Source organism: Rhyacophila brunnea, unplaced genomic scaffold (genome assembly GCF_057557595.1).
Source record: "Rhyacophila brunnea isolate RB1 unplaced genomic scaffold, BYU_Rbru_1.0 scaffold_6, whole genome shotgun sequence".
Classification (NCBI taxonomy): domain Eukaryota; kingdom Metazoa; phylum Arthropoda; class Insecta; order Trichoptera; family Rhyacophilidae; genus Rhyacophila; species Rhyacophila brunnea.
In genome coordinates, this window is record NW_028233276.1 from 15,679,569 (window position 1) to 15,931,764 (window position 252,196).

Below are 252,196 nucleotides of genomic sequence, written 5' to 3' on the forward strand. Positions count from 1 at the left end.
ACTTACAATTGTAAAAAATGTAATAAAATGTGAATTTGTTCTATCGGTCCGCACCCTATTATTACATATATTTTATGGTCATATTTATTATTAAAATTTAGTTTATTAAGTTTTCTAAGCATCACCTAAGCGATTTTTGACAAATTCATAGTTTTAATATTTTTTATATCTATTTTAAAAAACATCGATTTTTATAAAAAATATAAATGTGTATAACTTGAAATCCTTTTTATTTATACAAATATAAATATTTTATTTATATTTATAAAAATAATTGATTTGATATAAATAAAAAGAATTTCAAGTTATACACATTTATATTTTTTATAAAAATCGATGTTTTTTAAAATAAATATAAAAAATATTAAAACTATGAATTTGTCAAAAAACGCTTAGGTGATGCTTAGAAAACTTATTAAACTAAATTTTAATAATAAATATGACCATAAAATATATGTAATAATAGGGTGCGGACCGATAGAACAAATTCACATTTTATTACATTTTTTACAATTGTAAGTTTGTCTTTGACTTAAAATAAAAAATATTTTTATTTTTAATGTTTTCAGATACATATTTATTCATTAATACAGTTGAAATTGTAAATTATCAAAAAAATGTCTCAAATTGCAAGCTTCGTATTTTTCCGCTAGGTGCCTCTTTAAAAAAGGCTCAGTGAAGACTTCGCCTTAAACGTTCTACAGAATTGGCCTTGAGAATTGAAAATATGATTTTTTAACATGTGGTCCATAATATCTGGTCTACTAGTTAATATAAAAAGGTCGTGTCAAAGTTGTTTGTGTTAATAAATTTGCTCTGTGACTGATCCGACTCATATTTCACATTTATTTCATCAGGGCTGTCGAAGACATAAATCATAATATATATTTATAATTTTAAATTTTTATTTAAAATATATATTATTTAAGTTTTGTGCATCTAATGCCGGGTCCACACTGGCAACAAGTTAATTTGCTGGCAACCTCGTTAGATTTTACGATAATTATTGTAAAATTTCTTAAGCAATTATGGTAAGTATCGTAAAATTTAATGAGGTTGCCAGCAACTTGTTGCCAGTGTGGAAATGGCTTAATATCCACTGTGGTTCACGTAGTGGCATGGACCTGGGGTTAGCTAATTCAGGAAGTCAACACCCATGATAGAATTTTTTCCAGTTTTGGTTGCATTATATTCCAAAACTCTTCTGTAAAAATCGTTTCCGAGTTTATAAATGGAAATTTCTCGGTGTACATAGTAAAAAAACCTACGAATAAAAAAAGACAAAAAGGAACATACTGATTCATCGCAGTAAAATCTGGTAATCAAATTCGCCATTTTGAAAAGCGACGATTTTGCGTAAACAAATATCACGTGGTCTGTACGTGTGCGGCAAACTTCGAATGTGTTTGTAATTTTGTGCAAAGTGCGAATGTAATGTTTTCAAATAATTGATATGGATTAATTATACCATCGTATTATTTTCTCGAAATCATAAACATACTATAATAGTATTTGAGTATCAACCTATGTTCAATTTGAATTGGGTTATAATAATAATATACCCGTATATATATCAATAGTATGTTTGCTACAAAATCCACCCAAGTTATCAGTACGTACTTGCACAGGTTTGATTAAAAACCATGATGAAATTAACATTTAAAAAATATGAATGCTTAAGGCCATGCATTAGTTGAGGCACGGTCTAAAAAGATCGTCGCTAGGCGATGCGCGGATTGCGGGTGGCGGGTGAAAATGACGCCTGTCAAACGAAATATTAATTGTCATATAAATCCAACATACGTCCATTTTATGTTCTGTTTATTGTTCTATTAGTAACAATAATAATATATTCATTGACATGTTTTCTTTTTAAAGTAAATGGGTAACGTTTTTAGTCATCTTTACACGATTTTAGAATTAATTGACCCGTCGCCATCACGCAGCAAAGTGACGTGTTCCCGGGTCAACATTCTCTCAGTGAATGGCAGCGAGTCCAAAATTTCGTCGCGCGTACAGTTGAAAATTATTTGGCGTTTCACTGATGCGTCACCTTAATATTATTTTGACAGCCCTGTTTTCTGATCGGCTTCATCTCGCAGGTGTTCATAAAATAATAATAATTCTCCGCGCGGCAGAAATTATCAGTAATAATAATAATATTTCTTGAAATAAAATCTCCGATGATTAGTGATTTTTGCGAAAAGATCGATTTAAATTGACGTAGTTACGACGCCGAGGTCCTTTTTATACTGAATTATATTTGAACGGCGGGCTCTTCAGCGGGCCCTTAACTAAGCGTTGATAACCTGCGAGCGCGTGTTGCTAAAATTGATATTTTTTGTGTTAAACATAAAGTCAATGGTAAATATTTTTAGTTAATTAAGTAGAAAAGATGGTTCTGTGTGTTGTATTAAAATGTCACAAATGTGGTAGCCGTACTGATAAGCAAGAAGATGGTATTACATAGATAAGTTGATACATGTTCGTGATAATTTATTTGTATATTATTATATATTTTAATATCAAGTGACCATGTTTCTTTAAAATAACTTAAATTATGGATATTTTTACCTAATAGTTGCATTTTGACCGTTTAAAAATACTATATAACGTAAAAAATAGAAAATATATTTTAGTTCTGAGCGTCTTGTGCGAGCACTTTGGGCGAGCACTAGCGAAATGGTCTATGGTCTTGAACATTATTGTATACGAATGCGTTCGCTCGCCCACAAACAAAACGCACAGCACGCAGCTTCATTTAGCAATGCAATGTATCTATAGTCTAAGGTAGGTACAGACCGACAAACTTATTTGTAAAATGGCCAAAAATGGAACTACGAACTACCATAGGACGCCATTTTGAAAATGTAATTCGAATGTCAGATTTTTTCCAGTTACGAGTCTTGATTAGGTACCTAGTTTTCGATAGTGGCTCCCCCATCCCATTCTTCAGATAAGTTTGTAGGTCTGTACTTCTATCAGCGTTTTTTATACGTTTAAATAGGTAATAAAATATATACGTCATCATTTTTCAAGTTCCAGGATTGTTTTTTTATACCTACCTTTTTTCATGTAAGCGGAGCAAGTGGATTGAAGGTATCGTAATAGACTTTTTTGTGAAAAATAGTTATTATCCATTCACTCAACCTATTAAGTGATTATTCTGGATCATACACTGTTTACTAATTGTAATTACTGTTTACTGTTATAAAAATATTATATTAAGCCTAGTAATAAAATAATTAACTAAAGTAAAGGAAGGTATGGTATGGTCAACTGAAATTTATATACCTACAAAGGAGTTCAGTGGCAGTTTTATTTATGTGGTTACACACTAACAGGTTTGAAGGCCCTATAGGCCTTAAGCATCGGTTTATAGCGTCGTGGGCCTCAGGTTCGAATCCTGGGTCTGGCAAGTATACATATTGTTTTTCAACTTGTGTATGAGCCAGAGTATGGATCTAATAGGTTGAGCAAGTGGCTGAAATCCATTTCTCGTAAAAACAAAATCTGTTAATACAAACCTCCACTCTGTAGAGGCCCATATGATCCTATTAGGATCGGACATGGTCGGAAAAAAATTGTGAAGCTCATGCCTATGTGATAAACCCAAAGAGAGATAAACATTATTTTTTTTCATTTCGGTTCAAGTAAAAAAATATATATCAGTTCAGTTCCGGTTTTCGGTTCAGCTCCAAGTGCTTAATTTTTGAATGTCTTTATTTGCATTAAAAAAAATTTGCAACCATAATTTAGAACATTATATGACACTAATGTGATAGCCCAGCCGGCGCCGCGCTCCGAAACAATTCCTTTAAATAATATAATATTACTAGCTGACCCGGCAAACCTTGTTCTGCCATATAAATTATTTCTAGTGAATATTTTGGTTGTTAAATAAAAAATAACGAATGTATCGTAAGTGTGTGGGGATGGGATCTATGACAGAAAGAGGAATAGAGCGCTGTAGACGATGACCGCCATCGTCTACAGCCAAAAACAAAAAAACATCAACCATTCATTTTCTCAATTCAAAATGACTAATGATGTTCATAATGAATGAATTACCTGTGACAGGATCTCGTTGTTTAATGTTTATGCAATATCCGTCTTGTCCCTTCCAGAAAATTAGCGGATATTGGAGAGCGTCGTATGAACGGTGTGTGTCAGCGATGAACTCCAGATTATTGTTTCTTCTTCGAATCACGATTTATCGCGTCGATGTGCGGTCGCCAACCATGATTCCAGCAATGTCCTCAACAACAGGTGCATTGAATTGACGCACGTGCTCTCCAGCTGGTGTTTTATCAGGATTGATGACAATAGCGTGATTTTCACTTTGCAATTCGTGCATGTGTGCTTTGAAGAATTTCAATAATTCATTGTGCTCATTCAACAGGGCGTCCAGTTCGCCGACGATGCGCCTGGAAATAGGCGAATTGAGGCCATTGTAGCCGCAACGTGCATCCACATGATTGATGTCCTCACCGCCCATGAAGTATATTTGTAAAAATGTATGTGGTTCGTTTGGCATTGGCAGCAATGAGCCTACTTTGTGGTATACTTGGCCTTTGATTTTGAACGTAGAATGGAATTGTTGACCATTTGCCGCAGTATTGTGAAATATTTCTGTTGCTCCAAACAAAGTCATTTAGAAGCATGAATTGAATGTGCGAATGGACTTCAGAAACAGGTTTGAATCTGGAACCGTGCCGATGAGCAAGCCGTTCAATGGTTCTGGTGGTATCTCAATTTCTGGTAGTTGCACTTTTCCTGATGCGCAACACATCCCGGCTGACTTATGTTTGAATTTGAGCGCATGACAATGGGGACATTCTTTGTCCATAGCACCAATCAGCACTTTCGGATGAGCGGAATATTCAATATCTGGCTCGTACTCGAATGCGAGACGAAGGAACGAAGCGGATGTAAATGTTCGATGTACTTGTTGGCGTTGTCGGTCATTTGCTCTGCGTGTGTTAACTACGAACCGGCGCGCTTGGCTCCGTTCCAATTGTCGTTGTTGATTTCGTTCAGCTCGTGCCTCTTATGATTGAGATGCACGCAATTGCGACATGCTTACACGCACGTTTTTGTTCTCTTGTTGGATTTGTTCGTCTGTTCTTTCTGCTCTACTATTTCGCATGTTTGTTTCTTTATTTGTTCGACGGCCTAAATAGCCCCCCTTGCGTCTTGCTGGGATTATGCACTGTAATACACGCACATAAAAATAGGTAAATTAAAATGAACCGTACAAAATTTTGCACGCACTGCGTTGTGATATGCCGAATGAAATGTCAAAATGACGCGACGCTTCTCTTGAATTCTTCTCAGACGTAGCGCCATCTGTCATTCAACAACATAAATAATTTCGTTCTGTTTGAAATACGAAAGACGGTTAAATTTGTTCATACAAAAATAATAAAATCACGATTAAAAAATAGGAGGGTGGGGGTAGGAGGATTAAAATTTGGGGTTATAGGTATTTTTTTATGCCAAATAATAAAAAAAATACAAAAAAAAAATGTCAAAAAAATTAAAGAATTTTTTTTCTGGATAGAGATACCCTAATCACCTAGCGGTATGAAATATACTTGTTGACCTATTCTCATACCTAACAAATATACATAAAAAAATTCATAAAAATCGGTCGAGCCATTTCGGAGGAGTTCGACCACAAACATCGTGACACGAGATTTTTATATATATAGAGATAAATAATTATGAGAATTATGTCGACATGTGTCACAGGATCGTGAATGATTTCAAATGAAAAACAGCAGCATATTTATTTCGTATACATATTATGTTTTATACTTGTCGAATTGGTGTTTCCGTCAATGACTAACGTCGACTAGCGGCGCAATTGTTACATCGCAGTACAGCATATCTGGGAAGTAAAACACGCATGTTTGAAAATGTACCGAACCGAAAAAACTGATATTTTTTTTTCGGTGCGATTCCGGTTTTTGTTCCGACAAAAATAACGGTTTTTTCCAGTTTTCGGTTCAGTTCCGGTTCGAAGCCTTGGAAGAGACCACCCCATCTGATTCAAGGAAAACTGCTACAGATGGGAGTGAGTAAACTGGACATGAAAAAGTGCCCTACTATTTAGTCTCTGATATATATTATGTATCGATTAGCCAAGTATATTGTCATGTTATTTACACATGACACACTTTATTCATATGGCAAAGGACAACCTGAGTACGCATGCGCACCACGCTAGTTTCAAGACGGTTCGTAAACTATTTCCGGCGCTAAAGACGCAAGGCGGCTTTTTAACATCAAGGCGGAGCGGGATTCAAGTCTCTCAGTTCCGATTGTTCGAGCGAAGAAGACCTCCTGAAGACGGCTCTTAAGTTTTGAGCCCTGGGCCGGACCACATGGCTCTCCGTTCCTGAAGATTATTATGGCCAACCGAAGGAAGACCCTCTCAAGGCCAGGGAGATCGAAGGAAGCCCAGGGTTCCGAAACATTTGAAGATGAGCTGAGATCATATTATTTGTTTTGTGGTATTTATTAATATTTTCATTACGTTACGGTCCAACGAACTAGCATTTGATTTGTATTCTAAATTGTCTGAATATTATATTACGTTAGAAGCTCGTGATTAATTTGATTAATTTACACCTTTATACACTGTCGCCCGCTAGTAAATTTTATATATTAATTATACATCTGTTAAAGTTCTTTACACGCGTTTTATTTAAATTACCTTTTATCACTATTGTCTCTATGCATTTTATAGAGTGGCGCTCAAATCCGAGATACTTACCCATGCATTTTTATGTACTTTATTATTACAGCCCATACACGAATGAATAAAGTAACCGGACAGGTAACTGTGGTTTTAGAGGTATTGTCAAACCACTCACGACCCTGCACTCTCCCCAAGTCTCATGTTCTGCCGCGTTCCTATCCCATCTCCACGCTCCATACTCAGGTGCACCTGCCTACATACTTCCCATCCAAGTCCCTTCCTATCCATCATAAATCCTACCCACCTTCTCCCCAATCCTTTTAATACGTGATAATATCACCAATGGATTTCAGAGGGATTTACAATTTTACTCATCACACCTTAGGTTCGAAATAAACTGGAGCTTCGAGACTATCCCACTGTCTTATGAAAAAAATAAAAATTGCATTCTGTTTCATGAAAATTTTAAAATTCATTTAGTTTATATTTTCAATATTTTCATGGTCTGTGAAAAATTGTATGTTTATTATTAAATTAACTAATTAAGTGATTGTAAATAATACATTATTTACAATTAATTACATAGCAGTGACGTCCCATTCATAGCTCTAAGCAATTCATGCGCTGTTTATGGTCAGCAGATATAGGAAGAAATGATAATATATCTAATTTTGACTGTATATTTCCAAAATCAGTGTTTTTTTCATCTGCGGTGCTGGCAATCTTTATCCCAACAGTAGATACGCTTGTCAGAAGTTTCAAGACTGTTATTGCATTTGTCCGTCCAAAGTAGATAGGTACTCATACAAGAAAAAAAACGCATTTTAATAATTTCAGAAAATTTTCGAGCGCTCCAGTTGGTATCTAATCTAACGGTAGTGGAGACTTCCAAACTTGAGTAGTGTATCAATTGATCCATAAAATAAAAAGGAAGTGGAGCTAGGGTGTATCAGTGGCGAAGGGTGGAGGTAGTCTATTAAGATCCGACATAAATAGTGCACATTAAACTTTGTGAGTCATACGCATTTTTTTTCATTAAACCATGACTGCAATTTAGATATGGTGTTGGTTAGTTTTAAAAATGCAATTAAACAATAATAGTCAAAAAATATTCGTCTATCTATCAAATATCTAAAATTATTCCATTCCAAATGATACATAATTATGGATATTTTAAAGATTGAATAATATTTTTTATCTACTATTATTTGCTTTAAGCAGGGCTTAATAAATTTAAAAAAACTAACCAACACCATTGTGTACCTAATATTATGCATTCTTAGTTCAACGAAAACAAATTAGTATGGATGAAAGAGTGTACACGATTTTGTCAGATCGCCCATAGCATAACAGAACTATTATGGTTTCGTTTAGGCAGGATTTAATTGATATTTAAAAACTAGCCAACACCATTGAATAAATTGTAGTCTTAGTTCAATAAAAACAAAGACATATGACTGATAACATTTTCTGTGCACTATTTATGTTGGATCTTAACATCCTACTTCAACCGTTCGCCACTGGGGTGTATATTGTTATCAATGGGTAGGGTATACAAATAAAAATAAAGCATTGTTTATAATATCCTTTATTGCCAGCATGAAAAAAACAAGCTATATTCACAATTAATAAGACAAATTTTATAGCCCCATCATTTTTGTAAGGACTAGGCCATCCACAATCCCCAACAATAAATTATCGGATATTCCACAAATATCCATCCTCCACTACTGTCTAACACGTTCTGAATTTTATTAAGCATTACGAATTCTTCACATTTTTAATTTATTTATAGACTGGTTGAAGTTTACAAAGTTTATTTTTAATTAGTAGATCACCGACTCAAACTTAACAATAATCACCTTATTGTATTCACAAAGGAAATGGGTACTTCTTCAGCTGTCATTAACAAGAATCGCATATCAGCGACTGTACAATCCACTACGACTACTTCAGTTACGGTTTTACTTGTAAAATGGCCAATGTTATACATCATAAATGTAGACTCTTGAAGTTATCAGCTACAAAGTATATGAATCAAAACATTAAATTTATGCCTAATAATAAATGATATTTTTTTGAGGATATGCTATATTTACAATATAATAAAATGAAAAATATAAACACAAAAATTGTTCTGTGAAATAGCACATTGGACCACTTTGTACAAAACAAAGGATCAATAATAATGTTATTAATGTTGCACTGTATCTATAACATTATTTTTCACATCTAAATTATTACAAGTTTACAGTAATCTTGCAGAAAATGATTTGTAAAATCACAGATGTACGATTCTTGTAAATTCCCGCTATTATATTGATCAGTGGTTCTCAACCTGGCGTGAAAACAAAAAATATATAATATATCCTATTTAATCCGTTCTGTAACGCAATTAGTTAATTGGTGTAATTAACGTACAATGCACTTGCGGCAGTTAAATGGTTGTTTTGTTCCAGGATGCAATGATTTATATTTTATAAAATATATATTATGGAAACATGATAATAAACCGTGTTATATAATATGACGTTAACAATCGATCATCAGATATCATGGAAGTTTCGATAATATTTACTCCTCACTTTTAAGAAATATAGATGTCATTTGATGTGTTTAACATCGGTACAATTAAATTCATTATTACAATACAAAAACTATCATAATAATAAAATAAATAGATACAAATACTAATTTATAGTTCGCCTGTATCTTTATTGATAAAATTTGTTTGAAAATTTTAAAGAATTTAATGACTTTTCAGATCTTTAAATTCATTATCAATACTTACGGGTTGATTTTAAATAATGTTAATAAATCATAATTAAGGTTGGAAGCCACTGACAATTAACAAGGATTAATTTATTTTATCTTGGATATTTCTAAAAAAAATATCTCATTTTTGACTACATTATTATTTTAAACACGATGAAACATTTTTTGCTTATTTCACTTTACACACTGTCCCAAAAATTTGGCTTTTTTGTTTAATTTGCTATTTTTGATGAATATAGAAAATGTCCTACTTACAAAATGCCAACACGATAGAGTTAAACTTTTTCATTTTGGAATTTTACTCGTCCGCTGCTTTCTCTGTACACGCACACACACTTATATTTTAATTGGCTATTCTGGAATATACATTGGAAAAAATGTTTTTATTGATGACATCACAGGAAGCCAATAAAGGGCTGTTCAAAAATGACAACACCATATAGATAAAATTACAAGGTCATTACAAGGTTTTCCAACAGATATAGAAAATGTTATGTATTTTCAAAAGCTTGCTATTGATACTTTATGCGATATGTCATTTATGAAGGGCCACTAACCATAGTCATACTAAACAGTATACTTGGCACATTTTACCTTCTGAGAATACTCTACAAGTACCTACCAAAATATTCTCCGAAGTTAAGATTTGTTGAGCCTACCATAGTATGCCTATGTCCTAACCATAATTTAAATAAAATTTCATTCAATTCCACCATTACACGCTGCTCGTAATCAAAAGCATTGGATTTGAAAAGTTTGTGGAAGAATAATTGTAATTATTTCATTAAACAAGTAACGTGAGCTTTGATATATCAAAACTATGATTAAAATAATGGTAATAAAAATAGGTACAACTCGAAGCGATGAAATAAAAATATTTCAAGGAAGCGTTTAGTAATACGGCATGTGGATTTAGTTACATCCATGCCTCATGAAGCACAAAATTCTTATATTTATTAAAAGATACGACAAATGATTGTACATTTTATATAAAAAGTAGGCTAACTGTCTTTAGATTAGTTTAAAAAAGGGGCAGAAAGTTTTAAGCGATCCCAGTCCAATATTCAATAATGTACAAAAATTATATAAGGTAGGTACTCGAATTTACAATGGTGAGATATGAACTTATTTTAATTTGATGCAGTTTCTAAAACCACTTCTAAACTAGATTTCTACTGTATAAAGCCAGTTGAATGAAAATTTTTAGCTAAAATAACTAATACGTCAACTTTGAGTTAGAGACTCTTTATTCAGGTAAACGAATGACGAGAATCTTTGATCTTTTGTGTCATTTAATGATGTAGACCAGGGGTCGGAAACTAGTGGCCCTAACGTGACTTTTTTGGGACCCATAAATGGTAAATTACACTAGAATAACATACAGCCATATTTCAATAATTAATTTTATATGACAAATCAGTATGCGGATCTGCGGATGGATGGTAAATATTGAAGATTTTCAAACTGAATTTTCAAATAATTTTTTAAAAAATTCTTTTAATATAGGCATCAATGACATATGTACTGAACCAACTACCCACATATGGAAATTTTGGAGAATACACATCATCAAAACATTTCAAAAAAAAATTGAGGGATTAATAATTATTAGTTTCAGGAAGAAGATGATAGTAGCATTTGGAAGCACATATACTTGCGAACAAGTATTTTCTTCCCTGAGTTTATAAATAGAATAAAATTTATTATCAACCAACTGATTGACTCATGCTCTAGTCTAAATTTGCATCTCACAGAAAAATAGTCACTAACATCACATTAACCAGGAGAATTTTTTTTACTCCTTGGAAGATTGTCTTAAACACTTCTGTGGGCTTATTCTATACACAAGGCTAATTATCGACTGCTAAAGTGATAAATATTATCACTTTAACATATTTATGTATTGAAATATTATAATTGTTACAATAAGTTAGCCTTCTAAACAGTCAAAACTGTCTATCTTGTTCTAAAGTTAACACAGCCAAGAGAGGTGTTGTTAAAACATAGCACTTATTGTAACAATTACAACTAATTTATTTTAATTGTTACAATAAGTGCTAATAATTCGATACAAACCTACCCTAGATAGCTGCCGCAGAGGCCGAAAAGCAGTCTTGTGTATAGAATAGTTGCGTTGGCCCTATTAATTGTTAAAACTAAAAGTTGTATGTGGCCCATAAGTCAAAATTTTGCCGATCCCTGATGTACACAGTAAATTAAAAAACATCAGTTGTTTTTTAAGTAAATTATAAATGATATTTATACAAGTGAGATGAAGAAAATTGGACTGGAATTGTCTTAATTGTACTGCAATGATTTTCTTGTCTCCAACATTACTCATTACTGATCTTTCACAACTCGATTGATTTAAAATTGTGGGCTTACGTATATACAATTTCAATGAAACATATCATATTTTATTGTTATGTTATTTTCAAAATGGTAGGCTATCTATAATATACAAAATAGAAGACTTTAATGTGATCCAATAAAGTTACATAATCAAACTCTATAATAAGTATGTAAGTATAATATAAAAGATAATTTTCTATAACAGCAAACTGAACGCTTACACTTTTCTTACAGAGATGGCTTTGTTAACAACTAAAAATGGTTTGGAGATTAGATGAAGTTTAATTAGGTATATTGTATAAGGTAAATGAACACGCAAATCAGACTTCTACTTTCATGCTATTTAAAATAATTTGATATTATAAAATATTTTTTCATTAATGTTTCATTGCAAACATATTATTATTTTGTTTGTTAAATTTTTTGCCCGTACGATGTTAGGTTACAATTTTTTACCATTAACATCTCTCAACTTCTTTTATCTATACAATAAATATATATATATATTTTTTTTAACAAATTGAGCACAGAATTCACAAATCTAAACTTGCTGACGTAATCACGTGTCCTATTTCTACGATGTATATCTAAGATTTTATCCATTTTCATTCTTACAGACAATTTTGAAATAAATTTACTTTTTACATAGATAGACTGGAAAGTTGTATTAAATGAAAATAAATATTTTATAATGAAATATATATTTTTGAATTCATTTCTATCAACTGTCACTTTATTTATTAGCAACGAGTGATAAGATGTCCAACAATTCCGTTACCATTACGATAGTATTTATTAGATTGCCATTTTGTAAAACATCACTGTCTTATTCATTTGATGCGATAGTATTTTTAGTGTATTAGATTGTATGTATCTAACGTAAGTATTAGTTAATAATGATATCTTTTGGTTAGTAAAACGGCAAATAGTGAAAATGACTCACCGCATACATTAAACATTGACGTGTACGAAAGAGAAAGTAAAACACCAAACATTTCTTGGTCCTATAATATTAATTTACCGCTTCTCTTTTTAGTGATTGCAATATTCAATTATTTTGGCGCCTTTTAGAGAATAAAAGTAGTACTTTAGAATGTTTATATAAAATCATTCGTCCATAATAAACAATTTTGTTTCATTCCATCTTACAACTTTCCAATCTTCGATCGGCTGCATAACAAGTAAAAATGGACAGCCAATTGCATTGATATTAAAAAATAATTCAAAATTCATATTTGAAATCAATACCAACCATTAATAATTTACATCATAGAATTTTCTGTAATGATCTGAAAAGCTAATGGCCTTATATCCAAATACATAGTGAGAATGTTATAAAATATTTCTGAATTATTAAACCAATAATATCATTTTATTGACATTTTCAAAGGTAATCTCAACCGCATATCGTCACTGTTCTGGCAGAAGACACTAATTCGAAAAAATTACATATTGAGTTAGTTATACCAAAATGTTCCTTATTTAAAACTTTACCGTCTGGAAAACTTCTTAATAAATAGACAGTCTTTATTATAAAGTCACCCTTTTTATGATTACTTAATAAACTCAAATGATAGACCATTTCAAACATTTTAACAACTTCAAAGTCAAATTACTCAAAACTAGTATTCTCCAGTTAGTGTGTTCTGCCAGAACAGTGACGATATGGACTCAAGTAACTAGAATCAAACAGGAATATTCCGATTAGCCCACAAACTGCAAGCATGGTGCTAAGAAAACCGCAGACCATGGGATGGTCTGATCATTTACTTTGTCAAGCTATACTATCAATGACATATTGATATGTGGACCGAAAAGGTTTAAACACATCACACGATCTCGTATAATCATTAAGTCAAGTCACTAGCGGGCATTCTTTTAGTGAAGAATTGACATTCCCTTTGCTGGATAGTAATGTCGAATAAATGGTAAATTAATATAAAAAAATAGTCATACGCTGTCATAACTAATAATTAATACTCAACATACAGTTGAACGTCAAAAATTGAATTTTTATGATACATACACTATTTATGTAATTAATATTTGTACTATAGACATAGGACCATTACGCTCTCTGGCACATCAAAGACAATAATAATTATTACCATTCTGGATAGATAGGATCATTTAACATAATATTTGTAACAAATAGGGATGACAACACGTATTTTTAAATTTCAGAATATGATACATATTTGGATAAAGGAATCCATATTTTTATGTATAAAAATATAGAGACCAACCTTATCACTTCATACTACAAAATTCATTGAATTTTGTAATAATTATTATTAAATGTTCGTTTCAATTTGTACCTAGTGAACATCTCACTATAAAACATGCAGTGAACGAACGGCAATTGAAAATAACAAGACAATATTTAAAAATATTTAATGATTATAAGTTTCACTTTTAAGCATAAATAATTGTCATATTAAGAACCTCTTTCCCTATACATATTTAATGATATATTTTCTTTGCCATATTGTAAACCTAACTTAACAGTAGTAAAAATTGCATATACACCAGCGTATTTTTATTTAATAATTAATTCATTAACTTTATGGACCGATAAAACCAAATAAATATGAATATTTAACACAATAGTTAGTTATGTCAGATTTAATATAATGTTCCATATGAGTAGATTCGTGCATATTCAATTTATAAGTTTTCTATGTTCCGAGAAAATATACAAAATGGACTGCAATATACATTCAAAGATCAAGAAGTGACATATTCTTTAAAGAAATGAGATAAGAGGAAAATATTCAACTTAAATAAGATGCATTGATTTCTGAACCCAAGAATGTAAGGGTTATCTTACACGAGCAGCTAAAACGCCGCAGTTCACCTACTAATGACCGCACCATCAAATAGAACTATTAGTTTATAATAAGTTAAACTGTTCACAGAAACGTTTTAACGGTCGCGAAAGGAGTCATCATCGGAACGCATCAGGAGGCGTCATTATCTCTAGCAGGAAAAAGGTGAATTAAACTACAAAAAGCGATTGTCTCACCGCACCAGTTATGTGCATTGCGCACAATATGAATACCGTATGCATTGCGTCACTGGTAATTAGTCGCAGTGGTTGTAACTATTCTGCACTCAAAACGTTCGACAATGAAAAGTTTATTGCTGCGTTTTGACGGTCACAATATGTAGTTTGTATTATTTAGGCGCGGACGGTAGTGAGTGAACCGCAGCATTTTTCCTGCTAGTGTAGAATGGCCCTAAGTATCATACATGTCGAACGTAGCTTTATCAATTTGTTACCTGTTCCTGTCACTGTTTTCATTTGATATTCATTTATTTAACAATAAATATTGGAACATGATAGACTACTGAGCTCATTTAAAAATGCTGCGTGGTATCTTCGGACCAGTTAATGACACAATTGGGGTGGAGATGAAAATTTGGCTACCTTCGATGACTGGGTCATGACAGACAAGTCACCCATCACAAAAAATATGTACATATATTTGGGAAACAGGAAGGTAAATGAATGTCTAGTCAACCTCGTATAAAATGGAAAGATTAAATTTGAAGACCGTGGAATTCTAAAACTAGAAGGAAGCAGCTTTGGATAGACCTGGAAGCAGTTGATTGAAGAGGCAATGACACATATAGGGTTGTACCACCAGGAAGAAGAAGAAAGAAAATGTCAAGATATAACCAGGTATGAATATCAAATAACGGTGGATACATTTTTAAATGAGATATTTTTGTTATTTGACATATCTTATGACACTTTCACTCTCGGGTTCAAAATTAATGATCAATTTTAACTTACAGTAATTGCGTAGGTATACATTTAAGAAAAACAAAACTTTGAAGTCAATGATCTTGGTTTTGTTATAACTATCAACATACGTATTCTCTTATAGTGTGTATGTAGTGTTTTGTACATATTATAATCGGATTATGTAACTTTTATTATCTACATATTATTCTTTGAGGTATTAAGCAGGTGTCGAGCATTGCGTTGAATCAATTATTGCCAAAGGAGTAGAATGTTATCGTAAAAAATCTATTTTATATTGTTATTATTAAGATGAATATCAATACTATCCAAATGTTCGGCGTCTGCAAGACGTTAATATAGTAACCATCCATTTGTAATGACACACTAAACTTAGTGATGTTGACTTCTTCTTCAACCTCCTACTAACCAGATGAATATTATTGTTGGAAAAATAGCTAATAAGCAATCCTCGTAGAAAATCATTAATATACATTGGTACGACAACATGTTCATTGCAAATCGTGAACTATGCACGTGTCACAGAAGTTTGAAACTGTTGAATAAAATCATACGCAATTTGTTACTTTATCTTGTTGTTTTTATTACATTTTTATCGTCTTCGAAGAAATTCAATATTAATTAATTTGCATTGTGGGGTTACTGCGAAAAGTTGGTAAGTCTCGAAATCATGTTTTAGAGTAATTATTGCGATTTGAAGTTTGACATGCCCTCTAAAATCAGGAATAATGCTAGTTTCTTTGTACTTTATGTGCAAGTTCTATATATCGGATGACCTTGATTTTTTTTCTAGCATGCATAGTTATATATAGACACATAATCCGTTTAATTATCAATTAATTATCAAATTATCAACTTACCAACTTTTTTCAGCAAATATTTTTTTGCAATGTGTTGTCCATAAAATTTCTCGGGCCGGTCTGAGGCCATCGATCTGGTCACCCACAAGTTACACATTTATTAGAATACGGGTTTAGCGCATTCTCAACCGGAAGAATTAATAATAAGTCACCATTTCCGTTCATTCGATGGTTTTAAATTAAGATAGTTTGTGAATCAATAACTTTGATAATAATAACATTATAAACACGATTTAAAAGACAATAAATTGTATATTGAGTTACGTGGTAATTTTGTATCAAAACTGAAATAGTACATTAAATTCAATGTCTCTTATAAAATACTTAATGACTATACAGATAGCAGATGTTTAGATAACCAGAGGAATGAATAATTTCATTAGCTATCTCAAAATATATATTATTTTATTCTTGACGTTTACATATTGTTATCTGCTTTAAGGGTAATGAATCACTTTGGATAAATTTTTGATAACTTACAGTGAAACAGCCTTATGGAATATTAGCCCTATGAATTATACAATATGTATGAAAAAATAATGCTTTTAATGTTTTACGATATTGGAAAATGTTTGACGACAGTAATATTTTACATGGAATAAGGAGATAAGTGCACTATTACCTATTTGGTGTTTCAAGTTATCTAAAAAAAATGTTGATGCACATAGAAATAAAATAGATACAATCTCAAATATGCCAAACGTAATAGAAATATAATATATGTATGAAAATAAAACTCATTTTGAGTTTTGAAATGGTAAAATAATATTGAATTTTTCCACAATATTAAGCATAAAATCGGTAAGAAATTGAGGAGCCGTGTAGAATAGAGGCCTAAATAAAATTTGGGCGATATACTGTGATAATGTTTTTAAAATTCTCGATTCCTTATTTTTGTTGATACTACTAGTAATCACAATGTACGCATACATGTCTTATGTATCTGTGGGTGAAATGAAAAGCGAGATAATTATTGTGAAAATGGAGAAATACTTTAAATATACAAAATTAAACCGAAGCCTCTATGTATTTTGGCTTTAGATACTAAAAAGTATTGATTTTTGACTCTCCTTTTGCACACAGTCTCATTCATTGTTATGCTTCAAAACAGGCTGTTTTTTTTTATAAAACTATTCAGATGAGGCAAAACGTCATAAATTTTAATGACTGTATCCTAGAAGATCCACGATTCAGAATTGTTTTAAAAAAATATTTTCATACGCCAGGATACTGTTTTTGCTTCTCTGGTGATATATAAAAAACAGCATTAAAATAGTGTTACAAACGTGTTTTTCACAAAACTATAGTTTAGCTATTTAGCAAATTCTCTTCTACCCACCTCCTCAATTAAATGAAAAGTGCTGTGGCACAGATCTCAACGATTTCTGAACATTCCAAAACGGTATATTACAATAATCTGTTTTAGGACACACGATAATGGTTGAGGCATTTGTGTATCTAAATTTTATGTTTAAGGAAATTTGCCATAATGTTATAAAGGAAGACCAAACTGCAATATCATTAATGTTGCCTGTGTTTGTTTATGATGAGACTTCACTCAAACCGATCAATTTTTCAATTATTATCTGTTCATACCAATATTGATTGTTGAAAAACCAATACTTCACCCACCACAGAAATTTGTTAAACTTATTTTTTCATATAGGTTTCTCCACAAATCAAAAGAATGAAACTGAAATATTGTATTCCCCATCGCACTAATAGTTATTTTTATTGCTTTCTGAAAGAATGAAGGAATGAGACCGATATCTGTCAATTCACAATAACTTTTTTTTATACGTGTAAAATAGTTTGTAAGCATGTTCTTTTATAATAAATTTAAAGACATTATTAAAACATGTCCATTTTAGAAATAAAGAGGATTTTAAATTATTAATTTATCAAAATATGACAAACTGAATCCAATAAAATTCTCATAACCCAAACCCAACCTGATATAACACAATTGAGATGTTGAGGATTAAATGTGACATATAATTAACATATAAGTTAAAAACAGTTTTCCCAACACCTCATAGCTGTTTATACAAGGGGTCCTCGTTATCCGAGGGTAATTGGGACCGAAATAATCCGCTCAAAACGGGGACCAACATTACTTAGTAAATGGATTTAATTGGGACACGTTTAGAAAAGAAAAAGACACGTGAGCAAGACAGAAATAGTGCAGGAGTGTGGGATTGAAAGTGACAGTAGACGACTGTGCGCTATTGCGCTTGTGTTTTTTTTGTATTTCCCTGCAAATTCGTAACTGCGTGGACTCGGATAACGAATACTCAAATAATGAGGACCGCCTATATGTGAAACTGGATTCAAACATGTAACTGCTTTGTATATAAGATAATATAATCATTTTACTTTCAATACATGGTCAATAAATGTTATTATTATAATTTTAAATTTTTGACTTGACCTGTCCTCCTTCAAACACCAAAAAACATTAATAAAAAAAATGAAATATCAATATTATTTCATGGATTAGTAGTAAATGGTCATTCGATAATGAAACTTGAATTACAGAATGTTGAAAGCAGTTACGTGGAATTTAATTTTGAAGTCAATTTACTCAACATGGTCACTGGTGTACTTCTATTCATTCAATCCTCAGCATCTTAACTAGTAGTAGGTTAGGTTAGGTTAGGATGTGTTGTTTTGAATATTAATATTTTGAAAATAATATAAGACTATTATAATATTATCTAACGGGGCGTTTTACGTGGGCGAAGTCGCGCGAAGCATTGTGCGGCACACGCAACTCAACCGTGTGTGAAAATGTTCATAAACAGTCTTTTTTTGGTTGTACGTTTATACGTTTGAGTTGCGCCCGCCGCTCATTGCTTCGCCGAAGTCGCTCACGTAGGATGAGCCGTAAGAATAAATTTAAAAATTTTAATGTAAAGAAACTATATTTACAAATAATTTATAAAGTTATAATATGACCTTTTCTGTTCATTCCTTTTCAAATTCAATGTAAACTATCTTTTTCCTAATGTCCACGTAACAGATAAATTAATTTATATAACAAATAATAAAATACGATGCTGGCTGATTTTTTTTGTCAATCAATCGAATCCTACCAAATGGCTTTGTTAAGTTTTATTTTCTAACGGATTGTTACATGATAATGCGCTGAAAAAAATATATTGTATGAATATGACAGGAGGCAGGCGATAATTAGTTATATGTTTATTTAGCTACAATGCATATCTAGTTTTGTACAGATCAAAATCGTTTCAATCGCAATATCTCGTAAGCCTTTCTTATATGGAAACTGTTGCCACGTTGTATATATTTTATTTCCACGATACGTGTGTTACATTTACTGATAATATAATAATGTAACACAAAAGTTATATTTTATATAGAAGAAAATCTTCATAGTAATTGTAGCCAACCAATGCTAGTATCGACAACATATTATTATTAAAGCAGTCAGCAGAGAAGTGGTGTAAACCTAAAAATATCAAATTGAATTAGATTTCTTTGAAATTAAGTTATATATACCCAGTTTTCACTGTAACTAGAGATATTGATAAAATATACACTTTTTGTAACATACTTGATACTGACTTACACGACTTCACAACATTTTTAGTGTGGTTAAATTGGTAGCCAGAAAAAATATTATTTTGTATGTTGCCACATTGATAGTTGGCAGTGTTATAAATTCTTGTTATGTACGACATACTGTTGTTTGTCAGTTCTCCACCCATTCATGATAAATTCATGATTCAGGATTTATCTTGACAATATATATCTGCACATTTAAGTTTCTGAAATTTCCTGAATTTAAAATTTTGTTGAAGTTCTAACGGTTTATAATAGTGTCATGTAGGCAAAGCAAAATAACTTGCGGCTTATTTAGTAGTTAGTCTTTTTATCTTCTAACTTCAATTTAATATATTAAGGCATCAACTGTACTTTCCAAACTACATTTGTGAGTTATGTAACTTCTCTACTGACCGGCTAAATTAGTGCATTATTCTTACATAACACAATAACACTGTTCCAATATAACACTTAACTCCAAAATCATTCATAATTGTGATAAAAACGATACTGTGTATTCTGTGTTTGTTAATTAGATAACTCCTTCGAGCTGTTATTTATCGTGACAAGTACATTACACAACCTCGGCTGAACCACCACAAGTTTGAATGAAGAGTTCAAACTACACTGCCGTACTAAGCACAGAGGCCGTAACTGACGTATTTAGGTATTTTCATGTTTTTAGATATTTGGATTCTGCAGAGTTTTTGTATAAGATCGGTGAATAAATCCAAGCCGTAACTGCTATAGTTACGGAGAAATCAAGGGTTTTAATAGCCGTATCTACGGAGTTTGAGACATAAACTCGATAAATACTAAGCGATTTGGTTGTAACTCTCATTTACTAAGGCATATTAGCCGTATCTGACATATATATGGCTAATATCAATACATAATAATAATGATAATAATAAAATCAATCAAATTTTCAAGGTATGTAAACAAATCTTAAACCAAAATTAACTATTATAGGCAAATAAAATAAATAAAAAGTTCCCCAGTATTAGCAGGAAAAGTAAAATAATATGAAAGATCAGATCTCCCACTTGCCTAAAATGCAGATACGGCCTCTGTGCTTAGTACGGCAGTACAGGTATCAACTGAAATGATTCACCTTTTATATACCCAACCATTTTGCAAAAACAAAACAGTGTTATTGGGTGTTATGGAGTTAAGTATTTAGAATAGACCTCCATAAGAACATAAACATTTATAATATTATATAATCGCTGGTGGAAGGCCATTATGATTGAATCATAACACATTTATTTGTACTTTTTCCGCAGATTGTTATCAGGTGTTGATTTTTAAAACCGGTGTTGATTTCAAAAATAATATAATCTTTTTAGAGCAAAATTTATTACTTAAGTCTAATGAATGGCAAGAAATAGTTGAAGCACTGTAGGATAAAATTAATTCTCATTTGACAATCTACAAGAATTGTGTAAGACTTGAAAATGCAACATGTCCAGTGGACGTTTTTCATGAAACAGATGAGACTTTCGCTTCATAAAAAGTTCTAACTTCACATAAATATGCGTACCTATTTTTCACAATCTGAATGTTCAAGGTTTTAATAATTCCTGGACCCATTGCTATATTTTAACAGCCAAAAGATGTTAATTTCTTCATGGGGGCCTCCAAACATGTCAGTGCCGCATACCTCGACACACCTAAAACTGCCTCTAAACACGTTTGTTTTATACACGAAATAGTCTCATATGTTTGCCAGGTGTTTACCAATGGTGTATCTATAATTATGTTTATACACATATAATAATGCCAATATAATTAAAAGGTAAAACTAATTAAGTGCAACAATCTATCAATGGATGGACTTAATGAGTTTTACTTTTGATATGACGATAGATACATGTATTTCCAAAATGTATCTCAACAAAATAAATTAATAGCGAGTGACCGAAATGATGATAGCAAAATAATGAAAAAAGAAAAAAATAAAACACAGATGTATTAAAAAGCTTCTTTATGGTAAATGATTAAATTAAATAAATATTAAAACAACGTAAAAACAAATCACAAACTAAAACTTACAATTAAATAATAAAAATAAATATATTTGTTTTGTGAAATGTCGGATATTGAATATCTGATGAAACCTGAAACAGGCGGCACTGTAAATTTTATTTTTTCCCCAATGCTTAATTACATGTGGAGTATTTTTTAATTTAATTTGATCAATGGTATATATTTTACAATAACATTGATTCCAGTGTCACATTACATAAACGAATTATTTGAAAAAAATCGGAAAATAACATTTTTGTAAAAATCTCTTTTTTAAATCAACAATAATGACTATTTTTTATTTATGTTGGGAGTTTTATTTTAACATTCCAAATATGAAAATGTTAAATGTGATGGAAGTTGTCATCTAAAAAAAAGCTAAGCTCTATTCAGTTGGAAGCATCGAAGGATTCTTTATTTAAAAATATCATAAATATAAAACGGTGGCGGACTAAGAAGGATCGGCACCCAGGTTCGGTATTTTTTTTTTGTGCATAATTTGTTTTATGGAAAATATAATAATATATATTATCAAGACATTCTTCAATTAATACTTTATTTATTATCTAATGAAAGACATTACACATAATTTTCTATATGTATAAAATATATGCTGCAGACGAAATTTTCTTATTCAATATGCAATTTGAATTACGAAATCTTTTTTAAAGATTTGCTACCCACAGCATCTGGTAAATTAAATTACCATTTACGTTTATAAACGGAGCATATGGGGTTCTGCAGAGTAGATGTTATATGGAAAGGCTTTAATACTGGAAATGGTTGTTAGTCATTTACCTAATCCAATGGATCAAACACACGTTGAAAAAGATCACTATTTTAACTTTGCCAGATGCGGCATTCAGACATGCACTATAATTTACCCATATTTATTGTAAGTAAATATATATAAATAATTTCATAACATTGAATTACTGCTACCTTTCTATCGATGTGGCATCCAGAGTGAACCGACCCTCCCCTAATCCGCTGCCGAATACAAAACAAAACTGTCTTTTTGTAACACGTAGCATTGTTGTTCACGAGAAACAACTACAATAACAACGGGCAAACAATTAAATAAAAGGAATGCAATCTTCATAAGGTGAGTCATCAAAACTTAACAGAAATTGAACATTTTACACATTCATACACAATATAATATTAATAAAACAATAAATATTAACTGAGAAGAGACACTTGTAATGTAATATATTATTATGTATAAAATAAAACACTGGCATATACACAGGTGTATCAAATTTAGTATGTGTAACGATAAACATAATTTACAGGATTTTCACACCGATACAGGTATTCCACGATAGAGTTACAAGCTTAGAGTCTCATACAAAATATTAAAATTTTCCTATTAAAATTAGTGCAGCTAGTGATGCAAAAATCAATCAATGAGAGTTTATTCAGTCAAAATGTAGTTAAGGCCCGGATGTTGAAGAAACCGACTGTCAGAATGGTGGTGACTGACAAGATATAACTGCATCGGTATACGATGATGATTTCCTGGTTGACCATGTCACCAATAGTTTTCAAATGAGCTAATAAGCACACAAACGCTGCATACTTCGATCACGTTTACTGAGATGAGAAATACGATTTGATCCAAGTCGTAATCCAGGGAAAGGGCTGCAGATGTATGGATAGAAAGAGATTCTGTTAGCTAGTAACCACAGTGAGTGGTTCAATGTCCAAGGTGTTGTTGATCTGATACGATAGGTCCAGTACTACAGGAAGACTTAGTGAAATAGGAAGACTCTCCAAGAAAGAAAGATAAAAAAAGATTCTGCGAACTTCATTTATGTTTGGAGACGTTTTGTCAGTCGAATCTGGACGTGAGACACAGGCAGAAAAACTTTATAATATGATTTTTTTCCTATAACTGAATTTTGAAAATCCTTTTAATGTGTTCATTCAGTCGTACATACTGAATCCGAGTCACGGTATATCAAATAAACTGCGTTGCTATAATATTGCACCATTCAATGGATAAATAATAATTAATATTGAAACGATTCAATAATAGCAACACGATTTTATATCTGTCAATAAATTTAACAGCTTGCTCTAAATGATAAAATTATAATAGCGTTACAATGTATGTGGTCATTCTGACAATAAACGGTAAGACATATTACATTATTTTCTTGTAATAGGTATCGGGTTATTTATAAACTAGGGTTTTTTTTAATTATCCTTAAACATAACAAGAGTAAAAGAAATTTCAAAAATTACTATCTAAATATTATTTATTATTATACAACATCTCTTGCCATTTTTCTGTTGTAAAATGGACATTTTTATGGACACTATTTTATAATATAATTCGTTACAATTTTCGACTTACCACTTTTTGTCAGAACATGTTGTCAATGATAATGTTTCACAAACGATGATAACAAAAAAATAAATAATAAGATTAACTAATTACAATATTTACAATAAAACTAATAAAGACTTCACCATTTTGTAAACTCCACCTTTTCTCTTATCTACGCGTAAACTCAAAATAAATACAATGTCCCCTTAGCGAATAACTCAAATTTAAAAAAAAATGTCAATTGTCAAGTCTATTATTACCTCTAAACGTAACTAGCTTACATCGGCGTATTTAGCTCGTAGGGAAATCCAGTGTAGAAAGATAATAATAGAATTTAATAATATGCTTGTCTCCTTCAAAGACCATTCATTTAATGAATTAGGCATCATGTATAGCATCAAAACTGAGGGAGACGCCGCACATGTAATTTTTTTTATGTGGTATCTTTGTAAATCTCATCAGTGACAAATGGCACACTGGCAAGAATTTTCATTAAAAAATACAGAAAAATAGTGAGGACTGTAGTTTTAAAATTGTCTCAATTTTAGTCATGATATTTTTATACAGATTATAAGTCTCACCAATATAATATACACTATATTCATTCAATTTAACTTACAACTTTTGAAAGAAAAGCAGGAGTGAAATAGAAATACAGCTTATTAGAGAAATAATAAGAATTATTATCAACTGACAAGAACTATAAATTTCGCTGCAATATTAATGATGAAGTAATTGAGGTATTATCAAGTTTTGTCTTGGAATAGGTCATTCGAGAATGAGACCTTATTTACAGAATGTTGAAAACAGTTATGTAGAATTTGTAGTCACATGTTTCACTGGTCCACTTGTATTCCTTCATTACCCAATACCTCAATTAATCTTGTTTGAATTGATATTGTATAGTATAATTTTACTAGCAATAGGAATGATAAAAATATATTACGTACGTCTGTATTTTACTACCATCACTCGTTGTTTCTAGTGTGTTTTAGTCTTATGCCTAGTCCAGACCAAGATATATACATCTACACATAAACGAATGTATATTTTATAAACATTTCTATAAGAAAATTAAAAATACTTTGATATAAATGTTCATGTTTTTTTTTTGGATGGAAAACATTGTTCATATACAGATGTATCTCGATCTGGACTAGGCATGAGAGTAACTGAATAAATAAACAATAAATAATTATATTAATTGTATTGTCTGCATTCCGATTTAATGAAGATTTATAACGCTACCCATGATACCTAATTCAATACAGGAATGGCTATGTTTAAAATTCGAAACGCGGCAACAGTTTCCATAGTAAATATTCACATTTTAACCCATGGATCATCACAGGCCTAATTTTATGTCCTTAAACCTCGATATTATTAATAATTAATTTATTTATTTACTTAGATTAACGTTACATTATTATTAATATTATTATTTATAATATAATATTTATTTTTTCTATCATTTTTATATCCATATATTTTTATTTAAATATAGAAAAAGGGTTAAAGCAGTGTCTCTCGAAATGCGTCGCGCGCCTCATGACTACTAGTCGTATTAAAAAAAATCATAATAATCCACAACGGCAACTATTCAATCAATCGGGCCAAATCAATCTAAATTTAAAATATATATTCAAATGTCACAGCGTTAACATGGGTACCTATAATAATAAAAATTACAAATACACAGCCTAATCAGATATATATATATAGGCATATTCTGAAAATTCATAAACTCTAATATAGTTTTGCAATTTAATAAATAATGTATCCAAATTAAACCTTCTCAAATTCCATAGCTATTATGCATAAAAAATTGTTGTTTTAGAAAATTAATAAAATTGTATAATCACTTCCAAAGGTATCATAGACATTCATATCCTGTGCAAATAATTGCTTCCAAATTTTATTCATATAAAATGACTACGTCAGTATATATTTTAAAACACATTGATAAATATTCATACTAATGCCGCGGTCTCACATGACGATTTTTATTGCTCAACTTTATGTTGAATGTTGAAAATGAAATTGATCGGAAAGATCCTGTTGAACCGATAGTTGTAATCAAGATGGGGTCGAGGGAATTTGTTATTTCGTTAACATCATTTTGTCTGACCACTGTAAAACACTCTGTAATCACATGCAAGTCAAAATAAGTTTGATGTCATAATGCGGGTTGTTATCATCTTGATTACTGTATGTAGGAGACTTGCTTAGTTGACTTGAATAATAAGTCAGTGTTAAATTAACTGAAAATAGAAAGGACTTCAACTTCGTAAAATTTCACTTATAAGTTGATCAATTCAGTTGTATGGTTCCCACTTATCAATTAACTTTCAACTGTCATTCAATATAAAGTTGAATGACAAAAATATGTCACGTGAGAACACAGCATTACCTGTCGAGAGAAATTATTGACATAAGTCAGTCAATTTGGTGTGAGATTGTTCACTCTAATATGTAAGTAAATATTAGATCTGGATTTGTTACACACTATATTAACATACAAAATATGTATCATTTGACAGTTGAGACATTAATATGAATTTTTGTAATGTAAAAATAAAATAGTATCGTCGTTATCTGTCTGTAGATGTATTTACGATATACTGCAGTAGCCATTTTAAAGCATTCTGTCGTGTCTGTAATGGTGGAATGGTCTTGTGAGCAATTTACCGTGTGAATAACATGTCAATTATCATTTAGAGTTAGATACTTTACAAAAACTATCCCTACATTATAATGTGTAAAACAGCATGTTATCAAAGCAACAGACTGCAACATTATCTTTAGGTTTCGAAACATTACAAAATGGAGGCATAACCCGTCGTAGCGCCACCGTTGCGAACAGAGCTGTAAACCAGTAATGAGACAGTAATATTATTATTATGAGAATAAAAACGAATATAAAATGAGGGTGGAGTGTCAGTGTGTGTATCAGACGAGGGGGGGGAGGAGCCTGAATAATCTAACGATGGCCTGCAGCGTGGACGTCCACACCATCCGGAGGGCGGGGGTACGCAGGAAGAGGAAGCGCCATGCAAATAGAACTAAGCCCAGCTGCGCTAGACGATGGTACCAGTACAATCTGAAAGGCAAACACAGAAACAATTTAATTTTAATTTCATAAAGAAAACCATTGTTAATCTATCTATATTATATATAATGTAATACATAATACAAACTTATCTGTTGAATGGCCAAAAATGGAACTACGAACTACCATATGACGCCATTTTGAAAATATCATTCAAATGTCAGATTTTGTCCAGTTACGAGTCTTAATTGGGTAGTTTCCAACAGTGGCTTCCCCATCCCATTCTTCAGATAAGTGTGTAGGTCTGTACAGTCCTACAAACTTATCTAAAGAACGGTCAAAAATGAAACTACGAACTACCCATCCATTTTATAGATAAGTTTGTAGATCTGTATGTTTGTTCCTTCTAAATTTGAATTTTTACCACAAATTAAGATAAAGTTTGCATATTTTGTATTCAATTTTCACTTGATGTTCTTTTGTTAGACTTTTACTGCTGTCAGAATAACTTTTATTTTTATATAATATGCCTTTACATCACCATATTCGATTCACATGGGATCATATGGGCCTCCACAGGGCGGATATAACAGATTTTTGTTTTTACAAGAAATGGACGTTAGCCTCTTGCTCAATCTATTAGGTCCTTATCTGGGTCCAAACGCAAATTGAAAAACATGTAAATTTGCCAGACCCGGGATTCAAATCTTGTTACCCACGACATTATAAGTCGCCACATTTCCAGTCGGCCGTCATGTGGGCACATAATAATAACGTGATACAATATTATTGCATGTCTAGATAGTTACTTTGATATTGAAACAATGTAATTTATACTGTTTTGTTAGGTAAGATAAATGTATATCGTTCACCAAAACGATCATGTCCGAAGTCAGGTACTTCACCTAGTATTTTAAATAAATTATAACTGAGGCTGAGAATTGAATGAATACAAGTGCATCGGTAGTACAGATGGGTAAATTAACTTCTGAGTTAAATAAACGATTATAAATTGTTCATAACTATTTTTAAAATTCAACGTTGCAATTTCTGTCGATTGCAAACTCCAATGGCTTACTCCAATGGAAATTACTACATAATGTAAGATAACAATTAATTAAATGTAGGTATAATGCACATGTTCACTAAAGAATAATTTGAAAAAATGCTATAATCGTGGATATCTTATATACCAAAATATAGCTATGCTCACAATTTTGTATTTTATATTATATATTCATTTTAACACTACAACAGATCATGAGGTCCAATGACAATAGTATTGTGATACAGTGGTGTAGTAGTAGAAGTGAAAAGACTAGGCTTTGAGAAAACCACATAAATATTTTGTGACCTCACTGGGAATTGAATGCGGAGCCCCCGGATCAGAACCCTGTCCCTTACACATTAGACCACGAGGGCCGAGGTACAATAATACTATTTTATGGTAATATGTGATCATAAAAGTAAATGTCAATTTCTAGGATGAGAAACGACGACACATCATAACGTCATATATGTACATCTTTCCCACAAAGTCAACAAACTAAGCTATCAAAGATACACAAAATTCTTCATTTTAATATGTCATACTTTAACCATACATTTTTTTCATACAACCTAACTTTTATGGTCACTATGTGTAAGTTTGAGAATATTTTTTCTAATCCAGAGAAGTATTGATAGAAAGTTACCTGTTAATCTGTGACCTAGCTTTGGGAAGAGAGCTAGGGCTTTCCTTGAAGATGAACCGTCGGATGCCGAGGATGTAGCTCTGTAGATAATTGTCCCAGTCGATGTTGCGTACGTCAAAGTCGAAGCGTAGCCGGTCCTCGGGCGACATGTAGCCACACAGTCGTCGCACATTGTCGTCTCTGAACATCCACTCTTGAGTGGTAAAGTACTCTAAGCAGGTGGCTGCCTTTTCTAAACGGTCTTGTAGTTTCATCATTCTGAAAGAATTAAAATATAATGCTTTTAATAACATAGTACCTATGAAACTGGGAAAAAGGAGTATTTATAGGTTTAAAAAAGGTTATGCAACCTTAGATATGTAGACGATACATTTAGGAAAGCGCCACATTACGTGGATATTCCATTGCGAAAGATGCGCGACGGAAGGCCAACACATTTTATTACATATAATTTGTCATCATCAGGCACATTACGCAGAAGATCGGTTGTCCGTTAGCGGACCGCTCAATTTCGGCGTCTGCTCCGCCCTCCGCGCACTGATCTTCCGTCAGTGACAGTTCGACAACGTCGCATTTGTACGTTACTTAATGCAACTCGGCACATTCGGCGGACAGTCGGCGTCGCTTGCGCAAGTAGCAATAGCTATCACTATCTATATTCTATCGGATCCATTACGTTCACACCGTATAAGCGTTGGCAGTCGACTGATAATCTGCCACGGAATATTGAATGTGGCTGCAATGTTTAGTAACGGATTTACCGCAATGTAATTTCAGTGACGGAACTTCCGTCTAGTGTGGACCTAGCCTTAGGCTCTATCTCTATAGAAGGAGGTTTTCAACATCTTTACAATATGTGAAATTTTATTTAGTTTATATTTTGTTGTAATTAATGATTGATCGGCTAATAAAAATAGGCATATTATTGTAATTTGGAAATGCAATATGATGTAAAAAAGAACATTAATAACCGGATTTCTGCCAATGACGTCTCAAGAGGCGAACTTTTTTGTGAACGGAACACCGCTCATACAAAAATGACGTCTTTGGACGTCCCGCTTTAAACGGGATTTTACTGACGTAAATCAATTATTTTAAACCTACAAATATGTTGAACAGACAATGACATGTAATGGGAATATTGTCAGATATTCAGAGTTCAAACAGAATTCGTTTTATCACTTGAAATGTAAAATTTTTTATTTTTGCAATAAAATTCGTGGCGTGCAAGGTACCGCCATACATACACCTACCGGCAGTCTTCTTCTTCTTTGCCCATATCCGCCCCTTAACTGGAGCATATGGACACCACGCGGCGCCTCCAAGAATCCCTGTCGCTCGCCAGTCTTCTTGCTTCGTTCCAGGTCAAACCAGCATCCCGTAGCTCCGCCGTATACACTCTGTAGATTGTATTTAGCGGCCTTCCAGGACGCCGGAATCCGGTCGGCTTGAAGAACAGGCAAGCCAGGTTAAAGTTCTCTTCTGGCATCCGCAGCACGTGGCCGAGCCAAGTCCAACGTCGCCTCTTCACTTTCAGCGTGATGAGAGGCTGCTTGGTACGTTCTCTTATCTCCTCGTTGCTCCTAAAGTCATACCACCGCACACCCAGTATTCGTCGCAAACATCTATTTTCGAAGCTCAGTATACGGTTGCTCTGAGCCTTCGTAAGGTGCCATGATTCGCTACCGTAAAGCAGCACCGTCAGAATGCAAGCGTCGAATAGGCGGCATTTGGTTTTGACCGAGTACAATCGTGAGTCCCAGACATTTCGCATCGAGTTGAATGTTGCTCCAGCCATTCCCATTCGGATAGCGAGCTCTTTCTGCAAAATGCCATCTCCCGTGATGTGTACTCCCAGGTACTTGAAGCTGTCGACGCTCTCGATGCTCTGTCCGTCGCTAATCAGAGGGAAATCTGGATCAGGACAGGTGCTATTGCACAAGACGTTGGTTTTCTTCGCGTTGATTTTCAAACCAACGCGAGAGGAGTTGTTATGCAACCTGTCGATTGTCTCTTGAATGCCCTCGATTGAGTTGTCGAATAGGACAGCATCATCGGCGTATTCCAGGTCGCATAGCTTCACCGTGGGGGTAACAGGTATGCCTCGGTCGGGTGGTATTGACTTCCGTAGTATGAAGTCAAAGAGGATGATAAAGAGAAACGGTGCAAGGACACAACCCTGTCTGACTCCGGTCGTGACCCCGAACCATTCCGTGACAGTGTCTCCAATTCTGACACAGCATTCGCTATTCTCGTGCAGGCTTTTGATTATGGCAATGATCTTGGGAGGGATCCCGTATGCTCCCAGTATCATCCAGAGGGAGGGGCGGTGCGGACTGTCGAAAGCCTTCTCATAATCCACAAAACAGCAGGCCATCGGACTGTTCAACTCATGGCTCTGCTGGAGAAGACATCGAAGGTTGTGGATTTGGTCTGCACACGCTCGACCAGGTAGAAACCCGGCTTGGTTTTTCCTGAGGGCGTGCATTATTGGGTCCCTTATTCTCATCAAAATGATGTTTGCCAAAATCTTTCCCGGAACACTGAGTAGCGTAATGCCTCGGTAATTGTCGCAGCTTAGAGGGTCACCTTTTTTAAGAAGTGTGATGATTTCACCGTTCACCCAGTCCCTTGGGCAGCGCTCTTCTTCCCACACCTTTGTCATCAGATGAAACATAGGGTGCAGGATTGCGCTCAAGCTGTACTTGAGGAATTCAGGATGAATCCTGTCTCCCCCCGTTGCCTTTCCGTTCTTGAGCCTTTTCACAGCAGATTTTATCTCGGTGTGCGTGGGCGGGCAATCGGAAATGTCGGTCGCTCGGGGAATGTCCAAAAGTAAAGCTTCCGCAGATATGTCAAAGGGATCCAAGGGGGGTGGGCGGTTCAGCACTCCGCAGAAATGATTCTTCCAAATCTTCTTGACGCATTCTGCGTCAGACTCTATTGCTCCACTGGGACCACGAATGGCTCCGGGAGTCGGTGGTCGCCTGCCGCAGACTTCACGGGTGATTCGGAAGAGTTTCCTGGTGTCATTTCTGCTTGCTGCCTCCTCTGCCGCTTCAATTTGCCGGTTCATAAAATTGCGCTTGTCCAACCGCACGGATCGTTTGACTACCCTGTCTTGGGTCTGGTAGTCAGTCCGGCGGTCCTCGGTTCGGTCGGGGTCTCTCTCCTCGTCTCTCAGGGCTTTCAGCCTGGCTCGTTCACCAATTTCAACCCACGTTTCGTCAGACATCCACTTTGGCTGCTCACTCCTTCTGGTACCAAGGACGGTACGAGCCGACGACACAATCGCACTCTTTATGAGGCTCCAGTCCGCCTCAATGAGGTCGGATTCAGATTTGTGCCGCTCGTAGATACGATCTACACTATCTCGTACAGCAGTTTCGAAGTCGGTCCGAATTCTTCGGCGTCGGAGCTTCTCAACGTCAATTCGTTTGCACTTTGGAGGCCTCGCCTGGCGACTGAGTTTTACTCGGATGTTTCCAATAAGTAACTCATGATCGCTATGGATATCGGCGCCTCTGTAAGTACGCACGTCGAGAAGTTCCTTTCGGTGCTTCAAGCTGTATAAGAAGTGGTCAATCTGCGTCCTCGTGCGTCCATCAGGAGACGTCCACGTATATTTGTGAATGTCTTTGTGGGGAAAAACAGTGCCTCCGATTGCAAGCTCGTTCAGAGTGGCGAATTCTACGAGCCGCTCACCATTATCGTTGTGGTCACCGAGGCCGTGTCGTCCCATCACCGTGGGGCCAAGCACCGGGTCTGCTCCTACTCTCGCATTATAATCCCCCATTACAATCACGCGGTCTCTACGGGGGATGGCGGAGACTGCCGCGTGGAGAGAATCGTAAAAAGCATCCTTTGTCTGCGCGTCGGCATCCTCAGTGGGGGCGTAGCACTGAAAGACGGTCAATGAGCTACCAGGCGTCTTGAAGGAGGCACGTATCAGTCTCTCCGAGATTGGTTCCCATTTCACGAGGCAACGGGCCGCTCTCTTTGACATCAACACTGCCACTCCCTGGCGATGGTATTGCTCCTGACCTGAGTAGACAATAGAGTAACCCTCAATCAACTTTCTCCCGGCTCCTTTCCAGCGCACTTCGCTCAGCCCTAGGATGTCCACACCATAGGTGTGCATGATGCGTGTGGCGTGCAGGTCCTTTCCGGGGGTACGCAGGGTGCGAACATTATATGTGTTGTTAGAGAGGATTACTCTACCTGTTTCATTGTCCATTTCCATGCAAGGTCGTCGTTTTACAGAGCCGGTTGTCGTCCGAGGCTGCTGTGTAGGTGTTATGTTAATCTGTTTCGTTTAAGGAGGCAAGGTGATTAGCCCAGCGCTCCCGAGGCCTGAGCCACGAGGGCCCTGAAGGTCGGCTCGACCAGGTTTTTCTGTCGGGGATTTCCTTCCCTTAGCCAGAAGGCCAGTTTTATGGCGCCGGTCACTCGCCCTTCGCCCCCTGCTGTTAGCTACAGCATACGCTGCATTGCCCGGAGGTCGCCACGGGGAGGCCAGCAGATGGGACTTGCTGGCAGTTTGGCATTTCCCAACTTTTGCTATGAACACATCTACTGGCGTCAATGTATCCACTTGGGGCCGACCAGGCAGTAAAAAGGTTAAAACCAATCATGAAAGCTTGGAACACAATAACATTAGGATTTTGGAAACATGTAGACGTTTCATGTGTATGTATTATGATGTCACATTATGTGAACAGGAAAGATTATAACGTATAGAGAAGACAACTTTAAACTCCCTTTATTATAAATTACATGACATTTCCTTGCTTTGAGGTATTTGTCATCAATATTTTTTGTCAGTAAATAGAAAATAAAATTATATAATATATTTACAATCACCAAGCAAAAACATCAGAGTGCTGCCAAGAGACCCTGTTATATTGTTCGCCAGTTTAAACACCTAGTGAAATTTTGAAATGTGCTTAAAAAGTGACAGAGTAACACGACTCTTGCAAAGGTTTATATGTATCTGGTTATGAGTTTTCTCTTTTAATCCAAGCGACGTGTTCTTGTTTCTCGAGAGACGTGGAGCCCGGCACTATAATTTGAGAAAAAATACTTTCCCTATTCCTTACTCTAAAGTCGGAAAAAGATCGTACCACCCCCCGGGTGCGACTGTTTAAAATGATAATTTGTAGTAACTTTCAATACGTAATACGGAAAAATAAACAGGAGTTGTGCAGTTAACATCACTGTTTTCACTTAATAATAAGTCGTATTTTCAATCTTCGCCAACCACCTTAGCAATGAGCTATTACTATGCCGCCCTCTCTTGTCCTCTTACCTAGATGACACTACGTAGTAGGTACGAAGTGAAAACATGTTTTGTGATTTTTCCTAAGTAGTCACCGAAATGGGTTTTATGACTCAACGACTCTAGTGTCCTTTGGTGATGTAATGATTCATACCTTGGTCTCTTTCCAGTTAATTTAGCAACAAAGTCAAGGAAGAGCGCTGGCAATCTGTGCAGGAGGGCATTCTCTATTGTGTACACGACTCGACTCGAACGCACTTCTCCACCAGGCCACCACATTAAATCGCCTGAAAAAATTGTGTACATTTATTATTAAGTATAGATATTTAATATGAATTAACACACAACAAAATATTGTAAAGAAAGACTAACAAGAGGCTAATTTGACTGAATCAAACACAAATACAATATATTAATAAAAGGTTTTGAATGCTCACCAAATGGATGTTTTCTAATATATGTGAAACACAATCCTACAAAGTCCTTCCAAAGGATCGGTTTTTGCTGACCAGTACAGCAATTGTAAACTGTGATGCCATCAGATCTGAAATTTGCAAATTAATTGACATCAAATTACGCCACCAGATTTTCTGTACGATTGTCAGTAATCATAAAATAGTACTGAAGTTCAAAACATTAAAGTACGTACTTGGCTAGTTATATTTTTACTAATAGAAAAAAAATCATCATTTTGGCTTATAAATTATCACCCTAAAACCATTCATATGGCGCGTGTCTCGCAGTTATAGGACACCTTAATGAGGTCACCTGTACCTTGACTGCATGCAACAGTCGTCATGACGCGAGTGCTTGTGGACGGCTCAATGAGGTCACATGTACCTGGAATGCATGCGAGTCCTAACATTCCTTTTGTCTAGTGATTTTTTTGAAGAAAAGTATGGGTATATGTACCTACTTGTGCTTTTTTAGTCACCTTTTTTAGCTTCAAAATCATTAAATATTTAAACAGTAGGGTCAATTTTTTATATAAAAGATTAAATACCTATTTAATCACAATTAGACTTCAAATACATTTAAGAAACACTTTTTAAAAAAATGTTGGTATGGGTATCATTATGAAAAAAGCCTGCTTATATCCGATGAATTACAATATTTTTTATGTATTATAACAATTCAATAAAATATATTCTTCATTAAGCCTAGTCCAGACAAGTGTCGCCATGTTTGTGTGAAAATTTCAACTGTTTCATCGGAAGTGGTACACATGGTATCATGGAATTGATTAAGCCGTGCTAATTTATACGATATGGACAAAGGAAACTGCATTTAATTTTATAGCAATGTTTGTAGTTGTGGACATGACGTGTTCAATTTCAAAAAAATGATTGTGTACATGCACTTGTGTAGAGGTAAAAGATTATAATAAACAATTATGTTATTTGTTTGCGAGCACATGTATATATTGGTCTGGACTAGACAATACATTATAATATTATATAAATTTAACATGTTAATATGGAGAAATTAAAAAGTTAGTATTATTATTGTTGGTTAGAATAACTATGTTATAATCAATAGAGTAGAGTGATGCGCGTGGAGTTGGCGTTCCATTGCTTTTTTTCAAGACAGAGCGTGACACTAAACATTTTCAAACATTCTACATACTCTATCGAATTATGAATCATATAGAACCAAAGTATATTTGCTTGCTAAGATTTTTCATTATACATGTGAAGAAACCTACCAATTACATAATATAATACGCATGAAATGCGACAAGTTCAACTTGAGGCTTGGTGGCGGCGCTCGAGTTGTTATTGAAGTATTGTGAGAATATTGCCAGGAGTGGAATATTTTAAGTTATATGGCAATATTGAAATGTCAAATGATTTGGCCTGCCATTGCCGCGATTCTTTCGTCAATATTGTTTATGTGCGAATATCGTCTTTTGTCGTTATACTTATTCGCTAAATGAATTATAATATTCCTACTATCACTTTCCAAACTTTTTGGATTATTAACGCATCTAAATGACTTACAATACACATAAATAAGAAACATCAACTGCTTTCAGTATGGGGAAGGAATAGGTAAATGCAAGAGGCGATTTTAGTACGCCAATATGCCATACATCAAGATTAACTTTTCGCATTCTACATAATATCGTATGAATATTTAAGCAGATATAATGTAAAAAATCGAGAGAAACGATCAGTGTCCGTTTTCATAGATTAAAAATCTGCCAAACACTGACCGCATTACTAGACTCTTACCGAATTCCTTCTAAAATTCTATTCTGACGAAAAAATAATATTTCGAGATGTTTTCTACAATATCTCTTTTTTCCAACTGGTCATCTATTTTCAAATTTGCACTAACAGCAAATTCTCAGTACATAGTTATTTTACCAGCTGTGAACTAAACAAATTTATGAGAAAAGTGTATTATTATATTGTGTTAGTGTGCCATATACTTGAAATATATTTATAAGATTATCCCTTCCACCATTAAAAAGGGAATAAATGTATAGTGCGGTCGAGCAGTGTATTGAGTCCGACCTGTTCACCCACCTTGCGGTGGCCGTCCTCCATGCGGCCGCGACCATCAGATTGATGACCGTATCCACGGGGACTAAGTCTGCCGTTCTGCTACCGTGACACAGCATCGTTCTAAAGAATCCCTTCCCGGCTGCCGCTATTATTCCCGTCGGACCGTTTAAATTGTCCAACCATCCGTCTACAGGTTCCGCTCGCGATGAGAGGACTAAAAGTAAAATCACATTTGGAAATGTTATTGGTTGATTATTTCACATACCGATAGCAACTGGCAACGATACTGCTTGTTTTAAATTGTTTTGACTTGTAAAGTTTATATTACATTTGGCTTTAAAATGTAAATAGCATACAAAAACGAATAAAACCTATAGACAAAGCCCAAAGAAATTGGACTGTATAGAAAGAGTCTACTACATTATTTCTATTATGACATTTCAACGCATTTATCGAACGAATGAGATATGGTTAAGTTCATCGCTAATTTAGCGTTTCCGATTTTTAAACTCAAGTAAAGACCGTTAACTTTTGATATTCATTAAAAATTACCCTTTTAGAGATTCTTTCACAAACCAACCTGGTTTGTCAGAAAACTTGTACATTCAAATTTAATTAATGAAAAAAATATTAATACATAGCGCAGTCTTACCTATAGATGGTCTGACAATAGTTACTGGAAGGTTTCCGCACTCTTTGAGCAACATGTCTTCCGCTAACGCCTTTGTGAATGTGTAAGTGTTTGGCCTATTTCCTGAAATTAAAACAAACAAACACTTAGAAAATTCTCTTCTCATTATTACAAATAGATCTATCTGTTGCCAGATGTAGGCCTCTCCCTTTATTGATTCACTGTGGTCTATTCCATAGTGCTTGCATTCAGTTTGCCTAGGAAATCTTTCTGATTTCTTCTGTTTATCTCAGTAGCCCCCCCATGGATACTTCCAAACAGTCTAACAGGGTTAGAAAATTATTGTTTGTATATCATCGGCTATCATTATTAATTGATAGAATATAACAAATAATGTTAAATAGTAAAAATAATGTAAAATAATACAGCCGCAAGTAAAGAAGTCTCAAAAATTTCTTCTAAACCCTCTCTTCATAAGGTTATACTTCAACTGATGTTCTTCACATAAACCTCTTTCCTTATAACAGAAGTTGACATAATATCATAAACATTATTATATTATAATATAGTAAAAAAACAATTCGTGAACCAAATACTACAAGGTTCTAAGTGTTAACAAAACAAACCCAACAATGAAGTAGTATTCTAAGCTGCTTCATTGCGACTTTTGTTTTGCAAAGAACAAACACTTAGAACCTTGTAGTTAGTTCTCCACTCGTGAATTAGCAGGTACAGGGACGCCACGAAAAAATTTGTAGCAATCATAACGCCATGTAAGAGTCAAATGTAGTAATGTTATTAATTTGATTTCAACTGCTAATAATATTCATCCACCTATTGACGGAATTTGAAACACCCTCTGCAATTCCACTTGGTCCAAGATTTATTCTAGGATTCATACACTATGTATGTTTGTCATGCATTTCCAAGTTATTTGCATATTTACCTATAAGGTTTGGTGTAACGTGATCTACGAGGTCTTCTCCCATCCATTGAACAAGGTTGACGATGTGGTCCGGTTCAAAAGGTGGCGGGTAAACCATTTCGTCTACTACGGCTCGGTCACAGTTGCAGTACGCCGTCGATACATGCACTAGGGCCTACAAACATAATGAAAATTTTAATTAAAATGTTTCTCAGTTCTTTTAATTATAATGTGACATCTAGATAAAAGCCAGTTGGGATTGACACCGGTATTTGCAGTTACCCGTATGGTACTCAGCAAATTTACTACGCCTGATGACTGAATAATACAATTTAATCCCAGAATTTTTGTAACTATTACTAGTACTAACACAGGGCCAAGGTGCTGTGTTGATATAATTTGGGATATCTTTTCTATGAAAGAAAGACATATATTATGTCATTATGATACCTTACATTTTCTCATTTTAGAAAGTGACATTTAATGATCACTAACTTATTGTAACGATTACATATATTATTTTGATACAAACATATTATGAAAAACTACCCTAGATAGCTGCCGATAGCAGTCTTGTGTATAGAATAGATACGCTGATGTTTGCAGTTATAGCACTTTTTCGAATTAATATATTTCAATATGGCATTATCTTCAGTTTTCATCTAATTTAAAATTAAATGGTAAAATTTTCAATGGAGTTTTTAATTGACTTATAATTAATTTCACATAGAAACAGAAGTTATCACTAGGGAGCGGATTTATATGCAACAAAAAACATGATTATATGCATGCACGTACACACTTAAAATCATTAAAATATGCACTAAAACCAGAGAAATTTGCAGTTAAAGATTAAATTTTTTATGGAAAAATATTGTAAATATCCACTTCACCCAATATTACTGATGAAAAATCGAATAACAAATTAATACTCAATATCAATAATAAAAAACTCAAATAATGTCTCAGATATGCTCTAACGTTTCAAATATGCAGTTATATGCACAATAAAATTTTATTTTTGGATTCCGCGTCTTTCAAAACGGATTTCTGTGCAACTCTCATAGCTGTGCATACACCCTAACAAAACATGCACTAGCACATAAATCCGGTCCTTAGTTATCACACATGTTCATTTGGCTCTTCTGAAAAGTAGCGATTGTCGACTTATCGCCCTGTTCCTTTTACACACAGAATTGATCTTGTTACATTGTTATTGGCTCTACAATCCAACATGTATCTTAGCCATCTCACAAAGAGATGTCTTAACAGTTTTTATGAGAAATGAATGTTAGCCACTTGCTCAACCTACGAGGTCCTTGCTTTGTTTTAAAATACACAATATTGAAAAACAACATATGAATTTGCCAAACGACTTTCATGGTGGGCTAAACATGGTAGAAAAATAATAAAGAATAACTCTGACCTCTAAACTAAGCATCCTGTGACAGAGTTCGACGAGTCTTTTGGTGCCTAGCATATTAATGGCTACCGAAAGTTTTAATTTCTCGTCAAACTTCACCGTCGCCGCAGAGTGAAACACAACGGACACCTGGAACAAGAAATCATTGTTAGTGCGCTGGGTTTAAAGCAATACAATAATGTTACATTTTTAATCTAGATTTCAAGGAAGAAGTAACACCATGTCACTTAGTATCAGTAGGTTGTTAGCAAATATTTTTCCTTTGAATTCAACAACGTGGCGTTACAATAATTATTGATGAATCCATGAATTTGACACTTGGTGTGGTAGGTATTCCAAATTTATTATTAATGGCCATTTCACTTCTAAGCAGAGCATATTGACATTCACAGTATGGAAGTTATATCAACAAACTATTTTTACTTGCAAAGGTTTTTTGTTAGCCATTTACAAAACTTATTGGGTTTTTTCTCTGCATCAAATGCATTGAAAAAACAGTAAGTATGTGATATTTTCCAGACACCGGATTCACACACATACCACTGCTTCAGAGACGGGCACTACGCCACTGCCTAAAATCTCTAAAAGGACTATTATTATTGATGGAATTATTTTTTTTATCTACGATATCTATTCCAAACCTCCTAAAATTCCAACTGAAGGAACATCTGTAGATTATTTTTATGAAGATAGCAAAATACAACTTTTTAGTTGTTTGTGAGTATACTATGTTGTGTATGCATTGTACACTGTACATAATATATGTATAGTATTAAGTTATTAGTTATTACAATATTTTAAGAAATGTACTGTTTTGTTTAAGTAACATATATTTTTCTCTGTGTGGTCACAATTGGCGCTGTGAGTAGGTGTAGAGGTTTACCTAACTCTACAACCGAGGTATTATTGTCTATGATCAATTGTGGGACTTGTTGAATACACCTCTATATTTTGTGTAAATAAATCGAATAATTATGGTATGTCTCTGAGACTATGCCTTGTATGTAATGTATTCTCAATAAAAAATGCTAAATTATAAAGTCAATCTTGTATAAAAATTAAGTAAACTGAAAAATTATTAGGTATTCATAAGAAAGATTCAGATTATTCACATCACTGACCTTTTGAATAAGTACGGCCTGGTCGGATAGGCTGATGCCCAGCTCTGGTTCAGTCACATCTCCCGAGATGGGGACAATCTTATTCAACTCAGACGGACGCTCCTTTCTTATTGTTTCAAAGAGCTGGAAACAGAACATAATGTTAAATAAACAATGATATTTTCTGCTCAGAACTTATAAATACATCTGTTCACTGTCCTGTGACATGCTTTCTTTTAACACATGGTGAGTACGTACATATTTAGATTGCTATGAAGCTATGGAGTAACTTAAAAAGACTCTCAAAAGCCTTTTTATATACAGTGAAGAGTGATGAATCTCTTGACACTATACACTGACAATAATTTTAGGCAATTTGCAATGTACATATCCAAAAAGTTGTTGATTATGAATTTGAGACATTTATAAATATTTTTGTATGCAAAAGAGAAAGGGAAATAAGTTTAAAATCACTACTTTACAGAAGAATCAAAATAAGATAGAATTTATGTTATGAAATTCACTAATTCAGTGCCTTTGATTTGACTAGTTCCTTTTCTACTTTACACATATAGACTGTATTATTAATTTGGCAGCAAAAACAGACTTATCTCTATTCCTTTTGCACCTTTTTGGTACAATTTGTGCCAATTTTAATGCTACTACCATATTATACATATTATTTATTTGACACTGATGATGACGATTAAACAGTCATTCGACTAGAAACTTCTAACACTCTGCATTCCTAGGGTCATTTTCCCAAAATTAATAGAAAGCGATGTACAGCTTTGTACTTAATGATATTGTTAAATGAAGAATAAAATGAATGCTTTTATTGATGTATCAAAAGGTATTTTAATAATTGCAGTAACAACTAGTTTGGTTGTGTATTTTACATTTACATTGAGCTATGGGCTAGTATAGTGCGTAAGGCGCTGGCCTTTCATCCGAGGCTCTGGTTTCAAACCCGATGAGGTCACCATATATTTATGTAATTTTTTCAAAACCTGGCTGTTTGTGATTGTTTCACTTATATTACTGATGACATTACTATTTCACTACACTACTGTCATTGAGCCTTAAGGCTAAGAATATATGCATTATTATTACATATTATTTTAAACTTTTATAAATGAAATTATATTATGCTATACTATTTATTATAAATACGTTTTGTATATATATATAATATATGTTGTTCAAGTCAACTTTAGCATGAATTTATTGGGAAAAAACCAGTATTGGATAATTGGATGTGTCTCATCATGATGTATAAATAAGTGAGGGAGGAGTCACATTTGGTCATAATATGATAATTTACATAACCACTGAAATGATATTGTCAGAATAGGAACTATTATTCTACCAATGATGGATGCAAATTACCATAAATTGATTACATCAATATACCGTGTAGCTACGATAATATTACATTGATTTAATAAGATTATTGTGTAGTTTACATCATTTTGGTACATCATTCAATTCCATCTGATTATTAGAAATACAAAGGTTCTACACAAAATGTTTTGTACTATATCTAGACAGAATTACATAATATAAACTTTTTATATTGCAACATTCCGTAGTGATTCCAAAATAATATTAGGATATTATTAAGGCTATACTTCTGCTGGGGCACGGTCTAAAATGATAGTGACTACGCGACGCGAAGATTTTGCAAACGACGCCTGCAGAACAAAACATAATTTGTCATAAAAATTCAACATGCGTCCATTTAATGTTCTGTTTATTGTTCTATTAGTAACAATAGTAATATATTCATTTACATGTTTTCTTTTTCAAGTAAATGGGTAACGTTTTTTAGTCATCTTCACACGATTTAAGAATTAATACCCCCGTCGCCATCACGAAACAAATTGACGTATTCACAGATCGACTTTCGCTCTCCGATTGCCAGAGAGTCCAAAATTACATCGCACCTATAGTTGAAAATTATTTGCCATTTCACTGAAGTATGCTCTTAACAAAAATCTCTTATGTCCTACTATGTAAACATCAGTTCAATTAATAAATTTAATATTATCATGGTAGTATTGGTAATCATAGAAAAATTTATATTCTGTACGTTGGCAGAAGTTTTTCCTAGTAAAATAACAATATGGCAACCTGTTTTGATGTTTAATTATTCTGTGGTTTTGGGATAAAAGTCAATTTAGTTGCAGCCAAGGCCTGAACAAAAACGATGCATGAGTGCGAGTGAAAAAGTATTCGGCACCTTTATAATCTCTGCGACACGCGCTAGAGTAAGATAAAAGGTCTACATATTTTTGAGTCAGTTTCCAAAAGTATCGCTGGCAAATCGTGGTGAATCGCTTTACGTAGCATCGATAATCTACGAGTTCGTGTTGCTAAATTTGCTATTTTTTGTGTTAAACATAAAGTCAGTGGTATATATTTTTAGTTAATCAGGTAGGAAAGGTGGTTCTGCGTGTTGTATTAAAATATGGTAGCCGTACTGATAAGCAAGAATATGGTATTACGTTTCATAGGTAAGTTGATACATATTCGTGACAATTTATTTGTATATTATTATTTATTTCAATATCAGTGACCTAGTGTTTCTTTAAAATATCTTACATTATGGATATCTTTACCTAATGGTTGCATTTTGACCGCTTAAAAATACTATATAACGTAAAAAAATAGAAAATTATATTTTAATACTGAGCGTCTAGTGCGAGCACTTTGGGCGAGCACTAGCGAAATGGTCTATGGTCTTGAACATTATTGTATACGAATGCGTTCGCTCGCCCACAAACAAAACGCACAGCACGCAGCTTCATTTAGCAATGCAACGGGTGGCGTCTAGATGTATCTATAGTCTATGGTTGCAGCTGAGTTAATTGGTTTTGAAATAAATCACAGTTTTCAAAATAATCTTGCTTAGAAGTTAATTGGTGTGTTTTTTTTATTTCTTTTACATTATTAGTATAATTAATCTTTTGATATTGGTAATATCAAATGACTGAATAATTTAATCATCAGCCCTTTTTTTTAGCTATATGTTCAGAATAAATTTTAGGGAAATGAATAGGAGAAGGTCTTCTTCAACACCTTTGATTATAAATTTACCAGTATAAATTATCCGCCAAATGAGTACACTATATGCAAACATTTAGCATATTATCATTCGGTATTATTATGCCGTGATGAGCTTAATTCCAAACCCAAACAGCAAACGATTTATCTTGGTACATCTGCAATAGCATAAATCAAATGGTGTGAAATGTATATAAAAGACTTCTTCTTACAGGTGAGCTGGTAAGTTCGTTGAGTCTAGAGGTGACATCCTGCCCTTTCTTTGGTCTCATCAGCAGGTAAATGTTCTTTATCTTTGGACATGATCTTAGGAGTTTCTCCACCAGGACCTGAAATAGTAAAAAACCCTTGAATGAAACAAACCAAGACCTATACATTAGTGTTCACCATATTTTTGTACAATATCGAGTTATAGACCCCGAGGAAAACTGAGTGGAAGGCAATGAATAGCTTTGAAATGTGGTGTTGGTACCGAATGCTTCGTATTTTTTAGATAGAGCACACGACAAACCAGTCAATCATCCAGAGACTCCAGATAAAGGAGCTGCTATCGACAATAATATATTTATGACACATTCTGCAGTTTTTGGACATTTTTAGTCTCCAGGTAAGGCGAAGCAGAGGAAGAGTGTCAGTGCACTGGAGCAACCAAATGAAGGAGCTTACTGGGGAGAGGCTTCACTTTTCCCTGAGACAAGTAGAGGACCGTGAGGATTGGATGGTCTTAGTCACTCAGAAGATGACGATGAGGGTATGAGAGTATGAGGGATGAGCAAGAATGCAAACCTACTTTTTTTATTACCTATTTGAATCTTGAAATTTTCTTAGAAAATATAAATTGTGAAGATTTATATGGATAGCTATAATTTTTCATGAATTGACTTTGTACATATAAATATTTTTTATAAAAGGTAAATAATATTACTTAGTTGAAAAAGTGTGCAAATGAAATTTGTGTCGTATCAAATAATTTTTGTATATTATGAATAGGTACCAACTGAAATAAAATTATGATGTATTCTTGAAAAAACTGTATAAATATATGTACATATTAGTTTTTTTTTTTTTTTTTTTTGAATTATTAATAACCATGTCCTTGCTTTTTCGTACAAGGTGGTTTTGTTAGTAATTTGAACAATCACAAACACCCAGGCTTTGAGAAAGACACATAAATGTTTTTGTCATGACCGGGAATCGAACCCAGAACTCTCGGGTGGAAGGCCAGCGCCTTATCCACTGCACCACGAGAGCCAGTTATCATCTTATAATAGAACCTAAATAATGACATTGGCTCTTTTCTCATAGTGCAAATACAACATGTAAAGTAATGAGTGAATGGACAAGCAAATGTTCTGTAAAATGAAGCACTGACCAGATCCATGGGTCTGTTAACGTCAAATTCTACCCCAATCTCCAAGTTACATATTTGAATCTGATGGAATTAAGTTCCATGTATTTGTAAGCAAATCATGCAAAAATAGATTAATGGACTATTATTTAACGGCATTTATTTTGAGTTCTTTGGATGACCAATTTGGTAGCAACTATCCAATCTACTGTTTAAATGTATTTTATCGCTAATTGTCAGTATGTATCTTGATCAATCATTATTTTTGATATTCATTGATCATAACCTTCATAACTGAAATTTAAAAATATGTATCAATGTTGCTTTCCGTCTTTCTGGAAGAAGTTATTTTATAATAACATAAATGTCACTTTCAAAATGCTGTTATTATTGTACAGTAAGTCCTCGACTTAATTCTCAACTCGAATTCGTACTTACGCGATTTAAAAAAAAAAGAAGGTTTTTTTGCTGCAGTGTGTTCCTCTGTGCTTGTGTTTACATAGAATATTATGTTAGGTATATATGGATCATGTAATAAAATTAGTAGTAATGTAATCTACGATAATTACCAAAAAAAGAGGAATATTAATAGAAGAAATGGAAATATTGGTTATATGGATGGAAGATATGCAGCAACAACAAATTCCAATAAGCCTTGTACTTATACAATATACAGCCTTGAGTCATTTTGAAGACATAAAGTGTAAAAATGATGATAGTGTTGATACTAATACATTTACTGCAAGCCACGGACGGTTTCAAAAAATTTAAAAGCCGTAATAAACTACACAACATCAAAGTAACAGGTGAGGCTGCCGAGTTATGCAGATACAGAGGAAACTATGAATTTTATCAAGAGTCAAAATTTAAATACTATTTTCGCTCTTGAGCGGAGCATATGGGGGTTTATAGAGTGGATGTAATATTAACAGATCACTTTTTATGAGGAGCGGTTGTTAGCCAACCCATTGCATCAAATAAAGATAGAAAAATATATATATTTGCCAACCGTGGGATATACCAATTACACCGCCATCACTGTAATTTTCAAAGGATTTTAGATTATTCAATATTGTATAAGGACACGTAATTCCAAATTATCAAAAAGTGTTGATATCTTATTTAGATTCCTTTCAAATGCCCATGCATTACAATATCGTATAAATGCTATCTTTGGACCTAATGTTATCATTGGCATTATTTTTAATTTACTGATCATTGGAAACTGTAAGCAAATTATTTATAACAAACTAAACTACCTAATTTTAGATAATCACTGTTGGATGATGAATGTAATAATTCATTATCCATCTATTTTTTACAATGTTTGATCCTAAGAAGTTCATATATTATGGGCTGTCACAAAAAGGAGGTTTTATTGACCGATTTTTGTTTTTACGAGAAGTGGATGTTAGCCACTTGCTCAACCTATTAGGTCCAAACTCTGACTCCAAACATAAATTGAAAAACAATATATGTGTTCGCCAGACATTCCATTCAAGTACCTTCGGTCGATAGTATTAATATTGTAATTAAGTATACCAAAACCCGGTAATTATGGCGCAGATGCCCGCATGAGCTTTTATAATTTTATTTTACGAAAACAGTTTATTCCATGTAAACAATTATATCAAATACCTTTTTCTTTCGGCGCAGATGCTTTTCGATCCAATTGTTAATGATGCATCATTATCACACACTAAGATTACCTATATTAGGTTGGGGTAGGTTAGATTAGGTTGGGTTTGGTTAGCATGTTAAAAAGAAAGTTATAAAAACTCATGCGGGCATCTGCGGCATATTTTTACCCAAAACCCTTATATATTATGGGCCGGTCACAGCTCACAGACAGGACGGTCACTGGACAAATGCGATAATACGGTAGTACCAGAGATATAAAACGACTGAAAGGCCGCTCTAAGGTACATTGGAATGGAGAAATATTACGGTTCCACAGAAGAACGAGGAACCGATAAGAGTGGAGAGAGAGGAGGCATTCATCTAGCAGTGAATTAAAACAAGCTGATGATGATAATGATAACCTTCCACTATTTAGTCTACTTCACCTAATTTCCCAATGAAATAAATTATAAACGTATTTGAATGAGTGGACTGTAATGTACCTACCTATTTCAAAAATAAAGCTCATCTTTGAAAATAATGATAGATCAAGTTGAAAGGAAAGGAATAGAGGTTCTGCACAATACCGATGCTCCTTTGGCGAAGATAATGTTCTATTCTAAAATTATCTGTATACATTGTCAGTGCCCTCTGAGGTGATTATACCATGTAATATATCGAGTTGTTGCCGATTTGACAGCAGTTGAGGTTATGTTTCTGACAGTTAAATTAGTGCTGCCAGTATATACTTTTTTTATTTAAACTTTTTATTATAAAATATGTTCCAAACCCTAAAAATTAATAAGATTTTTTATTATAATAAATAAGACGTCATTTTTTACAATAATATATCAGTAGGTATGTTGATTAATATTTTATGAAAAATAACGATGTTTTTCTTATTAACTATTTTGATGTTTCTAATTTTGTTTAATTGCTTGCATATTGAATGGCCAATTTCAATCAAGTAAGCCTATTATTATTATTATTATTATAGGGTTTGCTTGAACAATGCCATAAATGGATAAAAAATATGAAAGTAAAATTTGAAAAAATACTGACCTTCCCCATAAATCCAGTGCCGCCAGTTATGAAAATGGATCTGTCGGCGTAGAAGTCGGCCACCGGCAGGTAATCCGTTTTGTTGTAGTAGCCCTGCGGCGGAATGGCCGCCGTGCTAGCCATCTTCGAATAGCACAATCGTCTTTGATAATAATTTTAAACTTTTCACTGCCACTCCGCAAGCAAGCGTCTCGTTTTCTTATTATTATTTATAATTTAGCACAATTGCAACACTTTTTCTAACATCCGCCACGACAATAATTTGCGTACTGCGCGCTTACTATATTCAAATAATTGAATTACACTGCACTGATTTTGGTGAGACACTTTTGTTAAAAAGAACTTCAGTTCAAATCAGCATATTCATTCGTTTGTTTCTTTCTTTACCGAAACAATAATTTATTAGTTCTAAATTTGAAATAATAATCCATCTCAATTAATCTATGTTTTTCTTCATGGTCGGCCCGATCTTTCTGTAGGTATAAAAAACATCGCTATTTATTTCTCAAAAAATGAAAAATATATATTATAATATAATATTTAGTTTAATATGTCATTGATGACTAAAGCCGGATAAGATAACTTTGCTATACTAGAACGATGTAGGTATTTAATAATATTATATATATTATAACCATGCTATGTTTTGTGCGTTTACTATAAGTAATATATTTTTATAGTCATTCGCAAATTCATAAAATTTGTTATATGTAAAAAAACATTACTAAGTAGGGATCCATTTTATAATGTATTATGGCAAATAAATTTGATATTAAATTTAAATATATTCCTAGTTACCTATCACGAATGAAGTAAAATCATTTATACAAATCTCCACAATATTTTTTCCCGCCAAAATCATAAATACCGGGTACCAGTTAATAGTTTGAAAAATATATTAGGTATTGCTTGATTGGAAATGCCAATTCAATGTAAGTGGCACGTTGTAAATGATTTTATGCAATATGTACATAAACCAAAACTGTTTACTATTTTACCAACTTTTCCCCAATTTCCCCCAAGTAAAACATCGCAGACACTCAACTGTACAAAATTTCTGACTAAATTAATATTGTTTAACGATATTGTTATCAATATAGCACGCATGTATTTATAAATCATCTGCCATCGTGGCAGACATCTCTATTCTCACGTCAGCCATTTATGGCTACCTATTCCATATTCAAATGTTACAACTACACAATAACTAAACCTCTATATTGATCAATTAATTCCCGCCATTTACACACAAATTTCACGAATATTCTTCGTTTCGAACTATATAACTTTTTCTTCTTATAATCCGATTAGGCCACGTCCACAGCATTACATTATTAGATACTCCCTACAATAATTGAACTTCCTGATTACACAGATTAACCACAGCGTATAATAATAATACAATTTTAATGTCGCACAAAGTTACCAAGCAGTAATGACACCGCATTGACGTCCCGATTCTTGATGACGATGTAGTTATTAAATTGATCTTCTTGATTTCCCCGGTTCCCGCCAGATCAGAGAGATGTTAGTTTATCTTTTTTTAATTATTGTGCTGACGAATTATTATTAGTGTTGTGCGCGGTCGATCGGTCCCGTCTTCCGGCCGCCCCTCGTTTCCGGCCGCGGCGTCAGATCGTGAGGCCGGGTTTTCTTGTGGGGTGCGAGGATTCCGTGGTGCTCGTGTCGGATCGGCCGCGGCTCGCTGCGCCCGCCGAGGTCTGGCCCCGTGACGGCGACGATGATGAGGATAGCTTCGCAGCAGCGGAGGACGACGACCGCCCACAGGAGGAGATCTGAAACGACAGGAAACGAAATTTGGGTTAATTTAGATACAGTGGCCGGCATACGTAGTAAGTAACTACGTGCTATGGAGATTTGTCCCATATTAAACGACAGTGGTGTCGCTAAATATTTCAATATTACTAATATAGTGAAATAATCGACAAATTAGGTACATTTATATCATTATAGGTGAATTTAAATACAGTTATTTTCTATTTTAAATGATAATAGATAGTATTTGATGCATGACCGTAGCTAGATACAAGTTTTAGGTAGAGCATCAGAAATTTGTAGTGGCGCGCCAATTTTGGTCATGTATTGAGTACCAGGATCAGTGTAGAAGAAAATATTGTAAGAACCCTCATTTTATCACATTTTTATCAGACTGATACATATAAAGAGGCACGTCAAATAGGAATACACAAATTATTAATGGTCCAATAAAAAACGTGGAATTGGCTATTTTTTAGGTAGGGCATTCGTATTTTAAGGCAAAGCATTGCCCCACAATGCCATCACCCTTAGCTACGGCCTTGATCAGTTTTATAAAATTTGGCATTGCAATTTAATTTTTTGGGTTACATATTGTAGAAACTAACGATTGTATTGAGAAAAATATCAGTTTTTCACTTTTAAATTATTATTGATAGAAGACATGACTCAAATTGATTGTTTTTTGTACATGAGCGGACATTATTAAAAGTTCAAGGCGTTCGCCATGAAAGATATTAAGAAAATTATATGACACAATAAAACAGTGAAATAGGTACTGTTAAATTAAAGTTAAAAAACACAGTGCGACAAAATATACTAAATTAAGTAATAAGTAGAGGTATATAAGGGGAATGTAATGCAATCTTAAAAATTCATAAAACAACATCCGTATGAACTCACTCACTCAAGTGGAATATATCGATATTCAAAACGATTTGGTTTCCCGATTGTCATCAACAGTTTATTGCTGGTTAGTCTGTACATTGGGAGCACAATCAATAATTATTGATACTCTCGATATTTTAGGACATTTTAGGCAGTCTTCGACCTCAGTTTTAGTTAAAATGTGAAATAACGAGGATCTCCTAATGGTCATCTAAAAATTCATCGTAGAAAATAACGTATTGAGAGTTCATTTACTTTACATTAGTAGTGCAGTAAGTTTCAGTTATTATTTATAGTCAGTGGTGTAGTACGACCTGGATTTTTTTTTCACTTCTGCGGACAGATGAATTTAAATCAATGGACGCAAAAATCGCCGCCAATAATTATTAATTAAAATATAACACAAGTTGTAAAATAGCATGGGTACCAACATACCGACGCAATCCACATAACTTAATAATTGATCATCAGTTGTCAATGTCTTTTTAAGAAAACTGAAACCGAATCCGATCGTCATTACTTAATTATAATATGGAATGACAGCGCTCGAAATGGAAATTTTCCGAAAGTATCAACATATTTATCTAATTTTATGTATATTTTAAAAAGTTATGTGTTAACTCAGACGGTCAAATTATTTTTTCCACACGACGAAGCGATAATATCGAGGCTTTGAGAAATCGCAGACGCGCTCTGGTGCGTTCCGGTTCATTTCGAGCACTGAAATCAGTATTTATGTACTATTGAGGTATACTTTAATTAATATAGGTACCTAATGTCTTTACATTGCGCAAGTATTAATTAATTAATCCACGTAAATCATGGACACCAACAGGGGGGGGGGGGTTGACACCCTGGGGGCCTGGGCTCAGGGTGGCCCGGCGTGACAGGTCGATCAGATAAGTGAGATAAATACACATAACAAATTTGCTATAATAGTAAAAAAGTCGCTTACGGCGCTATTATACTTCGTAAATACTAACACTTTAAAATGTGCTTGTATGATCCAATTGACAACTCCATACTTCAATAGTGTACTACTAACACTAACACTTTAAAATGTGCTTGTATGATCCAATTGACAATTCCATACTTCAAGTGGCTGTATTAAGAAATACAAAAAAACGCCAAAAATACACTCCCTATTTTTTTCTCGAGCACCATTTGGAAAACAATACTGTTGAGCATCATGCTTCCTTTAAACCTAGCGATAGGTAGGGGGCCCACCAAAGATCCTAGCATGGGGCCCGGTTCAGGATGTGGGGGCCATGACGTAAATACAGACAATCGGACATAACATACTGATCGTGCAATACAATTTTAAAATACTAACTAAGAGTATTTTAAAATATGAATATCATTAAAACCGAGATGACCAATTTTCTACATTTGAAAAGAAAGTTTGCCTACTTCTATAATAGTAGACACGCGAGTGAGTGGAAGAGCTAATCATACGTTTAATTAAACCGGATTCTGTACAAGGGATTACTCCGACTAGGCCTCGTATATCCGGGGTTTCCCGGAAAAGTTCGCACACGTCACTTTCGCGTCACGTCCGCCAGCTTTCGAAATGATATCTAGGAAAAATACACGGATGTTTTGAACAAGGGCACTATTGAAGTAGGTACAATATTGCGAGTGAGGAATTGACGGACGGCACTGTTGTCAATACAAAGGTTTGTGTATCTGTGATCGTGAGTTCTACGCACGGTGGGCGAGGTGGAAATGGAGTCAGAATACTAAATACGCTTATAAGATGGTACCCTCCAGATGACGGCGAAACAGAGGATTAATTGCCATCGACACCCGCTAAGCACACGCCGATATTTTTCCTGCGTAATTATTACGAGACAGCGTAGGCCATTGACCCGGGAAATTTGTGGTCAAATCAGAATTCTACTTTTTATGAAGTCACATTCAGCGGTGAGAGGCGGGTTTAGATACTTGGAGGCCCGAGGCACTGATTGTTTTTTTTTAATAAACCATAAAATAAAAATCATAAATTCCAACTACAAAATAAATGTACCTAGTCAAAAACAATGTACCTAGGTACTTATCTTTTCCCAGTTGACAGTGATGAGTGATAACACATAATAATATTATTAGTGGTTTATTTTTGTATGTATGTAATGTTTGACTGATAATGTTATAGTTCTTTGATATTTTTGTTGCAGGGATTTTGTTATATTTTGGGTAATATTGTATACCTACTCAATTTGTAACTAGATAAGGTAGATACTGTAAGTCCCAAAGACTACGATGGGCGGGACATGTGGAGAGAATGCCTGAAGTTAGAGCGCCAAGAGCCATGACGAAGTGGCTACCCCAACGGAAGAGACCCAGAGGCCGACCAAGAATGAGATGGGCTGACGCCGGAGAAGTGGACTGGCTTCATATAGGAAGACCCGGTAACTGGAGAAGTGTGGCGAGAGACCGGAGTGAGTGGAGAGCGGTTGTGGAGGAGGCCAAATCCCACCACGGAATGTAGCGCCGGGGAAGAAGAACTCAATTTGTGAAAAATTTGCATATTTTGGTACAATTTACTATTTTTCGACAGTTTAACGAACGAATCGCTTGCGTCGTCTGCGTCATAGAAAATCGCCCCTGGTCACATGGCATTGTAAGCAATTTCTATCAACCATTTAATATTGAAGTATTAATAAAAATAATACTTGAAATACGCGAGAAGATGTGGCGGGGTAATGGGAGGTAGGTACTAATCGCCACATATTGATGATAATAATGGCTGAGCGGAAACATGTCGGCGTACAAAGTCGTGGGTTCTCAAGTTGGAATCCCGGCTATGGAAATCTCACACCTAATAGGTTTAACGAGCGGCTAACATCCAGTTGTGAAAACAAAAAAATATTAAGAAGCCTCTTCGTGAGGTAACCGCATCGGATTGTTGAGCTGATTGAAATAATAAAATTGGAGTGTCCGTCTCTCTGCTTGTTCGGTTATAACCCAAAAATAACTGAACCAATATTAACGAAACATGCTCGGCTTATAGACAAAATTGTTGGTACGTACCAATGACATTATTAATGGACAACGCACTCAATACAGTAGCTAGCAAGTTAATTCGCGCATAGCGACATCCGCACATGTATAGGTAGACGTCACGCAATTTCCATTATGCGATATCACGCATCGGGAATTTTTAGCAATATGACCCTTATTGTAATGGAATTAGAACAGTGTTTCTAGTGTCAATGTTCATTTGAGCGAACCCGTTCGAACCGAACCATTCGGCAGACCCGACAAAGAGCATCGGGAATTTATAGCAATATCGTCTTTATTGTAATGGCGTTAGAACAGATTATGCCATTCGGCAGACCCGACGAAAAAGTGAGTGTCATTTTTTTTCCAGATGCTTCGTCCATATTAATGTCATTGGTACGTACTAACGTAGTAGATTTTCATCTTGATTGACAATAATATGTCAAAAGAAACTAACGGACTTGCAACAATATGAAATGAGGTGCGAATTGAAAAGTGCACTTTATAAATCTAACAATTAATAATAGTATCTAAGCTTCAAAGTGTATATTCTATCGTCTAATTTTCTATTCGTATTTCACACGGACATGCTCACCTCAAGCATTTTTTATGGATGATACGACATTCAAATACAGAAGTTATCTACAATAAATGTATGTAGTAATGTTATTACTCAACCTTGCATTTATATGTTCAGTAACTTATATTTTTCTTTCTTAATGTGTCCTACAAAATATGCAAGTGGGTTCCTATGTACGAGTAGGTTACTGCTCTGCTCTGTCTTACCGCGCATTATGACTAAACCTAACGACTTCCTGCTTTCTATTTACTACGTAAGTCGATGATTCTCATTGTATAATTTTTTGACAGCTGTAGGAAAACAAAGGTATGACGCAATAACAATTAAAATGACGTGTAGAAAGTATTTAAAGAAAATTATACGCGGCGCCATTTTCCTGGCTGAAAATCGATAGCGCGCAGCCAAAATCGTATGACAAAATCTACAATCAATAAGTTCCCTCGATAAAATAAACACCGCTGCCAATATGAGGGTTATCTGCCATTGGTTTATTTGTGTATGGACACAGTTACGCAATTTTATCATATTATTATTTTAGCAGGCCAGACAGAGAGTCTAAAATTTGAATAATTATGAATATCTAGACTAGACGCTACTTCGCGGTGTTTCTCATGTCATTAGGAAAATAGCCCCTGTTTATTTTGACGTCTGCCAGTACGGATTACAAATAAAGCGTTTTCTTTTCAGTCTTGGTATTCAAACACTCCTCTATAAATAGGCACTTTTGTGATGTGAGATATAATTGAACAGCTGCACTAGTGTTACAGATGCGGCAGGTAAATAATTACTAGTCGAAGAAAGTTGAAAAGTTCTTTTCATGATCACGTTAAATAAATAACAACACAATATTAGTTTTATTTTATTTTTATTAACCTACCCTTTCCACTTACATTTTTTAACAATGGCATTATATAAAGAAATGGCAACAAAGACAGTTAGTTAAAATTGCAGAAATACAACAAAAAATTACGTAAAAATTGAGTTACCTACATTATTTAAAAGATTAACCTCAGCAGTAGACAAGGAAGCTTACAAGTACCTACTTACTACACGGAAACTCACTTGAATAAGTATCCAATGATTAAAATAATTACAAGATAAAAGGAACTTTTTATCTTGTAATTATTTATATTTTCTTTTGAATCATATAAACTTGACAATTCTATGTATTAATAATTTAGGAAAAATAAGGCAATTGTCAACAAATCATTTTTTTGTTATTTTGCAACAAACAAACAAATATAGAATACTGAAATGTCATTTTGATTTCCATAGTAACGCACGTATATATTAATAATTTAGTTGCTAGGACCACCCACTTAGCAACCAATAATAGTGGATTGGATTACGGATTTCTTCCGAAATAACTTTTCATACAAAACAGAATTAAGTGAAAATGAATTCAATTCTACTTAAAGATGGCTAAAAGAATGCATTGGCATCGTGTTCTGATCTATTCTAAAAGTTTCAAATCTCTAGCTAGTCAGGAAGTTAGTTAAAAATCGACTGAAAGATTTATACTGGATAAACAACCACCGGACAAACAAGAAAACGTGGTAAAATATATTTTTCTTGTTTCCAAATTATTCAATTCCACATACCTACATCACGCTGTTGGACTATTTTCATTTCTCAAATATTATTTCCATTTCACGGATTGTAAGACATCTAGACGGTACCTCAAAAAAACCTCTTTAATACGTCCAAAATACGTCCAAACTGTATAGGTTACAAATCCTTGTTTTTTTTTAAATACGCCATAATATAAGAGAAAGTGACACCGTATGCAAAATGTTATAAATTTTAAAAAAATACGCATTTATTTAATATATTTTCGACAGTTTGACCTCCGATGGTGTGTATTTCGTAATTTTCATTATTCTTACCGGGAAAACTATTTTTCCAATTGCTCAATTCGTTTCATATAAATTATACTGAAGATTATTTGACATCGGTAGTTACATACATAATAAATTGTTGCCGTTGGATTATCGCATGATCGCTGACACTACAATAAAATATACATATTATATTGAGATTGCAATATATCATTTCTAACCACTTTATCAATATATCATATTGAGTTATTTGTTATTCATAAAATATTAACTACCTACATAGTTTCAGCGCGGAAATTTTCACGATAAACTTTAAGCAATTTTTCCATGACTTATTAAAGACATACGTAACTAAAAAATATTGTAAACTGTTAAATTCAAAATACTTAATAATACTATCCATATTAGTTACAAGATAAATAGTTTTTAGTAATATAGTTTTTGGAATAAAATACGCATTTTATTATCGCAAATACATCGATAAATTGATTATTTTTTTTAAATATTTCTATTAATTAGAATAAAACACAATAATTTGTACACCTAATCATGGTTCCCACAAGGAGTGGATTAACAGGGTTCTAGCCTGGGGGGCCATGCTTAGGCAGGCCCGGCGTGTCGGGTCGAGCAATAAAATACGATAAACATACATAACAAATTGCTACATTAACATTTTAAAATATTTGGCTATGCGATGCAATTTGTTGTGATAATATGATGATTGGTATAATTTGATAACTCACGTGTAGAATTTTATTTTATAATTATTTTTAGTGTGTTTCCTAAAAAATGGCTATTTATCCAATTTGGCAAAGGGTCGCATGTTACTTGGCTATCACAAAACAGGGTCGCTATCAGTACTTCAGAATATGACAAGCGGTGCCAATATTAGACTATAGATACATCGTGCCGACAAATTAATAATTTGGATAATGGATAATGTGGATTCATTTAAAAAATACGTCGAATACCCTTAATTTTACCTCGCGGAAACCGGGGATTCCGCAGAATGTCATTTGGGAAACACTGCTGTAGAACAACACACTACCCTCAACCTTTGCGATAGGTAGGGGGGGGGGCGCCAAACATCCTGACCAGGGGGCACGTTGCAGGATGTGGGGGCCATGCACATAATACATAGGTAAATAGTTAATTAATATAGTTCAATAATGTTCAGGTGTCGTCCGATAAAAATGCACCTAGCCAACAGTTAATTTTAAAAAATACGTGCAAAATATTAATATTTTTGATCAACCGATTGAAAACAAACAACGCAATTTTGACAACAACTACTAACTCTATTCATTTCATGGGGGCAGATACAACCGCATAAAGTAGTTCTGATAATCACCACGATATACCAGCAAATCCTTCAGCATATGAGCATAGCACCCTCACAGATATGCCATTAATTATTAATCTATCTATGTATTAATAGTTTCAGTCGGAGAATTGAAACGAAATGACGCTTGAGTCTGATTGGCCATTTGAAGCCCTGATGCGCGTAAGCCACAGCTCCAAAACTGAGCAATAAATAAGTGGGGAGATGATTCAGTTAATAGATAGAATTATTATATTTATACATGGTACCTATATTAATAGTCGTATGGGCCGTAAGTAGGTATATCAACACGTAGTCGATTTGTACGATGTTTCAACTCCATTTTGTTATGTAGGAACACAGCGAACTTGAAACAGCTTTGATTTAAGAAGGCTCCGTGTTTACAATTGAGATATGACGATTTGTTTCTATAATTTCTATGCTGGGAAGGCAATGAATTAATATTTTTCAGTTTCAGGAAACATTCACTTCCAAACCACTTTTTTTATTTTGTATAAAATGCATTGTAAGAGTTTCCCAAATTTAAAGCACACATAATTTAATCGGCGCCCCGCTATTTACAGTAAAAAAATAATTAAAAACATCGCTTAAATGCGTTGTTTGTTCTTATGCAAGAAAAACGTGTTACCACCAGCGCTCGAAATGTAAAATTTTACGAACCGGAGCGCAAAATATTTTTCCGAAAATATTAACATACATAGTTATTTACAATAAGTGTGTTGGATTTTTTGTTATACCTATGACATATTTAGCTCAGTTGATCGAATTAATTTTTCCATGAGACGGAGCGATAATTATGGGGATTTCATGAACCGGAACGACGCTCCAAACATTTCGAGCCCTGGTCACCACTTATAACACATTAAATTACACATACTAGAGAAAACACATGTACATTGTTTAAAAATAAAATTAAAAATGAAACAAGCGGACAGACATAAAAATACCTACAAAAATGTGCTCACGGAAATCGTCAAAGAAAGATAAAAATGTGACTATTTCACAAACAGACACTTTTATTTAATTATTATCTAGTAAAGGTTATTCGAACCGTTTCCATAATGTATATAGGACATCTCTATTGTCACTAAGAAAAGGGCAAAGTTGACACGTCGTATGTATGACAAATATCCTTAATTGAATGAATACCACGTGAAATCAAGAGGACCAGATTTGTGTCTACACAGCGTTCAGAAAATACTCAACAGTCTGCACGTGCACAAAAGCCTCATAATATGAAACTAACCATTGATTGCTTTACAGAAAAATAGAAACCATATATTATATATTATTTATCGTTACAAAACTAGTTTTTTCTAAGATTTTTGTGTTTGTAGCAACCTAATGTTATGTTATACTTATAAGATCGCAAATGTGTAAATCAATACAATGGTCACACGATAGCCAATTCCACGAGTTATTTGTCATGTTAATACCCAGTGAAGCAATACCGACTCCCCAGAACGATCATTTATCAGCCGTATAATATGTCGCAAACATATCCCTTCATTTGATAATAGGTCCTACTGGAAATATATTGGTTACCTACCGAGTATAAATAGACGGCCAGATCGCATTTATTAATCTAGCATTTTGTGTGGTTGTTATACTTATATTACAATGTTCGTTCAGACACGCATTAAGGTCCATTCATATCAGCTACAGACATTCAAACATACTTGTTAACGTGACAGATTCAACACTTTCGACAGTAACGACTGTATTTCACGTCACAGAATAGATAAGATAAAAATGTGAAGTCAGTCGCCAAAGATCAAGATTTTGAGCAAAACCGTAAATCACAAAAATTACAAATCCACCGCAATGCCCTTAAATATTACAAATAATATTGAATGCACGTTTCGTCCACGTAACAAAGTTTTTAACGCATAGATACAGTGGGTCTATTCTATGCTTATCGACCGCTAAAGTGATAAAGTGAAAAATATTATCAAACTTAGGGTAGGTTTGTATCAAAATATTAGCACTTATTGTAACAATTACACGAAGCCGGTTTTTATTGTTGCAATAAGTGCTATATTTTAACAGCACCTATCTTGCTGCTGTTAAAATATCGCACTTATTGCAACAATAAAAACCGGCTTCGTGTAATTGTTACAATAAGTGCTAATATTTTGATACAAACCTACCCTAAGTTTGATACTATTTATCAATTTAGTGTTCGATAAGTATAGAATAGACCCACAGATGTTACTATTGAAAAAAAACATAATATTCTTTAACTTAACACTATCTTAAGTTTATTCCCACGCTCACGATAGTTGAGCGGCTCAAGCGTCGGCTTTTTAATGTCGCGGGTCTCAGGTTCGAATCCTGGGTCTGACAAATACACAATATATTGTTTTTCAATTTGTGTTTGGAGTCAGAGTACGGACCTAATAGATTGAGCAAGTGGCCAACATCCATTTCTCGTAAAAAAAAAAAAACTGTTAACACAACCTCCACTCTGTGGAGGCCCATATTATGATCCTCTCAGGATCGAATATGGTGAAGTAATTAAGTAAGTTTATCCCATATTTATTCACGCTCAAGATATGTACAAACTTATCTAAAGAACAGTCGAAAACTACCCAAATCAAGACTCGCAACTGGACAGAATTTGACATTCGAATGACGTTTCCAATATGGCGTCCATATAGTAGTTCGTAGTTCCATTTTTGACCGTTCTTTAGATAAGGTTGTTGGACTGTACCTTCTTACTACCATTCTCGGTAGGTAACGCATTTCCCATTATTTTTGTGATCCCTGTGGGTCTATTCTATGCTTATCGACCGCTAAAGTGATAAAGTGAAAAATATTATCAAACTTAGGGTAGGTTTGTATCAAAATATTAGCACTTATTGTAACAATTACACGAAGTTTGTTTTTATTGTTGCAATAAGTGCTATATTTTAACAGCACCTATCTTGCTGCTGTTAAAATATCGCACTTATTGCAACAATAAAAACCGGCTTCGTGTAATTGTTACAATAAGTGCTAATATTTTGATACAAACCTACTCTAAGTTTGATACTATTTATCAATTTAGTGTTCGATAAGTATAGAATAGACCCACTGGTATTAACATTGACATGCACGTAGTGTCAGAAGGATTGTATCAGAATAACACTCCAGACGTTTGAAACACCCGTATGTCTAGTCCAGAGTCTAGACCAGTAGTTTCCAAACTGTATGTTACCAGGCCTCCCTTTAAAAAAAATCCAATCTTGGCGCCTCCCCCCCTTTATTTCATTAAATAAACAAGGTTTTACTACTTATATTATATTTATTTTTAAATTAATTTGTTTTTCATGCGATGAATGTGGTTGTTTATTAGCAAAATCAATTTCAATACTCAGTAATCAATTTTAATAGTATAAATGCATCATCGTTCATTGACAAATGGATTCATGATCGATCAGATAGATCATGGGCCGCACATCCTGAAGCGGGCCCACCTACCTATCGCTGAGGACAGTGTGGTGCTCTAATGTAGGGTTTCCTAAATTATACACGGGAGATATCATTTAAGTATATCAATAATCATTTAGGTATCGCATCAAATTGCAACGCACAACCACATATTTTTAAAAAAAATAGCCCTGAAACCAGCGACTTTTTTTTACTTTTAATAGAATAATGTAAAAAGGGCATTAGCAAACTAACCAAGAACTCAGTAAACAGATTTTTGTTGGCTTCAATATATCTGCCGCAGAAATCATTTAAAAGTGGAGACATGGCGAACCTATTTTTTTTTGTAATTTTGATTTCTAAAGCTCCATTTTTTTATGAATGCATTCACTTTGTCTTTTTAAATCGGTGAGTGCATTAGTCGTCCTTGCGTCGATTTATTCACTCATTTTTTTATTAATTTCAACCAAATAGACAAGTTTAACAACAAAATTATCGTTCCTAAACAAATTTGCCTCAAATTTCAATATTATGATTTGACCCTTTTATTTCATTTTTTCACGAGATAGCCAGCGCGCTTCACAATAGTATAGAAGTGAGTTATTACAAAATTAGTCTCCATATTTAGGTTAGGTTTGCAAACAACCTTTTATATGACTTTTTTATGTAGTTTATAACTTGCGGCCGTTTTATAAAATATGCATTTGCAAACTGCAAACCTGTGGCCACATTAATTATTGTGTTAAACTTTTCGCGCCCCCCTTTGCAACATTCCATGCCTCCCCAGGGAGGCGCGTCTTGCAGTTTGGAAATCGCTGGTCTAGACCAAGATATAATTAATGTACATAATCAAATGAACTTTGAATAATAACTGTTCAAAAGTTGTATAAAACCTGTTTACAAATGTGTGTAGGTACTTATAGTTTTTAAATGGTTAACCATTATTTTTTCGTATTCCGCTGCGTGTGGAAAACGTGTCAAGCAGTTAGTTTGGGGATATTTGGGAAGATTTTTTTTACAATTTAATCGGAAGTAGCGACACGTGCTCTTATGTAATTGCCCAAAGTCTATTTAATTCGTATGGAAATGTTCGCAGGTGTGGATGCAGGTTTGCAGTTTCATACGTGCTCCATCTCTATAAAAGAAGGTTTTCCCCAATATCTATGACCAATTCTTTATTGTTAATATTAACACCCAGGCTTTAATAAAATAACATATTTTGTGTCCTCACCGGATCGAACCCGGAGCTCCAAGATGAAAGGCCAGTGCCTTACTCACTGCACCACGAGAACCGCCTATCTATCTATGATCATTGCGCATTCCTCCTAGGGTAGGCATAAATACAAAAAAATATATTTTTAAATGATTAGGGGAGCTACTTTTTGAGATTTCACACGCGGGTCGGATGAATACGTCATTCGGACGGGCCAGGCTCTGACAACACAAGTTACAAAAATCGAATTACGATTTATTAATGAACGATTGATGTCAATGAATTTGTAATATTTACGTTTGGGATTATTTCGCATTGGATTGTATGTGGAGGTAGGTTAGTGCGACATAATAATCCGCGAGTAATCGAGTTAGCGAGCCGTGTCCGAGTGCCTCTTTCGCATTACCGCCGCCACCTAGTTGTACTAAATGGAATTACAGACACCTTTCAGTCATCCTTTTCCAACGGTAAAAAAAATAATTCCTGCACCTCCGTCATGTTATATTTGAACGATCGCCAATTATTAGCTATTGCAACCACCCTTGCAAGAAGGCTTACGTGTAGCGATTTACCTGTCGGCTTGTTTACAAACCACACCTCGGATATTGACTGCACATAATGTAAATAACTGCACACACCATCATAATATCATTCTTTTACTACCTACGTTAGCCGAGTTCACCTTTCAAATCGAATGTGGTGTTGGAGGCGCATGCCAAAGATTCTATGAACATCAGAGGACGAATTTCTCCGTTCTGAAAGTAATCAACGTGAAAGACGGGGAAGCTCTTCAGTTCTTTTAGTATCTCGTGCAAGCAACGTTTTTAGAGAAATAAACTGCATTTTTGAGGAAAGCACACAAAGTCGAAACCCATCGTCGACATTTAGAAAGGGCACCCATGTCTCCCAAATTGATCTCTGTAAAATTTTAACTATTTTAATATGTACAAGTTAAATGTCAAAATATACATTATTGGGGACACTTAATCAAAACAAGGCTCTAAAATATTTTTGAAAGCCCATAGGATGAGATATCCAACATGGTGACCAAAATGACCGCCAAATAAAAAATATACCTAATGGAATATTTACGATCATTTTTACCACGTTTTTATTAGCTCGTATTCTTGTTTGTCCGGTACAGATTCTATCTTGGGTGTACAGTACAAATTTTTGTTTTTGTTTGTCCAAGATTTGTATTGGACGATTGAAGATATTTAACTAACTTCCCGACTAGCTAGGCATTTGAAACTTTTAGAATATATCAGAACACGACGACAATGTATTCTTTTAATACTTTTGGCCATCTTTATTAAGCAGAATTGAATTCATTTTCAGTTAATTTTGTTTTGCATGTTTCGGAAAAAATTCGTTAAAAGTAATATTTACTATTCACTATTATTGGTTGCTAAGGGGGTCCTAGCAACTAAATTATTAATATATATGTGCGTTACTATGGAAATCAATATGAAATGTCAAAATGACAATTCTGTATTCTATATTTATTTTATTCAGTATTTCTATCAAGTACAATAAAAAGTTTTTATTAATACATAGAATTGTCAAGTTTGTATGATTCAACAGAAAATTTAATAACGTGGTATAGGTATACAAAGTTCTTTTATCTTGTAATTATTATACATTTTAAGTAAATGATGGGTCCTATTGAAAGGGAAAAATAAATTAGATGGTGACACATTTTTATAGAAACGTTACATTAAAAAAATGATTTATTTGAAATAGCATTAGGTACTACCTATAATAATATACTTAGTTAAAATAAACAATACAAAAATCAGTTTCTTCAATATCACTTATCCGGAGCTTCTTCTTGATTGGTTGAACATTGATTTTTGAAATAAAAAAATGTGTGTAAGTATTATAAAATAATGTTTTCATCGAAGTCTACCTATAATCTTTTGTACGAGCCACCATACGGCTGCGGCCATGTAATCTAGCTTCACTGTCTTACGGTAAAGGCGGCAATACGGTACAATAATAATTATAATTCACGGCTATCCAACCTATTGTTACGGAATACTACTTGAGTATATTATGTTATGATAGGCGACTAGAAATAAGTAAACCATTCATTAGGTACAATATTATGAATTATGATAGTCAAAAAGCGAACGCATATCGATACGTAGGTACATATCAGTTAATTTAGTGTATCAAATACCTTCTTAATGTTGGTAACATTAATTCAAGCGGTAATGCAATAAAATGCAGTAATAAGCAAGTAATAAAAAGCAGTTTGGATTATTTTTCATTAAATTTATACTTTACATAGGTATATGAGAGAAAGATGGATATCTTTGATAGGAGAGTCATAAGAAGAATCTTTGGTACTCTTAAAGGAAACTGCATTTTGAAAGTCGATGCATTATGAGGATCTGTATCCCTTGAGGATGAAGAGATCATATTATGTGGTATATGAAAATGCAAAAACTGCACTGAATGGGCCACGTAGTTATCCTCTGAGGGCAAGAAAAGACGTAAACGGCTGAAACTGAGACGGTTTGACCCATTCACGATGGATTTATAAAACATTGTAAAAACAGTGTTTACGAATATTGAAAAAGTTAGTCAAATAATTACAGATAAAATCTTGATTCGATATAATTTTTAAAATGAAGTTACACGATTTTTTTATTTTCTATGAAAAATCGATGTTTTTTTTTTAATTTAGAAAATATTTATGGTAGGTACCTTCTAAAGAACTTATCAAGCTACATCAATGTTAAAATATCCACAAAACAACATACACGAGGGTAGGTTCTAATAAAAATCGGATTCTCAGTAAACACACATTTTATATATTTGGTTTTTATAAATACTTTTGTATTATCGAGATTTGATGTGGTCACAATACAAAAGCTTGAATCGATATAAGTAGATAAAAAGAGTTTCAAGTTATACTTTTTTTAAATGACAATATTTATATAATGTTTGAGGCTTTCACGGTTGTCTTTTATCGTAGTATATTCTTGGGTTTTCACCGTGTCTCCTTCTTCCTTCTTTACTCGACGTTTCGGGCTCGTTGCAGAGGCCATTATCAAGAGATATGTTTTATGATGAAGACACGGAAGGAGACACGGTGAAAAACCCAAGAATATACTACGACAATATTTATGTTAAAATTAAGACTTTTAAAAATCATTATGACACCTTTTAAAGAACTAGTCAAACTACAATTTAACGACAAAAATATTCAAAAACCACGGTGTACATCTAAGTATACTAATATAAAAATCGGTTCAATAAACACATATTTCTTTTTACCTAGTTTTTTTAAAATTATATATTTATTTTGCTTTAGTATCAAAATTCTAATCCTAAATCCTAAAAAAATAAATCTGTTAACGTCGGACATGGTTGGAAAAAATAATAATCCTAATAATGTTTTTGGATAGAAGGCAACTATTGCTGGTTTTGGTGACACAGAACTCTATATATTGTGTTACCTTGTCAGTCCAAGGCATAAAGCCCATTGACGCAGCGAGTGCGGCGCTCGCGCAAAATTTCTACAAGTGGCGCCGTAAATCTTCAAAAATACAACGTAATCAAATACGCCAGCGCCCACTGGACTTAACGATGCCTTGCGCGCCGCCTGCCGCATGAGTCACCGTTTTTCGCTTCTCGGCGATACGATTTAATGAAAATACAAAGAAGTCCATTCATTGAACACGGCTACCAAAATTACGCTGCTTGAGGCCTCGTCGATCGACGGGCCAAAAGCAATTATTTAATAACAGAGAACCCATTGTTTTATTTTATTCCGTGTCATTATATTTCGCTGGTTGAATAATGTCGTCGTAAATATTTATTACAAGCCCCGAAATAATATAATATTTTTATTGCTTTGTTATGAGAGACGCTGTAAAAATAATTGTTTTGTGCTGCTTGGGCCGCTTATTACATAGGTGAAGGGTAATGCGCGGCGAGAGACGTGTGATTATGGTTATGAATACGCCGACTTCGCCCGCTCGACGCGTTCTGTGGGAACCATCGCCAAGAAATTTTAAGGATATGTCTTTAATCTAGTCTAGAGTCTATACATTCATATTTCGAATGTCTCAACTTTTCGTGATATTTTTCTATACCGGTGATATTCTTTATTGATCGATGTCTCTAAATATTAATGTTGGAACACTGTCATGTTCAATAAATTTGTTTCGCGTCGCTATTTTGAATACTGCTAATTGTATAAAACTATAAAAGTAAACAGTATCAATAAACGATTTAAAAGATAGCCATGACGGCAAGATAAAGGAATTTAACAAAATATAGAGCTGTCCTTTCATGTCTCAAAACTGCCAAGACGACAAGTTTATTAGTGTTAAGGGTTAGCGAGCCTTTCTACTGCATTGAATCAATAACGCCTCCATGGTGTGTTTCAATATGCCGTGAGCATAAAAATGTACGTAAGTAATGTGAGGCAGTCAGTAATTAATATTGTATGCACATAATTATGGTGAAATATTTTATATCCATGGCTTAGTCAATATTAGACTAAAACTATAACATGCCATGCTTTAATCGTTGTATAAACTCTCAATTTAATTATTGATGGAAAGACATGGATTTACTGGCAGCGATAGTGTGTATTTATTTCCTCTCGTTGAAACATTCTTTGATCTCAGAAATAGGACATGGGTCACACCCTATCCATCCTATCAGTATAATAATGCATGTTTAAAAATTATATTTGCAATAACTGTTTTAAGATACGCAACAGATGGTAATGTAAAAAGGTAAGCTAAAAATATGGGGAGCACTAGATTTTTTTTTTGAATCTCAAAGTGGGCGGTGGTCGAAATAAGTTTGAGAACCTGTGATGTAGTAGATACCTACAAAATAGGATCCGAGAATAATTATTATGCGTGTAACATTATAGCACCTGTACACGTGCATAGATTTACTGGCAGCAATAGTGTATATTTTAATTTAAACTATCGTGACAATAACTGTTGAAACGCAAAAGTGCTGCTGTCTCTCCAATCTCATTCTTCAATAGTAAGCGTGATGCGATGTTGTCATTTTATTGTACTATTTGACAGGTTGTAAAAATCGGTTAACCTCAAAATGAGACTCTCCGCGGTGTAGATCGTATTTTTTGCCGGAAGGTTCGCCACTATCGTTTAACTGCGCAAGCGCACATCAAAAAAAATCCCAACTGTCGCAAAAAAATTACGAAGCTTCCGAACTTTTTTGTTTCATACATGCAATCTTGCAACTGCAGGATAATACATGTTTACACGTATATTTTCTTGTTACGGTCGCGATAATACGCACTGTCAGTAATAAATCAACGTGTAAACGGGGTATTATACTATAATATTGTTTTTAATTACTTATGGAGATGGAGACCTAAGGTTGTGTATGTTAAATTATGTTTTTTGACAATTGGGTTTCGTGATGATTGGCATTCTATAAGATATTATGATTTTTACAAACGGATGGAGTAATAAAGCTAAAAATATATCAATCACACTTTAGTGCGATATTATTACGTTTGTAAGTCATTAATATTTAAGACTCGGTTCTAATATTTCTAATTTAGATGATAGGTCGTTCGAATCTTAACACGTTTCGTCGATTAATATCACCACGAGTTGAAAATATTATCTCTGCGACTTGGAAGAAAGCAAAAGAAGATGAGGAAAATGACTTCGCTTTCCAAGTCGCAAATTCCTGGTCTTCGCATATTATCTAATGGTCAGTGTTGCCAACTGTCGTTTGAAAAGCGGAGTAAGAAAATAAACCGATTGGCAAAAAATACTAGATTTTCACAAATGTATAGAAATCGGTATGTTCAAGAATTAGTCATAATAATTTTGAACGATGCTTTCAAAAAGAAAAGAATGGAAGAAGAGTTAATTCTTGGTCAATTAACAATTAGGTCAAAGAACATTATTATGTCAAGATACAATTAAAAAGATAATGAAATAACATACGACTTGTGGCCATTTCTGAAATTTTATTAATTACCACAGCCCTAGCCCAGGTATTTTGTGACTCTTTTCACCATGTCCGGAAAATTGTACGTATGCAATTCAAACAAAACAATTGGATATAGTTATGCAGAAAGTAGCCAGTCCACAAAAAATAAAAAAATGAGATATGATATAGATCAAATGCGAGAAGGTTTTCTCTATCTTCTGCTGAAAATAGCCAAGCCGCAAAAAAAATATTCTCGAAATAAAATACTATTTACAATTTTAGATACATTTTTAATATCATGTTGTTGCTAAAGTGCCACTGTCTCAGCATGACATTATTGTGGACTGGCTAGATTCTCCATAACTACGTTCAATTCACCGCCACCTGTATTATTGGAAACACGCGGCCGTACAGTATTGAGATCAAATTCATATCTAAATAAAATACTTAAACTACGCAATACAACCCACCAAAATACAAGGGAAAAGGGGAGAAAAAAATAGATAGGTAGGTGAGTAAATTATAAATATTTATAAATATTGTTGAACGTTTCAAAAGAAAATAATGCACTAAAAACAACGCGTCAATAGGGCTTTCTGTTTCCGATACGAGAGATCACGGTGAACTATAATACGACGAACTAACTTTAGTCTGTCGACCTTCTGTTACGATTTCGATCAATTGAAGAGGTGCTTTTTTGGTGGTTGGGTGTCTTCAAGCTTTAAGACATGACCCTACCCAACAAACCCGCACCACTTCACCGCATCACATATTATGAGACTGATGATAGTCGAATTACAGGACAATGTATACAGTATAAGATGTCGTGGTTGTACCTTCTTCGCTACCAGTAGCGAAGGGTGGAGGTAGGCCGTCAAGATTCGCCATACATAGTGCACATTAAAAAAATTTTGTCATACATATTTGTTTTTATTGAACTCTGGCTACAATTTACAGATGGTGTTGTTTTTAAAACATCAATTAAACCCTGCCTAACCAAACCATACGACAAAATTGTGCACACTTTTTCATTCATACATAGGTATTTGTTTTCGTTGGATTAAAAAAACATATTACACTTATTGTTGGTTCATTTTATTTGAATCCATTAAGCCCTCAAACTATAATTGATAAAAAAGATTATTCTATATAAATATAAAATATCCAAAGTTGTGTATGTTTTAATTGCATAATTTTAGATATTTTATATATATACTTACGAGTATTTTTTTACTATTATCTATTACGTCTTGGTTTCGCAGGGTTTAATTGTATTTAAAAAGAAATAACAAACACCATCTGTAAATTGTAGTCCTATTTCAACGAAGACAAAATATGTATGACTTATAAAGTTTAATGTGCACTATTTATGGCGGATCTTAACAGCCTACCTCCACCCTTCGCCACTGTTCGTTACCTACTGACACCCTCTTTTTGTGACGGCACCCATCTGCACGCTCTCCGCGCGTGATATCAGTGATCAAATCGATTCGCCACAAATTTCGGATGACGTTTACTCCGGGTTAACAATTCACCCTGATTTAAACTTTGAATAGTTTTCTTGAATTCAGCTCCGACAACCCTCTTGAACCAAGAACGTTCGTAACTAAATAATTTTCCCCACACACATGTAATCAAACATACTAAACTATAGTCATCTTTGTAATTTATATTTTGTTAATAAATCAGTTTAACAATTTTCACCCTGAAGCAACTCCCTCCACCAAAAGACATTCAACTCCTATCTTCTGCGATTTTCCCCCGTATTCGTCAGGGGTAGGAGTGGCGGTTTATTAGTACCTACCATCTTCACACGCGACTTCGATGACACCCCTAATAACCTCCTTTCAAAAATACAAATAAATTAATCCAACATGTCGTTGAATTAAAGTAAAAACTAAACTATTTTATGGACTTCTGCAGTGAAATTTTCTTGGAATGTACAGATTGGGCACGTCGAAATAGCGATGTCAGGTGGGGGTAGGCAATTAAGGATACACAAGCGGCACACTATTGGGGCGAAGCACATCGAGAAAAAAATGATACTTAATATAAATATGTTAGGTCAATTATATATTGTCATCGAATCAAATTTATTGTTTAACACTATAAATGGGATATGAATCATAATATATAAGATAAAAAAAAACTTTTTATATACCACAAATTACACACAATAGTGTTGAATTTTTACGATTTTTTTCCGAAATAACTTTCCATACAAAACAGAATTCAATTCTGCTTAAATATGGCTAAAAGTATTAAAATAATGTATTGTTATCGTGTTCTGATATATTCTAAAAGTTTCAAATGTCTAGCTAGTCGGGAAGTTAGTTAAAAATCAATTGCAAGATTTGTAATGGACAAACAAGAAAAAAATTGTACTGGACAAACAAGAATACGAGCTAATAAAAACGTGGTAAAATAACTTGCATATTATGATTAATGACACTATAGCCCGGGGTGGGCCCGGCCGCCTTCAAAATCATTCTCTACAATCGTCTCTCCATAGACTTTGATCGAAAGCTGGACTAACCGATAGTCTTCCGATTCTTTTCCGCTCTATCCAGCTTCTGGAGTCGTGGTCTCCCCCCGTCGCGTCGTCGTTCTTCTAATTTTGTCACTTTGATAGTTACATAATAATATAACCGATAGCAGGGTTTCCCAAACTATGTTCCGCCGAACCTGAATAGGTGTTCCGCGACCATTTGGAAAGGTGTTATACACTGCAACACATTTAAAGATCTTCTACTAAGTAGAAGTAAAATAAGTAAAACTAAAATAATTAAAGAATCTACTTCATATTGAAAGGCGAGTGATGATCAATCTCCACTGATGTTTATGACGTCAAGTATCTAGATAGGTCATGGCTCTCAACAGGGAGGGGCTGAAAAGCGTCTAGCCTGGGGGCCTGGGCTTACGGGGAGGGGCCCGGCATGAGAGATCGACCAGCCAAGTGAGATAAACACACATCACAAACATGCACTAATAGTAAAAAAAATGTTTCACTTTAAGCATACTAACATTTAATGATATGTGGTTTTGCCATGCTTACAATTCTTGATTATTGTCGATATTTGACATGTCCATTATTGTGCATATCAACATACTAGTGGGTGTATTAAAAATACAAAAAATCGCTAAAAATATCCTTAATTAACACCATTTGGAATATGCAACTGTTGATCATCACATTGCCTTTAACCTTAGCGATAAGTAGGGGGGCAGCCAAAGATTCTAGCCTAGGGGGCCGCTTCGGGATGTGCGGGCCATGATCTAGGTGCAGACGGAGGACCATCTTTTCTCACACCGTGCGCATGAAAAAGATGGGGTATATTGTTTTTAACTGACCGGATGACAAGTCTTGTCAGTTTAACGACAGTTGCCAAAATTGGCAGAATGGTTAGCTTCGCCAATAAATAACCTACAAAATGAACTAAGTGTTCCGTTAAAATTTCCGGGTTTGCGAAATGCTCCATTGCAGAAAAGGTTTGAGAAACCCTGACCTATAGTATGCGTGCCAATCAAACTCTTAGAGGGTTGTTCGTGTGGTATTTATTCCCAGCACGATTTTTAAAGCAATTCAGTTTCGTTAGGTACATCTCGGTATATGATTGCATAATGGGTGTGGAAATATGGCGGGTGGTGAAAGGGAAAAGTGCGCCGCGCCATTTTGGATTTGTGCAAAAACAAAAGTTTACCTACTAGGGAATAAAAAAGTGTATGTCGACCTTAAACCTAAGCCGTAGCTCACATCAAAACTCGTCTCGTCTGCAACCTGTCGAGTACGTCGATGTGACATAATCGTTATTCACAAGCTCCGCAGAATGGTTGAATGTGACTTTTTTGTTTGAAAAAAACTTCTACTGTTGCAATCGACAAGTTGCATGGTTTTCGGGCTGCAAGTCGAATACGCCAGGACGCATACGAACACCTACGAATTGGTCATTCCAATACCGGCTCGCCGATCGCTGCATCCAAATATCTATACGTTTCAAAGGTTACGTGCGACTGTCGCTGAATAGATGTGCGGTCTTCATATTATGCATCACCAGATCGACGTTCTTGGAAGGTTTGATTTATGGCTGTGCGGCAGAGGCGGTGAGTTAAGATGTGAGAGCCGGCTAAGCTAGATATATTGACAGTACTTGTTTAATTGACCTATGTAACAAGATACATATTTTACACTACGGACGCATGATAATAATATCAAACTCAAACGTTTTCCATGTAATTATTCATAATATTACGTTAATTTAGTTTGCAATCCCACCACTGTTAAGCGGCGTCTAGAATTCATTGCAAACAATGAGAATTAATAAGGAAGCGGGCAATTTTCATTTTTACTCCGGAATCTCTTTGAAATGTCACGACATGTTGACGATAATATCACGTTTTAGAAACGGACTAATGCATCTGATACACATTACACATTCCAGCAAAAAGCACATCAGTGACGAGTAGGTGGCTAGTAAAATGGTAACTTGCATACCAGTTGACTTAAGCAACACGAACTGCTGAATGGCGGAATCCCACGACTGATGTACGTACTATAAACATAATAATATAAACTTAGCGTGAACATCGATAGTTTTGACAGAAAAACAGACATAGTCAAAGCCTCTCCGAGCAAGAGGCTTAATTAATGTAAATAGAAACAATATAAAATAATCACAGGAATCGCATTTTTATAGACAAATGACCATGGCCCCCACATCCTGAAGCGGGCCCCCAGGCTAGGATGTTTGGCGGGCCCCCATACCTATCGCTAAGGGTAAAGTCAGTGTGACGCGCTGCAGTGGCGTTATCCAAATTTAATGGTGTATTTTTAGCATTTTTTTATATTTTTAATATGTACTTACATCCATTTGAATTATGGAGTTGTTGAGTATCGGCACACAGTAAAAAATTGCACCGCACAACCAAATAGTCTTAATTATTAATATCATCAAAGGAAAATAGCGGCATTTTTTACCATTGGAGCAAATGATCTGTGTTTATCTCGGTATGGTCGGCTCATCACGCCGGGCCCTTCCTGAGCCCGGGCCCCCAAGCTAGAGCCCTGTCAGCCCTCCCCCCTCTTATAGGGACCATGCAAATGACTATTATACTTACCTAGTCTTACAAGTTCACTAGTGAATAATTTGTAACATTTCCATTTATATTCGAGTCATGAAAATATATTTTCTTTGATATTCACTGGTAACCAATGAGAAAATATTTGTCAAGTAGACCCATCGTGGGGTTCCGTCTTACTGCACAATACAATCGATAGGTATTATAGTCATCTCAAGCAAAGAATGTAAGTTTTACATATTTACACATTCAACGATTCAGATCGCAGACGTTTTCCGAATCTCAACATATCGATTAAGGAATTTTCCCGTAAACACAAGTAGAATGAACGAATGTCATAAGATACGTCGTGTTGTATAATAAATACTTTTGCAGGCAAGACATTATCATGTCCATTTTCTCTTTTCAAATGGATGGCGCAAAGAAAAGAAACATTGTGTACTGTATGAATAGCTTTTCCATATAATTTTCATCGATCGCTTTAATTATAATGTTCGAAATAGTAAATTTTCCGTTCGTCGTGAAAATGATTCACGCGATATTTAACAAAATAACAACACAAACATAGATCCCTCCAAAGCAACCCACCCGGCACCATACTCGGTCTTAATCGAGCGTATCACGAGTCCCTACGTTTGATGTGAAGCATCCGCAGTTTTTTACGCCTGTTAATGTCTCAGGAGCAGATACCCATTAATGAAGCCGCCACGCTCTCAAGTGAGCTTTGACTGAGTTGACTTAAGTTAATAAAACATGCCATAGGAGAGAAAAGCGTGGAGAACTAACATAAAATAAAATAAATTTAATTATAAATATAATACAAAAACCAAGGTAAGTAAATAATACGGACATACAAAAACTATGTGAAAAGATCTTCACGTCCACAATAAGACGCCGCATTTTTTGTAATGCAATATAATTGGTCTTTGTGGCGACCAGGTCGGACGCAACAGCTCGTTGGAACGACTTAAGCATCTCTTCCCTGTCGGTGCACATTATCGGACATTCCCAGATAATGTGGTTTGTATCCTGCAGTTTTCCGCCACATGGACATGTTGGCCGGGTAACAAGTCCAAGCTCGTAAAGCTTGGCAGCGAATTCACTATGGCCTGTCAAAACTGGTGTAGTGGTCAGGGGTCAATTTGAAAAATGACAATGAGAGAATATGGTAGATCACTGCCAGGTTTAAGACTAGATAGTCGATCACATCCAGTAACGTCCCGTGGGGTTAAGCAGATCGAGCGCCGCTTGCGGGCGGCAAATCGAGGAAAATCATTAGGTATACATAGAAATAGCTACCTAAACTTTTCATTAAAAATTTTCAAAAATTGAGCTCACTCGTTGGAAACAAAATGTATTAATTGACATAAAAGGTTAACAGGACTGTATTTTTTTTTGTTGGGTTTGCGATATTTAGTTTACTTCCGTTGTCCTTGGACGTCGTATCCTTTATGAGCAGCATAACACGTGCAGATTTTCGAATTACATTTGAATTATAGGTACGTATATAATTACCTAATTTAAAATTTATCCAAATATTTTTTGCACTATACTTATCACTCGCGAGTTTTGGAAATTGTCGGACAGGTATATTTTTTAATGTATCTGAAACCGTGGACACGCAATATTGTCTATTGAAGCAGAGATGACATTTAAATTAGATTAAACACGTTTCTTAGATATTGGAGTCATGAAAGGATGATACAAAATGGGGCGGCATTTTGGCGCTACCTAGCGACGGCATTTTGTCTAGGGACGTCACTGATCACATCCCACCTGAGGTTGGACATGCCTGCTGTCCGCTGTTGGAGTCTATGATTTGTAACACTTCGCGTCCTCAGCCAAATGTATTATGTTGTTTGTTCAAGTTGAAAGATGACAATGAGAGAGTATGGTAAATAACTGTCAATTTTGATACTGGATAGTCGATCACAGCCTACTTGTAGTTGGACATGCCTGCTATTATAATAGACATATTGTGTTGCAACCATTGATATACTACTGGATGAATCATATGCTTCTTAAAATGACGCCCGATTTTCAGCGACTCGGCCAGTGTTAAAACTTACTGTTTTAATATCAGCGGACTTTACTCGATATAAGCTCACTTAATATTAATTTGTCTCGAAAATGACATGGCAATAATTATGAGTAAGCCCGATCTAGCTTGCATCTTACTCTAACTAATAGTCAGCGCATAACGACTTGCTCTGTCCGCTCAGACCTGAATTTTTGGTAGCTTGCAAGCTTTGGGTTGCAGACACCATTAGGGTCACTATTCCAAGAACGCAAATTTAGTTTTACAGCCAGGGCAATACGGGTGAAATTCGGGAATTCATGTTAACGGTCTTAACGCATTATACCTACAAGGAAATATTATAAGACGATATTCGTAATATCTTCTTTTTTATTTTGTGGTACATTTTTAAAATGACACTTGTATGGGAACACCTCATCTAGTAGTATATCAATGATTGCAGGTTGCAACCGACCAATATTCATCCCGTGTCACACATGCCAGTGATAATTTAATAGCGAGCGATACTCTGGCTGAAAAAAAAATGTGTCATACTTTCAAGCACATGATACACATTGTATGCAAAACTAGTGAATGCTATGGCGTAGCAACAGGCATGTCTATCTAGGGATTAACAATTAATAATACCATGACTACTAAAACTAAGAGGCGTGAAATGCCATACATAATAATATTATTATTACATGCATACCTTATTATTATGCAAAACTTTCGACGTAACAATGTCTCTATGGATTATTTGTTACCTTACTGAGAAGGCAGGTGAAAAGATTTTTTACAACAGGTGAATTTCGGGCTTGTTGGCTAATCCAAGTCGTTTGTTGGTGTGGTCGACTTTTCGCTTAAAAGTAACTATAATCGTAAGATAAATGAGTAAAGAACGCATTTAGAACTTAAAAATATGTAATATTAATGCTATCGACCGCGTGTTTGAACATGTACCGTTAAAAAAAATCGGTTAGATACGTGTTCAAACACGCGCGTTAACATGATCTTACTCCCTTCTTCATTTATCGTTTATCAATTTATGGCTACGGCCGTATGTTGTAGCTTAGCCACTGGGAAATGCCAATATAAATGGCGTATTTCAAAAAACACTACCTTATGCTTAGGTCAATAATTATTATAAAGCAAACATTATTCGTAGGATGTTAATCACATTTTAATGGTCAAAGACATAGCTTATAATCAGTATCTTTATAAATATCTTCAAATGTGTTAATCGTGCCCATTTTTGAATAATAAACTGCCTAATTCTTGTCAAATCTGGGATCAAAAAGATTATGAAATATATTTCTTTATCGTAAATAGGTATGTCACTATATAATGCTAACATTAATTTTGCTAATGGTTTTGTAAATGCGTTTAAAAATTAATAAAACTAAAAAATCTTAACACCACTTCACATGGACGTACTGAAATATGACTATATTCTAAAACATTAGATCGAGAGGTTTAAAAGAATACTATTTTATGTAATAAAAATACTTTATGCAGTCATGAAATGTTTAAAATAAATATAAAGGATAATAAGGCTTCAAAATTATATAAATAGATTATCTACAACGTTTTAGGAATGTCCAGGGTTATGCTCTGAAAATACCATAAAAGCTCCATTTTGTCCTACGCTGAGCATGTGGGCCGTTAAATATTAAAAAAAAAACTATTTATATTTGTAAAATCTGTTAATCTATTTATTAAACAGGGGTTAATTATATAACCAAGCACGCAAAAAAAGTGATGAAAAACTAGGGAAATTGTTGCGATCGATCAAACATTAACGTTGTAATCGACCTATTGGCCATACCTGCTGTACCTATAATAGCTATACATATCAGTTATGTTATCCAACGAAAGGCCTATTGGTATCAAATGAAATTGAATACAGGAAGTAAGCATTATATTTATAAGACAAGTATTCTCTAGTACCATTGAGGAGCGATTGTGTCGAACGTAGTTTCGTTTTAATTCGCGTACCGTATAGTATTAACGGAACTTTACAAAATTAAAAATAACACGATGCTATTTGGGCTACCTACAACCAAAGTCGGATGTAGGTACGCTTAAATGTGCTCTGTAACAATGTAATCTGTTTTATAACGAAAAAGTTAATAAAAAATCGCAAACTCAACGTAAACCTATCTTAATTGAAATGATTGCATGCTGTTTCCAACCACAAGGGATTTGGTATACTATCCTCCACGTAACATTACCATTGTACACAGTGACAAGGATTTGTGTGTATACGCTACCGTATGAATGTATTAGTAAATTTCAAGCACTCGATTGGTTTATTCACGTTTCTATCTATTCCAAATGGCAAGGTTACGTGACGGAGACTCTACGACAAAATAATTAGTTTGGGCTATTTGATTATGTCAAAGATCTTAAGGAGTTATGTGCATAAAATGACAGATGGAACGCATTTATCGACGCGAAAAGGGAAAAAATTCTACCAGCGCAGAATACCCATATATTTTTTACTATTTGAATTTTACAATTCAGCAATGCTTGGATCGGTAAATCGATGAATATCTTCGGAATCCACTATGCCTACCTAAGTTTTTTATATAATTAGTTTGGAAAACTACCTCCATTAGGATATGTACTAATTTTGTTTACTTGGCAGTGGAAACATTTTGTAAATCTTCATTTAAAAAAATGTGAATGTTAGTATCACTGACTTTTCTCTACGCCTGACTTGTCAAAATCAGACGCTTTGAAGATTGTCCGATCTAATTTTATGAAATCAAATACCTTTCAATAACACAAATACAATTACAGGCGAATACAATTGCTGCAATTTGCAGCTTACATTGTACATATTATAATATGTGAAATACAAATATTATAGTCATATAGACATATTAATGCATGACTGGTAAACTTTCTAATGTATGTCGACTTAAATAATGGACAGTATTGGTTAACAACTTATCACTAACCAATTTGCCGAAGGAGAAAAACAAATTGTCTTTCTTCGGCGCTGTTTTAACTAAATAATCTAGCGTCGCATTCGCGTCTGCCTGTGCTAAATAGATAGGGTGGCCATCAACGACAATCGTTGAACTATTACAATAAAGGGAGCGACACAAACACAACAGTTCAGAGCGTTTTCTGCATATCTATTCTATTTACTTAACTCCATAACACTTAATAACACCATTTCATTATGTTTCCGAGATAACTTCAATGTATTCTGTGTAAAGAATCATTATCTGTAGATATCTCACCTGCGCCGCATGTACCTACATTAATTTCTATTGATCGAACATTACGCGTGCTTCACTCTTCAGTAATTATAGCTCGAAGACCGATGAAGATCGCTAAAATCCACGTTTATGGACATGGGTAGTGTAGTGTACCCATAGAAAACGCACCTGGTCCACAGTTGTAGTTGTAATGTGGTCGGCGTAAAAACTGTGTTTAATCACACTTCCCAGGTGTGTACTCAACTAACTCCAACTTATATTTTCAGCTGCTAATAAGATATGGCAAAAAAAAACTAAAAATCGTATGCCATTTTACAATATGGCGGTGGTAGCACAGAAAGTACAGTCCTACAAACTTATCTGAAGAACGGTAAAAAATAGAACTACGAACTACCATAATATGGACGCCGGACGGAATGTCAGATTCTGTCCAGTTGCGAGTCTTGGTTGGGTAATTTTCGACTGTGGCTCCCCCATAAATTCTTCAGATAAGTTTGTAGATATGTACGTGTATTGATTATTGGTATGTTATTACTGGGCCCTAGCACCATGCACGTGTACAATCTTTTGGGAAACATCCAAACGTAGGACCTCGTGAAACGCTTGATTAAAACCGAGTATGGTGCGGGGTGAAGTTTTATTATTGTCCGGTCACTAAACGTTCAGGCTTCGATTCCATAGACCAGTACTATGATGTAGCACCTGATCGGCCTCCATAAAATTCCCAGAGCTAAGTGTGGATTGCAGAAGAAACGTTTCATTTTTTCAAAAATGCTTCTTGTTTCTGTTAAAAGTTGTATTTATCACGGCATACATCATATAGGCGGAACGTCTATTAATGTAGAATTACATTTGCTTGTACCACTCGCCATGAATTCTATCTGCCTTTTCAAAGTTGCAAACATTGGCTAATAACCTAAGAAGTTTATTATTTATTATAAAAAAAGACGGTCACCCCACCAAGCACACAGGCGCGCGGGAGACTCTCAGTAAATATTTGCATGTTACGCAACGGATAGTGGAAATAAAAATATTCACAAAAAATCGTTTTGCTAACAACAAAAAAAAAACCATGATAACAATATCAGTGGCCGGGCCGGTATGTGCACAGCGCTCGTAATATGACATCACAACAATTTGACATACAGAGTGCATTTTTTTGTCGATATAAAAAAAAAGTTGTACGTTGACCGATATAAAGAGCAATATCGTAAGCCCACGTGAAAACAATTATTAACATTGGCTGACTTTCAATAAATTTAAGAATGCCACAATATTTTGTTTATTGTATTTAATTGGTAGCAGGCTGTAAAATTGTCTTAGAAAATAGACGTCATCGGTCATCACACTACCAAACATTATCAAATTTTGTAAATGCAATAATTTTAAGTGTATATCTAAGACTTTTAATAAATTTAACAATATCGCCTTGTTTTCTTTATCCCATGCACTTGGGAGCGTGTAGTAAATGTCTTGAAAAAAGATAGACATAGGGCTCGAAATGGACCGGAACGCACCGGAGCGCCGTTCTGGTTCATAAAATCCACAAAATTATCGCTCCATCTCGTGGAAATATTAATTTGACTGTCTGAGCTAGATATTTCATATAATAAAAAAAATAATACACTTATTTTTATAAATCACATTTACAATTAATGTGGTAAGTATAATATAGTTGATATTTTCGTAAAATTATTGAGCGCTCCGGTTCGTAAAATTTTCCATTTCGAGCGCTGGATAGACATCAAAATAGATGACAAGTGACTGTGACCTACAAACTTATCTGTAGAATGGCCAAAAATGGAACTATGGAGCGTCCGATGATAGTTTATAGGACGCTATTTTAAAAATTTCATTCGAATGTCAGATTTTGTCCAGTTACGAGTCTTGATTGGGTAGTTTTCGACAGTGCCTCCCCCATCCCATTCTTCAGATAAGTATGTAGGTCTGTACGTACTTATTGATTTCAAACATTTCATTGTAGCTCAAATGGGGGCTGAGCACTTAGATTTTGACTATATATTTACAGTCTCTAAAGACCGAATGAATTTTTATCGAAATTGTGCTTTCTTTAGTTTCTCTATGAAATATCACTGAAACACGTTATAGTTTGACGTAAGTGTCATTTCTGTATAAAAAAATGTAAGAGTACCTACTTCACTTCCTCATTTCAAAATTTGTACGAATATTAGAGGTCCTTTTATGCCACACTTTTACCTGTTACGCTCCGCTCCGTCTTTATAAATAGAAGAAGGATTTAAATTCTAATTGTTCTTATCTATTATAAATATTATTGTTTTCACTATATTTAAATGTATTATATATTTTTGACCATGTCCGAAATTCATAAGATCATACTATGGGCCTACACAGAGTGGAGGTTTGAATTAACTGAATTTTGTTTTTACGAAAAATGGATGTTAGCCATTTGCTCAATCTAATAGGTCTATACTCTGACTAAAGTACAAATTGAAAAACAATATCCGTGTTTGCCAGACCCAAACGAGAATAACCAGCGCTCGAAATGGAAAAGTTTACGAACCGGAGCGCTCGTCAAATTTTCTGAAGATATTTACATAGTCATCAAATCGTATGTGTATTTTATAAAAATAAGTGTGTCAGATTTTCTATTCTATGGCCTATCTAGCTCAGACGGTCAACATATTTTTTCCACGAGACGGAGTGATAATTTTACAAATTTCACGAGCCGGAATGGTACTCCGGTGCGTTCCGTTCCATTTCGAGCCCTGAATAACTGTACACTGTAACTGTTACAGTGCCAGTGTACATTTGCCATCGGTGAGTCGGTGAGTGTGTATAGTGTCTGAAGATGCCGAAAGTTGACACCTCACGTTCCAAAAAATACTAAAATATAATAGTAAAAAACTTTAATCATTCAGAATTTCAATTCAAAGTACCGTCAGTCGATAGTATGAATGAAGAAGGTTTTCTTCAACATCTTTGTTTCACATCGACCTTACGACTACTGACAATACACCGTTGATTCATCAATCTACGAATGTGGCGCCTAGGAAACTGCGGAACGTGTGCTGGTCAAGGTAGGCAATACATGGAAAGGACGTTGGGAAGGGCGCATATCTCGCACCGACACAACAAAAGAAAAAGACCGACCTTCACCCTTATTTGCGAACAGTGAAGATCGTAGACAAATCGGTATTAATTTACCACCCTTTCCATTTATTTTTCAAATTATATGTAAATTCATTATCAGCTGTGTTTTATTATTTGTTATCAGCTCTCTCAAAAAAATCTTCTGACACGCAAATTTACTGACGTCAATAATTATTATTGTACCTACCTAGTTAAAATCGCGTATCCGAGAAACCTCTCACGTGTATTATTCGTCATTCCTTTATTTCACGCCCATTAGAAAGTGCCACCCCTAAACAATGCGTGACATACATTTCCACACAGGAAGTCACTGTTTACACTGAACAATCGGGAAGTAAAAAAAATAAAAAGATAAGTATAATATTTATGTATAAAATAATATTTTACAACGTTTTTATTAGCTCGTATTCTTGTTTGTCCGGTGGTTGTTTGTCCAGTACAAATCTTGCAATCGATTTTTAACTAACTTCCCGACTAGCTCGACATTTTAAACTTTAAGAATATATCAGAACACGATGCCAATGCATTCTTTTAATACTTTTAGCCATCTTTAAGCAGAATTGAATTCATTTTCAGTTAATTGTGTTTTGTATGGAAAGTTATTTCAGCAACTAAATTATTAATATATACGTGCGTTACTATGGAAATCAAAATGACATTTCAGTAGGTATTCTATATTTGTTTGTTTGTTTTTTTATTTAGGTACTTCATAGCAAGTACAAGTTTGAGCATATTGAGCATAATAATTCAACAGAAAATTTAAAAACGATGTAGGTATAGAAAAAGTTATTTTTATCTTATAATTATTACATTTTAAACTTGCGATAGCCCACTACGTCTTCTGTGTGAAATATATATACAGAGATAAATGTTGTATTCGATAACGTTTGGATGTGGGCGTGCGGTCACTAGCCGCTCCTCACCACACCGATACACCGCTGCTATTTTATCACATTACCCAGTGCGCTATTTTAGATGTTTTATCTTGTAAATTCTGCACTTATACTGCACTAAATATACCAAATTCGTGGCAAAAGTTTTATCAATCTGAATACCGTAGCTTTGTATTATTGCGGAATAAACAATTATCGCGGTTACATGTAAGTTGTACGTAAAACATTTCACAGTTTAACAGTTCGCCGTGAGCTTTCTTATCGGAAAGAGATGACCGTCTACTATACGGTCTCCAATTTTATTAGATTCAATATGAACATTATTTCAATTTTCATTGCTGATTTTGGCAAAAGTACTGAATTCAAGAATGAAAACCTAACCTAACCTGACTTAACCTAACCTAACAAATAATCCAGTGTATGGGCTATTTTTTAAATTTGTTTGCTGCTGGCTTCCTGTAAAGTGTAAACCGACAAAAACAGTGTTTTATTTAGACATGATTTTATGTCAGTAGGTACTAAGCGATCTAAAGAGGTTGGACGATCATTGACCCTGGACGCCTCTGACCCTAGGGTGACATCAATCTATTTCTAAAAGTCAGTGCGAAACGCATTTACTCAACTAGAATATAGAATGAAATTTTAAAAAAAAAACAATTCAGATGTGCCTACCTACATTGAAAGTATATTATACATATTGAGACCAACGTGACGTTGACCGATATTATTATTATATTGCCCACGCTCAAATAACGGTTGCCTTTCAATTCAATATGAATATTTGCAACATCGCTGTCGTTTTTATTCAACTTGGAACACTAAGATGTTATAAATTTGTTGACTAGAGTAGTAAAAATCAATATAATACGTCACCATCAAGGAACACAAAAATAATGGAAATTGCATTAATTCCTGGGCATGTTTGAAAGCAGTGGCGTTGCTATATCTCATCGCAAGGGGTTTGGGTCGAAATCCCGAAAGCCAAAATCCCGAAGGCTGAAATCCGGAATGGCCGGAATCCTAAAGGCCGAAATCCGGAAAAATAAAAAAATATAAACAATAATAATTCTCAACTACTACCACCCGAAAGCAAAAAAATACTACTTTTTTAAAAAAGAAAATGCAATTAAAAATATGTACAGTTTCACAATTAATGTCAGTGGGAAAATCAAATTCAGGCCTTCAGAATTCCGGCCATGTCGGATTACCGGTCCTAAATCTCAAACAAATAATTGTTTTTTTTATTTGATAATAGTACCCGTTCACAAAACTATATATCTTCAATATTTAAACGAGCGAAAAGCGATTGAATCTCTTAAAATATAAACTTCTAATAAAAATCTTGTGGACACGTTCTAAACTGGCTTATAATGATATTCATTTAGTGGAGACCGAATAAATTTAATTATGAATCCGTTGTAATGTGCATCGAGTACAAACGAAACATAAAGCGTACATAATTGTTACGCTACTACCCAGCTCAAAATATACAAGTTAGATCAGCGTTTTCCAAATTAATTTAGTCAGGCAACCCCTTTTATTTTATATTATATAACGGAAATCCATAATGTTTTAGCTTAGCAACGTAGAAGATAAAATACATACATTACATACCTTGACAGTAAGAAGTAAATATCGACCAGAATTTCAAAAATTCAATCAGAAAACTATCCCGGTATATTATCTGTACTACTAATTTGTTTTTTTGTTCATTCAAGGACTGAAAATATTTATTTATAGACGTAATATGTGAATAATTATTACAAAGATGGTGTGCAATGTTACGGCAAATATCTTCTTCAAATTTAAGTTCTGATTCTTCGTGGTTCGAATTATTTTGCTCCACCTTTGAGATCCAAAAGAGAAACTTACAAGAACATATTAATATAAGTCTCATGTAATTTGTAAAAATATGTAATTTTAGAAAATGTCCAAATATTTGATACCTATAGGTATTCTCGTGGAACACTTGATTTAACTTCGCGGAACTAAATTTGGGAAACGACGCGTTGGATATAATTACATTGAGTCATCATTGTCGATTTGCCGTATATGGATAATTTAATGATTAGCCGTGAAATTAAATAGTGCCTATAAAAGGTGTAAATAATAAGTTTGAATAAACTCCTAAACGATTTTATAACGATATGTCGTCAGTATTGTCTTGCAAAATTTAGATTGTCCGGGTGAAAATAGAATAATTTAATTTTGTAATTTTTAATAGAAAGATCAATAATTCGCCGGCGGCGGGTAAGTTGGTACTCAAACGGTTGCATGCTGTTTCATACGAACTGGCACGCAATCAATTATTATTACCTATTTAAAAAAGGGGGACTTACAAATGCGCTTTTGCATGTCTGCCAGAGCTGGAATATAACACCTTTATACAGTGTGGAAAGTGATGACGTAGACGTATTGTATATAATTTTGCATAATAATCATTACTCAGTAATGCTTAGAATAGTGTAGTAGTCTTTCTCAAAGTGGGCGATAACGCCCCCTTGAGGGCGCTGGAGGCTTTCAGGGGGGTAGTAGAAGGCTCTAAAAAAATAAGGGGGCGTTAAGGAAACCTAGAGGGGCGACGGCAGACAAATTCTACCTATAAAAATTCGACGGAATCTAGACACACCACTTGATATGCGATTTACTACTCGAATGCTTGGAGACCCGTATACACGGTTAAATTGTCATTCGCTTACGCATGTAATAATGTGGATGCAGCATACATACATACATTAAAATTTTCGGTCGATCGCGGCGATCCCATCCCGCGCGACGGCTTTTTGTGAATTCGAGCCTGATATTAACAAACTCGTCGAAATGCATCAGATTCATCCTTCACATTAGATATAAGTTTTAAATTCAAAGCCTTCTTTTAATGTTAATAAATGATTAAGTATGAGTTTTATTTCCTCTCATTGAAACATTCTTTGATCTCAGAAATAGGATATGGGTCACACCTTATCTATCCTATCAGTATAATAATGCATGTTTAGAAATTATATTTGCAATAACAATAACTGTTTTAAGATACGCAACAGATGGTAATGTAAAAAGGTAAGTTAAAAAATATGGGGAGCACTAGATTTTTTTTAAATCTCAAAGTGGGCGGTGGTCGAAATAAGTTTGAGAACCTGTGGTGTAGTAGATACCTACAAAATAGGATCCGACAATTATTATTATGTGTGTAACATTATAGCACCTGTACACGTGCATAGATTTACTGGCAGCAATACTGTATATTTTAATTTAAACTATCATGACAATAACTGTTAACACGTAAAAGTGCTAACTGTCTCTCCAATCTCATTCTTCAATAGTAAGCGTGACTTGATGTTGTCATTTTATGGTACTATTTGACAGGTCGTAAAAATTGGTTAACCTCGAAAAAACCCAACTGTCGCATAAAACTTCAGAAGCTTCCGAATTTTTTTGATTCATACATGTAATCTTGCAACTGCAGGATAATACATGGTTACACGTACATTTTCTTGTTATCGCCGCGATCCTACTACTGTCAGCAGTAAATACATGCACGTGTAAACGGGGTATTATTGATATATTGTATCATACGCGCACACCGAATAATTTTATGGGGGGATCCATTTCAAAAAACCTATCCATAATACCATTAATTTAATTTGAAAGGAAATTTTTATGATACTTTTTCCACTTTTAATAAATAAATCTGGACTGGTTTCATCCGCCTCAGAGGGACATTTTCAATTAAATAACCTTTATCCGTAATAGTTTATTTTTGACAAAATCTAGCAGAGGCCACTGACTTCCGCATTTACCCGGCCTACAACTTATAGCTTCTCATCGCTTCAACCGCGGACCCCCCCCGTTTTCCGGATACATTATCCATAATTCCATAATACATATCCGTAATTTGTATCTAACGATGATTACTCAAGCTGCAAATTTAACTGCAGGGTATTGCGACCTGTCGTATTTACAAGTGGTTATAGATTACACGTCCATCTTCTTGGACATCTTCAAGACATTGAATGACGCAGTTGGTGAGACGTGAGCAGTGGGCCTAATCCGTTGGACAACCATATCATCCTGATCATAATCCTTAGTCCCGGCATCTTGACGAAAAAGAAATAATATTTTAGCCCCCCGCCCCCCATCCTTATATGCGCACTTGATAATATATTACATATGTATAACATATTATAATTATATAGGTATTCTTCTCTACAAACTGATACTATTATAATATTATAACATCAATGGCTAAGCATGCACAGTTAATTCTTTTCGTTTATTCAAATCGTTTACCTCCATTCAACAGGCAGTTTCCGCCACTGGTGACACGTATAATCTAGATAGACTCTAGAGTTTTGCAGTATAATAGTATTTATCAAGATTGGAAGACTTAAATGTGAGCAACCGTGTTCTATGATTTAACCATTTTCAACAGCTGAGTAGTCTCATTTACAACTGATAAAGCAGCTGAGACAAAATATGTTGATAATTTACCTTAATAATATAATATATTGTTTTATCTACCTTAGTGCGACTCTGTTGCATTTTAAACGAATATAGTATGTCTCACGACAGCAGTGTTTGTTTATTGAAATGTTGATTTAAAAAAAAAACAATTGCTAAATGTTATCACGGTAATTTATGTGGAGAAAGCTAGCCTTCGAATCGAAAGAGCTACGTCGTAGCGCCACATACCTCTACGGAGCATATTGCGCAATACCCAGCATACAAGTACCTGAAAGAAGTATTTAGTCCTGTGATGATAATCGTAGCAGTTAAATGGAGACATATTTTTCTACACCTTCGATATCTCATTAATATCAATTAAGCGCCAAATATATTATGATGCACCTATCCCGTAGCACATTTTAAATCTTTAACCGAACATTGTCAGTAAGTAAAATCTGCCGAAATCACCAGAACAACAATGAGGTCACCTCATGCGTACCGCACTGCATCGGCATCCGCATGACTCAAAGAACGTTTGTTATCATTTTCTACATGCATGTCGACTCGTGTTAAAATCGCGTATTTTTTGTTTTTAGCAGTCGGAAATATGTATATTCTATAATAATGTTGTCTATTATCTATGGTTTGCAGGTTGGGTTCTGTTCAAAATATTATCCATGGATGTAATATTGCAAGTAATTTTAACGTACGCACACGTAGAAACTGTTAACATTAATGGGAATTAGCACGAATAATAATTCTAAATACCACTACATTAGAGTTGGCACTCTCCATCATTGAATTTACAAAGATCGTGATCGTTCAAAATATTCTGCAAAATGACGAAACCATAGACTAAATTTGTCGCCGTAACAGCGTGATAGCTTAGTACGCGACGTGCATCTCAATATAATCACAACTTTATCCGCATTCGGTTTCAGTTTATCACTGATATTGCAATTTTCCTGTAAACGACCTTGATGTCGGATGAGAATAATTGCATCAGGGTGATATTTTCAAACAAGATGCTAATGCATGTTATGATTTTAAAGTGAAATTGTAGTGTGAATTCCGGTAACTAGTAACGTAAAAACAGTCACGATAAAACGAACTATTCTCGAACGACAATGAAAAGTCCCAACAAGCTCACGACTCGATTATGGCGAAATCAACCGCACAGCTATCGAAAGAGTATCACGAAAGAAAATGTACCAATGTGCCTACTTCTTAAGAATAAGAGAAGTCTAAAAGTGAACAACAGCGTATCCGAGAATAGACAGCAAAACAAAACAAAAAATATGACTTCTGTTGCGTGTGCCCGTCGCAGACACTCATTTTAAAGAGCACAATCGAAACTATGTTTAAATTACAAAAACGTGACTAAAACCCATATGCTTGCTCTTGAAAAAGAAAAAACTCCAATAAATATTAATTGTCCCAGAACGAAAACAACAACTGATTACTTAGGATTTAGTACACAAAAAACTCCTGTATTTTCTTGTACTTATGTATTAATGGCTGCATTTGCTTGGCGGGGATTACGGAAAACAATGAAAATAATTAACATTATACAAATAGCATTTTTTGTGTGTAAGTAAATATACCTACTTGCACTAATACAATGAATTATACACAAGAGAAAGAGAGTAAGTAGTTGGTTGGTTTTTTTGTTCACAAAATAGATATCAGTTTTTACTAGTTTTTACTAGAAGTCATTAGTATAGATTCATCTTGCTGCGATAATTTTGCTTTTTTCGACTTGCGATTTTTTATAAGCGAATTCGCTCGAATTTCACCGTTACTGATTGCTTTTTATTCGTATTTTTTCTTCGACGACTTACTTTGGCAAATTTTTACAAGCAGCTGAATTCGAGGCCATATTATTTAAAACAATATCATCCTAGACCCGTTATCGAGATTATTCATCAATGATATTAAAACATCTTTATATCTAACCGCTTAGCTTGAAGTAGGTTTGGGAGTGAGTCGATTATTTCGGCCCCGTATCTGTTGAAGAACGGTCTTAAAACTTATCGCTTGAGACTAAATTGATCCTATCCGTGGCTTTATCTGACTGACTTTCTTATTCTCTTCTTATTATATATATATATATATATATATATATAATCAACTCTTCCCGTTGTTTGTTGATCGTGTAAGAAGTTAGAGGAGGTGTTGATCCACCTTTAAAGCCATTTATCTTCGTTAAAATAGAATACGTCTGCGCGAATTGACAACATCGCTTCAATAGTATCCTAGGTTGCCAGTTTGCCACTAATTCCAGTCGATGTACTCGCCATAAAAATATGCTCAAATTGTTCTAGAAACGGCCATTTTTCTAACAAAGATTGCCATTTTGTTGCTCTATTTATATCCTCAAAGCTGAACTAATGTTGGTCCAGAAGTTAATATATATTATGTATTTGGTAAGAAGGTTGGCATTTTGTGGCTATATTTATATTCTCACAAAACCAAACTAAAGATGATCCAGAAATGAATATATTTATTATGTATCTGGTATGAAGGTTGACATTTCGTGGCTCTATTTATATTCTCACAAAACCAAACTAAAGATGATCCAGAATGGAATGTGTCTGTAGTAGGTAGACAACAACAAAATAAATTGGTAACTAGACACTTTGATTGCGACGACCGAAGGAATGCAGTAACAATAATATGAACTTTGCTAATCAGAAATTGATGGTACCTACCTAATTGTGAGTAGTGGAAGGCGATTTGAAAAAAATACATGCGTGACTAATCTTTAGTTGATATTGCAATAAATGCCAATGTGTTAATTTGTAGGTGTGTATCTCATGAAACAATATGCGCAAATTTTGATCCACCAAAAATAGTGCACACTAAATTCTGTTAAACAAATTATTTTCAAAGTGAATAGGGTAGATTGGTATGGGTGGACAGTAGCGAAGGGTGGAGGTAGGATGTTAATATCCGCCATAAATAGCGCATATTAATTTTTCTTAAACAAATTGTTAGTTGTAGTGTAGCGAAGGTTGGAGGTAGGCTGTTATAATCCACCATAAATAGTGCACACCAGTAGCGATGGGTGGAGGTAGGCTGTCAAATCCACCACAAACAGTGCACAATAAATTCTGTTAAACTAATTGTTCTAAGTATAAATAGAGTCGACTGATATGTGTTGACACCAGTAGCGAGGAGTGGAAGTAGGCTGTTAATATCCACCATAAATAGCGCAAATAAAGTTTTGTTAAACCAATTGTTCTAAATATGAATACGGTAGACTGCTATGGGTTGACACCATTAGCGAAGGTTGGAGGTAGGCTGCTTATATCCGCCATAAATAGCGCACATTAATTTTTCCTAAACTAATTGTTAGTTGTAGTGTAGCGAAGGTTGAAGGTAGGCTGTTAAAATCCACCATAAATAGTGCACACCAATAGCGATGGGTGAAGGTAGGCTGTCAAATTCCACCATAAATAGGACATTAATTTTTGTTAAACTAATAACTATTCTAAATATGAATACGGTAGACTAATATGGGTTGACACCATTAGCGAAGGGTGGAGGTAGGCTGTTAAAATCCACCATAAATAGTGCACACTAAATTTTGTTAAACAAATAACCGTTCTAAATATGAATACCGTAGACTGATATAGGTTGACACCATTAGCGAAGGGTGGAGGTAGGCTGTTAATATTCGTCAAAAATAGCGCACATTAATTTTTCCTTAACTATTTTATAGTTGTAGTGTAGCGAAGGTTAGATGTAGGCTGTTAAAATCCATCATAAATAGTGCACACCAATAGCGATGGGTGGAGGTAGGCTGTCAAAATTAATCATAAAGAGGACATTAATTTTTGTTAAACTAATAACTATTCTAAATATGAATACGGTAGACTAATATGGGTTGACACCATAAGCGAAGGGTGGAGGTAGGCTTTTAATATCCGCCATAAATAGCGCACATTAATTTTTCCTAAACTAATTGTTAGTTGTAGTGTAGCAAAGGTTGGATGTAGGCTGTTAAAATCCACCATAAATAGTGCACACCAATAGCGATGGCTGAAGGTAGGCTGTCAAATTAAACCATAATTAGGACATATTAATTTTTGTTAAACTAATAACTATTCAAAATATGAATACCGTAGACTAATATGGGTTGACACCATTAGCGAAGGGTGGAGGTAGGCTGTTAATATCCGCCATAAATAACGAACATTATTTTTCCTTAACAAATTGTTAGTTGTAGTGTAGCGAAGGTTGGATGTAGGCTGTTAAAATCCACCATAAATAGTGCACACCAAAAGCGATGGGTGAAGGTAGGCTGTCAAATTCCACCATAAATAGGACATTAATTTTTGTTAAACTAATAACTATTCTAAATATGAATACGGTAGACTAATATGGGTTGACACCATTAGCGAAGGGTGGAGGTAGGCTTTTAATATCCGCCATAAATAGCGCACATTAATTTTTCCTAAACTAATTGTTAGTTGTAGTGTAGCAAAGGTTGGATGTAGGCTGTTAAAATCCACCATAAATAGTGCACACTAAATTTTGTTAAACAAATAACCGTTCTAAATATGAATACCGTAGACTGATATAGGTTGACACCATTAGCGAAGGGTGGAGGTAGGCTGTTAATATTCGTCAAAAATAGCGCACATTAATTTTTCCTAAACTATTTTATAGTTGTAGTGTAGCGAAGGTTAGATGTAGGCTGTTAAAATCCATCATAAATAGTGCACACCAATAGCGATGGGTGGAGGTAGGCTGTCAAAATTAATCATAAAGAGGACATTAATTTTTGTTAAACTAATAACTATTCTAAATATGAATACGGTAGACTAATATGGGTTGACACCATAAGCGAAGGGTGGAGGTAGGCTTTTAATATCCGCCATAAATAGCGCACATTAATTCTTCCTAAACTAATTGTTAGTTGTAGTGTAGCAAAGGTTGGATGTAGGCTGTTAAAATCCACCATAAATAGTGCACACCAATAGCGATGGGTGAAGGTAGGCTGTCAAATTCAACCATAATTAGGACATATTAATTTTTGTTAAACTAGTAACTATTCTAAATATGAATACCGTAGACTTATATGGGTTGACACCATTAGCGAAGGGTGGAGGTAGGCTGTTAATATCCGCCATAAATAACGAACATTATTTTTCCTTAACTAATTGTTAGTTGTAGTGTAGCAAAGGTTGGATGTAGGCTGTTAAAATCCACCATAAATAGTGCACACCAATAGCGATGGGTGAAGGTAGGCTGTCAAATTCAACCATAATTAGGACATATTAATTTTTGTTAAACTAATAACTATTCTAAATATGAATACCGTAGACTTATATGGGTTGACACCATTAGCGAAGGGTGGAGGTAGGCTGTTAATATCCGCCATAAATAACGAACATTATTTTTCCTTAACTAATTGTTAGTTGTAGTGTAGCAAAGGTTAGATGTAGGCTGTTAAAATCCACCATAAATAGTGCACACCAAAAGCGATGGGTGAAGGTAGGCTGTCAAATTCCACCATAAAAAGGACATTAATTTTTGTTAAACTAATAACTATTCTAAATATGAATACGGTAGACTAATATGGGTTGACACCATTAGCGAAGGGTGGAGGTAGGCTGTTAAAATCCACCATAAATAGTGCACACCAATAGCGATGGGTGAAGGTAGGCTGTCAAATTCCACCATAATTAGGACATATTAATTTTTGTTAAACTAATAACTATTCTAAATATGAATACCGTAGACTGATATGAGTTGACACCATTAGCGAAGGGTGGAGGTAGGCTGTTAATATCCCCCACAAATAACGCACATTTTTTTTCCTTAACTAATTGTTAGATATAGTGTAGCGAAGGTTGGATGTAGGCTGTTAAAATCCACCATAAATAGTGCACACCAATAGCGATGGGTGAAGGTAGGCTGTCTAATTACACCATAAAAAGGATATTAATTTTTGTTAAACTAATAACTATTCTAAATATGAATACGGTAGACTAATATGGGTTGACACCATTAGCGAAGGGTGGAGGTAGGCTTTTAATATCTGCCATAAATAGCGCACATTAATTTTTCCTAAACTAATTGTTAGTTGTAGTGTAGCAAAGGTTGGATGTAGGCTGTTAAAATCCACCATTAATAGTGCACACCAATAGCGATAGGTGAAGGTAGGCTGTCAAATTCCACCATAATTAGGACATATTAATTTTTGTTAAACTAATAACTATTCAAAATATGAATACCGTAGACTAATATGGGTTGACACCATTAGCGAAGGGTGGAGGTAGGCTTTTAATATCCGCCATAAATAGCGCACATTAATTTTTCCTAAACTAATTGTTAGTTGTAGTGTAGCAAAGGTTGGATGTAGGCTGTTAAAATCCACCATAAATAGTGCACACTAAATTTTGTTAAACAAATAACCGTTCTAAATATGAATACCGTAGACTGATATAGGTTGACACCATTAGCGAAGGGTGTAGGTAGTCTGTTAATATTCGTCAAAAATAGCGCACATTAATTTTTCCTAAACTATTTTATAGTTGTAGTGTAGCGAAGGTTAGATGTAGGCTGTTAAAATCCATCATAAATAGTGCACACCAATAGCGATGGGTGGAGGTAGGCTGTCAAAATTAATCATAAAGAGGACATTAATTTTTGTTAAACTAATAACTATTCTAAATATGAATACCGTAGACTGATATGGGTTGACACCATTAGCGAAAGGTGGAGGTAGGCTGTAAGTATCCGCTATAAAAAGCGCACATTAATTTTTCCTAAACTAATTGTTAGTTGTAGTGTAGCGAAGGTTGGATGTAGGCTGTTAAAATCCACCATAAATAGTGCACAGCAATAGCGATGGGTGGAGGTAGGCTGGCAAATTCCACCATAAATAGGACATATTAATATTTGTTAAAGTAATGACTATTCTAAATATGAATACCGTAGACTGATATGGGTTGACACCATTACCGAAGGATGGAGGTAGGCTGGTTATATCCGCCATCAATAGCGCAAAATAATTTTTCCTAAACTAATTGTTATTTGTAGTGTAGCGAAGGTTGGATAAAGGCTTTTAAAATCCACCATAAATAGTGCACACCAATAGCGACGGGTGAAGGTAGGTTGTCAAATTCCACCATAAAAAGGACATTAATTTTTGTTAAACTAATAACTATTCTAAATATGAATACGGTAGACTAATATGGGTTGACACCATTAGCGAAGGGTTGAAGTAGGCCGTTAATATCCACCATAAATAGCGCACATTAATTTTTCCTAAACTTATTGTTAGTTGTAGTGTAGCGAAGGTTGGATGTAGGCTGTTAAAATCCACCATAAATAGTGCACAATAATAGCGATGGGTGAAGGTAGGCTGGCAAATTCCACCATAAAAAGGACATTAATTTTTGTTAAACTAATAACTATTCTAAATATGAATACGGTAGACTAATATGGGTTGACACCATTAACGAAGGGTGGAGGTAGTCTGGTTATATCCACCATAAATAGCGCACATTATTTTTCCTAAACTAATTGTTAGTTGTAGTGTAGCGAAGGTTGGATGAAGGCTTTTAAAATCCACCATAAATAGTGCACACCAATAGCGATGGGTTAAGGTAGGCTGTCAAATTCCACTATAAATAGGACATATTATTTTTGTTAAACTAATAACTATTCTAAATATGAACACGGTAGACTAATATGGGTTGACACCATTAACGAAGGGTGGAGGTAGTCTGGTTATATCCACCATAAATAGCGCACATTATTTTTCCTAAACTAATTGTTAGTTGTAGTGTAGCGAAGGTTGGATGAACGCTTTTAAAATCCACCATAGATAGTGCACACCAATAGCGATGGGTTAAGGTAGACTGTCAAATTCCACTATAAATAGGACATATTATTTTTGTTAAACTAATAACTATTCTAAATATGAACACGGTAGACTAATATGGGTTGACACCATTAGCGAAGGGTGGAGGTAGGCTGGTTATATCCGCCATCAATAGCGCAAAATAATTTTTCCTAAACTAATTGTTATTTGTAGTGTAGCGAAGGTTGGATAAAGGCTTTTAAAATCCACCAAGGTAGGTTGTCAAATTCCACCATAAAAAGGACATTAATTTTTGTTAAACTAATAAATATTCTAAATATGAATACGGTAGACTAATATGGGTTGACACCATAAGCGAAGGGTGGAGGTAGGCTGGTTATATCCGCCATAAATAGCGCACATTAATTTTTCCTCAACTAATTGTTAGTTGTAGTGTAGCGAAGGTTGGATGAAGGCTTTTAAAATCCACCATTAATAGTGCACACCAGTAGCGATGGGTGGAGGTAGCCTGTCAAAATCCACCATAAACAGTGCACACTAAATTCTATTAAACTAATTGTTTTAAATATAAATAGGGTCGACTTATATGGGTTGACACCAGTAGCGAAGAGTGGAGGTAGGCTGTTAATATCCACCATAAATAGCGCACATTAAATTTTGTTAAACCAATAATTGCTCTAAATATGAATACGGTAGAGTGATGTGGGTTGACACCAGTAGCGAAGGGTGAAGGTAGGCTGTTAATATCCAACATAAATAGGGCATATTAATTTTTGTTAAACTAATAACTGTTCTAAATATGAATACGGTATACTGATATGGGTTGACACCATTAGCGAAGAGTGGAGGTAGGCTGTTAAAATCCACTATAAATAGTGCACACTGAATTTTGTTAAACTAAATATATGTAAATAGTGCACATTAAATTTTGTTAAATAATTGTTCTTAATATAAATAGGGTAGACTGATGTGGCTTGACGCCAGTAGCGGAGGGTGGAGATAGACTTTAAAATCCACCATAAATAGTGCACACTAAATTCTGTTAAACTAATAACTGTTATGAATATGAATATGGTCGACGGATATGGGTTGACACCATTAGCGAAGGGTGGAAATAGGCTGTTAATATCCGCCATAAATAGCGCTTATTATTATTTTTTTAACTAATTGTTAGTTGTAGTGTAGCAAAGGTTGGAGGTAGGCTGTTAAAATCCACCATAAATAGTGCACACCAGTAGCGATGAGTGGAGGTAGGCTGTCAAAATCCACCATAAACAGTGCATACTAAATTCTGTTAAACTAATTGTTCGAAATATACATAGGGTAGACTTATATGGGTTGACACCAGAAGCGAAGAGTGGAGGTAGGCTGTTAATATCCACCATGAATAGCGCACATTAAATTTTGTTAAACCAATAATTGCTCTAAATATGAATACGGTAGGGTGATGTGGGTTGACACCAGTAGCGAAGGGTGAAGGTAGGCTGTTAATATCCACCATAAATAGGGCATATTATTTTTTTTTAAACTAATAACTGTTCTAAATATGAATTCGGTATACTGATATGGGTTGACACCATTAGCGAAGAGTGGAGGTAGGCTGTTAAAATCCACTATAAATAGTGCACACTAAATTTTGTTAAACTAAATATATGTAAATAGTGCACATTAAATTTTGTTAAATAATTGTTCTTCATATAAATAGGGTAGACTGATGTGGCTTGATGCCAGTAGCGGAGGGTGGAGGTAGACTGTTAAAATCCATCATAAATAGTGCACACTAGTAGCGATGGGTGTAGGAATGCTACTAAAATCCTCCATAAATAATGCACACTAAATTTTGTTAAACTGATTATTCTAAATATAAATAAGGAAGTGGCGCGAACTTGTGCTTGCCCTATGCCCCAATGTTGGGACATGCCAGGGTGGAATAAGAAGAAAAAATAGGGTTGAGTGAAGTGGTTTCACACCAGTAGCGAAGGGTGGAGGTATGCTATTAAAATCCGCTATAAATAGTGCACACTAAATGTTGTTAGCCTAATTGTTCTAAATATAAATTAGGTAGACTGATGATGGTTGATGTCAGTACCGAAGTGTGGAGGTAAGCTATTAACATCCACCATAAATAGTACACACTAAATATTGTTAAACTAATTGTTCTAAATATAAATAGGGTAGGCCTATATGGGTTGACACTAGTGCGAAGAGTGGAGGTAGGTTGTTAAGATTCAACGTAAATAATGCATAGTAAAATTTGTCAGTGAAACTTATCTGTTTTAAAAATTTAACTAAGAATACAATTTGCAGATGGAGGTGGTTAGATTTTAAATTTCAATGAGACCCTGCCTAAATGAAACCATAATAGTTTAGGTATGCTATGGGAGATCCGACAAAAATATTGCACACATTTTCAGTCATATTTACTATTTGTTTTCGTAGAATTCAGAATACATATTAGGAACAGATGGTGTTTGTTAGTTCATTTCAATCAGGTTTAATTCATTACACCCTGCCTAAACTAAACCATAATCGATAAAAAAATATTCTTCTATCTATAAAATAGGTAAGTATCTAAAATTATGTATGGTTTAATTTTATATGTCTTATGGATAAACTAATATTTTCTACTATAACCTACTATGGCTTGGATTAGGTAGGGTTTAATTAAATTTTAAAAACCAACCAACACTGTCTACACGTTGTTTTAGTTCAATGAATACAAATACGTTTGACTGGCAAAGTTTAGTCTTAACTATTTATGTCGGATCTTAACAGTATACTTCCACTCTTCGCCACCGGTGTATTATCAGAATATGTTTAAGTTGTACATATAGTACGTACCTTTCTATAAAGTTTAAAACGTCAATTATATCCAAAATGAATTAAATAAATGCAGTTATCCAGTTATTTAGGGTAGGTATATTTATATAATTAACGTGTTATTTCAATGTGATAATTAAAGGGTAATTAAAAGTTCAGCAGTGATTGTGTTTGGTGTTTTGGTGACCCCGAGTTGTTGGAGCAATTGTCTATCAAAAAGTGGACCCAATCAATTTAAATGTTTGTTAATACAACGAAAATACAAAATGGGTTGGGCGAATGGCTAACAAGTTAAAACCATTCTTCGTAAAAGGTCTGTTAATGAAATCTCTATTCTGTTTAGCCCAATGTGTTGCAGTTTGGAGCAAAAATGTTATTTATTTTAGCTACCTACTGTATTTCGTTTACAAAGTAACACATACATACTTTATAAATATGCGCGTTTCATTTACGTTAGAAAATTATATGCATATTATGATACATAATGTAACTGTAAATTAGAGCTGAAAGTCTGGAAATCACATATTCAATATTTTCCAGGAGAGCAGTTTTAACCAAAAACAAATCAATCAACAAAACAAAAAAATCAGTCTAATGTCTACAAATGAAACTTTTCAGATATCTCTGATTATTTTGCTAAATTAGTAAATTGTAAAGGCCATTCGAGGTTAGACTTTTTTAAATTATTTAATTCATAATTGGGAAATTATCTTCAGCTGCTCTAAGTTGTCTTTTGTATAATTTCTATACTAAGACTTGGGCTTTTGAATATGTAATAAAACGATAAAATAATATCAATTCAAATTATATTTTTGTAATAATAATCATCATAGGTATATTTTAAGCCATTACACACAATGCAAATATAAAAATAATAAAAAATAACAAAAAACTTGTGTAATATTGTATAAATTTGATTTATTTTGATTTGCAGAAATTTTTTGCATTATAAAGTTTAGGTATAGGACATATTATTGTATTGTGCTTTCAACCAAAATGTTTTGTCTCCACGGACATAATATCTGATATCGGATTATAATATTTTATTCAATAAAAATACTTCACTCAAGAGGTGTGAAATCGTCAATACTGGGAACAATATCAACGTACCTATTGGGAATTTATTAGCTTTCTTTTGTAGAAACTTTAACTATTGCTTAGCAGTGGTATTGGCAAACACTTTTATAAATCCATCGATTCATGTTCATTTGAATTAAGCATAGTAATCCATTAGTAATTTTGAGAGATGGTGTCAAAGGAGAAAGATTTTCTGTAAATGCAAGTTATCAGTAGACGTAAAAACAAGCTTTAGTATTATAAAACAAAAAAATAAATATAAGTTCGGACTACGTAGAATCTGATAATTCTTTTCAGTATCATTGCAATGAGCAATGTAGTCTTGTCATTCAAATCGCTAGTCTGCATCGAAGTTGAGATGCTAGCTACAAATTAAATTCACCATTCACCACTATAGAAAGACAAAGGTGTATGATATTATATAATATAGAATCAAGCCTTGATTAATCAAACTTGTATAACATAGTAAACCATCCTTATTGATTAGTTCATGAAGTATTACACCATTTTTTTTAGGTTGGTTATTAGTATTAGCATTATCTGTAAACAAAAGTTAGGAACATGATAATAAACGAATGATTGAAAATGTAGGAATTTTTGGCGATAACTTACCTTTATTAAGTTTTTCCCTCACTTCCCGAATAAGGGATGCCCTTCTTGGAAGAATATTATTTGACACTAGCAAAGGGTGGAGGCAGGCTGTTAAAATCCGACATAAATAGTGGACACTAAGCTTTGCCAGCCATACGAAAGAATTTGTTTCCATTAATTGTCAGATAGTGATAGTTAGTTTTGAAAAAAATAATTAAACTCTGCGTAACCAAGCCAAATAATATTTGATTGTAGTTTAATTTTTAAACCTTCAACAGACTACAATATTCGACGAGGCGGGTGATAGCCAAAAATGCAGTCCAAGTGTCACTTCAGCATTCCTAATCTATTTAAAAAAAAATACTCCCTCGCATTCGGACTAAAACTCCGTATATTGGACTTCCGCACTTTTGCAAGTCTTTTTGCTATAGCTCAAAGCAAAAATGACTTAAAATGGACATCCACTCTTTCAGGTCTAAAGTATAAATTGGTCTACCGTCGTTTAAGAAGTATGTATTTCGAAAACTATGTGACATTGGACTCCCAAAATTTCAGCATTAAAAGAACGTGAATACACTGCAATTGTATTGCAGTGCAATTTACCTAAAAACGATAAAAAAATTATTTCCGCACTTTCATTTTTCAGGTTTTCATTTTAGACAAAGCCTAATTCTGAAAAATGTTTTTTTTTTAATTTTTATAGGTATCGCTTAAACTTTATAGTGGTTTTGTAAGCGGACATCAAAATCTACGCATAGCTAGCTCAATTGATACTAATGTAGTAAAGGATAACCCGGTCAATGATGAGAATATCGTAATAGATCTTTGGGTTTCCCCCGTGTGTACTTCCTTCTTTCCTCGACGTTTCGGGCAAGTTTAAAGCCAAAACCCTTATGTATAGAATTTTTTATTGGCTAAGATCATTATTTTCCTCAATCCATGGTTCAAAGCCATTCACAGCGTGCGGGTGACTTAGTTTAGTCAGACATAGGTATTTACTTATAAATATTATCAATTCAAAATACCAATATAGTATACACAAGGAATTGTAAATATAATGTAATTACTATTTATTTACAATATAATATATTAGTGTTTTAATTTCGGTTAACCTACAATATTCATGTCGAATAATTATACGTTATTGTACCTACTTATGATGATGAAATTATATTTTTTAATCAATATAGAATACACACAAGGTTTTTTATTATAGAAATAACATTATTTTGAAAAATCTCAGAAACATACACGTTGGAATAAAATCGTAGCAGACAAAGGGTTACGGCAAGAAATCTGCAATTCGGTCGGGAAATCCCTTTTGTTTTTTTCAAATGATATTTTATCGCGGTGAACTCCCATACGCGCGTTTTATAATTAGAATAACATACTATCGTCGTTAATTTTCTACAAACACGTATCTCAGTTTTGAGTTATTTGATGCAGTGAATTCAGAACTTGAATACGTACATATTCCACGAACACGTACCTATCTCAAAACATACTTTATTTATAACATAATAGATTGAAGCAATGGCAAAAAACTCGTATCACAATACAAGACTTTTATAAATATTATAAACTCGTATCCTGAGTTAGGTGTTTGTAACTATACAGAATACTGAACTCCGACAGATGATTATATAGAAGCACTTTCTCGTCAAGATACGTGTTTACTGCAGTAATATTGTGGAATGACTCACAGTAAATTTGCAAAGCATTCTCGTATCTCCGACAATATGACTGATCGGTCGAAAGTATAGTGCGATAGATTGAAGAAACATAACATTTTTTTTCAGGAAAATATCTGTAACTATTCTAAATGGATATTTCATAGAAGAAAATTTATTTCTGAATTAAAAACTGAGTGAATAAAGTTTTTATTTGCCTCTCCTGAAAAGTTGTGTTTTTTGAGATACGTGTTTGTAGAAAATAAACGACAATATAGATATTAGATCTATTAGGTAGGTACATGATTATTATTCTAACTCGAAATATGACGCCGTATCAAGGCGCTGAAACATCCTCGCCGAACTTCAAAACCAATGGCAATGATAATGAATGAATAATGATACTTTGAGCAATAATGAAAAAAAATGAGGTGAGTAATTATATTCATTAATTAAATTAAATACGTATTGTTATTTATTTCAAACAATATCTCAAACACACTTATTCACCAGACTGTCAATGAAACACATGATCCCTCCACTTAAGAAGTATCTACCTAGCAGTGGCGAAGGTCAGAGGTAGGTTGTTAAGATCCGCCATAAATGGTGCAGACTAAACTTTGTCAGTCATACGTATTTGTTTTCATTGATTAAAATAAGACTAAAATTTACAGATGGTGTTGGTTAAGTTGTTTTTAAAGTTCAATTATAGGTGCCCTGCGAAAACCAAGCCATAATAGAGAATAGTCAAAAAATACTCGTATATCTATAAAATATTTAAAATCATGCAATTAAAATCATAAATAACTTTTAATATTTAATGATAGAATAATATTTTTTTTCTATTATAGGTTGGTTTAGGCGGAGCTTAATAAATTTAAAAAATTAGTCAACAATATCTGTAATATGTATTCTTAATCCAACGAAAAAAGTATGAATGAAAAAATGTGCATAATTTTTTCGTATCACCCAAAGTATACTAAAGCTTTTATTTTGTTAACTGTCAATGAATGGTAAAACTGCATTGTATTGTTGTTTTTAAAAAAAAAAAATGTAGTACTTATTCCACTTCAATAAATAAATTTGGACCGGTTTCGTCCGCCTCAGAGGGACATTTGAAACTCAGTGGAATAAGTACTTACTACAAAAAAATTTTGTGTTTTATTAAATCAAACAACTATACTAAAGCTATTATGATTTGGTTTGGGTAGGGTTTAATTGTTTTTAAAAACAACCAACACCATCTGTAAATTGTAGACTTAATTCAATAAAAAAAAAACGTCTACGCCTGATCTCTGACACAAGTGAAAACAATGACTTTGAAGAAGAAGAAAAAGTACCGAAGAGAAGGAAAAAGGTACACTTGAAATGGACAGAAGAAGAAATTTAAATTGTGAAAAAATATTTTAAAGAAAAAAAATCCAGGCAAAGCAAAATGCTTAGAAGTTTTGAAGAAAGAACCTACACTACATAAACGCTCCTGGGAGCAGTTAAATACTTATGTCAATAACATTTACAAAAACAAATTAAAATAAAGCTTGATTATAATAATATTTTATGTTCTATGACAATGTAGTAAGTAGGTAATTGCTGTTTTTTCACCATTATAATAAGTATTATATTCTTAACGGCTATCTAAAAAATAATGTTGATTAAAACAAATAAGTTAGTACCTATAAACAAAATTTATCAGTTTTCATCTTGGCAAGTCTAGTTACATGCGATAATTTTTCAACAACATTTCCTTTTTATGTCCAGTTACAATTATAAATTATAGTCTTGGATTTTTAATTTATAAATTGGATTCTTAATTATTGGTCTTATCTATTGTCTTCAATAAAAAATATGTTAATAAGTGTTTACCTGCTTAATTATTGTAGTTATAAGCATAAACATGTTGTATACAACCACTTAATAATAATATGTTTTATGATGAAGAATATAATGCTAATAAATAAAGTTATAAAAATTTTGTGTCGATTGATTCATTGGTTTTATTTTAATTTTATGGTTCCTTGAAATGTCCGAGCTGTCATAAAAGCGGACCATTTTTGAAAAATGGGTCATAAAACTCATTAAACATAAACAATTATTAGGTGTTATACCTACTGCCGACCTTTTTGTAGACAAGAAATGCTTTGTAAGCACATTTTAATGTTTTGGCTATTTTTTACTCCTACCCACTTTCACTTAGTTCTATTAATATGTGCACAAAAATTTTTGTTTAACAAACCTCTTAGACATTAAAAAAATATTATTACTTAACTATAATTAACAAAACTGAGTGTATTTCTTAATAAACAGCATATTATTTATATAGGTACCTAGTACTTAACATTATTGCTCTAGTCCGGAACACATTGGCTGCACAGAATGGAGATTATCCACAAACATTTAACGAATAATGAATATTACTACTTGTTAGCCAATCTTGGTCTTTACGTTGGATTAACACACATTTAAAAAACAAAATGTATTTTTTGCCCAGTCACGGAATTGAACCCATTTTTTACATACAACCACTCTACCAAGTCAGCTACCATGGGTGTATTATAGTGGCGAGGGGTAGAGGTAGGCTTTAAGAGTTGACATAAATAGTGCACAGTAAACTTTGTCAGTCAAACGTATTTGTTTTAATTATTTAACTAAGAATACAAATTGCAGATGGTGCTGGTCAGATTTTAAAATTCAATTAAACCCTGCCAAAACCAAACCATAATAGTTTAAGTATGATATGGGCTATCCGACAAAAATACTGCAGTTTTTCAGTCATACATGTTTGTTTACGTTGAATACAGAATCGGTACATATCGCCTGTTTAGAACCAATCTATTCTAGCTCACATGTTTAAGTTTCTGTGTCAATGTAGGTAGATCACAGATTCATTACAATAATGTAATATTAATATTGCTGCATCGTACAGATGCTTTTGAAAACATAAACATAATATTGTACAGTAGGTATACAAAAATATGCGAATACTTTTACAAAACTCTATTGAAAATGATTTAAACAATTGTATTCCAACCCCACATTTTATTTCTAAAATTCTACTAACACGAGGAAGGAATAAAAATAATTTTATTCTGACGTAATTATATATTTTTATTAGTGACATATAGGTACATTATTATTAAAATAACCATAAAACCAATAAATTAATGTATTATCCACTAGTGTACCTACCATTATGTTGTAGTACACAATTTATATTCCGTCAATTGATGACATAGGTTAAATTTAAAACACAACTCCAAAAGACTAGATCTATACTAGAAAAATATTTAAACAAGGACTTTATGTCTTTTACTTTCATGGCATCTATTTTAGGCTTGAGTTTGTTTTCTCTGGGTTCTGGAATCTTCGATATTATATTATTTAGTCTGGTTATATTCTTCATAAAGTTTAAAAAGGCAAAATGAGTCTTTTTATAATATGATTTCTTATAATTAACTATATTTTCGATCCTTTTCGTAAATAATTTCTTCTCTTATCATTATCAGGAGTTCCAGACAACCTATTTTGTTTTTTGGAGTAAACATAATATGTATTGTATTCTCTATTGGCTTATGCCTAGTATCGATAAGTAGTATTTTTTGCATAATTACTCGAAGTAACTCATTATTCAAATTTAAATATGCAAATGAATAAGTTATTGGGGTCTTTTGTATTTGTTTACTGTTTGCATTTACTTATTACATTACTGTTAACATTTTCCTTACGAACTCTCATTTTTATAGTTTTTACAGTCTTATGATAGAAATGCTATTTTTCATCGTCCGACAGTTAACAGTTAAGCTTTTTAAATATTTGTTTGCAATTATCGAGAGTTAATTTAGTTCCACATTTAAATTTTCATTTCTCCGTACAATCTTTTTCTGGAGATCATTTCTTTCTTCGGTTTTTAATTTTTCCAACTTTATAATATTCTTCTCCTGAATTTTTCCTTTGCGACTTTTTCCAGTTGGAAATACGTAGTGGTCACTTCCTGCCCCATTTTTCAATGTCAGCACGTGGGTTTGGATCTGTTTAATCTTAAGTTGCTTATTCATAGTGAGAAATAAGATCCATTGCTGATTGTTGCATGGTGGGATCAATCTTTGCAGTATTTTGAATTTCACTCATTTAAAAAAAAAGGTCCTGTTCGGTTATACGGAATACAGCGGAAAACGCATTTTGAAAATAGCCGATAAACTGGATTAATTGTTAGGTTAACCTAACCAAACTTCTTTTTCAAATTATATGATTATTATTAAACCTTTCATTACTTTTCATAACTATATTCTTTTCATTTTCTTATTTTTTTTGGTACTGTTCTGTTATACGAAATACAGCGGAAAACGCATTTTGAAAATAGCCGATAAACTGGATTATTTGTTAGTTTGGGTTAGTTTAGGTTAGGTTAGGTTGGGTTAGGTTAACCTAACAAATAATCCAGTTTATCGGCTATTTTCAAAATGCGTTTTCCGCTGTATTCCGTATAACCGAACAGTACCATTGGAGTTGTTCTGTAATACGTAATAATTTGTATGGAATGTATTGGATATTAAAAACCACAGAAAAGATAATAAAAACTAACAAACACTATCTACACTTTGTAGTCTTAGTTCAATGAAAACAAATACGTGTGACTAACAAAGTTTAATGTGCACTATTTATGGCGGATCTTAACAGCCTATCTCCACCCTTCGCTACTAGTGTCAACCCACATCACGCTCCCCTATTTATATTTAAGTAGTACTAAGATACAATTATTTTTACAAAATTATTATCAAGTGATCGGGATATTTTTACAGCTTTTAAAGGGCCGTCCATCCTATGATATCACATGATTGTGGCTATTTTTTAGCCCCCTTCCCCCATTGTCACAACCTTTTACCACACTGTCCATATGACGAGTATTTTTTACTATTATCTATTATGTTTTGGTTTAGGCAGGGTTTATTTGATTTTTAAAAACTAACCAAAAGGTAGGTACCATCTGTAATTATTTGTATTCTTGGTTCAATGAAAACAAATAAAAATGACTGACAAAGTGTGCATTATTTTTTCAAATCTTTAAAGCCTACCTCCAATTATGGTTTGGTATACGCATGGTTTAATTGAATTTTAAAAACTAACCATCACTATGTGCAATTTGTATTATTTGTTCAATTAATACAAATAAGCATGACTGACAAAGTTTATTGTTTACTATTTATGTCTAAACTTAACAGCCCACCTCCACCTTTCTCTACCGGTGTAAACCTACCTCGGTCTCCCTTATTTATTAATAAGCTCCCTCTCCCTTAAGCGTTGGACTATCACGCCGTGGGTCCCAGGTTCGAATCCTGGGTCTGGCAAGTACACATATTGTTTTTCAATTTGTGTGTGAGTTAGGGTATGGACCTAATAGGTTGAGCAAGTGGCTGACATCCATTTCTCGTAAAAAACAAAATCTTTTAATACAAACCTCTACTCTGTGGAGGCCCATATGATCATATTAGGATCGGACATGGTCGGAAAAAAAAATATTTAGAAAATTATCAAGTAATCGGGATATTTTTTTTAACTTTTAAGGAGTCGTCCATAAAAAACGTCACATGATTTAAACTATTTTTTAACCGCCCTCTGTCATCGTCAGAACTTTTTACCACCCTATCTATATGGCGAGTATTTTTGACTATTATCTATAATGGTTTGGTTTGGGCAGGGTTTAGTTGATTTTTAAAAACTAACCAATACTATCAGAAAACTCTAGTATTAGATCAATAAATGACTAACATAGTTTAATGTGCACTATTTATGGCAAATCTTAACAGCCTATCCCCACCCATTGCTACTGGTGTCAAACCATATTATTCTACCCTATTCATATTTGGAAGAATTAGTTTAACAAAATTTAGTGTGCACTATTTAGGGTGGATTTAACAGCCTACCTCTACCCTTCGCTACCGGTGTCAACCCACATTCGTATACCCTATTTATATTTAGAACAATTAGTTAAACAGAATTTAGTGTGCACTATTTAAGGCAGATTTTAACAGCCTATTACCATACATCGCTACTCGTGTGCACTATTTACGGTGGATTTTAACAGCCTGCCTTCACCCTTTGCTACCGGTGTCCACCAACATCAGTCTACCGTATTTATATTTAGAACGATTAGTTTAAAAAAAATTAATGTGCACTATTTCTGGTGAATTTTAACAGCCTACATTCACCCTTCGCTATTGGTGTCAACCTACATCAGTCTACACTATTTATAAGGTATTTATATTTATAGGGTATATTTCAGAACAATTAGTTAAACAGAAGTTAGTGTGCACTATTTATGGCGGATTTTAATAGCCAATTTTCACCCTTCGCTACTGCTGTCAACTCATATCAGTCTACCCTATTCATATTTAGAACAATTACTTAAACAATATTTAATTGTGATCTTTATGGCGGATAATAACAGCCTACTTCCACCCTTCCCGACTGGTGTCGACCTACATCAGTCTACCCTATAAATATTTAGAATAATTAGTTTAACAGAATTTAGTGTGCACTATTTATGGCTGATTTTAACAGCCTACCACCACACATCAATACTGGTGTGCACTATTTACGTTGGATTTCAACAGCCTACCTCCACCCTTCCCGACTGGTGTCCACCAACATCAGTCTACCCTATTTATATTTAGAACAATAAGTTTAACAAAATTTATTGTGCACTATTTCTGGTGGATTTTAACAGCCTACCTCCACGCTTCGCTTCTGGTGTCAACTCATATCAGTCTACCCTATTCATATTTAGAACAATAACTTTAACAATATATAATGTGTGCTATTTATGGTGAATAATAACAGCCTACCTCCACCCTTTGCGACTGGAGTCGACCAACATCAGTCTACCCTATTCATATTTAGAGCAATTATTGGTTTAACAAAATTTAATGTGTACTATTTCTGGTGTATTTTAACAGCCTACCTCCACCTTTCGCTACTGGTGTCAACCTACATCAGTCTAGGCTATTTATATTCAGAACAATTAGTTTAACAGACTTTAGTGTACACTATTCATGGCGGATTTTAACAGCCTACCTCGACCCATCGCTACCAGTGTGCACTATTTATGGTGGATTTTAACAGCCCACCTCAAACCTTCGCTACACCATAACTAACAATTATTAGTTTAGGAAAAGTTAATATGCACTATTTATGACGGAATTAACAGCCTACCTCCACTCTTCGCTTCTGGTGTCAACTCATATCAGTCTACCCTATTCATATTTGGAAGAATTAGTTTATTATTAGATATATAGAATTATTTAGGGTGGATTTAACGGCCTACCTCCACCCTCTGCTACTGGTGTCAACCCACATTCATATACCTTATTTATATTTAGAACAATTAGTTTAACAGAATTTAGTGTGCACTATTTATGGCAGATTTTAACAGCCTACCACCACACATCGCTACTGGTGTGCACTGTTTACGGAGGATTTTAACAGCCTACCTCCACCCTTTGCTACTCGTGTCCACCAACATCAGTCTACCCTATTTATATTTAGAACGATTAGTTTAACAAAATTTAATGTGCACTATTTCTGGTGGATTTTAACAACCTACCTTCACCTTTCGCTATTGGTGTCAACCCACATCAGTCTACACTATTTATATTTATAGGGTATATTTCAGAACAATTAGTTTAACAGAAGTTAGTATGCACTATTTATGGCGGATTTTAACAGCCTACCTTCACCCTTCGCTACTGCTGTCAACTCATATTAGTCTACCCTATTCATATTTAGAACAATTACTTTAACAATATTAAATTGTGCTGTTTATGGAGGATAATAACAGCCTACCTCCACCCTTTGTGACTGGTGTCGACCTACATCAGTCTATCATATTCATATTTAGAACAATTAGTTTAACATAATTTAGTGTGCACTATTTATGGCTGATTTTAACAGCCCACCACCACCCTTCGCTTCTAGTGTCAACTCATATCAGTCTACTCTATTCATATTTAGAACAATTACTTTAACAATATTTAATGTGTGCTATTTATGGCGGATAATAACAGCCTACCTCCACCCTTCGCGACTGGTGTCGACCTACATCAGTCTACCCTATTCATATTTAGAACAATTAGTTTAACAGATTTTAGTGTACTATATTTATGGCGGATTTTAACAGCCTATCTCGACCCATCGCTACCGGTGTGCACTATTTATGGTGGATTTTAACAGCCTACCTCAAACCTTTGCTACACTATAACTAACAATTATTAGTTTAGGAAAAGTTAATATGCGCTATTTATGGCGGATATTAACAGCCTTTCTCCACCCTTTGCTACTGTTGTCCACCCATATCAATCTACCCTATTTACATTTAAAACAATTTATTACCTATTTATATTTAGAAAAATTATTAGTTAAAAAAAAATTGTGTGCACTATTTATTTATGGCGGATTTTGACAGCCTACCTAAACCCATCGCTATTGGTGTGCACTGTGTATGGTGGATTTTGACAGCCTACCTTCACCCTTCGCTACTGCTGTCAACTCATATCAGTCTACCCTATACATATTTAGAACAATTACTTTAACAATATTTAATTGTGCTGTTTATGGAGGATAATAACAGCCTACCTCCACCCTTTGTGACTGGTGTCGACCTACATCAGTCTACCGTATTCATATTTAGAACAATTAGTTTAACAGAATTTAGTGTGCACTATTCATGGCTGATTTTAACAGCCCACCTCCACCCTTCGCTTCTAGTGTCAACTCATATCAGTCTACTCTATTCATATTTAGAACAATTACTTTAACAATATTTAATGTGTTCTATTTATGGCGGATAATAACGGCCTACCTCCACCCTTCGCGACTGATGTCGACCTACATCAGTCTACCCTATTCATATTTAGAACAATTAGTTTAACAGACTTTAGTGTACACTATTCATGGCGGATTTTAACAGCCTACCTCGACCCATCGCTACCAGTGTGCACTATTTATGGTGGATTTTAACAGCCCACCTCAAACCTTCGCTACACCATAACTAACAATTATTAGTTTAGGAAAAGTTAATATGCGCTATTTATGGCGGATATTAACAGCCTTTCTCCGCCCTTCGCTACTGTTGTCCACCCATATCAATCTACCCTATTTACATTCAAAACAATTTGTTACCTATTTATATTTAGAAAAATTATTAGTTAAAAACAAATTGTGTGCACTATTTATGGCGGATTTTTACAGCCTACCTCCACCCATCGCTATTGGTGTGCACTCTTTATGGTGGATTTTAACAGCCTACCTCCACCCTTAGCTACTGTTGTCAATCCACATCAGTCTACCGTATTTGTATTTAGAATAATTATTAGTTAACAAAATTGAGTGTGCACTATTTGTGGCTAATTTTAACAGCCTACTTCCACCATTCTCTACTGGTGTCAACCTATATCAGTCTACTTTATTTATATTTAGAACAATTATTAGTTAATATAATATGTCCTATTTATGTCGGATTTTTACAGCCTACCTCCGCCCTTCGCTACTGGTGTCAACCCACATCAGCCTTTCCCATTTATTCTTAGAACAATTACCAAGTCAAATTATCAAGTAAACTGTAAGGGGCCGTCCATATACGACGTCACATGATTTTAGCTATTTTAGCACCCCCCCCCCCCGCCTATCGTCACAACCTTTACCACTCTGTTTTTATTATGTCCTCCCCCGCCACATTCGTCAGAAATCATCACATTATAATAAATTAGACCCCTTCTAGAGCGTGACATCATATATGGATGACCCCTGATAGAATAAATCTCAGCGAAGATTCTCTTGAAAATTGCAATCGCAAATATCTATTTATTAGTTGCGCGGTTGTATTGATTTCATTAGAGTGCAAATCATTAAAAATGTTCTTGAACGAATCTTTTTGGAGTAAACAAATGCGTCACATGCATTCAAACCAATGCCGAACAAGAAGCCCTCTGATTGGTTCATTCAAATTGGATCAACAGAAGCTAAAAGAGTAAAATGTATATGGGAGGGGAAAATGGGCGGGGCTTCTATTAATAGATCGAGACTTTTGTTGCTCCAAATGGATCAATTTCGTATGTCATCTTTGGCAATGGAGCAACAAATCAGGGTAGATCAACAAATAAAAAATGTTCAACAAATACCTGGTGTGCCGTCGCGTAAGATCAACTTAGAACGAGAAGAGATATCTATATATATATATATATATATATATATATATATACATATACTAAATCGACTATTAAAATGTGCATGAATATCAAAAACGGCCGAAGGATTGACAAGCCAATCACAGGCCTAAAAATAATATACAAAATCTAATATGGCCGCCATAACACATCTTTCGTTTGCAAGACCTGTCCTGTTTCAATAATTGAAAATTATTTTTAAGCGTGTTTTATTCAAGTTTTTAATAAAAAAAAATACGGCCATCGCATAATTAGTTTCAAACTCGGCACAAAAGATCATCACTTATTATCAAAAACGGCCAAACTGAATAGTGAGTATCAAAAGTGGCCGAGAGCATATTTTTAGATGTCAAATTGAGCTTTTTTTTATAAAGGTATTACTTAAATTTACTATTTAAAAATATTCAAGAAAGGTTATAGTATATTAGAAAAATATAATACCTACTTACTTAAATATACATTGTCAAAAGTATAACTGAAGTTTTTCGCACTTCCTGTAAAAAAAACATCAAGGTACCTTTGGCCCACATTGATACTGGGCGCCTGAAATGGTCAATATACATTACGTATTTTTGGCTGAAGAAAATTGAACAACATCACTTGTATTTAACCATTACAAAGATATACCTACTCATTCGTCATTAAAATCATAAGTTTTGGCCTTAGTTTAAAATGCAGGGATCCACATCTCTTTTTTTCACTCTTACGGCAGGCCGTGAGTGATGCAATACGAATCAGGTGATATAATGAGGTCACAAGGACATCCTCGTGTTTAATATGAAAACGAATTGCAGGATAATAAAAATGGGAATGTTTAATGTTACCCAATATCAATTTGCAATCTCAAGAAATCATATTATAAAACAACTGAACGTACACGCCTTTTATAATATTAGACATTCCTGATACATTTACCAATATTGCAGGCTACATGTCCAATAAATCGTTGGCAATCCTATACATATCGTGAGAATTTTAATTTTCCAGAATGTAGGTATAAAGATAACGTCACCCAAATTTTATTTGTTGTTATCTTGCCGATAAGGTAGCAGTCGCTGAAATGTCAGGTGAGTAAATTGTGCAATAAATACCTCGGTTGAATAACTCCATTTCTGTATGTAGGTACAGCACAGCACGAGGTTTTTTTCACACCTCTGTGATATAAAAGGAAGCGAGATTATTTTGTTTCTACCGGTTGAAAAAAATACGAACGCCTAGGTAACGCGTTTTACTTAGTTTACAAGCAAACTTTCACATTATAAAATTTATATTACATAAAAAACGTAGGTAGGACTTTGTAAAAATATATTAAGTAATCATATTATCAAATGGACGGCATTTATACGTAATACATTAATACCTATGTACACAGTATTAAGTGTCTTATACGCGTAGCTCACAAACAACGAGTCAAAAATAACTGCTTAGTTAATCTGTAAGTATGCGAGAGGTAAACTGCGGTAAGTCCAAATTTAATGAAAATTAATTATCAGCATGTTGAAATTTCATTTTTGTCCTCTGACAACATGGTCATTATTTTCTATACTAGTGGATGAAGGCTTCCCTACATTCTTCCACTCTTCTCGGTCCTTAGTTATTCGCTGTCACGCACATTCAGCGAACGTTATGTATTCATCTATGCAATCTTTGTAATCTTACGATGTCCTATTGTCATTTCATCTTATTATCAACCTCCATCGCATCGTGTACTCTTATCTGCCTCATTATACACTGGTTTGTTTTGTGGTATTTCCGCATTATACCCAACATGCACCCTTCCACGTCACGTTGCGTTACTCGTAACTTTGTGATTTTTCTTACAACATGACAAATAGCTGTCTTTAATGACAAAGAAAATGACTAAAGTGTGTTTGGAGGTAAACTTTAAAAACCTGTATTTAGCATTAAAACGATACATCAGTGACACGGCAAATAATTTTCAACTATAGGCGCGACGAAATTTTGGACTCGCTGGCATTCGGTGAGCGAACGTCGAGGTGTCAATACGTCATTGTTTCGTGATGGCGACGGGAGTATTCATTCTTAAATCGTGTAAAGATGACTAAAAACGTTACCCATTTACATGAAAAACATCTCAATGAATATAATATTATTATTGTTACTAATAGAACATACGTTAAAGTGCCCACTACCACCCGTCATATATGCACAGCCACAAACAGAACATTAAATGGACGCATGTTGGATTTATATGACAAATTATATTTCGTTCGGCATGCGTCATTTGCACCCGCGACCCGCAATCCGCGCATCGCCTAGCCACGATCTTTTAAGACCATGCCTCAACTGAGGTAGCCTTAAGAAAATTTAAAAAAATTTAAAACTAGAAATAACATAAAACACAGAATACATATTACCAAAAATGTAGGTTCCTTAAATTTTATCACTAAAAAACATATTAAACATGAAATGCTCAAAATATCACTAATTTTCCTCTCATATAAAGCTATTAATATGGATTTACCATATTAATTTACCTTCATATACAGAAATTATCGTATTAATTACGTCTCCAGAAAACACTAAACACTTCTACTTCCAAATATTCTGACTTCCTTGTAACACAATGTATTTAATTTACCCTTTTCACGTGCACATAATATTGCGAAATTATTACCCGATATTGAAAAGGCAACAAAATATATTAAATAAACGCAAGCTTTTGTTTTGGTGTCCGAAATAATCTTTGACTAAAACACAGTTCCAGACTGCCCCCGAGATTCAATGCATACTATGTATTATGACAATATCCACTGGATTGAAAGGTTGTCTACAACTAATTTTCAATTTGTAATTTAAAACATATTGTGATATTGATACATTACGTTGGACGACTATTCACTGTGTATCCAAGAAGAGCGAAACGATCAGAAGTCCTCCGTAAATCCAGGGCACGAAATGGACCGGAGCGCCATTCCGATTCAAAAAATCCCCAAAGTTATTGCTCCGTCTCGTGGAAATATTAATTTGACCGTCTGAGCTAGATATGACATACAATAAAAAAAATCTAATACACTTATTTTTATAAAATACACGTGCAGTTAAATAACAATATTAACATATTTTCGTAATATTATCGAGCGCTCCGGTTCGTAAAATTCTCCATTTCGAGCGCTGCGTAAATCCCGCTGTCAAATTGACGAATTGATTATCAGAGTCAATGAAAGGCTAGTGAGAGCTGGAGGGAGATAGAGAAGTCTACGTCCACCATCAAACTCCGACTGACATCGACGATGGACTATGGGACACAAAAACCCATCAGTCTGAATTTGTATACCATCGCGGCTATCGGCAAATTTTGAGAGAACATATTTGTATCTCGCAGTCTCGACTTATTAGACCCCCCCTTATTAGACCGGAACCAGCTTCTGGCAGTTTTATAACTAGAAGTAGCTTCAATTTAGCAATAATAATATTATGTTTATGAAGAAACCCATGGCCGCCCCCGGAGGAGACGAGCAGATAACATCAGGAGGGATGCAAAGAGGCTGAATATGATCGATTATAGAGATATATATAGAGAGAGAGAAAGAGGTCTGGAGAGCGGTCTGTAGTGCTAGCTGAAGTAAGTAAATTATATATTAAGATTAGCATTATTACATTTGTAACCGGCTATCTGCCTAGATGAAGCTGGCCAAATTCTGAGAAGGCAGGTTGAATGAAACCATGCCGTCATAAGGTGCGCTGGGAACGGCAAACAATTATCGGACCTCGACCTCAACTGATTCGATTCTTTCGAACATTTATATTCATAATATAAAATACAAAGTATAAGGCTCTTTCAAATAAATACCTATCCGCAACAAATTATTGATTATTGGACCCCGGGGTACAATACATAATTAATGTAAAAATAAATTAGTAGTGGAAAGAAAAACTTATAATATTTTGGACGCCCTGACGTCAGAAGAAAGAACAATGAAAATGAATCGATGTGAAAATGAATCATTTTGGTAAACTGACCTCGTCGATGGTGCAAAAGATTGTGGTGAATGACGAAGTAAGTTGACCGCCACACTACGCTTGAACCTGATCTACGCGGTATTATAGTCAGCCATCATAATAAGTAAGCTAACGAGTTAAAAGACAACTAACTAGTAAACGGCTAACTAGGTTAACCCAACAGGTGGCGATATATCACACAGTATTTATCCGTATATTCTGCAGAAATTTAATATTTTAAAATAAATAGGTAAATCAGATGGGTCTTTTTTTGGTTACATGCTAAGGTTACATGTAAATTGTACGTAAAACATTTCACCGTGGAATAGTTCACCGTGAGTTTTCTTATCGGAAATTTTATTAAATTCAATATGAACATTAATTCAATTTTCATAGCTGATTTTGGCAAAATTCATGAATTCAGGAATAAACATAACCTAACCTAACCTAACAAATAATCCAGTATATCCAGTAAGGTGTAAACCGACAGGAACCGTGTTTTATTTAGACATGAATTTTATTAAGTGTGATACGGCGAACTGCACACATACAAGTTTCCGGCCACGCTTTTTTTTTTAATTAGTGCTATATTAAAAGACCATCTATATACGATGGAGTTATGGGTTATTGACATAACGTGGGATGACGAAAGAAAGGGGTATGAACTGAGGAACGGACATGGATGTTGAAGAAGAAAGAGTATTAATAAAGAGAAAGTCCATAAAACTATATTTTGTATAACAAAAATTGACGAAGATTCCAGATTTTTTTAATATTATGTACGAATTTATAACTAATATAAAAGTTTGTGTGTTGGTAGCCTGAAATAGGGGCGTGATAAAAATATCTCTTATATAGTTTGATTACACACATTAAAATTAAAACAAAGCTGCACTACAGTGGGGAAGGGTGTCTGTTGAAAGAATGTAGGCTGTGGTAGGTAACTGAAAAAAGTCCTAAGACAGCCATATTTACGGGACTTGAAAGTGGTGCCGAGCTGAAATCAAACTTTCGGTAAAAAAAAAATACGGTTTCATTAGGGCTTCTTGTGCTGTAGGTCGGCCGGGAGGTTGCCCTGCATATTGCGTAACATAACATAGGTAGCCGATGCGCTAAGGTATGTACAATAGGTTTTTTCGTAAAAGCATTACCCGTTGCATATAATAAAGTACACAGTAATTGTCAGGTCTCAAGGACAAACACCATCAATTTTCGTAGAGAAAAACTTTGGGTTATGGTTATACCAAGCATTTGTTTAGATGTGTTCGTAAAAGACTCGATAGTTTTGGATAGGTACAGTATATCTATGGTCAAGTAAATCCTATTAGATAAATATGGTTTTGTTGCTTAGAGAATAAATATAATATCTCTGTATTTTACAACGTATTCTTACAGCCATATTCTTCTTTGTCCGGTGGTTGTTTATCCAGTACAAATCTTGCAATAGATTTTTAACTATCTTCCCGACTAGCTAGACATTTGAAACTTTTAGAATAAGTATATCAGAATACGATGCCAATGCATCCTTTTAATACTTTTAGCCATCTTTAAGTAGAATTGAATTCATTTTCAGTTAATTCTGTTTTGTATGAAAAGTTATTTCGGAAAAATCCGTAAAAAGTAAAAGACTATTATTGATCGCTAAGCGGGTGGTCCTAGTCTTAGCAACTAAATTATTAATATATACGCGCGTTACTATGGAAATCAAAATGAAATGTCAAAATGACATTTCAGTATTCTATATTTGTTTGTTTGTTTTTTATTTTCTTCATATCAAGTACAAGTTTGAGCATATTGGGCATAACAATTCAATAGAAAATTTAAAAACGTTGTATATAAAAAGTTCTTTTTATTTTGTAATTATTATATCTATGAATTAGGTTCCTTATTTAAATTTATTCGCCACTGTTACATCACAATATAATTAAAAGCAACAGAAACTGTTATGGTAGTATTTCTCAGATAGTGACGTCCATAAGTAAAAACCGACAATTATCATGAAGACACGCGCCATCCCATGTTTAGTATCATTTTTTTTGCAAATTTATTAAGTAAATACCAAACTATTTTATTAATTATCTTCAGATATTTTTAATGAACACATATTATATATTTTATAATGCACATCATCTACCGATGGTCATGTCAGGGAAAGCCTATCAGGGCCGCAGACTGAAAAATCTAATTACTACCTACAGTTGTAATACTCGCATTTGTGTTGACCTTAATAATTAGTGTAGGGACATCACTATTCTCACATTATCAATAAGGAAAAGTGCCACAATAATCTTCAGAGAAAGCGTCGCGCACAAGACTGAGCCATGGCTCGTTGGGGGTCAATGCTCAAGTTAAAATGCTGTGCCATCGAAGAGGAAGAAAAGATTAATAATCAAATTATTAAAAAAAAAAAAAAAAAAACGACTATAGAAGGGTTAACGTATTCGGTACGGAACTTAACTGGTCTTGAAGAAAGTAAGTACCTATTTTATTTATTATTTATAACGTACGTCGCATATCTCCATGTGAACTCGCTCGGCCCGTGAAACCGGCTATGGAGTGTGGAGTTAGGAATCAATTACATACTATTAATTAATTGAGAAAATACATAATTTATTATAGTGGAGAAAACGCCCGCGAATGGTAAATTTAATATTTTTACGAGTCGTGTAATTTCATCACTGAATTTCTTAATTTCTATAAATAACCTACGCACTGTCGATTGGTCTTCGGCAATCAGAAAGTGTGGCTAGTTTCCGCAACCACGTGTGTAAACGCTGATTTCCTTCATTCTGACTCGTGGTTGATGTCAATTTGGTTGCTGGAGACTGTTCGACAGTGGGTAGAGGTCTTATCTCAGAGCAATGATATATAGAGAGGGCCTATTTTTCGCCAAAATGAAGCCGTGTTTCTAGCGTATAACGCACAGTAGAACAACGATTTTATTATTATCAACTTAACTATGAAACTTTATTCCATCGTGTTGCTTCTCAGTACGACTACAAAATTTAAACATAACATAGTTAACCACAATTCCTATGTTTTATTAAAATAACTAAAAATAATTACCACTGGGTAACTTTATATTTAACACAAATAAAATAAATTTCAGCAACACGTGCTCACAGTTTTTAAATGCATGTAATCAGCCAAATCAATTTTATCCGGCGACGTTTTCAATTTTTTTAAATTCAGCCGTAGAAATTCTATCTTACTCTAACGCATAGAGTGGAGATATAAGCGTGCCGAATGCTTACTCATTCGCACTTATGGTTCGTTTTTGTTCAGGCCTTGGGCCTTATTATTTATCAAAATATTGTATCTACAAAAAAAAATATTTCACGCGCCAACATCATCACCCTCCAGAAACTTCAATAGGTATCACTGATGCATAGCAACCTGTGCGACGTGGAATACGCCGACAACGCTGTCCTATTCGAAAACGCAATTGAGGCCATTGAAAAGACAATCGACAGACTACACGACAATATTATTCTTCTCGCTTCGGTTTGAAAATCAACGTTTTGTGCAATAGCACCTGTCCCAATCCAGATGTACCCTTATTGGCGTCGACAGCTTTAAAAACCTAGGGGTGCACATCAAAGGAGATGGCTAATGGAAACGACTGTATTCTTATTCAACTCGAGGAAGAATGTCTGGGACTCATGGCTATACTCGGTTAAAACAAAACCAATTGCCATTCGTTCGACGCTTGCATTCTAACGGTGCTTTACTGTAGCGAGTCATAATCGGTCTAATGAAGGCTCAGAGTAACCGTACACCAAGTTTCGAGAAAAATGATGCTTGTGGTGGCTACTGGATATGATTTTAGTAGTAACAAGAAGATAACAATTCAGACCGTTCAGCCTGGCATCATTTTGAAAGTGAAGAAGTGACGCCGGACCTGGCTCAGTTATGTGCTACTTATTCCTCAAGTGAATTCCAACCTGGCCTGCCTGTTCTTCAAGCCAATCAATCCTGGCCAATCCTGGAAGATCGCTAAATACCATCTATATCAGGTCTGGGCAAACTTTTTGGACGAACGGTAGGGTCACATTATGAATATAGGGCGGGCCGCAAGTAAACTACTATTTTAAATAAATACACTATTTTATTATCACGAAAAAGGAATTTCAACATAAAAAAATAAATGATTCTATAATAGTCAACAATTTAATGAGAAGAGTGAAATTGTTTTAAAGTTTTCGACATTTTTTTAATTTCAGGTGTTAATTTTGTAGTTTAGATTCTTAAAACTGCTTGTAAATATGCAATTTCAATTTCTACCTTAGTTTGAACAAAATCAGAGATGATAAAACAATTATTATTAACAAGAAGACAAATTCTTCAATGCGTTATTTATGTATGCTTATTCAAATTTTATTTTTTTAAAATAACCCTTTTTCAGAAGCGCGAGTAAAGCTCGCGGGCCCCACACAAATACTTGGCGGGTCGTAGTTTGCCCTGATTGATTTACCAATATGGTATTATACGGCGGAGCTACATTATGCCGGCATGATCCGAGAAGACGACTGACTGATGAAGAAGACTGACAAGCAACAGGTATTCTTGGAGATACCGTGCGGTATACATATGCCCCAACCAAGGAGCGGACTTGAATTAAATAGGTAAGTGAAAAACATACATATCTAGGTATTAGATTCTCTTCAAAAAATATTTTTTTCGTTAGGGATATACACATATAACCATCGTGTTCCTGGCCGAGTGCTTTATCCGATTATACTATCGACGAAATCATGTAACGAAATTTCGTAACACTAGTAGTCTGCAGTAACGTCCCTAGGTAAAGTTGCGCCCTTAGGCAGAATTAGAATACCAAACCCCTTTCATTTTTAGTCTCAAATGTATGCACAATAATTGTTAGGTGCATACCTATCTATGTTATCATCTTAACAACTAACAACTAAACAGCAAATTTGACGAAAATCTTAAAAAAGATACGTTTACATAATCTACTGATTATTACAACATTTCTACTAAACCTACTACCAAACGATGGTTTTAAGTACGTGAATGTCTTAACAGCTCACAAATAAAGAAGCCTCTTTGTGATATTTTAAAACTAAGATGGCGGTACTTTTTAACGAAGCGGCCGAATCGTACGCTTTATGGAAAACCGCCACTGCTTCCAAAAGTTGTAACGATCATTCATTTGGCCGCCCCTAAACAACGCATGACCTGCCTACCCCCATGGAAGGGTATATTATAAAATTCATTTTGCCTAAAAAGAGGCGTTCTCTATATATACCATTGCTCTGAGATTGTAGTAACCATATTAGTTGTCTTTCTGAGCTTGTTTAATATGATGCATTTATTATCACTTGTGTATATGATATCAACCATTCATGGAAGTTGTCACCTTGGACGATTGTCGTCAACTTCAACTTGATATAGATAATATATTAGATTGGGGCAGGCGTAACAAACTGGACTTCAATATTGATAAATGCAATGTTTTATCGTTTACTAAAGCCTCACGAGTATTGTTTTTCCAGTACTCGATGCATGGCAGAGTTCTCTCGCGAATAGCATCTGTAAGAGATCTTGGAATTACATTTGACGGTAAACTGACGTTTAGTGGTCATATAGATACCATTTGTAAAAAGGCGCTAAAGATGTTGGGCTTTGTCTTGCGTACTTCCCGGGTCTTTTCGGATGTTACGGTATTAAAAATTCTCTATAACTCCTTAGTTAGAAGCAGACTTGAGAGTGGGTCTATCGTTTGGGCCCCGCATCAGTTGAAGTACGGCCTTATGGTGGAGAGAGTCCAAAAGAAATTTTTACGACTCCTTTACTTTCGGTTGTATGGATATTATCCGTGGCTCTATCCGACTGATTTTCTCTTAGGGATGCTTACATACTGTAGCTTAAAATTTAGAAGGGATCTTTATTTAACTACATATTTTTTCAGACTTATACGCGGCGTAAATGTGAACTCTGCCATTCTTGGTGGTATTGGCTTGTGTGTCTCTGATAATTACCTTAGGAATCGAGGGCATGCGTTGTTTGTTCTCCCACGGTGCAGAACTAACCTGCCATTAGTAATGCCAATTGGGAGGGCAGTAACCATGCTTAATGAAATCGCTTCGGATATTGATATATTCCACTTACGTGAGGGTGAATTTAGGTGGACGTTGTTTTATAAGTTTTTAAGATAGGGTTTATCAAAGTTCACTCTGTGTGCTTCCATCTACTTTTATTTTGTTACTTATTTAATTTATTTTCTTATTTTATTACTTTTTCTCTGTATTTTTATTTTTTTTTAATTATTAACACTTATTTTATGTCATGTCGTGAACGCTTTGAATTTATAATTTGTTATGTTCATTATATGTAAAATAAATAAATTTGATTTGATAACAGATCGCGAAAATTCGCTAAGTATAGGAAACTGACAAAGCAAAGGAGATGAAGAGACGCAATCTCTAGTCGCTTAGAATGTTACGGTTGTTGACCGCTCCCGCGCCGGCCTGGCCTTGACCCGCAAACCCACAGCTGCCGTATTACAGTTACCTTCTAAACGCCAGCGAACACACGAAGAGAACCGATGCGCGGCCGCTCGTCTTGTACCGGTATGCGGCCAAATGAGCAAAATATATTCCAGGTGAACTAGTTTTCATTTTCGTACGGCGACGTCGAGAGGCCCTGGCGATTGGTCGACTTGGCTCCATGGAAAGTGACGAATTTCACGCTCTCATCCTTCTCTCTGCCGACAGATATTATTTTGTCAATATACAGTAGAACCTCGATTATCCGGACTAATTGGGGATGAAGATAGTCCGGATAAGAAAAAAATCCGGATAATCCAAAAAAAATCTTTTATTTTGTTAACTGTCAATTCATGGTGGAACTGCATTGTATTGTTGTTTTTATTTAATAAAGTGCATTTTTTTTGTAGTACTTATTCCACTTTTAATCAATAGATTAGAAGCGGTTTCGTCCGCCTCAGATGAACATTTTCAACTTTCAACTTTGAAAATGTCCATCTGAGGCGGACGAAACCGGTCCTAATCTATTGATTAAAAGTGAAATAAGTACTACAAAAAATTGCGTTTTATTAAATAAAAACAACAATATACCTAATCCAAAAAAATCATAATTGACAGGGAAAAACAAGTATATTCAACATGAATAATTTTTATTTGTTTAGATTTGCATATAGGTACATACATACACACACATGTATAATAAATTTTTTTAAGCAGGTTCTACCGCGTTACTGGAACTACTAAGTCTTTTCAAAATTTTGTTCCATGATGTTTTCAAAGTTGACACATCTAAAGAATTCCATCAATCTGCTGCCATGTAGCAACAATCTGTTAAATTTATTTTCTTGTAGAAGCTGATAACTGTTTCTTCATTATTTTCGTCTGCTAGCAACAATCGTCGAAGCATATGTTTTCTACATAAACGCAGGGTTCGAAATGGAACGGAACGCACCAGAGCGCCGTTCCGGCTCGTGAACTTTGTAAAATTATCGCTCCGTCTCGTGGAAAAAATATGTTGACCATCTGAGCTAGATAGACCATAGAATAGAAAATATGACACTTATTTTTATAAAATACACATACGATTTGATGACTATGTAAATATCTTCAGAAAATTTGTTGAGCGCTCCGGTTCGTAAACTTTTCCATTTCGAGCGCTGCATAAACGTTTGAATGTTTCTTTTACACCCTGATCCATCGGTTGTATTACCGACGTGACTCTTTCGTCTTTGTACGGACCACATAAAATTAATACACTCTTCAACTTATTTATTTCCTGATTTTTTCATAACTTTTCGCTCTGAGCTTCCATCTTCTGACAATAAACAATTAGTAAACTTCAAAATAGTTTCACTTATATCCGAGATAGTTGACGTTCCGACACCATATTTATTAGATAGATAACGTCCCGAGTCACCGCGTTTCAAAGCATCGATTATATCCAATTTGTCTTTTAATGAAAATAATCCGGATAATCGAAATTCCGGATAATCGAGGTTATACTGTTTGTACCTACCTACGTTTTGTAAATATTAATTAAATATCAATTTAGATTTTATTATGAACTAATGTCTTTTTTAGTTGGGTTGTGTGAGTAGGAGTAATGAATGAAACTACAAGGGATTACATCCGATAGTTGAAGTAATTTTGCTTAACTTTGTAGCTGTATAATGCCTGACGTCTATAACCATGGTATGTAATGTCGCTGTTAGCCAAGCGGTCTCCTTCTTCTTTCTCTATCCATCAATTATATTCGTACTTCATGCAGCAGTGAGTAGCATTCCTTAGCCGGCTCCAGTGGCGCACCCAGGGGGGGGGCAAGGGGCCCTGGCACCCCCCAAAAATGAAAATTATTAGACTGATTTTAAACATTGAAATTGAAAGCCCTTTGGGCTTAGACAAATAAAAACACGGCAAAAAATGATTTGTAATAATTCTCCAGCACCCTTTTTAGAAAAATTTCTAACACAAAAATTTCGAAACACTAATGTCAGGTTTTTTTAGAAACCCTATCCCTAATGGAACTGTCAAAAAATTCTCGGTGTCCACCCGAATTCCGGAGTGGTGTAGGTCATGGCTGGGCTGACAGGGCTCTAGTCTGGGGGCCCGGGCTGTGGGGGGCCCGGCGTGTCGGGTTGACCAGATAAGTGAGATAAGCACACATCATAAATTAGCTTTAATAGTAAAAAAAGTCGCCTGCGGCGCTATTATACTTCATACCCATGAACATTTTCAATTATTTATATAATTGTGCAAAATCGCCAATAATTCACTGTATAAGTACCCTTAATTTGAAAAACGTTTATGTAGTTTTTCACACTGCCTTTAATCTTAGCGATAGGTGGGGGGCCCCCCAAATATCCTAGCCTGAGGGTCCGCTTCTAGATGTGGGGACCATGGTGTAGGTACACCGAGTGCAATAGACAAAATACCGATAAACGAGAAATAAGGCTGTGAAGAAGAAAAAGAGCCTATATGACTAATTTACATTCTCCTCCTTGGGCCCCCCAATATTAAATCCTGGGTGCGCCACTGGCCGGCTCTCACATCAAAACTCGTCTCGCCTGCAATGTGTCGAATACGTCGATGTGACGTCATCGTTATTCACGAAACACACGTTGCCGAATGGTGCTCCGCAGATTCGTCGAATGCGACTGTTTAGTTTAAAAAATATCTGCTGTTCGTCAAGTCGACAAGTTGCATGCTTCTTGGGCTTCGAGTCGAACGCATACAAACATCTACAAATTAGTCATTCCTATACCGGTTCGCCGATCGCCACATCCAAATATCTGTACGTTTTTAAAGTTACGTTCGACTGTCGCTAGATAGATCTGCGCGGTATTCATATGCAACACCGGATCACCATTCTTGGAAGGTTTGATTTATGGCTATGCGGCAGACGAGCGAGTTTCGATGTGAGATCCGGCTTAGAGTCTGTTTTTCTTGTAGGACATATTGTCTTTTATTCTGATTAAGTATATTTTCTTCTCACATATGACGACATTGTCAGAAAAATTCACACTTCAGAGCACTATTTCGTTTATAACTTTTTATTATATTAAGTATATGCATGTTTGGTTAGGTCACAAATTGTTTGACAGCTGTGATTGTTGAGCGACTGATGACAATCTTATCCTCAATTATGTAATATACCCTCCTCCCCTGTAACCTTTCCGGTGATTCGTGTATTGCGCGAAAATTGTATATTATGTTATATTTATAAAATGCCATCTCACTTATTGCAAGACATCCATGCGTACCGTAAGGAAAGACATAGTTCAGCATAACCCAAACAGTTAATACGACTGTTCAGTGACGTCCCGTTTCGGTAGGCACGTCATGCAGTGCTTAGGGCTGGCACATTCAAAGGGAAGGTAAATTAAGTAAAGAATACGAATAGTATTTAACTTTTGAGAATAGATTCCACGGAGTTAAGATTTTTATCGCCTGTGGTGTTAACGCAGTGTGTTAGTCCTAATCTTAATGAATGTGTACATCAAAATTTTAAAGATTGCATGTGCATCAAATCAGTTTCGTCCAATCATGCATTAATAAAAATTAATGTAGTATCGTACTCACGGCGAACGAGAATATCTTAATTAATGTCACATTAATGTTAACACAGGACAATAAGCCCAATGATAGTAGCGTAGTGAAACAGTAGTGTAATTAGTATTATAAGAGAAACAATCATAACCACCCAGGCTTTCATAAAATTACATACATATTGTGATCACGCCGGGATCAAACTCAAAGCCCCTGATTTAAAAGGTCAGCGCCTTACGCACTGAACTACGAGGCCCGCCTGCCCAGCATGACAGCAAGGAGTATATATTATACATTATATCTAAGAGACCAACCCGGTCGGCGATGTACGAGGTATGGTAAGATAATTTAGGGGTGAAAAAGGAGGCCGAGGGCACCGACTGGGAGAGAACTTTTGTAGCAAATGCACGCGCATGCGTTATACGTAGTTACGCAGTGTGTGCGGCTCTGGGGCGTTCAAAAACATAATACAAAGGCCCCTTTATTCGAATACAAAGGCCTTCTATATATTATCTACGAGCGCAACACCGGTGTCCCATCTGAAACGGCTCAAGAGTCACTATTAAAATTGTTGTTGAAAGTGGTTAGGAGAGATAGCTCGAGTTGAGCTGTAGCACTGTCGGAACAAAAAGATTATTATTTTTCGGAAATACTTACTAAGTAGCAGCCATTTTCAATCCAGATGTTCTCAGATTATCAAATGACCACAGTTTATATACTATTCGAATACTATAGCTACTGAATTGACTCGTTTTTAAGCTCTACGACAGAGAACTCAGAAATAATGGGAACTGAAATACCTAACGGGTAAGGAGAAGCAAGCAACCGATCTCGAGTAAGGAAGAATACGGGATAAATTTAAACATATGTCAAGAAGACGTCACACGTCGAATACTGACAACTGCTCTCGGTTTATGCATTGACGCTCATTTAATATTGGTATATTACACACACTATTGTACTCTATAATGCGTGGTTCGTTTTAGTAGGACACTCACACATTCAAACCCTGCGTCAAAAATTACTGTATTGGTACCTATATAGCCTATCGGAATTCTATTTACTATCTGTTTTGTGATAAAGTGAAGCGTCATCTGATTTGGAAAACTAAAACTGTCTCCGTTCACATATAAACTAGTTCCGCTAAATTGAGAGAGTATGTCTAGTTTTGTAACCATGACGATTTTAACAATATCCAAGTAGACAAACGTCGAATAATGCGAGACATATTGACGTTTGTGTTAATAATTTTGTCATATTACAGCGAATTCAAAAAATTGGCACCCCTGCATCTGAGAAAATCCTTACAATAAATATTTTTGAAAATGGAACGTTGCCCGAATCGAAAAGCATCACGCCACACATGTGCGCATGCTCAGAAATATCTCATACGATATATCCGTCTCTTTCTATTTTCCTAAAGAAAGAGCGAGAAAAGCCATGTCAAACGACAACTGCGAACATGCAATATCTTGTAACCCCATAAAGAGCTTTTACGACTAGACATAACGAAACTATTTTTAATACATCTATAATCCCCTTTGGGCACGAAAATTTGGAGCGGTCTTGTTACATAACCGTTTCAATATTATTAATGAAGATTTAAATATATTTTATTTTATGCGTATGGATGTAATATACACAATATCGATTAGTAAATTGACATGTCTCAAGTGTGAGATACAAGGTATTGCGTGTCGGCGTTTAGGTACGATGCGACGGCGTGTGACGTGCGAGGTGGGTACAATAGGTTGAGACGTCTCCGATTTTTACAACCATTCTTACAAAATGCCAAAGAATAGACTTTCAAAAGGAAGTTTATTAACCCCGTGTGAAGGCCGTAGATTAGATTCGAAGCGTCTACCAATTTTGTAATAAAAAGAACAATTCCAGGCCGGGATTTTCGCTTGAAGGGGGTCTGGGCTAATACCAGTGACGAAGGGTGGAGGTAGGCTGTTAAGATCCGACATAAATAGTGCACATACAACTTTGTCAGTCATTCGTATTTGTTTTTATTGAACTAAGACTACAATTTTATTTACAGATTGTGTTAGTTAGTTTTTAAAAATCATTTAAACCTTGCCTAAACCAATCCATAATAGTTTTGGTATTTAATGGGCGATTCGACAAAATAGTGGACACTTTTTCATTCATACTTTTTTGTTGAATTAAGAATACATAAGTTAGTTTTTTTAAATTCATTGCTCTACCTAAACCAACCCATAGTAGATAAAAAATATTATTCTATCTACGACAAATAAATACGTTTGACTGACAAGGTTTACTGTGCACTTTTTATGCCGGATCTTAACAACCTACCTCCACCCTTCGCCACTAGCTAATGCATAGTGCCCACCCCCAAAACAATATACAAATAGCAGTTAACAAAATGTTCAACAAGCATACTTTCAATCACAAATATTTTGGCTAATAAATCCAGCGCGTCAGCTACGTGGGGGAGGAGATAGGAGATTTTCCGTAGAGTGTTCGCATCAGTGTTGCCATCTTTTTCTATGCTGATTATAGTACAAAGGCGTAAAAATTATAGTATTTCTAAAAACTATATAGTACAGGAACATTTTTCTTGTTGAATCCTTTAAAATTATAGTATTTTGGTATATTTGGCGTAAAATTATAGTATCTTACATTTTTCGCGCAATTAAAATTATAGTATTGTACTATAATTATAGTACGGTTGGCATCACTGGTTCGCATGGAAATAGTGACAAAATCCAGAACGATATACGTCAAGCATAATAAATGGTCGAGTGATAGCGCCTTAAATTAAAAGTCTTTTTATGAGTATTAATCTAATACATATAAAAATGACAACACTGACTTCCGGAAAAGACAATGATACAACATGGTGGCACGTAAACAAGGATATAAAAAAATCAGTTAAAATTTTCATAAAACGTCACTTTAAAATCTTCGAAACGGTATTAATTAAAAACTTAATTTGGAATGTTTCCCCATAATAATGACAACACTGTTTACAATATTTTTTGCATCCTGCTGCCATTGATATATTTAACATAGATGAACCTTATGAAGTTTCAAATGACTCGGAATGAGAATGAATGTTAAAATATTATATCAATGGCTGCAGCGACTTCCGGAAAAGACCATGATGCAGTAGTCTTCAGTGACGTTCCTAGGCAAAGTGTCGCCCAAAAGCAGAATTAGAATAACGTCTCCTTTCATGTTTAATTTTAAATTGTCTGGAAATTCGTTTGGTACCTATCTACTTACCTATTTTATTATTAATTTTCGGCTCTCTTAAACAGATAATTAATAAATCAAACATCTTTAAATTGACAAACACACCATCTACCTGCTGAAAATTAGAGCATTCCAAAAAACCTGCTCTCAAAAAGCGGTGGTTTTAGGTAGATATGTAGATGTCTGTGGCACTGATAGGTTTGGAGGCACCCTTGTGAAAAAATTTCCAGAGCGATAAACCGCCATTGCCCATTGAAATATGTATTACAATACAACAATAGGTATGTCAAGATTTTTTATGCTGTGGTTATTTTTTTAAATAAAATGTCTGTACTTTCTAATGAAGCGACGGCATTGTTTGCTTAATGGAAAACAACCACTATACTTAATGGTTGTAATATTTTTATTCGCTCCTTCATTTGCCGCTCTTAAGCAACGCATGGCTTGTCTGCCATCACGGGTTATCACTGGTAGTATCACAGAAAGTTTGGCGGCATTCACAAGGTATAGGAATATAACTATGGTCACTTTTTATCACGAAAAATCTGCCACTTCAATTATTCATAAGCAGTGCTGAAATACAGTGAGTTCTCGATTTACGACGAGGTTTCGTTCTGCCACCTAGGTCGTAAGTCGAATTTCATTAAGTGCTTGTTATCTATCGGTGCCTGTGTCAAAATTTTTCAAATTTTTGAATTACAATTGACGCAATCAATTGCTACATCTTATTTATATTAGCGGCGCACGCGGAGTCACAAAAACTTTTTTTAATTAACGAATGGTCATAACTCGTAAATCGATGTAGTCCTAAGTCGAGAACTGACTGTAAAGAACTACTAAATTCATTTAATTAAGATGCATATATTATGTTAAATTATTTCCACTCTAAAACCACCAGAATTTTCATATAAATGATAATAAAAAAATACTGTTGTAAAAAACTAGGTTTACGGTTAATTAAATCAAGTTTTTTACTCTTATCGCGCGCGTAACAAATACGAATATTGGATCGAGCGAATCGAAAGTTAGACAAAAGAAACGTATCAAAATAACATAATTACAGCAATATGCATACCCACCACGTGTTCACACTGACTTAGTCGTGTAGTGAATCTAAGTAAACGATTCAATCACGTGTAAGCACGATTGACAACTGTCATTCATAAAAATATGCCAGATAGAGTAAGAAAATAAGCTGGTTGGCAGAAAAAAATGCTAGATTTTCTCAAAATTAAAAAGAAACTAGCATTTCAAAAAGTAAGTCATAATACTATTATGGATATTGTTTTCACGATATTAAAAATTTAAATAATGTATTGTTTCACAACTAACAAATAACCTTCTCTTTCGACCATGTCCGATCCTAATAGAATCATATGGGCCTCCACAAAGTAGAGGTTTGTATTGACAGATTTTTGTTTTTTACGAGAAATGGATGTCAGCCACTTTCTCAACCTATTAGGTCCATACCCTGACACACACAAATTGAAAAACAATATGTGTACTTGCCAGACACAGGATTCGAACCTGGGACCCACGGCTTTATAATCCAACGCTTAAGCCGCGCGGCCACCGTGGGTGTCAAATAACCCGTTCAACTAAAAATAACGCAGGTCTGTACGAAATAATTCAGCACTTAAATCTAATATCGTAATTTTTTATAATAATTTAATACATTTTTTTAATTTTATTTGCCAACTTAGGTCAGCATGTTGATTTTAAAGCAAGTATTGTGTAATATCCCGCCGTTTTTTTATGAGAATTTTAAAGCTGTTTGCAGTGGTCGAAAAATGATAGATTTAACATCATACGCCAGATGCGTCTTTTAGAAGCTAGATGCCTATTCAAAATGCTATCTTGCATCAAAAACGCCAAGTTAACAATGCTGCCTGTAAGTAGTCGGGTAAGTACCTATGTAGTTGTTCATTCATTATTCCAATTATATTTTAGTTTAGTATTACGTCCACCTACTAAGTTTATTTTTTTTTTATTTGGATACATGATTAATAAACACAGAACTGTTTTATGGTTGTTTATTATTTCATGTCCTATTTTAATATTACATGATAGTATTGCTTTACTATGTTGATAGTTTTGTGTATTGCGGACAAACACAGTACCTATGCGTGGACTGCTTGATTGAAAGGTTTGATGTCGACAATTCATTATATCTAATACTATATAATATGATAAGTTTGAGTAATAGTAGTTCTTAATTTTCGAGCGAGATCGTTAGTTCTATTTTATATCGATAAATGTTACTATAGATACGGTAATTGTCGGGTGAGGTGAATTTCCAAAAATCAACGAACATTGTAGCAGTTTGGGACGATTGAGCCCATTTTTGATGTTGCTCTATATTTTTATATTGATTATTATATATAGTACCTACAAAACGTGAAAATTTCAGTATTTCTGTAAAACATTATAATTCGACAGTATATATTAATTTGTAGTATTTTTGTATAGGTACCTACCTAATTTACTCAGGATCAAAATTATAGTAAAACTTGTGGCTTGATGAGATAATAGTCCCAATCAGTGTTGCCATCTTTTTTATGCTGATTATAGTACAAAGGCGTAAAAGTTATCTATAGTACTTATTTCTGAAAAATATATAGTACAGGGACATTTTTCGTCTTGAATCCTTTAAAATTATAGTATTTTGGTATATTTGGCGTAAAATTATAGTTTTACATTTTTCCCGGAATTAAAATTATAGTATTATACCTACTATAATTACAGTACGGTTGGCATCACTGGCCCCAATCGACATGTTATAAGTACCTACTTAAGCTCACAATAGTACCTCAATAGTTTGTATATCATAACATTGAGGATTCAGTCACCGTGGCCGGCTTTAGCTCACCCTGCAGCGGTGCTACAAAAGCGATCTACGCGCTGCAGGTCTCACATGGCGTGAGGCGCGAGAAGGATCGAGGTAAGTGGAGTGACATTATACTTCCCCTATGCCCGAATACTGGGACGTTACAGGGTGCAGTAAGCATGTAATTCTGTATATACTATGATCTTAGTAACGTAGTGTATGCAGTGGTACTATCTTGGCCTCGTTCGCTCGCTTAGCTTATAGTTTTTTTTTTATATTTAAGTATTCCTATAGTTTATTTATGCACTCAACTCGAAAACTAGATCATTCATTCAAGCAATCAAACACCGAAATTAGTTCGGTTGTTTTCGTATAAGTAAAATATGAAATGATATACTTAATATAATATAAACAACTACGTGATGTCCCCGTCTTCGCATGAGTTCGCTTCATTGATCGAAATACAAGTATTATCTTTCTTAACAAAACGATAATAATTACGTTCTTCAATATTAAAATATCTTTATATATATTATATGCAAACAACATGTTAAAATAAAAATAATTCTGATAGCCAAGTAAAACAAAAAAAATTAAAATCGAATCCAAAATACGCAAACTTTATCTGTCGTGAAAATTCAAAATTATAATTGGCAGTAAGGATTATTTGAATAAACTTGTATTTTTTTTATTATGTATAAATGTCAGTTGGGGCAAAGTAAGAAAATAAAATCAAATAAACATATTTGACTTATACGTATATATTATAATATAGATAGATGCATAGGCAATAATACTACAATTATTAGGGTTGACAACATTATTACTGAATAAAAGTCATTTCATACATTAAAAACAATAAATTCTCCTTTTTTTAAAAGCTTATTAATATTTTAACAGGTCTATGCAATGAAATAAAGAAAGGCGTAATTTTGGCCCCCTAGATCGATTTTCTTTTTGACATTTTTTTGCAATGTCAACAGTTTTTCCTTTTTTGCGTGAAAATCATTTCTAAATGATAAAATAATGTTAGATACCTACTTATACCGAAATATACGAAAGTGTTTTTTTCAAAACTCACCCAAGATTTATTTATTTACTTATTTCCGGGTACATAATAATATGTCCGGATAATAGTAATTTGCAGTGACCGGAAATTATTCTTACCTGGAAAAAAGAAAAGTCAAATTAGAAAAATATAATATAAAAATTCAATTAGTGGTCGTGCATAGATGACAACACGTACAGATGATAGCAGAAGAACTGATACAATGTGACGATCGTTGGCGATATGGTTGTGGAAGAGGGTGGATGGGGGTGGTTGTAGGAAACTAACAAAAATATAAACAATTTCATTTCTGAGAGAAAATATTTCCACGTTCGACATTATATTGAAATCGATCATATTATGTCACAAATTTCATTTATAACGACCCCTTGTATTATGCACGCAATGACTTGTAGCTAATTTAATCATGACCATTAGTAACATTTTCTCATCTCCATTTTCATATAAATAATAAATGCTGCCGTGTCCAGAAATTTGTACATATCCAGTTCACCGTATCATACCACACCCTGAAATGTTGTATCGCAAAGATATGATCGTATATTAAAGACCGCCCAACCTTTTTGGGTCGCATAGTACTGAGATACAATTCATGTCTAAATAAAACACGGTTCTTGTCGGCTTACTGGAAGCCAGCGGCAAACAAATTTTTAAAATAGCCGATATACTGGATTATTTGTTAGGTTAGGTTAGGTTTTCATTTTTAAATTCATGAATATTGCTAAAATCGGCTATGAAAATTGAATTAATGTACATCTCTTTACGATAATAAGCTCGGGGTGAACTGTGGTGCTACGGTGAAATGTTTTACGTACAATTTACATGTAACCAAATGCTCCATTTGCATAAAAGAAAGTTTTTCTTCAATTTTTTTTGAGTTCCATTTTTATTTCAACTTATTCATAACGATATAAATCACAAACGTGGTTTTACAGTGTGCTAAATGTTATTATAATGACACTCCGACAATAACGTCTTGACCACTTTGCATCTTCCCAAAAAGTACATAAATCTCAAACGGTATTTTTATATATCGCAAATAATAGCGAATTACGAAAAATTCTTAAGAAATCCAATATGGGCAGGACGACTAAATATTTACATGCGCCAGTGACCTCTGCGAGCATGAAATCTCAAGATAAGTATGCAGCGTATCTCTTATTATCCTTTTTAGGAACTAAATAAACAAAAAAAAAACATTACTGGTTGAGACCTCAATCTTATCGCTATTAATTTATTCCTCTATGGTCATTTCCCACTACCCACTGACAGTTCATTATATTTGCAGATGGACACAGCTTGAAACATATTATTTAAAGCTGTTGACCCATGCAAGACGTTAAGTTGTCACCAGGATATCGTCTCGATTATGAATACATAATTCATCAGAAAAAATACTGATGAAATCAAAGCTGATATATTTTTTTTAAATATCAACACTCCACACAAGATGAAAGTAGCCCAACTTAAAAAATGCAATACGTATTTTTTTACAATATAAATAAAAATAGTTCTACATATTCATACCACTTAATGAACTGGCCTTAATGCATTTTATACAGGTGTTTTGGAAGGAATAGTAAATATTATGGAAGGTCGTAGGTATATAGAGTATTAGACTATTTCCATTTAGAAAAGTTTTGTAACAGTTTATCCAATTTTAAATGGTTGTGGACTTGTGGAGATACATTTCATCAGGTTTATATTTTGAGATTCACAATAAATAAGTACATATTATATTATTTATTTATGTAAATGTAAACCATGTACCTATGTTATACACTCAGCGGATCAACAACTACGTATATCTCGAACAATGAGTATTCAATTAACACATATGACGAGATTGCTCGCATAACCAAACTTTCATGGTACGCATTTGGGGCACTAAATAGTATCTTCAAACGTAACCTCTCAATATGTCTTAAATGTAAAGTGTTCAACCAATGTGTGCAACTAGTGTTTACGTGGACTCATGAGCTCTTAATATAAAATAAATCAAAACGCAACATGGCATGGAAAGGTAAATATCATGGAAATACCACAAAATAAACTAATGAATAAAGAGGCAGATAATTGTACGCGATATAATCGAGGTCGCTAAGCGGATGAAATTATTACAACAGACTTGACACCTCTCTCGGTTAGTGGACAACCACTGGACAAATGCTGTCGTACATTGGTACCGAAGGGACACTAAATGCCCGCAAGGTATCCCTAAAACCCGCTGAATAGACCAACTCATAAAATACGGTGGATGTATGTGCTGGCAACGAATTAGGCAATGGTATGAGTAGACGGATCTAAAGGAGGCCTTCATTTAGCAATGGATCGACTCCGGCTGATGATAATTATGATATACTGATAGACTGCACATATTATACCTACATGTAGATCAGCTCATACAAATCTCATTATTTCGTTAACAGATAAACGATACAAATATATACCTTGTTAAAATATTAACTCAGTCTATTTCGCAAGTAGAATCGTTATTGAAAACCTATTTACATTATAATAAACAAATTTGCGTTGATGTTTTCGACCAATTTTGCTAATATTGAGATGTTGTACCTACGTGAAAAAGTATCATAGTAGACATCAACTAGATTAACGGTCAATGAACCCTATTTTTTTGTTGAACTAATGATCCAAAATTATATAATGTCCTACGAATCCCACACTTTTGACTCGTAGCTTTGCCAAATTATACTTCATGCTTTTATATTAATGCTAATGGACATTAACCGATAATTTAACAATGAAGCACATTATGTTTCAAATAATTTCAATAGATACTGATCTACTAAAATTTCTGTGTGGTAAATGATATATGTTTCGAGCTTCCATTCGACTCAGCGCTTTTTTATTTTTAAATTAGGCAACACACACCGGCTTTACTATTGAATTTATAGAGCTCCCCTGCGTCAACGCAAGAATTCAACACACAACTTCCGTGTGTCGATCATCGAAGTATTTGTGTACCAATAGTATTTTAAAGACCAGTACTTCTCAAAACTATTGAAACAAAGTCACTCTTATAAACATTTAATTAGCCTCAAATGGATTTAAGTTTTGTACTATTTCATTTGAGTCGTTTTTTGCGACCCGGGTTTCGCCTTTCGGCATCTTTAGGCGCTGTGTATACTCACCAAAAGCAAACACACACTGACAACGAACACTCTTAGCTCTAACTTAATTTGAAAACATTACGAATTAATGTTACTTATTTCATCATACTTTCAAAATATTATTTCATAGTGTAAATACTAATTGTAAATAACGGGTCAGAATCGATTGGAAATCTGACTCGATTATAAGTTTCCGTGAAAGACACATCGCACCGAACTGCCGTTATATTCATTATATTGCATCGATTGTACCACTATAGTTATTTGAATCAGTAAATAAATTCTCGCCTCCTCCATCTTCACGAACAACTACTACCGTCTTTCATCCGCAATACCCGTCCTCCGCAGAACCAAACACTACCATATTATGTATACAAGAAAACTACAATCTTTACAGCCTAGTGATTCGTTTTTTAGAATATCTGATACACTGCAAACGGTGCCCCCTCCCCCCCCCCTCCTCAAACAAATCGCATTATAAGATGCCAGCAGTAAATCTCAAGAAACTTCAACAATCTCTCGTTATTTTTTTAATGTATTCTGTTCAATTCTATACAAAATGTGTGACAAATTCTGCCAGCTGGGTCAAATTCAAATGTTGTTTTTGTATCAAATTAATGGTTTGTACGGATTCAAACGGTGCGCAGAACCACTATCGGCCGATTCTATAGAGTCATCTCGAAACTCTACAAACTCCGTCTTATGGTGAAAGTGGTAATTTATCCTTTCCATTAACCATTAACCTATCCATGGGTAAAATACTGTACAAGGCAATCAGGCGCACAGAAAATTGTTTTGGGGGATCCCTTTTGAAAAAATATCCTAGTATTTTTTATTGATTTTAAAACGGCGGGAGGGGGCAGGTTTAAAAATCTAGCAGGCGCCACTGACTTTTATTCCGCTAACGCCAGATACATCTTCCATGCCCGGACACTCCATTTTTAAAATCTAGCGATAAAAACCAGGGCTGCAGGTATAGCCTACGATTTATTATGAGCTGTCGCACCCACAAGTGGTTATCGAATGCGCGTGGTTAAACGGTCATAATTATTAGGGTCGTTAGTGTAAATTTGTGTCGTCTGCGCTGTCTTCTCTTTTAGACATGCCGTATCATCCGGGTCATAATCCTCAGTCATGAAGACCTGATGAAGTAATATACAATTTACCTTAATGTTTTGTATTTTTTCCGTTTCTTAGCGCGGTCCGGACCCGCGCCTGGAGGCTATGATGAATATCGATATTCGATGACCAAAACTACATACAAATACTTTCTCATAGAAACAAAAATATATTATTGACATTAAATTATTAATCAAACTGTGATTTGGATCAATGCGTTCCAGTTTGCACCCAAAATGCCACGAAAGTAGTGGGAAATACGTATTGATCATTAATTATTACATAGATACCTACGGCACCTCTTTTGCAAATCACTGTTATAGATATTATCTTATTAATACCTAGTATTATTGTATTATAGATACGAGTACAATATATTTTTAATATAGTAATGGCGGGAACAGCCACTTTCACCCGCGAAAGTATTTTGACCCCCACCGACGCGATGATAGCGAAACTAAAAATAGTCAAATCATAATCTCATCGATAGGTCGGCCGGTGTTTGATCGGTGCACTTTTTGCGCGGGAGAAATCATTCCAAATTTAAAGAACAGCTTTTGAATATAATTAGTGTTTCCGCCCGCGCCGGATGTCTAGCGTGGTTCTATTATAAATTATTATATTTTAGTAAGATTAATATGCGTACAATAAATAATTCGTTTTCACTGATTCGAAAACGTAAACACTGAAACAAGAAGAAATTAATATGATATAAAGCACACTCCATGTTATTTATTTAATTAAACCGGTTTACTGTTAAAATTATGAACTACCTACTTAATTGTGTAAAAGTAAAAAAAAAATTAAGTATAACTTTACTAACATATTAACGAAGCGTTGGTTTTTATATTATCAAGGTAAAGCATTCTTAATAATTTCATAATTGTATTTTTTTTCCGACCATGTCCGATCCTGATAGGATCATATGGGCCTCCACAGGGTGGAGGTTTGTATTGACAGATTTTGTTTTTTACGAGAAATGGATGTCGGCCACTTGCTCAACCTATTAGGTCCATACCCTGACACACACAAATTGAAAAACAATATGTGTACTTGCCAGACCCAGGATTCGAACCTGGGATCCACGGCTTTATAGTCCAACGCTTATGCCGCGCGGCCACCGTGGGCTTGTTGTATTTACTATAATCATAATTTAAGATCATTTAACACTGTTCTGTTGCACACTTTGGCAATAGGCGGGTTGAATTTTAGCATAAGTTAGGTACTTGAAGGGGATGATACGGTGTGCGGAGATAAAGTCGTAGTTGCTTGGAAGTTTCGAAGGGTGGGTTTATGTATCGATACAATAATAAATAAAAACAATGATAAAGATGACGGAGTGATCAATGGGTATAATCATGGGTACGGATGTATTAGTGAGATCGATGTTATTGCGAGATTAATCGAACCGTGAAACTGGACGAGTGGAATGACGGTTGACTATGTTGAGTGACCGGACTCGAGATGAGTGACGAGTTATGGATCGTACTTGCTATTTATACGAATGCAGTCCATACATTACAAGATACATAATCGCAATTAAATACATCGTAAAAGACACTATTGATCTAGGTTATGATTGAGGAAATGCTGACTATTGCTTCCGCTACTATGTTTTGTTTTGGCAACAAAACATAAATACTGAAGCGTGCCATACTTATAATACTGAATGGTATGATTGCTACAAATCTGATTTAAATCAATTATAATGTTACATCAAACTACCCCCTCGGTTTCTATTAATTTAAAAAGTTACTCTGTAATATCGGTGGAACTAAAAAGCTAAAATTACACTGGCACACTTGGAGACACAATTAGATAAAAACGAATCACACAGATCGTCTGCCCCAATCGTGAAATGTCACTCTGGACCGTTTCCTACAGTAATGAACAAAATAGAATGATTCCTATTTTTGATACGATAATCGATAACATATTGTAAACGTCGACCCAACTGTCACATATCGTCGACTGAATCATGCGTGTAAAATAGGAATTATTGTATTTTGGCCACCACCCTAGGGAACGATCCAAGTTGATATTTCACAGTGAAAAGCAGGTCAGTGGCGCGGGAGGTGGTCACCAGTAATTGTGATGAATATTGTAATCCGATGTAAATAATTAGCCAGAATTGATCACTGCATGCAATATATGGGACCAACTTTACAGCAAGTTGTTAAGAAATGTTAATAGTTTCAAAATGTCTTTCCAAACCTTATAATTATATACCTAGATATATTTAAAAGTCCTCTTTGACAAGATTCAAAACGTAATTATCTAAGTATGTGACTAATTGCATGTAGCAACCATTTTGTTTTTAGAATATTACTCAACTTTCCAGGAACAGAATGTTTTGTAATTCACGTGATCATGAATGAGATATTAAGTGAAAATTTCCCAACAACGAGACGGCATACAAAAAGCGACATGTCCGGCTTAAATAAATGCCGATGCAGAACATAATGAGTGGGTAAAAGCATGGTTCAGAGATCCCCAATCAAGTTACATTGACCAATAATACCTAAATATTTCAATTAAGACTCCAGCTCACATCGTAGGAAAAATAATAATATTGTAATACTTTCATCTACTAGACGCGAGGACTGAAATCTTGAGTTTCCTTTACTTATCTTATTCCAGAGTATAAAAAACACGTTATTTGACAAGGGACGATTTTTAGAAGTAGCGTGAGTAAGCTGTCTGTTAACTACCGAAAGCGAACTTATTCGCCGTAATTACACCAATTCTTACGTTAATTACGAGTACTGCCAATTAACTAACTGCGGTATAAAATAGATTAATTAACATATTGCTTAGGACCAATAATTCCAATTCAAATTCCAATAAGTTTCCCTTATGTACCACTGATTTAATTCAACTAGAAAACGAATCCTGTAAATAAAGCGAGGATTAATGCAATAAGTATTTCACTCAAATTGCATTATTCTCAATCTTCTGAAGTTTAGTGAAACATCCATAATCCGACAAAATTAAAATGTGGAAAAATCCGGTTAATTTAGTAACGTGTTCAAACTCAGATCCCGCACCTGTTCTTGTGTTTTTCAATACTTATATGTTTTATCCAATACGATGTGACCGATTGGGTTGGAAGAATAGATACCTAAACATAATTCGTCAAAAACTATTTCGCTCTGTGCCTATGAACAAACGTGGTTTCAAAATAACAAAAAAATGATCATAACAAACCAAAAACACTTAGACAGTGATCAATGCGTTATAATAATGATATAATATGTACAGTGTACAGTACCTAAATTAAAAATTATATTTGAACTATGTGTGACAATTGGATTATATTTTAGCAAATTCTGCTGTTTAAATTATATTTTACAAGTCGATTTACACATTAAATTAATAATTGTTTTGTAATTTAATCTTCTTGAAAATCTAGTTAACAGTGTTAACAACACTGACCTAACCTCACATTCACCTAACCTAACCTAACACTACATAATATTATTATATACATTTACCCGCTCGCGTACCTTGTACCGGTACCGGTAGTATATTCTGTGCAAGAGTATTTATCATATTGTGGCAACAAGTTCGAACATAACCTGTGCAGATAATCCTACCACTTGTGTAAGTATCAATGAAAATCATTTGCGTCTGACACTAGTGACTAGAAGGTCAAGGCAGTTGCACATATTAAAACGTATACATCTATGCAACGACCATCTCCGTGTTGCACTGAGTTTGAAAGATATTGTGTCAATGGGAATTTAGGCCATTTATTACACCAAATGTGAAAGAAGTTATTGACTTGTACAATATTGTTTTTGAAATGCGATTACACAGTCTTCTCAATGGTGTCCGACGAGAAACTACCACTTACGGGTACGCAAGACTTCGTATTTTAGAGGGCGATGAAACGGAGTAACTAGAACTAAAAACAATGTGAAGAATTAGATCAACATTCAAACTGAGAATGTGGCGTCAACAAAACTGTGGAACATACCGAGGCCTGTTCGCTCGTTGCATCTAGCTGCATCATCGATGGTATGTTTAATGCCAATTATGCAGCCATCACGATGGCCAAGGCGTATTTGGGAAGCACGTCTTAGTTGAAGAAGTCGACGACAATAATATTGACAAAAAAATTAATCGAAAAATACAGAGAATAGTCAGATTTTAAATATAAATACACACAATTAACAGTGTGTGGAGAAGGCTATAAGTGTAAACTTTTAATTTCTTATTCTAAGGTGCATCTCTCATCCCGACTAAAGTATTCGGACTTTAAATTATACAGAACACATTCTGAACAGATTCTTCTGGCATTGCGGCCACGATGAAATCATATTATTCGAACAGCTTCAGTTTTATTTGAATCGCTTACAATACCACAAGAATCTGACACCAGAATACCTACATATAAAATTCCAATAGTGGATAGATTATCAGAACACGTCAGATATAAACGAGATCAGTAAGTTGTCAATCATGTTTTTAGTTGTAATACCTATGTTGCTTTATTTAAGCGGATACGTTTGCAGAATAGAATAACAATGCTGTAAATCCATGAATAGTGTCTAATTATATATATATATTTTATAAAAATAAGTGTTAATTTTTTTTGTTATATGGCCTACCTAGCTCGTATGGTCAAATTAATTTTCCACGAGACTTTTCTAGAACCGCTGCGCTCCGGTGAGGTCTGGTCTATTTCAAGCCCTGCATAAACGTGAGTAAGCAATAAACACCCCGATTTTAATGAAGTTATGGTGATTTTTTTATCTTTACAAAATGATGTAATTTGCACGAGAATACCAATATGTCTATGAGCACGATCGTTACAAAAGGGCCGTTTTAGTGTTCAGATGTTGCGTCTGTTAGTAATCCATTGGTTGCCAACCAATACATAGGAAATCGTTAAAAAGTTGAAGACCCGCGAGTGCATTTGTGGATAATATGACCATAAATTAGAAAATAATAGCGGCCTTGAATTAATAAATACACTTCATGTTGCATCAGAAGTGATCACGAGATTCGAACAGGCCCATGTAGGTACATACACAAGATAGAAGTTAATTTGACTGTGCAAGAACGCATGAGTACCTATATTAAAGTAAACACTTTGAAAAGAACATTTGGAAACAAACTTGTTATGGGGCATGTCAGATTTTTCGTCGGCGAATGTAATGGGAGGGCTACACGTGGAAATATGACTTGACTATAATATCTAAACAAAATAAATGCATCATTGTAGTAATAGTAATAGTAATAACCTACACTCTGAGGCAAAGTGATGAAATGGGGAATCTCTACAATTTTGGTGAAATGCAAAGCATGGAACACCTATTTTTATGTGTAAGACATGTCCAATAAATTGTAACTTCAACGAGATCCTAAAATCTGAAGGAAATTGTGATGTAGGTACCTATATAATATACCTATTCTTTTTAACCCTACAACAGGCCCAATAACATTAATATGGTAGTAGTAATTCTAAAGTAATATGGTAGTATAAGACTGTAGCTGCAGAATAATAGCGATCAGATATCTATTGTTTAATGTATCAAATTACTCTGCAGTAATATATTCCCAGTGAATCAATTTCCAGCAAACAACTCTTAGCTAGATCAGCAAGTTGATTGGCAATATTAGATATTAGATACGGTATATTATTACATCATATCACAGCACATTATATCATTACGGTGTATTAGCCCAATAATCATTTTTCAAGGTATCATATTTTCTTACGACTGTAATAATAAATAATATTTCATTTCGCTACTCGATTTAAAACGCTGACTCTATAATTAGTCCAATATGATTATGTACCAGAATTAAATGTTAATGTATTACTTTTTATTGTATAAATAACGAAGAATAATTTATCTAAATGTCACTCGAATCCAAGTACCTAGCTCGTAATTATCATGTATAATATACTATTGTACCGATACGCTGCTAATAAATCTCACCCTGCTACATCGTAGACTTCATCATCATCATCCTCAATCTACACATCGAACACCACAGTAGTGACCCAACAAGACCATAAGATCCCCAATAAGATCATATGGGCCTCCACGGAGTATTTGTACCTATCTACTAGAAATATATTAATATGTTAGCCACTTGCTCAACATATTAGATCCATACTCAGACTTGACAAACATAAATTGAAAAACAATATGTGATTTGCTAAACCTATGATTCGATCCTGGGACCCACGACATTATAAGCCGACGCTTAAGCTGCTCAGCTATTATGGGGGTCATTTACATATAGTTATACAACAATGTTTTTAGTCGCTAGGTGCATTAGTTATCATACGAATTGCTAGGTACCTACTGTAACATAATAAATAAATATTTATTGATGAAAAAACGGCGATATAAAATAATATCTAGTACATAATATTATAATTCGTTATCTTTTTAATTATATTGCTTAAACCATGTCTTTCATTCTTCATATTATCAAACATCTATCAAAAAATGTTATATTATGACATTTACGGAGTTAAATGATTGTAATTTTACAACGTTTTTCTTAGCTCGTATTCTTATTTTTCCGGTGGTTCTTTGTCCGGTACAAATCTTGCAATCGGTTTTTAACTAACTTTCCGACTAGCTAGACATTTGAAACTTTTTAGAATATATCAGATCACGATGACAATGCATTTTTTTAATACTTTTAGCCATCTTTAAGTAGAATTGAATTCATTTTCAGTTAATTCTGTTTTGTATGAAAAGTTATTTCGACACCATTATTGGTTGCTAGGGGTCTGGGGTCCTAGAAACTAAATTATTGATATATACGTGCGTTACTATGGAAATCAATATGACATTTCAGTATTATTTCTATCAAGTACAATTTTTTTTGATCGTTTAAGCTAGTCAAGTCAAGTTTATATTATGATTCAACAGAAAATTTAAAAACGTCGTATATAAAAAGTTCTTTTTATCTTGTAATTATTCTAATTTACTATTCCGTCCAAAAAATAACGATAGAATAAGTTCATACAATTAAAAGGCGATACTTATGAATAATAATAATTAGCATGCACTATATATAATTAGTACCACTTCGAAATTTTTTATTTAAAGTCTGGCACCATGGAGTACAGGATTAATGGGAACTGGCTTACTCTACTGGGTGTGGATAACAGGTTACGGATGTCGAGTGTGGAAAATATTGGATAAACTTAAACGCATGTTAAAGAATAAGGTATATTCAATAGTTACGCGTATGTATGATGCATTTAGTTTGCCACGTAAATTTCACGTTCATTCAATATTATAGGCAGTCGGCACGATTTATTATACTTGGGTTTTATGATCTGACTACTATAACGTAACCTGCTTCAAAACCTTGGTCCTAGGCGATGGCTATTATACTTATATTAATTATTAATCTGTTCTGTGTGTGGCAACCTCTGGTGACGGAAATAGAGAAAAAATGCGTAGACGTTTTGAACACTCTTAAAACAGTGGGTAAGTGCCAATATCCAGTTTTTTTGTACTATTTTAGACTAAATTCATTTATTTTATAAATGACACTTGTCTCAAAGAAGCAAGAATGTCGCAACCCGATGCACAAAACGTGTTTCTATTATATGGATCTTCGCTTATCCGTTAATAAACATTTCAGGAATAATAAAAATATTTCAGTCTAAAACATGATTTATTTTACGTTTTATTAACTCGTATTCTTGTTTGTCTGGTGGTTGTTTGTCCAGTACAAATCTTGCAATCGATTTTTAACTAAATTCATTTATTTTATAAATGACACTTGTCTCAAAGAAGCAAGAATGTCGCAACCCGATGCACAAAACGTGTTTCTATTATATGGATCTTCGCTTATCCGTTAATAAACATTTCAGGAATAATAAAAATATTTCAGTCTAAAACATGATTTATTTTACGTTTTATTAACTCGTATTCTTGTTTGTCCGGTGGTTGTTTGTCCAGTACAAATCTTGCAATCGATTTTTAACTAACTTCCCGACTAGCTAGACATTTTAAACTTTTAGAATATATCAGAACACGATGCCAATTCATTATTTTAATACTTTTAGCCATCTTTAAGCATAATTGAATTCATTTTCAGTTAATTCTGTTTTGTATGGAAAGTTATTTCAGAAAAATCCGTAAAAAGTAAAAGACTATTATTGGTTGCTAAGTGGGTGGTCCTAGTCTTAGCAACTAAATTATTAACATATACGTGCGTTACTATGGAAATCAAAATGAAATGTCAAAATGACATTTCAGTATTCTATATTTGTTTGTTTGTTTTTTATTTACATCATATCAAGTACAAGTTTGAGCATAATATTGAGCATAATAATTCAACAGAAAATTTAAAAACGTTGTATATAAAAAGTTCTTTTTATCTTGTAATTATGTTTACTTAAAATGTATTAAAATGTACAAGCCGTAATATACAGTAACTAGTATTAAATATATCTAAAGAATTAGGTACTTACTTATTAAAAACACAAAAATGTAATATTACTTGTTCTGTTTTCCGTTGTGCGGACACTGCACTGCGTGGCGTAATACACCAAGCCATGTCCGAGTCTATAATTTTTAGGTTCAAATCAATATTTTAAATTTCACAACAAGTTGCCAGGAATATAGCCTACGATTATTTTTATTTGTGGACCCCCATCGCGCTACAGATTTCCATCGTAGAAAAACAAAAAACTTATCAATAATTTTGTATGCAGATATCCGGAAAAGCTTTTAGTATTAATTACCCAATAACAGTTATTAAGCAATCGCCGTGAGCTTTTTTATTATATGCCTCGGGTGGTATGAGTATTATATTATCATCATTATTAAGGTATTATTGAGTAACACTCCTGGAAAGAATTTTCATATTATAATTATGACGTGATCTGTCTATAATCATTTTATTTTCAGTTGATTATGCCATCTATTAGTGTGTATATATTATTTACTTATGTCCGTTTGTTTGGTTATAATTATAAGTTATAACTTATAACTAAAAAAACTACTGGAACGATATTGACAGAACTTCACAGCTTATGGACTCTGTTGTTTGAATCAATTTTTATCATCTCGATATTATCTCAAAATAACGCAATGTAGAGTCGGGTATTTCCCGAGAAAATCTCAATCTCGAGATTCGGGATATCCAGAAAAGAATTCTCGAGATATCGGGAAATTTAAAAAAAAAAACTGTAAAAATCCTAAAATCAGTGTAAATACAGACAAATTCCAAAAACATATGATTTTTTTTATTTATGTAAGAAGACAAATAAAATAGAAGTAGAAAAACAAAAATAATTCAAAACATTACTTATTAAAATAGAATTTCAAAAAACACAGACTGTCAATCGCTGCGTCTGACAATCGCGTACGCTTTTGAGACACAAAATTCACTGATGTTGCAAAAATGGCGCTCATTTTGAGTCGACGCAGGTTTAATTGCGTTAAATGCCTCGATCATTCGGCGAACGTTTTGTGTTTCCTGTCCACTTTTTTTCATATAGAAAATCGTTTTTTCAATTATTATTTGATAATAAAGAAATCCCGAATCCCGAGAAAAGATTCTCGAGATCCGGGATTTCCCGAAATGTTAAAAATTTAAATTCTCGAGATTCAGGATGGAAAATCTCGAAAATTTCTCGAGAATTCCCGTTGGGAAATTCCCGAAACCCAACTCTACGCACATGCAATAATATGAGGTGAGGCATGGGTAGAGAAGCGCTTCATTGTGTATTACTGTATTATTGTGCAACAGTGTTTTATTTTTCGTTCCGTGTTTCTAGTCAAAATTATATTATATTGTATTCAAAGACAGGTAAATAAATATCTGCAGGTCATCAGCATGAATTAAAAGTGTTCGTACGTGGAGCGGAAACCTAGAGTGAGTGGGGACGTCATGCACGGCTTATGGGCGGTACATTTTATCAAGCCGCAAGTTAAGGAAAGTATCAGAATAATACTTACCTACTTATTTTAATACTATACTATGGCTATTTTATCACCTGGGGTACTAAGAGGCTATTAGATGAGTGTATCAGAATTTTAAAGATTTTCTTTTATTGAATCGGTGTCGATAATAATGGCGGAGTATATTTCAAGCTAGTTTGAATATGAGATGAAAAAATTCCAATATATTGGCCATTAATTAAAAATAAATTGATCAACTCGCTGTTATTGAGGAAAATATGTGGTAAAAAGAATGCTTGGGACAAACGTGGTTGAATAATCTACGAGACTGGCTTCCGTCCTTATGTCGAACTGCTGATTTTAAAATATTAGAAGCAAGAAAGCGTAATTGTAGCTAATATTTTGATAATATTGATAGGAAACAGTTCGATGACGATAACATTAGATGTTATAATTCATATCGGTACTAGATAGTACCTGCTGTGATATTCAATTTCATAATTTTTGTGGCGATATAAAAGTTAACATGAAATTAATTAACGATCACGTCAATTCGAACGTGGAATTGCCCCATGATACAATAAAATATTTATGTCATACTTACTGTAGTTTATGATTGCTATCAAGATAAAAAAAAATGTTAAATATTGACTGCTTGTTGATTGATTTCATTACTGACCTGTCTCAATCGACATGATTGATTACTTATATATTAAATTCTTCATTATAACTGCGTTAAAGTGACAGTTGAACTATTATTTAAATGTTTGATTCATTCGTAATAATCATAATATGTCAACTAAATGAAGAAATCAGTTCTATTGTGCACATTTCGAAGATTTTTTTTGAGGTTAAGAGGGCGAGCGTCGTTTCAATTTTTCCATATAAGGCAGTACGCGTTAGCACCACACTAAAAAATATCGAAAGTAGAGAAACGAAAATGTTCCTGAGAAAAAAACATAATGAGTGTTTAAAACTAGGCGTGGGAAGGCGGGCATCTATGTATATATAATACTTTGTTTATTTTAGATACACAAATAAGTATTATAAGCACACCTATCAGATAAATGGGTAAGTCATCATTTAAGTTGGGCAGATAGACGACGTGAACTTCCGCCTTGGCTTATTTGAAGAGAGTATCAGACTGGGATCTAGAATATTCATGCTTATACACTTTTGTAGGTTGATAATAATATAAATATAGCACCAATACCTATGATAGTTCTCTGCAATTCAACCGAAATTGGTGACGTATCGTCAATATGACAAAAAAATAGCATGAAATAACCACTTGTTGCAGCAACCTATAGGTAAGCATTCCACCAGTTACTATAAATAATATCTGCAGGGCATATATTCGTTGATTTAATCAAAGCGCGGAAAATCTGAGCATTGGGCAGTAGCGAAGGGTGGAGGTAGGCTATTAATCTGTATCGCACTCTTAGATATCGCACCAAATATACCAAAACTATTATGTTTTGGTTTAGGCAGGGTTTAGTTGATTTTAAAATTCTAACCAATACCTACCATCTATAAATTGTAGTATTAGTTCAATGAAAACAAATTCTTATATCTAACAAAACGCATTCGATAACTTGTGGATGCGACAGCTCGCAATAACTCGTATGTGAACGCCCTTAGTTATACTTACAGGCCAGGTGTTTGTCGCTAGACACCATGTGCGGAGTATCTGGGTATGGGGGGCATGTATCTGTGAATGTGTGGTATTTCACGGTTGAAGCAACATGACGTTATAAGTACCTAGTAGACGGAGTAAACGTGGAAGTCAGTAGCACCTGCTAGACTTTCTCAACCATGACCCCCTGCGCCTTAAAAACTAAGAAAAAAAATATTACAGTCACTTTTTCAAAATGTACTACGCCAAACCATTTTTCTGTGTGCACGCCTGGCTGGCTGCTATAGTGATCGATTTAGGTACTATATAAAAATAAATGTGTTAGATTTTTTTGTTATATACCTACCTAGCTCAGACGATCAATTTAAAATAACGTGATGCATACAAATGTTGTCAGGAAGACGACGCTTACAACACGTCATAAATATGACTTTTTTACGATACTACAAATTTAGTAATAAACTTCAAATGATAATATCGTCACCTCAATACTACAACTAGATAACTCTGGTTTGATCATTGTTGGGAAAATGAAATGTAAACTTTACTTGATTAACATAAATTATTATTTTAAATAAAAATGGGAAATTGTGCTTGCTTAATTATATGTATATTGTAAATATATTATTTTATTTATTTAATGCATTTATGGTTGTAAAGGTATCTAATATTTTCAAACACAAAATTAACACAGTCCCTATTAACTTCTGACTTACCTAGTTTTATCATTTTGTAGAGAAGAAAATGTAAAATGGTATTCAGCGCTCGAAATGGAATATTTTACGAACTGGAGCGCTCAATATTTTATGAAAATGTTAACATAGTTACCTAATTGCTTGTGTATTTTATAAAAATAATTGTGTTATGCCGTGTCCACATTGGCAACAAGTTGCTGACAACCTCATTAAATTTCGATTAAAATAATTTTTGGTCAAACAAATTTTGATAATTATGGTGAAATTTAATGAGGTTGCCAGTGTGGACAAACTTTTAGATTTTTACATTAAATGGCAAATCTAGCTCACTGTCAATTTTATATATCCACGAGACGGAGCGATAATTTGGGGGATTTCGAGCCCTGGTCCTATTCAATAACTTACTATCTTAAAAAAAGTGAAAATCAACTTATCTAGTTGCAGTATTAAAATGAGGTGACGATATCATATATAAAGTGAACGAATACTTTTTATTATTTCACAAATCTATCGACGGAGCGATAATTTCGGAGATTTAGCGAACCGGAGCTGAGCTCCGATCAATTTCGAGTCCTGTAACATAAGTACAGAATACAAAAGCTTTCTACGAAGAAGAGTATCGTCAAATTTTCACCGTAGTTTTGTATGTACCTAATTATAAGATCACTACAATGCCATGCAAAATCACTGTGTCATTGTGTATCGTGAAATACATACGATACATACATTATGCGTGGGTTAAAGTGCTAATCTCCGTGAGCTAGTACCGCCTGTCTGACCTGGCTAAACAAACATCACTTTTCCTCGTTCAAAGAGCCATTCTAACGCGTATTGCTTTCTTCCTTTCTTCTCGCGAGCCATCATTACAATCATTGTTTGATTTGGGGGGTGTTGTAGGACGCGTCGCGCTGTTGACTGTACCGACATGCGCGTTAGCACGTTAACCCAAATACCGCGAGAAAGCGACCGCCGGACATCGCGGGACGCGGCTACACAGGTAACCTCTAACAATTTCACACATGAGTTTATGTTATATACATTATGCATCATGATTGCATCTGCATAAACTCCGTAAACGTGAACTTGCCAAAGTAGATCTCGGCGACCCGTAGACGTCTCTGTGCGTCCATACGCGATTAAATTGTGAGAATATCATTCTGTATTATGCCACCATGACCTTTTAAGCAGACCAAGTGACGTCCCGTGGGGGTAGGCAGATTGAGCGTCGCTTGGGGGCGGCAGTTACTCGAAGGGCGGCAAATCGAGGAGAATCATTAAGTAGGTATTATATAGAAATGACCACCTAAACTTAGTATTAACGGAAATATCTTTCCATTAAAAAATCAGCTCACTGGTTGGAAACAAAATGTATTAATTAACATACAATGTTTAACAGTACTGTATTTTTATTGTTGGGTTCGCGATGTCTAGTTTACTTCCGTTGTCCTTGGAGGTCACGTCCTTGATGACCAGCAATGACACGTGCAGATTTTTGAATTAGGTAGGTACATACTTGCCTAATTCAAAATTTATCCAAATATTTTTGCCAGTCACTCGCGAGTTTTGGAAGTTGCCAGGTGTATTTTTAGATGTATCTGAAACCGTGGACTCGCAATATTTCTATTGAAGCAAAGATAGCATTTAAATTAAATTTAGTAGTGCGTATACATATATTTTGTTATTCTAATAACACAAAATAATAATCTCTTCACGAAGAGATTATTATATTTTTAGCATTTTTATATTAATGATATATACCTAATATAATGTATCTGGAAACATCTCGCGCCCACGATGGCCAAGCGGCTTACGTATCGGCTTGTAACGTCCAGGTTCGAATCCTGGGTCTGGAAAATACTCATATTGTTTTTCAATTTATGTTTGGAGCCAGAGTATGGACCTAATAGGTTGAGCAAGTAGCTAACATCCATTTCTCGTAAAAAATAACACTCTGTGATCTATGATCCTATTTGTTCCTACATATGTAATGTTTGCGAATTGAACGTTAACATCAGGACGGCAGCAATATGCAAACTGACGTCATGCTATCGTCGGATTCCGCCTTTTCATTAATTTCACGCTGCGATACTGTAAATGTGACTTCTACAAATAAAAAGGTCTAAAAATACCCGCAGCGAAAGAAGACAGTGAAAATAAAAAATGTAAAAAAAAAACCATCGACATTATAATCTATTTATTAACAGCCACTCGTTCTACTTTTAACTCTCTTAGTTAAAATTCTGTCTGATATCACGTTTGTTCAGCGTAGGTACAGTTATGTTGCCATTCTGTGAATCAAAATTGATTTCAAAAGAATATTATACAATAATATTAGATTATTCTATTATCTGTGTATGTCTGAAGCATCAAAATTATATGCCCATGTGTTCTGGTGTCGTTTTAAAAAAATTGTTTTATTATCTAGTATTAAGATATTAGATGGCTATGATAAAAACTGAACACGTTCTTTCGTACAAATTGGACAAAATTTTACAGAAATTCAGATGCAATTTTATTTTAAACGCCCACGGTGGCCGCGCGGCTTAAGCATTGGACTATAACGCCGTGGGGCTCAGGTTCGAATCCTGGGTCTGGCAAGTACACATATTGTTTTTCAATTTGGGCCCATATGATGCTATTAGGATCGGACATGGTCGAAAAATTTTTTTTTTTAATAACAATGCCATACTATTAGTCAGAGTATAATACAATATTATATTACTACTATCAAGCGAGGGTACCTACTTGATGGAATTTGAATTTAAATTCTAATGGATTTCTTATGTAGGTTTTTAACTATTGAATGTATTATTAATGATTAGGTATCTAATGATCTATTAGGTAGAGTTTTTTTTAAAACACTTCAAGTATTTATAATTTGTTTGTTATATTTTTTATTGCAATTCTTGACTTACTACTCGGTAGGTGATAAAGTTTGTAGCTCTACTTTATTGTATTAATTTAGTACATAAGTTAGAATTAACTGTAGGTATTCGTTGTCGATGTGTATTGAATTTATCGATTGGTGAGTCGAAAACTTATATTATTGTACTTAAATTAAATATTGAACCAGAATTTGGAATGAGACAAAATACTTATCTGATAATTACAGAGTTCAGTCAGCACAACATTATATTATGGTCTTTATCTGCACTCGAGAGAGAAAATTTTACGAACCGGAGAGCTTGATTCAGGATGAAGGAAGATTTTAAAGAAGCCCAAGACCAATACCCGCCTACCCTCTACTTTTCCGTGAATTATGCGTTGGAGTACACGAGTTTAGGAAGGCATTATAAAAATAATATCAAATAATATAAGTTCATATATAGATAAAACAGTAATTCCGCAGAGAGTTTTAGTATGTCATCTATGCTACCCTGCTAAGTAAAAAGACAGTGTTTTTGGTTTTAGTGACATGAGAACCCAGTACCTTTTCTCTTATATTATGTAAAATTATTGAATTATTTTGATATACTCTTTAAGTAGACAGTATTTATTTAGAGATTATGTAAAAATAATCCAATAATTTTACATAATATAAGAGAAAAAGTAGTTTAAAACTTCGGTTCTCATTTCACTAAAACCAAAAACACTGTCTTTTTTACTTAGCAGGGCAATATAATAGTTGTAGTGTCATAAATTATGTTAATAATACAATTCAATAGGTTGACTATAAACAACCTGTAGTTATTTTAGTAATATACATATCGAATTCTGCCTTATTTAAATGTACAGTATTATTATTTTATGTAATATGTTACTTGTTAATATTAATTTATTTTACATAATAGTGGACTTTACAAATTATATACACAAAGACGTCCACAATATGATATGGGAGTAAAAAAACGACGAAATAGATAACAGTATTAACAAAAAAATAGTATATTAAGAGAAAATAGTTTATAGAATAACGTCCACCTAAGCTCACCTCATGCAAGTGGAATATACCTAATATCAATATCCGAAGCAATAGTAATTTAAATAAGGAAATGCTGACTCAATCTATTGATAATACAATACTTTAGGTGAAAGCTGAGCAAGTTGATTGACTCACCAACTAGGTAAGTTATGTATCAATTCAAATGCTTTACAACAGCTTTTGTTATCTAATCTCTAAGAGTGTTCAGGTGAACCAATATTGATTATCACGGTTGTGCCTTACCTGTAATACATATTACCAATAACATAATAACCCCATAGGTCATGCCTATGCCAATCATTGTTACGTATTATTATAACATGGGCACTTAAATACCACAGATACTTGAGATAGTAACTACCTACTTGCCAAACACAAAATATTTCTCAAACAATATTACAATATATTATATAATTAAATAACTAGGCAGAATAGATATTTGACATAACTAATAAATTCAATTATAAATATTATGCCTCTATAGCAAAAAAGGTGAATTGCCATGCTCTCTTCTAAGTGGAGCAAATGGGCCTCTACAAGGTGGAGGTTATATCAGTGCCGAAGAGTGTCTATTAGGGTGAGGTAGGAAAACTTCAATTTTATTTTATCTACAGTATTTTTACTGTTAACTTAAAAAAGACAGCAATATGTTGTAACCCACCAATTTGGATAAATTGACATTTTTGTTGATTCGAGTAAGGAGTTTTACAATACACATCTGTGTAATATATCAGAAAGTTTTGATGAATGGTTTTCTTTAAAAAGAAAAAAAAAACAAAATGTCATATTATTCTATATAAGATTCGGTCTGCGTTGCATGGTAAAAAAATGTACAGAATAAACTATTTACAGCTACATCATACATTGCATTGAATAAAGTTTTTGTGCCTCCTGTAAAATTTGTGAATTGTGGGTTACGACATATTTCAGTTTTTCGAACGAAAACATGCACTTTTATTTGACCTCACAGGACCAACTGATCCTGGCGATCCACTGCCTTATTTATATACACAGCCATTCTACCAACTCGGTCACAGTGGTCACAGGTCACGTGTGATGTAAAGATTTCGTCTCCTTTATACAGTCTTTTCGTAGCAGAGTATTTCAAATGGTCACAAAACATTATTACAATTAAAATAGAATTTTCTGAATTTTAACATTATATTTGAAAGAAAAAAAAATGTTTCACATTTTCCATGCTAGACAATAATATAGTTTTCACAAAAACGTTAACGACCTGTCAAAAAAGTAACAAGGCAAAAACGTCAAAACACACCCAACATAATATAAGTATTATTAGGTATGTAAAGATACATTAAGTACATTAAATTTTAACGAGACAGAAGTTTTGTAATAATTATTGCAAAAACGAAATATAGTTTCCTCGCCGTGCCGTGCTTTGATTCGATGATTCATTTTCATTTTTGTTATAAGACAAAAAATGCCATCTTTTGATCTTCAGATTGGTCTTGACCATTATTATTATGTCAGTAAGTGTTCAAAAAAAAATGTTACAAAATGTCAAAACGTCTTATGTACATGCTGAACCCAAACATAAATATTATACATTTTAAGTTTGGAATGTAATAATTGCATTAGTATTTTATTCTTGACTTTCATCTTGAGTAGTTTTAATAATAATATATCAGCATTTACCTAAACGTAAATAAAATAAAATGTTAAGGTCACAAATAGGTGGTCCGAATACTTATTTATCGGTATAAATAGGTGGCACCAACATTCAAATCTAAATAACATAACACAATGACAATATAATAAAGACATAACAATATACTATAATAACATAACTGAGGTGCTGAGGATTAAATTAGTGTAAAAGTGATGCAATTATTATCATATTATTTATTATTATATTACCAAGTGTGAAACAGGATTCTCACAAGGTGTTACTAATAAAAATGAAAATAATTAAAAGATAAAAATAACTTTTTATATACAACGTTTTTAAATTTTCTGTTGAATCATATAAACTTGACGATCAAAAAAAATTGTATTTGATAGAAATAATACTGAAATGTCATTCTGACACTCATATTGATTTCCATAGTAACGCACGTATATATTAATAATTTCCTAGCAACCAATAATAGTGGATTGGATTACGGATTTCTTCCGAAATAACTTTTCATACACAACAGAATTAACTGAAAATGAATTTAATTCTACTTAAAGATGGCTAAAAGTATTCAAAAAATGCATTGGCAACGTGTTCTGATATATTCTAAAAGTTTCAAATGTCTAGCTAGTCGGGAAGTTAATTAAAAATCGATTGTAAGATTTGTACCTGACAAATAATAATACGACCTAATAAAAACGTTGTAAAATATAAGCATTTTATTAGAGTACTTATATTAGATCTCAAAGACACGGTGTATATAATATTGTTGGTATGTTCATTGCATCCGAATATATAAATTGAATGTTTTAACCTAACTTTCCCACCTTCTATAAATATAAGTATTATAATATCATCTAATCGGTATTTCTTTGGTGAAGATTTAAAACATAATATGGGTTTCGAGTAAACTATTCACACTGATAATAACCGGTGGTGGGAGGGGCAGTTCGACAACCATTTTGGAGTGGAAAATAATATTGGTGACCCATACCTAGAGAACTCCAATCGGGCCTCGCACTCTCTAGTACCGGCCCTGGGAATATTTCCCGTTAATCATTTTCTATTTTTGGTTACCTAGTCATACTTAATATTAATAGGTTTTCATATTACATTGTGTACCTACTCACTGATTTTGAAACGATTAATTTTCTGTTAACTATCATACAATGTTAATTATTGCTTATTGTCTTATTACGCCATATATAATAAATAATAAATGGAAAATTGCATTAAAAAAGTCTAATACCACAATTGTGCCGAATCAAATAAACAATATAAACACGAGCGAATAATTCTGAAACTTATTTTAATTCATGCATGTAAAACCAGAGCCAAATCAAGAGTAGCCGCCGCTCGAACGCAACATAAGTTATCCACGCTCCAAATATATAAGTACTTATAATATTATTTAATAACATCAAAATAAACTTTAGACCTTTTCTGCTATACAAGGAACAAAGTTATGTGAAACCTTGCCCTATAAATTTAAAACGCCTTTTGACATATAAAATAAATAATGGTTTATCCATTGAATTAAGACTTTGAGGGAACGGTTTTGTGTATGTTTATATACAACTGTAATACGTTCATTAGTCGTGCTACAAACCTCTATGCTACAAGGCGACGTACTAATTGCGACAAATTTTAACTATTGGCCTTTTTAATACTCACTCATCAGCGTTCTTCTAAATCGAGGTACTTTGGCAATCGGTTTTTGTTTTATTAAATCAAAGTAGATATCTAGTACTTCAATTACTAACCGACGTCGTGGATTTCTCCAATATTTTTTATGATGTAACTTACTTGAACTTGATAATAATTTATAATTAACTATTTCTTTTATTCAACGAATAATTCACGAGATTTAAAAGAATGCTGATGATTGGGTATTAAAAAAGGCAAATAGTTAAAATTTGTCGTAATTAGTACGTCGTCTTGTAGCATAGAGGTAAATGCAACGGACGGGGCGTAAACCCAGGAGATGCAGGGTTCGATTCCCTGCCGGGGTGGCTTACTTTTTTCAAAAAGGATTTTTTCTATTGGTTATAATATATTTTCTCAGAAAGTGTTTTTCAAAATTATGTATGTTAAAATATATATAATGTATGAACTGAATTATATTATTCCTTTGTATTCACAAACCGAAACGCAATCTTTAATTCTTTTAATGAATGTGCGTTTCGTTCAATTTCGAGCTTTGCGTTCAAGTTAATTTCTTTCCAATAAACCGACACAAGTTCTATGTATGTAGATAGTACACCTAGTTAGTTACAGAAAAATATTATAATAATTTATTGTACGATGATTGTTGAGACAGATTCTTATCAACTTATAAATAGTACTATATACATACTAAAACCTCGTGGGGACTACTGAAATAGACCAAATAGACAGCCTTATTATCACGTAATTACTTTATCAGGCAGTCACTGATTACACCGATAACAGATATCGTGAGCGAAATTTCATTTTCACAATTTTTGGTGATTCAATATTTTCAGTTTAAACACCGTCCATAAAATAAACGAACATGTCTCGTATATTATGTATATATTCCTTCATTGAATATTTATAATATGATTAGTTCAATATATTCATTGTGTACTGTTATTTATTTTGAATATGTATTTACACGTTCATAGATGTAACGATTTTCATTTATTATTTTTCTGTATTAATAAAATAATTAAACTCGAATAATTCTGACAGCTTACATAAATTCGTAATTGTCTATCATATAGGTAGGTACTCGATTTTCCTTGGTATTTACAACCAGGGGCAGTCTAAAAAGGGGGGTTTTATCGCTCAAATGTCTTATTATCTGATGTATATTACGACATCCAACATATCCATATTAACTTCAATCGCGAAATCTATGTTTTGATTGTGGAAGCACAGAATCAATGTCACGGTCAAGAAAAAAAGTATACCGCTAATCGCGCCACACACAACATACTTCTGCAGTGATTCAATATCGTATAATTAATTAACTAGAAAATCGGATATATCAGCCATTGTTAAAATTAGAATACTCATAGTCCAATAAAAATACATTCATCTTTTTTCTCGATCAATGTCGTGATTGCCATAATATACGAGAAATCAATCAATGAGTAAAAATTAGCACTGTCAGCTGGGAGGACTAAAAATAAATCTTTTGGCAACAGCGGGACCAGATCTGATTATCGTTGACATCTTAGCGGTTTTTTACTAATCTAGGTCTAACTTTTTGAATATGCATCCACCTCTCAAAACAGGTATCTGGCGTGTTAGGATTTATTTGTTACTTACGAAAAAGTACATTCTTCGATTTTTGATCTTTCATGATAAAAATGTTAATAAAACTAATATTTTAAAAAAAAATCAGTTCTTAATTTAATTTAATAAAACGCAAATTTTTATCGTACTTGTAAAAGGAAATGAGTTAAAATGTCCCTTTGATGCAGACGAAACTGGTCCAGAATTTAAAAGTACAATAAAAATTTGCGTTTTATTAAATTAATAATACAATGCATTTCCACCATGAATTGACATAAAAGAAAAAAAATCAGCTTCTAAAGATTTTTGGATGGCACATATTATTTATGTCTCATTTTAAAAGGTTCCAAAAATACACAGGACCGACAATGCGTACAGTACACTATACAAGTAAATACATGATATCAGGAAACAGCTGATTACAGCAATGAATAATAATTTGATTGAAGAAAAAAAATACTATCAACCACTGGATCTAGAAAATCGTTTATTACGCTTAGGTACAGTTACAAAGGAAAATGGATACGCTGTATCAAATAATTTCAGACTTGTTTCAATTAATTAGTCATAACACTTTCTAAATAACAACAAAGTCGGCCGGACACTGTCATCTTCGAATATCGAAAAATCAAAATCGCCATTTAATAAAAAAAACAAAAAAAATTACTGAGAATAGCGTGTGGTCACGATTCGCTCGGAATTTTACTTACTCTCTAATGAAACGGATTTTCTATACACGTCAGTATAATGGTAATCAAATCAAATTGGCCAAGCAAAAACTCCACGTAATTATGTACAACTCGGTTTTCTTATACTAATGTGAATTTTCTGAATAGTGCTTATGAAAAAAATCAAATTGGTCTCGTCATCAATATCAATATAGCCCTCTTAAAAGTCTTAAAATAAAAATAACTTAACTTCACGTTAGGCGATTGGAAAATAAATGATTGAGTTCGACTTTAGTCATAAAACATTAGTCATATTAAAATTATAGAAAATGATTTAAGTAATAAATTTTAAATATTGCATAATATATTATTATAATATAATGATGACTGATGATCTTTACCGGTTTCGTCCACGTAGAAGGACATAAAATATGTCTGATAATAATAATAACAATTATTAATTGTTAAACTATAAAAACAACAAAATACTTCCCAACCTTAATTCAATTATTCTATTCATCTGAGAGTATGATATTGATAACAATGACAACATTTGAATATGTACCTAAACATTTCCAATTCAAAATCAATATTTAACATAAAAGTAATAAAAAATTCTCCTCAAAATTGAGATTAAAACTTAGTGGAGACAGAATATAATTAATTATTATTATTGTACAGTAACTATCGAACTATTATTTCAATGACCGTTTGATCAACGTATTTGGATGTTATCTCGTATTCTTTGGAAACGTTTGGCATACTTACAGGCTATGTATATAATTATTATATGCGAATTTCATACGACAAGTGTTCTATCAGCTGTCAAATACTATGCTTAATAATACAAACCAACAATAAAGTATATATAATATATATAACACGCCTGAGAACTTTAAAATTATCATGGTATTAAAATTAGCAAAAAATAATGTTCAACACTCACCTAATGAATAGTCCAGAGTTAAAACTTTCATCACTTAATTCCGTGTATAATAAATTGACACACTTCACCTTTTTGAAATATTTTAAAACTACATATATATATACGTAATGGCTGTAAAATATGTTTGTAATTAATACCTAATTATTGTATTTCCGTTTAACGTGATGTAATTAGTTGTATAACTACTACTATACCTACGATCAACGCAGTGGGTATAAACGTACAAAGCTTTTACAATATGAGCTTTTCAAACTCAAAATAATGAATAAATAAAGATGTTTTTAAAAAAAAATATAGCTTAGTTTCACAGAAACGATACAAAATATTACTAATAATATCTATTGATATAGATATTAAACGTTTCCTTTCAAAACAATGTCCTAAATTATATATATTTTTAAAAATTTTAATTAAATATTATGTAGGTTGGTACCTGCCTAAATATATTTAAAAAAAATTTCATTTTTCGATTTTTAAATATTAATACAATACTGAACACAAAATATATTTAACCCTTTTACGAAAGAGTTAAAAAATATAACAAGCGCACTCTTTGACAAACCTATTACCGTATCGCATGCACTTTCCCGTTGCATATCACATCAGATGCAGTCGAAAATACTTTTCAATGCAAGATAAATAAATGATTATTTTTTATTCTTTCAAAATGTGTGTTAATGCAGTTATTGAGCACAGGCCAGCCTCGATGCTGTGTGAAGACTAAGCTCCGAAACGTCGCAACGGTACCAAGTGGAATGGTTATATACTTTCTGTATAGTTGACTGAGTGAGATTCTCAACGCGGGGCCGCGGGCGGCGGGGACTGACACATAACCAGGCCTGTTTAAGCTATGTTCGCAAAATATTTCAAGTGTATGAGAATATACGTAATTATGTTATCATATAAATAATTCTCAGGAATCCATCGGTTAAATATATGTAGACCTTAAGACCTACCCGAAATATTGTGCAAGTTTCTTTCTAGAAAGACGAGAATCGTTTGTTAACCGCTTACTACAGAAGTTACAGTCCAGGAGAATAGAAAAAAGGTGGGGAGGTTAGATTATTTGAATACGAGGTTTAGCGACCATCTAAGCCCAATGCGTAAGCGTTCGATTCTCGATGAGGTCGTCACAATTTCAAGCCAGGGTATTTCTGCGATTGTCTCACTACTGCAATTGGTACCCTCGTCTCGTAGTATTCTGTAGTGTAAATAGAAAAAAACGATATACTCTGTATTCGTTCACAATCGTTGCCTCACTACTGATAATTGTGGTCTTCGTGAGATGTTTCTATTCTGCTCAGTTCCTCTGAGCGGTTAGCTATTACTAATGGAGATCTGCCCGCATTCTAGGTTTAATCTATTCACGGCGCTGGTATAATGTCATGTTATCTTTTACCATTTATACTGTCAATCATGACCAGTGTCGCCAATCCTTTACCAGGACTTTCTTGTCACATGAAATTAGTAGGCACACATGCCAATTAATTTTTATATAGACATGCAAGACTTTACCAAAATAAAATGGAAGGCACGTACTTAGTCTGTGCTTGTAAGCAAAATGAACCTGTTGCATTGAATTATATGCAACATGCGTTCGAAAAAGTAGTATTTAACATTCAGAATAGCTATTTTCACAGTGCAATCATCGAACTTATGGTAGGCTACGAAAATTTCTACCTAAACTGAAAAAAGATTTTTAACATTGCACTAACTGCAACAACATCTAAGTTATTAATGATAACTATTAGCAATATTATAAAATCGATAACCCGACTCAACTTGCGCTTTAAGTCTCATATGTTTATACAAAAATGCAGCTGTTAATGCGACAACCCACAAAAAATGTATTTTAATTGGTTCTACAATCCAGTATAGATTGTAACTGCTTTATTTGCTCTTGCTATTATGTCCATGCTCTTGGTCTACACTCTATAAGCACACAACAACAACATGTGAATATTTCAGACCTGGGATACGAACTCGAAACGCACGAATTCATATGACTACACGAAATACCATAATATATACCTACTCAGGCCATGGCACGAACTTGCGAGTTCCGATCGTAGTGCTAGTTATTGGTTGTAATTCGAATGCAATACGATAATCGCAAACAACGAAAATTTTCGATTGCATGTTTTGTTCTTAATAACTGACACTACGATTGAAATTCATAATTTAGTGCCGGGGCCTGACTGTAGAGGGCCTTGGCATACACGTTGCCGCTCGGTTATCCCGGACCCTTATGGGGGGACATGCTCGGCGTAGGTCAAAATGGAGCTTTTATTGCATTTTCAAACCATGATCCTGGACATTCCTTAAACGTTGTAGATAATCTATTTATATAATTTTGAAGCCTTATTATCTTTTATATTTATTTTAAACATTTGATGACTGCACAAAGTATTTTTATTACATAAAATAGTTTTCTTTTAAACCTCTCGCTCTAAAGAATATAGTCATATTTCGGTACATGAATGTGCAGTGGTGTTAAGATTTTTTACATTTATTAATTTTTAAACGCATTTATAAAACCATTAGTATAATTTATGACGAGATAATTTTAGTAAAATATTCACGATAAAAATTATATTGACAATCTCTGTGATCCCAAATTTGACAAGAATTAGGCATGTTATTATTCAAAAAATCGGCAAGATTAACAAATTTGAAGATAATTCTAAAGATTCTAATTATAAGCTATGTCTTTGACCATTCAAGTTTGATAAACATCCTACGAATATTGATTGCTTTATAATAATTATTGACCTAAGAATAAGGTAGTGTTTTTTTGAAATACGCCATTGGCATTCCCCAGTGGTTAAGCTACAACATACGGCCGTAGCCATAAATTGACAAACTATAATTAAAGTAGGGAGTAAAATTATGTTAACGCGCGTGTTTGAACATGTACCTAACCGAATTTTTTTTTATTTTTTTTTAAACGGAATTTCCAGGATCATGGTTTGAAAATACAATAAAAACTCAATTTTGACCTACGCTGAGCATGTGGGCCGTTATGGTAAAACAAATTATGATATTTATAATAATTATTTCTTGAGGTTGTCAACTTTTTCTCTGTGTGTACACGGCTTTAGGTTATGCAAATTATTTTATAGGCTAAAACTGAAGACCTTATATGCCCAATACATAATATTACTAATCGGTATGCGTCAGATATGCAACACAACATTGTGTGAAACAAAATAACAGGACATACTGCTGTGTAGTTATCTAAAAAGTGTGACCCACTTACTTTCATTCGACTTCAGTGCGGTCACTGTTGTGGCTGTCGATTGCGTCTGCGAAGCAACATGACTAAGATTATTTTGTTTTTGAATTATATGAAAAATTATCACGAAGTGGATATTCCCTTAAGGGGGGATATGCTCGTCGAAGGTCAAAATTGAGTTTTTATTGTATTTTCAAACCATGATCCTGGACACTTCTTAAACGTTGTAGATAATCTATTTATATAATTTTGAAGCCTTATTATCCTTTATAGTTATTTTAAACATTTGATGACTGCATAAAGTATTTTTGTTACATAAAATAGTATTCTTTTAAACCTCTCGCTCTAATGTTTTAGAATATGGTCATATTTCGGTACATAACTGTGCAGTGGTGTTAAGATTTTTTACGTTTATTAATTTTTAAACGCATTTAAGAAACCATTAGTATAATTTATTACGAGATAATTTTTGTAAAATATTCACGATAAAAAATTATATTGATAATCTCTGTGATCCCAAATTTGACAAGAATTAGGCATTTTATTATTCAAAAAATCGGCAAGATTAACACATTTGAAGATGATTCTAAAGATACTGATTATAAGCTATATCTTTGACCATTCAAGTGTGATAAACATCTTATGAATAATGATTGCTTTATAATAATTATTGACCTAAGAATAAGGTAGTGTTTTTTTGAAATACGCCATTTCTTTTGACATTCTCCAGTGGTTAAGCTACAACATACGGCCGTAGCCATAAATTGACAAACTATAATTGAAGTAGGGAGTAAAATGATATTAACGCGCGTGTTTGAACATGTACCGTTTAAAAAAAAAAAAAAATCGGTTAGGTACATGTTCAAACACGCGCGATAACATAATTTTACTCCCTACTTTAATTATAGTTTGTCAATTTATGGCTACGGCCGTATGTTGTAGCTTAACCACTGGGGAATGCCAATGGCGTATTTCAAAAAAACACTACCTTATTCTTAGGTCAATAATTATTATAAAGCAATCATTATTCATAAGATGTTTATCACACTTGAATGGTCAAAGATATAGCTTATAATCAGTATCTTTAGAATCATCTTCAAATGTGTAAATCTTGCCGATTTTTTGAATAATAAAATGCCTAATTCTTGTCAAATTTGGGATCACAGAGATTATCAATATAATTTTTTATCGTGAATATTTTACAAAAATTATCTCGTAATAAATTATACTAATGGTTTCTTAAATGCGTTTAAAAATTAATAAACGTAAAAAATCTTAACACCACTGCACAGTTATGTACCGAAATATGACTATATTCTAAAACATTAGAGCGAGAGGTTTAAAAGAATACTATTTTATGTAACAAAAATACTTTATGCAGTCATCAAATGTTTAAAATAACTATAAAGGATAATAAGGCTTCAAAATTATATAAATAGATTATCTACAACGTTTAAGTAGTGTCCAGGAGCATGGTTTGAAAATACAATAAAAACTCAATTTTGACCTACGACGAGCACGTGGGCCGTTAAGGAAAACTATAATACAGTAATTGCAAGAATTCCAGACCGCTGAACTCCCACTGATAGCGACCATGCAAGGAGAGTATACTAAGATTGGTTCTGATGCGACGAGCATTCACTCAAGTTGAAACGAGCACCGTTTCGAATACATAGAATAGGCGCAAATGTGGAAAGGGGGGGTCTCCTCAGGATCGGACCGACCCCTCTAAAAACACTCATTATTTAGGTGAATGAAATATTATTACTCATTGCTGTGATGTTAAAAGACACGTTTGCTTTTATTATTGTCATGCGGTTTGTCTAAAACACAAGACAGCGCGACGCAGACGACACAAACGGACACTAGCAGTTTTAATCAAGGCTGACTATATTCTGGAAGTGACACAAATTGCGAATTACGATGATAGTTCTAATTTTGGATTGCATATTATTTCTTTCAAGTTATTACCATTTATTTAAATGTGCAACAATCATCATTCTATCATATTACATTCAAAGTATTAGCAATAACTAGCACTACGGTAGATGTTTACAGTTTCGTGTCACGGCCTGACTATAGTAGATCACCATTTTAATAATAAGAACTGTTACGACGTGTGCACACGAAAGCCAATAATTTTAATCTTATGCTCGCTCAACAAAAAGAGAGAGAATATCGCTAGATTGGGGAAAGAACAAACATTCCCTCGCTTGGTGTAAATGAGCATCCCACCAGTCACTATATCTGCAGACCAAGTAAACATAATTTGAATCAAAGTTCGACTTCCTGCTATTTGTGGCAACGTCTAGCCGTCAGAATATGCGGACAGCATAGGGAATTTGGTGGACGACACGTCGAGTAGAACGAAAAAATGTAACAAAGGACTCTTACAGGTTGTTGACTGATCGTCGCTATAGGATTTGTTTCCCGAATAGACCAAATGTCAATTTTACAGGAGACGAAAAACAAATTTCATTGTCGTATATTTAAATATCAGTAGATGTATCAATCATTCTTTCTACATTGTATGATTGCAACATTATCTAAGAATAGATTCCAAGAATAATATACTGGTATAAATCATTAAATGCACAGAAAATGCGTTTTATTTACAAGTACTCACTGTGGATATTCGGGATTTTTTTAGCGCTCTCTCAGAATAATGGATATTTGGGACAAAACATGGACATTCGGGATTTAAGACCGTAGCGTATTGCTGCACGGCCCACGGATTACTGAGTGGTCAAAAAGTACGCGCGTCAAATGTTATATTTATTTACACGATAATTGTTAGTAATTACTTCTACTATTTAAATACTTAATGATCATAATTACCCAAGTTCGTATGTAATAATAACATGCGGCAATCGCTTTTTCGGGTTTTTTCGGATTAAGTAATAAAATAGTTTTTAAGTAATTAACTATTTTTTTATTGAACGAATAATTCACAAGATTTAAGAATGTACCATTCTAATAATTGAATATACATAATTTTTAATCACTACTGAGAAAATATCTTTTTGAAAAAAGTAAGACACCCGGCAGGAATCGACCCTGCATCTCCTGGGTTTACGTCCCAGTCCACGAATTATCCAATATGCTACGAGGTGACATACTTATGACGACAAAATTTAACTATTAGCCTTTTAATACCTGCTCATCAGCACTCTTCAAAATCAAGCAACTATCGGCGATCGGTTTTTGTTTATTAAATAAAAGTAGGTATCTACTGCTTCAATTACTAACCGACGTCACAGATTTCTCCAATATTTTATGATGGTACTAACTCGTACTGGCTAACAATTTTATGTTTATACATTTTTATATTTCTATTATTAACAATTAAACTTATTACAAACCACCAAATAATATTATATTATATTGTAAGGAATAACAACACAAAATAATAGCATGTATAAATTAATTACCATTGGCTGCTAATATATGGTAGGTACCAATATCCAAGTATATAATATTCACCAAATAAATAGTTACTAACATACACATTAAATTAAATTAACTATCAGCGCATTCAAAAATAAATAATAGCATCGCCTTTATTTTCATAGAAATACCTAGAGTAAAAGTAAAATAAAGACAAACAATGTTTGAATAATAATAATTTGAAATAATAATTATTTTTTACGTCATAGTAGTTTTCGGGTCACACTATAGAATTCATATAACTGTTGTGATTTTGTGTCATTTATTAAAACAAAATGCAGTTATTTAGGTTAAATTACTCACTTCCATAACTCTACTGTAAGTTCAGGACAAACTGGTGATGTATCAGCTATGAATGATCTCTTCAAATTTGATGAATTCACTATTAAAACAATAGTAACTTTAAAAACAATATCAATAAGACGAAATTTGAAAGAGCACTCCGGACGGCCAAAAAATATGAAAGTGGGCGTGATTGTTTTAGAGCTAGACAGAGTGAATGTGGGAGCGAGATGCACGGCGTCAGCGCGGTTTGATTGGCTAAAAGTCATATTCGGGAAATAAAAACTCAGCCAGAGATATTTTTCGACCGAAATTAACTTGGATATTCAGGTACGAATAGTTGGACATTCGGGAGAACACCACGGAGTAATTGTAACTTAACATGGCGTATTCGGGTTTTTTAAAAAAATATCTCTGTTCCTAGATAAAAATATATTGTTTTTATAAATGATTTCGGTAGAGTTCAATAAAAAAAATTGAACTGCATTAAAATGTCGATTTCGACAAAAATGGATATTCGGGAAACAAATCCTATAGCGACGTGATGTCTTTGGTGTGCCCACTTTAGTGTTGAGGTATTGTATGAAATTGTGTTACCAGCTATATATAAACCAGTAGCGAAGGTTGGATGTAGGCTGAAGATCCGCCATAAATAGTGCACATTAAACATTGTTAGTCATACGTATTTGTTTTTATTGAAGTAAGACTGTAATTTACAGATGGTGTTGGTCAGTTTTTAAAAATCAATTAAACCCTGCCTAAACCAAACCATAATAGTTTTGGTATACTTTTGGCGATACGACAAAATTGTGGACACTTTTTCATTCATACTTATTTCTTTTCGTTGGATTAAGAATACATAATTGGTTATATTTTTAAATTCATTAAGCCCTACCTATACCAAACTATGATAGATAGGTAAAAATATTATTCTATTTATAAAATATCCAAAGCTTTGTATGATTTAATTGCATAATTTTAGATATTTTATAGTAAGACAAGTATTTTTTGACTATTATCTATTATGGCTTGGTTTTCGCAGGGTTTACTTGAATTTTAAAAACTAACCAACACCATCTGTAAATTGTAATCGTATTTCAATGAAAATAAATACATATGATTGGCAAGGTTTAGTGTGCACTATTTATGGCGGATCTTAACAGCATTCCCCCCACCATTCGCCACTGATATAAACGATAATACATAGCAAACATAGATTGATTAAAGATTGATTGCCTGCTGTTATGCTTAGTAAATTCTAATCGATTGACGCGCGATCGGCCTGTGGTGTCGAGGGTCCCAGGTCCGAATCCTGGGTCTGGCAAGTACACATATTGTTTTTTTAATTTGTGTATGAATCAGAGTATGGACCTAATAGGTTGAGCAAGTGGCTGACATCCATTTCTCGTAAAAACAAATTCTGTTAACACAAACCTCTACTCTGTGGAGGCCCATCTTATTAGGATCGGACATGGTCGGAATGAATGAATGAATGAATTTTACATCATTCATTACATTTTGACACTTTTGACATAGTTAGTAAAAGTGCCCGAGTTGTCTGCGGCGCTGGCATCGACAACTACTGTCAGGTAAAAAAAAACTTTTACATTAGAACGGCGGTACGTTATCTGAGCTTCTGTGAGTAGAGTAGGCAAACCGGCGCGGAGTTAGATGGGTTACCTACCTTCATTCATTAGAAAACATTTCCATACACATAAACACAATACGCTGTCATCGTAGCTACAGCGCATCACAATAACGCATCTTCTCACAGCTGCTTGACAACACCGGTAAATCATGCTATAGAAAGCATTGCAAATGATAGTTCGGAATAGGTACCTATTCAAATTAACATGAATTAGTCAAAATTCATTCACTCGTTCATTCCTACAGATACTGTCTTAAAATGACATATTCATATTTAAAAAAGAACATTTTTACACTATTATTTATAGAGACACCGACAGATAGAATTGGATGTAAATATAATACCCAAATTCTGAATTTGTTAAAAATTAACACCCTAATTGGTCAATATTGGTATTGTTCACTTGTGTCTTCGAGTATGACAAGTTAAATTTATAAAATTCAAAATTTAATTTATATTTTAAACAAAAAAGAAGGGTAATTATTTAGTTTTGTTTTTTTAATTACTATATACATAATATCTATTTGCTTTTGATACGTATCAGCCCTGAGCCCCGCTACAAGTAAATCGATCAATGCAGATAGAGCATCAATTTTATTCAAGCCATGGCATTAAAATGTGTTTAATATATTATTATAGCAGGTAGGTACAAAACATTCGCATTATAAGTATATGAAAAAAATAAAGGTAAGATTACAAAACACAAGCGTAAAAGTTTCATAAGAATTCTGCGGCACGTTTCTTTGTCGTAGAGGACGCAACCGACTCGTCATAAAATTTAAAAGGGGGCGGTGCCTTCGAAGACCTTCACACGTCACAAAGTTATTAAATTATAAATTATACACCAATATTGAATGAGCATCAGTGCATACATCGAGAGTACTTAAAACCACAAACTTAAAATGACGTATTCTTGTCACGTGTTTAAGTTTATCCCATATTCTTCCACACTCGAGGTCGGTTGCCTGTTACTCTACACCCGTTAGGTATTTCAGTTCTCATTATTTTAGAGTTCCCTGATTACCCCTCTGCCGCCTTGAAAGTTGGGCGACTCCTGCCTGCCAGCCATGTTTCAAGATTGAAAGACACCCATTTACCAAAGAGGAGTCTCTTCAACAGACCATAAGGGAAAATTATGGTCAAAAGAGCCAGGCTATGGTGGTTGAAATGTGTAAGAGGCTACGCAGTAAAGGAAGCTTGCGGCAGATAGTGAGGAGTGTGGAGTTTCCAGAAAGCGGCCAAGAGTACCGACGATGATGTTGAAAGTTTCACCAGACACTAGGTAGAACCTACTTATAATTATTTTTATATTTTAAGGTTCGATTCTGTCTTATTTGTTGTGTTATAACATTTCCCGAAAAAAAATCGTAATTAGTAACGTTACAAAAGAGTGCAAATATTGCTTTCTGTGACGTATGCCAACACTAAAAATGAATTCGGTTTGTTGATACAGTATAATGACGGAATCTTGAACTATAAGTTCGATGAATCACACATTACGTCTTCTCGTTAAGGCCGTACATCAGTTGAGGCACGGTCTAAAAAGATCGTTGCTAGGCGCTGCGCTGATTGCGGGTCGCGGGTGCAAATGACGCCTGTCAAACGAAATATTATTTGTCATATAAATCCAACATACTTCCATTTTATGTTCTGTTTATTGTTCTATTAGTAACAATAATAATATATTCATCGACATGTTTTCTTTTTAAAGTAAATGGATAACGTTTTTAGTCATCTTTACACGATTTAAGAATTAATTGGCCCGTCGCCATCACGAAGCAAAGTAACGTGTTTCTAGCTCGACGTTCTCTCACTGAATGCGAGCGAGTCCAAAATTTCGTCGCGCCTACAGTTGAAAATTATTTGCCGTTTCACTGATGCGTCACCTTAAGCACAATTAAAAGTCATATTTTTTCAAAACTAATAATATATTCAATGAAATATGTGCTTACATGAAAGATTCGTTACTTGCTCAATAACGTTATCGAAAGATGCAAACGTCATATGCCCTGCCCAACTATCTAAACCAGGGGTTCACAAAGTGTGTCCCGCGGGCCAATTATGTCCAACGTGACTTTTTGATGTATCCCGCGAGATTTGTGTTAAATCTATATTATTATTTCTTTTTCGACCATGTCCGATCCTTATAGGATCATATGGGCCCCCACCGAGTGGAGGTTTGTATTAACAGATTTTATTTTTACGAGAAATGGATGTCAGCCACTTGCTCAACCTATTAGGTCCATACTTTGACTCATACACAAATTGAAAAACAATATGTGTACTTGCCAGACCCAGGATTCGAACCTGGGACCCTCGACACTATAGACCGGCGCTTAAGCCACGCGGCTATCGTGGGTGTCTATATATTACCACGTTTTTATTAGCTCGTATTCTTGTTTGTCCGATACAGATTTTTTCTTGTGCAGTACAAATTTTTTCTTGTTTGTCCAAGATTTTTAATTAACTTCCCGACTAGCTAGACATTTGAAACTTTTAGAATATATCATTACACGACGACAATGCATTATTTTAATACTTTCGGCCAACCTTATGCAGAATTGAATTCATTTTCAGTTAATTGTGTTTTGTATGTTTCGGAAAAAAATTGTTAAACGTAATATTTACTACTCACTATTATTGATTGCTAAGTGGGTCCTAGCGACTAAATTATCAAGTACAATAAAAAGTTTTTATTAATACATAGAAAATTTAAAAACGTGGTCTTCTTCTTATTGTGCCATCCCCTAGCGGGGGTCAGCCACCATCAAGGCGATCTTATCTTTGTCGTCTGCTACCCGGAACAGTTCGGTGGAGCTGCACTCGTACCAATCACGGAGGTTCTTAAGCCACGAAATGCGGCGCCGTCCTCTGCTACGCTTCCCATTGACCTTTCCTTGAATGACAAGTTGGGGGATGCTGTATTTTTGTCCTCTCATAATGTGGCCGAGGTATTGTAGTTTCCTGGTTTTGATACTACGTAGAATTTCTCGGTCCTTCCCCATTCAATTGAGAAGGATTCCCCATTCGATTGGAGATTCGGCTATGAAGATTGCGACCTGGAATGTGCGATCTATGTTTAAAAACGTGGTAAGTATATAAAAAGTTCTTTTTATCTTGTATTTTTTTTATTTTATATTCTTCATATCGAATATTAAATATAAAACTCCAAGGAAATAAATAATGCGTTTATTTCCGATCTTCCGATCTCTTTAATATTGTGAAGGCTTCAGAGCAAAAGATTCGACTTGTTCAACAACAATTCGACGTTGACAATTTTTGTCATTTGGAAACATGTCAGACTCTTTTGAATGAATCTACCGAAAAGCTTCTAGTATTCTGCGATCAGAAAAATACTCCAGGATCATTCAATGTGTGAATTTTCTAAGTGCTTCTCGGATTTTAAGAAACATCAAATGAATTTTAATATTTTTTAAGATCCCTTTTCATGTAACCCGGACGCTGTTTCCGTAATTATGGAGTTTGAATTAATAGATTTGCAAGAGAACGTGGAAGCGAAGGCATTTTATCGTGTCAAGAATTTAATTAACTTATACCCCGTTTACAAGTGCATGAATATACTGTGCACAGTAAGAAAATGTATGGGGAAACATGTATTATCATTATCCTGCAGTTGGCAAGATTGGAAGATTCCAAATTGTGATGATTCATTACGCGCAAGTAAGATTATTTTCGATCTGCGCCTGCGCAATAGAGCGATCGTAGCGAACCTGCCGGCAAAAAAACGAACTACTCATTTTGAGCTCCGATTTTCAATATCTACGACCTGTCAGGTAGTAGTATAAAATGACAACATCGCGTCTCGCTTACTCTTGAACAATGAAATTGGAGATACAGTTAGCACTTTTACGTGTAAATAGTTATTGTAATGACAGTTTAAAATAAGCACAATTATTGCCGACAGTACCTAATTCCATGCATGTGTACAGGCGCTATTATACAAAGGACTTTCACTTGAGGTATATCCAAATATAGTTCAACATGCTCATCAAATGGCTTCCTTATTTGGAGGTACGAAAAATCATTTTCTACAGTGAGCATTAATAAATCAAATTTAAGGTCAAAATTAATAGACAACCATATCGCATCTGTTTCGCGTATTCACACCATAAAATTTGGGCCTGGATTGCAGGATTTAGTTTCAAACAAACAATTGTGTGTCTCTGATAATTACCTTAGGAATCGAGGGCATCCGTTGTTTGTTCTCCCAAGGTGCAGAACTAACCTGCCATTGGTGATGCCAATTGTGAGGGCAATAACCATGTTTAATGAAATCGCTTCGGATATTGATATAATCCACTTACGTGAGGGTGAATATAGGTGGACGTTGTTTTATAAGTTTTTAAGATAGGGTCTATCGATAGTTCACCCTGTGCGCTTCCATCTACTTTTATTTTTGTTGCTTTATTTTATTGCTTTTCTTATTTAGTTTCTTATTTTATTACTTATTATTTTATTAAGTCACATCTCTCTGTATTTTTATTTTTAAAATTGTTAACACTTATTTTGTCATGTCGTGAACGCTTTGAATTTATAATTTGTTATGATCATTATACGAGGGTGGGTCAATAATTCCTTAGAAAAAAGCATTAAAACAGTTTTTATTTTTGTATTTTTTTTTTATTTCTCAACATAATCTCCTTGGAGCTCAATACACTTGGTTAGACGTTTCTCAATATTTTTTAAACCGTCAGAAAAATAAGTTTTCGGAAGGTCCTCAAAATAAGCATTTGTCCGATCGATGACTTCTTCATTTGAAAAAAAACGTTGTCCACTTAGCCATTTTTTTAAGTTTGGGAAAAGGAAAAAGTCACTGGGGGCTAAATCTGGCGAATACGGTGGGTGGTCGACCAATTCGAACTTCAATTCTTCAATTTTAGCCATTGATCGTAAACATGTGTGAACACGGGCATTGTCCTGATGAAAGAGGATTTTTTTCCTGTTTAAATGAGGCCGTTTTTCTTCAATTTTGTTTTTTAGCTGGTCCAATAAAGATGCATAATAATCCCCTGTTATTTTTTTTCCTTTTTCCAAATAGTCAACGAAAATAATTTCACGTGCATCCCAAAATACAGTAGCCATAACCTTACCAGCTGATTTTACGGTTTTCGCCTTCTTTGGACATGGTTTGCCTTCGCAATCCACTGCTTTGACTGTTCTTTCGTCTCGGGAGTATAGTGGTGTATCCATGTTTCATCTACAGTCACAAAGCGACGAAAAAATTCATCCGGATTGCGTTGCATGAGCGACAACAGGGCTTTAGAGGCCACCACCATATTGCGTTTATTGTCGACTGTGAGCAAACGCGGCACCCATCTTGCAGAAATATTTTTCATGCCCAATTTGTCATGTAAAATAGAAATGACGCTACCTTTTGAGATCCCTGTAACCTCAATTATCTCACTCAACTTTAATCTTCGGTCACTTAACACCATATCGTGGATTTTATTGATCATTTCTGGTGTAGTCACCTCTACAGGACGTCCTGAGCGTGGTTTATCCTTTGTTGATGTACGACCACGTTTAAATTCATTTAACCAGTTATAAATAGTTGCAAGTGAAGGAGCAGATATGCCGTGAACTAAATCCAACTCATTTTTTATTTCCTTTGCTGTTAACCCTTTTATATTAAAATGTTTAATAACAGCTCTAACCTCAATTTTTTTCATTTTCCATTTTTCCATTTTCCACAAGCAATTTTTTTTTTAAATGTACGAGACACACACAACAACCCGACCAATCTGATTGAAACTTCGCAGCATACTGAATCGGTAGTGCCGCTGCATGAAAACAAACCGCTTACAGTACTAGTCGCGCCACCTGTCGGCTTTTCTAAGGACTTATTGACCCACCCTCGTATGTAAAATAAATAAATTTGATTTGATTTGATTTGATTTGAATAGCATAAATCACATGGTGAAAAAAAATTAAATATTATTTTTTAGTATGTATTAAGAGTAATAATAATGTATATTTAGTTACAAATATAAGTTTACACAGTGAATTTTTATTTTTTTGCCGAAATATTTACAAAAAAAGGGCAGGGCGGCTCGCGAAATACATTTGATTTAAAAATTGACCCTTTGACGAAAAAGTTTGTGAACCTCTGGTCTAAACACTTTAAGCAAAGTATATACAATTACTTTCCTCTGTCAAGAACGCTTTATAGTGAGGAGGATAGTTGAAAATTGCTAAGATTAAAAGGAATTAGCACCATTCCGGTCGTTGGTGGTCACACCATAATAACAATGAAGAAAAACGGATTTAACGATTTTATTTTTAATGATTATTGTTTTTAGTAATTATAACGCAGTGGTTTTCCAACATGTTCACTTCACGACCAGTGAGTGGTGTCGTAGGGCCGAAACGCGTCAGGTGGGCGCTCCGGCACTTCTACAAACAGTTATGATCAATATTATATTATGTTAGACAGTTTAGACTAGGGATTCCAATCCCGGGATCCTGGGATCCCGAGCTATTTTCGATACCTATGAATCCCGGGATTGATAAACATAATCCCAAAACTTTCGGGATTGATTTTTTTATCAAATTTTATGGAAAATAAAATAAAAACGAAAATATAACAGAAAAAAATCTTTTAATAACAAATAACTACATTAGAAATAAGCTGAGTTTGAATGAAGTTTGATTTATACCCATGTGTAAGTTGCCGATTCATTTTATTTTTTCACATACATTAATAAAAATAAGAAAGATTGGAAAAAACAATGTTTCGCAAGTAATTCCACCATGATCTCATACGTTTTACGGCTTTTTCATATTTGGCTGACTAATTAGATTTATGAAGCGGAAAGGCCATAAGTACACCATGATTTGCTTTACTATTTTAAATCTCGCTAACCCATTCATTATTTTTTTACTATCAGAAACAGCAATCTCATATTAAATTCACATTATTATTTATATTACAATATTATTTATTCCATTAAACTTATGTATTTCCAAGATTGAACGTATACAATATTAACAATAAATGTCTTAAATAGTATAAATTATACTAGATTTATTTTTGACCCATTTCATCAATGTTATTTGTGAATATAAAAATTTTATAATATTAACAATGGAAAAAAATGCCAATCCCGGGATTGTCAAATTGTAATCCCGAAATCCCGGGATCAGAATTTTGGCTCGGGATTGTATTCCATAGTTTAGACACACAATAATACTAAATCACGTGAATATTGAAAATTGTGTCGTTGTTATTTTTAACTTGAGAAACAAACAATTATTATCTTAAAAGTATTCATTTTCTCTTTTTTTGTGCGGTTAAGGGGGGACATGCTCGTCGAAGGTCAAAATTGAGTTTTTATTGTATTTTCAAACCATGATCCTGGACACTCCTTAAACGTTGTAGATAATCTATTTAAGTATATAATTTTGAAGCCTTATTATCCTTTATAGTTATTTTAAACATTTGATGACTGCATAAAGTATTTTTGTTACATAAAATAGTATTCTTTTAAACCTCTCGCTCTAATGTTTTAGAATATAGTCATATTTCGGTACATAACTGAGCAGTGGTGTTAAGATTTTTTACATTTATTAATTTTTAAACGCATTTATAAAACTATTAGCATAATTTATTACGAGATAATTTGTGTAAAATATTCACGATAAAAAATTATATTGATAATCTATGTGATCCCAAATTTGACAAGAATTAGGCACTTTATTATTCAAAAAATCGGCAAGATTAACGCATTTGAAGATGATTCTAAAGATATTTATTATAAGCTATATCTTTGACCATTCAAGTGTGATAAACATCTTATGAATAATGATTGCTTTATATTAATTATTGACCTAAGAATAAGGTAGTGTTTTTTTGAAATACGCCATTTCTTTTGTCATTCCCTAGTGGTTAAGCTACAACATACGGCCGTAGCCATAAATTGACAAACTATAAAAAAAGTATGGAGTAAAATTATGTTAACGCGCGTGTTTGAACATGTACCTAACCGAATTTTTTTTTATTTTTTTTTTAAACGGTACATGTTCAAACACGCGCGTTAATATCATTTTACTCCCTACTTCAATTATAGTTTGTCAATTTATGGCTACGGCCGTATGTTGTAGCTTAACCACTGGGGAATGACAAAAGAAATGGCGTATTTCAAAAAAACACTACCTTATTCTTAGGTCAATAATTAATATAAAGCAATCATTATTCATAAGATGTTTATCACACTTGAATGGTCAAAGACATAGCTTATAATAAATATCTTTAGAATTATCTTCAAATGCGTAAATCTTGCCGATTTTTGAATAATAAAATGCCTAATTCTTGTCAAATTTGGGATCACAGAGATTATCAATATAATTTTTTATCGTGAATATTTTACAAAAATTATCTCGTAATAAATTATGCTAATAGTTTTATAAATGCGTTTAAAAATTAATAAATGTAAAAAATCTTAACACCACTGCACAGTTATGTACCGAAATATGACTATATTCTAAAACATTAGAGCGAGAGGTTTAAAAGAATACTATTTTATGTAACAAAAATACTTTATGCAGTCATCAAATGTTTAAAATAACTATAAAGGATAATAAGGCTTCAAAATTATATAAATAGATTATCTACAACGATTAAGCAGTGTCCAGGATCATGGTTTGAAAATACAATAAAAACTCAATTTTGACCTTCGACGAGCATGTCCCCCCCCGCCTGATTAATACGATTCCGGTAAATCAAGCGTCCGATATACCTATCTGTATTTATGTGATGGATGTTCCCAGCAAAATCATAAACGATTTGATTAATAACAATAATCTTTTTAGGAAATGTGGAGGGGACTAAATTATCAACAATTTAAACAAAGCTCAAAAAATATATTTCTCAATACTCTCCTGTATGCATTAGTGGCGAACTGTTAAGACCTGCCATAAATATAAACTTTATCAGTCATACGTATTTGTTTTCATTGAAATAAGACTACAATTATTTACAGATATGTGAATAATATGCGTAATAATATGTATTCTTAATAGAACGAAAACAAATAAGTATGAGTGAAAAAGTGTGCACAATTTTGACGTATCTCCCAAAGTATACCATAACTATTATGGTTTGGTGAGGCAGGGTTTAATTGATTTTTAAAAACTCACCATCTGTAAATTGTAGTCGTAGTTCAATAAAAACAAATACGTATGACTAGAGTTGGGCTTCGGGAATTTCCCGGAACACAGGAAACACAAAACGCTCAAAGACTGATCGGGGCATTTAACACAATTAACCTAACGTCGAAAATGAGCGCAATTTTTGCAACATCAGGGAATTTTGTGTCTCAAAAGCGTACACGATTGTCAGACGCAGCGATTAAGAGTCTGTGTTTTTTGAATTACTATTTTAATAAGTAATCTTTTGAATTATTTTTGTTTTCCTACTTCTATTTTGTTTGTCTTCTTACATAAATAAAACAAATCATTTTTTTGGAATGTGTCTGTTTTACACTGATTTTAGGATTTTCACAGGTTTTTATTAAATTTCTCGATATCTTGAGAATTCTCGAGAATTCTTTTCTGGAAATCCCGAATCTCGAGAATTCAAAATTTCATCATTTCGGGAAATCCCGAATCTCGAGAATGAGATTTTCTCGGGAAATACCCAACTCTATGTATGACCACCAAAGATTAATGTGCACTATTTATGGCGGATCTTAACAGCCTACCTCCACCCTTCGCTACTGGTATATTTGACACACCCCTGTTACAGATGCAACACACCAATGGTGCTGAGGTCAAGCGCATACAAAACAAACACGCATCTGACGCATCCACAGCCATCGTTCAGTGCAATAGCCTGAATCTTTGAGGAAATTCCCTTATTTTTTTTAATATGGCGGGTTCTTGAATGGATTGTTAATTAGTTGCGCAACCATCACTGCGGTTAAGATAAGGTAACCCAAACAAAAAATGTACAAATTTAAGCAAATTAGTTTTTCGGCGAATATGAACGCACAATTTGGCCGTCAATTTTGGCAAATTTACTCAGTCCGGTGTTATTTTTTATCGCATCTTATTTTCCCAATGAACTTGTGAACATATTGTAAGCTTTTTCCAAACTTCGAACTGCAGGAAGATTTTGCTAAATTTTATATCCGTACAATCCAATATAAACATAAAATAATTAATAAATAAAAATGTGAATACCGAAATCTCATGCGCTTTGCAGACGATATTCTTGCCTTTGTAAAATACGCAAATGACAGTGGTAGTCAAGCAGTAGTCTTAAATTGTATGTACCGTGTACCTTACAAATTCGCATGTGGAGAGGGCAGATCTGAAGCGGAAGTAAGAAGGCGAACACAGATTGCAAAAAATGCGATGACACGTCTTTCCACTATATGGAAGGATCGGGGAATTTCGATTGCCACAAAAATGATGTTTGTGCAAACATTAGTGTTCTCGATATTTTTATACGGAGTCGAGTCGTGGACCCTGAAGGCAATTGATGCCTTTGAGATGTGGTGTTGGCGCCGAATGCTTCGTATTTCTTGGACGGAGCACAGGACGAACCAGTCAATCATCCAGAGACTGCATATAAAGGAACGGCTTTTAACAGTATGTCTGAGACGAATTCTGCAGTTTTTTTGACATATTGTCAGGCGCGGGCCGGACGACTTGGAAAGACTGGTGATTTTGGGTGGATTCCAAGGAAGGCAAAGCAGAGGAAGAGCGTCTGCATGCTGGAGCGATCAAGTGAAAAAGCTGACTGGGGACACCATCCATTCTGCCCTGAGAGGAACGGAAGATCGAGAAGGATGGAAAGTCTTGGTCGCTCAAAGGATGACGAAATTCAAATGGGGTCACGATCCTTAGCCATGAGTGTACGACCAAGAAGAGAGATTTTAAGTCTGCCCAAGGGCGCAACTTTGTCTATGGACATAACTGCCTTTCATTATAGCTAAAGTAGTATTCAACCAATGTGCGCTACCATTGCCAAAGTATGCATGTGAAACATAGACCTTGAATGTAAGCGAAATCCAAAACCTTAGAATAGCACAACGTGCAATGAAAACGAGCGCATTTGGCATAACGCAAAAATCCAAAAAACAAACCAATGGATAAGCAGGCATACAAAAATACACTATGGGATAGAAGACGTCAAGATGATAAATAATGGCAACGGGCCGTAAATATTGCATGCGAATGGGTCACAACCAATGACACTATTAATGGACCACGCACTCAGTACAGTAGCTAGCAAGTAAATTCGCCCATAGTGACATTCCCACGTGCATAGGTAGACGTCACGCAATATCCATTATGCGATATCACGCATCGGGAATTTATAGCAATATCACCTTTATTGTAACGGCATTAGAACAGTGTTTCTAGTATCAATGTTCGTTTGAGCGAACCTGTTCGATCCGAACCATTCGGCAGACCCGACAAAAAGTTTCGGGAATTTATAGCAATATAACCTTTATAGTAATGGCGTTAGAACAGATTATGCCATTCGGCAGACCCGACAAAAAAAGTGAGTGTCATTTTTTTTCCAGATGCTTCGTCCATATTAATGTCATTGGTCACAACCTGATCGAGCTCGGCGGAAGCAGGCACGTCGTAGTAGCGAACAACCAGGGCTAGAGCGAGCTATTGGAAGCCTGTATAGCAGTAGATCGACCCTGGCTGATGACGATTACTCATATAGTATTGAGAACGAATATAATAATGTAATTTTTATTATTTCTGTGAATGTGTTTCAAAAGATCATTACCTACCTAACAAAATAGTACTTACAATATTGCGAAGTTGTTTCTTTAAAAATCATTACTCACTTTGCGAGAAGAACAAAGCTTTTGTGGCACACATTCGAATATCATCAAAAACGAAGGTCGCAGGTTAACTATTTTGTCAACCTTTACCTTGAAAATTTATTCACTGTAAATAAGTAAGTACCTACCTCTATCTGAACGTATATGTTTAGTTATAATTATTAGAGGGCTCGAAATGGACCGGAGCGCACCGGAGCGCCGTTCCGGTTCGTGACATCGATAAAATTATCGCTCCGTCTCGTGGAAAAAAGTATTTTGACCGTCTGAGCTAGATGGACCATATAATAGAAGATGTAACACATTTATTTTTATGAAGTACACATAAAATTTGATAACTATGTAAATATCTTCAGAAAATTTTCGAGCGCTCCGGTTCGTAAACTTTTCCATTTCGAGCGCTGCTATTATTAGAAAGTATCCACAATACAAATTAATAGAACTTACATGTCCCTAAGATGACCTTGGACTGTCCTAGTCGGAAAGCCAAGAATACCGAGGTTTTGCTATGTTGAATTCTATAATATACCCCGTTTACACGTGCATGTATTTAGGTACTGCTGACAGTACGTATTATCGTGGCCATAACAAGAAAATGTACGTGTAAACATGTATTATCCCGCAGTTGCAAGATTACATGCATACATCAAAAAAGTTCGGAAGCTTTAGAATTGTCTTGTGATAATTGGGATTTTTTCGATCTGCGCCTGCGCAGTAGAACGATAGTTGTGAACCGGCCGGCAAAAAAACGAACTAAACCGCAGAGAGACTGATTTTGAAGTTAAGGCCATACCTCAGTTGAGACACGGTCTAAAAAGATCGTCGCTAGGCGATGCGCGGATAGCGGGTCGCGGGTGCAAATGAGGCATGTCAAACCAAATATAATTTGTCTTATAAATCCAACATGTGTCCATTTCATGTTCTGTTTATTGTTTTATCAGTAACAATAATAATATATTCATTGACATGTTTTCTTTTTAAAGTAAATGGGTAACGTTTTAAGTCATCTTTACACGATTTAAGAATAATTACGGCCGTAGCCATCACGAAGCAAAATGACGTGTTTCTAGCTTTACATTCTCTCTCCGAATGGGAGCGAGTGCAAAATTTCGTCGCGGCTATGGTTAAAAAGTATTTGCCATTTCAGTGATGAATCACCTTAAGCGATTTTTACGACCTCTCAAATAGTACCATAAAATGACAACATCGCTTGAAGAAGAATGAAGAATGAATTGAGAAGAAAGAGATTGGAGAGGCAGTCAGCACTTTTACGTGTAAACAGTTATTGTCACGATCAGTGACGTCCCGTGGGGGTAGGCCGATTAAGCGTCATTTGGGGAAGGCAGTTACTCGAAAGGCGGCAAATCGAGGAGAATCATTAGGTATATATAGAAAAAGATACCTAAACTTAGTAATAACGGAAATATCTTTCCATTAAAAAAATCAGCTCACTGGTTGGAAACAAAATGTATTAGATAATTAACATAATAGGTTTAACAAGACTGTATTTTTTTGTCGGGCTCGCAATGTCTAGTTTACTTCCGTTGTCCTGGACGTCACGTTCTTGATGACCAGCAATGGCACGTGCAGATTTGCGATTTATATTTGAATTATAGGTAGGTACATACTTACCTAATTAATTTATCCAAATATGTTTGCCAGTCACTCGCGAGTTTTGAAAGTTGTCAGGTGTAGTATTTTTAAACGTATCTGAAACCGTGGACTCGGAATATTGTCCATTGAAGTAAATATGGCATTTCAATTAGATTTAGTGGCAAATATTTTGTTAGTAATGTATCCATACAACACCTTTCTCAGACATTGGAGTCATGAAATGGTGATAAAAAATACTGTATAAAAAAAATGGGCCGGCGTTCTAGCGCTGCCTAGGGGCGGCATTTTTTCTACGGATGTCACTGGTCACGATAGTTTAAAATACACTTTACTCATTTAGTGCTAACAACGCGACTAGCGTGTTTGCAGTAGTTGACCATTAGATTTAATTAACATGATATTTAAATGTGGTAATCAAAAAGTAATTAACTAGTCAGCAGCGAGTGTATTAATTGCTGCCAGTAAATCCATGCACATGGGCAGGCGCTATTATGTTAGAATAAAGACATACTCTGGAATTGAGCATTGGATGTCTAATCACTGCGAAGGTGCTTTGGAGTCCGATGGTGCGGTCGCGTTTCCTCGTCGGAAAACCGATAGCAGCGAGGTTTAGGCGCACGATAATTGAATGAGATGGGATGGGTAGCAACGTGTGAATGGGCGAACTGATATCGATCGACCAACACGCCGCGCCAAGCCGTTGCCAGCGGTGGCAGGTGACATGACAGCAACGTTGCAGATTACAACCATCACTATTCAACCAAGTCTGTCATCCACTGCGGCACATATTACCCCTTATATAACCTACTACACTCATCTCGGCTCTGCGCCGTTGAACACGTTCAAACAAAATCAAGAGGTAGGCAATAAAGTTTTAGATTGGTCAAGCGGCCAAGCGCTGTGGAGTAGCAGGAGCGGTCTCTGCATTACACCGTTATCATATCTGAAAGAAGTAGGTATTGATAGACTCGTGGTGCAGTGCGTAAGGCCCTGGCCTTTCATCAGGGAGCTCCGGGTTCGATCCCGGCGAGGTCAAAGAATACTTACATAATCTAATATGTAAATTACTCAAGCCTAAAGTTTTGCCACTGTAATTGCGTTTCACGGACTGTTGTGGTGTTTAACAAAAAAAGCATCCACCGTTTGGTTGTATGTACCATCGAGTAAGCGACGCTAAGGGACCCACATCCTGAAGCGGGCCCCAATGCTAGGATCTTTGTCGGTCCCCCTACCTATCGCCAAGGTTAAAGGCTGTGTGACGCTCTACAGTAGCGTTTTCCAAATGGGGTTCACGATAAAATTAAGGGTGCATTCTTAATACTTACATCCACTTGAATTATGGTGCTATCAATGACTAGATAATGCCACAATTAAAAATTTCACTGCACAACCACATAGCTATTTAAAAATATAAGGAAAATAGATGACATTTTTACTATTAGAGCAGATTTTTGATGTGTCTTTATCTCACTTATTTGGTCGACTTGCCACGCCGGGCCCCTCATTAGCCCGGGCCCACAGGCTAGAGCCCTCTCAGTGCCCCCCTTGTGAGGGCTATGAGCGACGCACAAGGCTTACAATATTCAGGCGTGATACTGTGAATATTTTCGATCGAAGTGCCAGGTATTGCTTATACTCCAAACGCAATATATGGTAAACAGTTTGTAAAAAAAATCATATTAAAAAAAATGGTAATACATACGTTAATGAATATTAACGAATAAATGCAATAGGTTACCACATTGCATTATGAGGTAATAATTAGCACTACCTTCAGAACTTAATATTTAGTGTCCTGGCCTGACTATAGACAGCCTTGGTGACGCCTTTCATCCGCGTCGACCATATAACAGATAAGATATAAATACGTAAAGGTGCATGACAAGAGTTCCATGGACGGAAAAGGGCTAATATCTTATTTGTGGATAAAATAAAACTGAATGGCTGACTACAAAATATAAAGCATTTATTATAATACATAATATCTCCAGTCGGTTTTGCAGTTCTTTCTCACTCACTCACTTCTCAATATTTTTGTGTTCCTTGGTGACGGCTTATGACATGCTAAGAATCGCAATGGGGACTCCAAACCAAAATACACGAAATAGATACATGAATGCAATAAAACGAACTTTATAAACTATACTTAATTTGTTGCATAAACAATTTGTTGGATTCTCATTTTTTTAACTAAAACTTTATAACTTAATTGCAAACGTAGGTGAAGGCAACCGCATACCAATCTGTGTGAAAACCATATCAAATATGAATAATATAGGTATACCAATATTACCAAGGCTTCAGAAGCAATAATAATAATAATAAGTGAACTGCTAAAACGTACGAATTGAGATAACTATATTTTTATGACTTTTTAAAATTCTGAGTTTCAAGTCGAAGGGGTAGTAATATCGCTGGAAACAAATATATTGTGGGGTGATTAATACCCACAAAAGTTTTCTGGCCCCTCCCTTAAGGCTGGTTCGGATTAATCGAGTAATTTTGTCGGGTGGCGAGATATTTAGTAACTAAACGTGTACGAACAGACAAATTTAGTCGAGTAGGTAATTTAGTAAAATCATTTAGTCGAGTCAATCCATTTTGTTCTAATTTTTCGGTCGAGTAGCAACCCCCACCACCTCTCACTAAATACTAAACAAGCCACGAGACAAATCTAAACACGTTATCTTTAGTCAAGTTCATTAGTTGTCGTAGAATTTCTTCATCCAATTCTTCTAATATAGCCATTATAAATGAAGTTATTAACTTATTTATTTTTTGAACATACATAATTTGAAAACACTTCGAATCAGGTTCATCACGCAGGTTTGAATCCTGCTGGGTGTCGTATTTTTATGAAAAAAAAAATTTTCTATTGGTTACTTATATATTTCTCAGAAGTGTTTTTTTTTAAATTATGTATGTTTAAAAAAAAGAATGATATATTTTTAAATCTTGTGAATTATTCGTTGAATAAAAAAATAGTTAATTATTTATTTTTGCTTTGTTACATTGTGCTCTGTTCATTTGGCCACGTCACCCACTAATGTACTGTGTTCCGACACTTTTCAGTTACTAAATCACTCGACACTCGACTAAACTACTTGAATAATCCGAACCGGCCTTTAGACGAAGGTGAGCTTTAATAATTCCAATATTACTGTAATATTAGTTGTCCGCTGAGTGAGGGAGCCACATGCTAACATTTGACATACCATTTCATACTTTTTATACTGAGAAAAGCTTAGTTCTAAATTCGGACACCTGAGGATTTATGATGGTATAACAAACACCTTTCTGAAGCCTGGTGAAAAAATGTGAAAAACACTATCCATGTCCAATCATTATTTCAAAATGTACATCTACAAAAAAAAAACCAAATGAATGAATGTTTAATCGTCTTATTTTAAATTCTCATTTAAGAATTAAATGTGTGATCTAAGTCCAAAGTAGGAAAATATATTTTCGCCCAAAAAGTCGTCAAAAGAAAATTATCTGCAGACCGATTATCTTTTTTGGCTCATTTAGTTTCGAGAAAAACTGTATTACGCCAAGCATATTGATTGTAATGACAATAAAACATAGAAAATTCCGCGAATTATATTATTTTTATGACGACTTGTAAAATAAAACTAAAAAGAAAAACATTAATATGGATACAACGACACATTCATTAGACGGCGGCGTCTCCTCAGGTATGTACTACGTCACAAATTTACCTGTATGCGTGACATTTTTTCGGATTTCCGTAAAAAAAACTTGAAATAAGTACCTACTTATAGATAACTACAAAACATTACGTCAATAAGTGCAAAAAGGTTTGGCTGTGTTCTATGGCATGTAAGCTTATGTTATTATAATTACATATATGGGGTGGGTAGGTGCCAGTGGCGAAGGGTGGAGGTAGACTGTTAAGATCCGACATAAATAGTGCACATTAAACTTTGTTAGTCGTACGTATTTCTTTTTATTGAACTAAGACTACAATTTATTTACAGATGGTATTGGTTAGTTTATAAAAAAAATCAGTTAAGCTCTGCGAAACGGTTGCCGGACGAAATCCCGAAGGCCGGAATCCCGAAGGCCGAAATCCCGAATGCTGAAATCCCGAATGGGCGAAATCCCGAAGGCCTAAATCCCAAAAGCTGAAATCCCGAATACCGAAATCCCGAACGCTGAAATCCCGAATGGCCGGAATCCCGAAGGCCGAAATCCCGAAAAATAAAAAAAATTGCGCAATCTTGAATTGCGCAATTTTTATATGAGAGACAAAGGCCAATTTTTTGCGGAAAATGGGTTTTGAAGATTGCGCATTTATTGGTGTTTGTATTTTATTATTTTTCGTTTTTTTTATATTTCCAGAAAAAAACGGGCTTTTTTCGGGATTTCGGCCTTCGGGATTCCGGCCATTCGGGATTTTAGCGTTCGGGATTTCGGCTTTCGGGATTTAGGCTTTCGGGGTTTCGGCCATTCGGGATTTCGGCCTACGGGATTTCGACCCAAACCCCTGCGAAACCAAGCCATTATAATTAATAGTCGAAAAATACTCGTCTATCTTTAAAATATCTAAAATTATGCAATTAAATCACACATAAGTTTGGATATTTTATAGATAGAATAATATTTATTATCTATTATAGGTTGTCTACTATCTATTATAGGTTGTCTACTATCTATTATAGGTATTATGGTTATTTATTTAGACAGGGCTTAATGAATTTTAAAAAAATGAACCAACAATATGTGTAATGTGTATACTAAATCCAACGAAAACAAATAAGAATGAATGAAAAAATGTGCATAATTTTATCGTATCACCCAAAGTATACCAAAACGATTATGGCTTGGTTTCGCAGGGTTTAATTGATTTTTAAAAACTAACCAACACCAGTTGTAAATTGTAGTATTGGTTCAATAAAAACAAATACGTATGGCTAACAAAGTTTAATGTGCACTATTTATGGTGGATCTTATTAGCCTACCACCAGCCACCACCCTTCGCTACTGGTAGGTACTCGTACTATGGTATAATACCTCAGTGGCGTTGGGTAGAAATAGGGTATTTAGATCTGACATAAATAGTGCACAATAAACTTTGTCAGTCAAATGTATTTGTTTTCATTGAACAAAGGTTGCAGTTTGTAGATAGTCTTTATTAGTTTTTTTTTTAATTTCAATTAAACCCTGCCTAATCCAAGACATAGGAGATAGTAGTCAAAAAATATTCGTTTAACTATACTTTTATCGATTATGGTTTGGTTTAGGCAAGGCTTAAAATGAATTTTAAAAACTAACCAACACCATCTGTATTATGTAGGTATTCCTAATTCAACAAATAGAAATAGGTATGACTGAAAAGTGTGCACTATTTTTATTATATCGCCAATAGCATACCTAAACTATTATGGTTTGACTTAGCCAGGGTTTAATTGAGTTTTAAAAACTAACCAATAACATCCACAAATTGTATTCTTAGTTTAATGAAAACAATTTCAAATTTCAGAGTGCACTATGTATGTTGGATCTTAACAGACTACCTCCACCCATCGCCACTGAATACCTAAATAATATTGCCTGGTGCTATATGGTCATCGCTCATAACAATATATGCGAGCAAAATATGTCTATTAAAGTAAATGATTACAAGATAAAAAGAACTTTTTATATACCACTTTATAAATTTTCTGTAGAATCATATAAACTTGACAATTCTATGTTTTAATAAATACTTTTTTTCGTACTTGATAGAAATACTGAATTAATATAGAATACCGAAATGTCATTTTGACATATCATATTGATTTCCATAGTGACGCACGTATATATCAATAATTTAGTTGCTAGGACCCCCTTAGCAACCAATAGTAGTGTTTTACTTTTTACGATTTTTTTCCGAAATAACTTTCCATACAAAACAGAATTAACTGAAAATGAATTCAATTCTGCTTAAAGATGGCTAAAAGTATTAAAAGAATGCATTGTCGTCGTGTTCTGATATATTCTAAAAGTTTCAAATGTCTAACTAGTCGGGAAGTTAGTTAAAAATCTTCAATCGTCCAATACAAATCTTGGACAAACAAGAAAAAATTTGTACCGGACAAACAAGAATACGAGCTAATAAAAACGTGGTAATAAAAATAGCAAAGTCGCACAATCGTAAAATAATTCTGTGGTAACATGAAAACCTCAGCCATAAAAAAATATGTTGCTGTTCCAAGTGTGTAATAATTAAAATATTAATTGAATTTAATGCTTCAAATACACTCTATGACGATTGGTCATATATATGTCGAAAAACCAGTTTCTTATGTTGGCGTCCTGTGTCATAGGGTGTCACAGAGTGTAAATACGATGTCATAGCTGTCATACAATATGTATGTATAAATGTTGGAATGGCATAGATTTGATCATAGATACTAAAACGCTCTTAGCATATATGTGCCCGATCGTCATATAGTCTATTTGAACCTTAATAAACTCATTTTTTAGTTATCAACAGAAACGCCGGGTAGTCATAATGTTGAAAAACATGTTCCCACTGAAAATGATACGTACCTATTCACATTTCCCAAATTTGACCCCCCTGAACAGAAGTGTAGTTAAATCGATAATTTAAAATCATGCAGAGACGTCGCCGCTAAATGCCATAATTACTGATACCGGCACCAAATAGTGGCAAACTTGAGAGACGCATTTTGTCAAAACACTAAATCGTTTCGTACACATGATTCAATCAATGTAGCATTTTCACACCAAAGATAAAATAACTACAATTTAAATTCAAACGAAATACACTTTCCCGAATTCTGTGTACGATACACCTGATTATTGTGACAGTTATTACTCACGTTTCTTAATTTCGCCTCTATTTATTGGCGTAGCGTCGTAAGTAACTAAAGATCTCCTTAACGTTAAGTACCTACAACCAGTGACGTCACGTGGGGGTAGGCAGATTGAGCGTCGCTTGGGGGCGGCAGTAACTCGAAGGGCGGCAAATCGAGGAGAATCTTTTGGTATACATATAGAGAAATAGCTACCTAAACTTAGTAATAACAAAAATATCTTTCCTGGACTGTATTTTTTGTCGGGTTTGCGATGTCTAGTTTACTTCCGTTGTCTTTGGAGGTCACATCCTTGATGACCAGATGCACGTGCAGATTTTCGAATTATAGGTAGGAACATACTTAACTAATTTAAAATTTATTCAAATATTTTTGCCAGTCACTCGCGAGTTTTGAAGGTCGTCAGGTGTATTTTTAAATGTATCGGGAACCGTGGAATCGCAATATATTGTCTATTGAAGCAGAGATGGCATTTAAATTAGATTTAGAATGGGGTGGCATTTTGGCGCTGCCTAGGGGCGGCATTTTGTTTAGGGACGTCATTGAATAGGTCGAACCGGAAGCGGTTGCGTGAATTGATGCCTTGCCGATTCAACTATGGCCTTCTATGTGATTTTATTTTCTGATTACTTTTATTTCTCTTTCGTCTTTTACCCATGTTTTGACTTACGTACGTAATTGGTAAGAATATTTAAAAGGGGGCCTCGAAACAGTTCACAGCAGTTAAACAATTATTATAGCATACCAAACTTCTGAAAAGGTGCGTATTCCTTGCGCAGCTATAATAAATGTGTTAATGTTGAGAAATGACAACGGGAGATTTGAGTTGCCCCATCTCTTCCGCTGTGTATATGCAGCCATGGTTTGTGCACGGCCGCCTTCCATGACGCTATAAACGTGACAGAATGAAAAGGTTGTAGTGCCACACTTCCTTGTCGCAAAGCGATGCTGCACGGGACTGATGTAGCAACCATGCACCTTATTTATTAAAGAAAGAGTTAGAAAATAAAAATAATCTTGACTTGCTCTGCCGTCATTTATCTTTAATGACATAAATTGTCCTCTACCCGTGTACTGAAACTCTGCCGAAATAGAGGAGTCAGGAGTTGAAAGTGATGAGTGTGGTAAATCACCACCAGTCTTGATAATGGATAATAGATGACAGCCTTCTTGAAGTTGGACTTTTCATTCCATTTTTTTTTCGCCGGATATATTTAAGAAATTCTGTTCTTGTTCAAAGTCGAGGGTTTTTCTTGGTTTTACTAATGCAATTTTTTTTTAAATTCCAGTTCCAGTCGACCGCTTTCTTTTTCTGTTCCTTTGTTTTATTGTTAAATTATAATTGATAATTTCTCGAGAAATGAGAATTCTCAAAATTTCGTGGGAGTTTCGATTTTTCGTTTCGATTTTATCGTGTTAGGCCACTGACTGAGGGAAGGTGTTCGTCAACGTCTTTGGAATTCATTCATTCATTCCGACCATGTCCGATCCTAATAGGATCACATGGGCCGCCACAGAGTGGAGTATTAACAGATTTTATTTTTACGAGAAATGGATGTCAGCCACTTGCTCAACCTATTAGGTCCATATTCTGACTCATACACAAATTGAAAAACAATATGTGTACTTGCCAGACCCAGGATTCGAACATGGGATCCACGACGCTATAGGACGAATTATAATAGTTGAATACCAGTAAAAACATGAATGCATGGTGACTAGCATCTCAACCAGTAAGCAAAACAACGTCAAGAAGATTAAATACGGATTTAGCTTATCCTATCTAGCATTCGACCGCAGAGCCGGATTAAGAGCAATTTATTAATCGGCTAAGTAATTGTTTCCCTCTATAGGTATATTAAACGTTTATCATAAATGAAAGGAAGCAGCCTATCTTGAATGCGTATCAATTAATAAAACTAATTGATGTTGTTTTTCGATGGGGTCGGTCGATTCGCTTGACGAGCGTGTGCTGTCTTGCTCTCTCTCTGATCGATTGCCCTTTTGTTGATATTAAAAATACGACATGTTATACCTTCACAAAGATTCTGATAAAAAATATTAAATTCGCAACTACAAATTACAATAATATGATTTATTGGATTATATTGAACCTAATTGCCATACACCATTGGCGTAGCTAGAAATATTTGACCCTCACGCAAAAACCACGCAAGGGAGGAATATTATATGTCATAACGAAGACATGGTTTACTTATGCATACGTGAAGATTGGTAGATAGCGCAAATTCGTTGTAGACTTCAAGCTTATATACACAATAAGACGTCACTTTAAAAAATATTCAGGCGTACAAAGTATGTCCATGTTTTACGACACGTGTAGCGAAATGATCCATGTTGAGCATAACGCTGAAAGAAGACCACGAATAAAACCAAGAGATAAAAAACAAGCAAGAGTAGATCGCCAATCTGATGAAATTACAACAGGCCGGATAGGCGAATGGATAACCCTAGTCATATAGTAGTACCCAATAGGTACTAAACATCCACAGGACCAGTCTAAAAGCTGCTGTATCGATGAATTCATCAAGTTTGTTAGATTTACGTGACAGCAAAAACTAGGGACCAAGAAGAGGGAAAGTAGATATTTTCGTCTTGCTGTGGATTAGCCCACTCACGATCTTTCACTCACGATGGCCGGTCCCAGGTTCGAATCCTGGGTCTGGCAAGTACACATTTATTATTTTTCAATTTGTGTATGAGTCAGAGTATGGACCTAATAGGTTGAGCAAGTGGCTGACATCCATTTCTCGTAAAAACAAAATTTGTTAATACAAACCTCCACCCTATGGAGGCCCACATGATCCTATAAGGATCGGATATGGTCAGGAAAAAGAATTTAAAAAAAATTAGCTCTGGCTGATAATGACGATGAAGTGGATAATTTTTCACCAGGTCTTTAGTATATTAGTCCCTATGCGAATCACGCAAAGTCCTCCCCTTCCGTGTATATAAATATGGGATCCCCTTACCGTATTTTTGATGCATGCTTAAGTACATTTGTATGAGTTAAATAAGAATTTAAAACGCTAGCGGGTATCGGATATTATGTCATATTGTAATGTTTTGTCAGAATTCAAGTTTTACTTTAAGAATTATTGTAATATTATGTATGGCTATCATCTGATTCCCAGATCTCAATTATAATAGTATGATTTATTAAATATTCATTTTTCACGTAAAATCAGTCAGTACCTTTATATAATAATATTATATAAATTATGATTTCGTAATGGCAGTAGTGTAAATATATATTAATAGCGGGTCAGAATCGATTGGACATCTCACTCGATTACGAGTTTCCCGCTAAAGACACATCGCACCGAACTGCCTTTATATTTATTATGTTGCATCGATTGTACCATTGTAGTTATTTGAAACAGTAGATAAAATCTCGTCTCCTCCATCATCACGAACACCAACTTCTACCGTATCACCGTATCTACAATACCTATCCTCCGCCGAACCAAAGAATACCACATATTATGTCTATAAAGCAATGCAATTACAAACTAACATTAATCATATTGAAAAAATATCAAGGTTTGATATATTGATAATTATTAATTATATATTGATAATGGACCGGAGAGGACCGGTTCGCGATTCCGGATCGTGAAATTCTATCGCCCCGTCCCAAGAAAAAAACATTTGCGGTCCGGTTTGTGAATTATTAGGAAAAAATATAAATTCACGTCTTCTTCAAACATCTTCGGAATATGTAGATATACTATTGGAGATTATTACATTAATTAAGTAAAAGATTGTAGATAAGACATCTTTTTCATATTACCATAAATAACTGACATCTCGTGGGGTTACGTAGACCATGCACTCATGGCCCCCATAAGGGAGGGGCTGACAGGGCTTTAGCCTGGGGACCCGGCGTGGATGATTAATCGGATAAGTAAGATAAACACACATCACAAATTTTCTTTAATAGTTTTAAAAAGTCGCCTGCGGTGCTATTATACTTCATGACTATTAACATTTTGTTATTTTTAAATTATATAGTTGAATGATGTAATTTTTGATTATTGCGTATTGATACTCGACAACACTATGATGAAAGTAGATGTATTAGAAATAGAAAAAAATAGTTAATAATACACTGAATAAGGGCCCTTAATTTGAGCTGTAACAACACTTGTGGGCGGCGGTGTGAAATGAACAAATTCTGACAACATATTTCGTAGAAATTTTGACAGTATTGCCGACGGCAATAATGAATTTTATCTGCCCAATTTTCAATAGATATGTCATAAGTTAAAGACTGTTGTTGCAATTGAACAAAAAAAAAACAAGCTATACTACGTACGGAAAATTATCGTGCGCTCCCACGACTGGTTCGAAATATTTTCCAATTCGAGCGCTGAAATCATCGCTGTCATTGACTAGATGTAACCTTACAATATGTTTAAATCTTACAGTGATGAATCAAACAATGTTTTATGGCGCAGAAAAATCTGAATAATGTTCTTTATTTTATTATGGAAATACTAATCATAAAATACAGTAATAAATCTAAGTACCTATTCATTGTGAATAGTAAAAATATGCAATAATCTATACTTATGGTGGGTGGTCACCATAAGTATAGATTATAGCATAGTATAGCATAGCTCAAAACAGTGCTATATTTGAGTATCGTGTTCTTCAGGTCGTTTTTATTCGGAAAAATTCACTTTAGTCAGTTATTTTGATAATCTTACTTTATTTTTTTACCGATTCCGTGAAAACATCTGTAACCCTAGATATTGGCATAGCATATAAGTATAGCAAACTTGGCAACTAAAATGTCTTAGCTTGAAACTTGGAAAATCTTTGATTATAAACTGGTATGGACAAAAATGAACGTAGGTATGTATACCAAACGAAAGCTCTATTGAGAGAAGTCGAGTTCAACAAGCTCAAGTTGCTGAGCTTGAACAGACAAAAAATAAAGGAAAATTTACACATTCAACGATTAAAACGAAATTTTCCTACTAAAAATAAGAAACATCAGAAAGTCCATAATTTCATCAATGAAATATTACAGTCACTGCAGCTTTACTAGACGTCACTCAATAATACCCAGTGACGTGCCGTGGGGGTAGGCAGATTGAGCGTCGCTTGAGGGCGGCAGTTACTCTGAGGGAGGCAAATCGAGGAGAATCATTTGGAATATATAGAAATAGCTACCTTAACTAAGTAATAACGAAAATATCTTTCCATTAAAAAAATTAGCTCACTGGTTCTATCGGGTTCGCGATATCTAGCTTACTGCCATTGCCATTCGATGTCCTTGGTGACCAGAAATGACACGTGTAGATTTACGAATAATTAGTCTGATATTTTGTTAGTAATGTATCCATACTACACATTTCTTAGATATCGGACTTATGAAAAGATGATAAAATACTGTATAAAAAATGAGGCGGCTTTCAGGCGCTGCCTAGGGGCGGCGTTTTAACTAGGGACGTTACTGATACTACCTACGTTTAAATTGAAAATGACCTATGTGTTTCTATTGTAAGCATTCATTGTGAAGAGTAATGCCATCCTCCCACGGCGCAACTGAAATCTGATGGAACTGGTTTGTGAAAGAGCTCATAAACTGACCAATGTGATGCTTCGCACACGGCGCTACTGAAACCCAGTTGAAATAATAATCACATAACCTCAAACTGTCAAACTCAACTATCAACCGTGTTGTACAAAAACTGACAACATGGGCGCTGCAGCGTTTACATAAGGTTATTTTGATTTTCCAATTAATATTTAACCAATTTTGGTAAGAAAATATGATTTTTCACCGAAATCTAATGATGTTGGTACCACTGTTTTACGGTGACTGGAAACTTCAGAGACCGCGCGACTAGCATGTCGCATCTCTTCGCGACCGTTTTGAAGCTGAGAGATTCCAGTCTCGCCGTCAGCGAGCCGCCATTGAAATACATTAGCTAGATACTGGCTGGAATTTTAGTTTCAGTTCCGACGGACATAAGTTGCGCCGTGGGAGGATGGCCTAAAACTACCTGTAATAATCAAACGCGTCACCGTTACAGGTATAAAAATTATTTATTGTTTTTGCACATTGTCCACGTCTGCCCGCGAAGTTCAGTTGTCTTTTCCTCTACAATTTAAGGTCGATTCTTGTGACACAGGTACCGGCAGAGTACTGGAGTAACAATATGCATTATAATATAACTATCATTGAACGAAGCTGTAGAATTCTACGTTATGCCTTATTCATCAAAATACCGAATAGGCCATCCTCGCCAGAAACATTGTCTCGAAAAGATGAAACCCATGAAATCTTGGAGATCTGATGATTGCTATGTAAACCATTGCCCCCACAAAGGGGGGGCTGACAGGGCTATAGCCTGGGGGCCCGGGCTCAGGAAGGGCCCGGCGTGGCGAGTCGACCAGATATGTGATATAAAATACACATCACAAATTCTCTCGAACAGTAAAAAAAAGTCGCCACCTTCACTAATGGTATTATTTAAAATTATGTGTTTATACGATACAATTTTTATTTGTGTATCGGTACTCGACAACTCCATAATTCAAATGGATGTATTAAAATATTTAAAAAAAAAAAGCACTAAAAATATACACATTAATTCTACCGCGTACACCATTTGGAAAACGCTACTGTGGAGCGCTACACTACCTTTATCCATAGCGATAGATGGGGGGGGGCGCCAAAGTTCCTAGCCTGGGAGCCCGCTTCAGGATATGGTGGCCATGATGTAAACTATACAACTTGCTCTATTGTAGGTAATATAAATAGGTATATTTATTTCAATATTGAATGAAAGCTTAAAAGATAAAACTAATAATACAAATTAATTATAAATAACTATTTTTTACAGCCATTGTATTTATTTCTAATGATTTTTGCAGTAGGTGTTTTCAAATTATATACGTTCGATAAAAAATATGTTTATATTATATTGTAATTAACAAAATATGTCGCATTGTGCAATTTAATGCATATTTTTTTGTTGTACCTACCGTGGTAAGTACGTTAATAATATGAAATCATTAAAATTACAATTTAATGGGCAGTCATAAACGAAAATCTTAACAATCTACTTAAAATCTGTGCTTGATCATTTAAATAGGCATCATATTTTTCCGATACAGTACTCTATGTCTATACCTATCGTGAAAAACGGTCCGAAATTCACACTTTTAATTGTAGAAATCAAATTGAACGTATGCCAGACAAAATTAATACTGGTGGGTCTATTCTATGCACAAGGCGGCTATCGACGGCTAAAGTGATAAATATCATCATTTCATCATATTTATGTATTGAGGTATTATAATTGTTACACTGAGTTAGCCGTATAAACTGTCTATCTCGCTCTAAACGTTAACAGAGCCAAGAGAGGCGCTGTTAATACATAGCACGTAACAATTACAACTAACTTATTGTAATATGCAAAACTACCCTCGACAGCCGCCGATAGCAGTGTTGTGTATAGAATAGATGCAGGGATGGCCAAGTCGCTTATTGGTGTTATCGACTTTTCTCACTTTTTGCTTAAAAGTAATTGTAGTCGCGAGATAAATAAGTAAAGAACGCATTAATTTGTAACTTAAGGTTTATATATGATTGTGTACCTATGCTTTTTAAAAGTACGAGCATTTAAACGAGCAAATATCTCGTTTATATGGGTTTTCACCAGTATGTGTCATTCATTACCCATAAATATATGTTAATATATTAGATATATATTAAATTTAGAAGAACAAGCATAGAGAATCTAATTAATTAACACACATTGGTATGGGTTTTCACCACAGAACAGATTCAATACAAAGGCAATATTCAATATACTACATTTTGATGCAGGGTTTTGAATGTGTGAGTGTCCTACGAAAATGAAACGCGCATAATGAACGTGCAATAGTGTGTGTAATACAGTGGCGCACCCAGGAATTATTATTGGGGGGGGCCCAAGGAGGAGAATGTAAATTAGTCCCATAGGCTCTTTTTCTTCTTCATATAAATATTTTTACATATTTTCACAATACATGGCGATATACATAGGGACATTTTCAACTAGTTGAAAATGTCCCTCTGAGGCGGACGAAACCGGTCCTAATCTATTTAATAAAAGTGGAATAAGTACTAAAAAAAAATTACGTTTTATTAAATTAAAACAACAATACAATATTTATTCCGAATTCCACCGAAAAAAATGTTCTTTTGATTTACACCACCACCGTAGTGGGTGTAGTCGTTCTTTTTGCAGAATGTTGCAGATTTTTGGTTTTTTAATATTGAGGTTCCAACATATTAATTGAAAATGGACACAAAAAGTATTATTGCCTTTCAATTATACACAACCTACTCAATACAACACAGCCTTATATCTCGTTTATCGGTCTTTTGTCTATTGCACTCGGTGTACCTACACCATGGCTCCCACATCCTGAAACGGGCCCTCAGGCTAGGGCAGTGGTCGGCAAACTGCGGCTCTTTGGCCCCTTGAGTGCAGCTCTGCCACAGATGCTCTCTGTCATATTTGACATGGCTACAAAGAAGAAGCAAAGAAAATGGAAGAGGATAACCGTAAATACAATGTTGAATAGACCGAGACTTCGCGTTTATTCAAAACTTAAATGGCTTCCAGACCTGTATTTATGTGTCGGAAAAAATTGACGCATTCAAATTTAGAGAGATACTACAACTAAAAACTCGTAATTTTGCGCTAAATATTCTGTCGATGATGCAAGGAAGAAAGCAGCTGAGGAGAAGAGTCAAGAAAAATAAAGTTCTGTATTTAATTAGGTACTGAATAAAATCTTTCAACAATGTTAATATTGCAAGTTTTGTGGTTAGTAAAAAGATTTCCAAGAGAGGAAATCAAGAGTAAATTGAGAAATCGATTTATTGATGAGAACCTGGAATCGTGTTTAAAATTAAATCAACAACATACGAACCTGACTTACCCAAACTTTACAAAGAGATGCAAGGCCATTATTCACATTGAGTTTGTCAGTCATTGTCATGATTCAATTTTATGGATACCTTACTTACAATTTAATTTTTATTAATAAATAAGATCATTATTACGTATGATATTCAGTTTTATTCAGTGTACCTACCTATAATTTAATTAGGACTTTAACTAAACTACCTACGTATATAATTTAAGTTTAAGAAATTTGGCTCTCAAAAGAAATCTCAATCGTTGTACTGTTGATATTTGGCTCTATTGACTAATGAGTTTGCCGACCACTGGGCTAGGGTATTTGACGGACCCTCTATCCACCGCTTAGATTAAAGGCAGTGTGAAACACTACATTAACGTTTTTCAAATTGTGTTTTAGTTCAAATTGAGGGTAGTTATACAGTGAATTATTGGCGATTTTCAGTAGGTCATCTACTTTAATAATGGAGCTGTCGACACATAATAATCAGAAAATATATTGGACATTTATATAAATTAAAATGTTCATAGTCATGAAGTATAATAGCGCCGCAGGCGACTTTTTTTTACTATTAAAGCTAATTTATGAAATGTGTTTATCTCACTTATCTGGTCAACCCGACACGCCGGGCCCCCCACAGCCCGGGCCCCCAGGCTAGACCCCTGTCAACCCTCCCCAGCCATGACCACCACCACCACCGGAATACCACTCCGGAATTCGGGTGGACACCAAGAATTTCATTAGGGAACGGGTTTCTAAAAAAACCTGACATTAGTGTTTCGAAATTTTTGTATTAGAAATTAAAATCTAAGAAATATTACTAAAAAGGGTGCCGGAGAATTACAAATCATTTTTTGCCGTGTTGTTTGTCTAAGCCCAAGGTATAGTTTATTGGCTTATGATTTCAATATGTAAAATCATTCTGATGATTTTCATATTTTGGGGGGGGCCAAGGCCCCCTGCCCCCCCCCCTGGGTGCGCTACTGGTGTAATACACCAATATTAAATGAGCGCCAATGCATAAACCGCGAGCAGTTATGAGTATTCGGCGTATGGCGATTTCTTGACACGTGTTTAAGTTTATCCCGAATTCTTCCTTACTCGAGATCGGTTACCTGCTACTCCTTACCCGTTATGTATTTCAGTTCCTATTATTTCTGAGTTCCCTGGTTCTCACCAATATGTGTATCATTATGTTTTTTTCTAAATATGAAGACGTGAACATTCAAGGATTTCTGTGATGACGTTTGTATGACATTAATAATAATTGATATTACAAATTTTGTAATCATCAATTATATATTTTTTTTAAATTCTCAATACATGTACAATCTATTAATCGGTTAATAGGAGATTAGGTAAATTACCGAACACACAAGAAGTGATGAAACTTGCGCTCGCCCGTAGGTACCTGCTTTGTGGGAGTGATCAAGGTTTTCTTTGAAGACCTTTAATTAATAATAATTAATGTTTTATTTAATTAATGTTTTTAAGCATTAATAATAATTATATAACTAAATGACGTAATATTTCATCGTTGCAGTTTTAAATTTAAAAAAAAACTCTTAATGTATGTAAAATCTATTAATCTATTAAACAAGAGATTAATTTTATTATATTACCGAGCAGACAAAAAAGGGATGAAAAACTAGGGAAATTGTTGCGATCGATCAAACATTAACTTTGTAATCGACCTATTGGTCATACCTGCTGTAGGTACCTATAATAGCTATACATATCACTGATATCAGTTATGTTGTCCAATGATAGGGCCTATGGGTATCAAACGAAATTGAATACAGGAAGTAAGCATTGTAAGACAAGTATTCTTTAGTACCATTTAGGCGCGATTATGTCGAACGTAGTTTCGTTTTTATTCGCGTACCGTATATAACGGAACCTTGCACAATTAAAAATAACACGATGTTATTTGGGATACCACCAAAGTCGGATGTACGCTTAAATTTGCCTTGAGATAATATAATATATTATATTATAGCGAAAGATTACACACAGTAAAGACGGTTAACTTATTATAACAATTAACCGCCCCAATACACAAATATGATATACTGCCGTCGATAGCCGCCTTGTGTATAGGATTGCTCCGCTGAAGTGGATTAAGGGACGCGGAGGCTCAAGACACTGCTGATTCTGAAGCAACCTCAGATAAAGAATTAAATATAAACTATAAAATCACATCCTGTGTATAAAAATAATTATTATTGAAGATGACAGATATTTTTTGTGTAAGTACAAAAATGTAGAGATTTTGTTATGCTTTGTGTATATTGTGTAGTCAATTGAAAAATAGAAGTGAGAAAAAAACGTATTTATTTATATTTTAGTTCTATGACTAGTTTTAATTGTTTCGAGGCCCCTTTTAAATCTTCTGACGAATCGATTGCGTCATCTGCGTCAAAGGAAATCACCGCTCCTTAATACAATCACAAATTGTATTTTATAAATACGATTCGATTCGACCTATCGATGACGGAAGTAAATACCTACAACAGTGGTGGAAGCCATTATTTTCTAAACTATACGTCAAACCAAAACCTTATACAACTGTTTACTTTATTTCCGGGTTGCAGTAGGTTGTGTTCGGTTTCGGCTTGTTTTTAGATCTCAAAAGACTATTACCACAAGAATGGTGCGATTGGAATTAATTAAATCGATTTCGACTAGTTCATGACAGCTCTAAGTAAAATGCAGTAAGCAGCCATTACTGCATTTTACTTCTGTCATTAACCAGTCAAAACATGTTTATTATCCATGAAATATTATATTTTCATGCATACTGATAATTAATTATACGTGGCATAAATTTGTGTGTAATAAGTAGCTAGATATATTACCAACGTTAAATTTAAATTCTACATTTAAATAATATGCAACTTCATTTTCAATTTTTTTCCACGGTATAGTGCCTGCTGTATTTTTACCGTTTCTTCTTATTTCCATAGTACACAAACGTACAAAATATTATACAAAAAGATACCTAAATGGCCCACTATTATCACTCATAATTAATCATACGGGGATCCGCGGAGTGAACTTTATATTAACACACATTTTTACTAGAAATGATTATTAGCTACGTTTTTGATCAAGTCATTAACTTTTCACTGGACCGTAAACAGATTTTCAAAAAATACATAATTATTTTGCCATCCGCGGCGTCAAACCCGCCCCCCACAGTTTTAAAGACGGTCGCTCTACCAAGTAGAACACCATAGATGCGATATTGTATTATATCCGAATCAAAAATCTCCATATTAATAATCAAAATTTTGTTGTTAAGAATATATTATGACGTTACCCATAACGTAGTAATTTAAATAGTTTTAAATTTAAATTTTATACGGAAGTCACTTTATTTATGTATTCGAAACGAAACGGTTAAATTCTAAAAAGGGATTACCTTGTATTTATTATCTTTAGAAATAGTTATATTAAAATAACTGTTCATTATAATCGTCGGTATACCGCAGTAGTGTATTATTATAACACATGTATTTTTTTAGATGGTTCAACTGTCATATTGACGCCCCATCAAAATTTCCCATGTAGGCGCACGCCTAGAGCTTATGCAAACGGATAATCATCCACTATTTTTAAAAAAATCCGCTATTGCAAAAAGAATTTTCCGAATCTATTAATTTCCCTGCCCACAATTTTCTTATATTTTTTTTTACAAACGAATCTTTTAAATTCATCCTTTCACTGAATCGACTAACCCGAATTAGTCACACATCTTTTAAAAATTATCTATCGGTAAGCCGTATGTAACTGTGTGTACCTGTAAAAAATTGATAAAATAATGTTATTTATGTAATTGAAAAGATGGTAATATAATAAATGTGTAGTTTACTATATAAATAAGATGACTTACCATTTCTTTGAAGATAATAAATCAATGTAGGAGATCATTTCTTAATATCATGCTGTATCCAAAAAAATCCAAATTTTCTTCAATACGTTGCAAAAGATGTGTATTTTTTAATTAAAAAAATATTTAACACTGTTATGGTGCGTGTTTTATATTTCGGAAGTACTTATTTCACGCGAATATTGTCGGATTTAAAATAAAATTGTTTTAATAGGTCCAATAGGTATATAGATTAGAGGGGTTATGAAATTTTGGGTTCACCCAGCCCGATACATTCCGGGATCACTTTTATGTAATACGGGAAAACGGTGTGATTTTGGATGTATTTTAAATGATTACTGGCACAATAGATGATTATTAAAAAGGCGCGGTCGAGCCTAAATGTAGTCGGCCTGAAAATGGGTTAGTCGTTATATTATATGGCACAAATTTGATCGCGGTACATCGCCCTAGTGAGATTTTTCGTGGCGTTTCATCTCGATTTTCAGCCGATTCGGACCGCCTGTAGCCGTTATGATGAGGTTATCATTAAAAACTAAACAAAAATCCCGAACGACCGTGCACACCGCGGCGCCTGTGACACATTTGCACTAATTTTTATGCGTGATGAAAAATCGATGCGGGACACGACTCGACTTTTCCGTAGCCATCTTTGTTCGGATGGCATATAGATACTGCGACGTCCAGACAGGGCGACAATCCGGAAGTCCATATTGTACGAAATTTCCAGAAATATTTCTCGCTCTCGATGAAGCACTTTCATAAGAGTACTTCTAAATATCATCATCATTATCATCATCAGTCTGAATCAATCCACTGCTGGTTGAAGGCCTCTCCAAGCTGATTCCACTTCTCTCGGTGCTGTGCGTTGCGTTGCCACGTACTTCCGCAGAACTTTATCATTTCATCGATCCTGCGACCTCTAGGTCTACCTTGCGGACGTTTTGTACCTCTTGGATACCACTGGGTGACTAAATTTATCCAACTTTTGTCCTTTCTTCGAGCTATGTGTCCAGCCCATTTCTAAATATAATACCTTTGAATATGATTTGTTTAGATAAATTTGAACACCATAAAAAACTATTTCATAAAAATATGAATTTTAGCATCGAGATTTTTTTAAATTTATGAAGGCCAGTGGCGTGCACAATATTGTCCTAAGACGTGTAAATCATCCCTTAAAGTATCCCTAAATGGCTTTTTGCCGGATCTCCAAATATTTTTTCGAATCTTATATTTTGTTGCATATTTGCACATCATTTAAAATAGCCATTGAAAGTTGACATTTATTGTTAAAATAAACTGAAAAACATCACAATTAATTTATTTTATTGTGGTGTTTTGCTCGCTATCCTTATATTGTGTACTCCTGTGGTCCGGAATTATATGATTCAAGATAGCAATCTTGTAAGTAATTGTTAGAATTATTCAACCAAATCTTCCAAACTTTGGATATTGAGGTATTCCAGTTACGTGAGGATAGTAATGGTGGCCGTTGTTTTATTACACTGTTTTTCTACTAATTCTATTTAATTTTAATATTTGTTTATTTTCCCATGTCATGTTGTGAACGTGTTGAATTTTCAATTTTTTAAGTTCACTATAATGTAAATAAATAAATTTGAGTTTAAAGAAAGTGGAAGATCTGAGTAACCTAACCTAATCTAACCTACTTAGCCAGCCTAACCCATTTACTTGTTAATAATTATTGTATTCATGAATTTATTAAAGTTTTATAGCTTTCCATAAAGATCGGTTTCAATGACCCGCGGGTTTTACCTTCCTGCATCTTCATTTATTTTACACACTTGAGTCTGGAAAATTCACATTTTTTTAATATGCATGACAGACAATGGGCGTAATAAGTTAAGTGAATAAGTAATAACTAATTAGAAGTAATAATTATTCCATTTCCTTGGTGGGAGGGATAATTGCTTATTGTCTCCTTATTACAAGCCCTCCAAAGTAAAGTATTATATCTCCACAGCATGCTTCAGCTGACACTACCCCTTTATGTGGCGCAATACATTGCAAGACCATTGGCAATATTTCCCCCGATCAATCCCGTGCGTGCATTGCATTAAATTAGGGAACGGGTAATTCACGAAGCTTCCGCCAGGGGAATATCAACCTTAAAGACGCTCGCTTCCCGGTACTATTTTCGGGCCGACGGCGATGTCTGTGACGACTAAAATAGGGTGGCGCGGCAACGCTGCGTCCGCCTAGCAGTGTTGCCACATCGACGCTGAAAAAGCTCGCGGGAAAGCCGCACTGAAAAATAGAAGAAAATTCACGAGAGCTTTTTAGCTAGAGAATAAATCATTCCAATATTACCTACCTACCATGTATTTCACTTATATTTCGTTTTATTATACAATAAAAGTGATCAGTTTTAATCTTTTCAAAAGATTCTTCGTTTTCTGTAAGTGATATAAGTAATTCAGAATATTTAAATAATTATTTGTGCAAAAATATTATATTAATTAAAAAAAAAATTACCTACCTATTTAGTTAGCTTAAATAAATAAAGATCACGACCGGTGTCGTCTACTCATATGACCATTGCTTTAAAATCAGTTCACAATACCCCGCCGAAAAAAGTAGGTGCTACATACACCTACGTTATTTTTTTATTTTAATAATTATAAATGTATGAAAAATCCACTTATACGGAGTTCAAATACGAACTCTGCGATTCTCGATAGCTATATAACTAAAACTATCTTAAAAATCGGGATCTTCGGTTGTTTATAGGTATTCCCAAGGTTTAGAACCTGCCATTGATAATGTCAATTGGGCGTCCAATAACTATATTCAACCAAATAGCTTCGGATATTGAATTCTTCTTTTATATTATACTTCCATGTACCTACTTTATAATCTATACACATTATATTATATCTTACACTTTTTATAGATGATACCGTTTATCGAATGCCTACTGTTTATATTTATTTGGTTTTTTAATATTGTATAATACATTTGTTTGATATTTCATGCCGCTTTGTGAATGTCTTGAATTTGTAATTAGTAAATTTCACCAAATTTGAAACAATAAATTTGAGTTTTTCGATTCTCGAGAATTCAACAATTGAAAAATACTTAGATTCTCAATCATTTCATACAATTAAAAATAACACGTATTTCGTTCATATGTCGTGTATCATTTACCTTATCCATATAATAATTACTTTTAAATCTCTTGCATAACACCTAATTTCTTATTGAAACACCACTTCGTTATTTTACACTCCTACAAGCTCCTACTACCTCCACAAAAATATTATCAACGAAATTGACATTTACACAATTTTCACAATGGTGTTTCTTAAAAGACATTTTACAAGAAATAGTTTTAGTTATTTATTCAATCTAATGGGATTTTGCTCTATTGAATAAACAAAATGTATTATTTTACTATCCGCAGGTCAATTAAATCGCGTCAAACTTTGTATAAATCCGTCCATGAAAAACAATGACTGCATCCAAACTACCTATCATGTAACGTAATTAGAGGTGAGTTGGAAATACTGTCACCAGTTTGTGTAGTCAAGTTTCGGATGAAACTACCCATACTCAGTATGTGTGGCCCAATAAACTTATTCCAGAAAACTTGTGATGATATCATCGCGAGTCGCTGTTCTGTGCACTCGCCAGTTGGTAGACTTTCAACACTATTGACATTAAATGCGCGCGAACGAGATAGCACTTGAATATAGGTGTATTTTAATTTATTAGTCTATTGCGTTCGAATGTATGAATAATAGATCATACATTTTGTGTCGCAGCACAGTGGTGAGATGACGCACAGGCTTAGGCTGGTTATATGACCGCTCAAAACTTGTTTTTTTTTTTTTTTTAAATCACTGTTATTCATTTTTGTTAACAAGAATATTGTAACCTAACAGAAAAACAACTCATAAATTTAAAATCTGTTTAAAATTTTATAATAAATGGGACTTTTCGTAAAGCGGAGCTCAGCGTATTTTTAGCGATTCTATTGAAGCCGACACACAGTCTGAGTTCCCTGATCCGATACGTATTTCAAATACTAATATGGAGTTGGTTTTAGTTCCAGTTAAGTATGAAACTTTTGTCTCATACGCACGCCAAACGCTCTATATAGTATTCCAAATACTCGTAAGTATTTTGGAATAAGTTTCGATACTAAGTATTTTTTATACTGGTAGTCAGTATACTTAGTCTTCAAAATCGACCAGTTGTCCCACCTCTAAAAATAATCACTAACCAGCATGCCAAGTGAATGGGGTTTCATATATTTTTATTTTTATTTTATTAAAATCTACGACCAACGCCAAACGACCTGCAATATCTAGTAAAGCAGTTGGCTCTGCTAGTATTATATTAATGTTATTATTAATTGGGGTTGCTGATAAGTTACTTATTTAAATAATTTAATAAGTATTTCGAAAAAAATTTGACGTTTTAATTTGGCTATGAATTTATCTTTACGATGCCGATTAAACTTTTTTTTCAAATGGAAGAAAGTCAATGAAAAAATAAAGCAAGCATATCAAAAAGACACCTAATAACCAATACTATGACAATTAAAAAATACCACGCGTATCGTAGATTCACCAACTGGTCTACTATTTTTTTTAAATTATAACGGAACAAGCAATCAGAAACAGACATAGAAAAAACCTCCAATCTGTACTTAAATAATACCATTGAAATAGACAAAATACCGGCCAAAAACAAATATTATGAAATCACCGATATTTAATTTAATTTATTATTAATAAGGGTGTTCAACCAATGTGTGCTACCCGTGCTCACGTATGGCTGCGAGACGTGGACCCTCAACACGAGAGATGTCCATAGGCTAAGAGTCGCACAGCGAGGCATGGAGAGGTGTATGTTGGGCATCACGCGAAAGGACCGTAAGAGAAACGAATGGGTTAGGAAGCAGACAGGAGTACGTGATGTAATAGACGTTGCCAAACAGCTGAAATGGAGATGGGCGGGGCACATTGCTCGCCGAAAGGACGGCCGCTGGATAAATGCCGTCATCCAGTGTTACCCAAGGGGCACGAAACGGCCACCCTAAAAGTCGCTGGATTGACGAACTGGTTCGGCGGAAATACATGGCAGCGAATTACACAGGACCTAGCGAGTTGGAAGAAGCTTGGGGAGGCCTACATCCAGCAGTGGATTGACCCCGGCTGCTGATGATGATGATTATTAATAACTATAGCTTCAATACTTTTTATTTAATTTAAAAACGCGTTTTCCACGTGGAGCAAATTGTGTTAATTACATAGCCGCTACGCCCCTGACAAGGTGACTCTACCCCCGGGGAGTCGCGCCCCACAATTGACTAGTAAACTCTGACCTAGGGAGTGGGCTAGAGATAATAAAAATTATTATAAAACTAAGTTTAGTGTTATTTGACACTTCAATTCAACTTTCGATCTTCACAATTCTATGCCGGTTTTGCGTGAAATTTACAATCACCAATGTTAAATTCATTCTCTTTACATCGGAATATTATATTCTTCTCCTCCTGTTCTACAACAATATTATGTGGAATCTTGTGCATATTCTATTACCGAGGGTTTCCAACTTTTTCGCGTGAAAACCTCAAAAAACCCCAAAAAATGTTGACTCTGAGCAGCAAATCCAAAAAACTATATTTTAAAAGAGCTAGGTATGAAAAATATGTTTATAACGATAATGGCATCAGATGCGCTACCTAAATATTGACAACTACTAATCGCGCACACAAGAGGGGCTGAAACCCCCGCCCCCCCCAGAAACGAAAAAAATACAATCTATTTAAGTAAATGGAATATTACTTCTTCTTCGTCAGGACCTCATGACTGAGGATAGTGGCCCGTATGCAAGGCCGGAACAAAAACGAACGATAAGTGCGAATGAGAAAGCATTCGGCACACTTATATCACCACAGTATGCGTTAGAGTAAGATAGAATTTCTACGGCTGAATTAAATATTTTTTGGAAACGTCCCCGGTAAATATTGATTTGAATGATTGCATTCATTTAAAAACTGGGAGCACATGTTGCTGAAATATATTGTTTTTGTGTTAAATATAAAGTTAATGGTAATTAATTTAGTAGTTTAATTTAGTAGAAAATATGGTTAACTATATTGTGTTCAAGGTAACCGTACTGAGAAGCAACATGATGGTATAACGTTTCATAGTTAAGTTAATAATAATAAAATTGAGGTTCTACTGTGCGTTATACGCAAGAAACACGGCTTCATTTTGCCGAACAATAGCCACTCTCTTTATATTATTACTCTGAGCTCGGATGATATGCTTGCCGAACAGCCTATTAACGGGTTGGCCCTACTCCTCTCGGCATTCTACGTCATGCAAGACATGTGGCCACTGGAAGACCCTATCTAGAAAGGCCTATCTGGGACATCTGATGTTTTCTATAATATTCAGATACGGCATGTCTGAAAGACAAGGCAGCGCGGACGACACAAACGGACACTAACAATCCTTATAATTACCGTTGAGCCACGCGCCACGTGGATGCAACAGCTCGCAATAATACACCCATAGTTATACATGCAGGCTAAGTGTTTATCGCTAGACTCAAAATACGGTGTGTCTGAGTATGGGGAATGTTCCTGAAAAAGTGAGATTGAAGCGACGAGAAGCTATAAGTAGTTGGCGAAGTAAATGAGGAATTCAGTGGCACCCGCTAGATTTTCGTAGTCTCCCGCCCCCACCCGCCGCCCTCAAAATCAATAAAAAAATATTTATATTTTTGAAAATGAACCCCACAAACCAGTTTTTTTGTGCGCGCGTGATAACTACAATACATCAGATTAGAAACCTCGAAAACCATAGTAATGTGTAGTATTCATATGGACCAATATTTATTAAACATCGCATTAATCAATCAATTATTAAAAACCCCTTTCCTTTTTATTTATAATGGTAGCAGTTTGACATTTCTGGTGCCCTTAGACAAAGCTTTACATTTTTGAATAAACTGTTTATCCCTCATTATATTGAGGTTGCAATTTTCGGTATATTTATATAAATCTGTGATTCGTCGATGAGTCGTAATACACAGATTTCAAACTCATTTATACAATTATCATCTTCATCATCAACTGGGGTCGATCAATTGCGAGATAAAGGCCTCCTCTAACACCCTCCACTCTTCTCGGTACTTACTTCTTCGCTGACACATACATCCACCGAGTTCGTCTAGCCAGCGGGATTTAGGGTGGCTCTGTGTTCGTTTAGTATCACTGTAATTTATTTATTTATTTAAGAATACAAAACATTGTGGACATAACAAATCTAAATTCAAGACGTACACAACATGAGATTTACATTATAAGTCAAATATTACCCTCACAAGAGGGAAGAAGAGAATATAGAAAAAAATATATAATAACAATAATAATAATAACAAAAAAAAAAAAAATCAAAACATACCTACTTAAGGACAATTTAATACAGAAAAATATAATTTTTGAAAACAAAATGCAAAGTACATCATTTAAAATGTATATGTCTTTAGGGAGCGCATTTACTAATCTTGCACCCCTCGCTAATGGTGCCTGATAGGCTTGACACGAGGAAACGGTTCCAATCCAGAATAAATCATGGTTGCGACCACGTAGGTAATTGACAGGCGCATGTAAATTCAAATTCAATAGGACACCAGGATTGGAAACCATCCCTCGCGATAACAGGCAAAAGTGTTTCAAGAGCAGAAGAGACCGACGAGATTCAAGAGAGTGAAAACTGAAAAGTAAGCATGCCTTGTAGAAAGGCAGTCGAAAAATAATCATCTGACGAATTATCGAAAGAAAAATAGTTAAATGTCTTAAAATAAAGACATCGAAGAAATTTCTTCTGGAAGCGTTCTAAGCTTATAGGAAACCTCATAAGGACACCAGATAATCGACCCATAATTCAAGAATGCTATGAATATGACGGCTATGACAACTATATATGTAATTAGCGTTACCAGTCTTCATTTTACCGCATATTGATAATATTAGTACAGAGCTTGAATCCATTAGAATGCATATTGATAAGTACAGCCTTTTGCCAAACCTTTTTACTTAACAGCACAACACTAGAGAAGGGAAATTTGTTCTATAGTATACCAAACAAAAATCCCCTATAAAATGAAATACGTACCACCATAAATATATGGGCAACAATAAAATAATATTGTGTTATCTGCAATATAATACAGTATATACAAATGTAGGTAATATAGATAATAATTGTATTATAAACACATCACATAAGCGTGAAGTTCGATAGTTTTGACAGAAAATATGATTATCTCTTCGACCATGTCCGATCCTAATAGAATCATATGGGCCTCTACAGGGTAGAGGTTTGTATTAACAGATTTTGTTCGTGCGCAGTAGAAGAAATCGCAATCTGCTCAATTCCAATGATAAGTTGTTCCACTATCAGTGATGCGCAAACCGCAGCCCAAAATAACAAATACTTCATCACCAAATCTTTCATTGAATTCGACAAAATTCTAATTTCCTATACCTATAATAAGTTCTATCGTACAAATATACTTATATGTACCTACGTAATGCAGAATGGAGAGTGATTGGAGTAGCTGATAATAAATGTAACATTACAATCAAATTTAAAATAATAAAATATAATATATTTTATTCGAGACATATTATGTCTCGTCTAGTATAATATATTATTATTTTTCAACACTTTTACCCACTGCGGTCCGTAAAATATTATAAAATGGATAAATTATTGGCCCTTCTTTCAAATCGGTTGTGCCCCCTTCACTATAATGAGAAGGATGCAATTGATTTTATTAAATTAGGTAAATAAACACCTGATTCCTCATCTACAATCGGTAGATTTCTTCTAACGCGGCGCTCCTAAAACGCCCCTCACGGCTAGAGTTGGGTATTTCCCGAGCAAATCTCACTCAAATTTCAAAAAAATATGTTTTTTTTATTTAAGTAAGAAGATTAACTCTATTAAAAAATAGAATTTCAAAAAACCAGACTGTCAAAGGCTGCGTCTGACAATAGCGTACGCTTTTGAGACACAAAATTCCCTGATGTTGAAAAATTGCGCTCATTTTTAGTCGACGTTGGCTTAATTATGTTAAATGCCCCGATCAGTCTTTAAACGTTTTGTGCTTTCTGTCCACTTTTGTCATATATACATTTAGTTCGTTTTTAAACGGCGATAAAAGTTCGTTTTTTAATATATTTCAATTAAAAAATCGTTTTTTTTCAATTAATATTTGATAATAAAGAAATCCCGAATCTCAAGAAAAGTTTGTCGAGATTCGGGAATTCCCAAAATGTTAAAAATTTAAATTCTCGAGATTCGGGATGGAAAATTTCTCGAGACCCAACTCTACTTACTCACGGTACACTAAAGAGAAATAACACACAGTTTGGCAGGTACCAGGTACTTAAGTAACATAGTAAATGATTCGTTTATTTCACGTAGCATTCAGTTTATGTACATAGTTGGATTTAATATAATCTGTTAAACAATGTTACTTATAAAAAAAGATTTTATTTTTCGGGTATTTCACCGCACCCTGCATCTTCTCCCTTGGATCCTGCGCACACCCAATTATAAAACCATATTAAACCAACTGTAGGTATGTGGAGAGCTTACATACAATATTATAATACAGTCGTATCTTGACCATATGTTCAACTCTGACGAAATCCTTTTCGAGAAAACAGCTATAGGTATAGGTAAGGTCACGTGGTATATGTATACATAAATTCAATACAATGTTTATTTTTCTTTGGCTATTGAATTTTTAAAGGCTGTCAACTTTAATGTCATTATAATTATTATGGGTATAGGTACGAGCATTGGTACCTATTTCTTTTGTAAATCAATTTTGCGCAGTATACCTACAAGGCGAAATTTTGGCGAGGGATGTCATCAGTAAGCCTTCAATGAAAAACGACGCTATATATACCTACGTGCTAAATAATAATAAACATTACGTTTGTGGATACCAATCTTCATATTCATTAAAATATCTCATAGTGTATGACTATAGGTCATGGCCCCCACATCCTGAAGCGGGCCCCCAGGCTAGGATTTTTGGCGGGCCCCCCTACCTATCGCTAAAGGCAGTGTGACGCTCTACAGTAGAGTTTTCCAAATGGTGTACGCGGTGAAATTAATGTGTATATTTAGTGTTTTTTTGTATAGTTTAATACTTCCATTTGAATAATTATGGAGTTGTCGAGTATCGATACAGAATTAAAAATTGTATCGTACAACCCCATAATTTTAAGTAACAACATTACCGAAGGAAAATAGCGCCGCAGGCGACTTTTTTTACTATTAGAGAGAATTTGTGATTTGTGTTTATATCACTTATCTGGTCGAATCGCCACGCCGGGCCCTTCTTGAGCCCGGGCCCCCAGGCTAGTGCCCTGTCAGCCCCCCTTTGTGGGGGCCATGCTGTATGTACCTCCAAAAACTGGTACCTACAAAATTGTGTAACGAATTCTTCAAAAAGCTTCTAAGAGGTAAATAAAATATATAATTTTCAACCGTTTCCTGATATTTTTTGTAATTAAATTTTAATTAAAGCGCCTCTGATGACCGAGCGGTAGCGTGCCGGGTTTCATGGGACTCGGGTTCGAATCTCGGGTCTGGCAAATTCACGTCTGTCTGTGGATCTAATAACGCTAAATGTCCATTTAACGTTAAAAAAATCTGTTACGGAACCTATTCGTGATGCGACAAGATTCCATTATATGTATTTAAAAATAAAATCTGTTAAATACTAAATAGATAGTTGTATGTATAATCCGTCATTTTGAATTATAACAAATAAATTAATATTATTATTTAAATTTAAAGTAAATTAGTTATTACGTCCTTCTTATCGCGCCATCCCCTAGTGAGAGAAGGTATTTTCTTGGATGGATCTTTTGTGGAATACTATACTTTTGTCCTCTCATAATGTGATCGAGGTACTGTAATTTTTTGGTTTTGATGCTAGACGTATAAATTCTCTGTCCTTTCCCATTCGATTGAGAACTTCAACATATTTTGTCACCCGGTCAGTCCAAGGAATTTTGATGATGCGTCTATACAATCAGCGCTCGAAATGGAAAAATTTACGAACCGGAGCGGTCGACAGTTTTCTGAAGATAATCACATATTTATCAAATTCTATGTGTTTTTTATAAAAATAAGTATTAGATTTTCTATTATGTGGCTTATCTAGCTCATTCGGTCAAATTATTTTTTCCACAAGACGGAGCGATAATTTTACCGATTTCACGAACAGGAACGGCGCTCCGGTGCGTTCCGGTCCATTTCGAGCCCTGTATACAATCATATCTTGAAAGCCTTAACTCTCCGTGTCCGTGACATCTCTTGGTTTAGCGTCCATACCTCCTATACGAACCTTAGAGAAAAAATTGAGAGTAAGCACAATAATAAAATTAACAACGAATCATACGCAGTATATTATGTAACCTAGGGACCTTAATAATATGTAAAATTATGGAAGATTTTTTTTTTATTAAAATAAATAGTTAATTAGTATTGGCGGTTAAATTTCTTGATTAACTAGCTTTAATTTGATAATATATCAATAATTGTTAGTATAAGGCAGTGGTTTCTAAGCTTTATGTTACTACGCCACCCTCTTTATTTCATAAAATAATACAGACACAAAAAATGTATTAATACAACAAAAAATACAAAAAACTTAATTAATTAAACAAGGTTTTAATATACAGAAGTAGGTATAATATTTATTTAGTTTTAATGCGATCGATGTGTTTGTTTATTAGCACAGAGTTATCAAATCAAGGTGACATTGAGAAGTTGAGGAGAGTACTACTGGCAACTCTTTTTGTATCACTATAATAGGCTCGATATAGGTATTATGGATTTCATTACAGCTAATCCCATTTCGCATTTAATATGATGTTACGAATGGCAGGAGTACTTTCTTTTCTTAACAAAGTATTATATTGTTCACTTCGATCAGCGCTCGAAATGGAAAAGTTTACGAACCGGAGCGCTCGATAAATTTTCTGAAGATATTTACATAGTCATCAAATCGTATGTGTATTTTATGAAAATAAGTGTGTCAAATGTTCTATTCTATGGTCTATCTAGCTCAGACGGTCAACATATTTTTTCCACGAGACGGAGCGATAATTTTACAAATTTCACGAGCCGGAACGGCGCTCCGGTGCGTTCCGTTCCATTTCAAGCCCTGACTTCGATTCAACCAAAATTGAACTAGGGTTTTACTCTGTTTTATGAAACTTACAAACTGAAAACTAGTTTCCAGTAGGTAGGTATCTATATATCAGTTAAACTTTTCGCGCCTCCCAGTTTGGAAATCGCTGATAAGGCAAAGTAATATCTAATATTATTATGTATAAAGTAATTACAAACCGAGCCAGATTTCGTACGTAAACATCAAAATTTACAAAATGACCGCGCGTCACTCAGATCGACGAGGACCTTGTTTTTTTATTAATTGAACTGGTGTTTACTGGTAGAACTTTTCAAAACAAGTTTGAAAAGGTTTTGAAACAAAGCTATTTTTGTTAATTATTCTTCTTTGATTCGCTATAGCATTATATATTATAACCATGGTTATGGTCGACCATTCCGAAGAAGGATTTACAGCCTAAAACGGATGTTAGCATAAATGACTCAATTAAAGTAGAATTTAAAAAAAATAACTTTGTTTCAAAAACACCATGTTTTTTGGTCAAGAGCTACATTCCTGTCAAATTTCCTACCTCGAATGACCACTGTACGTACAATTTCAACTATACAGTTCATGGCCCCCACATCCTGAAGCGGGCCCCCAGTGGTGTACGCGGTAAAATTATTGTGTATATTTAGCGTTTTTTTTTGTAAATTTTAATACATCCATTTGAATTATGGAGTTGTCGAGTATTGATACACAATTAAAAATTGTATCGTACAATCAAATCAATATTAATGGAGGAATATAGCGCCGCAGGCGACTTTTTTAATATTAGTGAGAATTTGTGATGCGTGTATCTGGTCGACTCGACACGCCGGGCCCTTCCTAAGCCCGGGCCCCTATGCTAGAGGTCTGTCAGCCCCCCTTTTATGGGGGCCATGATCCAGGTGGTCTATTTTTCAATCCTTGTTATGCTCGTAAAACACGAAGTGAATTAGTCGTAATTCTGGAATTTCCCTTGATAGCAAATCCAGAATTTCTAGGATTATATTACATAATATTTCAAATGATTTTCATATGAAATACCTACCTAATGTATTTAATAATTTATAATTTAATTAAATAACTAGATTCTGAATGAATTATCATGCAAAAAATGTAATTTAAACATTGATATATCAATGAATTTAAATAAAAAAATTACACGTCAGTTATTCTCTCAAATCCGTTATAATGAGGGATCGTTCATGAATGATGTCACAATATTTTCGGTGTCTTTGACCCCAGATCGTCATAATATTATTAATAATAGTACCCTCGTTGTCTAAATTACATAACATTTTATGTTAGTTTTATGACGTCAGATTTTATATAGGTACGGGGCAGACGAGACAGGTGTAACGGATACTGCGTCCACTTACTAACGTGAATATTCCTGCGTGAAAGACTCCAATTAATAATTGTATCACTGTAGATCCTGTATTCATCATACCCCTCAATACATGTATCGGATCATATGCCAATCTTCCGTATGAAACCGTTATAAGGGGGTTAGGGATTTCAATACCGGTATTTCAAAACCAGTATTCAATTATTTATCGATACCGAAATACCGGTTTCAAAAATCCGAAATACCGGTATTTTCGGTATTAAGAAAGCATACACGTTCATGTTTTCGAAAATGAAATAATGTTATTTTTTCATTAAGTATTTACTACTTATATTGTATAAATATGAAGCGCCTAGTTTCAAAAGCCCCTAAAACGGTTTTCATAAAATTTTGAGTTAGATATATATTTAGATATATGTTTTTGGCGGTGGCCGCGCGGCTTAAGCGTTGGACTATCACGCCGTGGGTCCCAGGTTCGAATCCTGGGTCTGGCAAGTGCACATATTGTTTTCCATTTTGTGTGTGAGTCAGGGTATGGACCTAATAGGTTGAGCAAGTGGCTGACATCCATTTCTCGTAAAAAACAAAATCTGTTAATACAAACCTCTACTCTGTGGAGGCCCATATGATCTTATTAGGATCGGACACGGTCAAAATAAAATAATAAAAATATGTTGGACAAAGTTATAGTTTCAAAAAAGGCCTAAACCCGTCAATATGTATTATCAAAAAATAGGATTAATTTCAAAACCCCCTAAAACAGTTGGCGTGTGAATTTCAAATCCCCCTAAAATGAATAAGCCAATCAGCGGCTGCTCTGATGGTCATGTGATACGGATTTCAATATGTCTGCCTGAACAAAATTAAAGTGACTTCGTGTTGATCGCTCTGTAGGTTAATAGATTTTTCGATATGTTTAATGAATGTTGAACTGATTAATTTAAAACGTCGAAACGTAAGCCCAATGAGTCAAGGAAGCGTTTACAAATAAAATAAATATGGGAAGTCAATCAATATCGAACGCCAAAAACGTTAAATGAATATTGACAATTTCTGCGTGTTATTTGTCCAATAATACAGTGGTGTCTCGTCATACTGTCCCTATTGTTGATTATAAAATTACTTGATTTAAAATAATTACAGTTTACGTTTGAAAACGTTAAATATGTACCTATTGACTTAATACTTTATTCACATATTTTATTAATGATCAGGACCGGTTTTACCAACTTATTATTTTCTACACAAATATTTAAAAATGCATAATAACAAAATATAAAGGATGGACAATCACTAACTAGAATATAAATAATTATATGTACACTATACCTATACCATTCATCCGATTACGATAAAACTTTTGTCAGTTATTGTGTGCACACCTGCCAAGGTTTCTGAATTAGAAAAATCATCTTCTTATTCTCCTTCCTTCTATCTTCTTTTATTCGTATGGTTCCTATACCATTCATCCGATTGCGATGAAACTTTCGTCAGTTGTTATGCGCACACCCGCAAAGATTTTTGAATTAGTATTACCATCTTCTTCTTCTATTCCATCTTCTTCTATTCGTATGCGTTCCTATACCATTAATCCGATTGCGATGAAACTTTCGTCAGTTATTGTGCGCACATCGGCAAAGATTTTTGAATTAGTATAACCATCTCCTTCTTCTTCTGGTATGAGGATGAATGGTACAGGAACCATACGAATAAAAGAAGATAGAATGAAGAAGAAGATGATAGTTCTAATTTAGAAACCTTCGCGGGTGTGCGCACAACAACTGACGAAAGTTTCGTCGCAATCGGATGAATGGTATAGGAACCATACGAATAAAAGAAGAAGAAATGAAGAAGAAGAAGATGATGATGATTTTTCTAATTTAGAAACCTTTGCAGGTGTACGCACAATAAATTGAAGAAAGTTCCATCGCAATCGGATGAATGGTATAGGAGTCATATGAATAAAATAAGATAGAATGAAGAAGAAGAAGAAAAATATAGTTTTTCCAATTCAAAAACCTTCGCGGGTGTGCACATAATAACTCACCAAAGTTTCATCGCAATCGGATGAATGGTATAGGAACGCATGCGGGACAAACAAACATTCATTTTTATATATAAGTATAGACTACTGTTCTATTTCATTATTATTTGTAATATTTTTAATTATATAATATGTATGTTAGTATACAATAGTAAATTCTATATCGTTAACATAATTTATATTGTTAATTTTAGTTAGGTACCTACTTCGAATAAATATTTTTTTAATTTGTGCAAAACATATTTATTTTTTCTCCAATAAATATAACCACAGGACGCCTTTTGCTATTTCCTCGTGCGCCATTGCTATAATGTAAGATTCATAACCCCCTAAAATCATACATGTTAATTTCAAAAGCCCCTAAAATGGTAGTTGAGTTTCAAAGTCCCCTAAAATGAAAATCAATTGATTTTTAATATATTATGCTCTCAGTAAAATATGCAAAAAGTGAGTATACTTTTTATAGTGTATAAATCAAATAATAAATACTTAAAGTTCACGCATTCAATAGATACCTATGACTTTTTCTCATTTTTCTCAGAACTGTCAAAAGTCGTTTTAGGAGCTTTTGAAACTAGGCGCTTCATATTATATAGTGTATTAATTTTATGCTGCTAAAACGCAAATATATTGACTGAAACCAACAAAAATTACATAATAATCCATAAAAACGAAATCCCTCAAATATACTTATAGAATTGTCGCGATGAATTAACATATTTCGAAAAAAAAAACATTCGTGGCAAATGTCTCCAATTATTCTATAACTATTGATCCAACGTTGATAGTAAGTACATCCAACAAACGTTGTATTTCAGAGAAATTTTCCTGTACCCCGACTAGTATTTTGTAAAAATTAACAGTTCTAAAATATAATCATCTATACATAAGTATTTATAAAGGTCAACATAATAAATGTAGGTAGCTTGCAAAAAAATAGTATTTCAAATAGATTTTAATAGTTATATTTATTGATATGTACTTCTTTTTTTAGATAATAAGTTTTGACTAATACCGGCATTCAATAAGAAATACCGAAATACCGGTATTGATATATTCATTCGGTATTGCAATCCCTAAAGGGGGTGACATCATAATATAGATAATATGGATGACCCCTAATGGGAAAGATAGCATAAATGAAATAGGTACTGTGCCTAATAAAAAAGTTCATTGACAAATATTGTCACAGACGTGATTTTTTGGGTTGTTGGGAATGGGTAAAATACATACCTACTTAGCTATATACCTATCAGTGTCGTGCGGTCCATAGATACTGTCGATTCGGAACATCCCAAAAATAATGACATTTACTGTTTCAAAATTGTATTTAGGTACTTCTATCTACTTCTAAGGGTTATGTGTTTCGTAATTCGTAAACAGTTTTTAATATAGATAGGTAGGTATCATCAGAGCTATCAAAATTGCAATACCACACACGACACTCCTGCACACCCATTATGGGTCTATTAGCTAACACTATGTAGTAAACAGTAGGTTTTTTTTTCAATAAATCGATCCTGTGCGTTGCGTTGCCACGTACTTCCGCAGAACTTAATCATCTCATCGATCCAGCGGCCTCTAGGTCTACCTTGCGGACGTTTTGTACCTCTTGTACCTCCTCGTTTGGTACCACTGTATGACTAGATTTGTCCAGTGATTGTCCCTTCTTCGAGCTACGTGTCCAGCCCACTTCTATTTGAAGCTATTAGCGAACTCTAATAGGTACTGACACCAAATACAACCTCTCGCGAAGAGACGTCGCCAATCCTATATCAGAAACCTTACATAAAACATCGACTACCGTCTCGTAAAATCACTATACCTATGCCCCGCAAGTTTCCAACCCCCGATAAATATTATAAAATAAATATTTCGCAAACGAACATGAGGTTTCTCAGCGTCCCCAAACTACCTGTTTGCCCTTCTCGGTAAAAATACATCCGACCCCGACGGAGAAAGCAAAAAAATTACCGTTGAAGTCGCCGAGGCGATTGCAGTTTACATTTGTCCGAAATTTAGGAAGCACACCGCCAGCCCCTCTCCCGCATCTTACGAGCGGGAAGACGCTTTTTGAAAGATCAGTCAGTCTGAAATTCACCCCTCCTGTGGGTCTATTCTATACTTATCGAACACTAAATTGATAAATAGTATCAAACTTAGGGTAGGTTTGTAGGTATCAAAATATTAGCACTTATTGTAACAATTACACGAAGCCGGTTTTTATTGTTGCAATAAGTGCTAATATTTTGATACAAACCTACCCTAAGTTTGATAATATTTTTCACTTTATCACTTTAGCGGTCGATAAGCATAGAATAGACCCACTGAAGTAGAAAGATAATCGTGAAGCTGGTAGGCACCACGCGAGTATCCGCTGCCCACGCAGCGGATACACCATCGCAATGTAAACCCCACCCGTCTCGATGTAATAAAAATGAATGCTGTGAAATGTGACAAAAATTAATCAACCCTTAAATTGGCAGTGCCGTGCAAAAGTGAAAGTTCCCGGCGAACCGTTTTAAAATCAATGTTTGTCCATGCTTTTGTAATAAAACAAAATTCTGCGCGGAATTATAAAATAAACATCTATGTACTTTACTACTACTATATTTGTGCCCGTTATAATATCTGTACCTCAGAGGCAAAGTGCCAAATACCCAATTATTCAGGAGAGCCAAAAAACAATTTTTATTTTAAACGAAAACTCCAATAATAGGAATAACTTCCAAGAAATTATACATAGAATGATCATTATTTTTTGTATTCTAATTCAATTAAAGTACTTCTGGAACATGTAAGAAAGGAATAAATATAATACAATTTTATATCTAAAAAAAATAAAATAAAAAACGTACCTAGTGTGGATTTACATCCTTCAGCCTCTAAAGATATTTTGTTAATGTGGATTTGTATCTTATTTACCTAGCCAAAATAAAACAATTTATAAGTTAAAAAAATTATAGGTATAAATATAACAAAGCAAAGCATTTTTTTTTTTAAATTTTATTATGTCATCATTATCATCATCAGCCTGAATCTATTCACTGCTGGATGAAGGCCTCGCTAATCTCCAAGCTGATTCCACTTCTCTCGTTTCTGTGCCTTGCGTTGCCAAGTACTTCCGCAGAACTTTATCATTTCATCGATCCAGCGGTCTCTAGGTCTACCTTGCGGACGTTTTGTACCTCTTGGATACCACTGGATGACTAAATTTGTCCAACGATTGTCTCTTCTTCGAGCTATGTGTCCAGCCCATCTGCATTTGAGACTTTTAATGAACTCTATTACATCGTAAACCCTTGTCTGCTTCCTTATTCACTCATTCCTCTTTTTCTTTTTTTCCTTTCGCGTTATGCCCAGCATGCACCTCTCCGACCACGTTGTGCTTCTCTAAGTTTCTGGATCTCTCTTTTACTTAGGGTCAATGTTTCACACGCATGTGATTACGGGAAGCACACACTGGTTGAACACTTTGCGCTTTAGGCACAGTGGGAGGTCATTTTTGAAGAAATTATTCAGGCGGCCAAAAGCACTCCAGCCTAGCTTTACTCTGCGAACAATTTCATCAAATATACATCCATCTATAGACACTTGTTATGCCAGATAGATGTAGTTTTTCACCTGTTCGAGCTGAATGCCATTGATGAGGATCTCTTTTTGGCCCGCAAAGCAGTTGAACATGACTTTCTTCTTTGACACATTTATTTTCAAGCCTACTTTGTTGCTTACTCCAGCGAGTTCCTGCATTCTGCTTTGGAGGTCTTCTGAGTCTTGCAAACTACTATTTATTGTCATCGGGAAAGCGCAGATGACTCACGTATACTCCATTTATGGGGACCCTTGTCATTCCAGTCAAGTTGCCTGAATAAGTCTTCAATGGTAGCTGTAAATAGTTTAGGTGAGATTGTATCACCTTGTCGGACTCCTTTTCTGATAGGAAATGCGCGATGGTTTATGGAGATGTTGTTGCGCTACTGTATAATATATTATTGAAAATATTTATATAGCGCCCGGGGATTCCTTGATTTCTAAGTGCATCGAGTATTGAAAATTTCTTTATGGAATCGAACACTTTCTTATAATCTGGATAGCGGCAGTTTGTATTCCTGTTACCGCTCTGATTTCTCTGATGACTTGGATATGGTCCATAGTGCTGTATCCTCCTCTAAAGCTTGTTCTCCTGGCTGGTTCTCGTCTAGTACATATTGCACACGGTTTGAGAGAATTTCATCTTAGTGGATTATTGGATTTGCATCCTTCTGCTTCCAAGGTAGGTATGGCATTTGCATCTTTATGATATTATGCCTATCTTTTTTATTATAGCAACTAGGACTTTCATCTCTCTGCCTCTAATAAATAAAGCCTTTAGCATGACGATTCTTAAAAAAACTCATTTTCCCCAAAAACGGAGTTGCATCCGTCTGCCTCTGAGGTACAGATATTGTCTCTAACTCACCAATACATCGAAGTACCTACCCGAATGAAGGACTCCACAACACACACCTGAGTTCCAAAAGGTATTAGCACATAACAAACCCTTGTCTGTTTCCTTATCCACTCATTCCTTTTTTTGTCCTTTCGCGTTATGCCCAGCATGCACCTCTCCATGCCATGTTGTGCTAGGTACTCTAAGTTTCTGAATCTATCTTCTACTTTTCACACGTACATATGATAACGGGAAGCACACACTGGTTGAACACTTTACGCTTTAGGCATCGTGGGACATTATTCAGGCGTTCAAAAGCACTCCAGCCCAGCTTTCTTTTAATACGGTTTCCTAATTCTATTATTTGACTAGTAAATATCTATTTATAGGTACATGTACCCAGTGGCGCACCCATGATTTAATATTGGGGGGGGCCCAAGGAGGAGAATGTAAATTAGTCCCATAAGATCTTTTTCTTCTTCACAGCCTAATTTCTCGTTTATCGGTCTTTTGTCTATTGCACTCGGTGTACCTATACCATGGTCCCCACATCCTGAAACGGGCTCTCAGGCTACGATATTTGGCGGGCCCCCTATCCACCGCTAAGATTAAAGGCAGTGTGAAACACTACATTAACGTCCTTCAAATTGTGTTTCAGTTCAAATTGAGGGTACTTGTACAGTGAATTATTGGCGATTTTTAAAACATCTACTTTAATAATGGAGCTGTCGAGTATCGACACATAATAATCAAAAAATACATTGCACAATTATATAAGTAATTGAAAATGTTCATGGCCATGAAGTATAATAGTGCCGCAGGCGACTTTTTTTACAATTAAAGCTAATTTATGATGTGTGTTTATCTCACGTATCTGGTCAACCCGACACGCCGGGCACCCCACAGCCCGGGCCCCCAGGCTAGAGCTCTGTCAGCCCTCCCCAGCCATGATCTACACCACTCCGGAATTCCTGGTGGACACCGAGAATTTTTTGACAGTTCCATTAGGGATTGTGTTTCTAAAAAAACCTGACATTAGTGTTTCGAAATTTTTGTGTTAGAAATTAAAATCTTAGAATTTTTTCTAAAAAGGGTACTGGAGAATTATTACAAATCATTTTTTGCCGTGTTTTTATTTGTCTAATCCCAAAGGTATAGTTTATTGGCTTTCAATTTCAATGTTTAAAATCATTCTGATATTTTTCATTTTTGGGGGGTACCAGGGCCCCTTGCCCCCCCCCCCCCCCTGGGTGTGCCACTGCATGTACCTACCTATATTAATACACGTCATCATGTTAATTTTATTAATGTACCTATGATTTAGTAAATAATTTTGTTGTATTGTAAGTATTGTTTAAATATATTATTTAATTTATATTTTTTAAATAATTTATAAGTATTGTTTTAATATATTTTTAAAAGTACATTATTTAAAGAAATAAGAGATTTTTATTAGATATAATTAATTATTATCAAGTGTTCCCAAAGAGATTGAAAGACTGTCCAATCTCTTTGAGTGTTCCACTTCGTGAATTTTTCTACTTCTAGAAGTAAATAATATTATTAGAATCTTGTGTATATTTTACAGTATTTAAATATAAATATGTGCAAATTACATTATAAAGTATTTTACTATCTATTTTAGATAACTACATACCCTCACTATTATAATATTTACCAGTCATAACTAGGTAGGTACCAAACAACAATATTTTCAACTTAAAATGATTTGCTTTTAGGGAAGAATAGTTTTCTCTATTTTTTATAATCATTATTTTGGAATATAGTTTGTTGTTTGTTCACTGTCTTCACTGTTCACATGGCAACCCAGCTTCACCCATTGTCAAACATTAATGATGGCCGTCCGCCAAGCCAATCCGCCACGTGCGTCAAAAAAATCAAATAAGTTTAATAAAATAAAAAAGAAAGATGACAAAAAGGCGAAAGAAAAGACCCCAGAGAAAGTATCAAAACCTAAAACCGTGAATAAAGTTTTACTCGTTGAGCAAGAAATTAAATTTGCCCTCAAATTAGCGGGAAATGACAAAAAAGCAAGCGACAAGGTGTTAAAAAATCTTAAAAAATGGTTAACCTATCGCTCCGCCAGTACTCAGGGTAAATACATGAATGAATGAATTTTATTTTAACGAAATTTTACTCATACAACCATATATTAATGCGTTTATCTTAAAAACGTGCTCAAGTTATATAAAATTTTATGTCTGCGGACGGTTGTTGATAAATATAACCTCAAATAATATTTCGAAATTTCCATAAATCACGCGTTGCTTATCGTCTAAACTATTAAGATTGGTGCATTGATTACAATTTTCAAGTACATACATCTTAAATCAATACATTACATTGTTGATGGTTGTATTTTTCTATCCCTCTGGACACTCGATTTCTTTCTGGAAGTTCTTTATTGAAATAATAATTACGCATTTTGTGAAATCGGGGCATCTAGCTTGTTTTACACCAATTAATCAAAATGTAAATCGGAAAATATATATTTTTCATGTATTGCTTATCAATAAATTGCGCTCATTTAGCATGAAAAATCTCATATGTCGATACCTGTACTTTTCCATTATTTATGTCATAGAACTCCTGGATAAACACTATTACTACCTATCTATAAATATTATATTGAAGTAATTGTGTTTTGTTTTTTAGATTTCTCAGAATACGATTTCATTCGTTTATGGAAAGGCCTCTTCTATTGTGTTTGGATGTCAGACAAACCTTTGGTGCAGGTATACCTACCTATTTAATATTTTTATCACTTAACATGCATGTGAAATTTTGTTATCAAAATACGAATGCAATTGCCAGTCGATTCCAAACACTTAAAAGAAGATTGTATTTATGGCAGTTTTGTGCATAACCCATTTTTTTGTATTTACCATTTTTTTAGTTTATCTGTATTAAATAATGAAGTCCAACTGTCTGTTCATAAAGTCCTTTATGAATCCAATCAATGGATTATTACTTTTTTTTTTTCGGCCATGTCCGATCCTAATAGGATCATATGGGCCTCCACAGAGTAGAGGATTATTACTTTAGTTGTATATTTATGGTCCCTATTGTCCGCGTAGATAGCAATAGCCTTATAGCGCCTGTACACGTGTATGGATTTACTTGCACCAATAGTGTGTGTTTTAAACTATCACGATAATAACTGTTAACATGTAAAAGTGCTAACTGTCTCACCAATCTCATTCTTCAAGATTAAGCGAGATGCGGTGTTGTCATTTTATGGTACTATTTGATGGGTCGTGAAAATCGGTTAACCTTAAACCAAATCCCTGCGCGATGTTCGTTTTTTTATCGGCATGTTCGCTACTATCGTTGCCAATTGTCGCGTGAAAATTCAGAAGCTTCTGAACTTTTTTGATTCATGCATGCAATCTTGCAATTTGCACGATAAGACGTGTTGACGCATACATTTTTTTGTTATGGCCACGATAATACGTACTGTCAGCTGTAAATCCATGCATGTGTAAACAGGATACCTATTATTGCAACTACATAGCAATGAAATGTTATTTTTGGGATCCGAGATAACTACTTTAATACTTATTGTCTAACCAGTACAACACATGACTGTGTGTCAAAATTGTGAACTAACTACCCCCTTCAATACCGCGTAATTTTCACTTTCAAATTGTTATATGTGTCTCTAATAACAAAAACCGATAAATCACATATGCGGTCAAAATCTAACAATAAATAAGTAAGTATGTATAAGTATATTCGATTTGCATTTTCACACAATATTAAATGATATCGTCGGTGTTTTGTAAAAAGGGCGAATCAACCATTTTAAGGCGAAATCGAGATTTTAATGAAAATACAATATGTACCCCACTAGCTTTGTTGTGTAAAAACGGCGAATTTTTATCTCCACAGGAAAGTACTTAAAAACGATAATCGACTAATAGTAAATTAATTAAAATTATGAAATAAAAAGCAAATGTGACATATTAGGCCTTTTAAAATATTATATAATAATACCTATTATAATGACAATATTTTTTCTAAGCTTTATTATAAACTTCTTAGATATTTATAATAATCTACAGGTAAAAAACAAATAAATGTCAAAAGTTAAAAATCCTCCTTCTGTAAAGTAGCATTTTGGTTAATTCGCCCTTTTTACAAAACACCGACGATATATAACTTCTGAAACACACCCAAAATCATACTAAAAAAAAATTGAATAACATTGTTCAGCAATTAAACTAATTTTGAAATGACAATTATGTTGATTTGTCTAATTTTATTTTGCATATATGTATATATTATATACCATAGAAAAAACGAACTAAAGTAAATCAACCAGTTACGCTTGATGCACAATAACATAATTTACAACGATAGTGGAACAATTTAACCTTGAACGTGCGCAGATGAGATTTCTTCCATAGTTCCATAATTGCATATTATGGTGATTGTGATTATAATTACGATTGTTATTGCCGACTGCACGTACATATAGGCTATTGCATAGGTTTCTCTCATTAACTCTTAGCACTCTCTGGGCCAGACAGTCTGGCCCGAACGATTCTAGTAGGGAGCTCTAGTGGCCAGTGGGTCTGGCCCAGAGCAGGCATACATTTACTCCCCGATTTATCAAAAGCGCAAGCGAATTCTACAACATGTTATTGTCGACAAATGTAGTTAAACATTATAACATGGAAGATAAACCATCAAAACATTAGTATCAACCGTTGGGTTGAATAAATTCATGGAAAAATTGATGTATCTATTCACCTGATTAAATATTTGCAATTGTCAAATACTTTTGAGACAGTCTATCGTACTATCCTATAAGGGGCGGACTTTTAATGCTTTTCCAACTTACAGTGACCATATTTGTTTGTATTATGGGACTAATATTTTTCTCCTTGTAAGTATATTCATATTTTTAGATATTGTTATTTATTACAAACAATAATTTCAACAGTGTCATATTATCAGTGTCATTAAAATTTATTAACTAATATTGAATGTGTAATCAAATACCCAATGTATAACAGGGTATAAGAATGCTTTTGATTGCTTGTCTTAATCTTTCCATTGTCCTTTGAATGCCTCATTATTTTTGTATGAAGTAAGTATGGTGTTGAGTTTCACTTCTCTTATCAATCAAAATATCTAACAATGCACTGCATAATATGATTATTTATAATCTTAGTTCCCTTTCAACAGTTTCAACTTGACCATGTTCATAAATACAGGGTTAAGAAATAATTGTCCAACAGAATATAATCTTTTATAATTATTATTATATTACATTCTAATAAATCCAGTTTAATTAATATAAATTCGTGTTTAATGAAGTTCATCTCGCCGTTCCATAACAGTACCTATTAATAATAATTATAAATATCTACAGTAAATAACATGATTAAGGACGGACGTGCTCAGCGTTGGTCAAAATGGAGCTTTTTTCTATTTTCAAAGCATGATCCGGGACATACCTTAAACGTTGTAGATAATCTATTTATATAATTTTGAAGCCTTATTATCCTTTATATTTACTTTAAACATTTGATGACTGCATAAAGTATTTTTATTACATAAAATAGTATTCTTTTAAACCTCTCGCTCTAATGTTTTAGAATATAGTCATATTTCAGTACATAAATGTGCAGTGGTATTAAGATTTTTTACACTTATTAATTTTTAAACACATTTATAAAACCATCAGTATAATTTATGTCGACATTATTAAAGTGAAATATTTACGATAAAAAATTATATTGATAATCTCTGTGATCCCAAATTTGACAAGAATTAGGCATTTTATTATTCATAAAATGGGCAAGATTAACACATTTGAAGATAATTCTAAAGATACTCATTATAAGCTATGTCTTTGACCATTCAAGTGTGATAAACATCCTACGAATAATGATTGCTTTACAATAATTATTGACCTAAGAATAAGGTAGTGTTTTTTTGAAATACGCCATTTCTTTTGGCATTCCCCAGTGGTTAAGCTACAACATACGGCCGTAGCCATAAATTGACAAACTATAATTGAATTAGGGAGTAATGGCGCGATTGAACATGTACCGTTTAAAAAAAAATTCGGTTAGGTACATGTTCAAACACGCGCGTTAATCTTGCCCATTTTTTGAATAATAAAATGCCTAATTCTTGTCAAATTTGGGATCACAGAGATTATCGTAAATATTTCACTTTAATAATGTCGACATAAATTATACTGATGGTTTTATAAATGCGTTTAAAAATTAATAAATGTAAAAAATCTTAACACCACTGCACATTTATGTACTGAAATATGACTATATTCTAAAACATTAGAGCGAGAGGTTTAAAAGAATACTATTTTATGTAATAAAAATACTTTATGCAGTCATCAAATGTTTAAAACAAATATAAAGGATAGTAAGGCTTCAAAATTATGTAAATAGATTATCTACAGCGTTTAAGGAATGTCCAGGATCATGCTTTGAAAATAGAACAAAAGCTCCATTTTGACCTACGCTGAGCATGTCCCCCCTTGAGAGAATAATTAAATAACAATCACCATGGAAAACACAAAAAATGTCATGCTTTAAAAAAATATTCTGATTAGTGCAAAGCTACATTGGTTTAAAGTTTAAATCGTAAACTATTTTTATTTTTATAACAACATTTAAAATATATATCATTAATTAAGTGCATTGTAAATGTTATGTGTTAAACACCGTGTACAGTGATCGACGTCATCTTGAATATTACAGCCAATTAATAGTTTGCATGCGAGAGAAATCGCAATGAGTCACAGGATAATTAAAAAGAAACTGCTGCAAGAATTTAAGTACCATTTACAGTTATATTACTTGTATTCTGAACTATTCACATAATATATTGATAATTAATATATGACTATACAACATATTAAAAGCATATGTATTACTTTTAGTAAATTTAAGTCCCATAAAGCATTTTTTTTTTGCGAACCGTAGCAAAAACCAATAGCATCGGTAATGGTCATACGAATCGTCAAACACGGTGTCCAAAATCTAATGAAGTTTTTTTTTAAATATCAAATTTAGAAAAAATAGTTTTTCTTGTATATTCAGGTACTACAGACAAATTTATTGACATTTTTCACTCGCTGGATCAGTATTAAGTTGTTATTTAATATAAACATCACAAGTTTTCTACTTTAAACTTCTACAAGAAAGTCCCAAATTTAGATCAGAGTAGCTAATACGTTTTGAAAAAAAATGATCAGAGTGGAAAAGGTTATGCATCGTTCCGACTTCCTATTTTTTATCAAAACTATCGAACTTCACGATAATGTGGTATGTTTATAATGAATTGTGGATAGTTTTTTGTAATCATGTACAGTGTTGTCATGAGATTAATATTTCCCCTCATTCCAGATATCACAGATTTTTATAAGGTTGTCAAAATGAAATAGACTATTGCCCATAAAAGACACTCAGTTATAGTTATGATAGGTTGGTTATATAGGTTATCTTATGTTAATTTTATTCAAAATCATTTTGTTTTGCTTATACTACTTTTATGATAATAATATGATGACTGTTCATTCTTACCCATTAACATTAATAATAATTTATAAACTTAAATGTATAATGTAGTTTTATTAATATATTTAATTGTAGTAGTAGTGAGAGAAAACACCTAATTTTATTTATAATTAAGATCTGAGAGTTATTAATATTTATTTATTTATGACACATGCACCCAAGAATGATAAGTAAATAACCCATGCTTCATATTATATAAATGAGAATAACATATAACGTTATAAAAATAAAAGCATTACACTAATAAATATTACAATCACATATTATAATAATATATCGATGGTGCGTGAATGAAATGAACCCTGGTTTTATTATCTCCTTCCAAATAAATATCAATTTATTTATTGCAGGTAAGTTTACAGATTATAATTTAGCTGAGTGAAATCACGAGTATGCGTTCTGATGAATTGCGAAGTTCGACCGGGCGGAGCGGCACAATGCTTTATTGTGTAACGCATGATTCGTTTCATAAAGTATAAACAATTGATTTCAATTTGAACAATTATGCACTTTTTAACCTTTCTAACGCGGCAACTGACTTTAGTCAGCCTATACGCGCGAGTCATCCGCGCGTCAGCTGACTAAAGTCATTTCGATTTTCGTTTGCCTAGTACTCCTTTCGGCCAGGCGCGAATAATTCGAACATTGATTTAATTTATTCAGAAATCATCCTTCTCTTGACATCTGTCAATGGATAGCCTAAACTTTTGTTCTATCTAATTTAAATAAATATTTTTCGGGAGCGTGTCTTGAATAAAAAAATATCAGTCATCGGGCCAATTCAAATTTGCCGCGTATATAGTGTCTTATCGCTTCTTAGTGCATGTGCGTCGAAGACATTTGACTGACGTGTTTGTAACGATACGAGTTTGCGATATAATAAGTTATATTGTTTTTTAATGATTGAAAAACTATTTGGTGCGTAAACTGTTAAATAGAATATTCGAAATTTACATTGATCAAAGTGAATTTACAAAATATTTTTACAAAAGGAATGCTTTTGGAGATTGCATTCATTCGCCTATCTGCTATTATATTATCCGCGAGTAAATAGTTTCGGAAAATAATTTGAACAAGGTGTCATTTAAATATACCTAGGAGTCCGCGATTCAATATGTCTCTTTGTTTATCATTGATTAACATTTTTAAATACTATTTTCTGGTTATAGAATTAGGTGAAACAGACAAAAATTATTTATTTACCCTAGTTATCAGCCATTTATAAAGAAAAGACACGAACAATCAGATGCCCGTTCCCGCATAAATGCGGAAATTGTCGTATTACGCTACACCAGGTCCCGCGCTACTGAATTTTTATACACTGCGCGGCAAATCATCGTCTGCTGGTGTGAGACAGACACTTGAGAATTATTTTTTTCGTAACACTATTCAAAAGGGTTTGATTCATGACTACTATTTTTTTTTATGGAGAATTCTTCTTATATTTATAGTCGAAAATAACTCGAGTTACTTACTATCATGTCATTATAATAAAATAAGAGATTACCTATTCTAGTACCAGTGGGTCTATTCTATACTTATCGACCGCTAAAGTGATAAAGTAATAAATATTATCATACTTAGGGTAGGTTTGTATCAAAATGTTAGCACTTATTGTAACAATTACACGAAGTTGGTTTTTATTGTTGCAATAAGTGCTATATTTTAACAGCACCTATCTTGCTGCTGTTGAAATATCGCACTTATTGCAACAATAAAAACCAACTTCGTGTAATTGTTACAATAAGTGCTAATATTTTGATACAAACCTACCCTAAGTTTGATACTATTTATCACTTTAGTGTTCGATAAGTATAGAATAGACCCACAGGTTATTGAAGTAATATAATAAAAAAAAAAACAAATGAACTTGAAAATAAAATTGTGGTGACTATAAAGCATTTAGAAGTGCAAAAAGTGTTTGAAATTTAATATTTTACGAATTGTAATAGCCTAATAGGTATTCGAAAAATAAACCGTTTTGTTATAAACTATGTGTCATTCGATTCCATTCAGTTCGGGGTCAATGGTAGGTACAAACCAGGCACTGGTGGTAAGTACATTACTCTCAAATAGCCAGTAGTTCTCAAGGATGATTTATTTATACTCGACCTGCAGTGCTGCAATGTGTATGGGAGTTCAAATAAAAGTTACACAGTTTGAGATGTCCTGGATGCTATAAAAATGAGCTATTTATGACTGATATTTTTTTAACACAATCAACAAAAATGCTCATAAAAGTCATAAACCATATTATTATTCATTATGTGTATGACATATTTGTCGAAATCGTAGCCGTAGACTATAATACTGAACTGTTCTTACACTTGTTAATCTGTCATCGACGCATTAGTCCAGCACCATTTCGTAAGTGTCATGGCGCCGCTCGAGTAAGCCGGCATTTTTTCAATGAAGAAATCTTGTTCGTGATTTCTTATCAGTTTTAGGCGACGAATGTTTATTTTTAGAGTCACATAAAATATTAGGTTCTGTCATAATCATTTTTGAACTTGACTCCGATTTTTTACTACTCTATTTGTGTATGTTTGACTGACATTTATTACGATTTATTGATGCTTGAAATAACAACGCGCACTGTTGTACTAAGTCGGGATTCGTAACGCTTAGAAAGGGTTAATAAATGGGCAAGATTGATTTTCATATAAACAACTTTTGTGCATATCATGATAAACTTACATAGCATTATTTATTAGTTTGTAATATTATTGATTAATTGAATTATTTTATAATTTTGCTACATTAGCTTTCTGTTGAAATTGATTGATTCACATAAATCGCTTGTTTTGCAATTTTAACAATATTATGTTGCAAGATACATTGTAATTATAAATTAATGGTTGCCTGCCAAGTCATGCGGATGGTAGGGTATTGCCCTACAGCATAATGATACTCGCAAACAAAAAATGCTAGTTGGCCGAATGACAAAAGAACTTTTGCTGAACATTGTGTATCCCGTACTACTAGCGTGTTAATTTCTTGCAACAAATGAGGACCAAAATGCAATGATGGTGGCTGTTGATCAGGCTCCATCTTATAATAAAAATTAGACCGATTATATTATTATAAATCTTTAAATTATTTGTCCCTTTCAGGAGGACTTGTGCGAGTCCATAGCTGGTCTGTTTGAATGTTTTGGTGCTACAAGAATGGCAACGTCTTGCCTCTTCTACAAATGTTTCCTTCTCACCATGGCCCAAAATTGGATCGGCATAGACCAACATAGGATTGACAAATTCCTCATGGTGAATATGCATTTTTGTTTCATAGCGATCAACTGAAAACAATAGCTAAACCCAACAAAATACAGTCAAACTCGGTTATTACGATCACGGACATAGCGAGATCTCAAATGTAATGAGGAAACATTCGTTGACATTTTAGTTTATGATTTTCTCCATACATTTATTTACTTTTATAACGAGCTACTTATCGGATATACCAAGCAAAAATATCGTCAAAAAAATTCTTAAAACTGTTAATGTGTCCAATCCAAGCTGAAGTCGGTAGGTACATACCTACCAGCGTTCATTACAATAAACAACTTCTTTTGTGGTTTGTGAATGCCATGCTTGTTTCGGGGAAAAATTCTAATTTTGTATTTTTGTTTAAATTGCGACTTTTGTGTTCTGTGACCGCTCATTTAAAAATACCTATTCTCTGATATAACGAGTAATGCGTATAACGAGCAAATTCAGTCAGTCCTATCTTCCTCGTAATAACCAAGTTCGACTGTAGTAGATAATTCAACAATACTATTTGCGGCAGTCGTTCGGCATATTTTTTTTGTATATTACTCTAGTTTCATATTTTTCATTTAAAATATTTCTCTGGGAAACAACCTCTTGTCTATCACTCAGTTTGCGGATTGTTATTCTCTCAGTTGGTGCGTCGAGTTACCCGCGCCATCTTCAAATGTGCCAAAGAGCAGAATTGGTCCAAGGAATCTATGGAGCTGGTGACTGAGGCTCTCTCCGGCAAGAGGGGCCTGCTCTCCGCAGATCCACCCAAGGAAAGTCGAAACAGTCTCGGATTGCTAATGCACATCTCAGATTGTTGGATGGAAGAAATTGCTAAGGTACCCATCTTTTTGTAATTTTTATATAGTTAGAAGTGAACAAAAGTTTATGACATCGGCCCCAACTTTATGATATTTAAGTTATTTATAACGGTAAGTTTTTTTTGCAATGTATTCATTTGTCGGTTATCTCAACCTGCTCCATAAAGTCGAGTCAATAAATAACCCTTAGCGCATGGATCAGGCATGTCTAACGCGTACATCTTGATCTTGATTGATCGCACCATGGACCCGTGAGAATTGAGTTCTGAAAGAGCATACATTGAATTTTAATGTAATATATTATGACTTTATTCAGTGTTCAAGTGGAACTGTTTTTATTTCCTAAGCCAGCTTCCTTGAAAGTTGTTTTTGAATTGACCGTGAGGAAGCCTGCGTGAACTCCCAGTATCACTTAATTCGTATTGCATCACCCACGGCCCACTGATGGAGTGAGAGAAAGAGAAGATGTGAATGACCACGCTTTAAACTTAGCGTAGTTTGTCCTTACCGCCCAGTAGGAGAATAATTTGACAATGAATGCCCAAAAGAAGACCAAAACTTATCACTTTCATGATGAATGGGAAATTTAATATTTATATATAAATATAATTTAATGTGATAGTGAAAGGCAAGCTTTATGTATTATTTGTAATGCCTTTGTACTGACAAATATTATGTACTCGACACCTGATCTCCGGCGGGCGCTGCGCAGACCACAGAATAGTGAAAGAAAAGCAAGCGATTTTTATGCAATTTATGTATAATTAGACATGCTTGACACAAGTTTAGAGCCATGAGATCTGCCATCTGCTTTATCTGTTTTCCATTATTATTATATGTTATAAAATAAAACTTGTACCTATTTCACCAAAATAAACTGCTGCACAAGTCCCATATTGTAGCAAATAAACACCGCTTCTCTGGAGTGGTTCATAAGGCCCTCCTCCTACGGTGCAACTGTAATCTGACGGAACTGGTTGGTGATGGAACTCATAAACTGACCAATGTGATGCTTCGCACACGGCGCTACTGAAACCCACTTGAAATAATAATCACATTACCTCAAACTTTCAAACTGGACCATCAGCTGTTTTGTACAAAAACCGACAACACGCACGCTGCTGCGTTTACTCGAATACAATTAGGTTATTTCAATTTTGCTTATTTTGTACTTTTCACGTCTTGGATTGTCATGGTTTTTATAGCATGACGCTTGTTACGCAGTGCTACCAATTTTGGTAAGAAAATATGATTTTTCACCGAATCTATTGATATTGGTACCACTGTTTTACGATGACTAGAAACTTGAGAGACCGCGCGACCAGCATGTTACGTCTCTTCGTGACCGTTTTGAAACAGAGATTCCAGTCTCGCCGTCAGCGAGCTGCAATTGAAATATATTAGCTAGATACTGGTCGACATTTTAGTTTCAGTTCCGTCGGATTTCAGTTGCTCAGTGGGAGGATGGCCTAAGTATATGCGGGGTGGGGTAACCCTTTAGCTTATACTAATTGAGCAATCAATGGCTGATGAATTGGCACGTTTAAACTAAGACAATTTTTGCTTAACAGTAATAGTTTTAATATAAATACAAACACATTAACTGTAATTTCGACATAGTTACATAATTTACCTGTATATCGAATATTAGAAATTTTATAGTAGCCAAGTAACATGCAACCCTTCTCCAGGAAACATAGTTAAAATAAATTCTATACAATATGAATTATCATTAAATCACATCAAATTGCATCGCACAGCCATGTATTTTAAAATTTAAATATCCCTTGAGAAAAATACCGCCGCAGGCGACTTTTTTACTATTCGAGCAAATTTATGGTTTGTGTTTTTCTTACTTAACTGGTCGACCCGCTACGCCGGGCTCCCCTCAGACTAGAGCCCTGTCAGACCCTCTTTTGTGGGAGCCATGCCTGCTGGTGTATAATGCAATGATAACTGATAAAAGTGTACTGTTTCCTCATTTTTACATAAATAAATAAACCCAACATGATTTCTAACCATAGCAGAAGCTCCATCAGTCGTTACCGATAGTTATGAATAGGAAATCGAGTACGAATAATATATGACTTAAATGCATTAAATATATCATCTCTTTTGGATCGTTCCTCAATTGGTAAAACTGTTAATAATTCTTCTGAAGCCAACATGTCTTTAAAAACCAATCGAATAATACGAATAGTTGTGCAATATCCGTGTAATCCACCGACTCGTCAAATTGCAAGGATAGGAATTTATATTTATTTTATTAATGTTTTCCTGTAGAATTTCTTCCATGTTCTCATCACTTGTGTTCTTCGCATGAGTGTATCTCTTGATAATGATAATTAGGGCCCGGATTTGTATGCAACAAAAAACATGATTATATGCATGCACGTATGCACTTAAATTCAATAAAATATGCACTAAAACCGAAGAAATATGCAGTTAAATATTGACGTTTTTTGCGGGAAAAAATTTTAAATACCCACTTTACCCAATATTACTGACAAAAAATCGAATAACTAGTTAATAATTTTTCAACATAATACGATATCAAAACAAAAAAACACAAACAAAGAATATAAAGTTAATCAATTACAATTTTCAAAATAGTTTTTTCACAAGTACCTACAAATAGTTGAATAATAAATGCGATGTAAACCAAACATAAGTTAAAAAACAAAAACGACACACTTAACTATTCCTAAATACTATTTTTGCCCGGAAAAAAATACATTAATTTTTTTCAATATTATGCTCTGGCATTAAATTTTTCCGCATAGGTATCTGTCAGTATTTTGTTTATATGCGGAAAACTACCTCTCAACGTCCACTTGGGCAAACTTTAAATAATAGTGCCCGAGTTGACTTCACTTTTTCCACTGATAAATCCACAGCTCGGAGATGGCATTAAAAATGCATGTGCATCTAAACTATCTTCCTTCCTAACTTAAGTTATATTTCGATAAAATAATTTAAAAATACTAAAATTATAAATTCAAAAGCTCTAAAATATGCATTTATTTATGAAATATGCACTAATGTCTCAAATATGCTCTAACGTCTCAAATATGCATTTATATGCACAATTAAATTTTATTTTTGGATTCTGTGTCTTTAAAAACAGATTTCTGTGCAACTCTCATAGCTGTGCATACACCCTAACAAAACATGCACTAGCATATAAATCCGGGCCCTAATGATAATATGTAAGAGAATAGATAAGAACTAGCAGATTTTAAGAGTTGGAACGTCGAGTAGTTTTGACTCATTTGAACAAGAAATAGTACAATAAATTATTATGTCCGCGATCGACCAAAAATACCTTCGCGACAGACGCACTGGCCATCCCTGCCCTATAAGAATCTTCGATTTTTATATTGTACTCACAGCATTTTTTGTTTCCATTCCAAGTAACGCATAATGCATAAAACAACTTATTTTCATATGTATGACTATGCATAAGGCCTATCAGTGGCGGCCGGTGACAAGAATATGATGGAGTGCAAAAAAGACTCACCCATTTATGCAAGAAATCCATCCTCCGATCTTTGGATTTTGAAAACACGTCAATAACACGAATATTAAAGTCTGGTATTGACGTTATCAATTGTTTTTCTATACTTAACATCGCAAGAGCATTTAGCCTGCCTTGAGACATGGTATTTCTCAAAAATGACTTAACCCTCTTTAAAGTTGAGAAACAACGCTCACTTTCCACTGAAGTCATCGGAATTGTACAACTTATTTTTAATAGGGTAACACTTTCAGTAAATACTTCCAGTAAATTATTACTAGTGAAAAGTTGAAGTATCGACAATGCTCCATCAGTAACGTAGAAATCTTCTCTACTGTATAAGACTATTAGTTCATTTTTAAGTTTAAATTTGTCAATAATGTCGTATAATGAGGTTACCGTATTAAAATCTGTAGTTGGAAAATTTGTATGATAATCCCGGAACTTTTCACTTAAAAACAATTTGGCTATTACTAAATGACCTTTATATTCGAAATGATCTTTCGCTTGGTTCACTATAATGTCGCATACTTCATTGCATATTACAGAATGCGGTAGATCATTGTGACGGCGTTTTTTCGTTGGTTGAATTTGTGACATATGATTATTTTGACGAATACATTGTATAGCACGCGTGTTCAATGTCCATATTTATTTCCAACTCGTCCTTTGACCTCGATTGAAGTTGTTTAAAAAGTATATCACAGTTTGGCATAATTTTGGCAAAGAAATCTAACCAATAGTTAAAATTGTCTTCGTTTAAATACCGTAACAACATTCCAGCTTGATTAATGGTATCGGCGTCTAAATTTTCAGATTCTAAAATGTGTTCCATGCACTCTTTTAACTGATCGCGATAAGTATGCACAACAGTAACTGTTCTTATATTAAAATTCCACCTCGTTGTTGGTGCTGCTGGTATTTTTCTATGAACTATTTCTTTCAAGATATCAGTTCGCTTCGCAGACCTCGAAAAAAAATTGGAAACGCTCGTAAATTAGCAAAAAAGTTTCGGACTATGGTGTTAGCTGAAACACTTCTTTCCATTATCAAATTCAATTGATGTGCATAACAATGTATGAAGTGTGGGTGTGGATACGAAGCTTTTATCAAAGCCTGTACACCATCTAATCGGCCACTCATCACGGATGCGCCGTCATAACTCTGGCCAATTAGTTGTGCTTGTTTAATGTCGAGAAGTTCAAGTTCTTTCAAAATTTCAGATGCAATACCTGCCGCAGTGTGGTTTTTCGGCGTCATAAATTTCCAGAAACGTTCATGTATCTGTCCGCGTAGTTCGTACCTTATGACCAAAACAAGTTGTTCTGTAGTAGATATGTCCGTTGTTTCATGTGCTTGTATAGCTACAAACTTGCTTTGTGATATTTCATTTTTAATTTCGTTACGGCACACCTCTAGAATCGAATCTAAAATGTCATTTTGAATCGTTTTTGACGTACCCTTAAAAACATTATTGCTCTCCAAATGCTGTTTCATGGCTATGTCAATTTCCGAGACGAAGTCAATAAGCCCTCGGTAAACACCTGGATTATTTGAATCTGCAGATTCATCATGTCCTCTAAGAGCTAATTCAAATGCACCAAAGAACTTCACACAGTCAATCAATCTGGATAAAATATAACGATTTTTGTCGACACGTTCGTTAAATTGTTTCACAGACAAACGGTACCCTGCATCCAATTGTGAACGTATATCTATTTCTCCCAAGACTGCAAGTTGCATTTCATTTAAAATGTACTTTTCTGAACCACTGTGTTTTTTGATTTTTACTGACAGGTGGACCAAATCTTGAATTCCATGGTCTGTCCAATTAACATCTCCGCCTAACAACAGACACGGAAAACAAAATAGGGTATTAAGAATATTACATCCGCAAAGCCATTGTGTTTTTGAGTACATTTGCACATTAAATTTCCGATTAACAATCTTCGTTTTCACTGTACACTTTTGAATTAAATTTATACATGGCAAAGGGCGGCCTGCCACTTTAATATCAATTCGTTTGGAAAAATCGTGACGATTGTCCTTAATATATGAAACTAAATATACGGTACTCATTGTAAATACTATTAAATCTATATTATAAACCCAACTGTCGAACCGCGAACGATCAACCAAACTAACCGTCGTGAATATGATTATATTTTTGACACAATATGCATCGACATGAAGTTCGTCATTTCATTATAATAATTAGTCTTCCAACAGTACCTCGACGTGTCGCCTGAGTTATATGTAGGAATATTCATATCGGTTAGTCAGGTTTGTGTATAAAAGTCCAAATGACTAGTTAATGTGTGTGTGCTTTCGACCGGTGCAGTGTACTTGAAATGAAAAGAAGATGAAAAACATCGTTTCCAACGAAGACTCATGTAGTCTTATAGAACTTTGGTGATTTTGATTCTACAAGCTTCATTTCATTTGTCGTTGTAGTTGTCTGCTATATATGTGTGCGTGTAAAATGTGCGTAAATTCAAGGAACACTTCGAATATGCTCCTTGCGTGTCACATCGATGGAATTATTACGTGTATTAGTCACGTCTCATCGACATTGTTTTTTCGACATTTGTGTGTATTGGTGACTGTGGCGAAGCGTTGAAGCGCTTGCGTTACCATTGTTCGAAAACGAGCGGAATTTAAAATGAGTGATTTCGCATAAGTTTTCGATATCGCATTTTTCTGAATACATGGGGGTTTTATATTATATATTTTTATATAATATATGATGGGAGTGCACTGCACACTTTGCTCCTTTACTAGAGCCGTCCCTGAGGCCTATAAAAAGGAATAACCGATCAAAAATTTTGTGTTGAATGGTGTTAATAGGTACGTCAGTTGCTTTGTTTGCCGATTTAACAATATTATATTTCAAATTATACTGTTTTTTCATCACTTTTAAATATTCGGTCACATTAAAAACAATAATTTCTCTTGCCTGTCTTTGTAAAGGTTTTTTGTAATACCCCGATCGAGATGAGGTATTCATTGTAAAACTGTAAATATACTATTGTATCGTGTAAAACAGACTTCACACACAGACGCAGCGTTTACACACCTACTCTATGCGCACGAAAGTATGTGTACTTCTGTGGAGGTCCGTGCTTAAATTGTTTAGCTATACCTCCTGTTTTCCATGTTCATATTGTCAATCTTTCAACAGATAAGCGAAGGAAATCTAAACAGTGAGGCACTCACTGAACTCTGTCGTCCTTACGCCCAGTATCTGTCTTATGGTGACGAACCAAGATTATCTAGTGCCATCGTCAAGAACATCTTCACTCACCTCATCAGGCAGACTGACCTCGGGATCGATTATCAAGATAAATTACTCGCTTGGAGAAATGTAAGAGAAATACATATCAATTATCATTTAAGTTTCTCACAATATGGTTAGTTTGTACTAACTACACTATGAAATCTTGTATTGTTTTAGACAGTCTAAAATCTTTATCTTTGGTCAAACTCCTGGTAAACTCAACATCCTTTAATATGTGGGCTCGTCTCGCAATAAAACACTTTATTGGTGTTGCATTCAATCTACAAACCGGCTAAGATATCAGATTGTGTTCACAGGCTGGTTATCCGGGAGGCAATATAGACTCTATGGAAAAAGTCAACCTGAGTGATGAAGAAAGCGAAGAGGAAATTGTTGAGGAGGAGATTGAAGAAGCACCAAAGAAGAAGTATGTATCATTAATGCGTCAATTACATTGAGCTTCTTTACGAGCTGTTTGTTGGCGAATTTATAATCTGCCTGTAAAGTCGCCCAGTGTAATCATTGAACAAGTTAACATGTTCTATGATTACACTGGGCGACTTTACAGGCAGATTATAAATTCGCCAACAAACAGCTCGTAAAGAAGCTCAATGTAATTGACGCTTAAGTCAGAAACAATCTTGGGCATTTATATGTATGTATGGTAACATTTGGGTGAATGTCTATATTTTAGACTCACAGGTTCACTATTCCAGTGGGTTACGTGAGTATTGCAGTGCGCCAAGTCGATAGGTATTTCAGTTGTAACACCATTATCAAAACTAATCAAATATAAACGACTTATCTACGCTTAAGTATAAAACTCATAGAATGAGACAAACTGATCTCTCACTTTCTCACCCTGTAATAATTCAAGAATAATACCAACTTACTTGAAAACCATTTTCGTTTAAAAGAATAAATTTACTTTCATGCAATTTGCCAAGCATTTGATTGAAAATTCACACAACATGGCGGTTATTCCATCATCAGAGTGTCTTACGAGTGATTATCATCTACACAGTTCTCTCAATGCTCGACTCATTCGGCTGTAATGTTTGATTCGCTGGAAAACACAGTGTGGTAAAACATGGCGAGTGTCTGTGCAAATGTAACTCGGCTCCTCAATCCTGTGCACATTAATTGAGATTCATTCTGTCGCTGGGTATAGATTATAAATGAATGGATTCAGATGTTTTAATCATGACAAAAAACAAATAGTTAAAAAATCTTTTGACAATTATTATGTAAACACACTATTTTCTCAATGCATTTTAATGATAAAGCTAATCGTTCAATATATTCATAGATTACCAGCTCTGGACCCCCGTGCTGGGTTTGTGGATACGGTGCTTCCACAGTTGCCTGTTGATGGAGAGATGATTGCTAGTCTTCTCCGGTCAATGGTCTCGGATCCCAGGAGCACGTCCAACAATCGGAACAAACTTAAATCTGTTTCTCAACAGTGAGTAATACAATTCTTGAGTTTGTTGTAAAAGATTACATATATACAAAATAATAAACTAAAAGCTACCAAAATTGCTGTCCCAATGGCACACACACTCACAACTTATACTGTTGAATTAAATCAGCTAAATGTCACTGAATAAAAGTATCTCATCATCAGATACAGCGGTGATTTAACTCTTTTACTCCCAGCTGATTTAGCCTAGCATATGTGAAAACTCCCAAGCGTTTTTTGACAAAAAATCGTCGATTAGTTTTTTTTAAATAACTAATTCTACACATGTTTTAAAAATTTGAAACTATTTTTGTGTGTTCTCAATGGTGTATAAAGCAATAATAAGTAATAATATTGATAGTTTACATCAATAAAACAAAAGAAAAAAATAATGTATCAATATTTATTTAGAAATGAACGGATAAAACTATGTTTGAACTACAAAACAAGTGTGACAACATTTTTTTATTTATAATTGATATATCAAATTTTATAATATAATCTATCCTTATGTAGTAACAGAAAAAAAAATAAACATTATTATTTCTCTATGAAATAGAATTTTTATAAAGTAATCAAAAAAAATCGTATAGTGTCAAGGTATTCAAGAATATTATTCAATTCACGAAATCGCAAGAGAATTCGATACAGTATGGAGGACTAACTGATATGGTAATGAAGTAATTTCTAAAAATAAGTTTCAAAGCACTAAATCATTTATAATAATATTTATATTCATGTATTTTTTCACCATCATACCAAAAGTACAGTGGCATCCATTGTTAGTTAAAAAATTACAAAATTCATTTTGTTACGTGATATATGAATCATAAAACAACTAAAACAAATATCAGAATTTAAAATGTGTCATAAAAATAATGTTTTATTATTTTTATGACTCTCTTTGGTCTCAAGTTCGACAGCAGAGCAATTATGACTTGTGAGTTAATAGGGTATGACATAATTATAAATAAAGCCGACACTAAAATAAATGTTACTCACACCCAACACACAGTGAATATAATACTTTGTCTACACGAGACGAAATATAGCGGGAAAAAATTTGGAATAAATCGTAAATTTGGTTCCAAACTTTCGGCCGATGGATCGGCCCAGATCGAGTTTTCGCATAGGTATGGTGGGCCGAAATATCGGCCGAATGGGAGTAAAAGGGTTAATATTGACACTTGAGATAATATAAAATTGGGTGAAATATTGAGTGAATCTATCAATCAGTAATGTATTGTTGAACAAGAACTTCTTGTCCACGTGTTAAAACTGTGAACTAACAAGCTCCTTCTGTGCTGTCAATCGCACTTCTGTTTTCAAATGAGGAATGCCCCCTAATTTATCATTTTATTTTACGCTTCCGTGGTGTACGGATCTATCGATTTACATAATTTAATGCTTTTTATAATAAAAATATGTCTAAAACGATCAGGAGTGATGTTAGAATTATTGTTAGTAAAATTTTGGTTTATTGCGAAGAAGAAAAGGAACCACATCTAAAAAAGAGAGCCGATACATTATTTAAATACGCGTTGCCCCTATGATAGGTATGTCATGGAGAAGTCTTCTATATGCGACATCCTATTAACGACGAGATCTTGTTAGCGGATAGTAATGGTGCACAGTATTACTATTCATGTTAGAATATTTTGTCAATCTAGCACATGGAATAGATATTATTGCTGTCACCGGCCATTAACATCGTAATGATTTACAATTTGATAGGGTAGCATCGAATGCAATATCGTAAAACCATTTATAGAAAATGATTATTGGTTCATATTGGAAAAAGTTGTAATACATTAATTAATATGAACGAAATATGCAATCAAAGATTTTTATTTACTACAAATGGGTTATTGCATTGCATTCAAAATGAAGCAATTACTAGCACTACCATCGGAATTCGTAATCTTATATTATATGAACTATAAATAGCTGGAATCGACAATCTTGCCAAACAACTTCCAATTTAGTTGCAAGGGCCAACGGTTTTCTTTCAGTTGAGGAGTCAACTCTGTTTGTCAGTTCATTGAATTGTAATTTTTCCCTTTTCAGCTTCGAAGTACTAGCATCGGGAGTCTACCCTTTCAAAGCGAAGGATGTAACTTTGCCAAATGATCCAAGGTTCAAGTTGCCAAAGGCAGCCAAAGCCGCTCAGGAGCTCTTGGACTATGAGAAAAATTGCGCTGACCAATATGATGAAGATGACATGAAAGGTTCACAATGAAATTATTATTTAATAAACAAAATTAATTTTTCACACTTAAAAACAATTTAATATTCTTGTAATACTACAAGAATGTTTCAGCTGGTTCGGTTTTTGTTTCTTACATAATATACCTCTGACTTAATAGGTTAGCAACATTAAATGTTTTCCATAAAACGGGGTGAATAGGAAGGAATGATGTGGAGAATAGGTGAACAATTCAAGAAAAAAAAGACTCAAGAATGTTACAATTTCCAATACAGTACTCTCTCAGTAATCTGCCACTCCAAAAACCAGACAAGTGTCCAATTAGTGAAAGCGGCGGATTATAGTGCATAGTGATATAAAATATGGTAAAAATTAAAACAGGTATTTCGTAAAAATAGTTTTTTTTTTGAGAAATTTGTACAAGCAAATTACGGTTTTATTTATAATCAAAATCAAGTATTTACTAAATTATACATATGTATTTATAAACTCGTGCATAAACTAAATATTAAACAGTAAATCACTTGACACAACCAGTTGTTCAGTGAGGCAGATAATCTTGAAAGGCTTAGGATTCCTGGCTTTCCCTATGACCAAAATTTCAGTTTGTGTGTCCCAGTTGCATTGGAGCACGGCATAATTGTGACGCGGTCCTTGGGCACTTTCCTCCCTGGTACATAACTTTCTTCGCGATGAAAGTACGTTTTACGAAGAAGAAGTTTCCAAAATAAACCTGTCTCATCTGCGTTGTATACTTGTACTACTGAATTTGACAATCGAATGCCGGCGGATTATTGAGCTTGATTTTGTGCTTTCAACTAGTTAAAATAACAGCAGATTATAGTAGTTGTCGGATAATCGAGCGGCGGATTACTGAGAGTGTCTCTATATAAATATTATAAATAAATATTTCTTTATTTAGTTTTTATTCCGTTTCGCTGGTAAATAGGAACAGACCATAATTTTTGGAAAATATCGATAGTGAGTGAATAATAAGCATTGCCATTCACCAAATCATACTGCTGAATTACAAACACAACTTTTGGCAAGCGAATTTAGCTTTTCAGTCATCCATCATAAAATTTAAATTGAATTTGAAATCTGAATACTTATCTGTTCACCTCGTTTTACTGTACTTACTGTCAAATTAATATTATAATGTGTTATATTGGCACAGGACTCAACAAACGACAGAGAAGGAAACTACTTATGGCACAAAGAAAGCAATTAGAATCAGGAGAAACCGGTACTGACAATGAACAAGAAGAGACTCATATACCCGCTAAAAAAAAACAAAAGAAGACCATGGTAAGATGACAATCATAATGAAGTAGAATAAAATTCTTTCTTTATTGAAAATTGTTTCAATTAATGTTTGAAGTAATGAAATATAAAACGTAAAATCGAAATTTATGTCGATTGAAATTTGAAGCAACCAGCTATGAATCAAATGTAGTAAAGTTGCTACATAGCTTGATTCAAATGAACAAGATGATTGACATCTGTTGATGGAAATTTAAACATCCTCAAATCGTTTTGTCAGTGTAATTGCAATATCCTGGGAACGCCAATTTTATAATACATTTTTTTTGAAACATGACAAGTTGCGTTGGTGTATTTTAATTTTTAAATCGACCAATTGTTTAATTTGTAATTATCGTCTTAGGGCCCCTTGCACACTGTCCACCAGTCCCCGGTAAACAGCCATATATTCTGGTTGCTAGGAGGCCTTAATCCACAATACTGCATAAGAATCGTGAAAAACTACGGAAGCACGATATTCGAATTACATAGTAACAAGATTTTGTATCCTAAACATTTCATAATAATATTCCATTCACAGTATTACATTTACACTGACAATATGTTAAACCTGCAAAGAAGGCACTTGTGTCAATAGCTCAATGGTCAGACTACTCTTAACTGCAAGCGTTGTATTTTAATCCCACTCTGTCAATTTTTTCTCGGATGGGCATATTTTTGAGGCTTTCCCATGACTTGTAATTTAATCGGTTTAATGTGAAATCTTTGTTTTCTTTAGCTGGATGGCTGGCAAGTTGAAGACATGCCCATTTTTACGGACAACTCTGCCCTGGAAACCTCCAAATCGGTCAGTCTTAAGACGCACCCTTTGAGACAGAACCGAGACAAAAATAACAAGACCAAGAACAACTTGAAGAAGTCAAATAAGTCGGATAATAACAGTACACCTATTAATAGAAAAGGTATCAAGAAAGCCACAGAAAGTGCCAATAAATCGTTGAAAAATGATGCTAGATGTGTCGCTAAAGAAAACTCAAGTGTAATGAACACGGAAGAAGGTGGCACACCTAAATCAAATAAAAAGATCAAGTTGCATAAATCTCTGATCACTACTCCACTAGGTAATAGCCAGCAGAAAAATGTGGATGATTCACAAAAGACAATGTCTCAGAGTAGACAGAAGAAATCCCCTGATGATATAGCTGTGAGTGAGTTGGAAAGAAATACTACCACACCAACAAACACTTCTAAGACTAAACAAAAAAAGACACCGGCCAGTTCGAGTGGCGCAGGACAAAAAAAATCCAATTCCGCCGATGCTGTGTCACCGGCCATCAAACAGAAGAAATCAACTGCAAATTTGAGCATTATTACCCAGCAGAAAATATTCGATACTTCAGATACTATGATCACATCACAAAAAAAACAAAAGAAAACTTCAGCAAATTTGACCAATGGTGACATTTCAGCATGTTTAACACCAAATAATGTTACACCGAAAAGTGTGCTTAAAGAATTTAAAGCAAAAAACTGGGATACATCCACACCGGTCTCTGGTAAAAAGAATAAAAAAAACGAAACATTGAAGTCGCCAGCTGATGATAAAACTGTCAGTACAGAATCTGTTCCTAAAAAAGTATCTGACACACCGAAGGGTAAACTAGTTAAGAATAATGTTACCACTCCGCAAAATAAAATAATCCCTAAAGATCTTACCAGTGCTAAAAAACCACTGAACAAAAAATCTGCGAATAAAAGCATGTCTGAAACGGAAATTTTTATTCCCAACAGAGTTGCTTCGCTAAAAAGTGCTAACAAACGCTTAAATTCTAGCGATTCTGGTATATTAAAAGGAAAGAAAACCCAAATCAATGGCAACCTATCAATGGACTCTAATTCACCAGGTAGTAAAAAAGTAATGATAGCTTTAAAGAAGAACACTGCACAGAGTGTTATGGACTTTTTTAAAAGTGTAAAGCAAAGTCCTGAAATACCGTTTGATGGCGGAAAGAAGCCGCTTAAGACCTCGTTGAAACCAAACTCAATACCTTCCCCAATAAACCCATTCTACAAAAAGAAGTTGAACTTGTAATTCAAACACACGTTGGTGATAAATTTAACTTACACAGAATAGGGACTATTATAATATGAATATTTAAGAGAGATATGTATACTCTTTTAAAGAGACAATTATTGTATATAATTAAATATATATAACTTCAGAGACATGTTTTGTATTTGTTTTACTTCACTGAAAGAGAGTATGAAACATTGTTCATTAATTGTAATTTTAGCTGAATTTCCTATATGCAAGATAATGTATACACAGTTGATTTGGTTTTATTATTTTAAATCATTACAATATATTTTACTAGTTGTAAAATAGACTACAACAATATCGTCGCCTAAATGCGCAGAACTTGTAACTCCATATTGACCAACTTTACAGGGGGAAGAAAAAACTGTTTTAAAATAAAACGGACAGGTTTAGGAAAATTTTGAAAAAACACTTAGTATTTTAATGTTATAAATGCGTAAATCTGGTCATTTTTACCAAATATTTATTAATAAAGAAGATAGAGGAGTTACATGGTTTGCTTTTGTTTTTTTGAGATTTGAGCTGGGAGTTACAATGTTTGAATTAAAATAAACAGTACCAAGTTTATTTACATTATGTTGGAAAATTAAATAAAATTGTATAAATAGGGGAAATAAGCATTGCATAAATGAACGAAAATAGATTTACATAATTAAAGTGTATTTAACTTAGCTTTCAAATGGCAGATTAATATATTATATTAGTGATAATCGGCCTCCATACTTGCTTTCAACGGCTGAAGGTATTTGTACTTATTTAATTTTATTTTAAGCCTTTAAGCTTTCTTGATATAGTTGAGGGAGGCTGTCAAAGAATTTCGGTTGCATAATAGTAGGTACTTTAATTTATTCATCACTAAAACGCAGTTTGAAATTAATATTTCCATTAATTCCATCCATTATATTGCAGTGCTCGAATATTAGTTACGACTGTGTCTTCTAGTTTTCCTCCTGGTCGTATGGATTTCTAAAATTTAACATTAATTTTTTTGAAAAAATGATGCTACTCGTATAAATAAATGTGACATGTATGGCTTAGGTTTTTTCCTGGCTTCATTAAACGCAGTTACATAATTAGCATGAACATATTTTTTTTTTTGATTTCTCAACCTCTTCAATTACTGAGCACATCGATCAACCTCAATTTGAGTATGGTCCTTCTCCATTTTTTATTATACAGTGGTGATATTACGTGGCATTGCAATATTTAATAAAGCATTAGCGAGTACTACATATTTTTCTGGTTTGTAGCTCCATCACTATACAGAATAATGGTTTTATAGTCGTCAGAAAGAGGTAGAAAAGGAAGAATAAATTGACTTATTACACTAGAAAGCTAATTTGTAGTAAAGCCCACATTCGACTTCAATCCAAACACAGCAATGACCACCAATCGTTTTTGGTTGTAGAGGGTAAAATTATGAATGCCAAGTTTTGTTTTAAAATATGCGCTGGAAACATTAGATTTTGGATATAACAAAACACATTGTAAGTCCATTGTAAACACATATTTTTCAGTAATTTTGTCAGGTTCCTTTTCACTTCTGCCGTATTTTCTCTTTTCTTGCTGAACAAGGTGTACAAATCAATCTAAATTATTTGTTTTGTATGCCGTGCATACATCGCATTTATATATTTCTTACACTGAAATAGTTTTCAATTCAGGTATTCAAATTTCTGACTCAAACTCTCATACCTACTATGTTTAAAATGTTTATTTGTCCCTAAGGTCAAAATCAGTGTTTCTAAACTTTTTTACACTTGCGGACTACTGAAAATATCAGAGACGTTTTATGCACCGCTAATTCATAAAGAGAACATTATTTATAATATAATAGCGTACGATCACAGTTGATTTTGTCACGTAAACCATTAATATATTTTAAGAACAAAAACACAATGCTCAAACACTTGCAGGTGCACAGGTTTTGAAGGATTTTATTGAAATTTTTAGCATAGGCATTTGGACGCCAAAAATTCGCGGACCACCAGAAACTTTCTGAGGACCACTGGTTGAGAAACACTGGTCGAAATTATACATTGGCATAATTAAATATACAACCAAACTTACTGCTTTCCACTTTCTTGGGCCATGGTTAATTAAATTTCATGTAAAGTAGAAATAATGGTTCAGCTTGACACCAGACAACACGCGTGGTCTTTTTTGTATGACTTTACTGGAGTTGCAAGGTATGAAAACTGATAAATTACAGCGTGAGAGATACAAGAAATGATAAATGTGATTTTGCTGCTGTAAATATTCTTTTGGAGTTACAATATAAAAACAGGTCGACGGAGAATTAAATTTACTATAACACTGCATACTTAACTCATTTTTGGCCAAAAGTGGAGTTACAAGTTCCGCGCATTTTGGCGACGATATATTTCTTGCACTTGTTTTATTTTTCATAATGAATCTTTTAACCATACATTTCTTCTGTACACACCCTGGGCTTACTGTTGAATAATGACTCTCCTTACATTAATTCCTATAACAACACAATATGTACTATTTATTCGACAGATACGACATGCGTTTTTGCGTTGTAATCTAGGAATACTTGCATGTCTATCAAACTTAGAGAAACACATCTAAAACCACAATTATTGATTAGAATAATGAAATAAACACAATATTTTTTTTTAATGTTTTGGTAATTAAAGACATTTCTAAATAGTAGAATAAGTAAAGAAAAAAGACATGTACTTGAGTGTCAGTAGCGGCCGTAACTCCATACAAGTGCACTGCACTCCCTACATAACTCGATGTGTATGTGTTATTCATAAGTCATTGCAACAAAGCTACATGAGAGTATTATAAAATATCAAGGCAGTTTATAATTGTTTTTATCATAGTGGAAGTATTCTAATAGCTTCTGGTTCATTACGCCCACTAATTATTGATACCCATTGAATATTTTGTATAGATCAAAATTGTTGACTTAAGTGCTGCGTCCAAACCGAATTCTTTGATGTATGGTAGGTATGTGATGCCTCTACGTAATAAAATATGTGTGATGAATTGTGACACGTCTATATAAAAGATTATCAAAGAAGTGTGTATGGCCATTTAGTGTTACATAGTTAAATTTTTAATTCTTAAAATAATAAAATCAGTTCTGCAAAGTACCATAACTCGTGTCTAAACCCATTATTTGTGTTGTCAATTATTGGAAACATGTGTTTAGATACATACAATTCTACACTTTGAATTGTAGATCTAAGTATTTAAAAGGTAGACATTTTTTGAGTGAACCACCAACGTAAAAAAAATAGAAACCAATTGCTGCCACTGCCTGGTACAATAATATTATGTACAGAGTTAATGACAGATGAGGCTATTAGTTTTAAAGTTTCCTTTTTTGTATAATATTGTATTCTAATTTTGTAAGTATTTTTCCGTTGTATTCATAATATATCAAGTCAACTCTTTATTAGTGAGATACAATTATTGCAAAGTCATTTATATTCATCAGCTGCCATTTTTTATATTGTATGACTAACTTTAACATTTTTTATTAATATTAAGGACATTTTGTTTCATTATTCGCTTTTTCTAATTGTTTCCTATGTTTGCAAAAAGAAAATATAGTATTTTCGGTTCTAAATGTGCTTGGACAGTTTTTTATGGTGCTCAAAATGGCGCTATATGAAGCTTATCTACTTTGTAACTAACAGCCTCAAATTACAATTTTGTGTATTAATTATTGTATCAATAAAACTGTAATCTAAGAAATCTATTGAACCATTTACATATATTTATTATCAAACTGACTTATCGTGGACCATTGAATTGGATCATTGAACCTCTAATAACAAAGCAATTTTATTTCTTCGTTCAGTTTCAAGCATAAAAAAACATGGAAAACGGACGATGTCAAAAAATGTTTGTTCCAAAAGTAAATTTGTACGACTTCAAACAGTGCACAGATTGTCATATTTGTATGTAATATGTATTATGAGGGTTGTCCAAAAATTAAAGACCTAGAATAAAATTTTATTTTTACAAAAAAAAAATTCCCACTATTTTTTGACATAGTCCCCGTTACGATCGATGCACTTGGTGCGTCGTGGCATTAGATTCTCAATTCCCTAGTAGAACCCCGGCCTCACCGATTTCATAAATGTTCTCATCTCTTCCTCCACGTCCTCATCGTCGTTTTCCGGCCAAATGTTGCTTTGGGTCTTCGGAAAAGAAGAAAATAACTAGGCACCAGGTCAGATGATCCCATTTGAATGAATCCAAAAGTTTCAAAAAGATCTAAGCGCTTTTCACACGATTTTGTTTGTGAGCTTCCGTCAGCATTTTGGGCACACCTTTGCATACCCCAATTTTCCCCTCAAAATCGTTTGTATGGTAGACTTACCGACGTCTGGGATCAAAATTGCGAGCTCACGGACTGTCAGACTGCTCTCTTCACAAACTTTATCATTGATTTTCTTCAACACAACATCACCAATGAGGACCTCCTTCCTCTCCCCTCCTCATCATGAATACTCGTTCTACCACTCGAAAACTCAGTACACCACTTCCTGACATTCCACTGGTTCATCACATTACCATAATTGGATGTGAAACGACGATGGATCTCCCTCCTGGTTGAGCAACCGAATGATTAAACGCACCTCGCAGGCGGCGGGATTCGACAGCGGAGCGTCCGTCTCAAGTGGACTCAAAGGTCATACTGAAGCAGCTACCGAGCCGGCTCACCACTCGTTCTGGAGAGGAAAGTCTACGCTACATGACAGTGCTGCCATCTTTTGAGAAATAACATCCGCTTCGCCACAAATGAATAAAGGTCTTTAATTCTTGGACAACGATCGTATATTGTATGTCTATAATAATAATTAGTGATATAATGAAATCATGCATGTTTATTTTCAACTGAAAAAATATGCTGTGGTAACTATTAATTGTAAAACACTGAATTTATTGTAGAATGATGATGGACTGGTGGTAATATATTTTTTATTACATGTAAAATTGATACATAATGAACTAAGAAATAGGTACCTACTTTGTAATAAAATAAATGAATATTACAAACAAATTTTTTTCAATATATTCATTGCAGGTGGAATATAATGGTTGCACAATGTTGAGGTTTTTATGAGGTCTGATTTTTAACCATTATTTGCTCAACCCAGTATTCAGGAGAGATGAGGAAGGATGTTATAATATGAATTTGGCTAAACAGCTTAGCCAACTGAGGGTTGGAAAACTTTTGACACTGAAGAATTGAATATGAGAGACACAAATAATTAAATTACAGTCGAACTTCGTTATTATGATCAACGGAAATAGCAAGATCTCGGATGTAATGAGGAAACATTCATTGACATTTTAGTTTATGATTTTCTCCATACATTTATTCACTTTTATAACGAGCTACTTCTCGGGTACTTTTTCCGACCCTAAGCAACAAAATCTGACCGGGTAGTTAACTGGACCGATGCCGCTGGGATCGGATTACGTTTAAGACACTAGGTAAGTGTCTAAGTACGTAATTGGTGTTTTCGCCGACAACATTGAAAAAGTATCCATGCGTATGGTTGAAATTGCATGTAAAAAATCCAAGCTTTGTGAAGTCAGTAGGTACCTACCGGCGCCGACGGCTAAACACTTAATTACAATAAACAACTTCTTTTGTAGTTTATGAATGCTTGTTTCGGCAATTTTTACGATGGTTTTTAGATTTTTTTATGTTCTATGCTTAAATAGAACGTGATAGAATATAATGAGTAAGGCTTATAACGAGCAAATTCATTCGGTTCTATCTTCC

At 34.2% G+C, this 252,196-nt stretch overlaps 2 protein-coding genes across 4 annotated transcripts; one reads left to right on the forward strand and one right to left on the reverse strand.

Annotated features, from left to right (window-relative positions):
• Positions 1 to 22,011: 22,011 nt before the first annotated feature.
• Positions 22,012 to 201,543, reverse strand: LOC147065272 (putative fatty acyl-CoA reductase CG5065). 3 transcript variants are annotated; one of them, XM_085956404.1, is made up of 13 exons: positions 200,885 to 201,543; positions 49,525 to 49,894; positions 48,099 to 48,571; positions 44,281 to 44,397; positions 41,024 to 41,146; positions 39,906 to 40,031; positions 38,501 to 38,654; positions 37,576 to 37,677; positions 36,945 to 37,137; positions 34,851 to 34,957; positions 34,568 to 34,700; positions 29,136 to 29,393; positions 22,012 to 27,492 (listed from the first exon to the last, which is right to left on the reverse strand). In XM_085956404.1, the coding sequence occupies exons 3-13, from the start codon at positions 48,219 to 48,221 to the stop codon at positions 27,342 to 27,344; spliced, it is 1,587 nt and encodes a 528-aa protein (XP_085812530.1). In that variant the 5' UTR covers positions 48,222 to 48,571; positions 49,525 to 49,894; positions 200,885 to 201,543; the 3' UTR covers positions 22,012 to 27,341. The 3 variants fall into 3 exon arrangements, with proteins under 3 accessions (XP_085812530.1, XP_085812528.1, XP_085812529.1); XM_085956402.1 differs by having other exon boundaries at positions 36,933 to 37,137; XM_085956403.1 differs by having other exon boundaries at positions 36,933 to 37,137; positions 49,459 to 49,894.
• Positions 201,544 to 222,775: 21,232 nt separating this feature from the next.
• Positions 222,776 to 246,544, forward strand: Nnp-1 (Ribosomal RNA processing protein 1 homolog Nnp-1). Its single transcript, XM_085956405.1, has 10 exons — positions 222,776 to 223,051; positions 223,613 to 223,692; positions 231,627 to 231,776; positions 232,415 to 232,609; positions 239,290 to 239,472; positions 239,703 to 239,812; positions 240,695 to 240,850; positions 242,915 to 243,075; positions 244,231 to 244,361; positions 245,095 to 246,544. Exons 1-10 carry the CDS (start codon positions 222,790 to 222,792, stop codon positions 246,406 to 246,408), a joined length of 2,742 nt encoding a protein of 913 aa, XP_085812531.1. The 5' UTR covers positions 222,776 to 222,789; the 3' UTR covers positions 246,409 to 246,544.
• Positions 246,545 to 252,196: the final 5,652 nt, after the last annotated feature.

Coding starts and splice junctions, on each gene's coding strand:
- LOC147065272 (XM_085956402.1), bottom strand. CDS start 48,221: ATGGCTAGCACGGCGGCCATTCCGCCGCAGGGCTACTACAACAAAACG. Junction 44,398..48,098: donor GCACTGGATTTATGGGGAAG/GTCAGTATTTTT, acceptor TTACTATTTCAG/GTCCTGGTGGAGAAACTCCT. Junction 41,147..44,280: donor ACGAACTTACCAGCTCACCT/GTAAGAAGAAGT, acceptor TTCTGTTTCCAG/CTCTTTGAAACAATAAGAAA.
- Nnp-1 (XM_085956405.1), top strand. CDS start 222,790: ATGATGGCCGTCCGCCAAGCCAATCCGCCACGTGCGTCAAAAAAATCA. Junction 239,473..239,702: donor AATTACTCGCTTGGAGAAAT/GTAAGAGAAATA, acceptor TTGTGTTCACAG/GCTGGTTATCCGGGAGGCAA. Junction 239,813..240,694: donor GAAGAAGCACCAAAGAAGAA/GTATGTATCATT, acceptor ATATATTCATAG/ATTACCAGCTCTGGACCCCC.